The sequence below is a fragment of the Amborella trichopoda genome, chromosome 13 (genome assembly GCF_054954075.1).
Source record: "Amborella trichopoda isolate Santa Cruz 75 chromosome 13, AtrichopodaSantaCruz75HAP2 v2.0, whole genome shotgun sequence".
NCBI lineage: Eukaryota > Viridiplantae > Streptophyta > Magnoliopsida > Amborellales > Amborellaceae > Amborella > Amborella trichopoda.
The window spans coordinates 16,250,183-16,455,218 of NC_142348.1; the positions used below are offsets into that span (position 1 = coordinate 16,250,183).

At 36.1% G+C, this 205,036-nt stretch overlaps 3 protein-coding genes across 15 annotated transcripts; 1 reads left to right on the forward strand and 2 right to left on the reverse strand.

The window, feature by feature from the left end:
- Positions 1–19,808: 19,808 nt before the first annotated feature.
- On the reverse strand, positions 19,809–20,675 carry LOC18428130 (uncharacterized). The gene has a single exon (XM_006837169.3). The coding sequence runs from the start codon at positions 20,458–20,460 to the stop codon at positions 19,924–19,926; it is 537 nt and encodes a 178-aa protein (XP_006837232.1). The 5' UTR covers positions 20,461–20,675; the 3' UTR covers positions 19,809–19,923.
- Positions 20,676–38,513: 17,838 nt separating this feature from the next.
- LOC105420183 (serine/threonine-protein kinase 12-like) lies at positions 38,514–150,025 on the forward strand. Of its 13 annotated transcripts, none has more exons than XM_088855481.1 (13): positions 38,794–39,093; positions 51,897–52,083; positions 56,980–57,072; positions 73,539–73,622; positions 79,600–79,691; positions 79,797–79,917; positions 92,611–92,690; positions 95,714–95,776; positions 118,783–118,901; positions 119,037–119,125; positions 139,756–139,868; positions 145,991–146,036; positions 149,647–150,025. In XM_088855481.1, the coding sequence occupies exons 2-12, from the start codon at positions 51,934–51,936 to the stop codon at positions 145,995–145,997; spliced, it is 1,011 nt and encodes a 336-aa protein (XP_088711607.1). In that variant the 5' UTR covers positions 38,794–39,093; positions 51,897–51,933; the 3' UTR covers positions 145,998–146,036; positions 149,647–150,025. The 13 variants fall into 13 exon arrangements, 10 of the variants coding, with proteins under 10 accessions (XP_011621145.1, XP_088711607.1, XP_020519201.1 ...); XM_020663543.2 differs by having other exon boundaries at positions 38,815–39,093; positions 51,814–52,083; XM_088855480.1 differs by having other exon boundaries at positions 38,819–39,093; positions 51,814–52,083; positions 139,810–139,868.
- A 19,196-nt stretch (positions 150,026–169,221) lies between these two features.
- On the reverse strand, positions 169,222–193,844 carry GLIP6 (GDSL-motif lipase/hydrolase 6). The gene is made up of 4 exons (XM_006837173.3): positions 193,591–193,844; positions 190,026–190,171; positions 176,089–176,554; positions 169,222–169,634 (listed from the first exon to the last, which is right to left on the reverse strand). Exons 1-4 carry the CDS (start codon positions 193,835–193,837, stop codon positions 169,402–169,404), a joined length of 1,092 nt encoding a protein of 363 aa, XP_006837236.3. The 5' UTR covers positions 193,838–193,844; the 3' UTR covers positions 169,222–169,401.
- Positions 193,845–205,036: the final 11,192 nt, after the last annotated feature.

Here is a 205,036-nt window from a genome sequence, read left to right on the forward strand (position 1 = left end):
CTCTATGTGTGTTAATCCTGTTTTTCATGCACATATTGTACATAGTGAATTAGATGATCATTTGTACGTGAAATGGTGGCCATTTGATCACTTATTGCCCGTTGGTTTCTCTTGATGATCACCTCACAGACATATTCACCAAATCACTTCCTATAGATACATTTATTATTCCATATTGCAAGCTGGATATCCATTTAATTTCCCCCTCTAGCTTGAAGGGGAGTGAAGAGGACAATAATAAGATAGAAAGTGGTAGCAGCAAAACATTTGCAACAGAAATCGGTGGACTAAGGTAGCAAGGAAAGAAGCAAAATATGTAATGATCAGTTGCACATGTACAGCTACAACATGAAAATGATCATTTTTTTAAAAAATTATTTTCCCTGAAGTATTTCTATATATTTTTTATAATCTTCATGTGGCTTCCACTTCTTTTTTTTTTCTCATATTTATAAATTCCACCTCTTCTTAACTCTTTAAAGCCATATACTCAATGAAATCATAACACAATTGGAGTGTCTTCTCCACTATCTTGTCAATTTTTACACATTCAACTTCAACTCCAACGATACAATTTGTGGAATGAGGGAAAATAAATTTATGGTGGAGCTTTCTAACAAGATGGAAATAGTGGCTAAATGCCTTACGAAATTCCATTCCTGACTATAGTGTCAGTTTTTTGAACAGTGTCCAACCTTCAAGCGAACACGTAGTCATTGCTCTAAACACTCTACCCAATGTATCATCATGTTGAACTTGTCTATGCACCTTAATATAGAGGAGAAAGAAGAAAACTAACAGTAAAATTGAACTTTGAAATCTCTAGGTGTGACCATTCCAAACCTTCTAGTAATAGAGGTAAAAACTAGAAGCTTGACCTAGTTTGTATGGTCTGCAAATCTATAACGGTGGACCATGACTTTGAAGTGGACTACCATCGATTAGACATGCACAAAGAATTAGGGCAGGACTTGTTAATTTAAAAGAAATCAAAACGGGCAACCATGGCTAAATGTTGTGATATATCAGCTGTTGGCACATACAAGTTTAAATTGCTTGTACATGCAAATTTCCATATCTAAGTTGTATACCCTTAATAAGAGGTGCAAGCTCGTTCCCTAGGCTAGATGAAAAGAGTTATGAGTTCTGATTTTTGTTTATAAAGTTCTATATTGGAAAATATGGCGGAATTTTGGTTGGGGAGAGTTGAAAACATGTATTAATTGATTGTAAATTATTTAAGGGAAAAGTTTATATAAGGTTGTAACCTTAAAATGTAAAATTATAGAAGCACTTCAAAAATCCATCGGATAATATTGTTTCACTGTTGAAGTTGATCATCTCGACATCTAGATATATGAATATGAAAAAAAAAAAAAAAAAAAAAAAAAAAAAAAAAAAAAAGAAAAGAAAGATTACGAGTCCCCAGAAATAGTGTATCTTGCAATACATTATCTAGACCGTCCATTTTCAAGATTTTAATATGTTTATAGATCTACTTGATTTTAACCATTTTTGCATTTTTAAATTCTATAAATGGATATGAAAATAGATCTTCAAATAATCCTAAAAATGTCTTACACCAAAATTACATGTTATAATAAAATTTGGAGGTGCACCTTAATTGGATTGTTTACAGTTGCAACCTTATAGAAACCACACCCATGATTTAGTGAACGTTACTTTTTCATCTTATGTAGATATATTAATGAACGAGGATGAAAATGGTGCATATACATGACAGCATGTGATTAGAGGATGTTAGGAAAGATAAAATACCAAAAAAAAAAAAAAAACGAAGGTGAAAAGAGGGTTAATATTAATCTCAAATAGATTGAGTTTAAACCTTTTGAACTTTGCCTAATGTTTATGCCCAATTTCGAGACGAATGGAATTCCGACTGTATGGCCTTGAACTCGAATGTAAACCAAGTCACTCTGAGGTAGGAATTAAGGGGTACTATCGAATTATAGCCGAGGGATTGACCGTCTTACAGCTCTCGTATGGATTACCACAATAAATCGAAAATTTGCTAGAAAGTCAAGAAAATGTTTCTCGATAAATAAGGGAAGAGATTGGAAGGGGGTGTTAAAAAAAAGACCGAAAAGAAAAAAAAAAAAAAAAAAGATAAGAGAAGAAGGCTACCCTCAAGCGAGGCTCTTATGCCCGGCACCAGGAGTCGGTGGCCGATTCAATATCGTGTTTAGTGCGCGAACTTTTTGTGGTCCTTCGGAATCCGCCGGGTAGGAACGGGCAGGTATCTATGGGATTTAAGGTTCAAGGGATATCGGTGTTAGGGTCTAAAGATTCTGGGTTAAGGGCTCAGGTTTAGATTTTTAAGACTCAGGGGAATACCAGGTGCAATGGAGTTTCAGCCAAGGTTCGAAAAATTTAGTGCCTCCAAAAATTGAGGTGTAAGGTTCCTATTTATAGGCAAAATGTCAGCTCAACAATAAAATCGTGGTCATCAAGTAGCCGTGACAAGGGGACCCACATTGGCATTGGCACTGGCACGATAACGCTGGTACTTGGCGTCAACCAATTATTTTAAAGTTGTGTTAATAGTGTGAATGCATTACAACGTGAGTAACAAGCCTCAACAAATTAATAAAACGCTGTTTTGGGAAGTGGCACGGTCCCTAATTGCCAGGAAGGGTGGCCTCTATTGACACTGGCCCCCGCTTAACCATTTCAAAGTAGTGTGAACAGTGCCAATGCTACACGTTCAATCATTTGACCCTAATTATTTCATTTTCAATAATTTCGCCTGAATCATTTAATGAAATCACTGTTGAAAATGTGTGGGAGCCTTTGTTTTGTGAATGTGGCCACTTTTAAAGCTTGCGTTGATGCCCTTGATGATGTACCCTCGTGATGCTTTGGGCCTTATTTTCGAGCAGCTCTGCCGGTCAATGATTTCGGGGCACCGTTGTTGACGACCTTGTTGTCTTTGACGATGGTGTTAGCACTTCTGATGCTGGTATGATCATGAAACTTTCGGCCAGATTTCAAGGACCTAACCTCTGGCTGATGATTTATTGTAAATGTGGCTGACAGTTGGTCTTCGGTCTAGCAGCATTGCTACGATCGGCATCAGTGTTGGTGCTCCTAACACCACTGAATTACGGCCTTTTGTTTCAGCATTGGTGGCATTGATGCCAATGTCAATAGCGTTTGTTATTGAGGACCAAAATGGTATTTTCGGTATACAAATTCATCAAGGCCACGACTTCCAAACCGTGTATACAGACAATTTTTTAACCGTTGGAAAGTTAATGACTTCTACTTCCATCCGGGATTTTATCCGGATCCAAACGACATATTTAAGGAGGGTCTACCAAGCTAGGGCTTTCAAGTGTGGAATTTTAGGGTTTTAGGCATAGGGGCTGCACATGGGTTGGTTTTTGAAGTATTGTGTGGTCCTAAGGCCTACGGTTTACGAAGATGATGGTGTCAAGGTTTTTATAGTTCTCTGGTCTTTGATTTCCTAGATTTTCCCTCTAGTCGAAAATGGGGTGAAGTCATTCCCAAGAACTAATTAAATCTAGAGGTATGTTCTACTTTAAATCCTTGATAAATGATTCATTTAGATATGTAAATGTGTCCCTAACTAATCGAAAATCTGATGCGTTGGACATATTTACAGAATATGAGATATTAGAAAATCAATTAGGCCAACACTTATAACGTTTAAGGAGAGACAGATGACAAGAATACACCATAGAATTACTTAACCAATTTTACAGAGAACATAACGTAATATGCTAAACAACGTTACTGCGTATACCTCAACAAAACAGTGCTGCTAAAAGGCAGAATAGGGACTTCAATTGATATTTTCAAGTCTATTATGGGTCCTGTCAAACCTAGCTTTAATTTTGCATCGAGACGCCAATAAATAAAGAACCCGGTTTCTATGCAGCCAAGCCGCATATGTAGAAATGCGGGCTTATTAATATATCTATTTTTGAGATGGATTTTTGGGCTTAATTTTTAAGGACATGTAATCATCTCTAACATGAAAAAATAAGAGATCATAAAATTTTTAAGGATTTAATATTTGGAGATCATGAATATGAAAACATAAGTAAACTTTAAAAACAGGAAATAATAATTCTAGTAAAAAAACATTTGAACCGTTAGTTTCTATTGTTTTTAGGTGGAACAACTACTTGCATCCATCTTTAAGATGGAGGCTTTACATTTTTTGAACCGCATATGTAGTCGGTCCAACCCGCATGAAACAATTTTCTATAATAAAACCATGTTCATCCTGAAAAGAATGCTTAGTTACACTTCATGCATTATAAACTATGGAAAAAGAGAATATCAAAATCTGTATAATGGTCATTTCAGGATATAGATATTTTCTCGTACCACATAAAAAAACTCAGTAATAAAGCAATTCAATGGTCATTTATAGGGTATTCTTAGAACTATAACAATAGATTCTATGACAATAAACATGGAAGCTTGATTTGAGAGTTAAGACGCCTATTTTATAGAAGATAAACATGAGACAACTTAAAACATAAGCTTATTTGAAGAAGAGTATAACAAACTTGTTCCTATTACTAGTAAATTTGAACCAATTTAGCTTCCTGATGGAGAACTAGAGCTCCTCCTTTCCATTAAAATGAATATTATATATTTTTTAATGAAGATAGATAAACTATGTCCTTATAGTGAAGAAATCAACTCTATTTAAACCATGAGTAAATCAATGAAATGGAAATCAACTTCGTTGAAAGGAACTAAATATAGAACATAAAGATCTATCTCAAGGAAGAAAGTTAAGTGAATGTAAATGAGTCATTAAAAAGTAGTTCAAGGTCAATGGAACCATAAATAAAAGGCTAGGCTAAGGTAGTTGCCAAAGGGTTGCCTAAGAAAAGAATAGATTGCATAGAAACATATTATCTTGTAGCAAAATTCGCATCGATAAGCACAACATGAGTATTAGTAGCATATCATGATTTAGAATCATTTAAAATTGATATCAAAATAACTTTATTAAATGGAGAACCAATATAATGCATCCATATAAAACAATTAGAGTTATATATAGTTAAAAGCCAAAAAAAAACAAGGTCTACAAATCGAAGAAATCAGAGGCAATCATCCAGATAATAGCACTTAATAAATCATACCAATTTTCAAATTGGCTATATATTAAATAGATTTGACCACTATGTATGTGTTTAGAAAAGTGGGAGTAATTTTATATGTATTATGCATATTATTGGCTAGTAAGGACATGGAGATGTTGTATAAAACTGAATCTTGGAATGACTCATATTTTGAAATAGAGGATATAGGAGAATAATCCATATGTTTTAGGAAGATTACAAGGCATAAAATTCTAGACTCCTCATAGTTTTCTTTAAAAATAAATAAAAATAAATAAAGAACATCATTACAAGGTTTTGATATATAAAACACCAGTCCTTCGAAAATTCTTCCTTATAAAGGCACTACCAAGGAGAGAATGCCTAGTTAATGATGAGGATAAGACTGCAATGAAACATGGGCAAATAAATATGCCATTGGATCAATTATCTAGGCCATGCTATGTAGAAGACCTGACTTTAATTTCACAGTTGGACATGTTTGTAAGTTTCAAAGCAACCCTAGCATGACTTAACAAGTAGTCAAAGAGATATTCAAATATATCTGAAAAACCAAATACTATAAATTATGCTATCAAATTAATATCCTAGAAATTCAAGGGCTCTCATATGCAGACTTCATTGAAGATCCTAATGTTAGGAAGTCTAAGTCTACAAATATTTTCCCCCTTAGAGGAGGTTTTGTTTCTTGATTAGCAAGAAACATTGATGTTTTGCCCAATGAAAGTGGAATACTTAGGTTGTAATATAGCATGAATAAGGCGCTCCATCAAGGGTTTGAACCTTGACATTCCATTGATGTAAGAGATAGTGGAGATGTCTGAAAATTGCAATGTATAGTGGCAACACTCATTCATTCATTATTTTTCACAAATAAAAATGGTTTTGGGCCGGAATCTGATGCATGTAAACTAGAAATAATGCCCTTTTGTGTTCAAAATTTTCAGTCAAAACCGAAGTAACACCGTCAAGAACCAGTTCACTTAATTGGTCTATTTTATATTGCCTACAAAATAGTAATCCATAGTGGGAAACAATCACTATGTGCCATTTATGGATGAGAATCATTCTGGGGTCTTAAGTACACACAGAGGAATTGAGGCAGAAGTTATCTGGACTTAAGGTCAATACTCCCTCTTAATCAGCTTGTTAATCGGATATGGTGAGCTAGAAATCTAGGAGCAAAACTCAAGATACAACCCTCCTTGCCTTGAGACCTTAAGCTCATAAAGTGGGTTCAACACACCACTATATAACTTTTAAGAAGCCATGGATGCACGAGGCTTGTGGTTCTCTTTGCTCCCTCCAATGCACATGTGGCACCCCTATTAAGGTTTAATAGAGAGCACCCCTATTTATATTGGATATTTAAGTTTAGGGTTTGTTAGGGTTTTCCCATAATTTTCCTCTTTCATGAGATTGAATCTTGATCAAGGTGACTTGTGGGGTAAGAGATATGAGCCATCCATTCCATAGATGGGCCATCAACATTATAAAAGGTGCTTAAACTATTATTCCCCTTTCCTTAAATCATTTTCCCATCAATATATTAAATAAAATAAATATCATGCATTCCATAAAATTGCATGATCCATGTCACATATTCCATAAGGATATGTCAAATATTATCAAGTAAATAAATACTACCAAATATAAATAAGATAAGGTCAATATTTACTATCTATTCAAATTGACCATATCCCTTTAAAGCAGACTTGCTATAAAACAAATAAAGCCATGGTCAATATTTTCCTTCCAATGTTTGACCACATGCCACAAATCAAACTTACCTTAACTTAAAGTCTTGAACACAAAGCAATTAAAGAGAATCCAAAGGGTGGGGTGTGCCCACCCCTTGATGGCACATATGGGCCCCCACCCTCATGCCCCATGGTGGGCCCATGTGCAGTTTGGCCCTTCATGGAATTTTATAAAAAAGTTTTAATATTAAATAAAACGTATTAATATATATATATATATATATATTTGAATATTTACAACTTTGTAAAATCAATAACTGTATTTTTATAAGTCCAAAAATCATAATTAAAATGTTGAGAGATTCATAAAAATTCAAATAATAAAACAAAAATCATTTGAATAATAAAATGAACACAATTAAATTAATATAATGGGAAAAGGATTCATATGGTTTTAGGAATTCAATCCGTAATAATGGGGTACTCCATCTTTAACTGTGGATTATAGACCACACTAGCTTTATCGAACCTACCTCGTGTTTCCCATGACCCACAGTCCAAGCAGGGGCTCATTAGCGGGTCACCGAAGTTAGGTCGACGAATCAAGGGGTCACACTCCCAGTTTATGGATTATAGGTCCTCTCTTAGAGACGAGTCAATGTCACTGCGATCTGATGCGACTATAGCTTTATGGCGCATACGGGTATCTCTCGCACATGCATACGCTTCACTCAAAGGTGGATATCTCGCTTTTCCGAACGATCTATCAATATACATACTGTGTGATGGAACATGGATGAGGTTTTGGCCCCCATCTCAGTAGGCCTACCATCACACACAAGGATCACACAGTCCCTCGGCTCTTCCATCTAGGCATAAGCTCCGACCTCATCAAGGGCTAACCTAAAACCCTCCTCAGTTAATTCTTTATACCCAGGTACCGTGGGTTTTCCATCTGACTAGCCTAGATCGATAAACACAGTCTGATATAAGCAAAAATCATTCGCTTAGTATGGTCCTCGAGGGACCACACTCCCACTGAGTTTATGTTTCGCTATAATAAAAGTATTTCAATATACACTCATAAGGCTTTTAAAATCCACATAAACCTAACAACTTTTACATATATTTTGTCTCCTTTTGAGGACCAAAGGGATGGAGGAACTCAAGCTCTTGCTGTTAAGATGAGAGACTGCTTTTCAATTGACTTATAAGAGCATTTAGGTGTGAGACTAGACCTATGTGAAACATTGCATCCATGTTGTGGGTTCGTTATTTCTTTTGGAGGTGGGAGTCTCTACCAAACATGATATCACCAAGGTTAAGTGGAAATTCATACCAAAATACCATGAAAAGGCTTTTATACTAATGGGAGTAGCACTATTTACATTTTTGCACTTATTCACACAGATAAATATCACTTCAAGCCTCACTACTCTGGAGGGAAGTTCCCACCACAGTGAAACCCACCTATTAGAAATAGCACTTATATGCTCTTCCAAATAGAACGTAACCACTCCAATGGAAGCAGAGGTATTTGTGATTATGCGCAACCAACCAGAGCCATGCCAGGCACTACCAGCATTGAGGCCATAACTTTCTACTCATAACTGAGGGTTTTAGCATATATGACCACTAATTAGAACTCTATTGATGAGCTCTACATCTTCAATACCATCTAAGTTCAATTTTTCCATCAGAAAAGTAGAAAAAGATCTCTAAATATGTTAATGGGTTTCAAGGAATGGTATGAGTGTTAGGTGAGTGTGGCCATTAAAGGCTTTATGAGTGCTTGTAATATAACATTTCGATAAAATAGAACATGAACTTAATGGGAGTGTAGTCCCTCATGGACCATACTAAGCAAATAATGTTTGCTAATACCGGATTGAGATTAACGAGCTAGGTTAGTCAGTTGGAAAAAACCTATGGTACCTAGGCATAGAAAACTATCTGATAAGGGTTCTAAGAGGTCATGCGTTGATGAAGTTGGAGTATGCTCGGATGAGTAAACCGAGAGACTGTGTGACTCTTTTGTGTGATGGTAGCCTTCAGAGACAGGGGCTAAAGCCTCATCTATGTACCATCACACAACGTGCATGATGATAGCCGTTTCGGGAAAGCAAACCACATTTCAGGGTGAAGGTTATGCATATGTGACACATACCCCTATGCACTATAGGAGCTATGGTCGCATCAAGTTTAGGTGACATTTGAATGTCTCTAGGGGAGAACCTGAAATCCACATACTAGGATTACGACTCCTTGGCTCATCGACCAAACTTTGGTGACCCACTAATGAGCCCGTATATGGACTATGGGTCATGAGAAACTGGGTTGGTTTGATAAAGCAAGTGTGGTCTGTACTCCACAGTTGAATGCGGAGTGCCCCAATGTTTATTGATTTAATTCCTATACCATATGGATCATTTTCTTATCTAATGAATTTAATTGAGTTTGTTTTATGGTATATATTATTTCAGAATTATTATTTAAAACTTTTACATCTCTAGATATTTTATTTATCAAATTTGGATTTATAAAAATAGAGATGTTGATTTTTTATTGATTTAAATTTTCAAATCATCATGGGCCTAGATGGTGGGGCCCATGAGATCCTCTCATGGGTGGCACGCCCCACCCATTTAGAAGCTTTCTTATTTTTAATTTTTTGTGATAAACAACTTTGACTTGAAGGGCAAGTTGCTATGTGTTTTGGAAAGGTGTTAACTTGATGAAGCTTTGAATGGATTTTTGGAAAGCATGAGAAGGCTTGTGCATTATTTTAGTATGCACAATATTATATTTAAAATTATTTTATAGAAATTGATGGGAAAATAGCTTAGGAAATGAAGATAATGGTTCTAGCACCTTTCATAACGTTGATGGCCCAACTATGGAATAGAGGGCTCAAATCTCTCACCCCACAGTCACTCAAGATCAATGGTTCATGTTTAATCTCACAAAAGAGAAAAGCCATGAAAAATCCTAAAAAACCGTAATCCTCTTATTGCTCTATAAATAGAAGACCTCTACCCTTAAAATCTCTACATCAAAAATTTCTCTTTTATCTCTCTCTAAAAATATTTTTCTCTCTCTAGGTTAACAAAAGGGGTACTCCTAGAGCTCTCTCTCTCTCTCTCTCTAGTGTATTGTGAGGGGCACGCCTCACCTCTTGAAATCTCTGTCTCTAGTTTTTTACCTAAGGGGCACGCCCCACCTAGATTGTGTTCTATCCATCTCATCTTGCTTTGATGAACCTAAAGGTTGGGTAATATTAAGAGGATGCGATTGTAGACTAGGTCTTATGTTAAAACGTAAGTCTAAGTCTTATGATCAAGTGGAGTTCATAGTTCCATGAGAGGGCTTGTCCTAACCTTGGTTTTCCGGCTGAGATTGAAGGTTGAGTGCCATCGGATGGTGGTGACTCAGCGTAGGATATAATAAGTTTGGTTGAGGTAATCTCCGTCATTTTTTTTGTTCTTGCATATTTAATTATATTATCTTTATATTATCAAGTATATGAAGTAGTGGTTATTTTATTTGTTTAAAGAAAATTGGTTTAGTGGCATCAAGGTTTTAAGATCTTGGTTTTATTTTCTTTGAAGTATGAGTTATTCTAATAAGACTATTTGTAAGTAATCTTTATCAAAATAAAATGGGTGAGAAATGATATATATATATATATATATATATATATGAAAAGATGAGATTAGGCCACTATCTCATATGAACATATGAGCCCAACGGCCCAAATTGAATCTAGGCCGATCTGACTATCACGGATGTCTGGTAGTGCTTGAATTTTATTTTTATTTTTATAAATCTAAATCACTTGAAAATTTAGATGTGTGTTCTTTTTATCAAGGCGCACCGAATTAAAATATAAAACAAATTATTTAGGAAAAATAAAATGACCAAAATACCTCTCAAATATATTTGGAAATATTTTGGTCAATTTATTTGGAAATATTTTGGTCAATTTATTTCATATAAAATATTTTTTTGATATTTTTTTAAGATTCACCTATTTTTAATAAACACACGCCTAAAATTTCAAATGATTTTGACTTTTATAAAAAAAAACTAAAATTCAAACACTATCAAACATATGTGATCGTCAGATCGGCCCAAAATCAATCTGGGACGTTGGGCTCATATGTTCATATGAGCTAGTGGACTAATCTCATCTTTTCATTTCATATATATATATATATATATATATATATATATATATATATATATATATATATATATATATATATATATATATATATATATATAGATATTCCCCGGGAAGATCACATTGGTCTTTCGTTCAATGAGGTATAAACCTAAGGGGTCGTTTGGATCGCTGGAAATACATTGTCTAGAAAAATATATTTCCTATGAAATATATTTTATGGTAAAAGTATTTCCTGTAAAATTGATTTTTGTTGTTTGGGCAGCATATGGATGCAACCTGGAAGATACATATGTCATTGTTTCGATCATTTGGAAGAAACATTTACCAGATTCCTAACATTAGTTTTGCTAATGATTATCAACTTATTTATTACTGTAAGTTAACAATTTAAAAAAAAAGAGGAAAATTTCGTATAGAACTCTAATTCCTCATATTATTCCATGGTAGATCCTTTTTCCGTTTTTCTTTCAAGCGGCATAAACAAATACTTAAGGATTTTACCGTATCGCCCTCATCTCTTATCTCCAACTTTTATTGACTTTTGACTATAAATATTAGCCCCAACAAATCTTTTTTAACCCTCTTTTTTCCCTTTCCACCCATTAAAAACGTTTTTAGGTTGAAATTGTATAAAAAGATTTGTTGGTGCTAATTTTTATTATCTAAAGTCAATAAAAGAGGGAGATAAAAAATGAGGGGATATGGTGAAATCTTTAAAGGTTTTTTTATGCCGCTTGAAAGAAAAATCGAAAGAGAATCTACCATGAAATAATACGAGGAATTAGGGTCTATACGAAATTTTCTCAAAAAAAAAAAAAAACTCTTATTTATTATAAATTTATCATGACACTCTAATGCTTCTTCTTTTTTCAATACTTTTTTGTTAATTTCTTTTGATTGCATTGTTTTTCTTATAATGTGATTTTACCTTTTTACTCGGACAATAGATTTTAATGTATGTTCCCGATGCACTGTTACCCAAATATTTTCTTCATTGTTCATGGGGCACTCCTTCGCAAACAATTGCAAAAAGAACATCGACTCACATGCAGAGAGAGTGTACTATTTTTTAAGTTCTTACTTATTATTTATTTCAATACACGAAAAACTAAAACTCAGATAGCAATCTCACAAGAAAAGATTAGTTGTCCCCGAAGCATCCAAAAAACAAATATAAAAATACATGCCAAAGGCCAAACAATTTGTATTTAATGGCAATTAACAGATATCATATTAGCTATGTACTGATATCAAAGTCACAAAAGAATATACAAATGTTTACATCCTACAATACCACCATGAATGCATCTCGATCTTAGCGAACAACGAATCCAATAATACAACATATATCAATATCAACTAATAATAGTTCATGTAGCAAAAAACATTTGGTCTCAGGTGTCAAGTGATGTGTCCTCCCAACAAATAATCTACATTTGCTTGTAGAAGCTCGATCAGCACAATCCGCTGTAACAGTAGTAGCATTTTTTTAGGTAGTTTAGTAGGAAAAATAGTCCCCTACCTATTTTTTAAGAGAAAATATCTCCATAAACCCTATTTTTAAGTTTCATTTCTCGGTAATCCAAGGTTTCAAAACCGATATAGCGCATAAAGATTCTATTTATCATATTTTCAAACCTCCTATACCAATTTTATCTTATTTTTGAGCCCAAACAAATTTTATAAAGACATCCTTTTTAAACCCCTCTCTCCACTTTTTTTCTTTCTCTCTCCAATCTCTTAAACCTCTCTCTCTCTATTCCTCCCACTCTCTCTCCCTCCCCGTGTCTTTTCCTTGTTCCCCAACTTTCTCTTTCTCCCTGTGAGAGAAGCACTTGAAGATAGAGAAAATTGAGAAAACTAGTATTTTAGAGAGGTCTTTTTCAAATTTGGTTGGATTAAAAAATTAAGGTAAAAATGAGTAGACTTAATTTAGTGGGTTGGAAGATATAAAAGATGAAATCTCTATGTTGTAAGATAGGTTTGGAAAGTTTGGGTCTACAGAAAAATGAAATTTAAAAATTGGGTCTACAGAGATATTTTTCCTTGTTTTAATAGATTGGGGAGTTACATTTTGAAAGTGTTAATTAGGGGGTGCCAGCAATAAAAAAAAAAATTTAATAAATTGAGGAGTTACATTTTGAAAGTATTAATTGAGGATGCCAACAGTATGAAATAATTGGAGGTGCCAACAGTATGAATAGATACCCCGGTAACTAAGTATGGGGGATGCTACCACCACGACCCCAGCCTAACCATAACAGCAGTAACTACACCAAGAGAATGCAAGTATCGCATAAACCACATCTTCCGGAAACTTTTAAAAAATTTTGGCTTCATCTTGTCTTCTATTGGACATGTTCAATTTTTCTCCAAAAAAGGATGACTTAAGATTGCAACTTTGTTACTGCGGGAGTATAGAACATAACATTCATTAAGGAAATAGAACATAACATTCATTAAGGAAATAAGTACCTAAAACATTTACAAGAAGCTAGTAATTTGTGATATCTGAAAATAATGAAAAGGTCAATGGGACTTGAAATGAGCAACAAATACCCATAAAGAAACGTTTTTTCATATTGCCTGTTTAAAAATCACAATTAGAAAGTTCGCCTAAAAAACCATTGAATTGGAGATGAGAAACAACCAGCATTCAATTATTGTGTGTTTAATTGTTACCAAACATCATTGCCTATTGCTTCAACAAACAAACACCAATGAGTGAAATCATCCATAAAGTTAATCCAGAGTTTCCAAATTAAACGTTCACTACAAGGACAAGCACATTTGCCTCCTATAGGAATAAATACTGGTTCTACTATGCTTAATAGGGAGGACATATTAGCCTCATTCATAATTTGAAGAACAAAGGGCATGGTGCTGACAACACCACAATCACCGGTCCCTTTTGTGACAATTAATTATACTACTCAAATTGTGATAGTAAACAACAATATTAATCGAAAAACATGAAAGTATAACCACAACTCTGCATATTTTAGCTCCTCCTTGCAAATAAGGAGATACAAAAAAGGATGACCAGTACCTAAAAGTCAGTAACCCATTATCACATAGAGAGACAGGACGAGTATCCAAAATAAGAACTACAAAATATGCTGCAATTAAACAACAAAAAACTAAACCAAAAAGCATCAGCAATACTAAAAAATCTTTAACCCATTATTACATAGGGATAGGGAAAATATCCAAAATAAAAACTACAGAATATGCTACAATTTAAACAACAGAAAACTCAACAAAAAAGGGTCAACAATACCCAAAAATGCAGTGAAGCATCTTAATGCAACCAAATATTAGCAATGCAGGATTCAACACCAAATAAGAAAAAAGATTCAGTAGAAATCAGTATGTAAACTGTGGTTGATAAAAACATGTGCTAAATCAATAATAATTATAAAATAGGAATATTTTTCAAAAAGGGTATTTTGGGTGGGGTGATTCTACTGATGTGATGCTTCATAATAATGAGAGAGAGAGTAGAGAAAGGACAAAGGCGAGGATTTATCTGTGCAAACTGGCTGCTCTGGGGGAGATAACAAAGAGAGAGATGGCAGCTCTGAGTAGGAGTGAAGAGAGATGGTGCTCTGGGTGAGAATGGGACAGTGGAGAGCAAGGCAGGGTGGGGGGAGGGGGAGGGGGAGGGGGAGGGGGAGGGATCCGGACCCAACCCGGGACGCGACATCCATACCCGACCCAAATCCGGGTATGGGTTCAAGAGTTGGATCCCGCTGGTCGGGTCAAATATTTGACCTGAATACTATTTGGGTATAGGTCCAGATCTATGATAAAAAAATTATGAGACCCAAACTCTACTAGACTTGAAGTTATCGGACCCTAACCTAAACCCAGACCTAGACACCACCTATTACCAACCCTAGCTCGATTGAATGTTTTTTGAGAGAGCAAATTCATTTTTAAGGGGTGGGCTTGGATACGGTTTCTTTATTTTAAGCTTTAAAACAGAGAAAACTATTTCATCTAAAGATTAATTTTTATTCTAACTATTTTTTCTAAAAATTAATTTTAATTCTAACTATTTCTTCCAAAAATTAAATTTTATTCTAAATTGTTTGTATCAAACAATAGAAATAAACAATTTCTCTAAAAAACTATTTCCAAAAATATAACCCTTGGGATCCAAACAACCCAAAAACAACGCATGAAATCCAATATTCTTGGAGTGGCTAGCCATCTAAGTTACTTCACTAGTAATAGTGAACCAAGTCAAATGGTTGATTTATTTTATACATCGAAAATGTATGGATCTTAAGTCACAATTTCCCTGAGTGCAGATTTAAAAAACCAATCCGTGATTTGGATCGAACATCGCAAAACTGATCTGGATCTATGAATCGGTTGTCCGAATCTCCATTTTACTGAAGAAAAAAAAAGTAAACCGGTGAAAAGACGTGCAAAAATAGTGAATCGGCTAAAAACCATTTCGGATTGGTGAATCGGTGTTTTACTATAGCAAAACACCGTTTTACTATAGCAAATGCTCAGTTCTCATGTAGATCCTATTGATTTTCTATATATTGACAGAATCGGCATGGGTTGATTGATTCTCGAGTCGAACTGGGTGTTTCTGTGTTGACCAAGCAGTTTTTAGTCGCTAGTTCTCTTCTAGATCTCAAGCTTGACCTTAAAAGTTAGGCGTTTTTTTATCAATTTTGGCCAAATTGCGATTGGATGTAAAATCAGGCCACTGAGGTGTCCCATTGACAAAGGCTCAAAGTTAATATTCTATAATAAAATTTTGGGTAATTGTCACAAATATACTTATACTTTAGCTTAATTGAAAAAAAAAAAAAACCCAACTTTCAAAAACCTCGTCTGCACTCTTTTTTTTCATTTTTAGGTTTTTTTTTTACAAAAATAACATTCATGGTAGTCGTTTTACTGTAATTCATATTAAGTTTTACGGTAATTAAAATACTGTAATAACTTGAAGTAGTATTACGATAATTAAAATACCGTAACAACTTGGAGTAGTATTACAGTAATTAAAATACCGTAATAACTTGGAGTAGTACTACGGTACTTTAAATGCCGCAATAAATAACATTTTTTTTATTGTATTCTTTCTACTGTAATGTTTCCATTTTATACGGTACTTTAACTATTGTAATGTTTAACTCATTTTATACGGCACTTTTAATCTCATGTACCCCTCTTTCTCTCAACTTTCCCCATCTATCTCTCTCAATCCCCCCAATAAACCATCTCTATCCCTTTCAATTCTCCTGCCCATCGTTATTTCTATTTCATCTCCATCTGCCCCTAAACTTTCTCTCTTTCTCTCCGCGCCACTTTTATATCTCTCACACATGTAAAACCTTCTCTCAAGTCTCATCTCTCTCTTCTCATCCTCATTGGTCGAGAAGGACGCCATACATGGTGTCTAATTACAGTAGAAAGAATGCTTATCTATTACGGTACTTAAAGTGTCGTAATACTATTTCAAGTTATTACGGTATTTTAATTACCGTAATACTACTTCAATTTATTATATTATTTTAATTACTGTAAAATTTAATATGAATTACGGTAAAATGACTACCGTGAATGCCATTTTCATCCAAAAAAACCCTAAAATGAAGAAAAAGGGTGTAGACAAGGTTTTTGAAAGTTGGGGTTTTTTTTTTTTTTTTTCAATTAAGCTAAAATATAGGTATATTTAAGATAATTACCATAAATTTTTTGAACTTTGTAATATATGCCAAGTATTAGATTTCCCATAAGGGGCCGTTTGGATACCTAGAAATATATTGTTTGTGAAATATATTACTGGCGTAATACATTATCTACAAATGGATTATTACTATTTGGGTAGTATTTAGATGCAACCTGGGAAATACATTGTTACCGTTTGGTTATGTCTGAAAGAAATATGAGAAATGCATTAACAATATTTTACTTGGACTTGCCTATAAACTATCATTTCTTTCTTTTTTGTCACAAAATTTCACTAAAATGTGGAATTAAAGGCATCATCACACCATTCCAAAAAGATTTTTTAATAATAACATCATCATCATTCCAAAAAGATTTTTTAATAATAACTTGTACTATTCTAAAGTCATCATCACACCATTTCCTACTTATTTTGCATGTATTTTATATTTACATGGAATCACATGTCTTCTAACAGGATTAGACTTTGGTTTCAACATGATAAGTCATTGGAATATTATGATTGGAATAACATATTTTTATTGTGATATGCATTATTTTTATTTATTTTTTATATTGTCTTTCGAAAGTCTCTATATAATTTCAAATAAGCAATAAATTTATGATACTAAATTCAAAATATTTATGGTACAAGTTAAAAACTGGGAAAAAAATTTGATTAGTGAACTAGAAGGTTTGCTAACTGCAATAGAAAATTTTGAATCATTGGATGAGACTAAAGAGATAGGTCATATCACACCAAAATAACTTGTTAAAAAGAAAGAGAATACTTATGTAAACCAATTATTGGGGCTCATGAGAGAGAGAGCAAGTTTAGAGAGGGAGGAGCACCTTATCCAAACCAGTTATTGAGCACCTTATCTAAACCAGTTATTAGGGCTGAAGAGAGAGGAGTTGGTTTAGAGAGGGATGGATGACCTATGCAAACCAATTATTATAGCTAAAGAAGAGAGTGTAAGGCTTACCAATGAAAAGAGAAGTGTCGCTTTGATAATTTCATCAGCAGAGTTTGAGAGAAGGAAAAAAGCAGGTTGGCATTTTTTTAAGTAGAGGATAAGTAGGAGAGAGATGCACGAAAGATTTCCCAAAAATTACCTGTCATGACACGTAATCCATTTCGTGATTTTTTTGGGAAATCTCCAGTAATTTCTGATAATCTCTTTCCATTTCCTTACTATTAAAATTGGGAAAGGTTTCTATGCTTTCCATACACTCCCCTACTATCCAGTCGTCCAATTTTGATTAAGAGAGCCACTCACCGTTTGATCTTAGATCTGATGTCTCAAAGTATTTCATTTTTAGTTGTCTTATACAAATTGTATGAATATGAAATTTGGCACATGTCATCTTCTCATTGGGGCGCACCTATAAAAAATATTAAAAATAAATTTTTGATAAAATATAATGACCAAAATACCCCTTGAATCTTTCAGGGGTATTTTGGTCATTTTATTTATTAAAAATAATTTTTTTTATATTTTTTGCTGGTGCGAGTTTAATAGAGGAATAAACGTCCAAATTTTGGCTTCAAAATAGTTTTTTAAAAAAATTTAAAATAAAATAGTGTAAAAACGTAACATTGTGATTGGGGCAATCTTAACCCTCCATTCAAAATGGACGGTTGGATAAGGGGGAGGATAGAACTTCTATGTTGTAGGGGAAGCATAGAAAGCTTGCCCATTAAATTTTACCTAAACAGTAGAAATGTTATATTTTCTTGTATTCGTATTGTAATGTAATAGATTTCCATATACCAAAAAATGAAAAAAAAAGGTGTAGACGAGGTTTTTGAAAGTTAAGAGTTTTTTTTCCAATTAAATTAAAATATTAGTATATTTACGATAATTACCTTAAATTTTTTGAAGTTTGTAACATATCCCAAGGTATGAGATTTCTCATAAAAAGAAAAATGGTATTGTAGCATAAATGGCATATCAATAAAGTATGGGGATAAGCACCAATACCTATAAAAAGAGGCTAAACATGAATACAAGCCAAATAGCCATTGTTCCTAGTCTTATTTTCATTATGTATTTGTTTAACATCCCCTTACCCCTCTCTCTCTCTTGGACTCCATGGATGAGACCATACGCAATACAAACACAAAAACAAACATGCACAAAAACACCAAGATCCGATCATGTATCATTTTGAAAACATGAGTACAATTTCACTATGCAAATTTGAAACCTTCAATGTACGGTCAAATGGTTCTTGAATTGCCAATTAGGATTTTCCTTTCTCAAGGGCGTGGATTCAAATCCCACTATCAAAAGAGATAGTAAAATAACAATTTTTTAAGTAGCGTATTTTCTCGTATCAAAATTTATCCTACATTTAGCACGATTCTTTTTCTTTCCTCTACTATTAAAAAATCCAACAATACCATGGATGTTACTCTCTCATTGACCAAATAAAATGTTAAAACTACCATAGGGATCCTTGCACACACATTGAGCCAACTCCAAATCCACCGCTCTCTCTCTCTTTCTCTTCTACTTATCCAACATTTTGAAAACGAAAATTATTTTATGCAGAGGGTATCACATTTCTACATTTGCAGTCTCAAAGGTATGAAGCATCTATCTTAAAGACGGCTGCAAATAGGTAGTCCATCTAAAAATAATGCATCCATATTAAAGTTGGATGCAAATAGGCGGTCCATCTAAAAATAATTGAAACTAATAGTCCAAATGTTTTTTTAATAAAATTATTGTTTTTAGTTTTTAAAGTTTATTTATTTTTTTATATTCATGATCTCCATGTTGGAGATTATATATCTTTAAAATTAGGTAAAAAAAAACCATCTTAAAAATAGATTTTTAAGATGTGACTCATTCTACATGGACTCGTAGAAACCGTGTCCTTTTCAAAAACATGGTCATGGACTGAGGTTCAAATATATCAACAAGGCAAATCTCCCATTCTCGCCTACAATTTGTTCAATTTGCTGTGGAGGTTCTTGAGATATTCAGAATTAAAATTTGGGGCTCTTTAGGCAGAAAAAACCATAAATTAGGAGAAAAGGACTCTAGCATCCTCAACTAATTTCAAAAAAAAAGAAGAGAATTTCAATTTTCCCAGAATGATGAACTCAGTTTCAACACAATTAACACTCATGCAACTTCATCTCAAATACAGATACAAAGGGAAAAAATTTGCAATTTTCAGTTGCAATCAGCCATGCTATTTACACCAAAGGAAGAGAGAGAGAGCTATGTGATTGCTTCCATGGAAATTCACTAATAGTCTCCAATGCCGGCCTCCACTTCATTGATCTCTGCCTTGTCAACAGTTCAGGCTTATTATGATCACCCTCTCTCATTTCCACCCCTTTAACCTGGGGCGAAAACAAGCAAAATTCACCAAAAATTGGGAAAATTCTTCCAAAATTCTTACCCCCACTTGGCTTAGTCACCTCTAGAGCCATACCGGCAAGCTCCTCCATCTCTTCTTCGCAAAGTACAGAGTAAAGTTTCTCCATTGGAAATAAGAAATAAAGTTTGCATCCCTCTAACTGTTCATCGGCGGGAATGGCGGGAATCCTGCGACCCGATTGGAGATCACCGGAAAAGCAAACAAAGTTTTGGGGATTCTCTAGCATGAGCTCGGCCACCCTTATGGGCCGTGTATACTCCTCTACCCTTCCATCGACGCGCATGACTTTCACTTTCCCTGAAGAAGTGGTGCATATGATGGGAGTGCAAGATGTTATGTGATTGCCCATTTGTTAGAGTGGGGAAAAATGTTGGTCTTTCTCTCTGTAAAGGATTTGAGGGAGGATTCTGCTTTTGATGTATGGATTAAGAGAGAGATCTTATTTGAAAACACTTGCCTTGGGAAAAAAGCATTTTCCCGAAAAATGTCACGAGAACACACTGGGTTGTGGCAATTGGCCTCTAGCATGAAGTTAAGAAGGGGTCTGTATGGTGGGTGCCCTCTAGGGATTTGGTGAGGGGTCACTTTTATAAAGAGATTCTCATATGGAGAGCACATGGGAGGGAATGGACCAAGGTTTGTTACAAGATGATGGTTGGCTATCATACAACATGGAGAAGATCTTATTCTATGCTTTAAATTAATTTTTTTTTGGTATTATAATGAAAAACTTCATATAAGGTTGCAACCTTAAAATGTAGAATTAAAGGTGCACCTCAAAAATCCATCATAAAAGGTTGTTTGGATGATAGAAAACCCTGTAATTGATCATCTCGACATCAAGATGTATGAATATGAAAAGGAAAAAATATTTCGAGTCCGTGAAATAGTATATCTTGCAACACATTATTTGGACCATCCATTTTCAAGATTTTCATGTGCTTATAGATCTATTTGATTTGATCCATTTTTAGAATTTAAAATTCTATAATTAGATATAAAAATAGATTTTCAAGCCATCCTAAGAATTTTGTATATCAAAATTACATTTATGATAAAATTCAGAGGTGCGTCTTAATTGGATTGTTTTAAATAGCAACCTTATGCAAACCACACCCTAACATAAATAATGTGGGCCAACGCATGGATTTATTGAGGTTTTGGAATCATGTTAATAGCATTGGACGGCATAGATTCTTCTAAATAGATAACTGGCCCTCTTCCCACAATCGTCCACTCAAGAACACAAAATCTCAACCGTCCATGAAATGATAGTAAGCCCAAGCTGCATAAGACTGGAGGAATTAATGATGACTGTTTGGATTGTATATTTAGTGGCTCCAAGTTAGTTGGCATCTCAGTATGGGGTCCCTATCAAGCTGAAGTTGAGACAAATATTCATATACCCCTTCATTTGTCATAAGTCTTTTAACATTTAGGGGGGGTCTCACATCATTTGCTCTTGGAGAACGGCACCTAATTTGGTGATTAGAAAAGTAGTCCAGAGTTGGGTTTTAGTTGTGAGAATCATGCCATTTGAGGTCAGCTCTTTCACTTTGTAACCAAGGGTGGTTGTTGAATTGTCAATTAAGCATTCTAGTTTGATTACACAGGAATCCACTCCTCATTAAGGCGTTTGAAACTTTAGGAAAGCTTTTGATTACAAGCAATGTTGTTCCTAGGATCGACTTTGGGTCTGATCGATCGTTGGGCTCCATGAGTTAACAAACCCTTGGTTTTGAATCGAAACTTTATTATGCCGAATTTTGGTTACGTTAAAACTTGGTTATTGAAACAAGATACCCAAATTATGCAAGTCTCATGTTTGGATAATCTGTTTGTATAACCCGATATGCTATTGTAGGTCGTTTGGCATACGAAAAAAAGTCCGACAGGAAAATATTTATAGAAGAATATTTACATATATGCAAATAGTTTACAGAAAAATTACTTAAGCATTATTTTCCCATGTTTGGTTAATGCAATTGGAAACATGCATCAAACTTGAAATTTTGAGATAGTTTATCTCTCTAGAATTTAAAATCTGATATAGTTTCTCTCTCTACAAAAATTTGAAGTTTGAGATAGTTTCTCTCTAAAAATTTTGAGACAAATTTTCTCTCCAAATTTTTAGAGATAGTTTCTCTCTCTAAATATTTTCTCGTAGTTTCACTCTCTGAAATTTGATGTAGTTTAAACATTTTGAGACAGATTCTCTCTCTAAAAATTTGATATTTGAGATAGTTTATCTCAAACAATTCTGAGACAATTTTTCCCTCCAAAATTTTTGAGACAATTTCTCCCTCTAAAAATTTTAGGTAGTTTGTCGCTCTAAAATTTGGTATATCTTCTCTCTATCTAAAATTTTAAGATTCTTTCTCTTTCCAAAAATTGAAATTCGAGATAGCTTTTCTCTAAAAATTTTTAAGTAGTATCTCTCTCTAAAATTTGATATAGTTTCTCTCTCAAAAATTTTAAGATACTCTCTCTCTTTAAAATTTAAAATTTTAAAAAAATTCTCTTCCTAAAATTTTTGAGATAGTTTCTTTCTATAAAATTTTTAGGCAGTTTCACTTTCTAAAATTTCATATAGTTTCTCTATCTAAAATTTTAATATAGTGTGTCACTCTAAAACTTAAAATTTGAGATAGTTTTTTTTTAAAAAAATTTGCGATAGTTTCTCTCTCTAAAATTTTTTACAGTTTCTCTCTCGAAAATTTTAAGATACTTTCTCTAAAATTTGAAAATTGAGATTGTTTCTCTCTCTAAAATGTTTGATAGAGTTTCTCTCTCTAAACAAACTCAAGTAGGTTCTCTCTTTAAAATTTGATATAGTTTGTCTTGAAAAACTTAAGACACATTTTCTCTCCAAAGCTTGAAATTTAAAATATTTTGTCTTTACAAATTTTTAGGTAGTTTCTCTCTCTAAAATTTGATTAAGTTTATCTCTCTAAAATTGTAAGATATTTTCTTGCTCCGAAACATAAAATTTGATATAATTTCTCTCTCTAAATTTTTTGAAATAATTTATCTCTCTAAAAAATTTCAGATAGTTTCTCTCTATAAAATTTGATAGTTTCTCTATCTAAAATTTTAAGATACGTTCTATCTCTAAAACTTAAAATTTAAGGTAGTTTCTCTCTCTAATATTTTTGAGATGGCTTTCCTTTTTAAAAATTTTCTAGTAGTTTCTCTCTCTAAAATTTGATATAGTTTCCCTCTAAAATTTTTAAGATACTTTCTCTCTCTAAAACTTAAATTTGAAATAGTTTGTCTATCTAATTTATAGGGATATTTTGATATAATTAATTGTATGTGATAAAGTGAACGGTTCCGGTGTATGAAAATAGTATTATCATCAGTTGTATTATATTATATTCTTCCTCTCATGCTTACACAAAGTCATGTTTTGGATAAATCAACTTTTTCTTTGGCTTTGTGTACCATGTTTTGGTACTCTTTTTTTCTTATGGATAATGTGATTATGGGTCCAAATAAGTTGTTTTAACATGTTTTTTTACAAAATACCCTATGCATAGAAAACATGTTTTTGGATACCCTAGGATCCAAACGACCCTTAAATGCTTCTTGTTTTGTTTTCCGCTTTGCATATTGGGGGAATGGAGGAGGGGAAGAGAGAGAAAAAGACAACACAGGAAAAGGGGAAGAGATGATAATAACCTTCCTATTAGAGTGAAAAGGGATCCATGATGGCTTGAAAAATAAGAAAAGATCATTACTTCATCGGAGATCATACCCTTGAAGTAGTGGTTTTAGATTTTAAAGATTTCAATATTTAAGGGTGGGATGTGACTTAATCTTCGCCGTCTAATTAATAACACATTAGAAGTCTAAGAAAATGTGGTTAGATCAATAAAAAGAAGAGAAGTTTACATAATCCCCTCAACCAACATGTAATCCACAAATAAACCCCCACTAAAAAGCTCCTTTAGCTAAAAGCCAAGGATTGTTTTATTGGGCTAACTATTTAAGTCCTCTCACAAAATACGTATGCACACAAAGGAAAGAGAAGAAAATCCATTAAAAACAATGACGTACAATATTCTTCCAAGATATAAGTTCTCTCTCTTGGCCCACAAGTCTCTCTGAGGTACAATGATCTTCCAAGAAGCAAGAGCTCTCTCGGCCTCTGACTTATTCTTGAGGTTTTTCTCTCTCTAGGTTTTCCTTCTCCACGATGCTTCTTCTCTGTCTAGGGTTATCCCTCTCAAGGTCTTCTCTCTCTAAAAGGATCTTGATCTACCTATATAGGATCTCTCTCTCTCTCTCTATTCTACACCAAGAATAGAGTTAAGAGGCACACACCATCTCATGGGGAAAAGATTATTCTTTTTTTAGTTTTTATATATCCTCCAAAGACTTGCCTTGCAAGTCCTTAGCAATTTTCCATAATAAACCCCTATCAATTGGGGAATACCATGGAGGTCCCTCCCACATGGGAGGGGAGAGAGAACAATCCATCATATAGGGGATGTTCTCCTTCACAAATTAACTTGGTGCTCAGATGGCACCCATGCTAGCCATACTTTTGCACTGTTCCTATTTTTCTCTAGGTAAGATTATGATCATCACATCTGATATATTCTTGTCAGTATGGATCTTCTCTAGCTACATTAACTTCTTCTCTAGGACATCCTAAATCTAATGGTAATGCATATCAATATGCTTCATCCTTGAAAGGAAGTTGTCAGACTCGCTCAAGTGGATAGCACTTTGACTGTCACAATGGACGATATACATGATTTGTTTTAAGCCCAGGTTTTAGAGGAATCTTATCCTCAACATATCCTTGCAGCCTTCTTTGACTGCAATGTACTCTGCTTCTATGGTCGACAAGGCCACACACTTCTGCAACTTAAGATACCATGAAAGAGCTGGCTTACAAAAGGAACAAATATCCCAAGATTGACTTCTTGGAGTCTATATCTCTAGCCATGTATGTGTTTGTGTACCCTTGGAGATTAGTTTTACCTTCCCTAAAGAGTTCTTCCCAGTGTTAATTGCCAGGATTGTCGATGAATATGCTCATTACTCCAATTGCATGTTCGATATCTGGCCTTATGCACACCATGACTTACATCAAACTTCCTACGGCCGACATACATGGCACTTTCTGTATTTCTTCATTCTCATTCTCATTTGAAGGGCTTTTCTTAGTACTTAACTTGAAGTGACTTCTAAGGATCAAATAGGTTTCACCTTGTTCATATTGAACTTTTTGAGCAATTTCTTAATGTATCTTTTTTGTGACAACCATGGCTTCCTAGCCTGCCTGTCACGAGAGATCTTCATGCCCAGGATCTGTTGGGTAAATCCCAAGTCTTTCATGCCAAGGCGTTACTAACTTTTCTTTCAACATGTCAATCTTGTTGATGTCCTGAACGACAATCAACATGACATTAACAAACAAGAAAAGGATAATAAAGTTACTATCAGAGAACTTCTTGATGAAGACACAATAGTATGAGGCTGTTCCCTTGTAGTCATTATTCTCTATGAAGGAATCAAACTTCTTGTACCATTGCCTTGGAGCCGGTTGCAATCTGTATAGCCTCTTCATCAGCTTGCAAACCATATACTTTTTTCCTTTTACCTTGATGATTGCTCCATATATCTCTCTTTTGCCTGATACCTTTCACAACGAACCTGGCCCTTGTACCTTAGTTGTGAACTTTTTTCTTTAATGTTTATTTTGAGTTACTAACTTGCTCTTTGGTGCCCTTTTGCCTTTAAGCAGCTTTATCAAGTCATAAGTGTAGTTCTTACACAAGTCTTCTATCTCCATTTGTATAAGTTTAACCCACACCTCTTTGTGTTTGTCCGCTTGAGCTTCCTGGTAGCTTTCTAATTCATCCTTTTCAGTATCTAGGATATACTGTTGTTTATCGCACAAAATCGAGAGAATTTCAAGCCTGAAATCCCTTGATCAGTCACTATAAATTTAGTTAATTAAGATTCGATAGAGATTGCGTGTGACACAATTGAATTACAATTTAAAGGATATGTAATTTGTGTAGGCCAATTTTCCTTTAAATCATAGACAGTGTTGACTTGTTCTTTCTACCAAAAAAAAAGAAATTGCTTGCAAATCGAATCTAATTAAAATAATTAAAAGTTTATTAAAATTGACAGAAAACTTAAAACCTACCCGAGCCAGTTGGTCCAATATAGCCGAATTTGGAGATGTCACCCATATAAGGACTGTGACTGATTTAAGCCTTTTGCTTTCACTTTTCGCTTCCCCTCCAGAATTTTGTTGGAAATCTTGACTATGGTTGAAAGAATCCTAGATCTAGGGTCATGGCTGTTAGTAGTTAGGGTTTGAAGGTGGAGGCTCTTAGGTTATGGTTAAGAAGACCTAGGTGAAAAGTAGGGGTTAAATCTTTAAAAGGATTAGGTTTCTAAATTCTAGAATTTCTATCTAAGATTGGGTGTTAGAGTGAATGCCCCAAATTGGACCCTTAATATAGGCTTTAAAATTTGGTTCCAAGTCTATTTGGCAATCATCCTACTAGAACCTTTTAGAAAATTCGATTTGAATGGGTCAAAGGTAGTGGACAACTCATACCATGTCATTTGGGACAAGTCTGCCCAAATTCTGCACATGCAGCCTCCAAGGTTTTTTTGGTTTGGGTCAACCAACTATTTAGAATTTAGGATTAGAGCCGCGATACCATGCGTTTGGGGATTTCTGATTTAGTTGTACACCGTGGCATCCAGGACTATGAGAGAAAATTTTCAGAGTTTTAGGATTTAGACACCGTGGACTACAGTGTTTCTGGTCAGACGATGCAAACCATGGTGCCTGGAACTTGAGTGGCGTAGATTTCTGGGATTTCATTGTCTTTCTTGATTTTGACTTAAATCTCATTGTTTCTTGATCGGATTTATCTTGAAATCCCTTATCTTGAGTCGGTTGTCTATTTCCAAGGGTTTTAAGAAAGCTTTCTAAATTTTTAGGATGATTTCTTATATTTCTAGGATTCCCAAAGGATTCTCTAGGGTGTTCTAGAAAGTTATGACTATGATTCAAGGGACTATGGACTATAATAAGGGTGTACTAGGACAACATGGTCCATAGGGTTTTAATACTCATTTCTAAAGCATTTTTGGGATTTAAAAATTAGAAAAAATGAGAAAAAGTAAGGAACAATAGCCAACTTCAAAATGATGTGTCTATAGTTGTCCCTCTTTGGCACACCCTTCTTTTCAAGGAACAGGTGGGCAACAAAGTAGACACCTGCAGACAATTTTATTTCTACATTTTGCCTAATGTCAAATGGTTAGAGGGCATACCAGTCATTTTCTTGGGATGTTGCATTCATTCCACTCATCCACCTAATACATGTTTGCTCCTAGGCTTTTTGGTCTGAGTTTTTTTTTGGATATTTTACTCACGCTAGTACAGATTCTGATTGGATTTTCTAACCACGTCACCTAGCCTTAGGTTTTTATTTTCAACTCAAACCTCTCGAATCTGGCTATATTTACTTAGTTCCCCTCAAGGTTTTCCTAAGGCTTAGGAACATTTTTCATACTGGAAATGATTTAACCTAACTTTCCAGCTTCATTTCTTAGAAATTTTTTCAGTCTAATTCACAGAGATTTAGCAGAGGTAGCAATGCAGTAATATAATTTATGCGCTTTCTAACTACTGTTTCTTAGAAAACATTTTAGAAATTTTAAGAACATGGAGAAATTTGAAACAGAACCACGAATTCGACATACAATTTTAAAAAGAAAAAATGAAAGACTCATAGGGGAAATTTTAAGAGAAAGATATTTCAAAAAATAAATTTTGGTTAATAGTTTCCACTCATGCAACCATGGAGCTCTCTATGCAATTTAACAACATGCAACAATAGACATAATCAACTCAATAGTTTAACATCATGTGGTGGCAGACATGATCCACCGACAGTTTAACGTCGTGTGGTGGCGGAAATAATCATTATTATATAATAATGATCTTATAAAACCTTGTCACACTTAATAGCTTGGGACCCTCAGTCTATACCGTTGGATCAAAATAGAACCCCAATGTGGGATTGAGGTTTCGCTAGCTAACCTATTAAGCAAGTCAAAGGGGAACCCCCTGCCTCTCTCTTCTTAAGACCCCTCCCTCTCTTCTCTCTCTCAAAAAACTTTTTGAGTATTGTATTTTTTTTTTCTCTTACTAAAACCAGGTATGACGTGAAATCCCTCCAATCTCTCACTCTTGTTTAGATCAAAGAAATACAAATATGATTAATCCTCTATGTCAAATATTCTCTTTCTCCTTTTCAAAAAATGAGACAAATACACAAATTTACCAATAACTCTGAATCTTCTCAATCACATACCTTCCCTTTAATTTCTTTTACATTAAATCGTTACTCTTGGCATTTACATGTCCTACTCTATCTATTTTCTCTTTCTACCTTTCCTCTTTCTAAGATCTTCTTTTCCTCTCACTTTATTGGGAAGCAAATGAACATGACATCAAAAGAGCATGTAGATACGTGTAACTAGCATGATGCCAAATCAAAAGGTATGTCATTCTAAAAGTATTTCTACATATAACAAGAAAAGATCTCTCTCTCTCTCCATATATCAAGAATGAAAAGTTCTCTCTCACACATAATATGATCTTCCTGAAATGTAGCAAGATCGTATATAAATGCTAATTCATTACACCAATGAAATAACATGCCAAAACATAGTTAACACTACTCAGGAAAGCATCCAAATTTCTCAAAAATAAACAAACAACGGTAGCCCAATGTAAAAACTTCCTACATACAAAAATAGAATTCTTTAGAAGGGGATAAAATGTATTAAAAATAAATGACCTTTAAGGACCCTCTAAGGCCATCCTTCGACCTTGCAAATTCATCAGATCATTCAATTTCTTTTTCAACACATCCATTGACCTCTGTTGTGCGGTTAAGATCCCAAAAAGGACGTCTGATGAATCCTTGAACTTCTCATAAATGCAAGCGACCTTCTTAATTAGAGAGAGAGAGAGAGAGAGAGAGAGAGAGAAGATAAGAGAGGGGGAGGGTTTTAAGAAGAGATAGGCAATAGGTCCACCTTTGACTTGCTTCATAAGTTAGCCGGTGAAACCTCCATCCCACATCGGGATTCAATTTTGATCCAACGGTCTAAATTAGAGGTGCCATGCTATTAATTGTGTGTAGGGCGTCACAAGATCGTTATATATATATATATATATATATATATATATATATATATATATATATATATATATATATATATATATATATATATATATAAAAGTAATGATCCTATGAGACCCTCCTACACCCATGTGTATAGAACCCCAAAGGATCACCATTAAATTTGACACATATCTCTAAAAAAGTTATCACATGGGTGTGAGACTTGACTTTTCTAGACATCTGTGCCAAATTTAATGGTGATCCTTTGGGGTCCTACACACATAGATGTGAGATGGTCTCATAGGATCATTACTATATATATATATATATCGGAAAAGTATTCCCAACGCCTATAGGCAAAAATAAATAGTGATTTCGCCTACCCTCATCACCGTTCGAAATTCATTGCACGATCACAATTGTCCTGTAGTGCTTCATTTTTCATTTTTTTTCTACAAATTAGAATGATCATAAGTTTAGAATGTATGTATATCTCAGTGAGACGCATATAATAAAAATATAAAAAATAATAATTCATGAAAAAAAATTGACCAAAATACCCCCAAAATTTTTGGGGGTATTTTTATCATTTTGTTTATGTAAAATATTGTTTTGATAGTTTCCGTAGATTGGCCTATTTTTGGTGAACACGCACTCCAAATTTCGGATCATTCCAATTTGTAAAAAAAAATGAAAAATAAACTACTATCGGACAATCGTGACCGTGTGATGAACTTTAGACGGTGATGAGGGTAGGCGAAATCACTGTTCATTTTGGCCTATAGGCGTTTTGTAGTATCTTCCATATATATATATATATATATATATATATATATATATATATATATGAGAAAAGATCCTGTTGGCCTAAGGGTGTACTACTACAGTAAAAGCCAATGGCCCAGATTGAATCTGGGTTGATCTGACGATCCCGATTGTCTGTAGTGTTTAAATTTTAATTTGTTTTTTACAAATTGGATTAATCTAAAATTTGAAGCGTGTGTACATAAAAAATAGATGAATCTTTGAATAATATAAAAAAAATATTTTTCATGAAAATAATGGACCAAAATACCCTGTAAAGTTTTGGGAGTATTTTGGTCTTTTTTTTTTTATGGATTATTTTTTTATATTTTTATTAGGTACGCATTGATGAGAAAAATATACACAAAAATTTCAGGTGATTTAGATTTATAAAAAAAAAATTTAAAATTCAAGCCGGGAAAGAGGTCGTGACCGTTAGATGGGCCCAGATTCAATCTGTACCATTGGCGTTTACTGTAGCGATTAGCTTGTGGGCGTATATAATCCACTCCCCATTGGCTCACAGAAACCCTTTCCATATATATATATATATATATATATATATATATATAGAGAGAGAGAGAGAAAAAAACTGGAATTAGCCCACTAGCTTATATAAACATATGCACCTAACGGCCCAGATTCAATATGGGCCTATTTGACGATCACAGATGTCCTGTAATGTTTGAATTTTCATTTTTTTTTTCTACAAATCTAAATCACTTGAAATTTTAAAAGTGTGTTCATAAAAAATAGTTTAAAATTCGAAAAATATCAAAAAATTATTTTACATGAAATAAATTGGCCAAAATACCCATGAAATATTTTGGGGGTATTTTGATCATTTTACTTTTTACGAATAATTTTTTTCATATTTTTATTAGGTGCGTCTTGATGAGAAGGACACAGGCCTAAAATTTCAAATGATCTGTATTTATATAAAAAAAAAATTAAAATTCAAATACGAAATGAGGTCGTGATTGCCAGATCGACCCAGATTCAATTTAGACCGTTGGACTCGTATGTTCATATTATTAGCTAATGGGATATATATATATATATATATATATATATATATATATATATATATATAAGAAAATGATCCTGTGAGCAAGTGGGCTCACAAGTAGAAATGAGCTCAACGGCCCAGATTGAATCTAGGCCGATCTGACGATTGCGGATGCCCGATAGTGTTTGAGGTTTAATTGTTTCTGATAAAAATCCAAATCACTTGAAATTTTAGGAGTGTGTTCATAAAAAATAGGTGAATCTTTGAAAAATATAAAAAAAATAGTTTATATGAAAATTTTGATCAAAATACCTCGTAAAGTTTTTGGGGTATTTTGGTAATTTATTTTTTAAAATTATTTTTTTTATATTTTTATTAGGTGTGACTTGATCATAATAAATCACACCTAAAATTTTAAATGATTTGGATTTGTAAAAAAAAAATTTAAAATTCAAATACTATCAGACATCTGTGATTGTCAGACCGGTCCAAATTCAATCTAGGCCATTGGGCTCATTTTTTCTTGTGAGCCCACTAGCTCACATGATCGTTTTCCATATATATATATGTGTGTGTGTGTGTGTGTGGGTGTGTGTGTGTGTGTGTGTGTGTGTGTGTAGGATTTTCTAGAATTAACAACTTCCCAAATAACATAGGTTAAACTTAGAATCCCTTGTGAAACACCTTTTTACCTTTACTGCACTATATTATTTGAAGACCAAAGCCTATTATACAAGGGAATTTTGGAATATTAGTTCAAAACTTGAAAAACTAATATTTAATGAGGGAAAATTTTGAATTTTGAATTTTGAATTTTGAATTTCAAACTTCATCTCTTTCTCTTCTCTCACACGCCTTTCTATTCTGTCTCTCTCTTTGCCGTCCCCCATCCTCTCTCTCTTGAACTCTCTACTTGCCCTCCCCCATCTTCTCTCACTCTTAATCAGAGAAGATGCCCCTGCAATTATGGAAGTGCTCCTCTTTGATGTTAATTTCATTGTTGGTTGCCTATGCTCCCTCTCTCTCTCTCTATCTTTCTGCAAATATGGAAGTGCTACTCTTCTATTTTGATGGCAATTTCATTGCTGCTTGCCTATGCTGCCACTCTCTCTCTCTCACTCATGACTCTCTCTTAGACTATGCATTTTATTGATATTATCATATCAAATTCCTTGTAATTTATTGTTCTAAGAATTTGAATTGTTTTCTCACTTGGGGATTCTGCCGCTAAATCAAAACTTCATTTGGAATTTGATTGTGGGATGGATAAAATGGACTTTAGTTATTGAAAGAATTAGCAGGTTCACAGGTCAGTTCCATTTCCACTAAAATTATTAAAACCCACTTTTGAATGATAAATTCACAGTTAGCTTTTTTGTTCTTCTGAAGTGTAGCTAATGCCTTGCAGTTTGGACACTGGTGTTAAAAGATAAACGAAAGAAAAGAGGGTCTTAACCAGTTCCATGACTCTCTCTGTTGTGAAATTACTATCTATTTTAATAAAAACTATATTCTTATTCTTCCTTTTCTCTAGTTGCTTTTGTAGTCTTTATTATTCAATGCTATCTTGGTGTTCAACATTGAGATTTTGCAAAATACTCAATTGTTTTGAAATTTAAGAGAGAGAGAGCACAAAGCGAACTTCATCAAGTAAATTACAAATCAATCAATCATCTCTCTTTACATAAAAATGCCAAGGTTAGCTCAACTCAGGGAAAAAAAGAAAAACCTTACAACAAAATCAACAACTCAGAAAATCCTACTACAACACTACTCTCAGTACACGTCACATACAAGAAAAGCCTCAATTATAAGTCCTAACTTATAGATCCGAGATCTTCGAGGACTGTTCTAATATCCGGCCTTGCTTTAACAAGATGAAGACTCTTCAAAGAAACTGCAAGCAAATCATCCATCTCAATGAGACACTGAACCCACAACATGTACATCATAGCAATCTGCCCTCTGCCATCACTTTTACGTAATTGAACCCAATATGCAAGATCAATAGCTTCTTAATGGCCTGATATTATATCACTAGCACTTTTACCAGTAAGAAGTTCCATAATTATAACCCCAGGTGTGTGGACATCAGCTTTGAAAAATAGGGTTGGTTTATTTGCATTGGCTAATTTATGTCGTTGTAACCTAAGGCCAATTGGGGTCATTAGCCTATGGAGATTATAGTAAGTGAGGGGAGCTGTGAAATCGAGGGGTGTGGTTAAGAGAATGTTTGTGGGCTTGAGGTTGCCATGAGGTAGGCCTTTTCTCGTGATGGAAATAACAAAGCGCTTAGGCGATGTCGACGCCAATTTTAAGTCTCTGGCGAAAGGACAGAGGCAGGGCTTGAGGCTCTCCAATGATGGAAATGTCAAGGGTCATGAGAGAGAGAGAGAGAGGGATCATATGCAACCAGTAATGAAATCTCCTTAAAAAACTTACTTCCATATTTGCATGGGAATTGTTTTCCCATCAAGAGAGAGAGAGAGGATGGGAGAGGACAAGGACAGATATCAAGAGAGAGAGAGAGGATGGGGGATGGCAAGGAGAGAGAGAATAGAAGCCGTGTGAGAGAAAGAGGTAGGGATAAAGTTTAAAATTCAAATTTCAAAATTTTCACTCATTAATATATTGGTTTTTTCAAGTTTTAAACTAAAAGTCCAAAATACCCTTTATAATAGGCATTGTTTTTCAAATAATATAGGGTAGTAAAAGTAAAAAAGTGCTTCGTATATATGGAATTTTCTAGAGTTAACAATGCTTCAAAATACAAAGGTTAATGACAGAAGGGGTTGTGATGGGTGTATTTATTAAAAAGATCATTACTTTTTGTTTAAAAAATTATTTTAATAGTAACCATAAAATAATGGAAAATTTGAAATTTTTACAAAAGTACAATGATATTTTGGAAGTTAGTGCCCTAAAATATTATTTATAGAGTGCCCTTGTCTTTTAATAAAAATTTCAACTATACCTCTTATAGAGATGACAAAGTACCATTGTCTTGTAGTAATATTTATAAAAATACCCTTAGTACCTATTGTCTTGTAGTAATATTTACAAAAATACACTTACTTAATGAGCAATATATTATAAAAATAATTTTTTTTAAAATATAGACCATAAAGCTAGTAAATCCATCCTTCACAACTCATTATATCATTAACCTTTGTAAATTGAAGGGTTGTAAACTTTAGATTATCCATATATATATATATATATATATATATATATATATATATATATATATATATATATATATATATATATATATATATATATATATATATATATATATATATATATATAATGCACAGACCAAGTATATAGGTTATAATAGCGCACATACCAAGTATACAAAAGAGCATAAAATTAACATAAACAAACATAAACATATTTATAACAATTTCATAACATAAAACAGACTTACGTGAGTATAGCTTGAACAGACAAATGGAAGCTTGACGCACCACCAAAGCTCACACTCAGAGCACACTTACATCACACTCACTCACACTTTACAGAACACTCAGAGCACACTTACAAATCTCTTAGACTCTAGAAGTACTCCAAACAATTGATGCCCTTCTTTCTACCAAAGGCCTCCTTATATATGTTTTACATCTAGACTTCAACGCCTCTTAAGTCCGTGTTGGTGGACTTCAAAATGATTTAAGTCCACACAGTTGTCGGTGAACTTCAAAGTAGTTTAAGTCCGCAAAGTTGTATTGCGTGGAAAGTTAAGGTTTCCTATGACACGTGTCCTGAATATTGTGGAGTTGGTCCTCCCTTTTTCTTTATTAGCAGGATGCTGATGGAAGAATCCCATAGCGATCAGCACCATTCAGATCGGTCATATTTTCTTTTTTGTCTTCTTCTTTTACTGAAGTGGAAGACATGTTATCTGTTTCTTCGTCTTCCAATGCGCCGATGAGCTGTTTTTTAATATCTGCCTTGGATAATTTAGGATTTTGCTTTTGTAGTGTTTTAACATAATCCATTATCTCATCAAGAAATTCCGTTTTAGGAATACGATCATATTGTTGGATACTTAAGCACTAAATTTTCTAGAATAAGTGGGGTTGTGTCATATATGTCCCACCATTTGATATAGATTTGCCTTTGTAATTCAAGGATATAATCCAACGTTTCTATATCTTCACATATTATATGAGCCCACCTCATTATTCATGGGAATTCATATAACCAAATGAAATAAAGATGCAAATCCCTTTTAGGGGCTTTTCTATTAAAATCATATCTCTTATGGGATTCTTGTAGCTCAGTTGGTAGGATGTTGAATTAGACCCCCATATTAGAAACTAGTTAGGAAAATCCTTTAAGGATTTTAGTTTGAATTATATAAACCAACTATGACTTGCCATTAGATTTTGGCATGATAATATCATGTCCCATGCTTTGATATAATCATAATAATAGTAAAATTTTATCTTGAGGCTCTTATCTTTAAGATATTTTGGTTTCAATAGATCAAATCCCCATTCTCTATAAGAGATAATATTCAATATTGTCATTTGTTTTAAAAGGCTAGAATATTGATGTTATTTATGTAGTTATGGATTATGATAGTTGACCCAGTTTCGATCAGTATTGCTTTAAAATAATTTCTATATTTGTCTCCCATATTAGGGTGTATATGGTCTTTTAGATAAATTGTTGCTATTTCTGCTGACATTTTAGCCATATGATTATCCTCTATTATTATCATTATTATTATCATAGGGATAATGGATGTTTCGAGGAATGGTGTCCTTGGAGGTGTCTGAGAGTATGGACTTTGAGTCTTGATAGGATGCGGTGATATTCCAATATGATTTTGTTATGTCCTTATTAAGGAAGAAAGGGAAGGAAGAGATGCAATATAAAATTATAGAAGAAAAAATAGAAACTCCAAAAATAAGAAAAAAGATGCAAGACTTCCAAAGTCTTTTGGAAAAAGAAATTTGTGTGCTGAAATCCCTAATGAACATATCGTAGAATTACCATATGAGCCTGGCTTTAATGAAAACCACATCCCAACAAAAGTTCGACCTATTCAAATGAACAACAGACTAGTAGAGATTTGCAAAAAAGAAATCCAAGAGCCATTAGATAAATGACTTATTAGAAAAAGTCACTCGCCTTGGAGTTGTCCAGCCTTTTATGTAGAAAAAGCAGTTGAATTAGAATGAGGAGTTCCACGGTTAGCAATTAATTACAAACCTTTGAATAAAGCCCTAAGGTGGATTCGGTACCCTATTCCTAATAAAAAGGATTTACCAAACCGACTATACAGGGTTGTGACATTCTCAAAATTTGACATGAAATCAAGTTATTGGCAAATTTAGATCGCTGAAAAAGATAGATATAAGACTGCCTTCATAGTTCCATTTGGTCATTATGAATGAATTGTTTTACCATTTGGGCTTAAAAATGCCTCTTCAGAATTTCAAAATATAATGAATGAGATATTTAATATTTATACGCGGTTTACTATTGTCTATGTAGATGATGTGCTAGTATTTTTTAAATCCATAGAGCAACACTGGAAACATGTGAACCCCTTTTTGAAAATAGTAAAAGAAATGGGCTTGGTAGTATCAGCCAAGAAAATAAAGTTATTTCAAACAAAAGTGAGATTCATTGGCCATAATATATACCAAGGAACTGTTATCCCAATTGAGAGATTAATATAATTTTCAGATAAATTCCTAAATGAAATTAAAGATAAAAAACAACTACAAAGGTTTTTGGGAAGCCTAAATTATATAGAAGACATTTACAAAGACCTAGCAGCATATTGTAAACTACTATTTCAGAGATTAAAAAAGAATCCCCTAAACTGAACCAATGAACATGCCAACGCAGTCTAGAAAATTAAGCTAAAAGCTAAGGAATTGCCACACTTAGCCATAGCCAATCCAAAAGCTTATAAAATAGTTGAAACATATGCTTCAGAAATAGGCTATGGAGGGATTTTAAAACAAAAAATTCACAATAAAGAACAATTGGTAAGATACACCTTGGGTATTGAGAAATCGGCACAACAAAAGTACTCTACAGTGAAAAAAGAAATTTTAGCCCTGGTGCACTGTATCACCAAATTTGAAAGTTGTTTTTTCTGGGTAGCTTCGACATCGAGTGAAATACCACGTGTAATTATTAATAAAATCAAATACTAAAGTTGTAAAAGAAAATCATGTCCATATTTATCAAAAAAGGAAAATTATGTCCATATGTCCTAAAAAGATATTCTTATATTTATTTCTCAATCCTAATTTTTACGGAAATGATCACTTGTATAGAAGAAATGGGAACAGACGAAATGAAAACAAAAAAAACTTCATAAAAATTCAAAATATGTTTTGATTTGCTCATTATTCTCAATATGCATGACACGTTCGAGTCCACTTAGACTCAGATGCAGTGTACAACTTGGGAATATAAAAAATAAAAAAAATGTAATCTTTTTAAAAAATGTAGGATTGTTTTATAATCTTTTTGTATATGATTTTAGATGTAATTGTCAAAGATTGGTGAGTGTTTTTTTTGCCATAACTACTATTTTTATATTTTTCCTTTCTTGAAATATTTTAAATGTCTCAAAGTGTAAATTGATTTTTTTTAAACCCATGTTTATCAAATCAGACCTCCATTTTGGTACAACGAGAAGTAGTTTACTATAGTCAGTACAATGAAATTTGTGGAACTAATCATACGCATGTGCAGGACGACTGCTGAGTCCTCTCTAGCTCAGCCACAACACCCTAAAAAAGGAATATGTTATTATTATGAGTGGCTGGTGCAGTAGGGAGCTGAGGAGTGAGGCAATAGTTAGGATAGAAAGAAGGGGCTAACTCCCGATGGAGTAGAGGGGACGATTATGGTAACAAACTTGAAACGCGGAGCCTGAACGGCCGGCGAGCCAGTTTTTTCTCTACATTTGTGAGCTTGTTTTAACTTTTTAAAGTCGTCTTAGATTTCAATTTACTTTAATTACAATTTTTTATTTTTAAAATTTTTCTATTTATTCATAATTTTATTTATTTTTAGGACCACAAGGCCTGCGTTGGACTAGACCGAATCTGAGGGACTCGCTTTTGTTAGGGGCGAATTCCCTTGCAGAGGCTAGCCCCAACACACTATTTTACTTTTTTAGAAAATAAGAAGTCTCTCTCTCATTTAACTTAACCAAAAAATAAAATGAAAGAAAAAACTTAAAAATGGCAAGGACAATGAATTAACTGAATTTTTTTTTTTTTTCAATTCATTCAATATTTCAACTGTTTTATTTGTAAAGTCTCACGTGCCTGCTAACCTTTACGAGTTACCATAAAGGAAAATGGTTTGAGAGGACTGTAGCTTTATCAAAATAAGTAAACCTCATCTTATAACTCATCAAAAATTACAATTCAAGTATTGGTAGACTTTTACATTGCTTATCTCTTCTTGAGCACTATTGTTGTGAAAAAAATTAAGATTTCAAGCTCTAAAAATAGTATATATTGTAACAAATTATCTATTTAGTCTATTTTGCTTTAAAAGAAGTGTTCATATATTAGCAAGATGAATAAATATTTTTGTGTTTTAAAAATTTTGTATCGGTCTAAGAAATTGATTTTAGAGATATCGTAGACACATTCGCTGCCTACTTTCCGAATCATTCGAGGTGAGGGTTTATTTTATTGTTTCATAAAGCCTAAGCCTCATGAAACCTCATCCTACCATGAAACTTATCCAGCTGCCCAAGTCCCGTAATCTGAACGGAAGATCCTTCTGCCACGAGGTAAGATCAGACGGTCCAAAAATGGTACACATGGAGTACCGGTTTGCATTTCCACCTCGTCATCAACGAACCCAACTGCTTGCTTCGACTGCATCGCTATCGCTCAAGTAGCAAATATGTCTACTCTCTCATTCTCCTGTCTCTGCTTTGCTCAATTTTTTGTGGATTCAGAAACCCTAAGCTTATTCCCTCAACAGAGAGGTGGTCCTAATCTTCCTCTTCCTCACTTATAATATTTTCTTTCTTCCTCACTTATAATATTTTCTTTCTCATTCCCTTCTGATGAATTTGTGCGAATCAACGGGGGTCACTGCATGTGCATTTCTTGTGTTTTAATTCGATATATGATATTTCTGAGTGTTATCATTTGTCTTTTTTTTTACTTCTTCAGTAGAACAGCTATGACTCTGTGTTTTTCTTCTTCTTGCTGTTAAAGTGCTTAAAGTTATGTGGATATCTTTTTTTTTTTTATTATGTTAACTGTTATTGATTATGTTGCTCCATATATATATATATAGATTGTTTTCATGTTAGGGAGATTTTTATTGCTTGGTTTCTTCCGTTATTTGTAAGTCCTACTCAAGTTGTAGTTCCTTATATGCCACAAGGATGGATTTGGATTTTTTGGACCATGTTTACATCTCATTTTAGTCTCTTTTTTTTTGTCCTTTCTATTTTTAAATTTCTCTATTTTATCTTTTTAAAGAATTGTATGTTCATCTGATCTGTAGAAGTTAGCTGAGATTCATGCTCTTGTCTGATATCACATTCAAATTTGGAAATTAGGGCTTCTTTGCTGCGAGTGTTCAATGGATTTCACTGCTTGTGGGTGTTGGAATCGGTCGATGTAGTGCGATGATCGTGCAATGGGCATGGTCATGGTGTCACACTTGTGATGCCAAATTGCGTTTATCATCCGAAACATGGTCATGGTGTCACACTTGTGATGCCAAATTGTGCTTATCATCCGAAAATTGAGTATTCATGGATCCTTTTTGTTGTAGACAATAATTTTACATTTTTTCTTAATGGATGTAGACCTAAAATGATTTTCTGAATCTTTTAGACATGTGGATAGGTTAGAAGTGGAAGTATCATTTTTCGATAACCCAGGTAGAGATTACAGCCTTAGTGACAAAATAGTGACTGATTTATAAAATAAACAGAATACCTCAATACAAATGGAAGCCGGTGGTGGTTGTCAAGGTAGAAAAGCCACGTAGAGCCTATGCTGATGACTTTGGAAAATGGTCAAACTCATATGTAGTTTGTATCGGATAATTGTCTGATTCTCACATTGGACAATCAAATTTGCAATTTTCTGGTCCAACCTAATGATCTTAATGAGGTCTTTTATGTTCCAAAATTATCTCTTGGCAGTTTAGGATTGAATAACTAGCTGAGCTCAATTTTGGTGTGTCATTTGTATGGCTGCTTGCTCTATAGGATATGATAGTTGAGAAGTTAGATTCCGTGTAGCAATTTAGTTGGCACACAGTCTCACACCTATTATTGTATGCCCCAGCTTCGACCTCTAGTACATTGTCATTATGAGACTCTAATATTTACATACCAATTGATGTATATGCTGAAGGAATGGAATCTCAATGCTTATATGGAAGTAACATTCAGCCAAAAGGTATAAACGCCCTTGCATTATTATGACGACCCCCCAAAGAGACATGTAGCATGTATATAGTTTCGTGGATTTCCATGGTTAACCTAGAACATTGGCATTATATAATTGCTTATTGTGATACCCTCGTCCATTACTCGTCAATTGGAAACTGATGTGGTGTGGAAATCATGTACTTAATAATAAATCAGGTGTCTGTTGGTTTGTAAAAAGTTGGAAAATGTCCTAAGAACCCCTGCGACTTGGTTGTGTTGGAGCGTCTATGACTCTGTTGTGTTAGAGAAGAAAGTTACGATTCTACCGTATTCCAAGAAGTGGTGGATATTGGCTGGCATTCAACCCATATATCTAACTTAGAACAATATCCTATTTTTTAGTCTTCCATTAAATTGAAACAGTTTTGAGAAAGACAAGTCATAGATCATTATGTATTAGGATAACAAACTGATTTAATTTGAAGTTAGCAGCTAATGCAAATGATGCATTTGAGGCCCTGAGTTTGTTACAACAGTGTTCTTTTGTGCAAAAAATGACAAAAAAGTCCTTAGAGACTTAGATACAATATAAGGAGGACTAAGTCTTCAATAATCTCACAACACTCCCTCTCAAGATGGTGCATAAATACCAATCATGCCAAATTTGCTTAAGATAACTTATAGTCGATGTTTCCCAACAGCCTTTGTTAGAATATTTGCTAGCTGGATCTTCTGTCTTCACATAAGGGAGACAAATTTCCCTGGTAGCAACTCTTTCTTGAATAAAATATTGATCAAACTCGATATGCTTGGTCTGATCATGCTGAACAGGATTGTGAGCTATACTAATGGTTGCCTTGTTATCAGAGTATAAGGACATTTATCTTATGAAAATCAATTCCCATAATAAGATTCTTAAACACTACAACTGACATGCACCATGAGCCATGGTATGTGGCATAGACTTAGTAGCGAGAGCTAGGGTATTAGCAAAGAAGAAGATAGGGAAGATCCAAACATACAGAAAGATTCAGAAACCAAAGGTAAAAGAAGGAGCACTTGCTGTTGTAGGGTTTTGAATTAAAGTCCATAACATTATTTCCCATTATGCTTGAGTACATCTGTTGTATAAGAAAACCCTAAACAAGACTTAGTCTTGGCCATCCATCTAATCTAATCATGGCCTTTATTATAAAATACTTAAGTGAATAACAAGACATAACAGCCTCTAAAAATTACGACTTATGCCCCTAAGTAATTAAAATGACTCAAGCAATAAATAAAAGACATAAAAGGATAGACTCAATGACTACTTTGTCCTTTTGTTGTTCCTCCTGTAAACTTTAAGTTTGTCTCTCTTGTCTAGATAATTCCCTTCCTCAAAAGAATTCGCCCTCGAATTCGGCGGTTTGTTGTCGGAGTATCACCATGATGTGGAATGAGATGCTTGACATTAAGAACATTGGAAGTGTGAATATGGATGGGAAGCTTCAATTTGTAGGCATTGTCATTAATCTTCTTGAAAAGTTTGAACCATCCTACTGTGACGATACTTGAGATCAAGGCATGCCAATTTACTGCATTCCCCATAGACATTTGATTAACCATGTCTTGGGTCCATTGAAACTTTTCGTACTTGTAGTACATAAGCACACCACACTTGAACCTGAGCACATTGGAAAATACACTACCATGACTTTTGAAGCGGTTCAAGATTAATGATGCATTACCCCCGTGATTTCCTTTAATTCACATGTAGTGATTAGAGATAAAGGTTCTCCTCTCCAAACAAAATATGGTCGAAGCTGAACTCTAACATCAGAAATCACATAAGGACCCATTCAATGGCTACCTTCTCTTTTTAACTCACTAGCAAAATGTTCATAAGAAAATATCACCAAACCCTTGGTGTGCACATCACATGAAACTCCATATTCAGGTAAAACATCAAGTAAAACAACATTCTTACCGTCACCGTCATCTCTTTGATCCTCCTTTTCTTCACCTTTTTGTTCTCCATAGAGATTATCACCCATCAAATCATCATTAAAGATGGGATCCTCATCAAAGATGGGATCACTATCAAAGACATGATCACTATCTCCATCAAAAGGTTCCTGCTAAAGATCGGATAACTATTAAAGCTATGATCAACCACTTCTTTCTCAACACCCAAATCTTCATCCAGATACTTGTCAAAGACTAGCGGTGAGTCCTAGTCCATAATGTGCTGATCTTGAGAATCGTTTGATAAGAACGAAGTTTCTTCATGGTTGTCCTTAGATAGACTTCCATAACACTTTGGGATCTCAGCCTTGAGACCAGTTTCCCATCTCCTACTATCCATATCCATACGATCAACTACCTCTCTCCTTGGAGCTTGATCATGGAAGGAAGTTATGGATTCCTCATCTGCCTCGATCTCATACTCCTGAGATGGGTCTTCCATTTGCGCTAAACGTAGAGCTAGGGTTTCAACCAATCTCCTCAGGTCTGCAATCAATTCTCGCGAACTAGCATCAAAGGCTTCTATGGTTGTCGTTTTCCTCCTTTTCCACTTCGTGGAGGCATGGTTCTTGATCTATGGCACAAAACATCCGATGTTATAGTACCGTGCTACAATACCATCCCTATTGATCGTCGTGCTATGATACCAACTTGGCGTAGACCTATTAGCTTGAGCTAGGGTTTTAGCAAAGAAGAAGATATGGATGATTCAAAAATAGAGAAAGATTAAAAAATCAAAGGTAAAAGAAGGAACACTTGCCGCTGTAGGGTTTGGAATAAAAGTCCATAACATTATTCCCCATTATGCTTTAGTTCATCCGTTATATAAGAAAACCCTAAACAATACTTAATCCTGGCCACCCATCTAATCTAATCATGACCCTTTATTATAAAAGACTTTAAGTGGATACCCCTAAGTAAATAAAAAAAATTCAAGCAATAAATGAAAGACAAAGGATAGACTCAATAAATAATTTGTCCTTTTGTTGTTCCTCTTGTAAACTTTATATTTATCTCTCTTGTCTAGATACCTGAGAGCAGTATTTTGGGCTGCATCAGAGTGATACTCTGCTTTTGCACTTGACGGGGTTACAACTGATTGTTTCTGAATCCTTCAAGTCATAAGTTTAACCTAATGGAGATCTTTGATCTATAATAACCAACCCAATTTGCATTTGTATAGGTCTCAACTTGCAAGTGCCCATGATTCATGAACAACAATCCTCTACTTGGTGATGATTTCAAATATCTAAGAACTCTGTAAGTAGGTTCAAGAGGAGTAATTTTAGGAGAATGCATGAACTGACTGATGACACGTGCAATATTTGGACGCGTAAGTGAAGATATATCAACCTACCCATCCAGCTTTGGAGAGTACCTACATCTATAAGTTCTTCACCTTTTTTATCATCGAGCTTGTGATTTTGTGGCATAGTGGTGCTGGCCTAGTAGCTTGGAGCTTGGGTGTAGCAAAAAAGAATATATGGAAGATCCAAAATTACAGAGGGATGAAAAAAAAAAAACAAAGATAAAAGGAGCACCTGCTGCTATAACATTTTGAATGAAGTCCATAACAAGATGCTTCATTATGCTTGAGTATGTCTCTTATATAAGAAAACACTAAATAAGATTTAATCGTGGCCATCCAACTAATCTAATTATGGCCATTTATTATAAAAGACTTGAAGTAAATAAACAAACATAAAAGACTCTAGAATTACTACTTATGCCCCTAAGTGAATAAAATGACTCAAGAAATAAGTAAAAAGCATAAAAGGACATATTCAATGACTATTTTGCCTTTTGTAGTTCCTCTTGTAAACTTTAAGCTTGTTTATCTTATCTAGATACTTGAGAGCAGTAATCTAGGCTGCATCAGCCCCCTTCCTTAAATGAATTCGCCCTCGAATTTGGCGGCTTGTTGTCGGAGGCATCACCACGATGTGAAATTAGATGCTTGACATTGAAAACATTAGAATGTGGTTGGGAAGCTTCATTTGTAGGCATTGTCATTAATCTTGCATTGGCTTAGCTTAGGATATTTAGAACAACTTGGTCTAGAGCCATGAACAAGCATAGGAGGGAAGATTCTTGAATCACTTCTTAGTTGTACATCCCCAGAGATATTCATAATCCATTCAAATTAACTTTGTAGGAAATCTCACCTCGAAGACTTGTAAGATTGAGCATTGAATCTGCCTAAAGGAGATTGCCAACTTGCAGTAGCTCTAAAACCTTTTTTCTCCTTTGTTAAACACACTAGCTGAGATTTTAGGGGAAAATACATTGAACTCTTTGGTTTGTGCCTCCCATGACACCCTAAATTCAGGTAATACTCCAAGAAGAATAACATCATCATCATTACCTCCGTCAACACCATTCTCTTTGCTAATTTCTCTTAGGACTAAGAAACCTGTTAACTTTCATATTTTGGGAACAACGCATTGACATCCAACTGTTCTTTCTCAAGAATAAGAGCATCCACTAAATCCTCTCCAATAGTAGGTTCTTCTTCTTGATCCTCTTTATAGATTGGATCACCATTAAAGCTATGATCATCCATTTCTTTCTCAGCACCCATATCTTCGTCCAGGTACTTGTCAATGACTGGAGGTAAGTCTCAGTCAGCATTATGCTGATCTTGAGAAGCATTTGATGAGAACAATGTTTCTCGATGCTTTTCCTCGGATAGATTTTTGTTATACTCTGGGATCTCAACCTTGACATTGTTTGCCCACCTTCTACTATCCCTATCCATACGATCAACTACCTCTTTCCTTGGAGCTTGATCATAAAAGGGATTTATGGGTTCCTCATTTGTCTTGATCCAATACTCTTGAGATGGGGTTCCATCTATGCCAAACGCAGATCAAGGGTTTTGACCAATCTCCTCAGATCTGCAATCCCTTCTCGCAAACTAGTATCAAAAGCTTCTATGGTTGCCGCTTGCCCTCCTTTTCCTCTATGTGGAGGCATGGTTGTTGATCTAGGGCACAAAAATCAACACTACAGTATTATACAATGCTACAGTACTATGCAAGAGTAGCACAAATTGTTGGGCTTTGATACCAATCAGGTGCAGGCCTAGTAGCTTGAAGCTAGGGTTTAGCAAAGAAGAAGATAGGAAAGATCCAAAATTAGAGAAAGACTTAAAAAATAATCCAGCGATAAAGGGAGCACTTGCTGCTCTAGGGTTTTGAATAAATCCATAACAAGATGCTTCATTACATGGCCATTTATTATAAAAGACTTTAATGAATAAAAAGACATAAAGACTCTAGAAATTACTACATATACCCCTAAGTGAATAAAATGACTCAAGAAACAAATAAAACATAAATGGACAGATTCATTAACTATATTGCCCTTTTGCGATTCCTCTCGTAAACTTTAAGCATGTCTCTCTTATCTAGATACTCGAGAGCAATATTCGGGCTGCATTACAGAAGAGTATCAACAAGTTTTGCCTTTGTTTCCTTAAGGAGATCCAAACCATACTTCCTTTGAGAGATAAAAGTTCCTCTCTTTGGCCTGACAACTTCTATCCCAAGAAAATACTTCAATGGGCCAAGATCTCAAATCTTAAATTCCCTTGCTAGAAAGCTCTTGTGTTGTTGAATTTCATTAAGACAATTCCCTATTACAATAATATTATCCACATATATAATCAGGGCGGTAGTACTGATGTTAGTATGTTTCACAAATAGAGCATGATCATCATGACTTTGAGAATATCCAACTCTTTGGACAATACCACTAAATCTTTCAAACCGTGCTCGGGGAGACTGCTTTAGTCCATAAATGGCCTTGTTTAATCTATACACTTTCCTCTCATTTCCAGGAGCCCTAAATCCAGTGGAGGTAACATATACATTTCTTTCGACAAATCCCCATGAAGGAATACATTATTGACATCTCATTGGTGCAATACCCACTCAACTTAGCTGCTAGAGATAAAAGGACCTGAATAGAATTCATCTTGGCCAAGAGTGAAGGCCTATTGATGGTCTATTCCATAAGTTTGAGTAAATCCCATAGCAACTAACCGTGCCTTGTATCTGTCAATTGTGCCATAAGCCTTGTACTTTACAATGTAAACCCATTTGCAACCAACTATCTTCTCCCCTTAGGAGGATGAACAATGTGCCAAGTACCACTTTTCATTAGTGCCCTCATTGCCTCGCACATAACCTCTTTCCACTTGGGATGAGCTAAGGCTTCTATGACGTTGGAAGGAATAGAAATAGAAGACACAAAAAGACATGAAACAACGATAAGGAGACAAGGATGCATAGGAAATAAAATTGCTAAATGGTGTGCAGTGCAACTTTATTTACCTTTGCAGATAGTAAAGGCTAGATTAGAATCATCACATTGGGATTTGTGAGTATTTCTTGGATTGGAGGTATATACAATTTGCATAAATGCCTATCAGCTCTTGTGGTCTCCAATTCCTTCTGTTTCTGCCGAATATGGACTTTTAGTTCTTTCTTTTCAATACCATGAAATGTCTTCCCCTGTCATCTTGGGTTCCAGATTTGGAAACAGTAGGGATAGGAAGAGGAATAAAGATCTCTTCTACAGGAACAGGAACAGAGGACCTCTGTTCCACACTATACTCCCCCTAGAGAGATGTGGGAAAGAAAGGAGGGAACTAAAAAAGTTACATCCATGGAGGCAAATTTCTTCTGAGGAATTGGATCATTGCATTGTAACCCCTTTTGCGGAGATGGATAACCAAGGAAAATACATAGTACTAATTTGGGATCCAATTTTGTGTTGTATGGACCTAGAACATGAGCAAATCAAACACAACTAAAGACTTTGGGAGGAGAATTAAATAGCGGACAATCAGGAAAGAGAATTTTATGGGAGACTTGTAGTCTAACAGATTCAGTAATAAGAAAAGATGCAGTAAGCATATGTTGGACGAAAATTTCTTGGGCGCATTCATGCTGAAGAGAAGAGCATGCACCATTTCTAAAAGATGTCTATTCTTTCTAAAAGATGTCTATTCTTTCTTTCAGCTAAACCATTTTGTTGTAGTGTATAAGTGCAAGAATTTTGAGGTTCTATCCCATGATCTTCCAAGTAGGATTGTAACACTCTATTACATTGTTCCCCACCTTGGTTAAATTGAAGTACCTTAATTTTAGTATCAAATTTAGCTAGAATCATTTTATGAACGCCCTTGAAGATATGTGGAATTTCATCTTTGGTTTTTATAATGTTCTTCTAGATACATCAAGAGTAATCTACAAAAGAAACAAAATACTGATGACCAAAACATGATAGAACATGATAAAACCAAAATACTGATGACCAAAACATGATAAAACCAAAACATGATAGAACCAAAACATGATAACCAAAACATGCCAGTTCTAGGTAAATAGCAAAACATGACAATTCTAGGTAAATCGCAAATCATGGTAAAACATGATAAACCAAAACATGACAAAACATGATAGAACCAAAATACTGATGACCAAAACATGATAGAACAATTCTAGGTTAAAAGCAAAATGAACCTTGCTTTTATTATTTCTAGGTAAATAGGAGTTTTTACAATTCTTTGACAGTTCATAGACTTCACATTGAAACTTAGACACACTAATAGAAATAAACAACTTAGGAAACAAAAAATTTAAAGACTCAAAAAGACAAATGACCAAGTTAGAGATGCCATTGCCAATCCGATCTTTATTAACGTTAGAATTGGATTGTAGGGCTTAAGGGGTAGTTGTTGCTAAGCCAAGAATGTAGAGACGACTAGCTTCATGACCACTGCCAAACATCTCGCTCATATCCAAATCATGAAAGACACAGTGACAAGGAAAGATAGTCGAACTGCAAAATAGACCTTTGTAATATTATTGGCAGACATTAAATTTGTATTAAAGTTGGGAACATGAAGAATCGATGACAATGGCATTTTAAGAGAAATATTCATAGTTCCTTTTCCAGCAATAAATAAGAAAGACCCATTAGCAATCTTGACTTTGTCTTTACCAGACCAAAAGGAATAAGAAGAAAATAGGTAAGACATACCAGTCGTGTGGTTTGATGCTCCTACATTAATAATCGAGGATTCTTCTAATGGAGTAAGGGAGACAAGATTGGTAGAAGCATGAGTACCTAAGTGTGTAAAGGTTGAAGTAGAAGTAGTGGATGGGTCGTTTAACTATGCGAACAATGTGCGGAAGCTTTCAGTCTCCTTTTTGGGGAGTGGTATCATCTCCTTTAAAGTAGACTTTGAAGATTGTGATGGCTGATCTTTATTAGCAGTAGCTGAATTCCCGGTAGATAAAGCATTGTGAGAATTAAATTGACCTTGATGGTTGAATTTAGTTGGACGCCCAACCAGACCCCAACAAGTTCTTTTTAGATGACAAGGTTTACCACACTGTTGACATTTTGGCTTACTTTTATAACCTTGATTAGGCCCTCTTTTTCCAAATTTTTGAGTCTCACCCCCATTATCATTTCCAGGAGGAAAGGTGGCTGAAATAAGATAGATCGATCAAATCCTTGACTAGGCAGCATGCCATTTTTTTGACGCTCTTCAATTTGAACAAAGGAACACGCCTGGTTAAGTGACGGAAGGGTATTCCTATTGAGTGTTTGAACATTCAGACTCTAGAATCAAACCCGTCAAGAACTAAAAAATATGATTTTGTTCCACAAGCTCTTTATATTTCTCACCATCTTCCTTACAGGATGGTTTAAACATTTGACAGTGAAGTAATGGAAAATATTCAGCGAGAGACTGCTCCCCTGCCGAAGATGGCAAATTTGCTGCCGCAGTTGATACACTCGTGCCACGTTCTTGCTTTGATAGTAAGTTTGATATGTAAAGTCCCAAATTTCTTTTGTAGTTTGAAGAAACAAAATACCCCCACTAATTAACGGCTGCATGGAGTGTAACAACTAAGACATAACAGTAAGATTTTCAATTTTCCACTTCTCATGTACTGTATCTATTTCTTCAGGTTCAATAATTGTATTGCTGATATACTGCAACTTTCCCCTTCTAGCGATGAACATTTTAGTAGACTGTGACTATGAATATTGTTCTCCATCGAGTTTAACAGTAGTAATCTGTAGTCTAGGGTTTCTCCATGGATACCCGTATGGAGGGTAACATCAGGAGTACTAGTGAAGGTGGAAGAGTGGTCTGAATCACTCAAAACTAGGCGTATTAGGCACAACACAAACCTGAAAAACACGAAGGATATGAGCTGATCAACACAAGCATCCACTCAAAAATACTTTGAACAGGGATCCGAGATCTTCCATCCAAGAGATCTAAAAAAAAAAACTGAGTTTAACAACTCATAAACAATGATTTGATCCATATAAGTGGTCTTACAACAGACTTTAACATCATAGGACTTTTAGAGCCTGATCTAGGGTTTTTGATCCTGCATCATAAACTCGAGGAAACAGCCTTGAAACTATTTTTTATTTTAATTCCATACATTTTCTTAGATCTAGGGTTTTGTACCCCTTTTTTCCTCTTCAGATTTAGGGTTTTCTTGTCATACAGCTTTAGGAGATCCTCCCACAGCCAAACACATCTTTAGGGTTCCAAAAAAAACCTCATAAACCATCCTGCTCTGATATCAAGTTAAAATACTGCAGTAAATAATGAAAGGAGAAGGAAAAGGAAAAAAAATAGATGAAGAGGTCAAGTGCTCAGTGAGGGAGAATGAGGAATGAAGTGGACGTTGAGAGAGGAAGACAAAGAGGGTAACGTTTGGTCATAGTGACCTCCAGCACCTCTCATATATTTATAATAGTTATAAAATATTCACTTACTGTACAAGAATGTCCATTTGTGGAAGAAAGGATACATATGTCATAAGGGACTTAAATTCAATGTAATGAGGACTAAGCCTTCAGTGATCATTCTTACAACAACTGTTGGTGGAGAGTAGATTTCTGATAAGCTCATGTGAGGCAGCTGAGTATCAGTGGTGATTTGGCTTTTTGGATGTTTGAAATGCATAATAACCAGATGGGAAACTGGTATTGAAGTTCTCTCTTTTTGACAGATATTGGTTCATCATCTCAAGAAAAAATTCCATCATCAACATTGACAAGAAGCATGACTATTGAACAATAGTATTATTTGACAAACATAGGTAATATGCTCTGCCCTGTTTAAACATTTCACAGTGATCAAAATTGTTTTCTCAAATCAAGCTTGACCACTTGTGTCACATCATATAATATCTTTTGAAGCTCGTACACTATTTTATAAGCTTTTGTAGTCAATTGGGGAGTGAAAACTATATCTTCTAGGAATTGTTATTAAGTTGATGGCAGGTACCAAAACCCATATGGCTTGTAGGAGAAGCAAGTACTCTACTGTTTGAGCGACATCCCTGTTGAGGAGTCACATATACCTCAATGAGATTTATATGAAGGCATGCATTCTTTATTTATATCTTATTGAGATCCTACTATAATATAGCAGTAGGAGCAATCTGTCCTAACATTGTTCATCTTATATGAGGATTTTAAAGAAAATAAACATTTAAGAATTATATCATGCTATCATTATCAATAATCTCATCTCTAACTCGTAATCCACCATATTTACTTCCTCATTCACATTCTCAGTAATGTTTATTACTAATTTATTCCTTAAACATACTAACAAGTGTCAAATTGGGCATATTATGGCAACCATTCAAGTGGAATTTAGGTTCAGTTCACACCGAGCTGCATATTTATATATGGTCTATGCATTACGCCTACACATGTGACATATACTGGCAGTGCATGATTTTGGGTGAACTTACTCATGTGCATGCTCTTTGCTTGTGTCTGTGTTTCTTTTGCAGCTTCATGTGTCATTCTGTGACCATGTGCATATGCATGGTTGTGCATGGGTGTTTGAGTTTGTCTCTGCATGTGCATGGGGATTCTTTCCATGTAGTCATTGATGAGGCCTACATGGATGTGGAGTTCCATAGGAGCATGTATATGCGAGAATGGGTTAACATTTATATGTGAGAATGGATTCTGAATGTATATGAGCACTTATGGATTGGTATCCATACATCCTTTTAGATGTGCTTATGAAGAATCTGATTTCTAATAAGTGTACCTCTATATGTTATACATTTAAAAGTTGCGTCATGGCATTCTGGAGTATGTTATATTCATGTGCAGTTGAACACCTATTTGATGCATCCTTAGAGCTTAATCGCTTTGTATAATAGTTTCTAATCATTGATGTCAGTTTCTGCTTATTGCAATAAAGTGACACTTCCTTGTGGTGCTTTTCTCAAGGCTTATTGACTTCTGAAATTCTTCATGATGGAGCCTAACCATTCTCAAGAATTTGACATGCACCTGATTGGAAGTTTTCTCAGTTGTGCTTCAAGGGGAGATAAAGTGGGCCTGAATCAAATGCTTAGGGATGGTATCTCACCAGATGTGCAGGACTATGATAAGAGAACAGCTTTGCATCTTGCAGCCAGTGAGGGACATGCTTCCATTATCGAGTTACTTCTATTATACAAGGCCAATGTTAATCTTAAAGATCGTTGGCAGCGAACTGTGAGACCCTGAGAAATTCTCCATGTCTTTCCTATCTAATTTTTATTTTCTTTGGAGTATTTCTTATGACAACTTTTCTGGCAACCTGATAAGTGTTGCCTCATTTTAAAATATATATCTAGTGGATGCATCTTCTTAACTTAGCTATGTAGAGTGAGGATATTAGAAGAATAGGATAATGACTTTCAAATAAAGATTGTCCCTACTAGCTAATGGCACATATATGATAATAATATTTATATAATTATTTAATTAAAATATTTTTGTTGGACTTCATTTTTCTTTTGGAAATAGTTTTAGGATTTGATTTTTTTTTTGTTTAACTTCCCTCATTTCAATTCATCTCTCTACTTGATTTTTATAAAAAAACAAGATAACAAATGAGTTGGACTTTTAGTTGGAGATAGACATGGCATGTTTTATGAACCTGTCATTAGACTATAAAATATTCAATCAAAATTATACATTAGGATGTTATTTTGCATTTGTTGTTTATTTTCAAAATATTTACATAATTATTTACTTTTTGATGTTCAATTCTTGTCACATTTTCATGTCTATTTCAAAAATCCATTGATTTTAAATTATTTTTATGGCATATGTACCAATTTCTTTCAAAAAAAAGTTTCTAGTTATTTTTACTAAAGTTCTTATTCTGGTAGGATTCTTTTTTTAACTTATCGTAGATAAGTTTATATATATAATTTCTCTCACACACACACACACACGCACGCACGCACACACACACACACACACACATATATATTGCATTTTGGTGGATTCAAACTCACACCACAATAAATATATAAAATAATAAATGGTTCGACCAATGCAATTGTGGAAGATGTTCAACATATATTGTACAAAATAATGTTTTTGCATAAAATAATGGCATGTCATTAATTTTCCTTGTAAATAATAAATTTATAGTTTTAGTTTTTAAATCTTTGATTGTTTTAATTTTGATTTATTATCATAAATTATGTTTATATATAATGGTTGTACGTTTTTGTTGTTATCGTATTGGATTTTTTGGGCTGAGGTACTAGACACCCGACATACGTACTTGATACAACACCCGGGTCGGTGTCTATGTAACACTGCTCGGTACAAGTCAACATATCAAGGATGCGACATGCATGCCCCCCATTTTGAAACTCAAAAACTTCTACTACCCTTTTTTCCTTGAATTTCACTCATAAGGTAAATAAATTTACTTAATAATCCCCTCTCCCCCTCTACTTGATGAGATATGGACATGTCATGTCTGAAAGGCCAATATTGAAGTTGGCCTTTCTAACATAGGTTTCTCAATCAGGGGCAGATGCACATGTCCATGTTTTCCACATGGTTGCTGATACTTTGACTGCTCCACCATGAGGCCAATTAAAAGCTTAGGAACTTTCCTTCCAACCATATCTGTTTTCTTTCCAGTTGATATGTATTTTATAAGAATTCTTGTTGGTAATGGAGATTTTAACAAGGTCACATTTTGCATTCTTTTCTTATTGATGGTACTACGGGTTTAGTAACTAAAATCTATCGATGATGAAGGTTTTCTTGGAATTATCACTTTGTAGGTGATGAAGCTTGTTGATCTTGTCAGAATATGCATGTGATAAGCAAGAGCTCTCCTTATTGGAGGCCCTTTTAGATCTCTCACAGAAAACAGCTTGGAAGAACTCTTAATGCTTCACTTGGTCCCCATGCACATGCTCACCTTATTCTTTCTCTCTCACCAAAACCCTCTGGGAGGAAGATATACCTCACTGTTTTGGGTGAATAAAACAATTGTTAAGTTGCAGCTTGTAGGTTTTTTTTTCTCTTTGATCTCTCAACCCTAAGCGATGGAAGATAAACAAACTCTAGCCCTAGCCCGCATGGACTTCGCTTTTTTCTCTATTTTGTATCTCTCAACCCAAAACCTTGATTTTTGAATGTCCCCTTCTCTATTTTCTCAGTCTCCAACTTGACCTGAACCTAGGTTTCCTCATGTGGTGATATTTCTAAAAGTTAGAGAATCATCTATGCCATAAAGGGTGGGATACCTTTTATATAGCACAGTCTACGGGTAAAGTGTATATACCCTTTATATAAGGGAAAGGTTTATATAGAGCCGAGGCTCTAAACAATTAAATTAGAGCCTACCTTAAAAATTTTACTAGAAGAGGTTGTTTTGTTACCCCAAATATCCTCAAATTGATCATATCGACATCAAGATGCATGGACATGAGAAAAAAATGGATTTCAAGTTTTGGAAATAGTGTATTTTGTAACGCATTTTTGGACCGTCAATTTTCAAGGTTTTCAAGTTTTCATAGATCTCTCGATCTACACTATTTTTGAAGCTTTAAACTTTATAAATAAAAATGAAAATATATTTGAAGGCTATCAAAAAGATTTCCAGTATTGAAATCACATTTCTCAATACTATTTGAAGGTAGGCTCTAATTTGATTGTTTAGAGCCTAGGCTCTATACAAACTGCACCATCCTTTATATAATGCAGTCTATGGGAGATCCTGGCGTGAGAAGGCTAATCTCAGCCATCTTGAACCAATGGTGGATAATGCACCATTAGGAGGATTCTTAATACCAATACTCTCCCAATTCTATATGTCGAATCCAATAAAAGCTTCCTGGGAAACTTCTAACTCTTAATTGGATTCCATAACTCCAATCTGATTTCTTAACAAACTCCAATCTGATTTAGAATTCACTATAAGATTTTATTAACCCATAAAAGATTTTATGGCCACTAGGTGGTCCAAGCAGCCTTCCAAAGCAAAGGGGCCCTAGGCAGGCATGTTCCTTGGCGCTTGCCTAGGTGGGCTTCTTGACTTAAAAAAGCAAAGGAAAGAAAGAAAAAGAGAGAGAGAGAGAGAGAGAGAGAGAGAGAGAGAGAGAGAGAGAGAGAGAGAGAGAGATAGATAGAGAGATAGAGAGAGATAGAATGAAATGTCATTCCTCTATACCATATGCAGTGTGTGTGTGAGAGAGAGAGAGAGAGGAGCGAGAGAAAGTGAGAGAGAGAGTTTGAAATTTCATGCCCCCATATAATATGAGAAAGAGAGAGAGATGTCATCCCCTCTCTTCATTGCGCTCTCTAACTCTCTCTCCATCACATTTATGACTCTCCACATTTATGACACTCTCTTTCTCGCCCCCACAGATACGCGTGCTTTTCTCTCTCCATCACACTTATTTTATTGCTCTCCTTATTTTTATTCCTCTATCTCTCTTCCCCACCCATCTCATTTATTCTCTCCATCACATTTATGGCTCTCTCTCTAATACATGTCCGTTTTCTTTCTTCAACAGATGTTTCTCTTTCTTGCATTTAGTACACTTCCTCTCTCCACATCTATGACAGTCTCTTTCCCTCCTTTGCATTTATGTCTATGTCTCTCTTCTTTTCTATGTGGTTTCACTTTCTCTCTCACTCTTCATTTCTTATGGCTTCTCTCTCCCTCTCTCCCTTCCTTTATCTCCCCCCTCCCATGGACATAGAACTATGTCCCAGAGTGAGCCATATGCGTGTGTATAGTATGCTCTATCTTGGTTCCTATGAATAATACCAAGAATATGCTTGTTTTAAAAAAAGCATTTTTCTTCAAAAGATCCCTTCATTAAATAAAAATTCATTACACAATATTAAGGTGGTGAAATATAGAAAATAAAAATATTTTATTTTCCTCAATGTACCTTTGGTATACTTCTTGAGAAACAACTGGAAGAGTGTGCTAGCACTGATACTATATCCTTATACCAAGCATTCCATGTCTCCTATGCAAGGAACTCATGATTGCCCTATCAAAGCTGGCTAACATACGAGTGCTATAGTTCACAAATAGCAGTGGTTACCAGATTCACTCCACGCGGACGAGTTTAGGGGTTTAGTGCACAGACCAAAAACAGTTGCATAGCAGTTCCCAGCTTTCCTCCTTGCACGGGAGTCTCACTCTGGCACATGCATGCTGATGGTCACATGGACCCAGTAAAACTCCTGGATCATGTATATCCGAGGCAACATGCATGCTGTGTAGGATTCCATTTTGAGCTTTTTAGGCAGTTGTCCTTACAATAACCTATACATCCTACACCACACAAGCTCGTTTTGTTTCCTGGCCAGCCAAACAACATTTATCCTGGACCCAGCTCATCTCAATAGGATATCTGTGGACCCTCTTAGGGATGCCCATCATAGAACCAAACATAACCATCCGGGTTCCCTTATCTAGCTAAGGCCTAGTCGCATGCCAAGGCAAAAGCGATGGACGACACTATTTCTAGTTAGAGGCCCGCCCCTAGGCAAGCCCAGCTCTAGGTTCCTAAGTAGAGCATCTCACACTCAAACTGGGAGTAATCCATAAATATAAAGCATGGAGACACATGAATGGGGAAAATAAATCTTAGCTTTAATCAAAGACCAAGTGTGCATGCATTTAAAGGTGACAAACCCCAACGATCTACTAGTAAACTGGAAAATCTGCCTCTCCCAAACCTTGCATGTTGTGATATTTTCTCATTGATTAGTATAGTTGATGGTAACTTTGGGAAAACATGGATTGTCTTATATCATTGGTGCAAAGAAGTATCATGACATTAATGCATCACATTATTATTTGTTCACAGAATAATAAATTTATTGTATGAGACTTGGGATTTGCATCATTAATTTAATGGCGAGGCCTCTCGTTTTAGGTATTAACTGCTCCCATGTGCTTGAATTTGTGTAATTTGAAAAGAAAGCATATGAGTCTTGTCTTGGCTTAACATTTTCTTTGACTGGTGCTGGCAAGTTAAGGTACACTCGTTCATGTTAGCTTCTTCAATTTAATATCAAGTAACAAATGATGTTGCTGGATTTTCACTCTATATTGTTGTAACTGTTCAGGCTTTAACAGATGCCAAACTCTACGGGCATAAGGATATATGCAGAATTTTGGAAGTAAATGGAGGAAGAGACCCAATTGGAGAGGATCCATTGGTAAAATAGCCTTATTTTTTTCTTTTATTGTACTATTATATTATTGACAAAAGAAATTTGATGGATACATTTCCAACATCCCGTTTGTCTTTTACCTTATTGAGACTTCACCATTTGTCACACAATTGTGTTCATTATATCTTGATAAACACCTCTATTATTAGATGAGTGGTGCTTACGTACATGTATCTATGTCATCATGAATAAGTTTTCGATGAATTTTAGTTGAAATCTTTCCTTGTGTTTGCCCTCTTCATTCCACTTATTTGGTGTGTTATCACGTGATCTATTATGGATGCAATTCTGTATTCATTTTTCATATACAATAAAAATACTTTGGTATGTAGTGTAAGGTTCATTATACAGACCTAAAAGTCGAATGAAGGACATTTTTAAGACCTTAAGAAGGATTTGTGTATACATCTATCATGGAGGATTATTAGGTGGTGTAGTAATGTAGATGTGTTATGCATGTAAATGGTTATTTTATTTGGTTAAGTTAGCTGTTTTGTCTTTACATTGAAACTTAGTTGAAATCTAGTTAATTAAAAGCAGGTATTATACTAACTTACCTAAAAAAAAAAAACAGGTATTATAGAATCAAATTTATATTTGGATTTATCAGCAGTGGAAACTGTATGGATGACATGGATAGCTAGTGATCTGAATTCAAAAGAGGAAATAAATTTTATTCATGAGAAGAATATTTTGTTTCTGTGCCTTTCTAGTAATTTTTTTTACCCTATGCCTACTTCTTTATTTTCTTGGAGCTTAGTTTTCCATGCTCTACATATAAGGGGCATGAATTTGTTTCTTCCCCCCATCCTTTTCTGAGAAATGGTTGACTGTACTGTATTAATATATACCAAAATTAGAAAAAGTCTCCCGTGCTCCTTGCTGGCAGCCTATAAATTGGTACTTAACAAGGCATGGGCAACAAAAGAGAGAGAAAAGAAAAGAAGGGAGATAAGAAAGAGAGAGGTAGGGAAGGATATATGGCAACCCACAGCATAGTTTCTTAACATAAGGAAAAACCAAAATCTTCATGCTTTACAAAAACTGGCAACCCTCTAAGGGAGTTCAAGTACCCAAAAACAGGTGGAGACACCTATGATAGAAATAGCCTGTAAGATAAAGACTGAAAAGGAAGGGGGGTAGAAGAAGAAAGTTGGAGAAAGAGGAAGGTGGAGAGTAGCAAAAGGTGTATATGAAACAAATTCAGATGCGCACACCCTGGGATAATTGCTCGTGCTTCGTGGGGGTGGAGAGAGAGCCGCTGAAATTCTGCCTGTCCTTGAGTCACCTCGAGCACCCTCCGTAGCCAGAAAATCAGCACGGTGATTGGCCGCTCTTGGGATGTGGCAAACAGTGACTGGGAAGTCCCTGCAAAGCAAATAGATGTGGTATAAAATGTGAGCGAGTCTCCACAGAGGTTGGCCACCCCTAGCGGCCCAAGTAATGGCACTCCTACCTTCCCCTTCCACTGTAAAAGATTCCACACCAGCAAAACAGAATTGGAGCACTTCCCTCTAGAATTGCGATAGACTCAACTGTAATGGAATCAGTTTGTCCTAGGAACCCTGAGAAAGAGAGGATTACCCCTTTAGAGCTGGCCAAGCTGCCCCCACACCCAGAGCGGCCTGGGCTACTGACAGAAGAACCTTCTACATTTAGCTTGAAGGAACCCAGGGATGGAGGGATCCAAAGAGATTCGTCCCTAAGAGCTCTAGGGGCTAACATTATAATATTGTGCCAATTCATCCTATAGTCCTTGGAATTGAGACTTTTAAGGTATGGTAGACACTTTGCCTAGGAAGTGGTGTCATCTGTTATTTGATAGAAGATGGCTGCCAGAGATCTTGATATGCCTTTCCTTCCAGAGCCTCCAAGACCAAAGGAGAACGCTGAACTTGACGAAAGGTGGGGACATCCAAGCAGTCATGAGTTGTGTTACAGACTGTGCAATGATTCCATGGAGCCCCATTGATTGAAGAAGGGAGGACCAAAGGAAACTGGCCACTTCCTATTGGAGTAAAAGGTGGTTGATATTTTCTTCCTCTTGGATGCACATGATGCAGTGGCTTGGGAGGTGCATCCCTCTCCTTTGAAGTTGATCGGCAGTAAACACCCTGCTGTGGGTTAAAGGTCCATAAGAGGGTTTGGACCTTGTGTGGTACTGGGGTGGACCAAATTTTGGTGAAGAGGAAGGGGCGAGGAGGGCCATCAGGAGAGTGGAGTGGAAGGAACCCAGCAAAAAAGAACCTGTTGGGGTGGGGATCCACACCAGTTAATCCTTTCCTTCTAGAGGCACAAAAAGTTGTAGGAGTAAAAGGAGAAACTGCTGCAGTGCTTCGCTCTCCAATACCGTGAGGGCTCGTCTAAAGTAGGGCACCAAAGTAAACTACCAGCCTGAGGTTCTACTGAGTCCGTAATGGAGGTATCCTTATTGGTTGCTATCGCTAGGAGCCGAGACCATCTGCTTCCTAACTCGAAGTCTCCCACTGTTTTGAGAACCTGATTCTGTCCCCCTTTTGTGCCAAGAACCTAATTGATCCTTCGAAAGTCTGGCTACACTTAGCAATATAGGTCCAAGCTCTGGAGGATCTTTGTAAAGGGCATTGGAGCAAGCCGTCTTCGTCAATGCCATATTCAGTTGTGGTGACCTCTTCCCACAGCTAGGACCTATTGACAGCAAACTTCCACCACTGGCCTAGTTGCATTGTCTCAGCCTTCCAATCCCTAGTCCCCTACTGATTTGGGGCTGCTAATGGTTGCCCTTGGCCCTAGACCACAGAAAACTTCACATGAGGTTTTCAAGTTCGAAACTATAAAGGATGTCATCTGGAATAGCGACCTGCTACAGATTGGGATGTTGGCTAGGGTTGCATAATCAGGTGATCCTTCCTCCTAGTGAGAGATACCGGTTTTACTAGTTTGCTAGCCTCCCCTTGAACTTTTCCATGATTGGCTCCCGAATGCGCTTTCTAGGTATCCCCATGCAAAGCAGTAGGCCAAGATAAGTGGAGGGGAGTGACTATGTTTCACAGCCAAGATGTTGTGCCGAGGCACAAACTTCCTCGTTGGTCATACAGATCCCTAGCGTCCTGATCTTTGACATGTTAACCTCTCTTACCTACGGCTCTTTTGAAATTCCTGAGAAAAGAACTACATATTTGTCTAATTGGGCTGGAAAGGCCTGGAAAAAATTGGAAGTGTCATTTGTGTAGGGTAGGTGGGAGATTGTGGGATTGCGTCTTGAAATCTTGAAGCCGCTCAGGATACCTCTGTTGAATAATCTAGCATGGATTGGGAGAAGACTTCTCTTCTAACCGCTAGGAGGAAGAGGGAGAGGGGGTCTCCTGTGGCATTCCCCTTGAGGCCATGAGAAAACCTTCCTGTGACCCATTGATGAGAACCAAAATGCTGTGTTCGGAAATGCAACCATGTATGCAGCTTCCCCATCTGTAACTGAAGCCCATTCTGGAATGTATCTCGTCTAAGACAAGTGGTCGGAATGGTAATAGGAATTTTCCCAGGCAAAATCCTTTCTTGCTTGTGAGATGTCTGGAATGGATTGCCTCGTGAGCTAGCAGGGTCCCGTCTGAACTTTCCCATAAACCATGAAAGCTGACTGGGACTTGTATATGACCTTATCTAACAAAGGTTTTAGTTTGGAGGTGAGAACTTTGGTGAGGATTTTATAAGAGTTCAGAAGACTAATAGGGCAGAAGTCTCTCATCTTCGTTGCACTTTCAACTCTAGGGACAAGTGCAAGGATCATGGAGTTCTTGTCTTTGTGTAGTTGGCCTCTGTGGTAGAATTCATGAAAGAAGGCCAAAAGATCCATGAGCTTTGTCTTGAGTAAGTTCATATGTAGCTTGCTTGGTTTCGGTCTCTAGGAAGAGATGCTTTATCGAAGCAGAGTCACGTGTAAGCGTGTTGAAAGACATGTTTACCATCTTAGGTTTTGGACCCTGAGGCCATGAGAATATAACAATAATGATTTTTTTGATGCGTTAGGGGCTTGTATTCAATAGAGGTTTGGGTGATTGAATTGTTTCTTCTCTTGGAGGGGCATACTTATGAAAAAAGGACATATGTCTATCTCCATGTCTGAGCCAGTTGACTCTAGACCTTTGGTACCGGTAGATTTCTTGCTATTTCAGGGCTATTGAGAGATTGGTTCTAGATTTGTGTCTTTGAGCTTGTTCGGTCTTAGACAAAGGCTTGGATTCTTTTAAGGAATCCAATTCATCAATTTTGGAGTTGAGAGACAAAATCAGAGATCTAGGATCGTGGCCAGACTTTCTCCAAGTTTGAGAGAGGACTTTAGGCGTCACAGCTGTTTTTGGTGAGTTGGAAACCAGCCCAATGAAAGACGCTAAAGGAAGTCCACCATTGGCAAACGTTTTGTGTAAAATCAGTTTCCTCCATCAAATGAAGCTCAAATCTAAAAGGTTTGTTTGGTCTTGGGAGCAGATGGGTGTCTAGGAGGATAGGCTTGTGGTTGGACGTGGTCTTGGGTAAGGCGGGCATTATGGTCTCCCTAGCATTCGAGAGTAGGAAGCCATCAAGTTTTCTTAGGATGTTGGGTTTTTGTGGTCATTTAAAGGACTTACAATAGCATTAATGAATTTTATGATAGTGGAACAATGAACTCCAGTGGGAGTGTGATCTAGAAGGGTTGAAGTTGGTAATACTGATGCCAAGACTCAAACTAGGCTGGACGAGCTAGGCCGAGTTGAGTTCTAAAACCCAATGATACCTGGGCAGATAACACAATTGAGAAAGGTTAGCAGGGTTATCTCTTGATGAGGTCTGACAGATGCCCAGGGTAGTAGGCCAAGGGACTTTGTGACCCTTGTGTGTAATTGGTAGGCCTGAAGGGACAAGGACCAAATCGTCACCATGACCATCACATGGCATCTACATATGATAGCCATTTTGGTAAGTGAACCCCATTGAGGAAGTTGCATGTACATGTGCAAAAGATAGCCCCCATGCACCAATTGTGATGTGTGTGTACATAGGTCTGTGTACATAGGTCTGTGTGACATAGGCTTGTTCCTAGGGAGAACTTGTAGTCCATAGACTAGGATTGTGTTTCTCATCATCTATTGGTTGGATTTGGTAGTCCAATCATGGATCCCTATAATGGATTGTGGGTCATGGGAACTATTGGGTCAGTTTGAGAAAATGAGTGTGGGACATAGTCACTAGTAGAGATATAGTGCCTCAATATTTTTGCATATTCCTTAATAAAGTTGGCTCTGATTCCCATTAAATTAATTTAAAAATAATTAATTTTGTTATAAATGATTTTTAGAATATTAAAATAAATTTTTAGAAGTCTTTGAATATTTTATTTCATCAAAATTGATTTTAAAATAAGCTAAACTGAATTTTCTGATATTTAAGAGTTTAGAAAAGAAAATAAATTATTTATATTTTTTTAAACTCATTTTTATAGTTTTATAATATTTATAGTTTTGATGTGGGTGTGGAGCCCTCTATGCTCATGGAGTGGCACGCCCAACTTCTCTCCCTCCGTTTCTATTTTATTTTGGCTTGTCTCATAAGCCTTGCAATTGACATAGGAAGAAAAGGAAAGTTTTGTAAGCAAAGGCTAATTGATTTTGAAAGAAGCCTGTGTAAGATTGATTGAAAATAAAAGGCAACTATAATATATTTTTTCTAAGCCAATTATTTGGTGGGATTAGGTTAAGGAAGCTGAGGGATAAGGTTCCAGCACCTTCCATTAGATTATGATGGTTGTTTTATGGATTGTATGGCTAAGATCTCTCACCCTACAGGTCACCTATGATCAATGGACTAGATGAAATTGTTGGTTTTTGTGGCCTTTGAAGGCTAAAGAGCTTGTAAATATGATATTTTACAGTGGAATATGTACTTTAGTGGGGGTATGTGTATTGATTGACCAAAAGTTGTGTAGTCTATGGCCCTGGTCATATCCAAAACCTTTACCCTTGGGCTTATGGAACAACTGAGAAAGGTTTGCAGTGGGTCATCCCTTGTTGAGGTCGGAGAGATCCCCAAAGATGATGTTTGTAAGCCAGGAGAACTGTGTGGTCTCCTTGTTGTAGGCTTGTGAGAGAACGAGCCAAAGCCTCAACAAACTTTCGCACGACATATACACATGATAGCCGCATTATTGGGAAGCAGCCCTATAGAGGGAAACATGTACCTGTGCATAGAGAGCCATTTTTGCATTACGATGACAAGTGCTAGGCCTGCTCTTAAAGGGGGAAACTGAAATCCACATTTCAAAATCATGATCCCACTGTTTATTGTTCGATTTTGACAAGCCAATCATGAGCCCTTGAAATAAGACTATGGGTCATGGGTCTTGTTAGGTTAGATAAGAAAACAGTACTGAATCATGGTTTTTGGGGCGAGTGGAGTGCCTTTATTGTTGCTACTTTGGACCCATTAGTACTAGTCCATTTCTAATATATTTTATTTTGGTATTATAAACCTTTTTTGATTTTTTAAAATTTTCAGAATTTTAAAATATTAATTCTGTTGTTATTTTCATAAAAAGGGTATTTATAAAAATTTCATAATGTCATAAAGCACATGTAGGGACCAAGGATCCTACATCCACATGTGTGTGCCACCCATGTGGACACCACATAAGCTCCTAGGGTGGCATGCCACTTTCCAAGCATAAAGGGGGCCACGCTCAAAATTCTCCCCCCACCTTTTTAGCCAAAAAATGTGGTACGCCACTTTTTGGGGAGAAAAGGGGCATGCCCCACTCCACTTTTTTTTTTTAAAAAAAGATCTGTTCTATTTAAATATATTATTTTTTTTTTATTTTTTTTTTTTTTTTTTTTATTTATTTCTTAGTTTTTGTTTTGGGTGGGGGGGGGGGGGGGGCCCAACACCATGCTTTCTTGATTTTGTTTAAATTTTAAACTAGTTAAAGACTAGATAGGAAATTTATTAATTTTAAATAAGATTTTGGTTTCCTATTCTAGTGGGATTTATTTTAAATTCAGATCTTCCTTAATTATGGGAGATGCAAATAATATTTAAATTTGATTATATTTTAAATTTAAATAGGAGTTGGACTTGGGTCAAAGTCTAAGGGGTTAAGGTTCCTATCTTTCATCTCAAATCATGATGACTAATTTGTGGGATGGATGGCTCAGATTAAATCTCTCTCACCCCATAACTTTTTTAATTATTCTCAAGGTCAAGCAGGAAATTGGATAAGGCCTACTTAGATTGGATCCCTACTCAAATAGGAGATAGGTCTTGTTACTATTTAAACCTATTTGATCCCCCTCATTACAAGATCTTTCTCTCCCATAACAAAATGTCTCTTTCTCTCACATGTCCCAAGTTCTCTCTTTTCCTTCATACCTCTCTCTCTCCTCTTTCCTTTATACCCCTCTCTCTCCTCTTATTTTGCATCATGCCGTCCAATGAAAAGAAAAGGAGGGTGGTACAATATGAGACCTTAGAAGAGACGGTTGTTGTATCTTGAAGAAGGAAGGGAGAAATCTAGCCTGGACAGAGATCAACTCACAAGTTCAGCCATATTTTGTTCCCATAGGGATTCTATAAACCTTACTTTAGTTTTTAGCTCTCTAAAACCCTAAAGAAAGAAGTATTGCTTACAAAGCTTCCTTATCTCAGAATTTCCAGCAGCACCTACAAGAGTAAAAGTGTGTCATTGGTCAAGAAATCAGGTGTTGGGTGTATCAAGACTTGGAAGGTAACTCCAAGAATTTTCTAGTAAGTTTTCCTAGTAGTTTTAATTAGTTTTGAACATTATTTTCTATCTTCTGTAAATTTTCAAAAACTTATTTTGTACTAAAAATTATGGTGAAAGTTTAAGCTGCTGGATAATTTTTATTCCTCTTAGCAGTAAAAATAAAGATCCCAGGTTGTATCTAAGGTATTATTTTAGTTTTCAACATCTTGTGGCCTGTGTAAGTGGAATTCAGGTATTTGAAATAAAAAGCAAAAGAAAATTTTTAAATTTAATACCTTGAGTTTCACATAGCCACACCTTTCAGGAATCTCCATAAAGTTGACTAAGCCCTAAAAACCCTAACCCTAGCCACGATTCTATAAAATCTCTCATTGGGGTTAACTCTACACCTATAACCTAGATATCTCTCTCCACCCCAAAGATGGCATGCCACCTTCTCTAGATCTCTGTATCTTTCTCTGTTTAACTCCCAACTCTATCTAAGAAAGAAAAGGGTCACCCCCGACTTTGAGTCATCCATAGAGGGGGCACTCCCCACATACTGAACCTAGAGAGGGCCTATTTTGTTCCACTTGCTCTCATACCCATAGAAGGGTTTTTAGCCAAAGCTTCCCTAAGTTTGTGAGATCCAAGAAAGATCTAGATCCTGTGTGCCATCGGGAGGAGACTTGGTGTGGGGTGTACAAATTCCATTAGAGGTAATCTTTTGGCATTTTATTTATTTTATTGCATTCTTATGTTTCTTGGTCTTAAAAATCAAGTTGATGTAATTTTTTATTATGGAATGAGGGGTTTTAAGTGGTAACAAGTGAGAATCCATTTGGAGTTTTTTAATTGTTGATTTGAGTTCTTATTGTAATCATTGGACTTATGTAATTGTTATAGCCGGTTTAGAAATGGAAAATTTTTAAATTACATAGCACATGCTAGATCACGTCGTCCACTTTATTGGTATCAGAGCAAGGGTTTTTTGTTGCCACTATTTTATTTTATTTTGTTATTTTGTACCTTTGTGGCAAGAAAACATCGCTGCAAAAAGTTTAATTGCTGAAATTTTAAAGACTGAGAGGTTCGATGGTACAAACTATGCCTCATGGAAGCACAAAATTGGCTATGTGCTCTTTGAGGAAGGTTTGCATGATATCCTCATTGAGGCTCCACCATATCAGCCTAGAGGGAATGCATATCAGGCTATGAGAGATGCATGTGCCTAGTGGGAGCGCAACAATATGCATGTAAGGCATATCCTACTTGTGGCTATATACGACTCGTACACATCGGAGTATGAGACCATCAAGACTGCAAAAGGGATGCATGAGAGGCTCGAGAAAGAATTTATTAATCCATTACTTATGAGGAAGACCCTAGCCATGAAAAAGTACAATGACTTAAAGATGTCCAAAGGAGGAACGATATTCGAACACGTACACGCGTTTAGAGCCTTAGTTCGTGAGTTGGAGGCTATCGACATGTAGCCTAGTGAACCCATGCAAGTAGTTCTTCTTCTAAATACCCTCCCCACCTCTTGGGAGGCATTTGTGGCTTCTCTTGTTACTAGGGAGACTGCTCCTAGGCTAGACGAGTTCTTAACTTGGCTTAAAACCGTGGAGGAGAGAGAATCCACACGATGCACCGGCACCCAAAGATGCACTGCACATGGCAACCTCTAAACCCTATTTCAAACAGAACAAAGGGAAATAGAGATTCAATAACAAAAGAAAGAATGAGAAAAAGGAAAGAGGAGAGAGAGAATAAGAACATAATAAGGGTAAGAGAGAGAGAAAAGACAACGCTTTGTGTGCAAGAAAGTTGGGCATATTGCTAAGAACTATAGGTTCAATAGAAAAAATGGTGGGAATAGGGAATATGCGTGTGTTGTCTTCGAGAGCATGCTAGCCAACCCAGAGGGCACATCTTGGTGTTTTAGCTAAGGTGCTACAGCCCATGTTAAACACCAAAGATGGATACCGTAACTTTAAGCCTATGGGGCAGGGTGAGCAACATATCTTTATAGGAGGAAACCTAAAGACCAAAGTTCTGGGTGTTTGAGATTGTGCTTGAAATGAAGAATGGGAAGACTATGGTCTCAAAGCAAACACTTAATTCTCCCGATATGAGGAAGTGTTTGGTTTTGGTCCTTAAGTTGGCTGTAAGGTCAGGTATGTCAACATTTTCTCTGTTGATAAGGTGACAATCAAGAACTATGGTGAAATTGTTAGGACTGGTATTCTCAAAGATGAACTTTTTACTATTAAAATAATGGAACAAGTTGCTTATGTGTTGTCTCCTATTCGTTAGAATGATGCTTTTCTATGGCACATGTGCTTAGGGCACATTAGTTACAAAAGAATGGAAAGATTCAGAAAAAGATGGCCTTTTTAAGAAAACTAAAAAGGGGATTTATTAAAAGTGTGTGAATCACAGATGCAAGGAAAAATGATAAAAAAAAATTCCACCCAGCCACAAAGAGCTTCTGATGTTTTACATATTATAACATATGCGGTCTTATGAATGTGGCAACCAAACGTTGCAAAAGATATTTCATTACTTTTATTGATGATCACTCTCGATATGGTCATATTTACTGTATGCACTCAAAATCCAATGCCTTAAACTGATTGAAAGAGTACAAAGCTGAGGTAGAGAACCAAACAAACTATATGATAAAAGTCCTAAGAATCGATAGGGTTGGAGAATACTCCTCATATCTCTTTAAAGACTTGCTTGTAGAGCATGATATTTTACATCAATACCTCATGCCTTATACACCCGAAAAAATGGAGTTGCTGAGAGACGAAATAGGACCTTGGTAGAAATGGTGAGAAGTATGATGAGGCATGCAACTCCCTTGACTTTTGGTGAGAAGCAGTATTGGTGGCAGAATATATTCTCAACCATGTACCCACTAAGTCTATTCCTCTTACTCATGAAATATTCACTTATCATGCTCCGTCCCTTGAGCACCTAAGAATGTGGGGCTGTTTCACCCATGTCCTAATCTAATACCAAAATAGGACCAAACTTGATTCCAAGACCATCAAATGCATCTTCATTGGCTACCCTGACCATGGTAAGGGTTATCGATTCTACAACCTTGAAAATAGGGTAGTCCTAGAAAGCCGGGACGACCACTTCTTTGAGGATGAGTTCCTTGAAGCAAAATCTAGTCACAAGAAAGTCGATCTCTATAAGATGGCTAGTTTTAAGAACCCGAACCAAAACTCCTTAGGAGAAGTAGCCATATTAGATGACCACCAGTTTTTCACTTAGCTGGGGGAATACTATGAAGAATTGGGGATGAGCCAGACCTTGAGCCTACCACATACGAAAAGCCATAACCTATCCTGAAAAGAACCATTAGTAGAAGCCATGAAAGAAGAATACAAATCAATTACTGAAAACCATGTCTGGGAGTTAGCGTCTTTAACTCAAAACTGTAAGGTTATTGGCTGCAAATGGATCTTCATGAAGAAACTAAACTCAAGAGGGGAAACTAGAAAAATATAAGACTAGACTAGTAACCAAAGGGTGTACCCAGAAGGATGGAATTGACTATGCTGAAACCTTTTTCCTGTTGCAAAATTTCCATCCATTAGAATTTTAATAGCCATAGCTTCCCACTTTGACTTTAAGGTCCACTAAATGGATGTGAAAACAACTTTTCTGATTGGGGGGCTAGAAGAAGAGATATATGTGAAACAATCTGAGGGTTTTGAAGAGAAAAGAAAGGGGAACCTAGTTTGTAAACTCCAAAAAATCCCTTTATGGCCAAGAACAAGCATCGCAACAATGGTATATCAAATTTCAAGAGAGCTTGCCTCAAGCGGGTTGAATGAGGAAGACTACTGTATTTATAATAAGGTCAATGGGAGTGATGTTGTGTTCATATCACTATACGTGAATGATATGTTAATAGTTAGTAGATCAATGGCCCTTGTGTTGGAAACAAAAGAATTCCTGATGGAGGGCAAAGTTATACTTATTTTTAATTTCTATTCAATTTTAAAGGATGTTTATTTTGATTTTAGTTTTAGCATTTTAAGTTTTTTGGGGATTCTAGAGTTTTCTTATATTTTTTATTTATTATTTACAAGTACTATTCAGGGTACTGTTCACAGTTCGTGTTCATGTGTTACAGCATAGTTCGAGGATGGTTGGAGATTGCGATGATTTGTCAGGTCTTAGCCGTAGGGATGTCGATCTGATCCAACTTTGCAAGGATACCAACAACTTGACGGAGAGGATTACAAAGCTATTGCTGCGCAAGCAAGGGTCCCCAAATGAAGAGGAACCTATGGGGATATATCCAAATTGTGAGGGTTTTTATGGAGAATGGTGTGAATCAGAGTCCAACTCAGAGCTGGAGAGGAATGATGAAGCTTTCTGCAACCACCCATTTTATGCCTGTGCTCTTTGTTGAGAGCCTCATGTTGGAGAATATATCATGTGATTTAGTTGATCTAAATGATTTGAAGGAGAACGAGGTTGATTTTGGCGTAGGTCGTATCGAAAATCAGCAAGTTTTAGTTTGAGATCAACCACCAATTTTCGATACATACTTAGTTATAAACAAGATCCTGTAAGAGATTCAATCTAGGATGATGATTAAGATTTTGTGGGTGAACCAAGCTTTGATGAAGAAAAAATGAAAATCTTAAGGATATTAAAGCGGTGGAACATTCAGGTGATTGAGGACATTGGAATCAGAATAGCGTTATAGAAGTGTGGTCGATTCATAATATATAAATTGTGGCGCTGGTTTCAGAGAGTAATGAAATTGATGAATTTTTTTTTTTTTAAAATAAAAAAAATTGGGTTTGAAGTTCCTTACGGGATTTTCAATAGGAGCTTAAGAATAACTGAATTTGATAAATTTGCATTGATTCCTCAATTTACATATTAGGATCCGTTTTTTCTGGAATTGTTTTTTTACCACAATTAGTATTTGAGCTAATAAAGGAGAAGAAGGTTGAAGAATGCAGTTTTGATGTTGAATACATCTTAGCACAATTTGAAACTCAAGGACGAATTTTTTTCCAACCTGGGTAGAATGATGGAAGGTAAAATTATAGTTATTTTTAATTTCTATTTGATTTTAATGGATGTATATTTTGATTTTAGTTTTAGGATTTATTTTTAGGATTTTTAGTTTTTTGGGATTCACAAGTACTATTCATGTTACTGTTCACATGTTGTTGTTCACAGCATTGTTCATGTTGTACTATTCACGTGTTACTGTTCAAAGGGGTATTTTTGAAATTTTAATATTATTTTAGATATATTTTAAAGTCTTGAATGTTTACTTGGATCGCAAATTAAATTAGGGTTTCATAGGCTTATAATATTGGATGTCAAATTTAGGAGGCATATGTTATGAGAATGAATATTGTTTTATGAAAGCAAAAAATTTTTCTCTTGGTTTGATTTACAACCATGTTCTTTCTCTATTATAGTTGATTTTAGTTGTTTAAGTTTCAGGAAAGGGTGGATTTAATTTCCCATCTTTCCTTCCTGCCTCAATTTCTTTCATGACACTTTGATGTGAAAGATCTAGGGGAAGCTTCATATGTGTTGGGCGTCAAGATAACAAGAAATAGAGCAAACCAAACTATTTAACTTTCCTCGGTGACTTACTGCCAAAGAGTACTGGAAAAGTTTGAATTGGATGAGTATAAGCCCATATCTTCACCTAGTGACAAGAAGACAAAACTTAGCCTGCAAATATGCCCTGGTGATGATAATGAGAAAAAGGCCATGGAAAAAATTCCTTCTTGCAGCGTAGTAGGATCCTTGATGTATGTCATTTCAGGAACAAGATAAGACTTGCCCTTTGCCTTGAGCATGATTAGTTGGTTCCAATGCAACACTGGGATTGAACATTGGAAGGCGGTTAAGAGAGTTCAAAGGTAATTAAGTGGAACTGAGAACTACATGCTGACATATGGGGGAGGTTAAAAAATTTTCATGCAAGGTTATATAAATGCGAGCTAACATGGTGACCCCGATGACATGAAATACACATCTAGATATGTGTTCATGCTTGGAGGTGGTGTTGTTTCTTAGAAATCAAAGAAACTGGATGTTGTGGAATTATCCACCATGGAATTAGAATACATGGCATGTTGTCTGATAGCAAAGGAGGCTGTATAGATAAAGAAGTTCCTTTATTGACTCAAGTTTGAGCCTGTTCAATGTGGGTGCATAAGGATCTTTTGCGACAACCAAGCTATAGTTTATGTGACTAAGGAGCGACGATATTATAAGAAATCCAAGCATATCAATTCGTGTTATTATCATGTCCGAAATAAGGTACAACTTGGAGAAATCAAGATCACATATGTTCCCATAGAGGCAATGGTTGTAGACCTTTTACAAAAGAATTAGTTGCAAATGTTTTTGTTCAATATGTACATGGGATGGGACTGAGAGAGAACGAGAAAGAGAGATTGTAAGGCGTTCAAAGACCAAGTGAGAGATTTTGGATTTTTGTGGCCATCTAAAGGCCTTACGAGAGCATGTAATGAATTTTATGATAGCGGAACAATGAACTCCAGTGGGAATATGGTCCAGAGGAGCCGAAGTTGGCAATACTGATGCCAAGAGTAAAAATAGGTTTGATGAGCTCGGTCGAGTTGAATTCTAAAACCCTATGAAACCTGGGCATATAACACAATCGAGAAGGGTTAGTAGGGTTACCCCTTGATGAGGTCGGAGAGATGCCCAGGGTAGTAGGCCAAGGGACTTCGTGACACTTGTGTGTGATTGGTAGGTTTGAAGGGACAAGGGCCAAATCCTCATCATTGCCATCACACGGCATGTGCATAACTACATATGATAGCTGTATAGGGACGTGAACACTATTGAGGGTGTTGCATGTACATGTGTGAGAGATAGCTTCCATGCACCAATGGACCCCTATGATGGACTATGGGTCATGGGAATTACTTGCTCAGTTTGAGAAAGTAAGAGTGGAACATAGTCACTAGTAGAAATGAAGTGCGTTAGTTTTTTCACTTATTCCTTAACAAAGTTGGATCCGATTCCCATCATATTAATTCAGATATAATTAATTTTGTTATAAATGATAGTTAAAATATTAAAACAATTATTTAGAAGTCTCTGAATATTTTATTTTATCAAAATTGATTTTAAAATAAGCTAAACTGAATTTTATGGTATTGAATTATTGAGATATTGAATTATTGAGAGAAGAAAATAAATTATTCAAAAGTCATTCTTGTAGTTCTAAAATCAGCATGTGTAGAGATTGTTTGAAAATAAAAGACAACTGCAATATGTTTTCTACACTAAATATGTGATGGGTTAGGTTAAGGAAGCTGGCACTTTCTGTCTGATCATGATGGATGATCTAGAGATTGTATGGCTATGTTTTTTCACCCCATTGGTCAGTTATGATCAATGGACTAGTTGGAATCTCCATAAAGATTCCTGAACCCTAGAAACCTTAACCCTAGCCACAATTCTATAAAATGTCTCAATGGGATTATCTCTACACCTATAACCTAGATCTCTCTCTCTCTCCCAATGGTGGCACGCCACCCTCTCTAGATCTCTCTCTATCTTTTTCACTCTAACTCCCATACTCTCTCTAAGATAGGAAAGGGGGCACGCCTCACTTTGATTCATCCATAGAGTGGAAACGCCCTACATAGTGAACCTAGAGAGAAGGCCTATTTTGTTCCACTTGCTCTCATATCCATAGAAGGGTTTTTAGCCAAAGCTTCCCAAAGTTTGTGAGATCTATGAACGATCTAAATCCTGTGCACCATCAGTGGAGGACACTTGTGGTGTGTGTAAAAGCCCATAAGCGGTAATCTTTTGGCATTTTATTTGTTTTATTGCATTCTTATGTTTCTTGTTCCCAAAAATCAAGTTGATGTAATTTTTTATTATGTAATGAATAGTTTTTAAAGTGGCAGCAAGTGAGAATCCATTTTAAATTTTTTATTTGTTTATTTGAGTTCTTATTGCAATCATTGGACTTATATAAGTGTTCTAGCCGGTTTTGAAAAAGACAAATTTTAAACTTTATATACTGTGCAAATTCACATCATCCACTTTCATAGGAGGGGTCTGCTGCATGGTTAGTGAAAGAACATCGCAAGAGAGGAATATCAAGGAGAGATTTGGATTTGATGAAGTCCAAGAATGATGCCCCCTTTGTTTCTCTAATGGATCCACCTAATTACATTGAAATCTCCTCTGAGGGCATAGGGGACAAATAGATTGGGGACTGCGATTGTAGTTCTGGCTAGAGGTCTCGTATTAGGATAAGAGAGTTTGGACCTTATACTTAAGGAGCCTTCCACCGGAGGCCATCGAAGGCTCTAGAAAATGGGAAGGTTGATAGAGACACATCTCTTGGAGGGACTGTGCCATCGAATTTCTAAGGTCAGACCATAGCCTTACCCCAAGGTTCCTGCAACTCTATTTGGGAAATCTGGTACCCTTCAGTATGGTAGTATCTTTCTTTCCATTTTATTATAGCTTACATGTTTGGTTACACTTGACCCAAATGCATAATCCTTAAATAGTTACGGAAACTTACCTAGGATTCTACATGCAGTATGAGTTATTATATCTACTAAATTGTATGCGTGGAAATATAAGTCATTTATTTTTGTTTTAGCTGTCCATGTTATGATTATTGAACACAAGAGTCTGCCTGGAAGTAATCTGTTTCTTCGAATCCCATTTGTAGGGATTTCCGCGTGAGGAAGGTTTGACAGAAGCAAATATTGATCTCTCGGAGTTGGATTTGGAGCAGTCAAAAATAATTGATCAGGTTTGAAAGACCTTTTTTCTTTTTCCTTCTTTGCTTCTATCAAAGCTTTCCTTTTTAGACGTTAAGATGTGTCGTTCATGCTTTGTGATGGTCGTGGAGTGTATTCAACAATTTGAGTGTTTTTTTGCATTTTTTAGTTTCTCGATAGTTGTTTAAAAAGTTAAATCATACACATTTATGATTGAGTTCTAGCCCTCCACTGACCATGGCTGGATTATATTGGGATGGTGCTATGTTTAAGTTGGCACCTAATTTTATAAGCTACTTAATTGTGTAGGCAAAATAATGAATAATTATGGCTATGGTCATATATATGCTACAGTTTTCTTGGTTATAGGTATGAAGAAAAAAATTATGATAGCGTACTAATTTTTTTACCTTGCTAGTAAAGTTATGGATGCTTTCTCCATAATCCAATCTATGAGTTTCTGAGCGCCCTATAAGAAAATCCCTTCAATAAAGAAAGATGACTGCCAATTGCTTGGTACCTTTCTCATACATTATTGTGCCATTTTTTTTTCTAAAAAATGGTTAACTTTGTATTTATAATATAAAAAATTACATAAGAAAAGGCGCAAAAAAAGGCATCCCACATGTTGGGTGCTCAGACTACAAAATGTACAGTTGGAGAGGAGGGGAGAAGAAAATACCGAAATACGGGGTAGTGAGAGAGATGAGGGCTAAAGAGAAGAAAATAGTTAAGTAATGACTACACCTTGAATAGGTTCTCTGTATGATGCCGTTACCTTCACATTGTTGTAATGGGTCTTCAGTTCCCTCTTGTCCAACATGATGTTGCAGCACAAGGGAGAGGCAGTAACGAGACACAAGTAAAGGAATGGCGAGGGCAGAGGGATGAGGGGGATAAAAAGAAGAGTGATTAATAGAAAAAAAAAAGGGGGGGGGGGGAGGGGGGGGGGGGTGATAGGCCGTGAAGAAGAAGGGATGTTGAGCAGAGAGTGGGAGGGAAAAGATGAATGGGGTGTTAGAGTTTAAAGAGAGTAGGGAGTGAGAGAAAAAGGATCAGGGGCGACAAACAGCAGATAGAGAGTGAACTTTTTCTTCCTTTTTTTTTTTTTTCCATTTTTCCTCCTTTTTTTTTTTTTTTCCTTTTTCTTCCCTTTTTCTTTTCGTTGTTGGGGGGGGGGGGGGGGGGGGGAGGGGAAGAGGAGAGAGAAGGAGGGGAAGAGAAGAGAGAGGAGAGGGGAAGAGAGGAGATAGGAGATTGAAGGGTATATGATTTCTGGGGAGTGGGGATGCACCTGTGTCTTGACGTGCTTCTTCCTTGGCCAACCTATCGGCCTCTGTGTTAGCCTCTTGTAGAATATGCCTGAAGATTACCTGTGGGATGGAGCTTCAAAGAAAATCAATATGCTCAGATATAGAGTAAAGGCACCAAGGCTGCTACTGTTGGACAATGGCCAAGAGGATCATATTTCTTGAGTCAGATTCGACTATTAGTCTTTGAAAGTCTTGAGGCCTTCAAGGACAGCCAAAGCCTCTGCAGTGGTGGAATCCACATACCTGATGTATTCTGAAAAGGTAACGAGAAAAGATGATGCATTTGCCAAGGTGCTGCCAATCCCCAAGGTGCAGGATTTCCAAAAGACGAACCGTCTGTGTTGAGTTTGAGGAAGCCAGGTGGGCGAGGGTTCCACTTTGCTCTTTTTCTAATGGGTGGGACAAAGAGGTTCAGGAGGGATTCCCAATTGGCAAGGAAGTGGCTGATGGGGATAGAAAAAAAAATTGGGAAGAGCTTAGCCTAGCAAGAGATCAATGCTATAATGGAGTAAAAAATAAGAGTGTTCAAAATGCCTTCAAAAGTTTTGGAATACCTCTCAAGCCTAACACTCTAGAGGAGGGCAGCAACATACCATTGCCAAAGCTTTCTCCCGTTTATAGAAACAGGAGGGGAATAGAAAGCAGCGAAGAGGTTGTTCAAAGAAGGGAGAGTAGCCCATTATAGGTTGAAGAGTTTGAGGATTGAGGACCAGAGACATGAGGAGAGCTCACAGTGAATGAAGAGGTGGGAGATTGTCTCCTCATCTTAGAGACATAAGATACAACAGTTGGGAATGGAGAGCTGCCTGCTTTGAAGCTGGTCCAAGGTGAGGGTTTTGCCTTGTAGGAGTACCCAGATAGATGCTTGGATTTTGTGACGGATTGGTAGGGACCAAATTTTGTTGAGAAGAAGAGCAAGAGTCAAACTAGAGAGTAAGGAGGAGTAGAAAGAGGAGACTAAGAAAGAACCTCTATGGTTAGGGGACACGATGATGGAGTCTAGATGAAGTAGATGGCTGAAAATAGGAGCGAGCATTTGAAGAAGTGAGTTTAGGGAAATGGATTCTTGGTCAGTGAGGTTTCAGCTAAAGATGGGGATCCACACGAAGGCCAACCCTCTAATCTCTACGTAGTCTGCAACCACAACTGCCTGGTTGTTAGCCAGGAGAGACTGGGAGGGGAAGACCTGCCTAAGAGGCAAATCTCCGATCCAAGGGTCAGGTCCAAAATTTGACTGTCTAACCGTTCCCTACCCTAAACCTGATGATTTGAATGAAAGTTATTTTGCTAGAGGTTATGCACTTCCAAGCTCTAATGGATCTATGGGAAGGGGATCTAGGAAGCCAACCCTAATTTCGAAGACCATACTTGGCTTGGATGAACTTTTTCCATAGGAGGGGTGCAAGTTTCCACCACCATTTTCCTAGGAAGGCAAGGTTCATGGTTCCAAACTTCTTGATGCCCAGCTCTCCATTTTTTGTGCGTGCACTCTTTTTCCCAAGCTATAAGGTGGAATTTGTGGCTGTCCTTTGTCCCAGACCAATGGAAATCATGCCTAAGTTTCTAAAGGCATTGAAGAACAAAGACGGGAATTTGGAAGAGGGACATATGACAAATGAGGATATTGTCTAAAGTGGCTTGAGGGAAAGATTCCGACCCTTCTAGTTGGCGAACTTCCAAGTGAATTTCTATACCAGTTTGTCCCAAAGGTGTTTTTGGAGTTTACCTAAGTAGAGGGACAACTCAATGTACAAGGAGGGTCGGCTCTCCGCTGCATAACCCAAATGTTGAGCAAGTAAATCTAATTCGGCAATATCTACCTAAATTCCCAACATTTTAGTCTTAGACATGTTTCATCCTTGTTAAGAGTTCGAAGGTCCTAAGGAAATGCCAAGGCACTCAATTTGGTTAGGGTGGGCCTCGCAGAAGATGAGGATATCATTCGTGTAAAGGAGATGAGAGAGTACAGGGCTTGCAAGGAAGTCCTAAAGCCCGTGAGAAAACCCCACTCATAAAGTCTGGAGATAGCTCTCCTATAAGAGTAAAAAGAAAGGGTGAAAGAGGGTCCCCTTGCCTTAGGCCTCTAGCAATAGGGAAGAAACGCACCGGGGTACCATTGAGATGTCGGATCGAGGAAAAAAGGGTTACAAATGCAGGCTTTAATCCATTTCTCCATCTAGAGCCGAAGCCCATAAGAGTTTGGACATGGTCTAAGAGATCCCAATCAACATGGTTATATGCCCTCTCCTAGTCCAGTTTAATGATGAGAGCTTTCTAACCAGATAAAGATTTGGAGTGGATGGCTTCATGAGTTGTGAGAGCTCTGTCAAGATTTTGTCTATTAGCAACAAAGGCAAAATGGGTTGGGGAAACGACTAAGTTGAGCACTTCCTATAGACGGGAGGCCAAGACCTTGGCAAAGATTTTGTAAGAAGAGTTGAGGAGACTACTGGATCTTAAGTAACTCACCTTGTGAGCTCCTTCGATTTTGGGAACCAAGGCTAGAAAGTTACAATTTAAAGCTGAGTTAAAACGTCCTCTTCGGAAAAATTTATCAAAGAATGCTAGGAGGTCTGGGGCAATAGTGTCCTAGAATTGCTGAAAGATGACAGTGGGGAATCTATCGGGCCCAGGGGCCTTGTCTTTGGGTAAGTCGATGACGACCTTTCGGATCTCCTCAGTAGTGCCAAGTCTTTCTAGCCAGGTGGATTAGGCCGGTGAGAGGGATTGAAAGGAGAGGCTTTTGGAGAAGGTGAGGGGTGTTGGGGCTTGGAGAATAGGTTTTTGAAATATATGATGAATATACGATTTATGTGTTCAGGTTGGTAGAAAGAGTGACTATCTACATAGACATGGGTAATAACATTACCCCTACACCTAGGGTTGGCTGTTTTGTGGAAGAAGGCAATATTTCTATCCCCTTCTCTTTGCCATTTGTGGATCTCTGGAACAAGTAAGTTTCCTCTAGCTTCAAGGTAAGTTTGGCATTAAACCTATTTGCACTTTCCTTAGGAGTGAGAACTCGCGATTCTTCCTAGGAATAAGGGGATAGAATAGTTGCAAAGTACGCATTGATCTGCTCCTTGAAGTTTGTAGGAAGGGCACAACTCCAATGCTTCAAGGAATCCTTCAAAAGAAGTTTTCGAGGGAGTCTGAACCCTGCCAAGCCAATAGTGAGGGATGATCAAGTAGATCTGAAGAGTTGAGCGAAAGAAGGCTCTTCCAGTCGGAAAATCTCGAATCTAATTGGTTTAGTCAAGCATTGGACAGGGTTGGTGTCCAAGAGGATGGGCTTATGATTTGAAGTTGCTTTAGGTAGAACATGGGAGCAATTCCCTATGAAAATAGCCTCCCAGGATTAGGAGACTAAGAATCTATCAATTTGTGTCATGATAAGATTAGTGGCATGGTTGGACCAGGTAAAAGAGGCCCCAGAGAGGGGGATATTGATGAGAGGGATATTCTCAATGAATTCTCAAAAAGCTCTCATAATGTTAGTCAAGCGACCACCATTAAATTTTTAATGGGTCCATCTAACCTCATGGAGATTTCCTCTAAGGAGCTAGGGGAGGTCAGGAAACGAAGTGACCAATCTAAGTTTCGGTCAGAGGTCTTAGCAATGTATCGGGCAATTAGGGCTACAGACTAGAGTGGACCGAAAAAGGACATTATCAGAGATTCGGCTAAATTTGATAGTCACTGAATGATCCAAAACCTGGGAGGAAAGGGCTTGAAGTACAATTGGGTTCCAAATAACCCAAATTCCCCCAGAGGCCCTTGAGAATGTTTTGTGATCCAATTGTAGGGATTCCGCCCCTAGATTTCCCTAACCAATGAAGGGTCAGGGGCAGGTACCTTGGTCTCGAAGAGGGCGAGCATGGCTGGGTTGTGGGAGGAAAGTGGATGACGCTACGCTACATTTCCTTCCAAACTGTCCAAAGGTTCGTCGCAACTGTAGCATTCCATAGTATAGCTCTGGATTTCGGCCAATGGAGAAAAGCAGAAAGCTTAAAGAGACTGGGGACAGACTCAGGGGTTAGCCATGATCAAAGAGATGTAGGGTGTCACTCCAAAGGTTTCCGGCTAGTGGGCAACGGATAAAGAGGTGGTCGATGATCTCCTCCATCTGTTGGGGGTCTGGAAGTCACGTCTTTGTAATTGATCTACGGTAAGAACTCTAGCCCACAAGGTGAACCAATTAAAGAACTGGATTCTAGGAGGAATGAAAGGGTTCCAAGTCCTGAGGACCAAGGGGTTACAGATTGAGGTTGCTGTGGGTCCCAGCTGGGAAGTTCAACGTATTTGAAGTAGACTAAATGTCATTGAGAAATGATGAGATATGTTGAGTTCTAGCTTGATTTGAAGAGTCTGTAATAGAATCAATAACTCTCGTCCAACATGCCATCCTTGATATTACATAGTATTAATTATTCTTTGTGGTGCTTAGCTGTTTGATGTTCTATAAAGCAGTTGTTTGTGTCTATTAAAAGAAATATGCTTTCTGTTCTGCAATATTCGTTTTTGGATATCTGCATGTCAACAATGATATGTATTAGATACTATTACTTCCGGATTTTTATATGGTGCATTTGGATGTTTCTGTAGTCCCTTTTGTTGTTCTGCCTATGTACAATGGAAGCATAACATTGTGGGTGTCATTCCTTAATTGATTTTAAGCATTTTTTTTACTTGTCAGGGTGTCTCCGGTGTTTCTCAGAAAGTTAAATGGCGTGGAACTTGGGTAGTGAAGACTATGATTACAACAGGAATTTATTACCCAGGAAGAATGTAAAGTCTTCATTGTCTTTATTGGTATGAATTTTTAAGATTTCAGTTGAATTTGCATTAGTAGCAGTTGAAACTAATCTTTGTTCACTTGTAATGGACTAACAGAAAATTATCTGCTAAGGAAATGTCTCTTCTGAGGGAACTACGGCATCCTAATATTTTAGAAATTCTTGGTGCAATTGAACATGAGGATGAGATGATCCTAATCACAGAGTACTTATCAAAAGTAAGACTTTGGATCTTCATGAACTTATATCCCATTGAGAATTGCTTTCGAATAACTACTTGTATTCTCAATTTTCTAAGTCTTCTTGTCTTGGGACATACTGTTTGTGTAAATGACATTGTTAATGCATATTGCTCTAGTATGTTGGTCGAATAACGTAAGTCTTCTTTGTCACATTTCTTGAAAAACAATTGAACCCTATTTGTATAGTTTTCTACATTTGACAGTTACAGTCATTACATCTCACTGGTTTTCTTTCTCAAAACTATGGTTTTTTGGACTCCTCTATTTATAATACAACCAATATCATAACCCTCAATAAGTGATGAGGGTATTGTGGCCTTCTATGGGACTCGTTTAATTTAATCATTTGATCAAGGGTTTTAGTTTTTTTAGGGTGAAAAGCTAGGGCTATTTAACTTTTAATTATTTTTGTTATGTTGGGGGCTATTTATTTCTATTGGGTGCTGTAGAGTGTTCAGGGGCAGTTTGGTCATGTAATTACTTTATTTTAGTTAGGGGTAATTTAAGCCTTTTTTATTAAACAATTATGCATATATAAGGAGAGAGAGGGACGTCCAGCCTATAGTTGTTGGAAACGCCTAGGAACCCGAATTGTTTTAGGAACCGGAATTGCGAAATCACAGCCGGCTAGAAGATTCCTGTCTTAGGAATCAATGTCTGTACAATAGGAATCTCTAGAAACGAGATTCCTAGTTTTTGAGGATCGTGTTTCGACCGAAATAAATCCAAGTGTCATCCCCATATGAAATCAAGATTCCGTCCTCCTTGGAATCCAGATTCCCATCCCACTGGAATTATCACCCCATGAGTCAAGATTCATTAATATGCGGAATCAAGTTTCCGACATCTATGGAATTGAATTTTTGACATATGTGGAACAAAGATATGTTGCTATTCCGAATCGTGATTCTAACATATACGAAATCAAGTTTCTGAACTATATGGATTAGAAATCTTTGCCAGTTTGAGATCAAGATTTACAATAATATAGATTATGGATTGCGTTTGACGACCCCTACCACGAATCAAGATTTCATTTTTATGGGGAAGGAATCCACAAGTACATCGCGAGCCTTATCAACTTTAAAACCTATATTGGATGTCTCTTATTAGAAGGTTTCCCAAATTTTAAAGTGATTGTGTTGACTATTGAACTTACGGTCATTATATACAAAAGAGAAGTATTTCTAAATTGTAATTTTGACTTCATTATTATAAAGATAAAATAGGATTATGTCTACAAGCCATGGTTTTACTTTTAATTATATGTGTTGTATTTACCATTTATATTTTAAATTTAAAGTTATGGCCATCCATGGTGACCCAAGTAAAATAATGTAACCCTGCGACCACTAGAAGCATTTGAAAGAAGATTTCTACTCCAATTGACGTGGAATCAAGATTAATCCTCGTTGGAATCTAGATTTGATATATTTGGGAACTTCTACCTACAATTAATGGGTTCAAGTTTCTACAAATGTGTTGGATCAAGATTCTGAAATTAAAGAATCGAGTTTCCTTGGTTCTGATAAATGGTTTCTAAAGATGTGTTGAATTGAGATTCCAAAATTAAAGAATCGAGTTTCCTTGGTTTCGAAAAATAGTTTCTAAAGATGTGTTGAATTGAGATTCTGAAATTAAGGAATCGAGTTTCCTTGGTACTGAAAAACGGTTTCCGTGGCAATTCCTTAACGGAAACGCGGGATCGGGTTTCAGAACCGGAAACACGAGGTCAGTGGAGAGATTCTGGTCACTATGGTACAGCCTTTTGAATGCTTATTTTGGAGAATTTTATTAAGAGAGAAAACCCTAGAAAAGCTTTATGAAATCTTGATTGAAGGAGAAAGCTTGGTAGCACCTCCCAAAGTCCCTCCCTTCTAAGGTATTCTTCAATTTCTTCTGTTCTTCTTTTCCTTCTTCTTTTTTTCCCTTCGTTTCTATTTTCTATCCATAATATCTCAATTTAAAATCAAAACCATAATTTTCCTATGCATTATTAACTTTTAAAACCCTAGAATTAGGTGTGGAAACCTTTAAAATTATTCTTTACCTACTTCTTCTCTTCGGGCCATAGATTAGCTTTAAAGTTTATCGATGTCAACCTCTTAGCTGATACTGTTTGAGAACAGATTTCAATGCATCACAGATTCAAAATCTCTTCTTCTAGTCACTAAAACAAATTCCTAAATTTACTTTTTGATTTTTACATATTTATTTACTCAGTTATGTGCATGAATATCTGCTGATTTTGTACATAATTTGCTTTAATTCAATTTAAAATTTTCTTCAAAGGTGTTTTAAAGTTTTTTTATCATAGATTAGTTAGTGGCTTTTCTTAAGTTGATGAATTTAATATCCAAGCAAGTTGTCCTCGGGCTAGAAGTCTATTTTTTAAATTGTTTAGGGTATGTATTAGATTTTTAAGATGTCTATTTTTGACTATCAAAGTCAGCCAATAAAGTGGAGTTACGATTCTAGACCATGAATTACAAGTCCCTCCTTGAGGACAAGTTCAGGCCCCATTTCAGCAGTATGCTCCATGGGTCCTTCCAATAGTCCAGTGTTCCAGGGAGTCATCTTTTCTACACATGTACTCGTCACACACCCTTATCCAAAAGGGCATCTTCCCGGACAACTATCTATTGTACAGGCCGTGTGATGGTAATGATGAGGATTTGGGCCGTTGTCCTCTCAGGCATCCATCACACACAAGGGTCAAATCCATGGCCCCTGGCTATCTGTCCTAGGTACATTTCTGACCTCATCGACGGATAACCCCACATTGAAAACCCTTATCGGTTGTGTTCACACAATTCCCAGGATTATAGGTTTTTAAACATTACAATGATGGGTGGCTAAGATCTCCTCACCCAACATTTCTCCTTAAATCAACGGTTAAGATTAAGTCTCAAAACGCGACAAACCTAGACCCTAGAAACCCTAGTTTGCACCTATAATTACTACTTTTTGGGAGTAGCCCCTTCACCATTTTTCTTTACACCCCTCTCTTTCTCGTCCCTTAGTTCTGCATGCCTTCCTCTCTTCTATCTCTCTCATCCTTGTTGGGATTTTGTGGCCATTTAAAGGCCTTATGAGAGCATGTAATGAAATTTCATGATAGCGGAATGATTAATTCCTATGGGAGTATATGGTCTAGAGGGGCTGATGTTGGCAATATTGATGCCAAGACCCAAATTAGGCTTGATGAGGTAGGCCGGGTTGAGTTCTAAAACCCTATAGCCTTGGGCATATTGCACAATTGAGAAGCGTCTACAGGGTTAGCATTTGATGAGGTCGTAGAGATGTCTAGTGTGGTTGGCCAAGGGACTTCGTAACCCTTGTGTGCGATTGGTAGGCTTGAAGGGACAATGGCCAAATTCTCATCATGACCATCGCACAACATACACATATGATAGTTGTATTGGGAAGTAGACACCATTAAGAGTGTGATATGTACATGTGCGGGAGATAGTCCCCATGCACTAATTGCGATAAGTGTGCACACGTTTGCGTGACCTAGGCTTATCCCTCAGGGGAAAGATGTAATCCATGGATTAGAATTATGTTCTCATCATGTATTGGCTGACTTTGATAGTCCAATCATGAATCCCTGCGATGGGCTGTGGGTCATGAGAACTGTTAGTTCAATTTGGAAAAGTTAGTACTGGACATACATAGTCACAGGTAGAGATACAAATATCTGTACATTCACATTTTTCTTAAAGTACTTGGTCAAATTCCCATTAAAATAATTTCAAAATGATTAAGTTTTTGTTAAATGATTTTCAGAATATTAATAAGAATTTTTATATATTTATGGATATTTTATTTTATCAAAAATGATTGTTAAATATGCTAAAATTGAATTTTCTGGAATTTACATATTCAGAAGGAAAAATAAAATACCTATGGATTTCTAAAAATCATTTTACTAATTTAAAAAATCACTTAAGTTTCTGGGAGCCCAAAATTGATTGGGGCCAACCACATTAAACCCCAGTTGAGTGGGGCGTGGGGTCTATTTGAAAAGGGTGTGGGGTCTACTTGGTGGCCACTAAAGTGGCACGCCCCGCTCCCTTCTATTTTCTCTCTCTCACACATAGTGGCTTGTTGAGGAAGGCATCTAGAAGCCTTAAAGAGATATACCTAATTGTTTTCAAAAGGGAAAGTTTGAGATTTCATTGAAAATCCTTTTACACAAATTAGAATTATATGACACTTTCCTATAAAGAAAATTTTAATGGAATTAGGTTGAGGAAACTATGTGATAATGTTCTAGCACATTCCTTTTGATCATGATGGCTGATCCATGGATTGTATAGCTAAGATCTCTCACCCCACATATAACCTATGATCTATGGTCAAGATTAAATCTTCATAATGATGGCTAATCTTAAATCCCAAAACCTTAGCCTCTGTAGTGCATATTATCCTCAAATTGATGGGCAGATTGAGGTAGTCAACCATAGTTTGGGAAATTTGTTGTGATGTCTTGCAGGTGAGAAGCCGATCCAGTGGGACTTGAGTCTTACTCAAGTTGAATTTGCTTATAATAGCTCGGTTTACGGATCGTTATGGAAGTCTCCTTTTGAGATAGTGTATGGTCATTCCATTCCCCACTATTGGACCATGTTCCGTTAACTTATGTGGGGAGGAGTGCTGAAGCTGACGTTTATGCCCAGCACATAAAGGACGTACAGAAGGAAGTCCATAACCGGTTCACAGTGAATTACGTTAAATATAAGGAGGATGCAGGTCATTTAATTATTATATTTTTTATGGGTATTTTAAGTCCTTAATAAAACTATTATGTATATAACGAGTGGGAGGGATGTCTAGTCGTTAGAGTGTTTATTTTGGAGAATTTTGTGAAGAAAGAAAGCCCTTAAATGGGCTTCTTGAAATCTTGATTGAAGGCCACAGAGAAGGCCTGGTAGCACCTCCCAAGATCCCTCTTTTCCAAGTACTTTTCAAATTTCTTATTATCTTCTTTACCTTCCTACTTTTTTCTTTGCTTTTTGGGTTCCTTGTATTCCTTTTCTTTCCTTTGTTAACATTCTTTCCTCATTTCTTTCCTTTGTTTCCCTTTGTTCCCCTCTTTTTTTCTTCTTTCATTCCCTTTTTTCTTTTGTTCTTTCCCTCATTTCTCATATAAAAATCAAAACCGTAATTTTTCTTTGCACCATTAACTTCAAAACTGTAGAATTACTTGTGTGGAAACTTTTGGGAATTACTTTAGAAGTATTTTACTTGCACTACTTCTTTTCATGTCGTGGACTAGTCTTAAACTTGATCAGAATCAACCTTTATTTAGCTGATTTTTTTTGGGTGTGGTTTCTATAAGGTTGTAACCTTAAGCAATCCAATTAAGGCGCACCTCCAAATTTTATGATAACATGTAATTTCGTTGTAAAAAATTCTTAGGATTATCTGAAAATCTATTTTCATATCTAATTATAAAATTTTAAACTCTAAAAATGGTTAAAGTCAAGTAGATCTATGAACATATAAAAATCTTGAAAATGGACGGTCCAGAAAATGTGTTACAAGATGCACTATTTTTGGGACTTAAAATCTTGTTTTCTTTTTATATTCATACATCTCGATGTTGAGATGATCAATTAGAGAGTTTTTCAACATTGTAACAACCTTTTCCGATGGATTTTTGAGGTGCATCTTTAATTCTACATTTTAAGGTTGCAACCTTATAACAACTTTTTCCTTTTTTTTTTTTAAGGGTAGATTTCAATTCATTGTCGATTTACAATCTCATCTCCTAGATATTAATATAAATTTCTATAAAATAAATTTCTAAAATTGTGTGCCGATTTTTTCCAATTTGTTTACTCAGTTTAGTGGATGAATACCTACTGATTTTTTATTTTTATTTTTTATTGTTTTGATAATGCATGAATACCTGCTGAATATGTAGATAATTAGCCTTAATTTATCTTAGGGAATGTCAAAGCATGTTTTAGAGTATTGTAATAAAAGCCAGTGGCTGATCTTAGCGTACATCAATGAAGACTTAGTGATGCTTAGTGACAAACAACCAAAACTAGATGAAAACTTAGATGAGTCATTTTGTTACCTCTATTGCTATCTATATATATATATATATATATATATATATATATGAGTCAAATTGGTATGTCGAAGGAATTATGGATCACAAACCATCTCTTTTACATGGCCCTAAAATGTAAAGAAATTGATTGCATATAGCATGTTTTCGGGCTTATTCACTTCTCTACAATTTGTATATTTACTCATCAAATTGAGAACTTAATACACTATTTTAATTTTCATTGATAATAGCTGTCTGTTATAAATTTACAGAACATATGTATGAATGTAAAAAAAGTTTTGTAATGGATCTGTTTCTATTGAATTTTTGTAATGCATGGTGCATGTGTAACATACGGATACAAAAATGGTGATACAATCGTCCTTTCTCAAAATCCATGATACATACGGATACAAAAATGGTGATACAATCGTCCTTTCTCAAAATCCATGATACATGCGGATACAAAAATGGTGATACAATCTTTCTTTCTTAAAATCCATGATACAGATACGGATATGGGTCATCATCATCATCATCGCCTTTTCCCAATTAATTATAGATACGGATATAAGTATCCTATCTAAACATCTATAAATATGCCACACTACTGCTTGTGCAATGTAGGAATATAGGCATTTGATGCATATTGCATACGTTTACCATATTCTAATGCAAAATACTATATTTTAGTCATAATATATCTTTTATGATTATTTATGCCACTATTATAATTTCTTTAGTACATATTTGCCCTCATATAGGAGAAAACACTATTGCACATGGATGTCATTCTAAAAACGCGGATATTGCTCAATGCAGTATTGGAAGTCTAGTTTTTTAAACACAGAATATCATATTCTTCCTAAATCAGAGAATAGGAAGAAGCTTTTGAATTCTAGCACTGATATATTTGCAAGGGATTTATCTAAATCACTGAATCTTCTTCTCAATATGAAGAACAATCCCCAATATGGGGTGATATTTCCTATGCTGCATGGGCTACCTCAGAGCAATTGTTCTGGTTGCCTTACAACGCTGTAACCATATTCTTCTTGTATCAAATAATGCTTGAATATTTTTCAATTGTTTTTGCCCTATAGTAATGGTCAGTTGCAACTCATGTTTTAGAGATCTTTGTTATACTTTAAAAGTCAAAATCTTGCTGTGAACAGGCATATGAAGCATATGAGAACTGCAATGGTTTGATTTGAATATGTTCCCTTCCATTCTTGTGGTGGAGATGTTGATTAATTCTATCAGCCTATTGAGGAAAAATCTCGTTTGAAATTATTTTTTTTGGTAGGGACAGGGACAAGTGTCTCATTCTACGTCTTGTCATATATTGAATCCTTACAGCCAGTTAGATCTTCATGTTTTCTGGTGCACTTATTCCTTTCTTTTATGACATTGAATCAAACCTATTCTTTGTTATGTTGGGTACATCTTATTTGGTCTCCTTTCATGCATCATCGTCTTATAGAAAAAGATTTATTATGCACACTCATTCCACGGCAATATCTCAACAAAAGATCCTTAGGAGTGATTATCTGCAATGATCAAACCCAACTCTCTTCTATTAGAACTGCATTATCCAAGCTTAAGAATTCATTGTAATGTGATAAGAAGATCATGTCATGACTTACCAATGATATTGAACCAATGATCTCCCATAGCCTCATCTATTTCGTTAGCTAGTTGAGTCCAAAAATGTCTTTGCAAAGTATTCAGTTTGGTAGGAAGTCTAAAGAAAAATAGTTGTAGTTGGAGCAAGGTTTTAGATCTATCAAAACAAAGGCCATGAAAGAATTTTGATTCATCACCTTATACTAAGGCCGTGTTCGTCTTCTTCTAGTGTTTTCCTGTAGAGTTCACACAGAACCTAAACATGGTTTCGTGGCTACATTGATAAACCAACGTGCTAAGTACATTTTTGTTTCTATTAATTTCAATCCTGAGTACAGTATTATGTGTATAATTATTTTTTGCTTTGTTCGCTTCCTTGAATGTACAAAACTGCTCCATTCTCTCCACGCTAGCTGGAATCCAAATTCCCTGCTATACATAGTTTCTTTATACCTATATTTTGTTGGAGAAAATATGCTCATGGAGTTTACCTATAGATAGAATTTGTTGATCTTAACAACTTGACAGTATCTAGTAAACTATCCCCTATGTTGAGTTTAACTGTCTTCTCATGAACTCTTATGCAAGATGCAATTTCTGTGGGAAAATATTCTTTCTAGGTTGGAGGTTGAAAGGATTTACATGCCAGTTGATACCACTATCAGTATCTATAGAAATAGACTTGCCTCCACCTTCTTCCAAAGATTGAAGATGAATGTGTCAGCATCGTGACGGCCACCATAAAGGTAATCTCGTTGGATATCCTGAATGAACCGTGAGCTGTTCAAGAGAATGCGCCAACTGTCCTACAAGCCCAACTCTTACATAACCTATCCTCTCTCAAGGTTTCCCTACTTGTAAGTTTCCACCATCAACATTAGTGCCTTCAATACCTAGTAAATGACTTGTAGGAATATGTGCCATAATGGTGATTTTGTCGTAATAGTTGAAATGACGATCTAGAACTAGATCTCATAATGTTAGTGTGAGATCAGTATGTAAGAGAAAGAAATGGAGAGAAGAGGAGAAGAGGACGAGAAGATAAGGAGGAAGAAGAGAAGATAGAATAAGGAGAGAGAGAGTCACACATAAGTCAGACTAGTCACACATTTTATTGACATAGAAATAACTCCAAATCCGATAGTGCTCATGAATGTTGTGGTAGATACCCAAGTTTAATAAAGAACCGATAGTATAACTTATTAAATTGTATAGCCCACTTGTGCTCCTTACTTTCCATTTCACTTTCAAACAGTAAGGGTGACGACATGTGTACAAAGATCCGTCATCGTGGTGACCACATATATAGCCATGAGTCATCATGGTTACCACATATGCAGAGATATGTGCCAACATTGTGACCACACAGGTTTCATTTTGGTGACCATGTTTCAAGAAAGCAATACACTTGGTTTAATTTGGTGCACCAATGTCAATGGGCTTCATCTTGTTTCTTCTTCTACATGTGGCAAATCTTAACTTAATATGTTAAAATATTATAAAGAATTTCCAATCTTCTATGTAGATCCATGATCCTCATGTGGGTTGAAGTAAATGGCAAAATTCCGTTGTAACCTTAGGACGTGATACATTCTTGTCTTTGTGCTTGTTAAGTGTGATATTCGACTTAGAAAACATTAACCATGATCAATTATTTCACTAATTTCAGATCTTGGGAGCCTCTTAAGTGTGATCGTATTTGTTGGGCGCGGTTTGGGAGTAGGCCCGGTTTGGGGAGCACCAGACCGCCATAAGGTGGAAGCTCCTTGGGGTGGATCGACATTTACACATTCAACAAGTTAAGGAGCTAGATCCTAGGATACCTAGGAGCGAGATCCCATGTCACTGGGATCGAGGTTTTAACTTGGAGTGATCTATTAATAGTAAATGATAAAATTGGGATCGAGGCAATGCCCACTCAATCTATTATCATACACCTTCGCTTACCAATAATGCCATAGTTATAGTACCCCAATTCACTACAATAATACAGTTTAATGATGTCATAAATTGGCTTACTATGATATTAACTATAGTTTTTCAATACTATAATCATAGCATACCACAATGTGATATGCACCACTGTTTAACATATTCTAAAAAAATAAATCTATAATACTAAGGGTAGGAGCAGTAGTTCAATTAATAATATAGCTCTTGTCCTTGGAGGGATCCTTCAAGCATGTAGACTGAGATCTCATTTTGTAGGGAGCAAAGATCCATATTTCTCTAAACCTAGCTCGCTCTAAGATCCCTTAGAGGAACTACATGATCGAGTTCCTAAGGTGGGACCGTGGCAAGGTTCCCGTAACTAAGAGTGTGATATTTAGAGAGTTTAATATTTCTAAATAATTATTGTTTGGAAAATGTGTTGGCATTAGGATTCTTGTGAATTAAGGTGTTGAGTCTAGGGTGGATATAGGCTATTCAACCTAGCAATTCACCAACCCATGATATGGGCCTTTATCCACGATATCAAGGCATTTGAATGGGGAGACTAGTTTACAAGTTGGTAAACTTGCTCTTAATCAGAAGCTACGAAAGTGGGCAGTCCAAATCCATTACTATAATTTTCTGTGGGAGGTTTGAACTCATCTTTCACAAGGACAACTCAGTGTTGGTCAAACATTAAGCATCACATGCGTCATTCCCCCACACGTGGCTCAAATGTTTCATCAACCTTCAACAGTGCCCTTCACAATTGTGAACCTCACCATTTGACCTTCAACAAAGCCGTTCGCCAAGGAGAACCTCGCCATGTTACCATTAAGTGTGTAGTGCATCCTCATGCAATGCCATATTAATAATGTCTCCCCCTTCCTAATAGAAGACCCACACAAACATTATAGAGAGTGGTGGAACAAGTAACCGTTATAATGAACATACTGTAATTACTCTCTTCCCATTGTCAGTTCTCTGCAAAATGAAGCCTACAACTGTAGACATTTAAAATAAAGCCTACAACTGTAGATGAACAAAATGAAGCCTACAACTGTAGGCAACCTACTACGACCCATAGCTATACAGAACTTATAATGATTTGTCTACTTTATTGTGGCATAGAAATGAAACCCAAACTATAATGGTGTTTGGACATTATCCATTTTCATTTCTAGCTTGCCTCTTAAATTGCAATGGTTTTAAATGATGATTTTTTCTCCCTAGTTTATTTTTAAGCTGTATTCTGAAAACAGAAATGGATGAAAAATTGGCAAAATTGATGTCTTGCCATGACAAGTCGATATTTAGGATTCTCAAAAGGTTTCCGATGTACAAAATTTTTGCCACGTAAATTTGACTAGAGTGACCATATCAACTCATGTGGTAATTCTTTGGAGGGAAAAGATGGTAAAATAGGGAAACTTTACTTTCTATATTCTCTGTGTTCTATTTTATTCCCTGTCTTTTTAGTAGTTTCTCTATAGTCCCCTGCACCACCTGATCCTTTTCTTCAATGCCCTTCTCTCTCTATGGAAAAATCCTAACTAAGAGAATATCTTTTGGTATAAAATTGACCTAGTGAAGAGAGAGAAGCATCAGAATTTGTCATTTCTTATTCTGTTTGTTAAACATTTTTCTTAGAAGTTGTTCTCAAGAAGTTGTTCTCATCTTCTTCTATCCTTCATTATTTGGATATGATTTTGCTTCTTTTCACTTTCAAGAGCTTTTAATTTCTATTTTCCCCGTGTTTTGTCTTCTGTTTCATGATCTTTTTTTCTTCTTTGTTGTCCCTCTTGTTTTTATTTCATTAAGCCTCCACCTTCATATTTATTCATTAAGTTTTTCCTTTTTTCACTTCGGATTTCAAGCAGCATATATTATCTTATTTCTTCCTGTTTTACATTCCTCTCGTTATTAGATAGTCAGCATGGCTACTAAATGTGATTTATGGTTTCCTTTTAATTTTTCTCATCTTCTTTTCAAATATCAATTCTATGTTGCTACCACATATAATTTATGCTTAGATGTGGGAAAACCTATTTATAATTGAAATTATGGCAGATTCCTAAATATCAGACTCTGACAAGGAAGAAAACCAATTTCGTAAAAAAATAAAAAATATGATTAAATATTTGCCTTTCCTTAACTTGCAACAACCTGAAGGTTGACATAATCTATTCACCTCTCTCAAGTTCAGGTTTCTTCGGTGGAGGATGCTATGAAGCTAAATGTTGGTTTATGTTCATATGGTAATCCAGGACCAGAAGGTATGGGTGGGTATTCGTAGAGTTGAAGAAGGTAGGAAGCTTAAAAGCTAATAGGGCTCATGGAGATATGGGATTCTATATTAATGGAGGCCTCTGCATTGCATATAGGTTTGTTTTAAGAGTCAATTAGTAGTAGAAACTGTCTTAGTATCATTAGATGGGCCCATAAAGAGTCCTCTATTCGGTGGATATTTAGTGCAATCATAAATGTTTGTGACACTACATATGTGACTTCTTCGCGTATTCTTAAGGGAGCTAGCCATGATGCCGATACCTTTGCTAATGAGGGGGTTCTTCAAGAACCACTCTATGTTGACAAAATTTCAATGTTGGAATTCTAATATGTTGACTTGACATCTCTTGTTCTTTGTGTTGTTTTTCTACCTTTTATTTTTGCAATAGTTTTTCATTAGTAATAAAAAAATCTCTAGTTGATGTAAACATATGCAATAAGGCTAGTGGACATTGTGTTTTATATAGGTAAGTACATATTATCCCATTAGCATATTGATTGACAATTGACAACCTCTAATGAATGCTTCATTGTCTATGGAGATCTATTATATCACAGATTTTAATTATCAATGTACTAAGTTTTCTCTTTCTAGTTGAATATGAAGTCTACCTACAAATGCTGAAATCTTGGTAGGTCTAGCATGGCCTGCAATATGATCTGGTTTGGTATATCTGTAGAGTTAATGGTTCCTGATATCCTTGTGAAATTTAATGTTCTAGATGATTGATTCTGAGTTTTCAATACTGTGCCAGGGAAACTTAGCTGATATATTGAGAAAGAAACTACGACTTGACCTTCAAACTGCAGTCCGTTATGCTTTGGATATTGCTAAGTATTGCATACCTTGTACATTCATTTTTGTATGATTGTTTAGTGAATTTTCTTTGAAGGAATCATAGTTGAGAAAATGCTATATGTTACATGCAGTAATATGGCCTTTCGAAAGTGCGTGGTTTCTGGACATCCATAATAAACACTCCATTTATTTTTTCTTCCCAATATTTTCTATGCCTTTTTTGGTAATTTGTTACCTTACTCGTTTGACTTTCAATTGAAATAATTGCAATTAAAGAGCTCTGAAACCTTTAACATGAAGAAGTGTGCATTATTGATTCATGGTGCAGAGAGGAGAGAGAAGCCAAATTTAGCCTACATATTACTGCTAAGAACTACTGAATGAATGGATGCTTGTGTTTTACATATAGGACTGCACAATCTTGATACCATGTACACCTCATTGTCGTTAAGAGTAGTCGAAGTTAAAAGTACCTTCAGGTCTGAAAAATGCTGGATGATTATCATAAGTTCATTCTCGTCTTGGACCCTACATGCTGCCACCTCGTTCTTTATAGTGTCTGGGGGTAGTCAGTTAAAATTATTGAATATGTAATGAAGCTTGAACATGATGTTCGCTCTGTTAAAGTCTTGTAGTGACTTTTAATGCAAATGTATGTTGTGCTAGTATCTTGTGCTTTGCGAATTGTTTCCCAGATTAATGTACACGGTTTTCATGTTTGGAAATTCTGATACAGTTGCTGACCTGACCTTAGTTTCCTTTAACACTGTAGCCGAAGCTTAGCTTGCGAATGACTCAAGAGTGAAGAAGCCCAAACTTCAACTTAAGGAATCATGAACCACTTTTTATATATAAACTATAATCATCATTTAAATGGGAATGATTCTTCTTTAGCACCAAGATAAAGTCATGTTTGTTATGGATTATTCATATAGTGCATATTATTCATGCAACTACAAGATTCTTGCCATAGGTAACTGGTGGTAGCTTCCAAATTCTTTCAGGGTCGCCAGTATTGGCAAGGACATGGGAATGGGCTTCCATAAGTGATTGCATAGGCTTGCTAGCAAGGTTATCATTTCCCTGAGGTAATCAATGGTATACTTTCTTAGAAAATATACCATTGTTCATCAGGAGGGAACCAAGTACAACTGTGCTACTAGTAGAGAGAGTCATATTTTAGTGTTTGTATTTGGCACAGTGTCTCCAAGTATGCTTATTCACATCGGCAATGGTGTAATTTTGTCATTTTTGCTTTCTGATCTATTTGTTCATTGTACTTCATGACGAGGTCTTTATTGTCTTTTTAAATAATATCTAAGGCACATCGGAATATAATGAGGCAACTTCTCATTCTCCCAAAATTATTCTCTATGGGATTATGGCATAGGAGATATTTGGTCCTGCAACGTGCTGCTATTTTGAAGTCTTATGACCACTAATACATTGATTTTCTATGCTTTGCATTTGTTGGACATTCTTTTCCCCAAGATCGAGCCTCTTTTTGTCCCCCTTTTTACAATTTTCCTCGTATTTTCCATAATTGCTCTATACTTTTACAAAAGGTAATCCAGTAGTTAAGATTCTTGGCCTCCCCCCCCACCAAGGGCTCTCTCTTCTCTCTCCCTGCACCAGAAGGCACTCTTATCTCTTTACCCCACCTTGTCCGCCTCCTCCCCAACCAATAGCCTCCTGTCTTTTCTCATCATCCAAAAGGTACTCTCTCCATTCCACTTCTACCGCCAGTCTCTCTCTGTCTCACCCCTCCCCTCAAAAAAAAAGGGGATTCACTCACTCTTTCTGCCCCACCTCCTTGGTCTCCTCTCTCTCTCTCTCTCTCTCTCTCTCTCTCTTTCTCTCTGCTTGATTGGAGCAGGTGCAATAGCCAAATAAAGTGCTCATTTTAATCTCTCCACTGCAGAAAAGAAAATGTTTCCCAGCTTTGAGAATGGTTGATACGAGAGAGAACACAGTATGGATTTATATGCTTAGACCCTCACTAAAGTTAGTGATATCTTTCAATCCTTCTATGCAAAAAGAAAGACCCAATTGGAGAAGTCCATTCCAATTCTTAGATCTGACAATGGTGGGCTCTAAAGATCTTCATTCCTTCTTAGGGAAAATGGCATTATTCATCAATACACATGTCCTTACAAACCCTGTTAGAAAGGAAAAATAGGCATCTGTTAGAGGTTGCTCATGCACTCAGGATATGAATGTTCCAAAAACTTATTTTCAGAAGCAATAATGACTGCAGCCTATTTGATTAACACAATGGGATCTGCAGTTTGAAAAGAGAAAAAATTTTGAAATTCTCTTCAAGAAAAAACCTCTCTTCAATGCACATGCGGAAGTGGACAAGGAGAAATGAACCTTTTGGGAGGGAGAGAGAGGGGGGGGGGGAGTGCCTTTTAGGTGAAGAGAGAGAGTGGCCTGTTGGTGGGGGAAGAAGTGCAGGTGGGGTAGAGAGAGTGCCTTTTAGGTGGAGAGAGAGAGTGGGGCGTTGGTGGGGGAGAGAGAGAGGCAGGGGCTTTGGTGGGACAGGAGGTGGATTATTTTAGCTATTGGGCCTGTGTTGGAGTAGTAGAGGATAGTAATGTAAATAGTTGGAGGAAAGACATAGGAGGGGGATGAGCGTCCATATTTTCAAAACTGGACGGGGTGTATGGGATTTCTATTGACCCTCGGGTTTACTTTCGCTTATTTATTTTTCTTTGTTTGGCATTTGAAACTTCTATAATAGGACAAGTCGAGACCTTAAAAGAGTTCACGATAATTTGTTTGTGCATAACATGCATGAGGAAACATCATTGGCTCTTCCTTTGTTGAAGTTGATGCCCCAATATGCTTTCTTTCATACTAAAAGGTAAAAGGTTTAGTGATCCGGTTTTGTCATTCGATGGCTAGTTGATGATAATTATTCAAATGCACGATAATTGAATCTAATGGACTACTGTTGACTGGGAGCATCTATTCTGAATTTTATAATTGATTTTATGAGTTTCCCTTATTTTCTTTTAACCTCAAATGACAAGTGCCATTGTATGTTTTATATGCAGGGGCATGAATTACCTTCATCAGCACAAGCCCTACCCTATTATTCACAACAAGTTGTGTTCCAGGTTAGATTTTCTTCTACAGTGATGCTAGCCGTTCACTTATTTTGGTGAAAATGTCTCCAATTGCCTTCATTAGTATCTATATTCACGAGTATAATGGAGTGGAAATTTCGTACATATTTGTTCACAAGAAATAATTTCAATGAGAATCTACTTGAACTGGAGACTGATATTCTTTTTAGGAAGAAATCATTAAAATGGTCAAACCACACAAAAAAATTCATTGAGATTGGCAAACAATCAATTTTAGCATCAGAGTTATTACTCAAATATGATCATTTCATTCATGTAACTCGAGTATTTTGTTTAAATATGCCCAAAATGCCCTTGTTCAGTGTTTATAATCCTGAACAAGTGGGGGTATATTGGTGATTTGGACATATCATAATAAAGGGCCAAATTATCAGAATACCGCCCTTTGTTTGGGATTCCAAACCATGCAAGGCAGTTCTACTGAAAAATTCCACATGTTCCTGGTTTCGAACTTGCAACAAGCAGTTTTGTCATTTGGCTTAGACTATTTGAGGAAAATGACAAATAACCCTACAAGTTGCAGGTTCTCAACCCAGAATAAAACTTTTCAACGGAGAAACATGTTCCTGGTTCAGAACCAGGAACATGCAGGGGTATTTACCATCATTAAGCTTTGGCCACTTAAGTGATGCCAAATTGCAGAAACGATCCTTGCTTGTTTAGAATTTCAAATCCAAAATGTGGGCATTCTGCATAATTTTTAGCAAAATGGCTGAGTAGATACTCGAGTGAAATAAGGTTTTGGAGACCTTTGTGATGATTTTTTGAGATTTGTTCGACCATTTTAGTGATATATAAGTATATATATATATATATATATATATATATATATATATATATATATATATATATGTGTGTGTGTGTGCGTGTGTATATATATATATATATATATATATTTCTTTATTTATTTATTTTAATGATTGTTGAACTAGAGATGATATTAATTAAGCAAGCGTTAAGGGTTCAGACTGTAGGAACTGTTGTGAAGGTGAACAAAACATCAAATTGCGCAAGTTATTTCCTAATGAATTGTCTGTGGTTTATCCCTTCTTTGCTACCCACATCAAAGAAATCATGTTACTAGTTTCTTTAAAAGATTCAAGTAAACAAAGTCAATCACACTCCTGCAATTCGCGATCTTGTGGAAAAAGGCAGTGTTGAGGTCCACCAGTTTTAACCACTTTACTTTGGATTGTTGGTACGAGTAGGTTTCTTCTTGTTTGAGTCGAGATGGATACTCTATTTTTAAGTTGGACTCTCTGTTGCCTCTCCACTTCCACTAGAGCTCGGTTTTTTTCGGTGGCGTCCCAGTCCCGAATGGACCAAAGGAGGTCCTTGTGGGAGCGGAAGTTACCGGATAATTGTTTACTCCAGTCTTTTAGGGAAGCTTTAAGCATATGAATTTTTGTGCTGGAGGCAGTAACCAGCTCTGCCCGAGGTTTGAGAAGCGAAGGAATCCCACCACAAATGGACAAGGTGGGAGAATGAAGGCTCGTCAAACCAAGCTAAATCAAACCTAAAGGGTATAGGCCCTCAAGGCACTGACTTGGTATTTAAGAGGATGGGGCAGTGATCCGAGGTTGGTTTAGGTAGGGCCGAAGCGTGAGAACCTGGGAAAGTGGCATCCCACTCAGTGTAGAGTAGGAATTTTCCTAGTTTAGAAAGGGAAGGGGATGCCGAGTGGTTGGACCATGTTAAATTAGCTCCATCCAGACGGACTATAAGATTGTTTGGAGATGAAATCCTAGAAGATGAGCATGCCCGGGGTAATTCTAAAGAGAAAATTGCATTCAAATGACCACCTGGTGATGTTGAAGTCACCTCCAATGCACCACCTAGAGGTGGGGATCGTTGCTGAGGTCCAGTTCATTCCACAATTGTTCTTTGAGGTGGTCGGAATGGGGGCCATAATGGCCATGAACTTCCATGGGAGGCCGTCCGAGAATATTAATAGCACAACTGTTGCAGAGAATGATCCGATGTGAAACGAGGAGAGCGAATGGAGAGACGGACCCCATTATTGAGGGGTAGATAATTGACGTTGAATGCGGGAATATACATTATTGAGGGATGGTAGCTCATTGCTTGCTAAAATCTGTCCATGAACAGAATAGTACTTGGGTTTAAGACTTGATAAGAATTTAGCAACTTTTAATTCTTCCCACTACTTCCTCTGTAATTGCACATGGATATAGTCTGGTGCAGATTCAACTCTTCCCATATATCTCTAAGGGCACTATAATATTTACTAAAATTTTATTAACCTATCGCAATTGAAACATCTTCCCAAACAGTTAATATACCCAATAGATATTCTTATTTAGTGAAATGTCTCTTTTAGAGTGTCCTAAATTTATTTAGTAGTGTTGAGAAACACTACATTTGCACTTATTTGAGTTTCCATATTACTACACAACTTATTCATTATTATGTAATTCTCTCTATCCACCGCCTCCCATAACATGACACAAGGTCTAATCTGTGTTCTCCAAAGCAAAGATCTCCCTATAGTTGGAAGTTGATCGGGGGTTACATCCTTTCTAACTCTCCCTCCATATCTTGTATCATTTAAATTGCCACGTAGCACTAGGGGATACTTCAATAGATTGAACCCATACAATATGATTGGACTCATTTACTTTTACCAAGCTAATTTGTATCCCCACTTCTTTAGGAGGACTGAAGGTTCCGTGTTCAATTTCTTTAGCCTTGAGTGTATGGAATAGGGATAAATGTGGCAACAAGGGTCAACAAAGTACAATCACTCACCCCAAGCCTAGTTAATGCTAATAACAGCTTTAAAAGATAAAAAGAGAGATAATTATCATTCAAATATCAGCATACTCACTGCACTTGAACAAACTAGTGCAACATCATATTATCCAAATCTGGGCATCATCATATTGCTACTCTTTGAGTAGATTAGGCATCATCTATACGTACGAGAATTTTTGGATTTTAGAACTCGGGTGGATCATCCGCAGTCTCCCACAATCTATTGAACTCGATCTTTAACGAGGAATCAGAAAACAGCAACATCACAACACTAAACATCGACACACATAAGTTTCTGCACACAAAACCCTAGGAAACAACCTTAGGCTTTAGATCAAACAACCCTAGAAAGTAACCGCAGGTTTTCTCTCTCCCTCTCTCTCTCTCTCTTTCTCTCTCTCCTTTTTTTTTTTTTAATCACTCCACAAGAATCGATCCTAGGATTTCAGTAAAAATAACACATGCGGTAAAGACAAAAGAATACTTACAATAGAGGAGATAGAGAAAAAATGAAGAGCAAGATGGAAGAAAGGATCAATGCTCTGATACCATGTCACAGAGGAGAGAGAGAGAGAAAGAGTGAGAGAGAGAGAGAGAGATGGAAAGTGAAGAGAGAGTTAAAGAGAGTGATGCGAGAGTTCAACAGCTGTCATGTATCTCAAATATCTTCTTTTTAAATTAGTGAAATATGGAAAATGCAACATCAACCTAGGACAACACTGGTTAGGAGGGGCAATTTGGTTCAAGTGGAAGTCCTTCAAAGGACAAGAGGAAGCCCAAAATGATGTGGATGGAAGTAGTGAGAAGAGATATAGTGACTAGGTTTGACTTAGGATTTGGCCTTTATAGAGCGGAATGGCAGAACATGATTCATGTAATCGACTCCAAAAGTTGGGATAAGGCTTAGATGATGATGATGATCGCAATACTGCCCAAACAAACTGGAAATAAGCCTTTTAGGTCTTAATAACATAAATGAAGAGAAATGAAGATAAAGGGCAGATATAAACCCATCAATTATAATGGTTGGAATGTTCGATCCAATTATCTCAATTTGCAAATTTTGATAAATTGTACTGTTCCTTTTGTAATTCCCTCCCTCTCTTGATCAAATTGGGCTTCCATGTCACCCATTCTTTGACAACATGTTTTTCAGAGACCCAGTTAGGAAGAACACCTACTCAAAAACTGTCAAACGTTACGTGTAAAACTTCATGTTTCTAAAGGTCAAACACACCTTTTGAAACAAGTGGTTTGAGATTTGTAGGTTAGAAAGATAAGGCAACCTGAAACTTGAATTCAAAACAAGGGTAGAACTTGAGCAACACAAATTTGAAATGGTACTTCCCGAAAAAAATTTGAAAATTTTATTCTATAATGGTATGAGCTTACCACACAAATTTCAGCCTCAAATAAAATCTAGAAGTTATAGCACCTCTTTGTGTGTGACACCCCACCTAGAAAATGATAGCACATTGGGTGCTATAGAGTTTCGATCCTCTTTTGACTTTCATTTACCAGCCACATGCGTGAAAGACAATGTGATAATTTTTAAAAAGTTAAAAGTTTGCAGGAAAGGGGACTGACTCCTTGATTATCCTCTCTCTCTCTATCTATCTATCTATCAATCTCTCTCTCTCTCTCTCTCTCTCTCTCTCTATATATATATATATATATATATATATATATATATATATATACACATATATGTATGAGAGAGAGAGAGAGGAAATGTATACAAAGGGACCATTTTGGTGTCAAAATTTTTGGAGTAGGAAATTCCAAGTTTAGCAATAGTTGGGTTTATCTGAGAATAGCCTAATATTATATTATCTTATATATATATATACATAAGATATGTATATGTGTGTGTATGTGTTAGTGTTTCACATCCAGAACCTCATATTTTGTCTTATCCGGTGTTTTAAATTGCGGGATACAGTCCCAACGCAGTCCGGGGGCTGATGTTGGGATGCGGCTCGATGCGGTTAAAATAAAGCCTTTTTCATGGATATACCCTGACAGAGTAATTGTTGAAGTTCTTTTGAGTTTATCTTGTATCCTTTGCACATTTCAACTTTTGCTTCTTCTATAGCGAAGAGATTTTCATCAAGAAGGGCCGTTTTAGTGGGTGTTTCGTTTGGCAAGGCATGTTCGACAAGGTGGTCAGCAATGGTTTTCCCTTTGACTTTTGCATGATGTATTCAATGTCGATTTTGCAACCAGGTATAGGATCGTCAATCTACTCAGGATTGGTGCAATGAGGACTCGAGGTCTCAAAAGTTGGTCTTTGATATCTTAGAAGGCTTTCTGGCATGCCTCGTCCCACACGAAAGGGATACCCTTCTTCTTCCAAAAATGCCTCCTTTGGTCCCTCCAAACCTTTCCTTTGGTCCCACCAGACCCTACTCTCATTGGAGATATTACATCATTGTAGTCATACTTTTACATGCTCTCATTTGGCCTTTTAATGGCCCCCTAACACTATCTGCCACCCAAAGTCTGAGGTCCCCCTCATCATTCTTCAAGGAAGAGAACTGCTCATAGTAAAGATTCTTTCAAGGGGAGTTCATCCCTCACTTGGTGGTATAGTTGAGGCTTGTTGCCTTTAGCCCGTTGATGTGATAAAGACCAGGTTGTAGCTTGTTACGGGCAGTAGTTAGGGAATTTTCTCCTTCTTGGGTTTATTATTTTCAGGTTCTTTCTCTCCCTATTTCTTTTCTTCGTTCTTTCTTTTATTATTATATTTCCCCTTTACCTTACTAGGTTTGGAATTATCATGTGCACCAAGTCTTTGGACACCGGTGCATCTCGAGCATTCCTCCTTTCTTTGGTTTTCAGCAGGGTCGCAGCTCCTTTAACATTGGCATTCTTATGAGCAGCAAGAGAAGAAACAAATACCTCCCATGAGGTGGGGTGATTGTTCAAGAGATGGACTACTTGTTGACAATTCAGTCTATTCACACTATGTGTATAAGATAGTCGTTAGCGGGAAGCTATTCTGATAAATTATATCCACTTAATTAGAACTATGCACCTGTGCAGAGAGAGCCTATCACTATCGTGACTTGGAGCAATCTTTGAAAGATGGACTGTGTGACCGCGCAAGTCATATAGATCAAAAAATTTCTACCTTTGTTTTTCATATTGCTGTCCAGAGCACTCACAAGTGTCCAATACAATGTGTGAGACAAATAAAACACCAAAGACTCTCATTTTCTTGCCATTAAAACAAAAAATATATCCATGATACAATCTGGAAATAAAGATGCAATGGAATCATAAGAGCATAAAGAATACCTTTATACCTTGCCTCAAGTCACCCCCAAGGATTTAGCACAATCCACACCGAGTCTCCTCCACCAATGGCACATGGGATCTAGGTCTGAGAACTTGTCTCACAAATTTGGGAAGCCTAGGCAAAAACCAGCGGAGAGTATAAGATAAGATATGCTTGACCAAGGCTCAACACATGAGCTAGAGGCTAAGAGGAGCATGAGGCCAAGACCTAGGGCTTGGCTATGTGGCTTGGGCGTGCCACCCCTTAGGGTTTATTTTCTATCCTAAACCCTAAAGCTTCGAGAGAGAAGACAAAAGAGATTTAGAAAGTGGCATTCCACTCCTTCAGGCTTAGAAAGAGAGATATCAAGTCTAGAGCATGAGCCCCACCCATAACTAGTATATATAGAATAGAGGCTTGGGTTTTTCTATCTTTGTGAGACTTAATCTTGACCTTTGATCTTGGAGACGTGTGGGGTGAAGAGATCTCATCCATTCATCCTTTATATCAGCCATCATGATTAAAGGGATGAGGTGGAACCATTATCCCTCAGTTTCTAGAACTCTATTCCCATGAAATAGAAAGTAATAACTCAATCACAACTAATTTCTTACACCTTCATGTTTTGAAATCAATCACTATTAATTTTTTACACCGTTCGGTTTTGAGATCAATTAAAATCTCTACACCAAAGGTTTCTAAAATATCAAGTCAACATATGGCATAATTGCCATCTTTCAATTTAGGAGAGTTTATAAGAGGTGGGGCACACCACCCATAGGGTGACCATGTGGTCCCATACCCCATAGTATGGTGGGCCCAATGTATCCCAATTGGCCCCCAAACACTTTAAACATAATTACAGATAATAAAATATTTTTATAAAAATCTCTAAATATTTTATTTTTCTCTTTGATTTAAATAAATCCAAAAAATTGACTTTTCCTCAGTTAAAAACATTTCTCAATAAAATAAAATACCTAGAGAGGTCTAAAAGTTCATTATAATTAATTTTCAATAATTATAACATATTTAGACATTTAATTTAGTCCATAGAGTTAAGATTACGACAAATATACTGAGGGCTCCATCCTCTCTAGAGACCGTATATCACTTCACATTCTCAAACTGACTCAACAGTTCCCATAACCCAAAACCACTCATAGGGTTCATGATTAGACTATCAAAGTCAGTCAATAGAGTGAAGGAGATACGACTCTAGCCCATGCATTACAGGTCCCTCCTTGAGGACAAGTCCAAGCCCCATTTCAGCAGTATGCTTCATGGGTCCTTCCAACACAATCTAGTGTTGCAAGGAGTCATCTGTTTTGCACATGTACGTATCACACACCCTTATCCAAAAGGGCCGCTTCCCGGTTGTCAATGTAGTGTACATGTTGTATGATGGTAACGATGAGGATTTTGGCCCTTGTCCTCTCAGGTCATCCATTACACACAGGGGTCAAATCCATGGCTGCTAGCCAACTGTCCTAGGCACATTTGCAACCTCATCAAGGAATAACCCCACATCGAAAACCTTTATCGGTTATGTTCATATAATGCCCAGGACTACAGGCTTTTAGACATTTTAGACCTCAGATCCGTCTAGGCATCAGAAATGCCTCACAGTCCAAAAGTGGACCACACAACCCAACATCTCCCACTTGGCCTTTGAAGGCCTTACAAGCTCTCTTCCTCACTTTCTCTCAGCCCCATTCCATGTACAAGTTTGGCAAACACACTCGCCAATAATCCCTTGGTCAAAGGGCCTGCAAACATTGCCTCTATGGGAAGATACGCAATCTCTATCTCACCGAGTTGGACTTCGTTTTGAACATAATAATAAGTCGGTTTGCTGTGTTTGGAGTTCTTATGAAAATGTGGTTCCTTGGTCTCACATATTGCAGATTGGTTGTCACAAAAGATTCTCGCTCATAAAAATCTCATGTGTACGAACATGAGCTGGTTGAAAAACTTCTTTATCCACACAACCTCCTTGATTGCTTGACAACATGCCACATACTCAGATTCCATGGTGGATAGAGCCACCAAGTCCTGCTTCTTGGATTTCCAAGAAACTGTCCCACCACCTAGCATGAAGACATGCAGATGTCGACTTGGCATCATCAAGGTCTCCTTTGATAATCTGTATCTGAGTATCCCTGTATGACTATGTCCGACACCTCCATACATGAGTGCATAATGCGCAGTCACTCTCAAATATCTGAATATTCTCTTAACTGCCTTCCAATGTTCCAATCGAAGATTGCTTTGGAAGCGGCTAACCACACTCATGGGAAAAGACAAGTCGTGCCTCGTACCTGACATAGCATAGATGAGTGACCCTACTGTATTACGATTGGACACTCTCCCTGGCTTTCTTTTCATCCTCTTTGGTTAGGCACATTTTCAGAGATAATTTGGTCTTTTTATCTATAGGGGTGGATATGGGCTTATATTTGTCCATTTCAAACTTTTTCAACACTCTCTTATAGTAGATTGCCTGGGAAAGTTGAATTGTTCGATTCTATCTATTTTTTGTTATCTTTATGCCAATACATATGATGCTTCCTATTAATTCTTTCATATCGAAGTGTTGGGAAAAGAAATCCTTAATCTCCCTTACTTAATCTCCCTTACTAGAGTCATCGAGCTACTGACTATCAACATATTGTCACCATAAAATGTGATAAAAACCACATCACTCCCACTTGCCTTGGCATAGATGCATTAATCCTCTTGATTAGAGGTAAAACCTGCTCTAGACAAGGTTTCTTGGAATTTTATCTACCACTATCGCAAAGCTTGCGTAAGGCCATAAAGGGATTCTTTAAGTTTACATACCATGTCCTTTTTTCCTTTTTCTATGAAGTCCTGAGGTTATTTCATGTAAATTTCCTTTTCAAGCTCCCTATTTAGGAACGTTGGTTTAATGTCCATTTGGTGGAGCTCAAAGTCAAAATGGGCTGCTATGGCAATCCAGATCCTAAGGGACAGGAATTTAGCAACTAGAGAAAATGTTTTATTGTAGTCTACACCTTCTTTTTGGGTAAACCCTTTGGCTACAAGTCTAGCTTTATATTTCTCAAGTTTTCCCTCAGAGTTCAATTTTTTCTTGAACACCCACTTGCATCCTATCAATTTTCGGTCGTGAGGTAGAGGCACTAATTCCCAAACCCGATGTTGAATGATGGAGAGGTATTCTTCGTTCAAGGCTTTTTCCCGTTGGTTTCTTTCAAAACTGAATAAGGCTTCTTTATAGGTTGTAGGATCATTATCAGGTTCATCCCCAATTCTTTCATAATGTTCCCCCAGGTAAGTGAAGAAATCAGGTGGTATTCTAATTCGGTTGCTTCTCCTAAATATTTGTGGTTCGGGTTCTTGAGTCTCAACCCTGTCACTGGCCATCTCAAGGAGATCGACTTTCTTGTGACTGCATCTTCCTTCGAGAAACTCATCCTCGAAGAAGTGAGCATTCTTACTTTCTAGGACTGCCCCATTCTCTAGGTTGAAGAAACGATAGCCCTTGCCATGATCTAGGTATCCTATAAAGATGCATTTAACCGTTTTGAGATCAAGCTTGGTTTGGTTTTGGTATGGGACAAGAACATGGGCTGAGCATCCCTATACTCTTAGATGGTCAAGGGACGGAGCAGGACCAAGGAATATTTCGTGTGCAGTAAGTGGGGCTGCCTTAGTGGGAGTAAAATTGAGGATATACGTCTCCGTCATTGCTGCCTCTCCCCAGAATTCTAGGGAGAGCTTCGCAAGCCCCATCATGCTCCACACCATCTCAACCAAGGTCCTATTCCGTCTCTTGGCTACACCATTTTGTTGAGATGTATAGGGCATGGTAAATTGATAAATTATCCCTTGCTCTACACACATCCCCTTAAAGAGCTATGAAGAATACTCGTCACCTCTATCAGTCCATAGGACTTTGATTTGCTTATTGGTTTGATTCTCTACCTCGGCCCTATATTCTTTAAAACAGTCTAGGGCTTCGGACTTGGTATGTAATAAACGTGGCCATTTCGCGAGTGGTCATCTATGAAACTAATGAAATATCTCTTATGGCCTTTGGTTGCCAGATTCACGAGACCACATATATTATCGTGGATGATTTCCACGATGTCAAACACTCATTGAGTTTTCGTGAAGGGTTTCTTTACCAATTTTCCTTGCACACACGATTCGCATACTTTTGGTAAGTCACCCTTATAGTTTTCTAGTAGACTCTCTTTAATCTCTCTATTCTCTTATAGTTTATGTGCCCTAATCTCATGTGCCATAAGTAAGCATCATTCTCACATTCAGGGGACGAGACATAAGCAACTGGATTCTTTATTTCAATTTCAAATAAACCATTCTTTAGCATGTCGATCATAACAACTTCCCCTCGAGTCTTAACTGTCACCTTATCAGCAACAAAGATGGTGACATAGCCTGCTTTAGCTAATTTTGGAACTGATACCAATCACTTACTCATTTTAGGGACATAAGTGTTTGCTTCAATACCATTATTCTTGCATTTTTCTGATCCATAACATAATCCCCAAAGCCCAGAACCTCAGTCTTTTGCTTCCCACCCATGTATATGAATTGCTCACCGGGGTCCACGGGTTGGAAATTGCGGTATCCTTCCTTGGAGTTTGACACATGGGTAGTAGTACCCGAGTCAAACCACCAAGTAGCATCCTTGGGATCAGCTAGCCTTGTCTCAAACACAACAAAGCATGTTCTCTATTCCTCCCAGCACTATTCCTTTTTTCTTTACAAAATCTAGCTTTGCGTCCCGCCGTACCGAACTTATAGCATACTCTCTTTTCTCTCAGCTCTTTATTTTCCGGTTCCCTCTCTTCCCTTTATTTATTCTTATTTTACTTTTTTGTGTGATTGAAATTTCGTTTACTCTCATCTTTTTTCTTAAAAAATTTCGTCTTCCCTTTTGTTATTCTTATTTATCTTTTTTCTTAAAAATATGGGCATTAAGCTTAAAGTTAGCCATATGCACTGTATCTCGGGGAGCAGGTGCATCACATGCACTTTTCCTTTCTTCCTCAGCTTTAAGGAGGATAAAAAGCTCTTCTAACTTAGGGGTATTCTCTCTGGCCGAGAGATATGATATAAACACCTCTCAAGAAATTGGGAGAGTGTTCAAAAGGTGACAAATTTGCATAGGCTTATGGGGCTTCACGTTAATAGCTTCATGCTCATCAACAAGTGTGCACGTGCCCCGCAATCTTGACTCCTTCCACCATCTGCAGATTGTGGTACTTCTTTAAAGCAAGTTGTTTGACTAAAAAAGGATCAACAAATTCCTTTTCTAGCTTCTCATGAATTGCTTTTGCAGTCTTCTAGTTCTCGTATTCCGATGCATAGGATTCATGTATCGAAACAAGAAGTATATACTTGGCAAGCATATTCTTTCTCTCCCATTGCACATAATATTCTTTTACATGCTGCCTTTCATAAGCATTCCCTCTTGGAACCGGTGGGGGGTCATGGATAAGCATATCGTAGAGATGTTCGTCATAGAGGACATATCTCACTTTATGTTTCTAAGAAGAGTAATTGCTCCCATCAAATCTGTCCTATTTCAAGAGTTCGGCCATAAAACTCTTTGCGGCCATGACTCTTGATTCAAATTACAGCAATAACAATAAAGTAAAATAAAAAATGACAGCAAAAAGTCCTAGCTCTGACACCAATGAAAGTTGGACTATGTGACCAGGCAAGTCAATATAGATCAAACCTTTTCTACATTTTTCTTTAATATTGCTGCCCGAATCACTCACAAGTGTCCAATACAATATGTAAAACAAATAAAACACCAAAGCCTCTCACTTGTTTTCCATTAAAACAAAAATACATTCATGTTACAGATCTGAAAATAAAGATGCAATGGAATCACAAGGGAAAAAAACAAGAAAATACCTTTACACCTTACCTCAGGTCACCCCCAAGGATGTAGCACAAACCACACCTGGTCTCCTCCACCAATGGCACATGGGATCTAGCTCCAAGAACTTGTTTCATAAATTTGAGAAGCCTAAGCACAAACCAGCAGAGAGCATAACATGGGATATGCTTGACCAAGGCTCAACACATGAGCATAATGCCAAGACCTAGGGCTAGGCTATATGGCTTGGGCATGCCATTAGTGTTTATTTTCTATCCTAAACCCTAAAGCTCAGAGAGAGAAGAAAAGAGAAATTTAGAGAGTGGCATTCCACTCCTTGAAGCTTAGAGAGAGAGATATCAAGTCTAGAGAATGAGCCCCACCCATAGCTAGTATATATAAAATAAAGGCCAGGGTCTCTAGGGTTAAGATTTTGCCATTTTTGTGAGACTTAATCTTGACTTTTGATCTTGGATACCTGTGGGGTGAAGCGATCTCATTCATTCATCCTTTAGATCAGTTTTTATGATTAATGGGATGAGGTGGAACCATTATCCCTCACCATTTCGATCAAATAGAAAGTAACAAATCAATCACAATTAGTTTCTTATACCTTCCTGTTTTGAAATCAATCACTATTAATTTCTTACACATTCCGATTTTAAATCCAATCAAAATCTCTACACAAAAGGTTTCCTAAAATATCAAGTCAACATATGGCATAATTGTCATCTTTCAATTTAGGAAACTTTAGAGGAGGTGGGCACACCACCTAATATACCCCAATGGGCGTCCAAATACTTTAAACATAATTTCAGATAAAAATAATAATTTTATGAAAATCTCTAAAAAAATTTCTCTCTAATTAAAATAAATTTAGAAATTTGATTTTTCCTTTGTTAAAAAACATTTTGTACTAAAATAAAATACCTAGAGAGGTCTAAAAATTCATTTTAATTATCAAAAAAATAATTAGAACATATTTAAACATATCTCAGAAGATTTGATGGCAATTAGATCTATAAAGTTAGGATTACAACATAAATATTGAGGACTCTATCCTCTCTAAAGACCTTATCTCACTGCACCATCTCAAACTGGCACAACAGTTCCAGTGACCCACAGCCACTTGCAAGAGTTCATGATTGGACTATCAAAGTCAGTCAATAGACTGAAGGAGATACGATTCTAGACCATGCATCACAGGTCCCTCTTTGAGGACAAGTCCAGGCCCCATTTTAGCAATATGCTCCACGAGTCCTTTCAACACAGTCCAGTGTTGCAGGGAGTCATCTTTTCTATATATGTGCACGTTACACAACCTTGGTTGCTTCCAAGATGGTTATCTAGTGTACATACCGAGTGATGGTAATGATGAGGATTTAGGCCCATGTTCTCTCAGGCCATCCATCACACACAGGAGTCAAATCCATGGCCCTTAGTCAACTGTCCTAAGCACATTTATGACCTCATCAAGAGATAGCCCCACATCGAAAGTCCTTATTGGTTGTGTTCACACAATGCCCAGGACTATAGGTTTTTAGACATTACGTTGAGCAATAGCCAGTCAGAGCTCAGGTGTGTCCAAGCATCAGAAATGGCTCACAGTCCAAATGTGGACCACATTCCCACTGGAGCCAATATATCGCTATATAAATTCAGCACATGGTCTCGTAAGGCCTTTAAATGGCCGCATAAGCCCAACAATCTCATCCCCATGCTCAGCCATGGGCTGAGAACTCACTAACATGACGGTTGAAGGTTTCCTAAAACTAGGGAATTTAGGACATCATAGAGAATAATAATAAGAAAGTTTTATGTTTGGAGCATGATCAAAAGATACCAAAATTCTTATTAAAACGTGGTACTAAACTCTTGGTATTGATGTTTTATGAAAGGTAATATAAAAAGATAAAGAAAAAGACATGATGGAAAAGAAAAGGGGAAATGAACATCTAAAAGATTGGTTTTCATGGTCTTGGTTTGAGGCAACCCAAAATCCCCTTAATTTTTATGGTTTTTTTTCTTCATTTTTAGTTTCTTTTTTACTATATCCTCAATCCGGAACTGTTCAAGCCAGACTGGTTGAAACAGACATGCAACAATTCATGGTCTAATTCGGCACCTTGTTTGCCGAGAGAGAGAGAGAGAGAGAGAGAGAGAGGGAGATTTTGGTTGGGGGAGAGATTTTGTAAAGAGAGAAAGGAACATTAGGTTTAGGGTCAGATTTTGTAAAGAAAGAGTTGTACCCAAGTGTGCCGAATCCATTCCCATGAGGGGGTATTTAAGCCAAGATTTTCCTCTATATTCTAGTAAACTAGGGGATTTGAAGTCTAGTTTATTTCTCTTAGATTTGGTTTAGACTTATGCTAGTTGAATCCTCTTTTCCTACTTTCTTCTAGTGCCACTTGGGACTCGTTCCTTGCTAGCAACACCGGGACATGTCTTGTGGTTCCGCATATGGAGAGGAGGGATTTGGCCACCCTTCAATACGACACTTGGATTATGGCCAGTGCTAGAAAATTTTTATTGGACAATGCTCTGGCGTTAGCTTAGAAGTTCTGTGGATATAAGAGTTCAAATTTATTATCAAATCTTGTATCCGTGAATTCTGGTCTTGTGAGGCGTATTCTAATGGTCTTGTTGCCTTAGGGGTGGGATGGCTTAGTGGAGTCACAAAGGTATCCAGGAGGCCCAACTGGACTCATTGAACCTTCTCAAAGGGCCACACTCGCAAGAGGGCTCCAACAGCCCACATAGAAGGGATCAGTATTGAAAGGTGGGCTATGTAATCAGGCAAGGCAATACCGATTAAAATTTTTCTATCTTTTCTTTTATATAGCCACTTGAATCGCTCACAAGTGTCTAAATACAATATATATGAAACAAATAAAATCGTAAGGACTCTCACTTGCTTTCCATTGAAACAAAATCACATTCACAACATAGACTTGAAAATTACATAAAAAATGCAATTGAATCAAAAGAGCATGAATCACGAAATTACCATATACCTTGCCTCAGGTTACCCCAAGGACTTTGCACACCCCACGCCAGGTCTCCTCCACCAATGGTGCACGGGATCTAAGTTCAAGAACTTGTCTCACGACTAAGGAAGACTAGGAAAAACCAGCAGAGAGCATGACATGAGATAACCTAGATCAAAGCTCAATACATGAGCATATGGACAAAAGTAGAAGGCTAGGGTGTTGTGGCTTGGGCATGCCACCCCTTAGGGTTTCTTATGCTTCCAAAACCCTAATTTAAAGAGAGAAATAAAGAGAGATTAGAGAGGGGTGTGCCACCCCTTTAGGATCAGAGAAAAAGAGCGAGAGAGAGAGAGAGAGAGAGAGAGAGAGAGATTTAGATATCAAGTCTAGAGAATGAACCCCAGAGCTAGTTTATACAAAATAAAGGCTAGGGTTTCTAGGGTTAGGGTTTTGCCATCTTTGTGAGACTAAATCTTGACCTTTGATCTTGAAGACCTGTGGGGTAAAGAGATCTCATCCGTTCATTTTTTAAATCAGCCATCATGATTAAAAGAATGAGGTGGAACCATTATCTCTCAGTTTTCATAACTCTATTCCCATCAGAATAGTAGGTAGAGAAAGTACCAAGTCAACATCAATTAACTCTTACACTTTCCCTTTTGAAATCAATTAAAATCTCTACACCACACTTTCTTAAAATTCTCATGTCAATATGTGACTTAATTAGAGACAACCAATTTAGGAAAGAAGAAGAGCTGGTGGGATTCCCCACCCCATGGATGGCCTTGTGGGCCCCACGCCTCACTAAATGGTGGGCTCAATAAAATTCAATGGGCCCCCAATATATGAATTTTTTTTTCATATAATCAAATAAATTTTATATTGTCATTAAATAATTTATTTTTTTCTTTGATTAAAATAAATCCAGAAATTGATTTTTTTTCTCTATTTAAAAATCATATTTCAACAAAAATACCCAGAGAGATCCAAAAATTATTTTTAATTATCTAAAAATAATTAAAACATATTAAAACATATTTAAAGAGATTTGATGGGAATAGGATCCATAGAATTATGATTACAACAAATATACTGAGGACTCCATCCTTGTTAGAGACTGCACTTTCTCAAACTGGCCCAATAGTTCCCATGACCCACCGCCTTTTGCAGGGAGTCATCTCTTCCGCACATATACATGTCACACACGCTTATCCAAAAGAACCACTTCTCGGATGGCAATCTAATGTACGTGTCGTGTGATGGTAATGATGAGGATTTAGGCCCTAGTCCTCACCGTCCAACAATCACACACTGGGGTCTTATCGAGTCCCCTGGCCCAACTGTCCTGTCCTGGGCGCAACTCCAGCCTCATCTAGGGATAACCCCACATCAAAACCCTCATTGGTTGTGCTTACACAATACCCAGGACTACGAGTTTTAGACATCAGCTATGAGGCCAAAGTCAGTCAAAGCTCAGATGAGTCATGCCACTAGCGGTGCCTCATAGTCCAAAGTGGATTGCACTCCCACTGGAGTCAACATTTCACTATAATGTTTAATACGTGCTCTCATAAAGCCTTTAAATGGCCACAAAACCCCAACAAGTACAAGAATGAAACTGAAAAGATTGACACGATCTAGATAAACCGAGGAACATCATCTTCCAGTCGAAGTCCCCTAGGGGCTAGCATCTCAAGGTGCCCTATCACACTTCGCAGGGAGTTTATCGGATCAGCAAGTTCCGGATTGGGTTTCTAGTTCAACCATGTATGGGGGCAGATTGGTGCTAGATTGGTCCTTACTTTCATTCCAACTGCCACCAAAACAAGGCTTCTCTTGGGGATTGTGATTGCACCTATATATTGCGAGTCATGTCCATCTCCAACCAACAACCCAATCGAGGGTGGCCACCTCTGCTTGAGGTAAACTCTTCTCCTTAATATGTATCTTCTATCGTATCTTGTGTCCTATTTACAAGCTTTGGAGCAAGAACTTATGGAAAAAATTAGGAACAATGTGGATTTGTTATTTTTTTTCTTTTTTAAAAGGAATTATAGATACTTCTTTGTTGAGTGGATGACGTATATAACTGCATATTAGTTTTCATGCTGGTTTTGGGGGTACTAAGTGTACACTATCATCATTTGTGTTAGTGGATGTTCTAACTTTAAGTACACTTTTTTAGTTGCCTTATGAGTTCTATTTTTATAGTTCCGCGCAACAGCCCCTTTGTTTCGAAGGACATTTCCATCTAGGAAAGTTATTTGGCCCACATATTGGCTATTCAAGCAGGATATGAACATCCAGCACAAAAACATTATCTGGGGATCATTCCCCTCACCCTGAAGATTTGATTGGTCATCCAAATTGTTAAATTCTATGTCCTCAATATTGAGGCATCTTTCAGTATGCTCCTGGCCGTGGTTACATGAAAACCTTGCCGTGGGATCGACTCTGCTTCGGCGCTTGAGTGTTGGGAAGCTGGAATCAAAATAAGTTTACCCTAAAGATGCAGTAACTAGATGATTATTGGGGTAAAATTACCAAAGTACCATTAATTATTCTAAATTCCCAACATCGAATTGGGGAACTTTGGGAATTTTAATTTTTTTTTAAAACATGCTTTATTGATATAGAAATTTACATAACTACACTCTAATCTACTTATCATTATCTATAGTGAAAATTATGCCTATATCCATCTTTTTCAACACTATTTGAATCTTACCATTAATTTTCTATTATTACAACTGTACCCATTTTCTACCCATCTATATAAGAAAAAGATTGAAAATGCTATCTTGTGTTTACTATAATAGCTAACGCCCAATGGTGAGATTGAAAGATGGGGATACGATGTCCTATGTTCCATGATGGTTTTCTTTTTTTGACCTTTTCTCTAAGTGGGATTTGACATGAAATTTTGGGGTCTACCTAATTTCAGTATGGATCAGCCGAAAAACCTATTAAGAAAATATTTTAAAACCTAAAAAATTATCAAACTACCTCTAAAAAAGGTGAGGGTACTTTAGGCATTTTTCACTTAACAAAATGTTTTTTTAATAAAATCTACAGATGCCCCACTTTTTGTAATCTGATATCTATAAAAGATTTTAAAATAGAAAAGTCCATCCCAAAATACGGGACATCCGATCGACGCAAATCAATCTAGGTTGTTGGTTGTTAACTGTAGCGAAAAGGTGGTGAGCATTTGGCACGATTTTCTTTCTATCCATCAATCAATCTAGTATGGGATATTACATCTTTGTTATGGACAAGTAGTAACTTTGAACGGCTGATTCCAATGCTGATGCAGAGTATCCAGTTATGGCTTGTGGGAAGTAGAATGGTCTCAGAAGGTGAGGACCTTAAAATTCCCTTAACCCATCCCAAGCCCAGTAAAGGAGGTGGGTTGGGTTAGCTAGGAAGCCAACGTAAAATTTTTGAACTGTAAAAAAAAGAATAATTTCCAAAACTATTCATATATCATTAGTCTAGCCTATCTGCTCGTGTTAGGGCGTTCCCCATAAGTGACGCGTTGTACTACAACTTTGGTACAATGAGAAATGAGCAAGCATTAGTTAGGGCATTCCCTAATAGTGATGCGCTCTATCGTCCCTCTGTTGTGGTAAAAAATAAGCATGGCTTCCAGTGACATTTTGAACTAGCACAGGTAAATAAGCTAGTCCAAAAAAATAGGATTCGTTTAGCCACATGGAATGTAGAAATGCTTACAGATAAGAGTTTGGAGTTAATGGATACAATGAGAAAAACCATAGTAACCATAGTTACTCTCTAGGAAAGTAAGTGGAAAGGAGAAAAAGCTAAGAAAATAGTTGGCTGTAAACTTTGGTATATAGGAAAGGATAATAATAGAAATGATGTTGGCAGAATAATACACAATTTTTTTTTAAATATATTAGTTAATGTCAAAAGAGTAGGTGATAGGCTCCTATTAGTTAAACTTATATTAGGAGAAGAGATAATTAACGTAATTAGTGCATATGCACCATAAGTGGACTAGAGGATAGAATGAAGAGCCAATTTTGGGAGGACTTGGGTGGATTAGTCCAAAACATTCCAAATGGAGAGAGGACCTTTTTAGGAAGGGACGTAAATGGTCATGTAGGGATGCATAATAGAGGATATGTTGGGGTATAAGGGGAATATGGGTTTGTTTAAAAGAAATGAGATGGGTGAGGCTATTCTAGAGTTTGCAATGGCCTACGACCTAACAATAGCAAACACTTACTTTAAAAAGCGAGATGACCTTTTAATTACCTATAAAAGTGGATCGTATAAAAGCCAAATAGACTTATTCCTAGTTAATAAGGTAGATCGACTAACATGTAATGAGTGTAAGATTTTTCCAAGGGAGAGTTTGACTACTCAACATAGACTCGTGTTCTGGACGTCTGCATAAAGAGATGGAAGAGGAGGTGAAAATAATAGGTGTCTAAGAATTAGGTGGTGGAATTAAAAAAATGAGAAAATAGAGTTATTATATAATAAATTAGTTAAAGAAGGAAAATGGAACTTTGAACATAAGGTCAATATTATGTGGAATGAGATTGTTGGCTATATTAAGAAAGTAGCAAAAGAAGCTTTAGGAGAAACTATAGAGAAATAAAAATATGATAAGAAAACTTGATGATGGAGTTATAAGGTTCAGAAGGTTATTAGTGAAAAACGATCATGTTATAGAAATTAGCAATGTAATATAAATGGTTAAAACTTTGAAGAATATAAAAATGCTAAGTAAAATGCTAAACAAATAGTAAATTCAGCAAAACTTAATGGATATTATAATCTATATAGTAAATTGAGAACAAGAAAATATGTAAAAATGTCTTCAAATCAGCAAAAATGAGAGAGAGAAAATGTAGGGATCTAGACCATATCAAATGCATTAAGTGTGAAGACCAAAGGGTCTTGGTGAAGGATGAAGAGGTTAACAAAAGGTGGAGAGTTTATTTTTTAAAATTATTAAATGACAAACATAATGAGATCACAATGGTAGATGGAACTGTTGGCATCAATGATGTCGGATATCATAGATACATTCATAGAATTAGGATATCAGAAGTGAAAGAAGCTTTGAAGAGGATGAAGATAGGCAAGTCTTTAGGACCAAATGGTAACTCAATAGAGGTTTGGAAGTACATGGGGGAGATCGGCATTGACTGACTGACCAAGTTGTTCAACAAAGTGTTTAGAACAAAGAAAATACCAGGTGAATGGAGAAAAAGTGTTGTGGTATCTATTTATAAGAACAAAGAAGACACATATAATTTTACAAAATATCGAGGGATCAAACTTATGAGTCACACTATGAAGTTGTGGGAGAGAGTGATTGAGCAATGACTAAGGCATGAAACGAATGTGTTAAAAAACAAATTCGGTTTTATGCCAAGGTGGTCAGCAATTGAGGCTATTTTTCTACTTAGGCAACTAATTTGCGAAGTTTAAGGTGAAGGAAAAAGATCTCTACATGGTCTTTATTGAGCTAGAGAAAGTTATAATAGAGTACCTCGAGATTTAATTTGGCAGGTGTTGGAAAAGAAATGAGTCTCCAGATACTACCTTGACTTGGTGACAGATATATACGAGGGAGCGCTAATTGTTATGTGGACAACTAGTGTTTTCAGTGACAAGGTCTACATCAGAGGTTAGCGTTGAGTTCATACCTCTTTGTCTTAGTCATGTGCGACTTAATGAGGCAGCTACAAGATCAGGTACCATGGTGTATGTTCTTCGCAGATGACATAGTTTTGATCAATGAGATCCGAAGTGGCGTCAACATAAAGTTAGAACTTTGGATGGATGTTCTAGAATATGAAGGTTTAAAAGTTAGCCAAACTAAGACAGGTTATATGGGATGCACATCTAGTAATAATAAGAGTAGAAACTGGAAGTAGTTAAGATTAACGGCTAAGAAATATCAAAAAGAGCTCACTTTCGATATTTTGCGTCGATAATATAGGAAAATTGAGAGATTGAGAAAGATATCGCACATAGAATTAATGTTGATTAGGCGAGGTGGAGATGTGCAATTGGAGTTTTATGTGATTGCCACATACCAATGAAGCTAAAGGGCAAGTTCAATAAGACAACTGTAAGACCAGCTTTGCTTTGTGGGGTGAAATGTTGGGCAGTCAAGAAACAATATATCCATAGAATGAGTGTAGCCGAGATGATAATGTTCAGATGGATGAGTGGCAAAATAAGAAATAGTAGAATTTGAAATGAATACATTCGGGAGAACTTAAGTGTGGTTCCAATAGTCGATAAGATGAGAGAAAGTAGACTTAGGCAGGCCGTCTATGTGCAGTGCAAGCTCAGTACAGCACCTGTTAGGAGTCCAAGTTAGTTCAAATAAAAGGCTAAAAAAGGGCAAGGGGTATGTCCAAAAGGACATGGTTGAAAGTAATGAGAAAAGGTATAGGGACTTATTGCCTCACTGAGGATATGGCTATTGATAGAGCAGAATGGCGGACCAGGATTTGTGTAATCGATCCCAAATAGTTGGGAAAATGATCTAATCATGATGATGATGCTTGGGGGATCTAGAAACATAGTTTGTCATCCTCAACAAAGACAAGCAAAAGTGATTTAGGCACTCAAGAATACCTGATTTATTGAGTAACTTCCACCTCGGATGAATCTTATTAGGCGTTTTTCAGTATGTGAGCTCAAATCTAGACCTATAAAGCCCTAATTATGCTGTCGAGTATCATGAGAATTGCTGGGATGTGCTCTTTATGGGCGTAATTGTCTGTAGCACCCAAATAGAACTACGCATCAGTTACATGTACAAAAGGCCTTCCTTCATGGTGGCCTTCAAGAGGAAGTATACCTATTACCCATTATTTCCATCTGCTTCATAAAGTACTTTATGAATTGAAGCAACCACCCAAAGCATTGTCTGACAATTCAGCATGCACACTATAGAGCGCCAAATGTCATAGGCTTAGTGTGCTCTCTATTTTCCTGAAAGAGTATTATCTCTTGTTTATGTTGATTATGACATTCTCACATGTCACAGTGAGGAGTGTACTTGAGACCTTGAGGCCTATTTGCATTAAGCAGCTTACCATTAAAGACTTGCATTGAATCCAGTGCGTTTTAAGGCAATTGAGGTAGTGAAATCAATCTGAATATCGTATTTCACGGTGCAACTATGTCCTAACGTACTTAATGAGACTGCAAAGGTAGGAGCAAAATCTGTTGACTCTCATAGTGCAAAGCCTCTTGAATTTTATCCTTTGGACTGCTTGCCCACCATGTACTAGACTCTAATTGCACATATTCTGGGTTTTCACTTTATTTTGTTGGACCATCTAGTTGTTCTACTTTATGATTTTTACTCATTTAATATGCTTCGCCCATAGTGTAGGATGTCTTAAATGAGAGCACTATGCTATCTTTCATGGTAGAGGATCATTTAACTACTACTAAGATGGCATTCAGGGCGCCAGATGTGGATGGTTTCATAGCCAAGAGGAGTTATCAAATGCCATTGTATTTTGCAAATATGTTCTTAAATCTTCCTCGAACCATTACCCACAATGGTTCTAGTAAAAAACATTTGTGTTTACAAAGGTGTAAGGACAACAAGATGCTCTATATTGAGAAAAGTACATAACAAAACCATACATATGTGCATACATACATGTGTATGACAGGATTAGAATGCCACTCTTTGATCTTATTAATGCCGAAGCTCTATCTTTAAAGTTTCATCATCCTTTATTCAGCTCAAACATCTTTTCTTCTGTTTTTTCAAGGTTGAAATTAGCTTTACAAACCAACACAAATGCACATACACACACTTGAACCTTACAACATTACCAATTCATTACAATATTACCAATTCTACATCCATATGAGAATTTGAACTGTGTTATGAACGTAAATTATATCCATATTTGGTTGCATGCTTTAGTATATCACTAACCCTGAAACATTGAGATTATCTGAAGGATGTTCTTGATCATTATCTAATTATCCTTTTATGTATTGAACATAGGAACCTGTTGCTAGATGATGGAGGGCATTTGAAGATTGGAGAGTATTGGATACAGATGCTATATGGCCAGAAAAGTCCTCATGAAAATTCATGTAGTATGGAGGGAATGGTAGAGATTGGTAAGATAATGACTTCTTTATTAGTCACTCTTGCTCAGTGTTTTCCTATTTCTCTATTTGGTACTTATTATGGTTGTTCATCATCTAAGCTTTAGATGTTTCTCTTTTGCTAAATAATAGTTTCCTTCTTGATAGGTCAAAGAAATGGAGGTGATGATTTCATTCAAAATTTATCATATGCCACTGGGAGAGATTTGTATTCATTTGCACTCATTTTCTATGAGGTATACATGAATGATATATGCACGTATCTTCATGATGCGAATTTTTCCGATGTTGGTAGAAATCGTTTCCTTCTTTTTAAAAATGAGCTATTGAGACCTCTACCTTTAAATAAAGTATAAGAGTTTGAAACTCCTTTTATTGAGATTAGTGAATTGGAAGAAACTAGACTTTCATTAATTAGATCAGCGATTTAATACATTATATGGAAGTCCATATGTATAGATGTTTTAAAATATTAATAAAGATGAAAGGGAAAAAACAGAGTTAACTAATTATAATAATCTCCCCATCATAAGAATATGGATAACTACTATAAGCTCTATATATATATCCCCACAGCACTTCATATTGGATCGTGAGCTGATGTGTATGATTGTTTGTTCACCAAGTAGAGGTGCCTGATTTATAGTGAACAAAATCCACTAATTGATCTTCTGATATAATGTCTTGGAGACCATAATGACAACAACATGTTTCTTTCTTATTATTTATTAATATTATCTGCCCACTATATATATTTGGTGTGATGCATAATTTTAGCAATTCAAATATCCTGGTCTTAAAAGAAGACTGTATAGATTATATTAACCCTTAAATTGGTGAACAGAGAAGAAATCCATATATTCTTACTATAGGATGTAAACAAGTTGTAATTTTTGGACTAAGCTCTAGATGAGACATTGTGCCTTGTTTCTTGTTGCATCAAGAAATAAATGGATCTCTAGCCATTATTGGTTGTGGATCAAGCAACTTGCCCAATAAGAATCTGCATTTGGTTTCAACTGAAGCTCTAAAGATGGTCCCATATACGACTACACTTCAATATGAGCTGGTGTTTTTATTGATATGGGAACTAGTTTTATGTGAAAGTACCCTGACAATTACCTTTTCATTATTGTCCTGATCCGAGATGAAAGTCTTCCAAATAAAGATGTGCATATTTTCAAATTTACAAGGAGATCACTATCCCTTTATGAGAGATTAATATTCCTCAAAGTCGCATTAGCTACCTCTCAAAATAAGGGTTCATGAAATAACATACAACAGATGGCTTCTGTTAAGTGCAATAAGGCTGCCCAATGGTTGGAGAGCCTCTTAAGTTCTAGGAAATATAAAATATTGCTTGTGTTCGTTGGGGAAAGCTCAACTTGACGTGCAACAGAAATCTCAAGGATCTGCAAAGCTCCATAAATCCACAAATTTAGGCCTTCTGCTTTTATATTTAGAACCAAACTAGAAATACCATGTGTGTATGTGTGTATGTGTGTGTGTGTATATAAATACATATATACATACATACATATAGTATTTTTGGTTTGGTTTACACCACCTGATATTCTATAGGTTACATTTAGAAAAAGGTGTAAACTTTTAAAATTACCTTAATTGTCCTGTTCTTTATTCCAAGGCTATAAAAAGAGTAAGGGTACTTTTGTAATTAGGAAGGGTATTGTTGATATTTTAACTAAAAGACAATGTTATTTATAGAGTGAAACTCTAGGTACTTTAATACTGTAAATGCCCTTGTCTGTTACTAAATATTTAAAACATGCCCTTCTCAAGATGACAAACATGCCTTGTGTCTTTTAGTAAATATATTATCAATATCCTTCCTAATGACAAAAATGCCCTCACTTATTGTATAATCATGAAATAAAAAAAGGCATACTGTAAGTAATTTTTACCATTCACACCCCTTTCTCTATGTAACCTATAGGATTTGATGGCCTGTGAACAATACAAAAACATTATATATATATATATAGGAAAACACTACAAAACGCCTAAAGGTGAAGCTTTACAGTACTTCACCTATGGCTTTATCACCGTCCAAAGTTTATCACATGGTCACAGATGTCTAATAGTGTTTCAATTTTAATATTTTTTTTACAAATCATAACGATCTGAAATTTTGTAGGTGTCTGCTCCTTAGTGAGATGCACATGACTAAAATATAAAACAAAAAATTTGAATGATTAAAATTACACAAAATACCCCTATAAAAATTCAGGGGTAATTTCATCATTTTATTTTATGTCTATTATTTTTAATATATTTATTTTGGTGCGACTTGATCATATGTACACCCACCCCAAATTTTAGATAAGTCTTATCAATACAATAATTAAGAAAATTCAAATACTACTAGACAACTGTGATCGTGTGATGTACTGTGGACGGTGATGAGGTGTAGAAGTACTGTAAAACTTCACTTATAGGCGTTTTGTAGATGCCGAGGCTCTAAACAATCAAATTTGAGCCTACCTCAAAAATTTCACTAGAAAAGGTTGTTTTGATGCCCAAATATCCTCAAATTGATTATCACGGCATTAAGATGCATAGACATGAGAAAAAAATAGATTTCAAGTTTTGAAAATAGTGCATTTTATAATGCATTTTTGGACCGTCAATATTCAAGATTTTCAAGTTTTTATAGATCTATCGATCTACACTATTTTTTAAGCTTTAAACTTCATAAATAAGAATAAAATTATATTTTAAGGCTATCACAAAGATTTTCAATATTGAAACCACATTTCTCGACACTATTTGAAGGTAAGCTCTGATTTGATTGTTTAGAGCCTAGGCTCTATACAAACCGCACCCATAAATATATATATATATATATATCTGTGTGTGTGTGTGTATGATCATATACTATGACACTATTTACCATTGTTACAAAGAGGTCACAATCACTCCTGATCATTAGATATCAAATTGAATGGCTTGCGGTGTGTCACAATGTTTGAGAATTTTTTCTTGAACTTTGAGTTTTGTCAATGGCTCACCAGCAATCACTCATTTTAAAATCTGATGGACAAGGTGATTGTGACCTCCTTGTACTAAAAGTAAATGGTCTGTTTTATACATTTGGGCAAGCTTTCTATGCGCTGCACTATTTTATTTTTTATTGTTTTCTCCAAAATATTTTGACACCAAATTTGGGGCGTCCACTCCTCTCTTAAACTCGTGCTTGAAAAAAATTTTAAAAAAAATATTCCCAATAAAATAAAATAACCAAAATACTCTTGAAAGTTTCAAGGGGTATTTTGGTCATTATATTTTATTGAAAAATTCTTTTTAATATTATTTTAGGTGCGTCCCATTGAGAAGATGGCACGTACGAAATTTCATATTCATACAATCTGTAGAAAAAAAACTAAAAATAAAATTCTACGGGGCATTGGAGCTAGATCAAATGGTGAGAGCTAGATCAAATGGTGAGTGGTGCACTTGATCCAAATTAGAGGGCTAGATGGGGCAGGGTGGGGAAAGTATATATCTTCTATGTTTCAGGGGAAGTATAGAAACCTTTTATACATTTTGATGCAGGAAAAATGAGAAAAGAGGCTAAAACAATTCACTAACCATTAAAATGAACACATTATTTGCACAAAAACGTAACCCTAAAGCCCTAGATAGTGCTTGCTGGTACTGTTCACACCTTGGTTTTACTGATCATGCCCTAAAAGTGTTAGAAACCTGAACACCCCAGGCCCTTTCATTACATTATAATAAAAATTATCAAAAACTACCCCCACTTAAGTTAAAACAATAAAAAAAGGAAAAAGTTTATATCAGGTTGCAACCTTAAAATGTAGAATTAAAAATGCACCTCAAAAATCAATCTGAAAAGGTTTTTAATGTTGAAAAACCCTCTAATTGATCATCTCGACATCGAGATATATAAATATGAAAAAAAAACAAAAAAGATTTTGAATCCCAGAAATAGTGCACCTTGCAACATATTATCTAGACTGTCTATTTTCAAGGTTTTCATATGTTTATAGATCTACTTGATTTAACCATTTTTGGAGTTTAAATTTTATAATCAGATATAAATTCAGATAGCCCTAAGAATTTTTTACACCAAAATTACATGTTATTATAAAATTTGTAGGTGCGCCTTAATTGGATTGTTTAAGGTTGCAACCTTATAGAAACCGCAGCCTAATAAAAATACCACTCAAGTCCATTCACTTAAAACAAAATTTGTAATGACGCTTTTACCCCTAATAAAACTAGTAATTCCAGAAATATTTTAACTATTTCTTTAAATATCTCCTAAATCTTTAAAATATAAAAAAATTCTATAATCCCTAAAAAAAATTTAAAACCCGTAAAAAAACCTAGACAATTCCAAAAATGCATCCTTAAAAATTTAATAAGGATTGAAAAATAAAACACTTCCTGTTTTGCATCATTTTCCCCTAGTTGGAGAAAACTTGCCCTCAAGTTTCGAAATAAGTTAAAACAATTTTGTATTAGTCCTATAACCTCTTTCAATCAGAATACTTAAAAACACTAGGACTTGTGAGTTATTGAACTAATCAAAGCACAATGGTTGTGCAATGAAAATGAATTTTTGCAATCAATTGATATATCCATAAATACTTATGATTTCCCCTCGATAAAAGGACTCTTATATTTTGATGGAATGACCACGATATTTACACTTTGTTTAGTCACATTACCTAGCTGAAATTGCATCAATACAGCTCTTAAAACCTGCTGAAATTACCTTGGTTTTGCCTAGAAAACCAATGGAGTGTCTTCAAGATGATCATCTCCAACCTCTTGTTCACTAATCCATTCAGCAACTTCCTCTTCCAAAACTTCATCTTCATCTTGACCACTGTCAGCTTCCTTGTTTCCACCCAGTTCTTGATAAAAATTTGGTCACTACCTTCTTAATGTTAACACTCATCGAAGACCGGTGGAGAGTTCCAATCAACAACTTGCTGATTTTAGAGGCAGATTAAGGCGAAATTCTTGGGGTTTAACCAACCTGCATCGCCTACTACTCGGCATGTAATCATGCTGCATCGGATCATTAAAGCTTCCCCTTGGTTACTAACTGGCTCTTTTACTTCAGATTCATCACAAACATGGTTTCCATTAAAAGATAGCTTGTTGTCCTCTTCAAGGAACTCCTTTGAAAGGTTCACAAGCTTTCTATTCAGGCACTAAGAGATGTGTGGGACTCCCGAACACTTAAAGAACTTAATGATGCTACTGTTTGGGCGATTTGCATGACTAGAACTGGCCCCAACACCCACTGTATCATGCTGTTTGGACGGCTCAGCAGGCCGTGACGAATGTCCAGTCACCAAATTCCCACTTTCCCCTTAAAATCGCTCCCATGGCCACTCTTATTACCCTACGTTGCGTCCCACCTTAGTGATGGACACTTTTTCTGAGCATCAACATTCTTTGCTAGGTTGTAAGCCTCATCTGATGTTCAATAATACTGTAAAACCACAATGTATTGTATAGATGTTCTCAGACCACCCTCATGGCAAGCTAAGGGCTGTTCTTCTCTTGCAACCCCATTAATTTGTGCTATCAACTGAGAAAATTCATCAGCATACTTATCCACAGTTTTTTGTCTCTAACAAAGATTATTCATCATATGATAAAAGGAGTGGATATAATTTTCAAGTATGTACTTTTCCTTTAATTACTATTTCATCTTAACCATGTAATAATTTTGGGATTTCCCATTCTCTTTCTCTTTGCTCTCAGTTGTTCCAACCATATCAATAAACTTTTCTTCAATTTAATGGCTATAATTTTAATCTTTTTATTCTATGGCACATCCTTGCAATCATAGACCCTCTATGGTGTTTAACGAGTCTATAATGTCATTGGGCTGCGATTTTCCTTCAAAATCAGGAATATCTACTTCTAGATCTTGGGATTTTGAGTACCACCTATACTTCCAATCATATTCCTCTTTACTTTACTCATCTTGTGGAGCACGATCGTGAAAAGGATTGTACTCAACATCATCTTGGATGGACAAAACTTCGTCACATCCATGATCGAGCGTGCGAGCTGCCATTTAAGTTCTTGGACTTGTTTTCTCAGATCCTCCTATCTCCTGATCCCACTCGTCACTTGGTGAATCCATATGAATGCCTCTGCCTCGACCTCTTCCTGCTATCCTAGATTCACCGAAATCACAAACCCTAGGCAAGGAACCGACAAAACCTAGCTGAAACCAACAAATTCTAAGCTGATTTGGCAAACCTAAGCCTAAAATCAGCAAATCCTAGACTTAACTGTATATTCTCAGCTTCATTGTTGAAGAAAACCTGGGCTCTGATACCAATTGGATACAACAATATAGATAAAAGAGGCAAAAATAGCTCAATAACCATTAAAACAAACTAAATTTGAGTGGATTTGGTTTTTTTTGTACAAAAACGTGACCTCAAAACCCTAGATAGTGCTTGTTGGTATTGTTCACACCTTGTTTATTGTTCACACCCTAATAGTGTTAGAAACCCTAACACCCAAGTCCCAAGCCATTTTATTACATTACAATAGAAGAAGACGAAAACTCATCTTCCTCTATTGCAATGTAATAACTCGTCTTCCTCTATTGTAATGTAATAAAATGGCTTGGGACTCGGGTGTTAGGGTTTCTAATAATATACCCATAGAATGAGTGCAACGGAGATGAGGATGTTGAGATGGATGAGAGACAAGACAAGAAGGGATAGAATTCGAAATGAATCCATTTGGGAGAATATAGGTGTGGCACCAATAGGCAGAAATGTGAGCGAGAGTAGACTTACATGAGCTTGCCATGTGTTGAGCCGACCAAGTACAACACCTGTTAGGAGGTGCGAGTTATTTCAAGTAGAAGGACTGAAAAAGTCAACGGGTAGGCCCAAAAGGACATGGTTGGAAGTAGTCTGTAAAAATATAAGGGACTTATGGCCTCACTAAGGATAGGACCTTAATGAAGCAGATTGGCAGACCAGGATTCGTATAGCCAACCTCAATTAATTGCGAAAAGGCTGTGATGATGATGATAAAAGAAGATGAAAACTACCACTACTTACATTAAAGCATTATATAAATACCTTATAAGTTGCTTTACTTAAAAGAAAATTTGGAATAACACCTTTACCCCTAGTAAAACAATTAGTTCCATAAGCATTCTTAGCTCTTTTCTAAACATCTCCTAAAATCCTAAAAAGTATAAAAAATCCTAGAATCCCTAAAAAAACTTAAAACCCAAAAGCTAACCCTAGAAAATTTAAAAAATTCATCCTTAAAATTCTAAACAAAAAAAGTAAGACGCATCTTCAAACTTCTGTAAAAAAATGCAATTCTGGTGCTAGAAACCTTATGGTGATCTGAAAATATATTTCCACCCATAAGTATAAAATTCAAAGTTCCAAAAATAGAGGGAGCAGGCATATCTATAAACACTTGGAAATCTTGAAAATGGATGGTCCAGATAGTGGTACAAGATGCATTATTTTTCGGACTTAAAATCCTTTGTCTTTTTTGTATCCATGCATCTCTTGGTCGAGAAGACCAATTGAGGACTTTCCAGCATTGGGTAGTCATATCTCTGTAGTATGAGGCGTGGGTTTTTGTAATCTAGTGTGTTTTTGAGGCATGCAATAGCTCTGTAGTATGAGGTATATATATCATTATCAGATCATTTTCCCAAACTATTTGGGGTCGGCTATATATATCAATGTTGTAAAATGCCGGATGCGGTCCCGATGTGGTTGGGGGACCAATGTGGCTCAACGCGATCCAGATGCAGGTGCATCACCTAGATGCAGTTAATAAATATATAAAAATTCTAAAAAATCACAAAAATATGTTAATGCATGAAAAAATATGGAGGTGATTTATGTGATAGCAGATATTTAATTTATTCATTAACTCCAATAGTATCAGCTGTCGGATATTGTGTATCCACTTGAAACTTAAAACTAACTCTATAGAAGACAATAGAACTTAGAAGACATCATATTATCATGACTCAAACATTCAAAAATGATAATCACAAATTCACAACTGCAAACTTTAAAGTTACAAATTAAAAGTCTATGAAGCGTTCAAGAGTCAAGACAAATCATCATCATTTCTCTCAAGTCTCAAGTCTCAAGTCTCAATCTCAAATATCAATCTAACAAGTTATCTATCGAGTCTCCAGTGCATCTCTAGCATCTGAATGTGAGGAATCATCATGATCAATATCATCCTTGGCGTCTTCCACATATTATTTTTCTTCCTTGGTCTCCTCTGAGTCGGCCTCCTCTAAGTCAGCCTCCTCCTCCCTCTAGACCTCTGGAACTGATATGTAAATGGACCCAATTTTTCTCTTTTGTGTTCTAGTGTTAGTCTGTACTTCTTCATTTGCCCCTGCGACAAGCGTGACATCATACCGAGTAAGATTGTCACTCTCAAACACGTACTCTACTCGTGGATCCATGGTTCACTCACTTGTGCCCTCACCATCAGGTTCATACAATCGAATTGGGTTGAGATCCATGCACTTTTAGTACGTCTCCCTAAGCTTCTCATTATATTGCACATAAATCAAATCATTCAACTTCTTCTGCTTCAGCTTATTATATTTTTTTGGTATAGAGCTTGTTATGAAACGAGGAAGTAAGCAAAAGGAACAAATGTTATTTTATTGCTTTTACTTTCTACTTATCTTAAATCTTAGAAAATTGAAATTTGAAATCCAAGAAATAAGGATTAAAGACGTACATGCTCAAATGCACTCCAATTGCATTCGCAACCAGATGAACTACATGTAAACTTGAATAGCGAGATGTTGGAGATTTGGTGTCTCACTTCCATAGAATGCCCACCATACAGCTGCATAACATTTTATAATGTATATAATATAAAAGGAACTATACAAGTAAAAAACTGAAAAGCAAACAAAATAGAAGGGCATTTTTCACCTTTACCTGGTCTGTAGTGTCCCTGTTTCAAGTTGCAATCTCTCTCTCAAAGTTTCCCAATGCTAACTTGAAAGTGATCAATTCATGACTCTGGATCTCATCTTGGATATCTTTGTGAGGGACCAACCTCTCAAGCACATCTAAGAACCCACCATTTATTATACAATCAGACTCAATGGATGGGTGCTTATAGTGAAGAGATGGATTTAGAAAGTAACCGGCTGAATGGAGATTCTTGTGACACTAGTTATCCCATCTCCTATCAATAATTTCAAGTATATCCTTGTATTTCTTTTCATCATCTTTTAAACATTTTCTTACTCTTATCTTACCCAAGTCGTTGCCTCATGTATGTAGCACATGGCGGGCTTCGCTTTACCATCAACCAATTGAAGCACTCTCACTAAAGGGCTAGCCACTTCCAATGCATGATATACTTGATCCTAAAAAGATGTATTCAGAGTAATTTGTTCATCTTTTCTCTCATCTCAATACTTTGACCACTTACTTTTACTTCGCTTCTCTGAAGCAAACATGGTCCTCAAGGCATTTCTTTGCTTGGATAGGCTTTGAAGAGTGAGAAATGATGTGGCAAATCTAGTGACACACGGTCTCACTATATCTTTCCTCTTTGTAAAAATCCTCATCATGTTAAGACTATGATGTGATTATAATAAATCAACCGACAAATATAGCTTTTGAAATCACCCCACTAAATATAGATGTTATACCCATTTCCTTAAGCATGAGATTAACATAATGAGTTGTGCAAGGAGTCCAAAACATATGCCTCCTCTCCAAAGTCAAAAGATGCCTAGCTGCAGTGTAATTGGCACCATGGTCAGCAACAATTTGTACCATATGTTGCTCTCCAACATATGCATCAACAAACATAATAAAAAAAGCACCTATTGGACGGTTAACCAAAAAATTAATAAATGCCCTTGACTACCCATCGGACCATCCATCGCCCATAATACTTGCCCCATACTTCTCCCATCTTTCTCTTTGTGAAATCAAAATTTTATTGACATCAGACACAACATCCATCAAAAGGGGCTCCCTAATCTCATGTAATGTTGGAGGACCAAGTCTTGGCCCAAATTGCTCAGTTGTGTAGACCATACATGTAAAACTATCGAGGGTTATGGTATTAAAAGAAATGTCAGACATTTAAAACCATTTTATAATGTACTTACATACCTTCTTCCTCTCTTCTTTCTTGTATCAATTTTCAATTGTGGATTGTTTTGTTTTTTTCCTCCTCTATTACAATTTCAAGGTCAAGAGCACAAAATGTATTCATTGGCTTTTTTCTTTTCTTTTCCCCCAACACTACCATCATTATTTATATTCCTCTCCCTTGGAGTACCCGTCATACCAGTTTCTGATTATCCTCATCATCTTCATCATCTTCATCATCATCAAATAATTGACTTTCATCCATTAATTCCTTTCATTTCGTTGCTTTTTTCCCTTTATTTTTTCAAGCTATCCATGTATTCTCTAATCTCCTTTTTAATTTCTTCGGTAGCTTGTGAGCATGCTTTGACATTCCCAGAAATACCAGCTAAGTGTTCTTTTTATTAGAAATACCTTCCATATAAGTATATCTACAAAGCGCACAAACAACACAATTTCGGTCTTTCGAATTTTGTAGTTTTGTATATTTTCAAGCTGGTCCTTGTTACTAGAAGATTGTGAAAAGACATTGCCCCATTTAAACAATTATTGTATTAGGAAATAAAAAGCTGATTAATTGAAGAAAATATAGATATCTTCTCGGCCCTTGAAACCCTCGATATGTTGTCAAATCTCCGATGAAACTTCCTCAAATCAACACCCAAACCAATCCCAATCAACAAGCAATGATCCATCAAGACTAAATTGAAATGTTTTCTCAAAAACGATTTTCGCCTTTTTTTTTCTTTGATCGAAAAGATGCAAAACAAAAAGCCACAAAATTGGCTGTTTTTGATGTTTTAGGGGTTTAATACCCCCCAAACCCTTTCCCCAATGATGCACCACACATGTGCTATGTGCTTTGAGGCAGCATATGCGGTGGGATGCGACGCATATGCACTATTTTGCGATGTGCCTCTTGGCGCATTTTAAAGCAACATATATATATATATATATATATATATATATATATATATATATATATATATATATATATATATGGGTTATGTTAAGGTGCTTGCACTATAGAGTAATTTATAAACTCAACAAATTTTGGACACTTATATAGCCTTGCTTTGTACTTGGAGTATTTTCTTTAGTAAGGGTATTTTTAATGTCATCCACATGAGGTGTGGCATCACTCACATGTAGCACAAATGCTCCATGTACTATTGGCTCTCACGCTAATAACAAAGTAGTCCTGAAGGAAAGCATATCTAATGCTTTTGAAATTTTAGCCAATGTACAAGGGGATAATGACGTGTCATTGACTAGGCAGGTGGCTTTTATGAGCAAAATACAGTGGACACTTGTAATCTTATGGGTAAATCTGATGCACGACAGGAGCATGAGGTTACAGTTATGACTAATGTCGAAAATCTTGGTGTTTCTTGTGATGTCAAGGATCTGCCGCCAGTGATTGGGAGTGATTCATCACCAATTGAGGATGGCGAATGCTCGGCCTTGCCACAGAAAGCAGTTCTGGACTGCGAAGCCTCGTTGTTGTCCTTGGACAATTAGGCTGATGTAAACGATGCTGCCCATTCTATGACTACACATGATGATGTAAACGACTGTGGTAACTGATGAAGCAGCTATTGCTCCTGCAATCATGCATTTGTTAGTCCATGGCCATGATCAAGAGGAACATGGGCACAGTCTCAAGCAAGTTAACACCACTGCTGACATAGAGAAAGATGGGGAGAAGCATGATGTTTCAGGCAGTTTGGATCCCTCTCCTTTGCCTATGGAGGACCCGAAAACCTCTGGAAATGGTAAGTGTGACTGAGCCTCATGTGGTCACACTAGAGGATGGCATGGGGTATATCGATGGTTGTCATAATCCCAAGTAGAAAGTCGAATCCCAAAAATCCATGGTCTCAGCAAATCATGGCAAGCCGTTGGAAATGGAAGTTGATAAGGTCGAAGGTTCTAGTAAGCATTTGCAGGATCATGTGAACAATGAGCCGTTTCCTCCAGCTCGAACTAGATCGCAACTAAAAGCTTCTTTGGCGACTACTGGTGACAAGAAGGGGTTGTCTTTATCAGCTATTGGTGATAAGAATGGATTAAAGGCACAACGTGCCTCATCAACTATTGATGGTAAGATTTTCCTTACCAAACAACCGAACCTTTAATTTTATTTATATCAGTTGCAGCTTGGAATGTCAGGGGCCTTCAAGGCCCGGGTAGAATTTCGGATATTGGGGTCTTAAATGGACAACATAACCATGGTCTTCTTTTCTTATTGGAAACTAAGCTTCCAGTGGTGTTGAGCAGTATTTGGTCTAAAACATTGGGATTCTCTAATAATTTTGTTGCCAATGAAATTGATGGTAGATCAAGAATTTTAGTCTTGTGGAATCGATTAATTTACTCAATCAGAGTGATGGTAGATCAAGGCTACTCGTATTTGTAGTGAAAATATATCAGTTGTTTCAGGGGTTTATGCATTTAAATATGTTTTCCAAAGGGCTATGCTTTGGGACCATATGAGGGCTATTAGAGCAAATATTTATCTTTCCTGGTTAGTATTAGGGGATCTCAATACTCTATTGGATTCCTGGGAGAGAATGGGGGGTAGCAGCTCTTTACCCCAAATTCAAGCGATTTTGCTCAAGTAATGTCGGATTGTGCTCTAGCAGATCTTGGCGTAGCCAGATGGTGGTTCTCTTGGTCTAATAGCCAGTCGGGCAGGAGATGCATTAGAAGGAAGTTGGGCCAAGCTTTGGCAACTACATATTAGGTTTTGGCTTTACCTGAGTCCAAAATCCAGTTACTTCTTAAAAGCACTTCTGATCTCTATTTCTGATTTGGGTCCGATTGGGCCCCAAACTTTTAAAGTATTTCACTATGTCGGAGTAGCATCATGATTTTTTGGATGTTATCTCTAACTCCTGGCAAGGCCGAGTGGGGGTGGGCACACCCTGTATTGTTTTACTGTTAAACTTAAGAAGCTAGGGGCTGACCTTCGTTCATGGAAAAAGGATGTGTTTGGCTATGTGGGGGAGTCTATTACAATAGTTCAACATCAGCTATCATCTTTGCATGATAGCTTACACATGGATCCTTCCAATGAGACATTCATGTTAGAGGAAAAAGAGTGTACTAAGAAATTGCAGACTCTTATGAGCCATGAAGAAAGTTTTTGGAGGCAAAATCATGTCAGACCTGGCTAAAAGATGGGGACTCCAATACCAAATATTTTCATCTATCGACTATGGCGAGAAGGAAGAATGATAGAATTATCTCTTTGAAAGATCAGAATGGGAACTCTTTGTCTACTGAGGCTGACATTGAAAATCATATGATTGGCTATTTCAAAGATCTATTGGCTCAAGCGAGTAATATTGATCTACATATGGTTGATCAGTTCTTGCCGCCATCGCTTCTTTGTTCTTCTCAGAAGGACAAATCGGTGGACGCAGTAAATATGGAGGAGATCAAAGTGTGCATTTGGGATATGAAAAATGAAAGTGCCCTGGGTCGGAATGGGTTTTCAATAGAATTCTACAAGTTTGGATGGGAAGTCATTAGAAAGGATCTTTGTTTGTTCCTTAAAGATTTTTCACTAAAGGTAAGCTTTTCAAGCAAATCAACTCCACTTTTATATGTTTGATTCCTAAAGTGGATGAACCTAGGGTGATGAACGATTTTCGACCTATTGGGTTGTGTAATGTCTTTTAGAAAATCACCAACAAAATAATTTTTAATCAGCTACGAGTTGTTCTTGCTGATATTATTGATCCTAGGCAGGCTGCATTCTTGAAAGGTAGGCTTATTATAGATAATATACTTATGGCAAATGAACTTATATCTCTTTGCCATAGGAATTCAGTTTGGCCTAAAATGTGTCTGCAAATTGATTTGAGCAGTGACTATGATAGGGCTTCCTAGGATTTTGTTGTGGGTAGAATGCATGCTTTGAGTTTTCCTGATTTATTTGTTTCATGGATTCGCTTGTGCATTTCCACTACCCCCTCCTCTGTTTTGAGGAATGGCTCACCCATGGGATATGTTAAAGGGAAGAGTGGTTTGAGGCAAGGGATCCTCTATCTCCGTATCTATTTTTGCTGGTCAGGGATTTTTTTAGTAGACAGCTTGATTGTGCTATGTTGCAAGGCATGGTTCCCACGGAGTTTCCCTCTGGGTGTGACTATGGGGTATCTCATCTATTTTATGCTGATGATGTGCTCATTTTCTATGAGGCATCCATTTCTTCTACCGTTGCTATGCGTGAACTTATTTCAAAGTTTGAAAGGACTACTGGTCAAATTTTGAATTCATCCAAAAGCAAGACTTTTTTCTTTGGTGCACCATGGGGAGGACGTGGGAGAGTCTTGAGGGAGTTAAAGTTCCTTGAAGGAGCTCTACCAATTCTTTATTTGGGCCTACCATTATTTCGTGGGCATCTGAGGCACAGCTATTACCATAGTCTGGTGGGTAAGGTGTTCGGTAAGATTGGATCATGGCAGCCTTTATGTCTCTCATATGCAGGTTGACTTTAGTTGCTTAAGTCTGTACTTGGAGCATCAGTGGTTTTCTAGCTGTTATCTTTCATTCTCCCGAAGAAAACATGCAATAGGAGTGCCTGCAAACCTTGCACATATGGACCACAACGATAGGTTGTCCCCCTTTGCTTTTCTTTAGTCTCGGCTTCCTTGGTAGCTCAACACATGTATTCTTTACTTCCTTATGCATTCATAACACAACACTTTACTACTCAAGCTGCATTATATACTCATCACCAATACATCGCGGGCTTCATCATGACAAGGGCATTTGCTCATGGAGCTATATTCTTCATTAGATATTACAATCCGGAACAGATCGAGGATAATGTATTGGCAAGAATGTTATGTTGGGATCTAGTTATAACCTTCTCTTGTTCAATTAGGGAATAGCATAGATGGATCAATCACACGGTTCTGCAGCGTCCTCCAACTCGTTGTCCGCTCCCCTTCGCTCTCTTTGCCAGACAGGAAGATTCGAATCACGAAGGCCTTCCCACCACTCGAAGTTCAAACCTCGCCCGAGAGAGAGAAGTGAATTGAAAACTGGCCTCAAATCCCTTCTCAATCGAAGGTGAAAGCGGGAAAAGGAAGAAGCGTGCGATGCGATGCGAGAAAACTACAGGGTAAAAAAGCAAACCAATGAACGTAAGCAAGAAACATAGATGCGCCTTAGCGTCATGGTAGCCCTTGCTTCTTGGAAGAAAATGGATGCCGCATGGACTACAGCCAAATCAAACTATATGATGGAAAGATTACAGAGGAACTTCTTATGGGCCGGTGAAGCAGAGTAAAATGGAGTTCATCTTATAAAATGGAGGACAGTGTGCCTGACTTAGGCTGAAGGAGGTCTTAGGGTAAGGGAAATGACAGACTTAAATATCACAGGAATGATGAAGTTAGCATAGAGGATTTTGGAAAACCCATCCTCGTTGCTGGCACATTTCTTCAAACATCGATATTTTAGAAATTCTTCTATATGGGAGGTTGAAGCAAAAAGAGGATGTTTTTATGCATGGAAGGCGATTTTACTTGGCTTATTACACTTAAAAGGCAATGTACAGTGGAATATTGGTAATGGCCTGGATTTTTGGGTGGATCCATGGTTAGCAGGTCAGTCACTATCCGATTTGCATGGTAATACCATTCAGGAGGATTTGGGGGCTGCTATTGGGAGAAGGGTTTCAAACTTTATAGGAGGTGCACCTCAGTCTTGGGTTCAACCACCTCCAACATCTGATTTTTTAATAAATATGTGGAGGGTGGTTGAGAATTATACTCTTCCTCTACAGCCCAAAAAGGAAATGGCTTATTCTTTATTAAAGGGGCATGGGACTTTATTGGGCATCAAGGTTCATCACAGCTTATTTTCTTTGCACTTTGGTCTTCTAAATGCCACCAACAAGCGAAATGGTTCTCATGGTTGGCCTTGCACAATCGGTTACCCATATCAATCTTATTGCAGCAACGGGGCATGCAACTGAATTCTTTATGTCCCTTTTGTAGCAACCATGATGACAACCTCTTTCATCTATTATTACAATGTGCTTTTGCGCAGGGTGTATGGAGATCATTATCTTAGAGATGTGGAAAACGGTTTGTCCTTGGTACTTCTGCCCGGATTTACTTAGGTGGTGGTTGCTTTTCAGGTTTAAATCTCATGGACTTTGCAATATCTGATCTTCCATCTTTTTTACTACTATTTGGTTTCTATGGGAGGAGGGCAATAGGAGAGTCTTTGAGTCAAGATCCACCAGGAGAGTCTTTGAGTCAAGATCCACTAGGAGAGTCTTTGAGTCAAGATCCACCAGGAGAGATCTTATTGTAAAACGAATTACTTTACATGTTCAAGCACTAGAAGAAGTTAAAAAGTGGTATTTTCACTTATCAAAAAAGGCCAATATTGGTAATCTCCAAATAACTTGGCATTAGAAGAGGTCAGAATCCCTTATTCTGGTGGCGTGGTCATTTCCTGAGGCTCAGAATTACAAGCTCAATATTGATGGTGCTTCCTTGAGAAATTCAGGCTTAGCAAGTGGTGGTGTAATCATCAGGAATAGAGAAGGTGGTTTCATTGCTACTTTTATAAAGCATTTTGGTTTTGCTTCTAATAACCATGCAGAATTCTTGGCACTTGAAGGAGGAGTTCAATTGGTTCATCAAAGGAATTGCTTTCCAATACAGATAGAAAGTGATTCAGCCCTGCTTGTGGATGTCATTCAGAATCGATGTCGTGCTCCATGGTGGCTAAAGACGATTGCAGATAATTGCCATACCATACTTTCTTCTCATCGATGGTCCATTGCACATGCTTTTCAGGAAGCAACTATGGTTATTGATGCCCTCGCTAAGCGAGCATCTGCTAGCCCTGGTGCTACTGTGTGGCGTCATCAACCACCAGATTTTATTTTTTCTCTTTTATTACATGATCTGGCGCAATTTCCCTATTATAGGGTTATGCGATAACTGTTTTTCTCTGCTCATTTATTAATTGAAAAAACGGGTAGTGGGCCTTCTCCCCCACTAACCTACCCAAAAAAAAAAGGTACATAAGTGTCCAAAATTTGTTGAGTACAATTATAAATTACTTTACAGTGTGAGCACACTAACATAACCCTATATATATATATATATATATATATAAAAGAAGCATCTACGCAACGCCTAAGGGCAAAATGCTACAGTGATTTTTCCCATAAGCCAATCGCCATCCGAAAAAATCGAATGGCGTAGTTTTTCGACTGCCATGGACCTAGCATGTCCGTGGGGGGTACTGTCACAGACATACTAGGTCCGTGGCAGTCCGTCTATTGTGGGTCCATTCAATAAACCGCCATGGACATAGCAAGTTCGTGACGGGGCCGAAACACTGTAGCATTTCGTCTATAGGCGTTTGTAAGGTTTTTTCATATATATATATATATATATATATATATATATATATATATATATATATATATATATATATATATATTATATACACATATGCACGCTCGCGCACACACACAGCAGAGACACACACATATATATACTAAAAAACACTTCCAATATACATAAAAATTAGTGATATACATTGAATAAAGAAGGTTATTTCTCCATATGCCTCAAACTTAGGAGAACCCATCTATAAACTCATCTTCAATGACCCTCTTCTTCCATTCATCTTTTATTAGAAATGATACAACTTTTAGCAAATACGTATGAGGCAATTGATCTCTTCTTTCCCTCAGCTTAAAAATTTCCCTCTAATCCTAGGTCTTTATATCTGTCATAGGCCTAGGTCTTTTCAGTATCGAAATAGTAGATTTTCTCTAGGTTTATTTCATTGTCAAAACTCTAGGTCTTCTTTTCTGGGGGTTCTAGCATTGGAGCCACACTTTTTCTTTTTCTATGGAAACTCCCACTACAAAACCATATATGGGATAGAGTAGACTTTTTTCTCAAATTTCTTGAATGTCAAACCTCTCATATGCTCTTTCCTTGAAAAATAACTTTTCCAGATCATCTCATATGCTTTCTCTATAAAAGAAAATATTATCCCTTATCCACACTTCTCTAAAGATATTTCTCTTAGCTCAATTATTTAAAAGGATAATTCAAGAAACCTTAATAGAAAATTTTATCCCTTATCCACACTTCTCTAAAGATATTTCTCTTAACTCAATTATTTAAAAGGATAATTCAAGAAACCTTGTAATTTCCAAAATTAACCCTCTCTGAACTTTCTAAAAGTAAAGCTTCAAACGATATCCTTTTGAGACATATCCATTATATCATTTAGACAATCTTATAGAAATATCTTAAGGGAAAAGACATTTTTAGTTACAAAATATACTAGAGGCTATTACGGACATCTCTCAAGACAAGCTTCCCATGTTCTAGCTTAAGAAACATTCTTATGCCCAAACTTCCAAGTATAGGTTCTCATATTGTTGTGCATTGCCAGCCGTTACAAAATATACTAGAGGCTATTACAGACATCTCTCAAGACAAGCTTCCCAATTTCTAGCTTAGGAAATGCTCTTAAGCCCAAACTTCTAAGTACTGATTCTCATATTGTTGTGTATTGCCTTGGCTGTGACTTTTTTTTTTGAATATCCAAACTTCAATTGACATATTCCTTTCCAAGTCAGATAAGTGCAAGTAGTTAATCGCCACTCTATAGTGGAAATGTCTAGTGGTACCTCTCAAAACTTGGCTGCAGTACAAAGATGTAACAGATTAGCAGAACTAAAGTTCGGTTTCTGATATATCCTTCATTTTCATGACACTATGGCTAGTGGTACCTCTCAAAACTTGGCCGCAGTACAGAGACGTAACATATTAGCAGAACTAAAGTTTGGTTTCTAATATATCCTTCATCTAAAACTACCAATGTCGTACTTCCTTAATGGGCTGTGTTGTAAACATCGTTACACTTAATCATAATGTTGTCAATGCGTTGAATAGTTCATAGCAAACTTCCCAAGGCACTTAAAGTGCAAACGACTTGAGAACACTCAACAAAGCTCTTGGTGCTTTTTTGAGCCTATAAAGTGCTTGTAGATTAAGTAAGATTTAATAAGATATTCAAAAGTTTCTGTAAATCTCTCCACTAAGATCCTCCTAAAGCAGGAATTCTTATGCTTCAATCTTCTAAAAGATGCAATTTGTAGTGGACCATAAAATTGGTGAGTTTGGTAGCAATGGTCTCTCATGCTCCTATGTGAGCTTTAAGTAACATACATACCTAACATCTAACGATATATCCTTCTAATAATGTTTTAACCTTTTAAAACTTAAGAGGTGTCTTTATCACCATGTTTCAGGAACTTTGTACTTATGTGGTAGTTTCACTCTACCGGATCTTGACCTTGGATTCTAATTGCCTGACCAATTCCTATCCTTTTCCATCTAAGTACCGACAATGTCCCATTCCCACTTCACGCATCTATAATTCAGCTACAAGCGATACTAGAGTCCCATGTTTGATTCTATAAATGGTGCAAGGCTCTCGCCAACCGTCATGTGTTGTAGTTTTTTTGTATAAAGAAGAATATAGATAAAAAGAAACTAGAGAGAAAAAAGTGGGAGAAATGCAATGACAATTAAAGAACCAATGGGTGTAGTGACTACATGGAACATAGACACTGGATGAAAGATAAAATGAATAGATCATAGGTCAATACTTGATGGTGTTCATTATGAACTCCAACTACTTAGCTTATTGATTAGAGACTGAGGACTCCATCCTCTTTGGAGGCTGCATCTCAGTATACCTTCTCAAACTGACCCAACCTATCCCATGACCCACAACCCATCATACGGGTTCATGATAGGACCATCAAAATTAGTCAGTAAATGGAGAAGATACGATCCTAGACCATAGATTTCAGGTCCCTCCCTGAGGACAAGTCTAGGGCCCATTTTAGCAGTATGTTGCATGGATCCTTCCAACATAGTCCAGTGTGATGGTAATGATGCTGATTTAGGCCCTTCCAACATAGCAGTATGTTGCATGGATCCTTCCAACAAATCCGCACATGTACACATCACACACCCTTATCCAAAGGGTCACGTCCTGGACGGCTATCTAGTGTACACAGGTAATGATGAGGATTTAGGCCCTTGTCCTCTCAGGTCATCCATCACACAAGGGTCAAATCCATGTCCCCTGACCAACTGTCTTGGGCACATCTCCGACCTCATCTAGGGATAAACCCACATCAAAACCCTTATCTGTTGTTCTTACACAATGCCTAGGACTACGGGTTTTGGACTTCACATTGAGTCATAGCCAGTCAAAACTCAGGTGAGTCTAAGGCATTGTTAATGCCCTACAGTCCAAGCTGGACCATACTCCTACTGGAGTCAATAATTCATTATTTATTTTCAGTACAAGTTCGCATAAGTCCTTTAAATGGCCACAAAACCCCAACAATTTATTTGGATTCGAATGTTTAGAAAATGACATTCCTTGAGTGTGAGCAAAGATGTTACCTTTCTAGTTGATTGTCTCAATGAAGGTTCAAAAACCTGCATAATACCATCCTTCATTATCTCTTCATTAAATGTGTTTTTCTAAACATGATATAATCATATCAAAATTGTTAGGGTTGTTAAATAAGGTCAACTCTTAATCTGATTTAAATGAACGTACCAATTATGATCTTACTCCAACATTTTGCATATGAGATTATTTTTGTCATGGATTTCATACAGATGCTAGAGGGTGGAACTTTCCTACCTAAGACTGATATGAACTCTCCAAATCAGGAATCACACAAGTTTGAACCAAAATTTAAATTCAGCCGATGCCCTGTAAGGATTCAGAAGTAAGTATTGGATTATTTGTTCTACTAATTGCATTTTAAAATTTTGATTGTTTTACATTCACTAGATTCTTGCCATCAAACTATCAAATAGACATATATGAAATTATGATGCAATCATGTAGTTGTATCAAAACTGCAATTCCATCATTCTCAGCACACAATAAAAACCCAGTTTGCTTTGCTAAGGCTCTAAAGAAATATTTGATTGGAGTGATATCTAAGTATACTATAAAAATGTTTGTTATGAAATACATGCCCACATAAAAAAAGCTTTTGAATGTGGCATACTACCTAAATAAACATGTTAATATTAGAAGACATCAGTATACTGTTTGCATACTAAGAACCCAAGTACTTGTACATGCCAACATGCCACCACTGACATGATACATCACAGAGCCTTGTCACTTAATTATAAATACATCATCATCATCGTCAAAGCCTTTTCCCAACTAATTGGGGTCGGCTACATGAATCTTGAGCTGCTATTGTGCTCTATTAAGGGGTCATACCCTCAGTGAGGCCATAAAACCCTATATCTTTCCTCACAAGTTCCAATTATGTCCTTTTAGGCCTACTCTTTCTCTTTTTTAGCCTTCCACTTGAACTAACTCGCACCTCCTAGCAAGCATTGTACAAGGTCTACACCACACATGGTCAGCCCACTTAAGTCTACTCTCGCTCATCTTATTTCCTGTTGGTGTCACATCTAAATTTTCCCAAATGTATCATTTCGAATTCTATTCAGTCTTGTGTTGCCACTTATCTATCTCAACATCCTCACCTCCCTACACTCATTTTATGGGTATATTATTTTTTGACAGCCCAACATTCTGCCCCATAGAGCAAAGTTGGTCTCACAGCTGTCCTATAGAACCTGCCCATCAGTTTCATTGGTATGTAGCAATCACGTAAAATTCTGGTTGCATAAATCCACTTCACCTACCTAACTCTAACTTTATGCCCTTGACTTCCCATCAGACCATCCATCACACATAATAGTTTCCCCATACTTCTCCCACCCTTCTCATGAAATGTTGAAGGATTAAATCTTGGGTCAAATTGCCCAATTGCTTGGATCATACATGCAAAATTATTGAGGGTTATGGTATTGAAAGGAATGTAAGCCATATAAAACCTCTTTCCAATGTACTCACATACCTTCTTCCTCTCTTCTTTCTTATATTTATTTTCAATTGTGATTTGTTTTGTTTTTTTCCTCCTCTCCTGGACAACAACTTTGGGGTCAAGCGTGCAAAATTGTATCCATTGGCCCCTTAAGGAGAGTTTTTTTTTTTTTTACCCAAAAATTACCACCAATATTTATAAGCCTCTCCCTTGGCCTTGGAGTTCCTTTGCCTCATCCTAATTTTTTATATATCCTCATAATGTTCATCATCATCAAATAATTGAGTTTCATCCATTAAGTCTTTTCGTTGCATTTTCTTCTTTTCGTTTTGTCTTTTCAAGCTATCTATGTATTCTCTGATCTCCTTTTTAATCTCTACGGTAGCTTGTGGACATGCTTTAACATTCCCAGAAATATTGGCTAAGTGTTTTTTTATCAAAAATACTCTCCATAGAAGTATGTCTACAAAGAGTACAAATAATACAATTTCGGTTTTTTGGATTTTTAAGTTTTGCATATTTCCTAGCCAGATCCTTGTTACTAAAAGATTGTGAAGAAGACATTGCCCCATGAAAAAGTAGTAGTGAATTAGGAAATAAACACTTACCAGTTAATTGAAGAAAATATCAATTTCTTCTCAGCCCTTGAAACCCTCGATATGTTGTCAAATCTTTGATCAAACTTCCTCAAAGCAACACCCAAAATAATCCCAATCAACAATCAAAATCTCCTCCTAGACGAAATTCAAAGATTTTGAAAAAAAAGTTCCACCCATTTTTAGTTTTTGTTTTGCTCGTTTTAATGAGAAAAAAGCCACAGATTTGGCTGTTTTTGCAAACCTTCCAAACCTGTTCCCCCTTTTCTCGGGGATCAAAATGACCCTAATACCCCTTTTTGAGGGGAATTTTTTCTTCGCGCAGACAAGGCGCATATGCTCTTTATGCAGCTATGTGGCTGTACGACCACATATGCGCTAGGATGTGGGGCATATGCATGCGCATCCGACCAAAGCGCATATGCGCTGTTTTGAGATACAGTTGTTGGCACATCGTGCATGATGCGGCTGCATTTTAATAGAGTCATTTTAGGCCTCATTTTTTGTCATTGGATTTCCCATCTTAGGGGTGTATTTTAAGGTGCAAACTGAGAATTTCCTACTACAAGACAATTAGAATCGGTGACAGTGTTATATAAAAAAAAAACACTATACACTTCATATTCCATTGGCCCAACTCTGGTATTTCTTCAGTTCTCTTTAAAGAGAGGACTGCATAGACTCTTCCAAGGCCTTCTACGTAGATGGCTAAAAAGTGTGTCATACAAAAGAGTGGCAACACTACAAGCAGGGAAGAAAATACTATATACTTCCGCTTCTTGTAGTATTGTCCTTTTATATTCCCTACTCCAAAAGGAGCGAAGAAAAGCTAGACTTTGTTCCTTTCTCCTCCTTCTCAGCAATCAAGCACTGCAGTTGAGAACAAGAAGAAGGGGGAGAACCCAGCAACTCCTTTTCAGAACATGTAAAAAACCTAATCATTTTGTAAATTAGAAAAAAATATCTAAAGAAACTTGGCTCTGATTTTGCTGCTGACAGTTATATTTACTCCTTTCTTAGGGGACCAAGCCCTTGCTTTTGCCTGCAAGAAGGCTAGTGTCTGTGGGACTGAGTTGCCTCATGCTGTTTGAGGTTCAAAGAAGACAGAATTTTGAACTCTTTGAACTGTATGGGATTCTGGAGAAACAGAGGATTGGTTCTCTGGAAGTTCCCCATAGATTGTACCAGCTTTTCAACCTGATCTCCTAAGTGGTCTCCAATTTTTTGGTTGATTGCATTAAGGGCAGTTTGGTCCAGTTTAGTTGCTGATGAAGGAGTGTGTGCTGTGAATTTCCCTAGATGGAAGTCTGGGCTCTAGAAGGATTTGGTGTTGGCTGCCGCCTTCTTCTCATCGTCTTTTAGTTACAAAGGCTCAAATGACAAAAAAGAGGATATCTTTAAGCACCTCCTTGCGCCGAAGTCCAGGTGGTTTTTTAGGCCGTTGCTATTCTTCTTCCAAAGACAAAGTCTACCCGGGGATATTCTTCCCCTTTTTCTCGATCCATTTTCTATTCGCTCTCCAACCTTGATCTCCTTAATTTTGAAATCAGAGAACCAGTCCTCCTCTGAGGGTTGTTTACATATTTTTTGTATGAGTTTCAGCTTCTGTAGGGTTGGCAAAGGCATCTTTTATCCTTACCTCTCATAACATGGTCGAGGCGAGTGACCTCATTGCCCCCTTTGAGGGCTTACCTCCTTCCCCAAAATCTACTATGTGACCAGGTCCGCTGGAGCTGATTCTTCCTCTAGCAGCCTCAAGATATTTTGCAGACCAATGCTCTAAAGTCCAGGCTTTCGGAATTCAAATTTCAGAGGGCTTCATCCTCTAAGGGACAATCACTTCTCCCTCAATATCCTCCTCCATGTATATTCCCTCGAATCTGATGACAGTTCTAGGTACTGGGGGCAACTGTTGATGGCTTGGTGGGTAATCTTCCAAGTAATAACAATGTTTATAGAAGCTTTGAGCATGTGAAAGTCCTGTGTTTTAGTCTGAAGCCTTAGGACCGGATTATGGTGCTAATATGTGAGGGAGATAAATAAAGTATTCGAAGATAAAGATACGAATCCTGCCTCGAGTGGGTGAATAGCTTGTTGAGTTTTAATAGAACGATAGAGAAAAACTGTTTTAAGTTTTGGGACATCTGGTACCCACCTTCCTCCACCTCCACATTGTCAATGGATTGGAAACCAAAAAGTTGGAGTAGCCATTTTGGTTTATAGATATCTGAGGGTTTCAGCTTCCTAGGGTTGTTCTTACTCTGGCTTCCAAATACCCATTTTTTACAGAGACTTCTTTCCAAAGCTCCTTGCCTTGAGGTGTTGGGTTCTCCCGCTTCCTCTTGTTCCTAGCTGTAGTGCTTGCTTTCCGAGGAGGAGTAGAAAGGAACAAAGTCCTACTTTTCTTCGTTCATTCTGGAGTAGAGACTACTAAAGAAAGACAACACTATAAAAAGCGAAGTGTGTAGTGTTCTTCCCTGCGTGTAGTGTTGCCACTTTTTTGTATGACACACTCTTTACTTGTCTATGGAGAAGGCTTTGAAAGAGGCTATGCAGTCTTCTCTGTAGAGAGATTAGAGATGTATAAAAGATGGGACAATGGAATATGAAGTGTTTAATGCTCTCTTCATATAACACTGTCTAGCCCTCTATGATTGTCCTGTAGTGGGAAATTCCAGTTTGAACCCTAAAATACGGCGCTTAATGAGAAATCCAAAGACCAAAAAGAGGCCAAAAATGACTCTGAAACCAAGTGACGCCCAAGAATTATAAACCCTTAAAACTTAAAACCTAAAACCTAAACTACTATTTCATGAACATTTCCACCCCTGATTTTATTAACAACACATATGATTGATTATTTCTGAAAAGTTTCTAGCATAGAATTTTATTTGGGGTTACAACAAAATCAGATAAGTTATGTGAAAGATTCATGTGAATTAATAATATTACATACATCAAGCTCAAAAGTATTATTTTCACTTCTTGCCTTTTTTTTATAAGAAATATACGACGTGCATGTAATTGGGAACAGTAATCTTTTTTATTTAAACCCTTATGATGTAAGTTCTCAATTTCGTATAAGAAGCCTTTGTAATATTTTTTAAGATTCCTGTCATAAACTGAATATCGTATAAGAAGCATTTGTAATTTTTTAAGACTCCTGTCATAAACCATTTAAGATATACTACAAATTTCTAACTTAATCAAAATGATTGTATATGATATTCAAGTATTGAACATAGGATTTTTATGAAGAAGCCCATTTCTTTTTAAGTTCCTCTAGTTATTTTATTTTCAAATTATGTGACTTGGACATGCTTGTCTGGTTTATTTTGGCTGATGTCAAGGCTGCAATTATATTAGAAGGTTTGTTGGCATGTCAGAAACATGTTGTCAAAACATGGAAATGTATGTCTACGATATAGACAAGCCCATCAAGAATTTGGGCATCCTTTTGTAGAATGAATTTAGACATGTGTCAAACATTTGGACCGTCCTCTCTAATTGTAAATTAATTATTTTATGTTTTAACTTTATTTTTTAGAAATGAATAACTTGCATGTAGAAATGAATATCTAATGTATGTCATGGCCAATATGGCTAATATTTTAGTAGGCTTGTCAGACGCTGGCACCCATATCAGTTTTCCTTGTAGCATAGATTTCAGCAAGTTAAACAGTACATTATGAATGACAAATTCTGCCTGTCCATTTGTTTAGTTGCTAAGTTTATTTTTCTTATTTTTGTCATGCTACCCAAGAAATGAAAGAGAGAGACTTTGACGCAATTTCTTGATGAACTCATGGCATAAGGGTTTTAATTTTTTATTTTTTGGAGAGTGGAAATTATGCTTATTTGTTCTGTTAATTCATTTTAGTCACCTAAAGGTATTTGTCTGTTAAAGTTGTAGAGAATTTAAGGGTAGTTTACTCCTTTATTATTTTATTTTAATTAAAAGTAGTTTATGGCATTATCATCAGAACCTTTTCCCAACTACTTGGTGTTGGTTGCACGATCCTGGTCTACCATTCTGCTCTATCAACGGTTATACCCTCAATGGGGCCTTCTCACTATACCCACGTTCCAGTACAACACTTCGCTCATGAAGAATGCCTTAGCATGAACAGATAAAATAGATTCAGGATACGTGAAAAGTTTTGGCAAAATTTTACATTGACTGCCTACCTAACACAACCCACCTCTTTTACTCGGGCTTGGGACGGGTTAAGGAAAATTTTAAGATCATCACCCTTCGTAGACCAATTTTATGTCATTTTGTCCAAGACAAATTGAATAAAAGGGGAGAGAGGGATGTTCCAGTCCCAAATATGTTTTACTTTTTGACACTTTGAGAAAGAAAACCCTAAAAGGGCTTCTTGAACTCTTTGATTGAAGGTTTTAAAGAAGGCTTGGAAGCGACTTGAAGGTCCTTCCCTTCCAGGTTTGTTTATTTAGTTATACGGATGATTACATGCTGAAATTATTTGTTATATATTTAGCCTTACTTGAATGTAGAATGTCCTTGATACATGTTTGATAGTCTTGTAATTAAAGATTAATAAGTTGTTGATGTGGGAAAATTGAACAGTAAAAAATCAGCAATAACAGAGGAAAAGCATGGCTGTAAATGAAGCCAAGAGAAGAATGTTCGTCTTTCATAAAATAGAAATCATGCCAATAGAATAAGCATCCCAAAATGTGATGTCCTGCTTTTATAAGCCTATAAAATCCTAAAATTAATTTAAGATCGAAGTGAACAATTTAGGACTCAAAAATACCCCAAAACAGTATTAAAAATTTCAGAAATGCCCATTTTAACAGTAACCCATGAACAATACCCGCAAATAGTATTTGTGAACATTACCCAATAGTAACTAGTGAATACTGAAAAATGAAAGTAAAAAATGTAGAAACTAAGTGTTGGAGTTAACTTCACATTACAATTCCTAAAAAATTAACTTTAATAAAAAAAAACAAAAATGTACACCCACATCCATGAAATTAAAAAAAATAAATTAAATTTTTGAATCAATTAACTATCTTGATCTCCATCATTCTCCCCTAGTTGGATAAAACCCGCTCTCAAGTCTTAAAATGGGTTAGCATGAGTCCTTCTGAACCCAAATATTGCGCATTCTTCTGGCTTGATCCTGGAACCTATGGGTTAGAAGCCTAATCAAAACGTCCTTGAAAATATCCTCAAACAAGTTGCTGAGAATTTCGTTGCACCCAACTATAATAACCTACCTTTGTGGATGGAATCCTCTAATTGGAAACAAGAAAGGTCAGCCTCACCATTGGTGAGAGAAAATAGCTCTTTACTGTCTTCGCCTCCAATTGCCTCCTTTTTTACCTATTCACTACCACCATTATCACAGTATCGCCTGCATTTTGTTCTTCGTCATAGATAGAATCTCAAAGTTCATTTTTATCCAAGGGTTCATTAAAAATAGGACCATCATCGAAGATAGGATCACCTGGTTCTTTATAAAAATTATGATCACTATAAAAAATAGGAGCACTATCAAAGATAAGATCCTCCTCATTGATTCAAAGAATATTGCATCCAAGTGAAGATTGGACCTCCTTCAAAATGATGCTTTTGTCGATGCCATCACACATCAAACCCATCTACGTAACTTGACACATCATCAGTCCCTTCCCACTCTGACTCAAGACTCTGGTTCACGCAATCCCCGCAAAAACTCTCACAATTCAGATCTATTCCTTTGGATTCCTCGTTGTTTAGTAGATGATGGTGTTGGTCTCGCTTACGTAGCAGATATCTAGCCCTCTCCATCAAGTTGTTGATTTCCTTGCACAATCAGTTTAGATCGATTTCCCTACAGCTAAGACCTCCATGAGCAGCCATTTCAATGTCCAGTTGTCTTCAAACCCAGTTCTGGTACCCAATTGGTATAGGAGAACTGAAGGAACGATAGCAATCGACAGCAATGGAGAAAAAACATGGCTATAAATCAAGCCAAGAGAATAAGAACTTTCTTCTTTCATAAACTGACGTCCCACCTTTATAAGCCTAAGAAACCCTAAATTTAACTTAAATTTCAAGTAAACAATTTAAGACTCTAAATACCCCAAACAATATTAAAAATTTGAGAAGTACCCATTTCAACAGTAATGCATGAACAGTACTTGTGAGAATCTTTGAACAATACCCATGAGTAGTTAAACAAAGAAAAAAAATAGAAAACTAGAAACTAAGTGTTGGAGATTAACCCCACATTATAATTCATAAAAAACTAACCTTAATAACAAAATAAAAAACGTACACCCACATCCATGAAATTAAAAAAAAATTAAAATTCTGAAATACCAAGCTCTTGATCACCATCAGTGGTTGATCTTAGGTTATATCATTTAATGAGTGTCATTGTTTGACCCTTTGATTGGAGGTTATTTCTAACAATAAAGGTCCTTCGCTTTGATTCTTGACACTTTTCCTAGGACTGCTCATCGTTTCAAGAGTCCATTCATCAGAACACCTTCTTGAGGACCTGTATGCATGCTCAAGATCTTGTATTTACGGTTCTCTCTCCCAAGAATAAAGAATCATGAGGTACTTGTAGACATTACTACGACCTAATACTGAAACCATGTGATTGATTCGTACTATTTTTCCACTGCAATTTCTCTAATTTGACATTTTCTTCACTATGCCCTGGATTTTCCCACCGGCCTACATTAACAATTATCATAAGAAATTGGACCACCAATTATCAAAATTTACAAGTTGCAAATGAAACTCCCATTTGATGGAGCAACATGAAAGAGAACTACACATCTAATAATCCTGTTATTAGTCATGTTACAATGCCATCACCTAAACTGGAACCAATGGACCATTCAAGAAGTAATCTTGAAATAACAATGAAGAAAGACAGTTCAGTCCTTTTGTTTTAGGTAGGTCAATGGCCTCACCCATGGTAGGAATGGAACTCAAGATGTCATGTTGTGCCATCTACACCCTGACCACCAATGCCTTGATTCAATTCGTAAAACAGTTCATTCTCACTAAAAGGAACATCATCCAAGGGTAGTTACAAATTGGAACATTCTCGCAAAGCTACCTCTACTTAGCTGTTTGATAGTTTTAGATTACACAGTAGATACGATCACAAGGCTAACATCGAGGATTCCCAAATCTTCAATCTCAATAAATAATACCCATTCTTTTGCAGACTTTTGCCTAGGGATGCTGGCAACATTCATCTTCTTGCATGCCTCCAGTCATGGTGCAAAACCAGAGTACACAATTTTCCATTTAACCTGGTCTACTGGTCATGATTATGCTACTAGTAGTTAATTCTAATCAGCCATTACAATGAAACAATTTTGTGGAAGACTCACTCATTCAAGCTTAGAAACTGAGGCACTCACCGCACAAACTCACTACTATTTCAAGTGATTCACATAACCGAACACTTTTGTAATAGAAAATATTCTGAAATGATCTGCAAAACAACGAGGAAGTGTTAAGATTATGATGTAATCAACAATATATTCATCTAATCTCCTCATTGATTTCATTCCAAGTGATAACAACAATGGACAAATCAAATAAATGTGGATTTGCACCCTATCCGGTCCCCACAAGTGTGTAACTATCTTCAGCTCACAGGCTGGAAATGATAGGAGGGTGTTATTTTGAGACTATTCTCAAAATACATATCCAATGTTTTGGACAAGACCTTTCACATACACTTGCCTCACCAATGGAGTGAAACACATAGTATTTAATAAGAATTCGTACATCTCTCTGCACACAAGGCAAATCTTAGTTTTCATGTTATGATTATGTGCTAGTGCCATGTCACACTAAGAATGTGGATCTGTCAAGATTTATGGTTTTAACTGTGGCAGGGATGAGTTCCAGATATTAAACACGATAAAAATTTATTTCCAATACACATAGAAATCCTTGAAATGTAATGAAGCAGAGATCTTGTTTGTACTTGTGTCCTGCTGCAGTTTTTTTCATCTCTTGAGTTGTTATCTCCTAGATTTCTTAGTTCTTAATATATTTTATGCAGGTTGATACGTGACTGCCTGAAACAAGAGCCTATGGAGAGGCCAACATTTGCTCTTGTAATTAGAATCCTGGAAGAAGAAGCAGAGTCCTTTGTCAAGCCAAGCTGCCCAGTCTGTTAAAGTCGCTAACACATTCATGTATTGCATATGATAGGTATATTGTGAAGTCATTCACGTCTTGAATGGACCAGAGTTCTGAGAGTCCATCCTTTGTACATTCTCCAGTCCCGAATAAATTCAGTCTAATATGACTGCATGTAAAGATCACCTGTATGAAGAAAGTGAAAAATGCTCGACTCTAAGACCAGTACATGAATCAGGCTTGTAGTGAAAGACATTGGAATCATGGAGCAATTTATGGATCGGCCTATACTAGTGAAATTGCATGGTTCAATTCTCATATATCGGCTGAGCCTGTCTCAGTCCTGCCGAGTAAGCAACAGCATATACTAATAGTAAGTGTGTACTGTAATTAGGTCAAAACCACCCTATTTAGTCTAATATGGGCTACTTTCGGTAAAATATTGGATGATGCATACCAGCAACAACACTGTTGATGCAATTTTGAAAGAGTCAGATTTCATAATATAAATTCTATCTGGTAAAAGTTTTTTAAAACACTTCATATCATTATAAAGGCTCTTATAATTAATATCTTGTAAATACTACCATCATTTTAAGAATAATTACATTTTAATTTCCTTATTATAACACCTGTTATGGCCGATGTATATATATATATATATATATATATATATATATATATATATATATATGGGATTTCAAGGGTTAACAATCCCTCAAATAACATAGGTTAATATTAGAATCCCTTGTAAAGCATTTTTTTACTTTTATTGCCCCTATATTATTTAAAGAACAGAGCCTATTATAAAGGGTATTTTGGACTTTTAGTTCAAAACTTGAAAACAAAAATATTTTAATGAGTGAAATTTTGAAATTTGAATTTTAAAATTCATCTCTACCTCTTTCTCTCACATAGCTTTCTATTCTCTCTCCTTGTCGTCCCCCATCCTCTCTCCCTCGATATCTCTCCTTGGGGCCTCTCTCTCTCTCTTGATGGGAAAAACATTCCCCGGCAAACATGGAAGCAAGTTTTTGAAGGCGATTTATGCTCCCTCTCTCTCTCTCTCTCACCCATGACTCCTGACATTTCCACAATTGCAGAGCCTTAAGTGCCGCCTCTGTCCTTTCACTAGAGACTTAAGATTGGCATAGACGTCGCCCCAAGCACTCTGTTATCTCCATTAAGAGAAAACTTTTAGCTCATGGCAACTTCAAGTCCACAAACATTCTCTTAATGACACCCCTTGATTTCACAACTCGCCTCACTTACTACAGTCTCCATAGGATTGGCACAGCTGATCAAATCTTAAACCTAGGGGCCATAAGTCATAGGGCTCTTGAATTAGCCAATGCAATTAAACGAATCCCATCTTCTTGGGTTTATAATTATAGAACTTCTTACTGGTAAAAGTGCAGTTGATATAATATCAGGCCATTCAGGAGTTGTTGATCTCGCGGATTGAGTTCAATTATGTGCAAGTGATGATGGTAGAGGGGCAGATTGTTGTGATGTACAGGTTGTGGGTTCAGAGTCTCATTGAGATGGATGATTTGCTTGCAATTTTTTGAAAAGTCTTCTTCTTGTTAAAGCAAGGCCGGATATTAGAACAATCCTTGAAGATCTCATATCTATAAGTTAGGACTTACGATTGAGGCTTTTATTGTATGTGGCGTACATCGAGAGTAGTGTTGTATTAGGATTTTTTGAGGTGTTGATTTTGTTGTGAGGTTTTCCTTCTTTCCTTGAGCTGAGCTAACCTTGGCATTTTTGTGTAAGGAGAGATGATTGATTGATTTGTAATTTATTTGGTAAAGTTTGCTTTGTGCTCTCTCTCTTAAATTTCAAAACAATTGAGTATTTTGCAAAATCCCAATGCAGAACACCAAGATAGCATTGAATAGTAAAGACTACAAAAGGAACTAGAGCAAAGGAAGAATAAGAATCCAATTTTATTAAAATTGATAGTAATTTCACAAGAGAGAGAGTTCATGAAACTGGTTAAGCCCCTCTTTTCATTGGTTTATATTTTAACACCATTGCCCAGACTGCAAGGCATTAGCTACACTTAAGAAGAAAAAAAAAAAGTTAAACTATGAATTTATTATTCAAAAGTGGGTTTTAATAATTTTAGTAAAAAAAGAACCCACCTATGAACTTGCTAATTCTTTCAACAACTAAAGTCTATTTTATCTATCCGACAATCGAATTTTAAATTAAGTTTTGATTCAGAGGCAGAGTCTATTTTATCCATCCGACAATCAAATTTCAAATTAAGTTTTGATTCAAAGGCAGAATCCCCAAGTGAGAAAACAATTCAAAATTCTCAGAACAAGGAATTTGATAGGATAACGGCAGTAAACTGCATAGTCTAAGAGAGAGTCATGTGTCATGGGTGAGAAAGAGAGAGAGAAAGTCGGAGCATAGGCAACCAACAATGAAATCGCCGTCAAAATAGAAAAGAAGCACTTCCATATTTGTAGAGTAAGAGAGAACATAGGCAACCAGCAATGAAATCGCTGTCAAAGAGGAGAACTTCCATATTTGCAGGGGCATTTTTTTTCCTATCAAGAGCGAGAGAAGATGGGGGAGGGCAAAAAGAGAGTTCAAGAGAGAGAGGATGGTTGATGGCAAGGAGAAAGAGAGAATAGAAAGGCGTGTGAGAGAAGAGATAGAGATGAGGTTTGAAATTCAAAATTCAAATTTTTCCCTCATTAAAATATTAGTTTTTTCAAGTTTTGAATTAAAAGTCCAAAATACCTTTGTATAATAAGCTTTGGTCTTCAAATAATATAGTGCAGTAAAGGTAGAAAGGTGTTTCTCAAGGGATTCTAAGTTTAAACTATGCTATTTGGGAGGTTGTTAACTCTAGAAAATATAATATATATATATATATATATAGAGGAAAATATTGAGATTAGCCCACTAACTCATATGAACATATGAGTTCATATGAGCCTAATGGCTCAAATTGAATCTGGGCCAATCTGCCGGTCACGACCTCATTTCGTATTTGAATTTTACTGTTTTTTCTACAAATCCAAATAACTCGAATTTTTAGGTGTGTTTTAAAAAATAGGATAATCTAATAAAATATCAAAAAAATAATTTACAAGAAATAAATTGATCAAAATACGTCTAAAAAGTTTTGGGGGTATTTTGGCCATTTTTTTTACTGTGAATTATTTTTTAAATATTTTTGTTAGGTGTATCTTGATGAGAAGAATGAACACCTAAAATTTCAAATTATTTGGATTTGTATAAAAAATTAAAATTAAAATTCAAACACAAAATGAGGTCGTGATCATCAGATCGGCCTAGATAAAATCTAAGCCATTAGGCTCATATGTCCATATGAGCTAGTGAGCTAATCTCAATATATATATATATATATATATATATATGGGAGTCACTGCTGTACATCCATACGCGAATGGCCCATATTGAATATGGGTAGTTCTGTATCCGATCTGACGCTCACGGATGTCTGGTAGTATTTGAATTTTAATGTTTTTTTTTAGAAATCCAAATCACTTAAAATTTTAGGCGTGTCTTCTTCTTATCAATGAACACTTAATAAAAATATAAAAAAAATAATTCACAAAAAAATTTAGTCAATTTATTTCTTGTAAAAAAATATTTTGATATTTTTCGTAGATTCGTCTATTTTTTAAGAACACATGCCTAAAATTTCAAGTGATTTGGATTAACAGAAAAAAAATTAAAATTCAAACATTATTGGACATCCGTGATTGTCAGATCGGTCCAGATTCAGTCTGGGCTGCGGGAGTTTATTATAGCAGTACGCACCTGAGCACATAACATCTTTTCTCTCTCTATATATATATATATATATATATATCCACCCTTTCCTACCGATTCTAACAGTACTACTTTAAAAAGGGAGAGTGACCACTATAATGGTAAAAGATAGAGATTTATCTAAACTAGCAAGCAATTAATGATTGGCATATAATATAATCAAATTTATTTACATATATTACTGTAAAGGAAGGAGGTCCCTTTAGATTATCTAAATTAGCAGACATTTGAATTAAGATAGGAATTAGATCTAATCAAATTTTATTTATAAAAATACAAAGACATGTAAGTATTTACCCTAGGTCCACATGCCCTACATTCTTACCCTGGACTGTAGGAACACATAGGGATCAAAGAGAGAAACACAATATTCATCATAGATCAAAAGATTTTACACTCTCGCAGGAGCTTTTCCTCCATTCACTTACTTGGCAAAACCAAATCAATGAGTACTTTTAGGAACCCCAAGTTTTGGGGATAGAGCTCTTTAACCAACCAATCAACCTCTAAAAAATACAAACTAAAAATCAGAAAAATAAAAATAAAAAATAAAAAATAAAGACAGAAACTCATTTAGCATGTACTTTAAAAATAATATCATGTGATTGAATAGAGAATGTTCAATCTTTAGACTATTAGCTCTAAGCGTTTAAGAACTCAAAATCCAATTTTTTAAAAATACTCATTTAATGGAAATCCAAAATTTCATATATACGAAATCCCCGAATTAGCTGTCACTCAAGGGAGTGAGTGTTCTGTATGCATATGCAACTGCAAGGTATACACGTCCTTATCAAAAACCGTACTCTAATCATGTTCCCCATACCTTCACTCTCTCATTAGGTCCGAATGTCATGTATCACAATTCATTACTACCATTTGATGCGAAATTTGATAACTTGGATGTGTCACAAAGTTTGAAAAATTTTATTTGAAGTTTTAGCTTGGTCAAAAGAACAATTGCACCCACCCAATGTCACATCTAATGGTCAAGATTAATGTGACTATCTTGTATCAAAGATAAATGGTCTTCTTCTATACTTTTCCATGTATGTAACAATTATAAGAGAAATTTACGAATATCCCTTATAAGTTGTGGAAGTCAAAAATTGCCCCTAATGAATTCATACTCATGTCCCACTCTTTACGTTTTTTTTTTTTTTTCCAAAATAACCCAATTCGGAACTTCAAGTTTCGAATTGGTTCATTGTTTTGGAAGTGACATACCAACTTGGAACTTCAGTTTTTGAACCACATCACTTGAATTTTTTGAGTGAGATACTGATATGGAACTTCAAGTTCTAAACTGGGTTACTTGCATTTTTTTTTTTTGAGTGAAATAGTGATGCAGAACTTTAAGATCCAACCCGTATCACTTTCTTTTTTTAACTGAATGATCTGTTCGGATATTTTCTGGTCTCTTTGGCCTTGATGTATATTGCATGAGCTTGATTTTCCAATGAAACATTCAACTATTGTTACTATGAAAATATCAGTGCCCAACATATGGCTGCTAATCCTATCTTTCACGCTTGAACAAAGCATATTGAGATATTATTTTTTTGTGCTTGTATAGGTTGCCTATAAAGAATTAGCCATTCATTTCATTCTAGGGATTCTTCAGTTCGCTGATATTTTCAAAAAGGAACCGCCTATGTCAAGGTTTGTTGGGTTGCATGACAAATTCTCAAATACCTCACTTAGAGGGTGGACAGTTAAGAATGAGGTGCAAATGACATGTTATGAGAACTGTGAAAATAGAAATGTAGGCCTTGTGATATTTCTCATCAGAGTTATTTCTTAATGACTTACCATTCAATGGTAACAAAGAAGGGGGAAGAAATACCCTCGAAGAGTGCAGTATAAAGGAGAGTTGTATGTTGCATTTGGGAAGGATGAATTACTCTTAGAAAAAATCTATTGATTATCTCCCAATTAATTAGATAGTAGGTGCAATGACTTACTTCATGGGTGTAGTCTCTGGTTCAAGTCCAGGTTGGCCCTGCTGCGTCATGGAATACTAAACACGAATTCTGACAAATGTGGACCAGAATACTAAACACGAATTCTGACTAATGTGTACCAGGAATAGATCATATATCTGGCAACCCACACCCGACAACAAGCTTAAAATTCAGGATTGGGCCTCGATTGCAAATATGTAAGGTCCTTCACTTTGACAAGAACCTGATAACAAATACACTAGAAAACTACCAGAAACATGGAAGATTGGGGATAGGCCCCCTAACAAACACATATGGGGCCCCAAATTTTAAGAGCTTCTTTTTCGATGATTGAGGACCTCCTGAATAAAATCTGAGCTCCAAGTTTGGTTTCTCATAAATGGACGGCCAATAAGAGAACATGATTAAAGCAAGTTGAAACAGAAGCAAGCATAGGTAGCTTGTCGAGACCAGATCGAGCAAAAACTACTTGTCTCGATCATGGGGTGCCTTTTGAAGGAGTATGGTGAAGACCTTGAAATCTCCTTATCTCAGTTTAACATGGGTGAGGACCCTAACATCACCACATATCCCCATTTCCACCATCAATCACCCCAAGGCATGACATACCTTGCGCATTCCCCAGACTCTGCGAGGCTATCAACCATGGGTGCAACCCTGTCATATTCTTCATCAGTGGACGTTGGTAAGAGCGATACAACCCTATAGTAGACAATGTTGAGAGAAGCATAGTACCACATTCCCCTAATAATTGCACATTTTTGAGTTGTGCATATCGTCATCCCCCTAATCCACCATTCCCCCAGTAAACCGCATCTTTGAGCCTACACACCACCATCTCCCTAATCCACCACATCTTCAGTCCTTAGCACGTGGTCACAAATTGTATGGTCCTTTGGGGATTTGACATCCATTATGGTTACCCCAAATAAGTAAAAGAAAAAGAATAAAAAAAACAAAAGAAAACAAAAAATAAACGGATAGGGTGAAAACCCCAAAAGGCATTACGAGTAAAAATGAAAAGAAAACCAAATATGGTGTAAAAATCATGAGTAAAAGTACCAAAATAAAATTTGGGAAAACCACTTCATGACACCTTTGCTGCCAAGTTTAAGTAAAAACCCAAAAGGGCACTTGAACAATCAGTTAATGTTTAGTTATCTTAAAAGTTCTCCCTTGCCACATCAAACAATGGGCCACTGCTACATGCCCATGATATTCACAATAGTGATGGTCTCTAAAACCACACCCTCACAAGCAGAGTCCAAATTATGGGAAATATGCTCTTAATAGAGCCCTAGAACAGCTGAGAGGAAACCTGTGTCATAAAAGGTACCCATCTGAGCGGATAAATGTTGGAACAAACCTGTACCATCTGTGCCAACAATGTGGGAACAAAGCTATGTCATAAAAGGTACGCATTTGTCCATTGAAGACTTGAGGTGGGAGCAAATCTATGTCATAGCCGACATCATAGAAGGTACCTGCCTGTCCCATGAAGGGTTGAGACTGTAGTAAACCTATGTCATAGCATCCGAGTCACTCATGCTGGAGCAAAACTATGTTATAAGAGGTACCTACCGAGACAAGTTTATGGAGATGTCTTTAAGGGCACACAATTGTTGCGGAATCTCCATCTTTGGACATCAACCAATGGATGACATTTAAGGGGGGCGATAATTTATTTATGGGTATTTTTGTAGCAAACTACCCGACACTAGTTTTGATAGATGTGGACCATGGAGCTAGACCATATATATGGCAACCCACACCTGACAATGAAGTACGAGAAATAAAGCACGAAACACATACAATAAGAACACAAATATTTACATGGTGCATTCAAAAAGGGCTACATCCATAGGCACGACAAATTGAAATTCACTATACCAATGAAAGTTACGTCACAGATTTTGAACATAGAGTTACCTCTATAACCCTCAACAAAACCTAGTCGAACAAACCCCTTTTAGACTATTCTTCCTTCCCAGAAGGGCTATATCCATGAGCACGGCAAATTGAAATCTACTATACCATTGAAAGTTAAGTCAAAGATTTTGAACATAGAGTTACCTCTATAACCATCGACAAAACCTAGTCGAGCAAACCCCTTTTAAATCACTCTCATTTCTTTCTCTTTACTTCTGGCAACCATTGCCGACAACACCAGATAGAGACGAGAGAGCAACAAAAAACTGACTTTCTCTCTAACTAAAAAAGGAAAACAACTTAAAATCTCTATGGGAACTGCTTCACTATAAGAAACAAACCTCTCAAACTTCAAAAGTCTACAAGAGGCACCATCAATGTTCCTCTCCATAAGAAGCTTTTTTCTCTCTAAGAACAGTTATTGTATCTTATGCACATGAGGTCATGTCCCCCTCTCTCTAGAGGAAACCACCATTCCCATATAGTGACCCAAATAGAGCATACAAATTCTTTATACTTTCATCTTATATATATAAGATTAAGAATCCATACTAAATAGAAAATTTCTTATAAATATTACATATATCTCAAAAACCAAGAGATATATCCAAGAATCCTAATCTTATTGGATTTCTATTTTTTTTAAAGAAATTTATCAAATATCAATATCATTCTCACATAATAAAGAAATATCTCAATCCCAAGAATATCTCAATCCCACATAATATAAGATTTATTTATGTGGGTGATTTTAGATAGCACCAAATCCAACAGGTACTCAGGCGTCATCCTACCCACCAAACCCAAAGGTATGGTAGATGACAATTCATGTTTCAAAATGGCACCTCGATTGAAAGTATGCAAGGTCCATTGCTCCGATAGGAGGGTGTAGCGTAGTACTGAAAAATAAAAATATGATATTATTCCCCCAAAAAAAATACGATATTATTCATTTTTGGGTAAAAAATACTGCAAAATAGCCCTTTTCAGTAATTTTTTGGAGTTGATTGTGCATAAAATCCATGGAGTTTTGATCCGAGCATTCAAGCAAGAGCTTTCCTACAATAAGGGCTTTCTGGCAATTCCTGGTTTTCGACATTTGATGATGGTTAAAAGTTAGATAGAATTTGAATTGCTTTTGGGTTTACGGACTAACTTTCATGACCTCCACCCAGTTTTTTGATAATTTCTCTTTGAGGAATTTTTGGAAGGGAATTGATTTTATGAATTCCTAAATCAATTTTCTTTCTGCTTATATATGATCATTTATGATCTAGCAAAAAATGGGGAACGATCTTAAGGCTGATGTATGACCCGTTTTTATGATGTTGCTGAAAATCATGTTTTAGGCACAATAAATGATCCATAATTCATCCACTATGTGGAGTTTTGTAGTTCTTTATGGTTCTATGGCACCAGAAGTAAGAAAATTGGCAATACAAGCGGAAAATGTGTATGGAAAGATGCATTTTGCTGATTTTTTTATCCAAACCCATAAAAAGGCCCATAACTCTGAAAGCTTGGAGTTTTTGGGGTGAAATTTGAACAATCGTGATGGAATTCTCTATAATTTGGTGGTTTCAAATCATCTATTTACTGGACAAAAATAAGAAAATAAAGGCCCGAGTTGATGGGTAAGGGGTATATCTTGATATTATTTTCATCATTTTGACCCTAACCAAATACTCTTTTTTCAAAGTGACATGATTGAAAGTTGATTTTCCACCCATGTATTTCTCAAAAGTTAGATTTTTCATACATGTTTGAATCCCCTGGCCCAACTTAGAACATTTGTTAGATTTAGGGTGGAGAGACTTCTGAGAGTGGAAGCCTCATAAAGAGAAACTCCCTTAGAGAGAAAAACCCTAGCTAGCTTTACCTCAAGGGTTCCATACTGTACAAGAGAGTACCGCCCTATCCAAACCCCAGCAACCTCAACTCGACCCGAAGCTAGCAAGAGAAAGAGCCAAATCATAGAGGCATCCGCTGGCGTGATATAAACCGGATGATCTGCCAATCTTAGCCCCGGCAGACTCCTAAACCCAATTTGTAAGCATTTATTTTCTTTATTGAGAAGTTTGGTTTCCTATTTTCTTGCGACCGTTGGCTTTAATTTTTTAATTGATACATTGCTTCAATTTTTTAATCAAACACACGCATACACTAAAATCGGCACGCATATGTATTCCCCTCTTTATATATAACCTATAGGTTGTAATAGAAAAAATAACACAATAAAATAATGGATTTTTCATATAGTGGTTGTTATATAGGCTCCTAACCACTGATTCTATAGCTGTGAAACACACAAGAAATTTCAATTGGCAACTAAGTTGTCTAATGCTGGAAGTTACTGGTCTACTTTTTTAGGGTGTAAGTTGAGAGAAAAATACCTTGATGGTTTTTAACGGTGTTCGCAAAATTGAACCGGAATGGTTAATCTGTCATGGGCCCGAAAGTGGTTTAATCGACCTAACCGGTAAACCGGCCGATTCAACCGTTCTAACCGGGCAAGTCCCGGATGGTCAAAAAAGTGTTGAAAAAATAAAAAAGATCCAAAAAAAAAAAATCTGCTAAAATATGAAAACAATATAAAGAATGAACAAAACACATTAAAATGGAGTTGAAAATTAATGAAAAAATAGATTTTAATGAATCAATTTTTTAATTAAAATGAGTATTAATGACAAAATTAATTTTTAATCTTTACCATAATATAAAAAATATTTAAAAATACATCACAAGCCAAATTCTTTATTTTTGAAAATTTATATACATTTTTTTGAATTTATTTTAAAAAATACCGATCAACCACCAAAACCGCCTAAAACCGAAACCGGAACCTGCCTCTAGCCGATTCCGATCAAACCAGACGGTTAACGGTTAGATTGCCTAATTTTTCTAACAATGTTTTGTACCCTACTTAAAAGTCTTATAAAGGCATGTTATACGTGCCTAATAGGTAACCAAATTGAATGATGTACTAGCTTAATTTCTAGGATGACCCCCACAATCTTATTTCTAATTAAAGGAAAAAGTTTATATAAGGAAACAATCTAAAAATGCTGAATAATGTGCACCTCAAAATCCATTGGAAAAAGTTGTTTTGATGTTGGTAAACCGTCTACTTGATCATCTCGACATCGAGATGCATGAATATGTAGAAAGACAAAAAAAAAGATTTCGTGTTTCATTTTATAACAAATTATCTGGACTATCCATTTTTAAGATTTTCACATGGTTATAGATATATTTCATTTGAAATATTTTTAAAGTTTACAATTTTATAATTAGAAATGAAAATTAATTACAAGGCCATACTAAGAATTTTTTACACCAAAATTACATCTTATAATAAAATTTCGAAGTTCACCTTACTTTGATCGGATAAAGTTGCAACTTTATACAAACCACACCGCTAATTAAATTATGCTTTCTTGTCAATGTTATAATTATCATTTGAAAAAGATTACATGCTCTTGCTGGAATTAAATATGCACTAAAAAACTTACTTCAAGGGATTTGAGATATAAAAGCACCCTAAAAATGGTCCAAGAAACTAAGAGTCTCCAGCTGCAATAGTTAACACAAGCTGTCCACTTTCCTTTTTTTTTTTTTTTTTTTGTTAAATGTTGACTTGGCATTGGTAAGAGAAAATTTTTAAGAATTCAGTTTTGCTCCTTTTTTTTTAAAAAAAAAAAATTCATGTGGTGAAACTTCAAATCAAGAAAATCCTCTTAAGTAGGTCCTCAGGGGAAATGTACATTTTCGCTCTTTTGACAGATATTTTTATAGGCAACATATTACTATCCTATTGTAGGATTGCATCATATGAAGAGCCTTTGGCTCGTCATTAGAACCACTTTCATTTTTTTGTAGATTTTAGTTCTCTTGAATATTGGTTTTGCACAATCTAAGAAAGTCTCTTGTAAATCAATCAAAGACAGTCACATGTTTTGTTTTTTTTTTTTTGAACGTTCAAAACTACTCACAATCTCCCAAATTTTGCGGGCCATCTTCTTATAGAGTTTTAGGGAAAAGTTGAATGCCGGAATAACTACAACCCTCTATATATGGTTATTTGTACTGGTAGCTAGCGTCATATAAGAAAACCAATAAACCTCGCTTGATAATTCTTTCTATGTGACTCACAGTCCAACGATATTGTTAGCCGCCTTTAGAATTTGAATGTCTATCTCTTTGTAAAGTAGGATAAAGATAAGGTTCTTGAAGTTTGAATGAGTTGATTTTATAGGGTAACCAATTTCGATTATGAAGGCTCTAACACGTACATACGCGCTAAAGCATTTGTATAAGTATATGGGTTTTTTCCCAAGTAAATATACACTTCTCTACTTGTTGACATGGTATCAGAGCAAACTATGCATCTTATCTTGAATTCGTAAGAGATCTCTCTCTACCTAGGATAGCAATTTTTTTTGCCTAGCTTCGCATTGTTTGGTGTGTTGGGAGAGTATGGCTATTAAAGACTTTATGAGTGCTTGTAATAGAACATTTTGATATAATGGAACATGAACTCAGTGAAAGTATGGTCCCTCGTAGACTATACTAAGAAAATTACATTTGCTGATAGTGAACTGAGCTTTACGGTCCCTCGTAGATTATACTAAGAAAATTATATTTGCTGATACTGAACTGAGCTTTACGAACTAGGCCAGTCAGTTGGGAAAAACCTATATTATCTGGGTATAAAAAAACTATACGATAAGGGTTCTAATGGGTCATCCCTTAATGAGGTCATAGTATACCCAAATGAGTGAGCTGAGGGACTATGTGACCCTTGTGTGTGATGGTGACCTTTAAATACAGAGGCTAAAGCCTCATCCATATATCATCACACGGCATGCATATATGATAGTCGTTTCGAGAAAGTGTATCACCATTCAGGGTGAAGCTTATGCATGTGCAAGAGATACTCCTATACACCATAATAGCTATGGTCGCATCAGGTCTAGGTGATATTGTTATGTCTCTAGGGGAGAACCTGAAATCCATAAACTACGATTAAGATCCCTTGGCTTATTGGCTAGACTTTGGTGACTCACTAATGAGGCCCTGTATGGACTATGAGTCATAGAAAACACTGGGTCGGTTTGATAAAGCAAGTGTGGTTCGTAATTAACAGTTCAAGGTGGAGTGCGTAGCGTTTATTGATTTAATTCCTAGACCATATGGATCATTTTCCCATCTAATGAATTTAATTATGTTTGTTTTATGATATATATGATGTTGGAATTATTATTTGAATTTTTCTATATCTCTAAATATTTTATTTATCAAATTTGGATTTATAAATTCAGCGCTATTGATTTTACATTGATTTAAATATTCAAATAAATTTTAAAATTATTTTATTGAGTTTTAAAAATATTTAAAATTGCATGGGGGTCATTTTACACATAGGCCCACTATGGCCTAGATGGTGGGGCCCATGAGATCCTTTCATAAGTGGCACGCCCCAGCCATTTATAAGCTTTCTATTTTTTGCAATAAGTGACTTTGGCATGTAGGCCAAGTGCTATGTATTTTAGAAAGCCGTTGGCTTGAGGAAGCTTTGAATGATATTTGGAAAGCATGAGAAGGATTGTGCATTATTTTGGAATATACAATATTATATTTTGAATTATTTTATTTAATTTCTATTGATGGAAAATATGGTTTAGGAAAAGGGGATAAAGGTTCTAACACATTTCATAATGTTGATGGCACATCTATAAAATGGATGGCTCAAATCTCTCACCCCACAAGTCATCCAAGATCGTTCATGTTCAATATCACAAGAAGATGCAAGTCATGAAAAACCTTAAGACCCTAATCATATTTTTACACTACAAATAGAGGACCTCTTGCACATAAAATATCTACACCAAAATATCTCTTCTCTCTCTAAGAATCTCTCTCTCTCTCTCTCTCTCTCTCTCTCTCTCTCTCTCTCTCTCGGTAGCAATAAGGGGCATGTCCAAACCCATAGAGGTCTCTCTCTCTAGATCATACTAGGGGGCACGACCCACCTGGATGATGCTCTCTCTCTCTTATCTTGCCTTGATGAACATAAGGGCTAAGTTGTAGTAAGAACATGTTATTTTACTTGGATTACGTATTGAGGGTTTGGGCTTAAGTTTGTTTTTGTGATCAAGAGGAGTTTATAGTTCCATGGGAGGGCTTGGCCTAAACTTGCTTTCCAAGTTGAGATTGAAGGTTGATCATTGATCCCGCGTCATCTGATGGTGGTGACTCGGTGTGGGGTGTAAGAACCCCGGTTAAGGTAATCTCTGACATTCTCTTTTTGTTTCTTGCATATTTAATTATATTGTCTTTATATTTCCAAGCATACGAAGTAAGGGTTATTTTCTTTGTTAAAAGAAAATTGGTTTAGTGGCATCAAGGTTTTAAGATCTTGGATTTATTGGTTTTATTTTTTTTTAAAGCAAAGAAGTTATTGTAATAAGACTATTTGTAAGTGATCTTTGTCAAAAGAAAAAGGGGTAAAAATAAACAAATAAACATATATATATATATATATATATATATATATATATATATATATATATATATATATATATATATATATATATATATATATCTTTCTTTCATGGTTGTGGTAGATCTTGCTACAACTCCGGTAAACTTGGACACCTCTCTCTTATCGCCATGCTCTCTCCTTTCTCTCTCTCTAAGTGTGATAGTTTCTTAATATTTTTTGGATTTACCATTCGTTTTGATTGCTCCCTCTCTCTCTAAAAAGTTGATGTTTTGCTCCTCTCTCTAAATTTTTTCTTATCTTTCACGTCACTTAGGGCTGAAATAATTGCTCCCCGTGTCCTCTAATGGTGACTCAATCTCTTGCTCTCTTAGCGTTGTTATACTTCCAACTATGATTCTTTATTCCTAAGAGAACTAAAAAGCCTAGTCACTATGAAGTCCTCTTTCTTTGCATAGCTCTTGTGAGTTGTAAATCCTCTTAGCTTCTTTAATGATCACACTGGTTTTTCAGTGTTTATGGTGTGATCATCTATGTTTTTGAAGCTGATTCGTGAAACTACAGGGGATTTGTTCAGTGTTCTGATGGTTTTTGGTCAGTGCTCTATTTCAATATAAAACGCGGTGTTTTAAGGGATGATGTTTTTTTTTTTAGTGAACATACAAAGTGATATCATATTTGGTGCTATTTTTTGGGTGTTTTGTTAGCACAAATAGTTGGTTGGTACTGTACCTTGGTTTTTGCATAGTAAATGAAAGGAGAAATATCTCAGCCACATATTTAATTTTTCGTTATTTTGCTTGTTGAGCACAAATTCGTTGAACTTCTCTTTGATTAGTTCTATTTCTTTCTCTAGGGAACATTCTTTTTTTAGGGTTTCTCTTTCGTTGAATAAGAGAACATAGTATTATTTGGGCACACATAGATGCCCATAACTTAGATATTAAATTGAATACATAAAACTATTTCTTGTGGACCTCCTATCTACAAAATTTTCTAGAATGCCGAGAATTATGAGACTGTATTGATTGTTTTATTGCTGAACCGACAAGTAGACTTGTTGATTCCAAGTGGACAACAAGTGATGCAAAAATGAAGACATAGATCATGAGGTCCTTTGAAACCTCCGTTGTTGTCAATCTGAGCCCTTTGCACGTAGCAAAGATAACGTGGGAATATCTTAAGAGTATATATTAGCAATCCAACAAGGCAACGATGTATCAACTTGTGCGGGAATTAAACTCTTTCAATCAAGGATCAAAAACTATTTGAAATTCCTGTACGGGCTATAGATACAGTACTCAAATTTAGGCAACGATCATGCTCTTGACAATTTTTAATGAAACTACAATATAAGTTTGAACAAGTGCGAGCTGCACTTCTCAATTGAGATGGGAGCCATGACATTGATGAAATTCTTCTCGAACTATTTGCTGAAAAAACTCACTTAAAGTCTCTTTCAATCCATAGCGATTCTTTTAGAGATTCTGCCCTTTTAACAAATTCAAGTAAAGGGAAAGTTTGAGATATAAGTAATGTTCAGTGCTATCATCGTAGGGAGTGGGCCATTTAGCTAATAATTGCAAGAAGAAGAATACCTACAACTACTGCAAGGAAGCTGGACACGTAATCACTGAGTGCAGGAAACGACCCCAAAACAAGAGGCCACCTCCCAGAGCCTATGTTGCAGTTACCACCTCCTCAGAAATGGCCAACGTTCTCACTATGTCTTCTGTTGTACCTGCACCAACATCTCTTCCATCTCCAAGTCCGTCGCCTCCTCTTACACTAAAATTTTTTCAACAAGTCATACAAGCACTCCATGTTTCTAGTTTTTGGTAAGGCTGATCTTAAAACTTCTTGGGTATTAAACTCTGGTACATCCAATCATATGACTAGAAACTTGACATTCTTAAAACAAGTTGTTCCATATAAAGGCACTCAGAACGTTTATATTGCAAATGGTAAATCACTTTCTGTGTCGAAAGTTGGCTCATTGCTCATGACATCTTCTAACTCTCTACCTTTATATCTTTCTAATATTTTCTACGTGCCTAGTCTATTGGCCAATTTAATTTATGTCGGTCAACTCGTCAAACAAAATTATATTGTTTCATTTTCTACTTCTGGATGCGTGATATAGGAACTGCAGACTGTGAAGGTGATTGGGAAAGGTCGTAACAAGGGGAAACTCTTTGTCTTGGACGTCAAAATCGACTCAACTTCGCCTCAGTGTTTTTTTCTCCTTCCAATTCGGAAACAAATTCTGAAAATATACTTTGGAGGCTTTGGCATTATCGTTCCATCCTCATCATTTAAACTTAACATCTTTGTTTTCTTTTGGTGCTAAGGTTGTGGTTGAAAAATCATGTGAAGATTGTATTCTTGCCAAAGCTGTAATTTTACCTTTCAGTTCTAGTAGGACTCGGGTATTTCTTCTTTTGATTTAAGTCATAGAGATGTGTGGGGATTGGCACCCATTAGTTCCTTAGCTAAAAATTTTGCTTTGTTTCCTTCATTGATGATTCGTTTAAATATTCTTGGATGTATCTTTTGCATCGAAAATTTGAAGTATTACAGGTGTTTAAGAAATTTCATGACATAGTAGTCACCCAATTTAACTGGCGCATGAAAATTTTGTGCATAGATTTAGGTGGAGAATATATGTTAATAGCATTCAAAGATTTCTTGGCTAAAGAAGGAATTTTACATCAAAGAAGTTGCCCTCATATACCACAACAAAATAGTGTTGCAGAAAGAAAAAATAGGCTCATTCAAGAACTTGCCAGGGAACTTCTTCTTCATTCCAATATGCCTAAAGTACTTTGGCCAGAAGCCTTCTTAACTAGTGTATACTTAATTAATAGGTTGCCTACACCTATATTAAATGATACTTCACCAGTAGAAAATTATTTGGGCATCCCCCTAACTACTCCTTACTTCGAACATTTGATTGTACTTGTTTTGTTCTTCAAACTCTATCTAAAGGATCTAAGCTAGATGCTAAATCTATCAAATACATGTTTATCAGATATAGAGAATCTCAAAAAGGATATCGTTGCTATGATTGGGAAGCTAAGAAATTGAGAGTATCCCGAAATATGATTTTTTTAGAAAATATTCCATATTTTTACAAAACTTCGTCTTCGTATCAGTCATTACCCTTGGATTTATATTCTATTTTGTCTCTTTTTTCTGATAACTTGCAGCAATCCAGACAATAGGAAAGAGCTTCCTTGACTACGCCTCTACCATCACCTCTGGAACCAGGTACTATAAATACTCCACCACCTCCTCCTCCCCCATTGGAGTTGCAACGCTCCACTCGAGTTCCTAAACCACTTGTTCGTCTTTCTTTAATTTCTATATTTGAACCATTTTGCATTCCTAGTTCTTTCAAACAGGCAGCAGAAAGTGCAGAGTAGGGTCAAGCCATGCAAACATAATTTGAAGCCTTGGAGGCTAATCATACTTGGAATTTAGTCTCACTTTCCAGATGTCATATTGTGGTAGGAAACAAGTGGGTCTATACAGTAAAATTAAAATTTGATGGAACATTGGATCGACATAAAGCTAGGCCCATCGCAAAGGGTTATAATCAGTAACATGACCTCGATTATGAGTAGAATTTTGTACCAGTTGCTAAAATGATCAGTGTTCAAACCTTGACTGCGGTTGTTACGGCATGCAATTGGGACATTTTCCATATGGATGTCAATAATGCCTTCCTCCATGGGGACCTTTTTAAAATTGTTTTTATGTGACCGCCGCCTAGGTATCCCACTTTGTCTCCTCATATGGTGTGTAAATTACGGAAGATCATTTATGGCCTAAAACAAGTACCTCGTGTTTAGTTTGCAAAGCTAAAGAGTATGCTTCAGGGAGCGGGTTATCATCATGGTAACAATGACTAATCTTTTTCCATTTCATCCACGTCCAAGGGGAACGTCTTTATCTTAATTTATGTTAATGATATCTTAATTACAGGTGATGATCATCAAGGAATCCAAGTCTTGAAAATGATGATCCAAAATTCCCTTTCAAATGAAGGACTTGGGCCATATTACCTATTTTTTAGGACTTGAAATTTCTCACTCATCCAAAGGCTATTTAATTAGTCGAAGAAAATACACCAAGGATTTGATAGAAATGGTTTAACTCACAGATGACAAACGGGTAGATACACCATTGGAAATAAATTTCAAATATGGAACGACTGATGGCGGCCCCATAGCTGATCCGACTATGTATAGCTGTTAGCTTAGTCTATCTTACTGTGAAATGACCAGATATAGATCATGTTGTTCAGCTTGTCAGTCAATTTATTTCAGATCCTCGGAGATTTCATCTTACTGTTGTTCATCGCATTATTTGCTTTCTTTGATCGACAACTGACGTAGCCCTTTCATATGATAGATCTTCGTCTTTAGTCTTGAAAGCATATTCAGATGTCAATTATGTTGGTTGCCTCGACACGCGTCGTTCCACTCCAGCTATTGTATCTTTCTTGACACTTCCCTAATCTCTTGGAAATCTAAGAAACAACCTACAATGTCGAAATCTTCTACAGGGTCAGAATATCGGGCTATCTTCTACATGTAGCGAAATTATCTAGTTGAGACGACTTCTATTAGATCTTGGCATCACTATGGTTTCTCCTACTCTACTATTTTATGACAATGAAACACAGCTAAGATTGCTACCAACCCGGTTTTTCGTGAAAGAACAAAGCAGATTGAGGTCGATTGCCATTTTGTATGAGAAAAGTTTGAATGAGGAGATATATCACTACCACATATTCCTTCCAAAGATCTGATTGCTGACATTTTTCACTAAGACATTGTCCAAAAGGTGCCACGATTATTTGATGGACAAACTGATGTTGTTATACCCCCATCAGTTTGAGGGGGAGTGTTAGCAAATACGGCTTTTTAGGTTGAATGTCTATCTCTTTGTAAAGTAGGATAAGGATAAGGCTCTTGTAGTTTGAATGAGTTGGTTTTGCAGGATAACCAATTCCTATTTTGAAGGTTGTAACGCGTACATACGTGCTAAAACACTTGTATAAGTATATGAAATTTTTCCCAAGTAAATAGAAAGAGATACACTTACTCTATTTGTTGACAAACATTGCCCAATAAGATTTAGTAGTTTTAAGGAGCCTACCATTCTTTATTCCTTCAGCTTTGACCTTTGTTTCAAGTGTTTGAATCTTTGATCATTGATGTAGAAATGCAACTCTAGCTCCAAAAAAAAAAAAAAAACAGACAGAAGTGAAAAGAAATAACAAAAAAAGTCGGCATAGACATTACAGTTTTATTGATAATTCATAGCAAAAATAAACTTTTTCATCCTCAATTACAAACATATGGCTTCTAAGAGACCCCAAAAACCTAATAATTCATAGCGCAGTTGAATTATTCTTCCTCCTGTAGAAACATATGGCATCTAAGGGACATCAAGAAACTATGGTGTTTGTCAAAGCCTTCAAGTTAAGAGGCCTTATTCTTGAGCTCTTCCCACTCCAAAAGGCCTTAGAGAGAAGGTTGTTGGCGTGCTCTGTTGGATGAAAGAAATCCCAAAACAAATACTCATCAGGATTCTGGCAAATCTGATAACCATCTTTGCCACATTGGACCATACCTCCCAAGACTCCACCACCACAACAAGCACTTGACATGTTTTTAAAACCTGCAAATGAAATTCCAATGCCTTATACTCAAGCAAGCCTCAAGATAGAAGTTAAGCAACTGGGTATTTATCCCCTTTCATTCCTTTTCCCGGAAGTGTGGAATTTGAACTCAAAACCAAATGTTTGAGATAATTTGATCTGTCTTTTTTTTATTTTGAATTAAATGGAAATTACGAAAGTTAGTTAGGCCCAGAATTTACCAAATGTTTGCCAAGTCAACCTAAAATACTAAGAGTTGAATTGAGAGACCCTTTAAAATAAGAATGACATTTGTATAAGGTGCCCACCTTATACTATATGAGTAAGGCGTACTTCAAAATTTTGCCAGAAGATGTAGTTCTAATGTCAAAAATGCTACAATAGTTTGAAATCTATGTTTAATCTAATTATGAAATGTAAAGTTTCAAAAACAGCTGAAACCTAGCAAAATCTATAAAAACTTAAAAATATTGAAAAAAGACGGTTCAGGTAACTTCTTACAAGTTGCACTATTTTTAGGACTGGAAATTCTTTTTTTCATATATCTATATCTTTCGAGGTCAAGATGATCAATCGAAAGGCTTTCCAACTTTGGGACACTCTTTTCCGCTCAATTTTTGAGTTCTACTTAACCTTATATAAAGGTTTTCCTTAAGAGTATGTTTGCTAACACTTTAATATTCTAATATTTTATGATAAGTTGGTTGACCATGTTTGATAGGAACAAATCCAAATTACTGTCTAATATTCCAATATTTTATGATAAGTTGGTAGACCGTCTCTCTCTCTCTCTCTCTCTCTCTCTCTCTCTCTCTCTCTCTCTCTCTCTCTCATTCAACAAGGGATGCCTTCAAAATAGTGGCCTGCTGCATTAGGTTTTAAGCCCTTTGTAAATTCAACAAGGGATGCCTCCAAAACAGTGGCCTGTTGCATTAGGTTTTAAGCCCTTTGTAAACGAGAAGGTGAGCTTGCTCCATGTACTGGCTCTACAAAACTTATATGGAGTGTGTTCACATATTTCTTCCTGGCAAGATTCAGAGAGCAATTGCCTCGTACATTCTTCTTCTTTAGTGCTTTCTTCTTCCTTGGCTTCAAGGACTGAATTGCAGAGGAGCAATGCAATGAAGAGAATACAAGTAACGTCGGTGATTATGGAAAATCCTGGAAACTTTGGGCTTCTTCTTGATGTACACAGTAAGGCGAGGGACAATGGAAATGCCTGGAACTATGTCTTCTTATTTTCTATAGCGTTTGGCGCTAGGGTTTTTTTTGGCTCAATTTTTTGTTTTTTTTGACGTTTAACCCATATTCTAAGAGAAAAATAGGATTTGTATGGAAAAAAAAAAAAAAAAGCAGGATCTTCAAGAGAATCCATGATTTCTCTTTTTTTAAAGAGAAAGAGGAAAGAGCATTTAGTGGGAGAGAGAAATACTTCATATGTAACAAAATTACAGTCAAACATGCAAAAACAAAATACATATCAGGGTAATATATAATGTAGATATATGAAAAGGTAGGCAATGCCTTTATTCAAATTTTCTAAAATTTAAATATTCAAATTTAGTTTTGTCTAACAGAGCCTAAAATATGTGAAAAACTTTATTAGACTCATTCATTTGTTATAGAAAGGATAACCAAGAACACGTTTTATTTCCTTCTTTAGAGGGCCGCCTTTTCACCCTTCGCTCCAAGGTAGTCTTTTTATTTTTTTTATTTTTATTCATTAGGCGACACATAAAAATAGAATAGCCAGCATTACTTCATTGACCACCAAGACAATATCTCCTAATAAAAAAAAAAAGAGATTCACGTATGGACACCTAAACAAAGGAAAAATACAAAAAAGTTTATTTTTTTCACAAATATTATGCGGAAGGTTAGTCAACTTATGTCTTTCTTATATTTCTCAGATTGCCTCTCGCTTCCATGTTATCGACATCAAACCAAATTAATTAACTTTTTTTTTTTTTTTTGTGAAGTCATGGCCGGTCCGATGTCCCAAATATCGAACTAGTGACTTGTCTTTTTTCTATTTCTTAAATTGCTCCTCACTTCAATGTTACCAACATCTATCTAATTTAAATTTCTTTTAAAGAAAAAAATAATCATGAGGTTATGGCCAGTCGAATGTCTCAAATATCAAACAGACAATGTTTAAGCAGTCTGAGGTTCAGTACTTTGAACCGGTAGTTCTGTGCCCTATTGCCATAATATAGAGGTCTGAGGTCTTGGTCCCAGACTACTTATTGGACCAAGCGATTCGAAGTTCCAAGACATCGGACTGGTCACAAAGCAAGAAAAAAAAAAATTTATAACCAGTCCGATGTTGGTAAAATCAGACGGACGGTCAAACTAAGAAAAATAAAAAAAGACACGAGTCAACCAACCTTAAGCGTAATATTTGTAAAAAAAATGGAACTTTTTGCACCTTTCCTTTTGTTTTTCACCTCCATAAGTAAATAATTCCAAGAAAAAAAAGGTAATCTAATAAGAACTAGATGTTTATATGATAGACTGGTGAAGTTGTGGTGGGTAGGATGTTTTGATGGGGTCTGACTCTATGAGTAATTGTAGGGAGAAGATATATGATGATTTATGGTCTGATCGAGGACATGGTCTTTGATAGAGCGAAGTGGTAGAACAAAAAATCGGTGTCATTGACCCAAAATAATCAAAATAAGCCGTAGATAATGATGATGATGACGTATGATAGGCGTAGATAATGATGATGATGATGTATGATAGGCGAGAAGATCGGGGGAATGAAAGGATAGGAAGGTGGGGATATGGCTTTTTGTGTTGATTGTAAATTGGCATACTTTTTGTACTAGAGAAGGATGTGTGGGTATTCTAGTTATTGGCCTTCTAAAGTCCTAAGTTGTACTCTTTCTTTTCTCCAATCAATAAAGTGAATTTTCTGTCAAAAAAAGAGTAAATAACAAAACTCCCGAAACACAACCTTAAGGAGGAATTCACAGGTGAGTGACGAGTTATGCGTAGGGGTGGCCACGGGTCCTGTCCGGATTCGGACTCGAATAGTATTGGGTCCAAAATTAAAATCCAAACCCGGACCCATTAGATCTCGGGTCTCGTTGGATCTATTGCCACCCTATGATTATGAGTTTATTATTATTATTTACGTTTTTTTTACCATCATATACTACTTCTTCTTTTTTCCAATAATACAGTAAATGTTGCCAATATTGTGATAATACGAATGCTTAGTACGAGCCTAAAGACAAATGATTATCAATATATACCCTATAACTATGGGTACAGATCGGGTCCGGCTAGTCCTAGATCCGGACACGGACCCGAATAGTATTCGGGTCCAACATTTGAACCTATACCTAAACCTGAGGTCGGGTGTACTTGTCGGGTCAGGTCCATTCCCTTGGCCTGCGGAACCTGAAATCCAGGGACAATTTCGTATTTTCTTTTTTGCCAACTTCTAAATTGAACAAAAAAGATATCGGATGTGTTAAAATTAGATAATTCCATGAATATGCATGTGAGTCATTAAAGTTAAAATAAGTTGCGTAATCATTTGGAGCTTGTTGACTTTTAAGGGATTATGCTGACTCAATGCAAAGAATTTAAATGAGTTATTAATGTAAGTTCACACAATCATTCGAAAGGGCAACATACCTCGGAGAGGAGATATTGGTATTTTTTAGTAGTATTAAACAATAGAAAATCATTAAACACTAGAAAACCATCAAATATGTCGCCTTGTGAATATTTTCTGTTTTTCAACACCAATATATTACTGAGGATCAGTTTGGATGTACTTAAAATTGTAATTTTTTTTTGGAGTATAACTCAAAAATTTTGTGAAATTGATTTGAGTTGTTTGGACAACCACAAGATTGTAATAAATTTTTAGATTGAAATAAAAAATTCTACAATATTAAAATAAAAAAATATTCAAAGTAAACCTTGAATTTTTTAGGATGAAAGGGCGGCTTGTGCATGAAAAATCTCCTCTGCCCACCTTTTCTCTCTCCTCCCCTCCCTGCAACCCTAATCTCTCTAGATCGGAACCAGAGGCCACCCTGTCTCTCCCTGTAACCAGAGACCACCCTGTGTCTCCCTGTAACCCTAAACTCTCTAGATGGGAACCAGAGACCCCTGGTTCTGATTGCCCACCTCCATTGAACCTCTAAACCTTAGATTTACAGGCTATTGCCCAAAAGAGAAGAGAACCCTAAAGCTAACCAGTATTATAGAGCCTCTGAGTTTGTTATGGGGAAAGAGAAGATGCCCGCTCAAGAGAATAAGAATGTTTATGATGGATCCAAGAGGCGAAATCCAGTAACAAAGGTTCCTGAATCTGGCAAAAGAATGGCAATTTCTTTTGATCTCAGATTTCATGAAGAGGTGCGGCCAAATCTTGACCACGCCCATGAAGCATAAGGATGGATGGGTCTTCAATGTTCATGTTGATGTAGTGGGCATGGGGTTACATGATTACTATACCCTAGTCAAGAACCCCATAGATCTTGGCATGTGAAAACTAGGTTAAACCACAGGTTTTATTCAACCCCACTTGAATTTGCAGCTGACGTGAGGCTTACCTTCCACAATGCCTAACATATAACCCCAAGGGCCATGATGTGAACATAACGGTCGAATAGATGTGGAACCCTGCTTTTAATAAGTATGAGGAGGAGAGTCGAAGGGCCGTTAAAGAGGCTCACCGGAATTCCTTTTCTGGTGAGTTTCCATTACAAAAGCCAGCAACTTTGCCAGAAATTGAAATGACAGTGCAGAAGAGGCAAACCCCAAAGCTCAAAGAAGCCGGATCCATGGATGCTACCCACTATGTGAAGACCAATGGAGGGGGAAACCTAGTTGGGATAAGACCCGTTCAGCTTAGAAAGCAGCCCAAGCCGAAAGCAAGAAACCCAAATAAAAGAGAGATGAGTTTTGAGGAGAATTTGCAGATTTGCCTCAAGAGAAGATGGACCAGGTTGTTGCAAGGTTTCTCTCTCATGATCGCTGAATTCCAGCGACTTTTGGCCTGAAAATGGTGAGATTTGGCCGGAAGTTATGATAATGGAATTGTGTCCGGCAAAGCAGCGAAGATGGGCATGGTTGACAAAAATTTTAGGGAACCAAGAATGGGAAGAGGTTTTTTTTTTTTTTTTTCGACAAATCAATTAAATTAGACATTCAATCAGTTTACCAACGTAATAAAATAAAATGAGAATGTTTTCCCATTGAGGTAGAAAAACTTCCAGTTTTTTTGCCGTGAATATTTTTTATTTGACATCCAAACTGGCCCTAAGTCACATGTCAAATGTCAATATCTGAAAATAACAATATGGTATTTGGGGTGAGCTACGGAGCTATTTACATTGAGAATGATCAATATCTTACACAGGTGGTGGTTGTTCTAACAAATACTTTTATTGTGATAAAAGGGAAAAACTAAAAATTGTCACTCCAACTATTTCTAACCCACTATGGCATATCCATTGAGTGTTTTATGAATGGGAAAAGTTTATATAAGGTGAGGCCCTAAACAATGCACACCTCAAAAATTCCCTAAAAGAAGTTGTTTCGGTGCACAAACATCCTCAAATTAGTCATCTCGACCTCAAGATGTATAGACATGAGAAAAAATAGATTTTACATCTTAGAAATAATGCTTCTTGTAATACATTATCAGGTCATCAATTTTTAAGTTTTTCAAGAGTTCATAGATCTGCTCGATCTACATTATTTTTCAAGCCTTAAATGTTATAATTATAGATGAAAATTAATTTTCAATTCGTCACAAATGTATTGAAACATCTTTTAATACTATTTGAAGGTACACCTTACTTTGATTGTTTAGGCCCGCGACGTTGTACAAACCACACCTTTTATGAATTTAGGAAAAGTATTTGGATAAGGTCTTAATTAATGCATCTATTGAGGGTGGTTCAATAAATTTAGGTTAATAGAAAGCTAGAAATAATAGATAACTAGACATACTACAAAAAATGATTAATATTTGGACTTTACTTATAAAAGGAAATACATTGTGTTATAATAATAGACATCCTTGTTCATGAACATTACCCTCTTTTCTTTTCTTTTTCTTTTTTTTTTCCCTTTTTTTTTCTTTTTTTTTATTTTTTTTATTTTTATTTTTATTTTTTTTTTGGTGGTTGGGCGGGGGTGTTAGTTCAACAAAGAATTGAACTAAGGATGCAGCATTGTCTAAGGTTGATAGAAACCAATCAAGCCCAAGCCGAATTCCTAAACATTTTTGAAAAGCAGTTCAGATGAGATTTGAACTTAAATAATACTAGAAGTCATGCATTCAACAACTAAAAACCTAACATACTAATTCACTTTTTAAAGTTATCCTGTATTTGGCGAAATTAATTTTCGCCAATAATGTCGTAGCTTCAAAAACCATGGTTAAGTTTACGAAAATTCATTAATAACGGTAGTAAGCCATGGTTGGAGCAAGAGAATTACCGTAATGCCTTGGAGAGGATATGAATTGTTGCACCATATTGAAGGCATCTCCAAACACTCCCACTGCACCAGGCAGTTTCTTAGGGATCTCCATTACTTTGTGCTCCAAACCTTGATTGAAGGCAGTGACCACATCGTTCATCTCCTTATAACATTTATCAACAGGTGCATCTGGCAAGAGTGATCGTGCCGGGATGCACCCCACCGGACCCAATCCAAGGGCCACGATGCGTCGTGCGCCAAGTGCATACACCCCATTGATCACTGTCAGTATCTCTTTCAACATACGTGCAACGAAGGACTGTGGGGGCTCTCTTTCATCTGCGGCTGGTATGAAGTATTGGAATACATCATTCGAACCGGACTCAAAAAGGAAGAATGCATTTTTGATGATCGACTGGTCCAGCTTCTTTTGTTTCACAAGGTTCTCCAACTGTTTGAACTGGGTTTGGATGGGTGTAACGCCCTGTGACAGTGTGCAGATACTATGGTCATCTACAAAATATAGACAAGTGATGATTTGCACGACAGGCTAATTAGTTGGAAAAAGGCTTTGACGACGATGATGATGATTTGCACAACAGCTCAAATGCGATGACATTTGAAATTTTGAATACAAGAGCTAAATGAGGCTAAGGGCATCTTGATCTTGACTTGTAATGCCTTTTAAAGATTTTGAATTATAAATACCAATGTTCAAGAACTCGGATGGGGAGCTGGACTGGGTCTGGATCGAGCTAACTAAGGTGGACTTGCCCGAGTAGCATAGGGACAAAAAGCTCTTCCAAAATAAGAAAATAAAAATTGTTAAAAATAACATAAAATAGGGGGGGAAATAAACTGCAAAAAAAAATTGAAAAAATAATTGATAACACGGATTTAGAGAAAATTGATTTATGTTTAAGACATTTCTGAAAAATTAAAGGAAAAAAAATATATATAATAGAGTATATGACAAATAACACTCACAAATCATCATCAAAAACATTAAAATTACATTTAAAAAATTTATATATTGATTTTACAATTTAACATTATTTTTATGAATTTATGTTAGCTTCTTTCCTAAGTTTTATCTGAGTACTCAGTTCGGAAAAGACCTAATTGTATAACTTAGTCAAGTCCACTTTGACTCGGTCGAGTCCCTGAATATAAATGGTAGAACATGGCTAAGACCTAAGGGTTGGATGCCCTTTTAAGTGAAGTAGTAATAGTACTATACTTTTAAATTGGAAATAAAGCTTCAAAGTAACGGTGTAAGCATTTCGAGCGGCCGACGCCTACACAAAACAACTGCCAATATTGGTTCAAAAGGAAAAAAAATAATCAAATATAAGGGACAATACAATGGATATAACAGCATTTTACTTATTAATATATGGAAAAAATAATGAGTTTGTTAGGATTTAAGAGCCTCTTATATGCGGAAACAGGAATCCCATCAAGATCATGTAATTACCCAGCTTGAAATAAAATAGGAGAGAGCACAAGCCATAATACGAGAAATAAAGCATGAAACACATACAACAAGACGGGTACGGCAAACTCAAATCCACCATACCAATTAAAGTTTCATCATAGATTTTGGGACAAAGAGTTATCTATCTAACCCTCGACAAAACCCAATCAGGCAAACCTTTCTAGACCCGCTCTTTTGACCAACACGACCTGCTAATCTCTCATCTCTATTCCACAGCAAAATAATTGTCTAGGAAGAGATCATCTCTATTCCACAACTAAACCACTGTCCACGAAGAGATCCATCTCTATTCTACAGCTAAACCGCTATCAAAGAAGAGACCATTGAGAGCAACCAAAACTTTCTCTCACTAAAAAGGGGAAACCACCCAAAAGCTCCATGAGAACTGTTTCTCGACAAAAAACCAATCTCTCAATCTATAGGAGATGCATCTGTAGTGTTTATCTCTATAGGAAACTCTCTTCTCTGCAAAGAATAGGAAACACATATGTAGTGTTTATCTCCAGAAGAAAACATCTTCTCTCTAAAGGGGCGCCTTGCCTCTCATGCATACGAGGCCTCTCCCTCTCCCTCTAGAGGAAGTCACTTTTACCATATGGTGACCCAAATAGGTCACACATATTCTTTCCTCTTTCATATATATATATATATATATATATATATATATATATATATATATATATATATATATATATATAAAAGGTTAGGAGATCACGCTACATAGGAAACTTCCTATAAGTGGTACATATATCTCAAGAACCAATAGATATATCCCAGAATCCTAATCTTTTTGGATTTCTATTTTCTTTAGGAAACTTATTAATATCAATCACAATCCTACATAATTTCTTTATATTTGGATATCACCATATCCAACAGAGTTTAGGGTATATTTGATGTGAAGCCCCCTCTACCACAAACCACAGATTTTTTACTTTTTTCTTCTTATTTTTGGGGAAATCATTGGGGAAGACATGCCCCTATCTATTTTTCACGTAGATTAAGAGTTAGTTTTTGAAGGCGTTAGTGGTGGGAATGAAAACCACAATGTGGTCACTAAGATGTGGGGGTGCTACCACCACGACGTCAGCGGTGGTAACGTGGAGTAAGGAATGTTCCCCTTGAGTATGGAATGTCGAACTGTTTTGAAGGCTTACTATGCTCCCACAACCAACACGGAAGTTGTTTTGGTGGAACTTGGGTCTCCCACTGCCCAAAAGTTCCTGCACTTAGAGAATGTATTGCCTACATAAACAGGTATGACTTTTGAAGCAAATGTTTGAGCTGCAATATGGATGTGATGTGCAGCCGTCTCTCATTAGAACACTAAAATGGACACTAAAATGAATGAGAAGAAGATGGAATGAATGAAGCATTGGAATATGCAAGTGACAAAGGTGGAGCTACCAGACCATGGATGAATCCAAATAAAAAAAAATGGTAAAACATGGCTAAGACCTAAAGAATGGATTCCCTTTTAAGTGAAGTAGTAATAGTATTATACTTCTAATATGGAAATAAAGCTTCAAAGTAACGGTATAAGCATTTCGAGCAACCGACGCCTACACAAAACAACTGCGAATATTGGTTCAAAAGGGAAAAAAAATAATCAAATATAATGGATACTACAATGGATATAACAGATTTTTACTTATTAATATATGGAAAAAATAATGAGTTTGTTAGGATTTAAGAGCCTCTTAGATGGGGAAACAGGAATCCCATCAAGATCATGTACTTATCCAGCTTGAAATAAAATAGGAGAGAGCACGAGCCATAATACGAGAAATAAAACATGAAACATACGCAACAAGAAAACAAAGATTAATGTAGTTTACCCCAAGAGGGCCATATCCACGGGTACGGCAAACTCAAATCCACCATACCAATTAAAGTGTCATCATAGATTTTGGGACAAAGAGTTACCTATCTAACCCTCGGCAAATCCCAGTCAAGCATTCCCTTCTAGACCTTCTCCCCAAACCAACAAGACCTGCTAATCTCTCGTCTATATTCCACAGCCAAATCATTGTCCAGGAAGAGGTCATCTCTATTCCACAACTAAACCACTGTCCACGAAGAGATCCTTCTTTATTCTACAGCTAAACTGCTATCAAGGAAGAGACCATTGAGAGCAACCGAGACCTTCTCTCACTAAAAGGGGAAAACCACACAAAATCTTCATGGGAACTGCTTCTCTACAAAAAACCAGTCTCTCAATCTACAGGAGACACATCTGTAGTGTTTATCTCCAAATGAAGCTCTCTTCTCTGCAAGGAATAAGAAACACATATGTTGTGTTTATCTCCATAGAAAAACATCTTCTCTCTAAAGGGGGGCCTTGCCTCTCATGCATACGAGGCCCCTCCCTCTCCCTATAAAGGAAGTCACTTTTTCCATATAGTGACCCAAATAGGTCACACCTATTCTTTCCTCTTTCATCCTATATATATATTAGAATAGGAGACCACGCTAAACAGGAAACTTCCTATAAGTGGTACATATATCTCAAGAACCAATAGATATATATCAGAATCCTAATCTTTTTGAATTTCTATTTTCTTTAGGAAACTTACTAATATCAATCACAATCCCACATAATTTCTTTATATGAGTGATTTTTATATCACCATATCCAACAGCGTTTAGGGTATATTTGATGTGAAGCCCCCTCTACCACAAACAGTAGATTTTTTACTTTTTTCTTCTTTTTTTTTGGGAATTCAATGGGGAAGACATGCCCCTATCTATTTTTCAAGTAGATTAAGATTCAGTTTTTTGAAGGTGTTAGTGGTGGGAATGAAAACCACAATGTGGTCACTAAGATGTGGGGGTGCTACCAAGAGAGCTATATCCACGAGTACGACAAACTCAAATCCACCATACCAATTAAAGTTTCATCATAGATTTTGGGACAAAGAGTTACCTATCTAACCCTCGGCAAAACCAAGCCAAGCAACCCTTCTAGACCCGCTCTCCCGACCAAAACGACCTACTAATATCTCATCTCTATTCCACAGCTAAATTATTGTCTAGGAAGATGTAATCTCTATTCCATGACTAAACTACTGTCCACGAAGAGATCCATCTCTTTCTATAGCTAAACCGCTACCAAGGAAGTGACTATTGAGAACAACTGAGTCTTTCTCGCATTAAAAAGGGGAAACCACCCAAAATCTTCATGGGAACTGCTTCTCTACAAGAAACCAGCCTCTTAATCTACATGAGTTACAACTGTAGTGTTTATCTCCATATGAAGCTCTCTTCTCTATAAGGGATAGGAGACATAACTGTAGTGTTTACCTCCATAGGAAGATCTCTTCTCTCTATGGGGGGCCTTGCCTCTTATGCATACGAGGCCCGTCCCTCTTTTTATAAGTCACTTTTCTCATATGGTAACCAGAATAAGTCACACCTATTCTTTCCTCTTTCATTCTATATATATATATATATCAAGAACCAATAAATATATCCCAGAATCTTAATCTTTTTGGATTTCTATTTTCTTTAAAAAACTTATTAATATCAATCACAATCTCACATAATTTTTTTATATGGGTGATTTTGGATATCACCATATCCAATAGAGTTTAGGGTATATTTGATGTGAAGCCCCCTCTACTACAAACCATAGATTTTTTACTTTTTTCTTCTTTTTTTGGGGTAATTCATTAGGGGAGACATGCCCCTATTTGTTTTTCAAGTAGATTAAGAGTTAGTTTTTTGAAGGTATTAAAGGTGGGAATGAAAATCACAATGTGGTGACTAAGATATGGAGGTGCTACCACCACGACGTCAGCGGTGGTGACGTTGAGTATTGAATGTTCCCCTTGAATATGGAATGTCGAACTGTTAGTTGAAGGCTTACTACGCTCCTACAACCAATGCAAGAGATGTTTTGGTGGAACTTGGGTCTCCCACTGCCCAAAAGTTCCTGTGAATATATTGCCTGCGTAAACAGGTAATGACTTTTGAGGCAATTGTTTGAGCCGCAATATGGATGTGATGTGCAGCCCTCTTTCATTAGAACACTAAAATGAATGAGAAAATGAGGCATTGGAATATGCAAGTGAGAAAGGTGGAGCTACCAGACCATGGATGAATCCAAATTCAAAAAAATAGAACATGACTAAGACCTATGGGATGGATGCCCTTTTAGATGAAGTAGTAATTGTATTATACTTTTAAATTGGAAATAAAGCTTCAAATTAACGATATAAGCATTTCAAGCGGTCGACGCCTACACAAAATAACTGCAAATATTGATTCAAACGAAAAAAAAGAATCGAATATAATGGACACTACAATGGATATAACAACTTTTTACTTATTAATATATGGAAAAAATAATGAGTTTGTTAAGATTTAAGAGCCTCTTAGATGCGGAAACAGGAATCCCATCAAGATCATATACTTATCCAGCTTGAAATAAAATAGGAGAGAGCACGAGACATAATACGAGAAATGAAGCATGAAACACATACAACAAGAAAACAAAGATTTATGTAGTTTACCCCAAGAGGGCTATATCGACGGGTACGACAAACTTAAATTCACCATACTAATTAAAGTTTCATCATAGAGTTTGGGACAAATAGTTTCCTATCTAACCCTCGACAAAACCCAATCAAGCAAAACCATTCTAGATCCGCTCTCTCGACCAACACGACCTGCTAATCTCTCATCTCTATTAAATCATTGTCTAGGAAGAGGTCATCTCTATTCCACAACTAAATCGCTTTCCATGAAGAGATATATCTCTATTCTACAGCTAAACCGGGATCTAAGAAGAGACTATTGAGAGCAACCGAGACTTTCTCTCACTAATAGGGGGAAACCACCAAAAATCTTCATGGGAACCGCTTCTCTACAATAAACCAGCCTCTCAATCTACAAGAGACACATCTGTAGTGTTTATCTTCATATGAAGCTTTCTTCTTTGTAAGAATTAGGAAACACATTTGTAGGGTTTATCTCCATAGGAAGATCCCTTCTCTCTAAAAGGAGGCCTTGCCTCTCATGCATAGGAGGCCCCTCCCTCTCTCTAGAGGAAGTCACTTTCCTATATGGTGACCCAAATAGGTTACACCTATTCTTTCCTCTTTCATCCTATATATATATATAAGGTTAGGAGACTACGCTAAATATGAAACTTCCTATAAGTGGTACATATATCTCAAGAACCAATAGATATATCCCAGAATCCTAATCTTTTTGGATTTCTATTTTCTTTAGGAAACTTATTAATATCAATCACAATCCCACATAATTTCTTTATATGGGTGAATTTAGATATCACCATAACCAACAGAGTTTAGGGTGTATTTGATGTGAAGCCCCCTCTATCACAAACGATAGATTTTTTACTTTTTTCTTCTGTTTTTTTGGTAATTCAATGGGGAAGACATGCCCCTATCTGTTTTTCAAGTAGATTAAGAGTTAGTTTTTTGAAGGTGTTAGTGGTGGGAATAAAAACCACAATGTGGTGAATAAGATGTGGGGGTACTACCACCACGACGTCAACAGTGGTGACGTTGAGTATGGAATGTTCCCCTTGAGTATGGAATGTCGAACTATTATTTGAAAGCTTACTATTCTCCCACAACCAACACAGGAGATGTTTTAGTGGAACTTGGGTCTCCCACTGCCCAAAAGTTCCTACACTTAGAGAAGGTTTTACCTGTATAAACAGGTAATGACTTTTGAAGCAAATATTTGAGCGACAATATGGATGTGTTGTGCAGCCCTCTCTCATTAGAACACTAAAATGGACACTAAAATGATGAGAAAATGAGAAGAAGATGGCATGAATGAAGCATCGGAATATGCAAGTGACAAAGTTGGAGCTACCAAACCATGGATGAATCCAAATCCAATGCTTCACTTCTGCCTCAAAACTTGGACCAACTTGGTTTCTGTATTTTTTTTCTTTTGAGTAATTCAAGGGGGAAGATAGGCCGCTACCCATTTTGTTCCAAGTAGATTAGGAGTTAGCATTTTGAAGGTATTAATAGGGTCGTGTTAGTAGTGGGAATAGAAACCACAACATGGTGACTAGGATGTGGGGGTACTACCACCACAACCCCAACCCCTTTTCTTACTTGATTTCTGTATATTACAAAACAAATTATTTTTGTAAAGAAGGTCAAAACGTGCCCTACAATGCAAAAGCTTGGCATGTATCACAAAAAATTAATAAATACTTCTTTGAGATTTTGAGCCCCCATCAATTGCATACCTCTAGTCTCCCAATTTCATTTCTAATAGTTGAGATGACTTTGACCTCCTTGCGATATCCTTTTCCTTAAAATTTTTGAAAAAAATAAACATATCTCTTCTCTCTATAATTATAATCCTAAATAAATCCCCATCTCCAAGCGACGCCCATGAACTCTCCAAGCTTAAAAAAAAATGACGTTTAACCTTTTTTTTCATTATCCAAACTACAATGTTTATCTCTTTTGTTTTTTTTACCTCATTATTGAAATAAAATTTGCACATGTCACATTTAAACTACTTATGAGACTCACAAGATCTGTGCGTGCGTGAGAGAGTGAGAAATGGGGGCTCAATGGAAATTGAAAGAGAGAGCGCAAAGCAGGAGTCTATGGGTGATAAAGAGAGAGGGGTAGCTTTTCCAGGGTTTCATTGATGGGGGGCATTAGAGAAAGAAAAAAAACAATGACGAATATTGTGATTTATGCAATGAAGAAGGCAAGAAAAAGGTTAAACGTTTGTTTCTTTTCTCTAAAATTTTCTAGAAAGAAGGGAGGACGATGGAAATGGATACATAGCATTATGCCTCACATCATATACAAAGAGAGAGTTGAGGACCCTACATAGGAGCCTAAAACCTCATGCACTGAACATAGAGATTTCCCAAAGATATTGAAGATCAAGATAAAAAATGCATCACTTCTAGTTTTTAAAAGAATAAATCCAAGAGAGAGGACCATGCGTCTATCTCTCCCCTTTCTTAACATAATAGATCCAACAATAACAAAAGAGATGATTAGAAAATCAGCATTTTTTAATAAGAGGTTCGAGCCCTTTCAGTTTTGTGACATGATCCTTAATGTGATTGATAGATATGTACGTTATGGTGCCAAATAGACTATTTGCCCCATATATCATTGCAATGTAAAATGCTCCTTAAACATTTATATGGCCATTACATAAGTCTAGAGTACATCATTGCACTCACAGGGCGATAATCGAATTTTCTAGAATACGGATACCCTCAACACGGTCGAACGAAAACAAGCCTGGGGCGGAAGCACCTCTATATATCAGTAATCAACATACAACTCACATGAGGAGAGGGTTTTGTGCTTCATTACATTATTCTTCTTGTATAAAAAGAAATTTGTTTTATATCAAAATAATATAAAAGGATGTTAAGTATTTGTGACAAAAACTGCTTAAAAGAGTTTGAACTATAGGGACACTTTTGCATAACTCAATTATAAAAGTACGAAAGAATTTCCAGCCTCCAATGAAACTAGACTTGTCTCTACAGGTAGACTCGTTTCTAGAACACTTATTAAATCAAGATATTAGCACAAGACCTGGAATATACTTGCGGGTTAGGAACACTATCGAAATAATATTATTTGTGTGTTGTATTAATAATTTGCTGTATAAGGTCCTAAGTTCAAAAGTGTAAGCTATGAAGCACCTTGATGGATCTTGTAGATTCATTGAACGAAGGATCAGATCGAATTTTGTTATTAATACAAATAATATATGTGCCTACTTTTTTGCCTTATTGTTTTGAAATAAGTGGATAGTATGTTAGGATTGTTGTATGAGAAAAATACTTTGTTTAATTTTAAAATAACATGAGCATAAAGAGTCAAGTACTATGGTTCATAAATATTTGCATTTTTGTCTTATTGAAGCTCAAAAGAGAGTGGTGGGTTATTTCGATATATATATATATATATATATATATATATATATATATATATATATATAATAATGATACTATAAGACCCGCCCACACCCATATGAGTAGGACTCCAAAGGATCCCATTAAATTTTGATGCAGAACTCTGGAAACATATTCACTCAAGTCCCACACCCATGTCATAAATTTTCTAGAGATCTGTGTCAAAATTTAATAGTGATCCCTTGAGGTCCTACTCACGTGGGTGTGGGAGGGTCTCATAGTGTCACTTTTCATATATATGTATATATATATGGAAAAAGCTGGGATTAGCCCACTAGCTCATATGAACATATGAGCCCAACGGTCCGGATTGAATCTGGATCAATCTGACGATCACAGATGTCCAGTAGTATTTAAATTTTAAATTTTTTTCTACAAATCCAAATCACTTGAAATTTTACGAGTGTGTTCGTAAAATATAGTTGAATCTTTTAAAAATATCAAAAAAATATTTTACGTGAAATAGATTGACCAAAATCCCCTAAAAGTTTTCTGGAGAATTTTAGTCATTGTTTTTTTCACGAATAGTTTTTTTTTCTATTTTTATTAGGTGCTCCATGATGAGAAGAACACATGCCTAAGCTTTCAAGTGATTTGGAATTGTAGAAAAAAAAATTAAATTCAAGTACGAAATGAGGTCGTGACTGTCAGATCGACCGTGATTTAATCCAGGCCATTGGGCTCTTATGTTCATATGAGCTAATGGGCTAATATCAACTTTTTCCTATATATATATATATATATATATATATATATATATATATATATATATATATATATATATATATATATATATATATATATATATATATATATATATATATATATATATATATATATATATATAGGAAAAGTCTTCCCAACCCATAAAGGTGAAAAATGAACAGTGATTTCGCCTACCCTCATCACCGTCTAAAGTTCATCGCAAGGTCACGATTGTCCGATAGTATTTCATTTTTCAATTTTTTTCCACAAATTGGACTGATCTGAAATTTGGACCATGTGTACATCTTAGTGAGGCGCACCTAATAAAAATATAAAAAATAATAATTCCTAAAAATAAATTAATCAAAATACCCCCGAAACTTTTTAGGGGTATTTTGGTCAATTTATTTCATGTAAAATGTTCTTTTGATATTTTTCCTTGATTTGCCAATTTTTAATGAATATACAGGAAAACATTTTCCAATGCTTGTAGGCGAAAATGAACAGTGATTTTGCCTACCCTCATCACCGTCCAAAGTTCATCACATGGTCACGATTGTACAATAGTTTTTTATTTTTCATTTTTTTTCTATAAATTGGAATAATCTGAAACTTGGAGCGTGTGTTCATCTTAGTGAGGCACACCTAATAAAAATATAAAAACCATAATTCATGAAAATAAAATTGATCAAAATAGTTCTGAAAAATTTTGGGGTATTTTGATCAATTTATTTAATGTAAAATATTTTTAATATTTTTCATAGATTCGCCTATTTTTTATAAACACACGCTACAAATTTTATATCATTCTTATTTTTAGAAAAAAAATGAAACCAAAACACTACCTGTACAATGAACTTTGGACGGTGATGAGGGTAGGCGAAACCACTGTTCATTTTCGCCTACCCTCAGCACTCGCCAAAGTTCATCGTACAGTCACAATTATCTAGTACTATTTTATTCTTCATTTTTTTCTATAAATCGGAAAGATCTGAAATTTGGAGTATGTGTACATCTTAGTGAGCCTCACCTAATAAAACTTTGAAAAAATAAATTGAACAAAATACTCCCATAAATTTTCAGGGTTATTTTTATCAATTTATATTTTATGAATTATTTTTTTTATGTGTTTATTAGATTCTCATATTTTTTATGAACACACGATCCAAATTTCAAATCATTCCGATTTGTAGAAAAATAAATGAAAAATTGAAACACTATCGGACAACTGTGACCATGCGATGAACTTTGGACGGTGATGAGCATAAACAAAATCACTATTTATTTTCGTATATAGGCATTCTGTAGTTCTTATATATATATATATATATATGGGAAATGACCTTGTGAGACCCTCCCGCACCCATGTGTGTAGGACCCCAAATGATCACCATTAAATTTGGCAAAGATCTCTAAAAAAGTCAAGACCCACACCCATGTGATAACTTTTTTAGAGATCAATGCCAAATTTAATAGTGATCGTTTAGGGTCCTACACACATGGGTGTGGAAGGGTCTCATAGGATCATTACTATATATATAATTACAGATGCACCTAAAAAAATCTTTCGAAAAATATTGTTTAAACTTTGAAAACCCTCTAATTGATTATCTTGACAACAAGACGTATGAATATTAAAAAAAAAACGATTTTGAGTCTCAAAAATAGTGTATCTTGCAACACATTATCTAGACCATCTATTTTCAAGATTTTCATATGCTTATAGATCTACTTTATTTTAAGCATTTTTGGAGTTTAAATTTTATAATTAGATATGAAAATTGATTTTGAGATACTCCTAAAAATATTTACAACAAAATTGTATATTATGATAAATTTTGGTGGTGTGCCTTAATTGGACTATTTAGGGTTGCAACCTTATAGAAACCATACCTATATATATATATATATATATATATATATATATATATATATATATATATATATATATATATATATATATATATATATATATATATATATATATATATATATAGAGAGAGAGAGAGAGAGAGAGAAGATGAGACGATCACATATGTCTAGTAGTGTTTGAATTTTATTTTTTTTCTACAGATCCAAATCACTTCAAATTTTAGATGTGTGTTCTTCTCATCAAGACACACCTAATAAAAATATAAATAAAAATTATCTGTAAAAAACAAAATGACCAAAATACCCACCGAAACATTTCGGGGGTATTTTGGTCAATTGTTTTCATGTAAAATAAGTTTTTGATATTTTTTCAAGATTCAACTATTTTTTATGAACACACGACTAAAATTTCAAGTAATTTAGATTTTTTAAAAAAAAACAAAAAATTCAAGCACTACCAGACATCCGTGATCGTCAGATCGACCCAGATTCAATCTAGGCCGTTTGGCTTATACGTTCATATGAGCTAGTGGAAAAATATGGGATTAGCCCACTAGCTCATATGAACATATGAGCCCAACGGCGCAGATTGAATCTAGGCTGATCTGACAATCACAAATGTCTGGTAGTACTTGAATTTTTTTTTTTTTTCTTCCAAATCACTTGAAATTTTAGGCGTGTGTTCTTCTCATCAAGTCGCACCCAATATAAAAAAAAAATTATTCATTCAAAATAAAATGACCAAAATATCCCTTGAATCTTTTCGGGGGTATTTTTGTCCATTTATTTCATGTAAAATAGTTTTTTTATATTTTTCGAAGATTTGTCTATTTTTTATGAATGCAAAGCCTAAAATTTTTAGTAATTTGAATTTGTAAAAAATAGAATAAAAATCAAACACTATCAAACATTCGTGATAATCAGATCGGCTCAAAATCAATCCGGGACATTGGGCTCATATATTCATATGAGCTAGTGGGCTAATCTCATGTTTTTTCATATATATATATATATATATATATATAGATAGACACACACACGCACACATGGGGAGTAGCCTCATGTCACCAGCTTATTAAAAACCATGTTTGTGGCATTATTATGGCCTAAATTTTGTGTAAGCATTCTCTTCGTCCCAACAGTCGATCCCCAAAAAAATAAAATTCAATTCGCACTTTAGAAAAATGGTCAAAGTGAATCCCCTCAAACCATGAATCTTGAATATCTATTTGGTGAATTTTAAGGCCTAGTTCTTTAGAAACTCAAATCGTTTTTTCCTTTTTTTTTCTTTTTTTTTATCATTATTCTTCTAATATCAACAAAGCCATCTACAAAATTTGGAAAAGGTAAAAGTATCTTTCTAAAGCCTAGATCCAAGTATCTCACCAAATGAACATCCTATATTAAGTGGGTTAAAAAACATTTTTTAAAGTACATTTTCAAATTTTACTTTTTTATTGTCATTCATCAAAATGAAAAAAATATTTAAAAATTGGAGTCGAACAAATAGCCTTACTATGGCTTATTAAGATTGTTTCATTATATATGAAAATTTTCTCTACCTTTGTGCTCAAAGAACAACGAAGAGAGAATGCTCCCATGCAGTGCATGCATCTCCAGTCCTCTCCATAGAAAATGAGGTTTCTTTCTAGTGTTTTATGTTATTTTTCTGTTCCAATACATTAAAAAGTAAATTTTGTTGGCTTGAAAAAAGTAAATTTGTTGAATCCCTTGTTTCACGATGGCGTTTACATTAGAAGAGGGCAAACATTATCTTGAAACATAAAATTGAGAGAGAGAGAGAGAGAGAGAGAGAGAGAGAGAGAGAATGTGGCATTTCATTGTTTATCAATGAAGAGAATTAGAATGCAAGTCTTTTTTGTGGGGGGAATATGTAGGAAGCCGATAGAAGAAATGGTTGTGTATTACCCAGTCTCTGCTGGTTTCTTGTAAAAGTCCACTCCCAGCACTTGCAAAATTGATGCCCGTCTTGGGGTAATCCTTGATGCTCCCCATCTCTATCTTTAATTCCACCTCAAGGTATGGCTCCTGAATCGGGAGGCCTACCAACTCAGCTGAAACCCAAAATAGAGCATGTTATCTTGCTCATCTAAAAGAAATGAGTATTTCATTAAGGTGAAATCAGTGTTTGAAAAAATCAAGCTTTTCTAAAATAATAAAAAAAATATTAAAAAAAATATATTATAAACAAATCCCTTACTTTTTAGGATTTTATATAATTACTTTTTGAATTTTTTTAAAATACCCGACCAAACCACCAAAACCGACCAAAACCAGATCGGTTAGTGCCCGGTTCCAGCTTAATTGTTTCGAGTTGGACCGGCCCATTTGTGAACACCGGGTGAAACTCTACGACGTTCCTAATCTAGAAGAAAGTAGGATGGTGTACACCTATCTTACTAACAGCTACCACAAGTATGTGAGATCGATTGATTGAAAGAGAGAAAGAACTATGGTCCTATTTCCTCAGTATCGAATGCATGTGCATTTGGGAAAAGGGCTCGGTTGTGGTGGTAGCGCCTCCATACCTATTTAAATATTATGGTTTCTAATCCGACTGGCACTTTCCAAAAGCTAATTCTTAATCTGTTTGAAAAAAATGGGTAGGGGTTTGTCTTTCCCACTAAATTACCCAAAAAAAATACTCATGTACATTTTTAGTTCAGGCTTAAGTGTGTGTATATATGTATATAATATGGTGCCTTATCTTCTTCATTTTTTGCCTATAACTAGACATATATTGCACCAAAAATATGTCAAAATTCGGTCATTTTTCTCCAATAACAACCATTTTTAAGTAGATTTCAGTAGGACTGGCTGACCCGAACAGTTGAATCACCACAGCCGCTTGGGTGGCCCTGTGATATCATCAAACTAAAAATATGAAAGATTTGGATTTCTCCACTTTGGCCAAAAGAGAACAAATCAAACAAGTTTGTTATAGAAACTTCATAAAAATGGTTATTTTTTAAAGGAAAAAATTTATATAGAGGTGAGGATCTAAACAATCAAATTAGAGCCTACCTCAAAAGTTTTACTAGAACAGGTTGTTTTGATGCCCAAATATCTTCAAATTGATCATCTCCACATCAAGATGCATGGACATGAGAAAAAAATGGATTTCAAGTTTTGAAAATAGTGCATCTTGTAACACATTTTGGACTGTCAATTTTCAAGATTTTCAAATGTTCATAGATCTACTCGATCTACATTATTTTTTAAGCTTTCAATTTTATAATTAAAGATGAAAACATAATTTAAGGCGATCACAAAGATTTCCAATATTGAAACCACATTTCTCAATACTATTTGAAGGTAGGCTCTAATTTGATTGTTTAGAGCCTCGGCTCTATACAAACCGCACCCTTTTTTAAAGTAAGTTATTTTGTTTTTACCATTGATAAATGATGACAAACATATACGGATATCCACGAAACAAATCAACTGAGGTCAGACCTATTCAAGCTTGACTTGCATGGGTGGAAGACAAACATGAGCTCAGCTTGAGCTTGACTCAAGCCTCAAGCACCAACCTTGAATTTGAACTGGTTAAGGAAAAAGGAAAAGTGGGCTTGGGCTTGGCTTAGCTTGACATATTTACTTAAAGAAGCCGATAAACAAACTGAGTCAAGCCATAAACAAGCCGAATATGGACCATACTTATCTGGCATATTCATTTTTCTTGAATATACATATCAATGTTATAGTACTTCATAGCTATATACATAATGTAGTATACTAAAGCATAGTTACCCAGGGGCCGGAGCGAGAGCGGCTCTGGGGTCAGGAACAGGAGCGTGGGACTAATGGATGATCGAAGCTCCGGCTCTTAGGGAGTGTATTCCGGTGACGGTATCAAGAACAAAACCAAATTCTGGACAAAAAATGATGACGCTCCCATATGGGATCCATGGGATCGCACTTCCATCTGGATTGGACTGCACTCCCTACACATTAAGGTTCTCATCGAGATCCCAACCTTATTACAAAAGCATGCCCGTCCCCACTCTAACACAAATCTCGATCTAGTTTATTCTAGACCTCATTGTCTAATATATAGACCATCTCCAGAGAAACCCCGAACAACCCCCTAATGGGGCACTCCCGATAACTATGTACTAGACAAGCTAAAGCCCAGGCATGACTTGTTTAACAAAATAGTAGTTAGGCCCAGCTTGGCCCAACGACTTAAGCTACGAGGTATTTCTTGTTGGAATCAGAGGGTGAAACGGGTCAAAATAAAGAATATAAAAAACAAAGGATGTTTCAATCGCTCTTGTCATAGCCGTATAATGCTTTCTCAATACAATATTTTCTCCTTATTGATAGAGCACACCAATCCACCATAAGACACTACATGTGTGTTTTCACAGGGGGATTACTATTCACCATAGCACACCTAATCCTTGTGCCATCAAACGCCATCGCCCTCACGTGTGCATTTGCACACTGTGTATATTCCACATAGGTCTTATTTGGTTCTTAGAACATAAGTGAAAAAGATGTCTACATATTTAAACAAGATTTCCTTGTTTCGCATCTTCAATTTGGGATAAAAAACCATGTACTTCTCTCTCTATAAATAAAATAAAAATACAATTTTCAAAACCTTGCACTTTCCAAACCACTATGAAACAATAGGGTAATTATCATGAAATAAAATAAGGTCTCAAGCAAAAATACATTTCCCAATCACCAATATGAATTATCTCAACCCAAAAATGTTTTGCAAAAGATGGTACAAAACATCAAAATCTTTTGATATATTGCAAACTGAATGGTTTTTAATATGGTCCCCATCTATAGTGGTGCGTGTGGCATGTGCATGCACATAAACGCGTATGCACGTACAAAAATCATGAAACTGGATATTATATACAAATATAGAATGCAGGTACTCACATCCAATATCCACACTTTAACAAATGGGCTTAACAAGTGAGGAACAAGTCATCATCCAATGTTGTTATACTTTTATAGACGGTGCATGTTGGGTGTGAGTACCTTACCTATAGCCGTAAAACTACTCGAATATTTTTCAAAATTTGTAACACATGTACATGGGAGATGGTGAATATGTCATATCTTGGTTGCTCATAAAATAAATCAATCCATTACCCTAAAACATAGGTGTTGGCTATTGTGAACATTGAGCTACGCTGCATGTTCACAATAACTTATTGATAATAGTTCGAGCATGGCCAATAGAATATATCAAGATAAAGATGCCCATCTTGCAATTTGAACATTTTTTTTTTTATCCTTTTTTAAAAAAAAAAATTTATTTAATTGTTTAACAATTCATGCATCTTTTGAGATAATTAGTGAATATTACGACGACTTAAGAAATACTCTCTAGTACCATATTTTGACCTTAAAAGATGATAGGTTTGGGTATTTGCAATTGCTTTTTTTTTTTTTTTCATCACTTCACAAAGCAAAAAAAATGCCTACAAGTTTTACGAGGACTTACATATGAAGTCAGCGATGGTTCTGCCATTTGTGAATCTTCCGGTGGGGTGGTGGAAGAAGTTCCGACCATAAGGCGGGAAATCAGCTTGGATGCTGCAATTCTTGTTGAAATGGTTGTTTCCAGCATCAAATAAGGAGTTTCCGAAGGTGAATATCGCCGGAATTTGGCCAGCGAACGCAAATGGGGTGGGGAGCAGAAGGAAAAGTGATACCACCAATACGTTCCTCTCCATTGCTGTGGAGTCCATATGTGACTCGATACTGTGTTTCCATCGTTATTTATATAAGTTACAGTAAAGGGCAGGAGTGAGAAATGACACAAACTCGAAAGAAAAATGAGTGAGAAAATGACAAGAAGAAGCAACAGAAAGCCATTACTTTTTGTGGTTTCCCCATGGAATGCGTAAAAAGTAAGAAGCTTTTGTTCCAGATTTTGCTTTGGTTTTTGTTTCTTCCCATATGTAAAATGCAGCCTTGGCAACTGTTGAAACCATATATGTCGTTTACTCTCTATTTTGAGAGAAGGGTGCTAAAACACTTCAGATAATCTGGATTCTTTTCAAACAAGATGTGATGTTTTTACAAAATGATAACCTAGTACCTCTCACAAGTTCTTATTTTCTCAAAACTTTCTACTCTGTTTCTCTGAACTTTACTACTTTGAGATTCTAAATTCATATTTATAGTAGAACATCTCATCCTGCACATGCAAATTCAACTTTATGCTTAATCAATATGTAAATAAACTAAAACGCTATCTATCTATCTATTATCTATTATTATTATTTATTTATGTATTATACATAAAGCGAGAGAAAGAACCCCTTCATTTTTTGGGGTATTTGACTGCATTTTTTTTGTTCCATGTAGATATACTAATATGAGTAGAAATAAATTCAGTTACCCACATACGGGAACCATGAAAATGATATGGACAATATATCCCTAATGGGAAAAGTTTATATAGAGCTGAGGCTCAAAACAACAATCAAGTTAGAGCCTACCTGAAAAGTTTCACTAGAAGAGATTGTTTTAATGCTCAAATATCCTCAAATTGATCATCTCGACATGAAGATGCATCGACATAAGAAAAAATGGATTTCAAGTTTTGGAAATATTGTATTTTGCAACCCATTTTTGGATCGTCAATTTTCAAGATTTTCAAGTTGTCATAGATCTATCGATCTGCATTAATTTTTAAGCTTTAAACTTTATAAATAAAGATGAAAATATATTTTAAACCTATCACAAAGGTTTCCAGTATTGAAACCGCATTTCTCTACATTATTTAAAGGTAGGCTCTAATTTGATTGTTTAGAGCCTAGGCTCTATACAAACTGCACCCATCTCTAATAGGTAGGTTCTGTGTAATTCAATTAGTAAATGTATCATATCGATAATATTATACAAATAAACCTATTTAGAAGTATCATTTATTTATGGAAAAAGTTTATATAGAGTTGAGGCTCTAAACAATCAAATTAGAGCCCACCTCAAAAATTTCACTAGAAGGTTGTTTAGGTGCCCAAATATCCTCAAGTCGATCATCTCGACATCAAGATGCATGGAAATGAGAAAAAAATGGATTTCAAGTTTTGAAAATAGTGCATCATGAAACGTATTTTTGGATCGTCAATTTTTAAGATTTTCAAGTTTTCATGGATCTACTCGATCTATACTATATTTTAAGCTTTAAATTTTATAATTAAATATGAAAATATATTTTAAGGCTATCACAAAGATTTCCAGTATTGAAACCATATTTCTCGACACTATTTGAAGGTATGCTTTACTTTGATTGGTTAGAACCTCAGCTCTATACAAACCGTATCCTTTATTTATTAACTTTACTTTAAAATTGTATATAAATTGCCTAAGGATCATAGATGTTTTGAAAAGCTCAGAAAATAACAAGATGAAGATCTAGCATAAATGTTTTAAATCAAAGAGTTAATTACGTAATACGATGTGCTCTCCTTGTATGCATATATTTCATCTAAGGTCGGTCAACATGACCTCTCTTTTTTTTAACGAAATTGCCTCTCAGTCCGAGGATTCAATCTGAGGATTCGATCCTCGGACTGCTTTTAAATTTTCTTCTTTTTTTCAATTCCATTGGTAGGGCACTGCGCAACAGGATTGGGGTACTGCCTATGCAGTCCGAGGTTCAAATCCTCGGATCGCTGCTTCCTTTCCTGTTTAAAGCGGTCTGAGGTTCTAATCTTTGGAACGCTGCTTCTTTTACAAAGTTAAACTGCAGTCCGAAGCCTTATCCTCATACCGCTTTAAGTTACCTGCAAAATAGTGATCCAAGGATTCTAACCTCGGACCGCTCTGTGATTCATTTTAAACTCGAGAACCCCCAATTTTGGTTCGTGGTACTCTCTCTCTCTCTCTCTCTCTCTCTATATATATATATATATATATATATATATATATTGTCGACCAGCCCAAGATTGAATGCAAGATCTCCGGCAAATTTCTGTAATTTCAATGTGAATTCAAAAATCATGTGAATTTTATTTGTTTTCTTTTATAACGTATTTTAAAATTTTAGATTGTTAGATGTGATGTTAGGGTTTTTTGAAGGGGAAGTTGGATTGTTAAATTGTAAGTTGCCATTCAAAGGAGATAATTAGGATTGCTAGAATGGATAATTCCACCTGACAAAACAATCAAAAATGAGAAAAATTTGTTAGGGGAAATCAACAAAATCATGAATTTTTTCTTTTTGACATATGAGGGTTTTGTTTTTTTTTTTTTTTTTTTATAATCTAGTGTAAAATCAATGGTTTTGGTGTCATGTTTTCATTTGTACATGTACTTTATTGTTTAATTTAGTTATTCTGCAATGTGTTATGCTCAATTTGTAAGAGCTCCTAGAAATTTACCGAAAATCCCATGAAAACATGAGTTACGGTATAATTAGAATGAAAAATCCAAATTTTATTGGATTTTATCTCCTTTAACTGCACTACAGTGGATTTCGTGGTTTTTTAATAATTTTGGGGTTGGGACTTTAAATTTATTTAAAATACATTAATCATATTTGATTTATTCATAATAATATTTTGATTTTATTTTGAGAACATGAAGAAAAGTTGAATGAATGGTTTATGATTAGATAATAGTGCTTTGATTTGATTATGAGAAGGTCAAGAAAATTTGAATGGATGGCTTATAATTTGAAAATAGTGCTTTGATTTGATTATGAAAACATGAAGAAAAGCGGAATGTAAAAGTTGAGAATAGTGCTTTGATTTGAGACTGTGACTTTGGTTTTATTTGCCATTGAAATATAATATGTTCTATTCTTTTCCATTTGATGGATAATTTATGTAGTGTTAATCTCGAGATACTTCACTTTAATTTCAGGACTATTTTTAAACCCCTGTTATTAAATAGAAATGTTGAATGTTCACTGAGCATTGCGTGATATGACAACAATATTCAATCTCAACTATTACATTTTACAAGATATGAAAGCCTAATTGTTGCCTTCAGTGGTAGTTGTTTCCTCAATTAAGTTCCTTAGTACTAATAAGTTAGTTCATTCATTATGTTATGATGCATATAGTAAGTCTGTTTTCTTAAATTTGAATTTAGTCTATAGATAAGATGGAAAATCAAGGGAATAATTTTGGAGGATTAGAGGACGATGTACTATTGTACCTGAAAGAGAATCACATCTCTGAATTGGTGTCTCAAGGAAAGGTAAAGACAAATGCCATCGTTTATGTCAGTTTTTGCAAGGATGATGTATAGTAATAAAATTCACATCATGTGCATGTTGTTAACAATCTATACACTAAAGTGCCATTGTTGTTTACAAGAGAGACCAAGGATTTACATGTACGAGTTCTTTATTGTTGTCAGGTCATTGCCCATTACAGAGGAGCAATGTGCGATTGTTGAGAGGATGGGTTTGTTGCCATTGGTGAACCTAGCAGAGCGATGACCCAAAAATATTTATCATCTGTTGATGATTACTACGGCATAAAGGTGGCATCTCAAGACGAATACCGCACATATGTCGATATGCATCAGAAAGATTATGCCCATGTTGTATGATGTATGGCAGATACAACAGATGAATGTCACTAGTGATCCCGTGATGACCAGAGAATGCCGGCCATATACGACATACATAAACTAGTGGCTCAAGGATTGTCCAAATGAGCATCAATTGCATACACTAAAGTTCAGTTGGTTGAGAAGTACATTCGTTGAGATACCTGAGGATGCAACATAGGCGGTAATAAAGCAACACAAGAGGGCTTATTTGCTCTTCTTACTTGATCACACCCTCTTTTCTAGTGTAAAAGGCAATGAAGTGATGACAAGATACTTGACTTGGTTTGAAGACTTCAAAAGAAGACTTCAAACACACGGGATTATATGTCTGGGGGCCACGGCTCCAGCATACCTATTTCGGTCATTTTAGAAGTTTAAAATACTGAAAGCTAATGAAGTTCCACACCGTCACCTGACTGGCTCTGCCACCCTATTTCAGGTTAAAATCTTCGTTTTATAATATTTGAGTTCATATTTTTTACCATCACAAAAATTGCTTTTTATGTTTAATTAATTTTGTATTGTATGGTGCAGTCATGGGCACTAGAACATCTAAAAATCTCCGACCAAATCTAGAAAAAGTGTTGTTCATGCTTGGGTCCCAAGAGCCGCAAGATGGAATTCTCCAACACATAGTGCGAACCCAGTTCACAACGAAGCATAATATCGTCAGGAGCTCGATATGGTCATGCTTGAGACGGTAATTCTAATCGAATGCAAACTTATATACAGTTTATACCCATGAGAAGGAAATTACGGTCTGATGATGGGGACCTCGGACCATCCTGCAATTTTTTTCCTTTTATTTCCAGGGAGTGGTCCGAGGTCCCCATCCTCGGACCAAAAATGAGAAGGAAATTGCAATCCAAGGATGGGGACCTCGGACCGCTCTACAATTTGTTTTTTTTTTTTTCTAGGGAGCAGTCTGAGGTTCCCATCCTTGAACCGAAATGAGAAGGAAATTGCGGTCCGAGGATGGGGACCTCGAACTGCCATGAAGTTTGCATTTTTTTCTTACAGGGAGAGGAGCGGTCTGAGGTCCCCATCCTTGGACCAAAAATGAGAAGGAAATTGTGGTCCGAGGATGGGCACCTCGGACCGCCCTGTAGTGTTTTTTTTTCTAGGGAGCGGTATGAGTATGGGGACCTCAAACCACCCTACAGTTTGATTTTTTTTATGTTCCAGGGAGCGGTCCAAGGTCCCCATCCTCGGACCGCTATTTCTTTCAAAAAAAAAAAAGAATATTTGTTTGAACATTGCGTATGAGCAAATTGTTTGACAACCGTAAAACTTAATCTTAACTGCAAACAAGCCATGAACACAATTCCAAGTTCCATAAGTACCAAAAAATATATATTCACAAATCAGTATCAAAATAGCATTATTTGAACATTAAAAACAGTGAACAGTGATTGATACACAAAATACAACCGAAAGACATTATTGATAGACTCCCCAAACATAGACTCCATTCCTCATATGAATTACCACATACAGACTCGTTGACTTCGTTATCACATGTATAGTGTTCGCACTCTGACAATAATTCATCAACTGGTTCTTCGTGCATCTCAGGAATATGTTCGTCAATCGATTCTCTCATGACAGACTGTTGTGGCCCTTGTCGCCACAACGTTTACAAAAGTACCTCCTGGTGTTTTTGTCTTCAATACGTCTTTATTGCTTCTTTGGTCTGCCAGGGAGCCACATTGTCTTTAGGGGAACACCACCCTTTTGATAACTCTAGGGCAAGTGAAATCATCCGGTATGAGATAAAATCAATTGAATATGCCCACTTTTAAGCTGCTACATAATAGACGGCAAAACGATTGCATAAGAAGGCGACTCTGGGTTATAGCAGTAAGAGCGTGACTGCAGGGCAACCTGTAGTCGTCCAAACTAAGCATGAACAAGACCATTGATTCAGATTCATTGCATACGCCTTATCAGCATAGATCTCATACTACATGCCTGACACCTATATAACATGGTGCTGAACGCGTGATTGATCCATCTGCAAGTCCATGTCTTTTTGTACCTTTGGCACTAGAATAATTGTCCACTTTTCTGCCTTCTTTATTCACTTTAATGCTTTCACATAATGCAATTATCAGCTTGTCTCGATGTTCTTTAATCCAAGCATTAAAGTCCTCTACAATATTTGACGTGCATTGATCGCATCTCGAGACAGGAAAATATCCATTTGCCCAAAATTCGGGTGGACTCTTCATTATCCACTGATACGCCGTAGCATCAGCTTCTCGATTTTTTGACATCTTACCTGGAAATCTTTTGGCCGCAATGCACGGACGGCATCCCAAAACAATGGCAACAGTACATGATTCTTCCATCGTCTCTTAAAGCTCTCTCCCATATGGTGAATGCAGTACCCTTGAAAACAATCTAAGAAAACTCGTTGGATTGCGTTCTTCAAACCTTTCTGTCGGTCTGAAATAATTGTGAAACGCAAGTTTGGTCTTTCATTGAGTTGCTCCCATAGACAGGTAAGAAACCAAACCCAACTATCAGTGTCCTCTATGTCCACAACAGCTATTGCAATGGGGAGCATACCTCCATTGGCATCTACGCAGATAGCTGCCAACAGTATCCCCTTGTATGTTCCCTTCAGGAACATGCCATCCAAGGCTATAAGAGGCCTACAATTGTACAAAAACCCATACATGCATAACAAAACACTAGAGATATGATTCCTAGAGCTACGAACGTCCCATGTGCTCCCCACTGGAGCACAGACTACAACTACATGCTCTTGGTCATTTATCTTATATTTCATGATAAAGTTTGACATATTGCTTAATCAATCAAATGTTCTCAAAGAACCCTGACATGTGCAAAATAGTCCAACATGCTGATCAACTCGAGTGTGTGTTGAAGCGTATGGCATGTCCAATATATATTGGTCATCACGGTCAGGTCCAATCTCCATGCCATCATTTGAGTCTGGCTCACATGCATGTGTTTCATTTCGGATGCCAGGGTTGGGCACAGGGTCAATGGGTTGCCTCGAAGTTATGGTCGAAGAGATCAATAAGTACTAAATAAATAAAATAAAATACCAACATAATCATACAAATCATATTTATTACATGATCCTAGTTGATGGACCACATGTCTTGGTTGATGATCCATATGTGTTAGTTCAGAAGATTGGTTTAAAACACATACATGAATACTAGAAGCTATTGGTAGTATACATGTCACATCTTCATCCTCGTTTAATTCTAATAAATCGTCATTTTCTTAATACATAACTATCAAATTACTTGGATCACAACGTGCAATAGTCGCCATATGTGCCTTCAATTACTCTAATGAGTGACCTTCCTTATAAAATGTGGCTCTTATATTCCCACCCTTATAATTCTCCCATCATTTATATTTTACTTGAAAATACTACCATAATGGCACACCAATCTAACTCCACCGTTGGCCATTCTTATCACCGAAATGAGGGGCTTGCAGAGTCAATGTGAGTTTGCTTCGATTTTAGACACCCTAACACCAACATAAGAGTGCAACTATAATAAATTGTATTGTATAACTAAATCATAAAAATTAAATTACATAAATAAAAAGAAACAATATTTTGTATAACTAAATTAAAAACTAAAGTACATATAAATGAAATGATCACACAAACTATGGATTTTTCACTAAGTTTCAAACAAACAAACAAAAAAAAAAAAATATGTCAAAAAATGAAATTTAATACTTTCTTGAGGAGCCCTAATAATAGTGATTTACATTTATTTTTTGAGGCAAAACTATACATTCTCAAAACCCTAATGATCTTAATGAACTTTCTCATTTGAAAAACCCTAGATTCATATCTAACAATCCAACATTCTAAATAACTTTAAAAAAAAATTAAAAAAATACTTACTTGATTCTTAGAATGTAGTCGGAATCATAGTAATAGTATAAGAAGTCCGCCCTAATAATTTTTAGTGATTTACGTTTCTTTTTTGAGGCAAAACTATACATTCTCAAAACCCTAATGATCTTAATGAAACTTCCCATTTGAAAAACCTTAGATTCATATCTAACAATCCAACATTCCAAAAAAAATTACAAAAAAAAAAGAACTTTCCAGATTCTTAAAATCTCGCCAGAATCACATTATTAGTATCAGAAATCCACCCTAATAAATTTTAGTGATTTACATTTCTTTTTTGAGGCAAAACTATACATTCTCAAAACCCTGATGATCTTAATGAAATTTCCCATTTAAAAAACCCTAGATTCATAACTAACAAACCAACATTCCAAAAAACCTTGAAAAAAAAAATATTAGTACAAGAAACCCTCCCTTAAATGCTTCGTCGCTCTATAGTTTAGAGAGAGATAGGGGGTTGAGGGGGAGAGAGGGGGGAGGGTTGAGAGAGATAAGCGCTAAAGAGAGAGCACGAAATGAAATGAAAAACGAGGGTGATCCGAGGTTGACATTCTCATATTGATTTTAATGTAAAAGCAACAAGCGGTCTGAGGTTAGAATTCTCGAACCATGGTTTTTCATAAATTCCAAGCAGTTGCAGAGCAGTCCGAGCAATCGAAACTTGGAACGCATTTGGTATCTCTCAAAATATAGCGGTCTAAAGATTAGAAACTCGTACGGAATTTGCGGTCTGAGGATTCGAAACTTGGAATACATGCACAGTACCCCAATCCCGTAGGGCACTGCCCTACCAATGGAAATTAACAAAAATAAAAATAAAATAAAAGCAGTCCAAGGATTATCCTCAGCCCAAGGGATAATTTCGTCAAAAAATAAGGCCACATTAGCCGACCATAGATGTAATATATGCATATAAGGAGAGCAAATCGCATTTTCCCTACTTATATAGGAGGTGTACGTAATTAACTCTAAATCAAACCATATTAGTTGAAATTTTTCGAAATTTGATAAAAACAGTGTAAACAATATATAAAAATCACATTAAAATTGAAATGAATAGAAATCAACAATGAAATTATCAGAGAGAGTTAGTGAGAGTGGTTCAATGGGTTGGTGGGTATGGAGATGGTCTTCAAGATCCAAAGGGTTGGCACATGGCCATGCAAACATCGAGTCCATAGAGAGAGAGAGGGTGCTGGTGTAATACTTCGGTGAGAGAATACTGTTTCAGGGGAGATTGAAAGACAAAGAGAGAGGAATGTGATTTGGAGGAGGGTTTAAGACACACACATATATATATATATACATATATATAGAGAGAGAGAGAGAGAGAGAGAGGAGGGATGTGTGTGATAGAGACTACGTACTTTCAAGAAATCAAAAAAATGGGAGGCTTATGTATTTTCAAGAAATCCAATAGATTGGAGGATAATGTTTTCAAGAAAGTAAAAATTGGGAAGATTATGTATTTTCAAGAAATCCAATAGATTGGAGGATAATGGGGCGAAATTCTGTTGGAGCCCTAACAAACTTTCCCTTAATTCCAAGGAATTAGGCTTATTTAATAGGCTCCAATTATATGTTTCACATAAGAATAGGAACAATTAAATAATAGCTAAAAGATATTGTAGTCCTGTAGGACTATATTTTCTATAGGAAAAAGTTTGTATAAGGTTGCAACCTTATACTGTTGAGGAAAGGTGCATCTCAAAAATCCTACATTGGAGAGTATTACCACATAGGAGAATCCTCCAACTGATCATCTAGACCTTGAGATGAATGGACATGAAGAAAAAAACGAATTCCAAGTTCAAAAAATAGTACATCTAGTAAAAAGTCATATGGACCGTCTGTTTTCAAGACTTTCAAGTGTTTATTATTCTTCTCAATTTGTACCTTTTTTAAATTTTAAATTTTCTAACTGAATTTAAAAAGATATTTTGACGCCATTATAAGATTTTCGACGCCGAAACGATATCTCTAAGTATGAGGATGCAACCTTATACAAACCTCACCCTTTTTCTACATACTCCCTTGGCAACACACATTCATGTTAGAGAGAGAAAGAAAAATATGATAATAAGGTATCATTCAAAGAAATCATCACTGGCATCACCTTTCTGTCTTCACCTTTCTCTCTAACATTGTATCTTTTTCTCTCTCCTTTGTTTTTAAGAAAGGCAATAAAATTTTGTTTTTGTCTCTCTCTCTTTCTCATCAACCAATAAATTTCATATCTCTCTCACAGAGTAGCCACCATTAATTTGATGCACTGTATCCAAACAAGTACGGAATATAGGTCTAAAAAGCCGGTACAAATACTGTTTTTTACTAAAAGTTTATAAGCTTTGAAGAAAGCTCATACTATATTCACTCGATAAGAGGACTGAATAACAATAAGCATTCATTTACACACTAACATCTTCAAGAAGAGCAAGACTGTCAGGTTCAAAACCTGAAGACGAAGTTGTCTCTCTCTGTTCACAAAAAGTTAGAAAATATCATACTTTAGCACAAACAAAAAATATTGAAAAAATGAAATGTAAAAAATTACATTTTTAAGAGATATGTTCTTCCTTTTTGAATATTTATACTGTCAAGAGATCAAGAGAGATCTTCGGCAAATGGGGCAACTGACATTTCTTGTCAACCATTAGGCGATGCAATTCCTATAGACGGTGTGGTTGTAAGGGTGGAGCTTCCTTACATCATCCACCATGAAACCGCCCAAACATATCACACAGTCATAGCCATTGTTCGACGATGGTGGAGTTGTGGCATCCTTCTTTCCAACTCAAAAGATCAGAAAACCCATCAAGAATATCTTCCAGAATTCCCTCTTGTTTCTCATTTTTCTCTCTTTCTATTCGTTGCGGATTCTCTTTCCACCATGTATATGTACTACCGGCAACAGTCCACAGGACTGCAGCAATGAGTTCGAAAAAACGATTAAGTTGCTCTCTCTTTGTCAATGAGAATCACTCGATCTTCTTTAAAACTTCAAAAGAGTGGAGCCCCTTTTACTGCAATGGATGTCCTTTAGTGTGTGAGAGAGAATAGATAGTAGATGCATTTACCGTCATTAACATGTCTATTAATAATAGAAGCGATATTAACACCTTTATAGACTCTTTAAGTTTTTGTCCTAAGTCCTAACAAACTACATAGATGCTTCAAACGCAATCCTAAGTATTAATCAATACAAACCCAAGCGCCTATCCAATTACTCAGTTAAGTGGAGTTTATTATCTTAGCTAAGGAAAATATTTATATAAGGTCGCAACCTTAAAATGCAGAATTACAGATGTACCTAAAAAATCTATCGTACAAAATTATTTTAATGTTGAAAACCCCTCTAATTGATCATCTCGAAATTGAAATATATGAATATAAAAAAAAAAAAAAAAAAACAGATTTTGAGTTTTAGAAATAGTGCATCTTGCAACACATTATCTAG

Excerpts from the sequence above, each read along its gene's own strand:
- LOC18428130 (XM_006837169.3), bottom strand. The coding sequence starts at position 20,460 with ATGGGCAATCACATAACATCTTGCACTCCCATCATATGCACCACTTCT.
- LOC105420183 (XM_011622843.3), top strand. The coding sequence starts at position 51,838 with ATGATGGAGCCTAACCATTCTCAAGAATTTGACATGCACCTGATTGGA. Across the intron at positions 92,691-95,713 it reads TATGCTTTGGATATTGCTAA|GGGCATGAATTACCTTCATC; the intron begins GTATTGCATACC and ends TTTTATATGCAG. Across the intron at positions 119,126-139,755 it reads TTGCACTCATTTTCTATGAG|ATGCTAGAGGGTGGAACTTT; the intron begins GTATACATGAAT and ends GATTTCATACAG.
- GLIP6 (XM_006837173.3), bottom strand. The coding sequence starts at position 193,837 with ATGGACTCCACAGCAATGGAGAGGAACGTATTGGTGGTATCACTTTTC. Across the intron at positions 176,555-190,025 it reads AAGAAACCAGCAGAGACTGG|GGCGTTACACCCATCCAAAC; the intron begins GTAATACACAAC and ends ACACTGTCACAG. Across the intron at positions 169,635-176,088 it reads ATCCTCTCCAAGGCATTACG|GTTTTAAAAACATGTCAAGT; the intron begins GTAATTCTCTTG and ends TTTCATTTGCAG.